This window comes from Leiobunum rupestre, chromosome 6, assembly GCF_980474605.1.
Source record: "Leiobunum rupestre chromosome 6, qqLeiRupe1.1.hap1, whole genome shotgun sequence".
In the NCBI taxonomy this organism is placed as follows: Eukaryota; Metazoa; Arthropoda; class Arachnida; order Opiliones; family Sclerosomatidae; genus Leiobunum; species Leiobunum rupestre.
This window is the reverse complement of record NC_143389.1, coordinates 48,961,525-49,224,146: the sequence shown is the minus strand read 5'-3', so window position 1 is coordinate 49,224,146 and position 262,622 is coordinate 48,961,525. Positions and strand designations below refer to the sequence as shown.

Genomic DNA, 262,622 nt, shown 5'->3' with positions numbered 1-262,622 from the left:
CGCATGATGTTGCAAAGCTGAACACCACTATCGCCTAAACATGATCGTTTTTAAACATGATAAATATTCTGTTGCATTTTGGTGTTTAAGAAACTGTTTAGTATCTAAACACCTTTTTTTCTGTGTAAGGTCCCTTACGCGCAAGGAGGACTTGTTCCTTCCAAATATATTACTGGGGTTATTCTAATGTAATTAAAGGCTTGGATGATATTATAATCCACAGATATGCTAATTTGATAATATACGGTACGTTATTGGTTTAAATAATTATTACTTTTGTATCAAATTATAAATTATTATTATAAATTATAAATTAAATTCGAAAACTACACTATTATAATAAAACTCAAACTCACAAACTCAAATCCATTGAATTGTTAGCTAGAAGTCAAGGTGGACATCAAATTAGGGTTCAAACTATAATACCTTATTCGCGTGCTATAGCTTCTCGACTACATTAACAAAGCGAAAGAGGTGAAGTATAAGTCAGGCCAAAATTGACTTTCTTAGGTAAATATTTCTAAAAGAAAAGAAATATATGATTATTTGCGATTTACACACGAAACCCAACACGAAAAAAAAAACACGAGTTGTAAGAAACATCAAAGAAAAATTGAACTTTGGTATTAAATCGAAACTTATAAGTAGTAAAAGAAATTCCGAATAGATGAGACAAAATAAAAAAAGCTATAGCTCTTTTTACCGGCAACAACAAAGATATATCGGATTAGAGACGGAAACAAAAACGAAAGAATAATGTCGGTGTATTTCTCCTGAGAAGTTTAAAAAGCGATAGTTTGTTTCGCAGCAGGAACAGAGAGATATATATATTTCCTTTCCCTTTTCTTTCTCTCTCTCTCTCTCTCTCTCTCTCTCCATCCCATCTTTCTGGGCTCCTCCGAAAAAGAGCTTGATAGCCAGCATGCATCTTCCTTCTGGTTTTGGAAAACCCCCGGAACAGGGGGCAGTATATAGCGATGGAAAAAAGGGGTTTAAGAAAGGACTTCTGCTCTCTCTCTATATAAGAGGGAAAGGTTTATAGTTTTTGTAATGAGGAGAAGCATCCCTTAACCCCTCCTCTCGAGCTTCCTCGATCCTCATCCCCGCTCGACACGCTAGGTTTCTTACCCTTTTCCCTTCTTAAAAGAATGAAAAGTTTTCGGGAGACGTATAAGAATAGTGGCCGCGAAGGAGGGGCTGGCTAGAGATCGCGGGGGAGTAATACGGCGGGAACAGAGAGTCAAAAGATTGAAAGTATAAAAAGCGCGGGGCGCGAGAGCTTGTGGGAATGAAATACTTCGAGGTAATGGTTGAGGGGACAGGAGAGAATGACGGACCAGAAGGGGAAGACCCCGAACGGGGGGAACGCGCCGGAGATGAGATGGAGAATGTGGCTGAAAAAGTTCGACAAAATTGACCAATGAGATAAAGAGGAAATGTAGACAGACGTCGCTTTAAAAACGATCAGAATTAATCGAAAAAACCATCCCCTCCTCTCTTTATCAAGCCCTCCCCCCCCCCTGTCTACTCCCTCCCCCACAAAACCCATTTTGATCGTTTGATATTACAAAGTGAAGTAGGAGGTTGCTATCGAACAGACCAGGGAATCTTGCGGTTATTTAAAATATACAGGGTGCTCTCTTCTCCTTGTAGCACGGGTGTAATGAGTGTAATGCAAAATTAAGAGGCACACACAGCAGACTTCGCGAGTAAGAAATATTTTAAACCATTACAAATTGTTACGCGCGGAATAAAAGATACCACATTATTTTTAATATTAAAATAAAAATGTACAAAATCCTAGCTATAATAGAAAATATACCTAAATCGACAAATTCATTTGAGCATATTTAAATTTGGAGAAATCGTACACAATTCTGTTTAATTTAAAATGTCAACAACGTTTCGAGTAGGATCGTTTTAAATATGAAACCAACTAGACGCTTGCCGGAAACTAAAGTTTGACGTTCGACAGAGCTCTGTTAACCCATCTTCTCCAAATTAGGCCCGGGGTAATTAATTAAAATTTACGCCCCTGGCGCGTAGGCGCTTTTGAATACTTTATAAGTTTTAAATTAAAGGGTCGCTAGTTTAATATTCTCGGACTGATGTCCATTAGCGTCGTTCGTAGCACCCTTTGTTATTAGGCCAATGGAGCGGGGGTCTGAACTGTCGTTTTTAGATGCATTACGTACGCGAGGAGACATACAATACGAGTAAATGTTTATTTGTCCCCGGGATAGCAGATGTCCGTGGCAAAAATAGAGTGACAGAACCGATCAATGCGGGCGCGCTGGCGTGCTGCGAGGGGTATCCAAAGACGGAGAAGAAATAACTCTTTTTTTAGGGCTGGCGCGACGTCAGGCTGAAAAAAAAACTGCCACACTGCGAGAAGGTGGGGTCGAAAAACAAAACAAAAATAACGAGATCCGTGTATCGCGTATCTCCACCCCAAAAGCGCTATACGTATAGGATGGCCTTTTGATGTATCGAATTGTTACGTATAAATATAAAACCTGGTTTTCTATTCTAGATAGTTTCCTTATTCACTCTTGTTTCTTCAAACGTGTCATACAACCATTACGGGTACTCGAGTCAGTCACTATTTTTAGGGTCATCCCGGAAAGACCGAGCCTATTTGAGTACGGAACAGTACTTCTGCAGTTGCAAATGATTGCTAATGTCCGTGCTAGTGTAATCAACTTTGAAAAACCATTTGTTAAAAAGAATATATTTTTGTATAAACCTGTATTTATGTTATTTCTGAGGGTTATACAATCGTTAACTTTTCTAACGTATCGTCATAAACGAAAAGTTAACCAAATGAATCATTGGCATATCAGCCGGGCTTAGAGTGTCTCGTTTAAAGACAGTTTTAGAATCTCACGAAAATTGACAAACACGAACGTCTCAAGTTTCTAATAGTTGGTTTCTAAAAGTTGTTTGGCGACTAGATGTTTGAACGTTATACGCCTACATAAAATAAAGGCGGCGCTTTAGCATAGTTTTGGTAAAGCAGGGTACACGACGACGAAAAGGCTAACGGTAAGTTATTCAGCTTATATGATGTACTACTGCCCAAACACGGATTTCGTCATCGTGTGATCTCCTTTACCGACATAAATGTGTATTTAACGTCCTGCCAAATCTAACCAGGCCCTTATATGGGGGGAGCCAGGGGATGCTCAGCGCCACCAAATGAATACTTGAGCATCCCCAACCCGACCGACCCAAAAAAAAATCGAATGCTCAACTACGAACATATATAAAATCGGTTATCTGTATTTTTAATAAAATTTTATGTTTTCAACGAAATTGAAATTCATAATTTAAAAAAATAACAAAATAAAGTCAATTTCGGTATATTTACAAATTTCAGTTAAAAATTAGGATTTTTAGTATCAAGGAATTGGCGCCCCCCCCCCCCCCCCAATTGGTGCGCCCCCGAGTTATGGTGGCTGGTTAAACTAAATATGGCCTCCGACGTTTTCAATGTTAAATTTTAATAGGTAGATAAAATTATCAACTACGGCGACTACAACGAGGTATAAATCGATCACGTCACTTATTCTCGTAAAAGCAATCGGATCAGGGCAAAAATAAGAAAAAGAGGAGAACACGCGCAGTTGGAATCTTTCTCTCTCTCTTTTCTATATCTCGGCAGGAGGAGGAGGGATCGGACAAAATGTAAAGGCGCGCGGGGTGGGAGCCGACAATTTCGGATAACAGACAAGAGAAAGGTCCCATCCACCGACGGAAGGAAAAAATCTCTGGGAAGAGCGAGAGCGATAGTCCGCGCTCTGGGGTCCGATGATGGCCTACATAGGATGGCACGAGACACACGCGAGAAGAACATTCCACTGACTTCGTACATCAAAAAGCGACAGGCAAAAGAGAGAAACGAACGATTCCATTTCAAACTGAGCTTTTGTGTGGGAAAACATCGCGCGGGCCATCTCTTTCTTTAAATCGCCCGTCGCCCCGTATATTCCCCCCATGCCGGACGCCCCCCGCCTTCCACCGCGCTGCCAGCCATCGCCGACTTATACCACCATTCGACGCGCTGTTTGACTAACGAACTAAATACAAGGCGGATAGGTGGGAGGATCTCATCCGTCGCCGAATCGCGAAACGGTTGACGCTGGCAGACTGTACCCAATTCCCCCTCCCTCCCGCGAACTGCCTCTTCCATCGGGATTGAACTATAGTTGATAGAGTGAGATTAGAATCCCGATTTCTCTTCAAACCTCCCCTGGCTGCTTTCTCTCTCTCTCTCTCTCTGACTGCGGGCCTCGCGACAACGACGTGCTCCTACGTATTATCAGGGAGGAGGCTGAGGGGGATGAGGAGGCTGAATTGTTTTTGAGCCCCCGCGATGGAAGAAAAATAAAAGAGGGAGGAAATAGCGCGAAGGACATGGAGCCTATAGTTGGCGGAGAGTCCGAGCATGGCCTACTTCCGTGATCAATGCATAATACATGAAATCGCCCGCGCACCCCGCTGAGGAAACCCCTTGCATGCCATCAAAATGGAGAAAATACACGATCCACAAGACTCCCGATATACATTATATAATATATATAAAGAAAGAAAAGAAAAGGAATAAGAAAAGTTGAAGGGAAAGCCTGGATCATTTTGCTTTTATATTTCATTTCTCCACCGCGCTCCGATTTCGGGCAAAACATTTCGGGTTCCGAAAGTGTAGTCACCATGTTTTAGGGGGAAAAGAGTGAGTGAGATAAGAGATAAAAATATTCCGCTATATACAATAACAAGGGCACCTAAAATAATGGTCATAAAATATATATTCCCCAACGCGGGTTTGACTCGCGACTAGATTAGAGTGCGATGAAAATTGGACCGCGGTACAGTTTAACATTACTCGCCTTTTAAATTGATTAAATGTATTAAGTCAAAGTTGAAGGTCTCTCTTTAAACACACGTACGCGCGAGTAAAGTAATTTGGTATGCTAATTGTAAACCAAGTCGCCCCGAATAATTTTAATTTCCCGGTAGTTAAATTAGATAAATGTCGCTAATTTTTGGTAGTTCTTTGACCCGATGATATACGTTACCATCTGAAAATGTTGTATATTTTTTTAAGCCGGATAAAATCTTTTCCTAAAAATTGAAAATGACAGCGAGGGATTTCGCATCCTATGACAGCGAGGGATTTCGCATCCTAATTACTAACAAGGAAACGAAAAGGAGAAAAGCTCCGGAAGAATAAATAAGGATCGAGCCGAGGAGGATATGATCTAAGAGGGAATACGAGACGCGTTACGAGTGCGAAATTACTCCGGCAATTTGGATGAACAAACAGTCTAGGCAACCTTAATGGGTTATATATCCTCGGCAAGACAAAGCGGGAATATCGAAGGAGAGCGTATAACGTCATCCGCTCGAGACACGGATACGACTCCGTAACGCGTCCTTCTGGAACGCGGTCGAAGGCTGACTGGTGACGTCGAGAGGTTGCGACGGACACTAGGGTAGCAACGTGCTATGGGAAAGTGTATCATATTTCGGTATCTAAAAGCGTTGCTGGGACGGATAATCAGGGACGGAGTAGAAAGAACGTCGCTGGATTGGCAGGCCAGGATTCGAAGGAGTTGGGGGCAGGAAGAGATGGCGTATTATTATTGATACGATGGAGATCTTGGGGACCATAAATATCTCAATTTATCAGTTGGCCGATCCCTCAGGGAGTCATTGGCTTGTATTGGATGGCCGCGCTTCGGAAAAAGAAACCTATTAGCCCTGGCGGAGAAGACCGATCCTCGCCAGATTAGCTAAAAGATGATCAACCTCTCCCTGACCCGTCCCCAAAGAAAAAGAACGCTCATTAGTGTCTTAACCAAACGAGGACGCTGTTCTCGCAAACATCGCAACCTAAAGCTGAACGAACACCCTTCGTGAATTCAGTAGCCATCACTTTGCGGTACACGGTGAAATATGTCTTTATTAAAAGACTGGATTTAAATGTCGACACACTCAGCAGAATGTTAAATTATGCGCTTCGGACCTAAGTCATCTGCATTTTTAAACCATGTGCAACGAAAAATCCGAGATGCCCATAACGAGAAATTGGATAATTTCAAAGTCTACACGATGGATAGAAAATATTTCCTAAATTTAATTTAAGTCTATTTAACCTCTTTCTAAAAATCTGTACAGAATTATACAGCATAAATAAAAGTAAAAAAACTTACGATTACAGTCAAAGCTACAGGCTTATATATCGATTACGGGAAGTTATCAACCTCTCGATTCGACATAATAATGCTTGGATTTCATTAAAGGTTTTCGTATTATCGACATAGGGAGATCGTGTTAAAAATATGACTAAATTACGAAATATACATTTCATTAATGTTTTTTTTTATAAAAAAGAGATACGAAATGGAATAATTATATTTTAATATTTATTTATAAAATATAATACAATATAAACAAATTATTCGTATTTATGAATACTAAAATTACCGAAAATTCCCATTAAAATAATTGCCTTCGGAATAAACACGTTATAAAATTCAAATTAGTCGTATATTAATTATTCAAAGTTTAAATTTCATTTGTTTTTTTTTCAGAAAAAAGGGGTACAAAATGAAAAAATTATAAAAAATTAAGAAACAATTTAATTAATTAAATCAACTCTTACTTCCCAATATTAAAATGACCAATAATTTGTACGTATATAAAATAAAATAGATAAACTGGTCATAAGATTCGAATTAGGATTTATTCAATATTGTTACAATTTCGTAATTCTCTCGAAATGAAACCGGGGAAAAAACACGCTCTCTTTGAATATTAATACCATGTAATAAACGTAGAAAGGGTTGGCCATAGAGGAAAAGACAAACGAATAAATAAAAGAACCTAATTAAATGTATACACTATAGGCGAGTCTTATTTAACAAAACTTTCACGTCTAGGTAATTTGGCGTCATAATAATACGATTTGGATCGGCTTTAGAAAAGGAGTACCCGTACCCGACGCGATTGCTACGAGCTATAAGCCAAGGGATTACGCGGGATTTCAAACAGCGTGGGAAATATCCTTTTTTGCAACTATTTTAAATTTGAAAATAATAAAAAAAACTTGAAAAATTCCCAATTCACTTTTGATTAAGATGAAGCGCTTTCATCTTTCAACTTATCAGATGAAAATAAAGACAGGTAGATAAACAAAAGGGAAACGTTATAATGTAAATAGGGATTTGATAAATGCTTTTTATATATTTTTTTACAAACGAGGCTTATGCCAAAATAGCTTTCTCCGTCAAACGAAACAAAGTCACTGTTGTTTTGTCCAAAACAAAACTTTCACAAACCAAACTCCACCTCTACTAATTTAGACGCTGAAATATAACGCTCCAAGTCAGTTTCATATTTTACTCTGTAGTGGGGTGGCGGAGTGGTTAGCACTTTGGCCTCGCAGCAAGAGTAGCCGGGTTCGATCCCAGCTTGCGGCACTGGGTGAAAGGTCGGTACAACTCCTTCCGCGTTGAGTTTGCAAGTTCTTTCCTAACTGGTTTAAGGGGTTTTCCCAGAGCTCTTCGGTTTCCCCTCCCATAAACACTTGTTGAGGTTAACGGTAATAGTTAGTGTAGGGAGCTGTTCGTTCGCGTGTCATGCTGGGCTTGTCACCACCCTCCTACGCATTGTAACCCGGCCACCTGTATTAAAAGGCTTCAAAAGTCGCTTGATGACTTAGGCCTAAGGTGGTGCCTTGGGTATTAGCCTAGCTGATTATTATTATTAGTTGAAGGGCCATCTCGGCGTTCGATTTTGACCTGTTTCACGCCCTAGTTTTCAGAATACGATTGGTCGTATTTGCTTCCAAGTGCTAAATTCGGGCCGGATTTTTCAAACGCCGGTGTGGCCCTTTAAGGACACGTGAAAACCTTGGTTTGAAGTTAAGAGTAAATGCTTATTCATTTTACATTTTCTCAAAACACGTGTGATAAAAAAAGTTGTTCCATGTGAATGGTTAAATAAGCCATAAGGTGTTGGCATGCTAAAACGTTTGTTCACCCAGATTTTAATCACCGAGGCCTAGCTTCAATATTTAAATCTAATAATTTTAACACCAATTCTTTTAAAAACAGGAATCCATACCTCTACTTGGAATGCTTATCCTGGCGTATCGCGTATGGTAAGATCACTCTGACGGCTTTGGCCTCGCCTACGATATGAGAAAAAATCCATTGAGCGCGCGCTCCCCTCTCACGTTGTTGTTAGTTAAGTTAACAAAAAAACCGTCAGACACATCGAGACGAAAATCTATCGTGATAAGCATTCCAAGTAGAGGTATGGATTCCTTTTGAATAGTAATTTCCTTTATTCGTGTAAATTGACATATAGAAGACAGTTTTAGCTATTCGTGGAAATTTACGAACGTTTGATAGCTTTAAGTGGTTTGGTTCTCAAAATCGTTTAGCAAGAATCTGAAAGTCTAAATATAATATGGGTGGCACTTTAGTATCGTTTTGGTAAAGTGGGTTATAAACGGATCGAACACGGATTTCAGGTTATTCTTTTTCAAAATAAACACTAATCTTGCAAAAAAGTAGATTAGTCCATAATTAAAAGGGATAATATAGCTAAATTCGCGTATTTTATCATCCTTCGCACAGGTGGTTTCTTTTAACTTAACTTATCGTATATACTATTCTCCACCACACTCCCCCCTTTTCGGCTTTCCGTTGCTATATGCAACGCGTTTTGAAATTTTATGTTTAGGCTTAGTTTCTCTTTTAGATTTGACAGTCGCCAGCCAGATTTCCCGCACGGTACTGATGAGTTCCAAATAGAACGAAACCGGTCTACCGTTGGAATTTCTGGCTATTTTATTTAGATTTTATGTAGTTTATTACTCGAAGATATATTTGATCCGAGATTCGCGTTTTTTGTTTGCTCGAAGACCTATTGGTACGAGTTATTAGTAAGTTTTTTAATTTCTTCAAATTTGTTTAGGGTTTAGCTATATTATCCCTTTTAATTATGGACTAATCTACTTTTTCGCGTATTTTATCATCCTTCGCACAGTCCATAGGTGGTTTCTTAACTAATCTTGCAAAATTGATTAATCACCAGCTGTTTCAATTTTCAAACGCCTAGATTGAGTAGTTCATACGCCAGGAAAACTCTGTGAATTTGGCGTACATTTCTACGAGTTGCTAAAAGTTGAAGTAGCAAAGGCATTTTTGTAATTTTCTTCACGGGTGAACGTGAGAAATCTCTCCACCCTTTCACGGAGCGTGTGAACGGAAATCCCACGTGTTTTACGAACGTGAATCAAAAACTGTCTTCCCCCGAAGAAAATACGGAAGAAGAATAAAAACCGTAGTTTCCAGGCAGTGTTCCGAGGTGGAAAATGCCAGGTGGACAATAGTGTGGAAAATAGTGGAAAGTTCCGGCCTGGAGAAAAGTGAATTTAGTGGCCAATCTGACCAAAAGTGGCCAATAAATATTTTTACCACAGAAAATTATGAAATAATAATAAAAAAATATTTTGGGTTACTTAAGGCAAATATATATGCATAGGAATGGTCAGATTCTGATTAACATTAGAATAGTCAGTTAATTTGTTTTAAATAATTAATAAAAAATTCAGTGTAAACTAAGACATTTTTACAATAAACGTCTTAAAAATTTAATTCCAATTAATTTGAGCTTTGAAAAGCAATTTCTCTTTATTAGCCACTATTTTCCACTTTTTGCCAATTTTCCACTTTTTGCCAATTTTCCACTATTTGCCAATTTTCCACTATTTGCTAATTTTCCACTATTTGCCAATTTTCCACTATTTGCCAATTTTCCACTATTTGCCAATTTTCCACTATTTGCCACTGGCCTGGACTTTTCTAGGAACACTGCTTCCAGGAGCCCATAAAAATATATCAACGTTTGAGAGCTAAATTATGGCTTTCAGGTAATAATATTTCGGTAAACGATTCTACGGCATAGTACCCACATTAATCCCAAATTAAAATTTCCATTCTTTTTAGCTTATCATTAAATTTAGGTAAAAATATTTGCTCTTTAACAAACTTCAAACGCAGTTTTTTTGCAATTTCGTTTACGAATTTCAATTCCTCAGATGTTGCTAATCGGTATGAGATTTTAATAGTCAAATACGCAAATTTCACCTGTTAGAACTTTCTAGAAAGCTGCGAGTTTATTTTACAATGAAATTTAAGGAAGTTCAAATAATCATTTCCCGGAAACCCTTTTAAAACAAAACCATTGGTAATAAATACGCCGGAAAGAGAGTATACAGGCGCCACTACGCGGAGTAGAGTAGAGAGAAAACCGAATTGGAACAGCGAGGAAACAAACATTAAAGAATTATTAATGACAATAATATTATTACCATATAAATTCCAAGCGCGCGCTACATGCATAATTAAACGTACGTAGAGCGTAAAAGGTAAAGGTACGAAGCGATGGCGGCACGGCAAATATAGAAGAAAGGCGGGGAAAAGGGAACTTAGGGGAAAACCCCGAACCGAGGAAGAAATAATTCAGGTGGACGCTTATTTGAGCAAATGGAAAGGAAATTTCTGGCGACTGCCTTTTGCAGAACTGGTGAAGGCGGCGGTACGGGATGAAAGGAAGGAGGTAGAGGGGATCAAACTGCGGGAGACCCCGAAGTAGCCGCGCCGGCGATTTGTAAAAGTGAGAGATGAGAAGATGGCTGTATATTCGCGGCGGCCAAGATGGAAAAATCGAGCAAAAATGAGAAGCGCGGGATGAAATGACGGAGAAAAAGGGAGGACTTACAGTGCAAGTAAATGACGGCTCCCGAAACGAGGGCGATGACGAGTAGCAGCATGCTCAGCATCAGGAGGGAGATGAGCAGGTGATTCTGCCGCTTGACTCGGGTGGCGTTACTGGGATGGGTGGCTCCTCCGTTGCCCAGCGGCACGGGGCCCAGGGGTCCCAACGGCCCGAGCGCGTCTTCCACCGTGCCGTTCTTGGCCGTGATCATAGCGCCGTGGTGGCCCGGGTATTTCAACGCCATTTTCGATCACTTATTCCGGATAAAACTGAGCATAGTCGCCAAAAAACCAGTACCAGTTCGATTCGATTTTGTTAATAGGAACTTTACGAGTTTAGAAAGGTCGTATACGAAGACCTTTCCGGTTTAGAAAGGTCTCTTGGAGAATTGAAGATAGGCGGTTACGGGCGACCGGTGGCGCTGTTCTAATTAAGAACGATAATTCGAGTCGGATTAATGCGGGTGGGCGTCTAAGCCCGCTGGAGAGAACAAACGAGGCTTGTTGAAAAGGCGGCGGTTCGCCGAAACGTCCAAAATCGCCGTCCTCGGCGTCGGCGGCGGGGGAAAGTCACAAGCACGTGTCTTCAACGGCGCGTGTCCGCAGCGGGACGACACATTTTCTCAATGTTTGACTCCGTTTTCCGACGCTAATGCCGCGTACTTCTACGTACAACATATCGTCCAAATTCGACTAGTCCAATTTTCCGCCGAATTCGGAACCAATCGACGATTTATGGAAAGAATTTCCAGCAACATCTTTCATCCTTCACTTCCCCGGACGCTTTTTGACTTTTTTCTTTTTTGGCGCTGTTTCACTTTTTTCTCTCTTCTTATTCTCTCTCTCTCCTTTTATCTTTTCTCGGAATACCGCGAACTTTGTTTCCCGGAGGATGCGACGATCACCACGCGTTTTATTTTTATATATTTTTCTCGCTCTCTCTTATATTATTCCTTGAGAAATGCCGTTATTCTTTGTTGGGCCGGATCATCGTTTCCTGTTTTATCAGGAAGAGAGGAAATGACGGGATTCCCACCAAGAATAGAAGTGGGTGCGTCAAGGATACGTATAGAGATAAAAAAGCAGGTAGATGTCAGAATTTTGATAGGTTTTGTTCGTTGATTTTTTTACGTTTCGTTTTAAAACGAATTCTATTATTTCGATTTGTATAATATTTTTTATCTCTTCTCTTTAAAAGACAATATCGTAACCGATATTAATAATTTATTTTTCGAGATTATTCTAATATAAATTTTGAATCGCGATAAAGAAAACGTAACGACAATATAGCGTTTGTTGTTATAAGGATTTTTGGACTCACCCGCTTTTGACGGTGGTATTGTTTCTTAAAACAACGCGCGCACTTAAAAGAGGATCGTGGAAGAAGAATGAATGTCGTGTCCGTCAAAGCGACGGAAAACGCGATCACGCCAATGCCGCGAAGTATTTCTACATTATTTATAAATCAGGTCCCACGAACAACGGAACGACGTGAGGGGGAAAAAACGTCCCGTGAGAGAATTCAACAACTGTCTTGTTTGTATATTTTTCTTTTTCCAGTGGTTCCGCTCTCTATACAGCGGACGTAAAAAAGGACGTTTTGACGCTTGAAGAAACCGGACAAAACAATTCGATACAAAGAGGACTAGTACCAGGATAGAATGGAAGAGTAGCGGAGAGAAAAAATAAACAAGACGGATAGAATATAAAAGAAAAAGAAAAAGTGGTGGAAAACGGTTTTGGTCTGTGGTCGCGACGGTTCAGAGGAGACGAAGACTCCCGCGGCGGAGACCGGCCAAAGGAAGTCCGGCGGCCACCAAAGGAACTTAAAAGGGGCTAACGCCGACCCTTACTCGCGGCCTCTGTAATGGGTACAGGGTGTCCAGATAGCGCCGTTGGAAAAGCGCTTTTCTCTCTCGACGAAACCTGGATGCGTCCGAATGAGCCGGCTCGCGGAGAGAAAGTTCGGCTTACCCGCCAAGCCTGCCTGTCGAGCGGGGAAAGCCCAAAACGCAAACTCCGACTCAAACTCTCTTACTGATTTTCCCACACTTTCCATCCCCCCCGTTTATCTCCCCCTCCTCGCGCGGTACGAAGCGACCCCCTGTCCCCCCCCACTTCGTCTTATAACAGACTCCCTCCCCCCCTCTTTGGTAACCCCTCGCTAGTCGGCTTCTCCGTTAAGAGTTTTTCCCCTCCTGGCCTGTTTTTCGGCTTCTCCTCTCCGCGGGCGCAAAAAGAGGGATCTAGGGAGTCTCCACCTGGCGGGAGCGAGCTATAGAAAGACCCGTTAAAAGTCTGATCTCTGGAGCCCTTTTTTTAGACGTTTCTTTTTCGTTCAAAAGAGCGCGGAGAGTAGGGGCGTCCCACCTCTCGATCGGAATCGGAAAGCCGAAATTTGTTGCGGACATTGCCGTCGCCGCTTCATCCTTCATCCGCATCACCTCAGCATCATCTCTGTGGCCTCTCCATCTTTCTTCCCACTCTCTTCTTCGGCCTTTTTAACGCTTTTTCCTCCCTATTCTTTCATTCTCCTTCGTTCCTTCTTCGTAGTCTATATTCTATACTTTCAGTCCAACGTTTCTTTTCCTCTCTATACGCCTAAAAGGTCAAAGTCCAATAGAAACTTGGACTCTAAGGCGGGGATTTATCGTACAGAGGCGGAATAAAAAGCCTTTACGGCCCGAACCCCGCGCGGACAATGGCAGGGTTCACCGTAATGTAAAGAATAAAATAAAACCAATATTTTCGGTATAAAAAGGTCGCCAAATGTAGTTTATTGATTCGAAGAGGTAGGCGCTATATCATTATAACAACAGCGTATACAGCGAATTAATTTTAACCTAAATTAAGCCATTAAAAATCGCTTAGATCCTACGATCCAATTTAAAATAATTTGGACAAATATAGAATGAAACTAAATAGCGTAAGAAATTTATAGGTTTCATTCTCGGGAAACGACAGCCCGCGGGTCTAGTATATTATATTGCGGGGTGGTAGAAGGCAACAGCTCGGATTCGTACTAAGCCTGAGGAGGTGGCGAGGGTGGCGCGAGATTAATAACCGAAAAGCGCGAGAAATAAGGGAGAAACAAAACACAGGGGCGGAAAATTACGAAATGGAGAGTTGAGGTAGAAAAGAGAGCGATACAGCTCGGCTAACACATCATAACAAATTATCCGAGTCACTTTCCATTTGGAAGCACCACTTTTTATCCATTCTTCTCTCTGTTCGTTTTAATTACTAAATAAGTTTTCTTAGTCTTCAATTATGCTCAATTTAACGCCAACTTAAACAAGAAGTTCGCGGAATAAAAACTTATAGAGGTTAACGGTAATAGTTAGTGTAGGAAGCTGTTGGCTCGAGTGGCAAGAAGGGCTTGCCACCACCCTCCTACGCATTGTAACCCGGCCACCTGACTAAATGGCTTTAAAATGGCTTGGGTGGTATTAGTCTAGCTGATTATTAAGCATATAAATAATAGTAATCAGCTAGTAATCAGTATAGGCTTAAGGTGATGCCTTGGGTATTAACCTAAGTCATCGAGCGATTTTTATTGCCGTTATGTCAGACACTAAGATCGTGTTTTTGAGAATTACTTGGGGTTGAAGGCCCATTTTTCTTATTCTAGCCTACCTCGAAAAAATCATGGTTGTGGCTCCTTTCAATTCTTTTATATCCATATCCGAAAATTATCCAAATAAAAATTTATTTGTTGCATATAAAATCGTATAATAGTCGCGAATAATATCCATCAATAAACAGTTAATCGAATTTTTTATGATTAATTGAAATTTTAGCAGTTAATTTATCCGTTTCCCCGAGCTCTATTTGTGGCCTCTAAATTTGTAAGTCTGAAAATTTTCCGGAAAATGATCGAGGCTTTTTTCCCAACAAAAAAATTAAAAGCGTTTTCATTTCATGATTAGTCTAATACATTGTTTGCAAATTTAAATAAAGCGACTTTTTCGCCTCATTTTTTCGAATCTTAAATTTCTTAAAATCCATTGATTGTTCGAAATTAATTATTACATTTTAAATTTAGGTAGTCGTACTTTATAGGTACAATACGTATAAAGAAATCTAACGTCTGGTTGAAATTTGATCGGCTTTGCGAGCTTAATAAGGACGTTAGCGGCGATTAAATTCGAGTTAATCCGTTGGTGATTGACTGATGGGACTGTCAAAGGAGTCTGTCTGAAAAGCAAAACGAGTAACGGTCTAGTTTCGTCGAGCGACCATTATCTCTCAGCGGTCATTTCGGGGAGCATTGTGTCTCCTTCCGTAAGTGTGTATATGTCTCTCTGGTTGATAGTTAAACGGAAGCAAACTAGGCGAGACCTACTCCAATTACGGCGCGAGAATAACGAGCAGAACCTATTATTACGAGGCATTCGAGCGAGCCAGGCCAACAACCCGCCGAGTTTGGGCCCCTTCATTCCATCAATAAAGCCATCTTCTCCGTTCTGGCATCGCGGGAGCTTTATTCCGGCGCGGACACTGACAGCGCCGAGTGACAAGTACTTCAGTCGAGGGTGTCATACCTGCGCGCCAGTGCCACCTACGTTTACTCGCTTACACCTTGGAGGTATATCACAATGTAGCCGGAAGCGATAAGGTTAGTCGATGTCTCTAGGAAGATGTAACGGAATAAAGAATGAACGGAATCTAGTGTCAAAGGAAAACTTAAAAAGAATTCAAATATTATTTCATCTATTTCGGGAAAAAGCGAAAACGAATTCCCAACTGAATTATATTTAGAATACTCATTAAATAAATTTTCATTTGACAATAGATATTTCTATAAAATAAAATCAATAAAAAGTAAAAAAAATGGAATATGTTGCCTCTAACTTTTACAAGTCTACGAGCGCGCGCTATGGTCAAGAGGAATATAATAGGTTTTTCTAGCGCGCGTGCTGTGTTTTGTGACGTAAGAGCAACATATTCTTTTTTTTTCTTTTTTTTTCATTTTATTTTATATTAACCTCTAAACCATAAAAATTAGAAGTATATAATGTTTTTGTCTGCGTCACGAGCGCCAGTTATTTAAGCGCCTTACTTACACGCGGGGTGTAGATTACGAAGAGGCTCGCGACTGCAGCGCATGCTCTCTACCTTCAAGAGCTACGGATAAGTGACGTAGATAAAACATTGTCACATGAACATATTCACTCCCTTTAAAATACCGAATTATCTTATTGCCACCTAGGAGCAACAAACACAGCACCGCACACAAGGAGAACGCAACCCGTCTAAAGTCGTGCATTTTCTTGCGTACAATTTTCATTGGTTAGACCCTTTAGCGCCTGCTGCCGTCGGAAGGTGAAAATTCGGAAATCATCTTCCCCCTTTCCGTAAAACGTTCAGAGTAAAGGCTAATCCAATGAAATTTGTACACAACACTGCGTTCTCCTTGTGTTTTTTGCTCCTAATTGCAAAAGAGATTTTAACACGAAAGATTCCAAACGTAATAAAAATATACGGCATTCGAAAAAATTGTAAAAATATTTCGAGAAAAATTAAAATTAATATTTCTATGACAGTGTAAATTAAATTTATTTCCAGACACACGTACCATAGACGAAGAACGGGTAAACCCTGGACACGCGACGTACGCCTTCCACAGTAGAGAGAGAGAGAGAGAGATTTTGAAAATTGTTCGGAATTTGCTGGTGCGCGACGCTGGCGCCTCTAGTGGCCGTCATCAAAATAACGGCTACTGCGCGAGCGCGAACTTTTGTTTCTCTCTAATTTCCGGTCTCGGGGTCATAATCGAGGTGTAAGCCTTATCCTGCGAGTTTAAATCAGTCTTGCATTTAGTGCGTTATTTGAAAATAGATTCTCAGACATAATCGACCATTTACCGTGTGTTTTCCCTATATAAATAAAACATCGTGGATTTATAATTTTAAGTATGATTTTATATTTATCCTGTGTTGATTGTAGAAAGTGCTTATTTTTATAATCGCACGATTTTCTATTAATGGGCCTTTGTCACCTAACATCTTTACAATGCCGGCAGTTAGGAAGAGTGAATTACAGAAATGTTAATAGTACTCACCATTAAATATTTCATCAATAAATTAATCGTTATCGTTTGAATTCATCGTTCATTCAAGTCCAATTGCTAAGCCTTAGCTTAAACATGTAAGATCTCCACGACCCACGTGATTCGAAAACGGAAATTGATAAGAGAGGAGGAGGAGGAGGAGGGGGGGGGTGCGAGGCTGCGAGCGCACCAGCAAACGAACAAGCAGTGCCTCTAACGGCACTAACATTTTTTCGCGGAGAGAGACGTACGTCGCGTGTCCAGGGTTTACCCGTTCTTCGTCTATGCACGTACCCTACTAAAATATAGGTGTATTTTTAATCTAACCCAAAAATAAAAAAACTAGGGTGAAACGGAGCCCAAGTAATCAAACACGTATGTTTTCCATAAAAGTATATCGAATAAAATGACCTCATCCGAGGGTACGAACCAAGAAAAACTTGCCCTTCAAAACAGTTTAGTAATCTGCCAATCCTTCCTCGATACCGCCAAGTCTTATATAACCTACCATAGATATAGAGAAAAGGAAGGAGTGTGGGAGCCAAAAAATTCCTTTTTTTTTTGTACTCCCCGCTGGAATATTTTTGGGAGCGCGCTCGGGGGTGGGGAAGGGGAAGTAATACAGGGATATGGAAATCGATCTTAGGTATATTATTATAGTTTTTTTTTGTCCTTTTCAACACCACTGCCTTTATATATAGGCGGCCGCCTCCGTACAGCGGCGGCGAAATAAGCTCCCCGAAAGTGTTTTCTCCGCTCGATCCTTTTCTGGAAGCGTGTGCGGGATTTCGCCTCTATTTCATCTCTCCTGCCGAGCTCTCTCTCTCTCGTTCGCAACCCCTTTTTTACCAGTAGGGGGAGCGGGCTCTGGTTATCACTGGGGAGCAATTTCAGGCACCCTATAACCTCGACTCTCTTCCAAACGCTTCTCCTCGTGATCATGTGATTTATAGAAGCCGGAGTTTTTATACAGTGTCGCCTTTAACACCACTTGGAGTTTTTCGTCTTTCGAAGCTCTCCACGTTTTCAGCCTGTAGGTGTCCGTTCTTCGCGAATCCTTACCTTCGAGAGACTAGTAGGCCTAGTTTCGCTTATCGGCTTAGCATTTCCTGGCGCTAGGAGGCGCCCTAGTATACCTCTTCTATCACCTCTTATTACAGTTGAGACAAAGCGTAGTTGATCATTCCACGGAAGGTAGGTAGTAAGCCGATTTCCAGGCTAGTACCTTCGACTAAAACGTCGAGTTAGCTGGTCTATGGGCTATATCCGTATACTATTTCCACAATGGCGTGCGCGTAAAACGCCGGGAAAGGACTCCCAAGACCAAAATAAAATATAGCCGCTATAATAGGAAGCGGGGACAAAATTTTTAAAGGTTGGACCTTGTCGAAAATTTCCATATTCGAGCGGTTTTTTTTTCAAAGCCTAAACGTTATGTAGAAAAGCCGTTTTTCAAAACCTGGTATTTCATATTCCTTGACGAAAAGGGTGGCCAGAAAGTAGTCGCTGTTGTCCCAAAGGCGCGGATAAAAATAATAGTAAGCGACTCTTAAAAATAACGGAAAAACTATTCCCATTATAAATAAAACAAACCATCGTACATTTCGATATTCGACTAAAGAAAAACTAATTCTTTAGTAGGTAAAACTCGCCTATTGGCGCTTGTAGATACGTTTCAATAACAACGCCCGGAAGCTCTACGGTAAGGATCCCTTCCAGGGACAGAGGTCGCGTTCTTTGCAATGATCTATTAGAGAGGTTAAGCAGAGCACTCTAGAAGTTTGAACAACAACGTCGGGAGTAACGTTAACATTTTAGACATTTTAGTTTCCCGTTTGTTTTCGGAGTCGAATATTTAACAACTTCAAGACGACGCTCTATTTCTGTCGCGTTTACGTGACACGTCTTATTATATTTCTATTGTTTAAATAAAAATACTGATAATTATAAATTTCCAACTCAACAAATCGAGACAGCGTATTAGTTAAAAAGTGTAAATACTTGTTGAATTGAAATACAACAATGTTTTGTACAATTAAAACGAATTTGGCAAAATAAGTATACAAAGAGATTCATTTGTGGTACACCCGGGCTCACGAAGAAACGAATAATTGTATTTCGACAACACTCATACCCATACGTAACGCCTATTATAGTATTGTTCAAACGAGCGTTTTTAATTCTTTGTGTACCCTGGGTTAGCGAAAGGTTTGCAATTCGTGAAATTTCGATTTCAAACTGTACTTGATTGCGTTAGCCGACCAACTGAAACCACGCTTAACCGATTTAAAAGAATTTTTCTTCTCGAACTTCGAGGTACTCCCAACGTTGTTGTTAAAACTTCTAGAGCGCTTTGGATAACCTCTCTAATTAAAGCTTGTTAAGGTTATCGGCAATAGAGCTGTTGGCTAGCGTGGCATGAAGGGCTCGCCACCACCCTCCTACGCTTTATAACCCTGAATTTAAGGCATTATTATTCCCTAGTTGGTGCCATGGGGTATTATCCTAGCTGATTATGATTATTATTAATACGTTGAAATTACAAATTAAAATAAATCACCGACATCGCAAAATGATAAAGCAAACTCGTCTAACTTTTCGAAGGAGGTGCGAACCCGACCCAGTCTGAAAAGTATAGCGGTCGAAGGGTCCAGGAAGCAGGGGGGGAATGCCCATTATAAGGGGCTATCTTTCAAGGTGAATAATACGCGGTGTATAAAAATTTCCTTATCCTCGCATAATCTGAGGGCTTACGAGCGAGACAAGCCAGCGAAAACGAATCTAATCTCTTTCGCAGCTACAACACATCCCACTTCCCTCTTCCTCCCCTTCTCTCAGTAAGCGTTTCCTTCCTCGAGCCAACACGAGAAAAAAATCAAACGATGGAGTTTTCCTACGCGTCGGCTGCCAACACCTTTTCCCCGCGTTGCAGCCGGATCATTATAGCTCATAACAGCAATTCGGAAGCCTCGCCTATTTTATAACTTTCTCGCCGCCAGCTACCGCGTTTGAAAAACCCCAAATATTACCGAGAGCGATAAAAAATATATAAGCTTAAGCTTTTGTTCCTCGCAACGAAACACTAGAAAAAAGAACCGTTTTATCGCCTTCGAAAGACACAGTTTAGAAGGACAATATTTTATCGTTACAAATTTAGCCCCTTCTTGATACTTTTTAGCAACCGAAATAGCTGACAATTCGCGTTACGAACTAGGAAACAATTTTTGAACTTCAAATAACTCATTAATTTAAATGAAAAACTACTTTACATCTAATGAAAAGACGCCTTACAATTAAACCGCTTAATATTTTAGTAGTTTTCCGGAACTTCTCTCGTGTACAACTGCTAAAGTATTAACCCCCTTAATTGAAAAGTGGACAGCTGACAGGCATCATTTTTCCCATGTTCGTATAATTATCGATTTTGAGGATAAATAAATAAGTAAAAAAAGTATTATAGGGTACTTTTCAGGCACGCGAAATAACAATAGACCGTCTCTCCTTAGAACAATACGTACTTGTTCTTTATATTCCCAACGCACGCCGCGTAATATCTTCAAAGGGAGTCTTTAACGAGGAGAAGACACTTCAAAGAAACCACAGGAACGACAATAATAATTCGCGGAGGGAGGGGGAGGGGTGGGGGTCATTGGCTCCTGACTGACCTCGAAATTCCCTGAAACAACCCCGATTGGCGAAAACCAGTTCGAAATTTTTAGGACTATGTAAGAAAACAGTGGCCAGAAATAAAACAAGATGTTACGGACATTTAAGTACACACAACACCCCGATGTATTAAACATTTTGGATATTAAATTTAAATAAATCATATTGTACATTAACTTTTTTATAATTTTTTATAATAATCAGCTAGGCTAATACCCAAGGCACCACCTTAGGCCTAAGTCATCAAGTTACTTTTGAAGCCTTTAATTCAGGTGGCCGGGTTATAATGCGTAGGAGGGTGGGGGCAAGCCACACCATCGAGCCAACAGCTCTCTACACTTACTATTACCGTTAACCTCAACAAGTTTTTATGGAAGGGGAAACCGAAGAGCTCGGGGGAAAACCTCTTAAACCAGTGAGGAGAGAACTTGCAAAACTCAACGCGGAAGGAGTTGTTCCGAGTTTTCACCCACTGCCACAAGCTGGGATCGAACCCGGCTCCTCTTACTGCGAGGCGAAGGTGCTAACCACTCCGCCACCCCACCTAGCTTAATAAGCCCAAGAGGAATTTTAATGAAAATGAATTTTTCGAGCTACATTTTTTTTGGAAAAAAGGCTTGTAATTTTAATTAATTTTCACTCAAGTCGAAGGTTTTTGGGAGTTAGATGGCGCCTGTATCAATTGGTACGAAATTAAAATATCACCATTGTGGGATCCCGTGAATCGGCCAGAAATCTTCCTGAAAATTAAAATTTCTAAATGCAACCGAAAACGTAGTTCAGAAATGATCAGTACTAACTAAAAATATAATTTTCAACCAAGTCGGTCATAATTAAAAAATAAATGTAGATTTAAAGTCGAAAATCGCCAAAAATCACTAAATTGGTCAAATAACCAACTTATTAAAGGGAATATAACCTGCAAAGCAATCGTTATGGAATACCCCTTCAATTTTTCAAAATTCCCTGTACAGTGGCGCCAAACATTTCTACAGCCAAAGGCAAGAGCGGCCAGAGCTGCAAATGTTGGTGTTCCACACCGAATACCTGAGGTTATATACCCTTTAAGCTCCGATTTCCAAATTAGTAATAATGCCAGCGAGAGTTTGATATTTTTCTTATCGATTTATGTATCATTTACAATTTTACTGCAAACGGTTCGAGAGTTACGCAACAACGGCGGCAGTGGCGGCTACGTACAAGGTGAAAGCAGTACACACAAATCCCTAAAAAAGAGGGCTAACCTTAATCTAAACGACCGTTCCAATTTCCTAACGTATTCCCGCAGCCTTCCACGTGTACCCAATCTACGTACGGGGAGTAGTCACGACGGAAGGTGGGAAGGTCTGCGTTAGTCAATTGGAAAGTACGTCGGTGCTAGAAAAGACGTCGTTTCTTAAAACGTATAGATGGCAGCGGCAATGAGAGACTTTAGAAGTCGTCACACTATACGCGTCACGGTTGGTCGTCGCAACTCTGAAACGTATCCGTTTAGACGTTTTGATTAAGTAGGGAGGTCTCGGGCCTGTGGTAAGGATTTGGAAGAGGAGCCGGCTGCAAAAGCCAAATGAAATCCGCTAGGAGGCAATATTGCCTGGTGCGGCTAAAATTGATGGCCCCTGTAAAATTCACAGAGCGACCTATAGGGGGCGACAGCTGCTAGCCCAGGGAAGCGAAAGGTTTAGGGGTTTCTCTCCGGGTCGGCCATTGTGGGGAGCGAAAGTAGCGCTTTTGGATACACGACCGCCGAAAGTTACGGCCCGTTGTGGGTGTAAAGAGTTCGCTCGTACGCGTATACGACCTAAAGTCAACCCCTCAGACCGATCAGCTCGGCCCGGGCTCCCGCAAACTTTACCCTTTATCCGGTATCGCGGTTAGTATCGGATAACGGGTCGAATAATCGGGGGGTATAAGGGCGGGGGGCAACCGTATGAGCCAGTCAATACGCCGTTATTGAAGATATAGCGAGGTTGGCCATGTCGCGCGAACCGACCTCTCGGTAAACGAAGGTGCACGCGACCCCTTCTTGTTATACAGGGAAACCAGCGGCCAGGCGCACCTCAATATTATTATTTCGCTTGACCCCTGCCACTCCCTCCTCTTTCTCCGCCACGCCGTCTACCGGCTTTCAGGAACCCTATTTTTATCCCCCCCCCTCCCTCTTCGGTATTATTTTTTTCTTGACCAGCCGGTTAGCGCCTCCCAGCACGATCCCGCCGAATTCATATATTTCCCAGGCCGCCTCCCAGACCACCCTCCATTCCGGCGCCTTCCCAGCCAACAAATATTTTCGATATTCCTGGATATTAGTTTCATAATATCGAAAGAAAGTATACAGCCTAGGAATAGCCGAATTCCGTCCGTATCTTACCTACGTATAGCGTCCACCACACCTGATTTTATATTTCACTCCGTGAAGATGGCGCCACTGTATTTAAAGAAAGCAACTTAAATATTGGGGAAAATGTAAGGGAATAGACGCTTAAATAAAACCTGTTCAGCGATTGCCTAGCAGTAGTAATATAGAGAGCCAGGGCATACTTGTACAGGGTTGCCACCATAATTTCAGATAAAAATTCTCTGACTATTCCTTGTTTTCCCTGTCCATTTTAAGAGATTTTCCCTGACTTTTTAAAACCAAAATTAGACAAATTTTAGCTTTAGATTTTATTTTTATCAGAAGTTTATAAATTGAAATCCACCTACATTTCAGTACAAAAGTATTATTGCAAAGTTAAAAAAATATTTAAAAACTTTAAAGGAACTAAATAGTAATCATAGAATTTGTCAGATAACTAGAGTAAAATTACTTTCAAAAAGTGACAAGATAAAATTGAATTCCTGAACTTTTCCCTGACTGTTTACAAATTCTTAAAATTCTTTGACCGTTCACTGACTTTATAGGTCCATTTTTAAAATCCCTGACTTTTTAGGCCCATTTTTAAATTCCCTGAGTTTTCAATGATGTCCCTGTTTTCCCTGACGTGTGGCAACCCTGTTGTAAAAGCTTTATATTTTAAAGCGAAAAAAATTGGCGCGCGCTATCAACTTTAGCCTTACAAATAAAACTAACATTAATACTTGACTATTCAGTGATTCGCGCATGCGCGTAGGAGAGGAAATAAAAAGAGAGCGACATTTATTGAAACGCCTATTGACGTAGATTTGTTTCAGACTCTTTCTCAATCTATAATAAATAAGAATAAGTTATAGCGGTTTTGACAGACATCCGTCTAGTCTCTCTTTAAAGAGTCGAACAATGGTTTTGATTAAGAACGATAGACAAAGACGTAATTTGACCCCGATATTATCTGGGTGACCCCCTAATTTCCGTAGACGCGCGGCTAAATTATTACCGAGAGGGAGGTTTTAACATCGGCTCGTTCGACAAGGATGTAATGGAGAATCCATTAAAGATGTGCGGCCGAGGACGAGTCAAGGAGGGAGGCTCATGAATGAAGGGCGCCATCTGGTGTCCCATAAAACAGCGGGAAGGGACGGGGCACTCGATTAATCGATGAACAACCGAGACTGATAAATTGCCGCGCCCACTACACGCATTTTTAATGTCCCCCCCCCCCCCCCGCGAAAAGATCCATTCAACTTGGCCAACTTAAAAACACAAATCCACTTAAGAATCATTAACCAACGGCGAAAATTTCTCTTCTCGAAGAATGGAATAATCGGCCTTAAACCAGACTGGAAAAGGTCAGATTGCTCGCTTAAATTATAATTATAAATGTAAAAAATACGGTAATTAAAAAGTTTCATTTTCTTTGTAATTATGATTTTTCCGTATGCCTCATTAGTAAACAACGTCCTTAATGACGCAAAAAATATCACGAGTAATAATTACGATATTAAACGCTATTAAAGTTAAGATAAATGTTCTCAAAAATAAAATAAAATATCCTTCACTATTAATTGGTTAAGTTATAACCAAAATTATAGTAGTTGAGAAATATCGCATTAGAAACGCTCCAGAAAATACCCGTATTATATTGGCACATTTATTTTCACTAATATCCACCAGGGGACAACGAGCGCTTGCGCGTACAAATATCTGTCAGAAAAAAGCCAGATGGCCTAATTACGGTTAACGCGCCTAAGAGAGTACCGTCGCCATCTAGCGGTGGTAGAACGCTCGTACAGTTTATATCACTAAAGGTCAATTAAAAGAAGGATTTAGAAACGAAACCACGTTTTCAATCGTACAGAGTGTAAAAAAGCCTTAGCCGAGTTAAAAAAAAAGAGTTGAAAACGTAATATATGTGTGGTTCGGGACATATCTAATGCCCGAGTATTAACTAGCTGGGTCGGTCGTTGAGGCTGGAACGGAGCGGCGCAACCAAAGGGCCAGAAATCGCTGATGTTTCAAAGTCCGCCTTTCCTCTCGGCCCATTACTTTGGAACCCATCTAAACCCCTTTTCTCCAAATCCCAGCAACGTAATTGGTGCCTTTTTCAAGCGAACAACTTTTACCACGAACGGGTGTGTGTGGGGGGATGCTGTGGAGAGAGAGAGAAAAAAAACCGGCAGATTGGTTTAATGGAGAAGAATCGCGGGGCTCAAGGCGCGCTTACCTTTTCGGCCGAGACCGATCAAACCTACTGTGTGTGACGTCATCCGATGGCTTTAAGAGTTATAAATGAAATCGTGACTTCTTTTTCGTATTTACTTTCTCCTATATATACGACCTCCTTTAGAAACCACGAATTTCAAGTTAGCCTACAAAAATTATTCCTAAGCCATTTCTTTATATTTTTCAGTTAAATATGATAGGGAAAATGTTAAATTTTGTTTTTCTGGAAATCTTAAATTTACCTGTTTTGTAAAATCTACTACGTAAATGGTTAAATTGTACAAATAACTATTTTGAAATATTAATTTTGATTATTTAAAATTGTGTCTATTTTTGACCTACAAACTCCTGTAGAAGTGTTCCTTCCGCAATACACCGGTGTTCGGAGAGAAGCGGCCTACCAGAAATACCAGACATAAAAGTTACCTGACCATTGCGGAAAAAGGCGGTAATGATAGTATTTGTTCTAAAAGATTTGTAAGTATTTTTACGATCGCGATGTCAGGTAACGTTACGTAAATGTAATATAAAGAGCCATTTCGCTCAATAAAAGTAAATATTAAAAATCCTTCAAGCCCATAATAGCTAACCCTTCCATTCCGTTGGCGATTGACGCCTATCACAAACAGGCCGGATTTGATAGACACAAAAGGGCCTGCTTTCGGGCTTCCAACGTCCAATTCGGCGTAAAATCTAAATGGTTTTTGTCTGGCATCGGCAATACCGAAAACCCTTATAACCGTAAAATATGCCTGTATATTCTTTCCTTTCGAAAACAGAGTATCCAAAAAAGGGATCGCCTGTATAGTTCTTAAAATCAGGTGCGCTTTCTTTATTACGACCTGTAAAAACTAAGGTTTGGAAAAAGAGGATGAAGAGGGGGGACACCCCCTTCCCCTCCTTTTTCTATCGACTCTAAAAAAAACCGCAAATGTTTTTGACATTTCGTTCGAGTTATAAAGACATGATTCGGGGACCGCTTTACGGTTGCTGACGACAAATTTTTGGCGGAGCTAGCCCAAACTGAGGGACATATGTATAGCTACGGGGGGTCTTCCAAGATAAAAAAAATATACGATAAGCTGGAATGATACTAATTTCCCAATACAACAACTCAACCAAATATTAGGGCTTTAGAGATGGAAGATATTTGAACAATTCGGATAGTCAGTGGTGAATTTATTTTAATTTTACGTTCTCAAACATTTTCTGGATAATTTCTGGCTTAACCTGATAACGGTAATAGTTAGTGTTGGGAGCTGTGAATTCACGTGGCATGAAGTGCTTACCACCACCGTCCTACACATTGTACGCGACCACATGTTTAAAGACATTAAAAGTCGCTAGATGACTTAGGCCTAAGGTGGTGCATTCGATATTAGCCTATATAGCTAGATAGCTTGCTGATTAATATCTTAGACTCGAAGAAATTGGGCATAAAATTCGGATAGTCAGTGGTAAATTTATTTTTATTTTACGTTCTCAAACGTTTTCTGGACATTTACTGGACATTAACCTGATAATGGTAATAGTTAGTGTAGGGAGCTGTGGCATGAATGGCTTGCCACCACCCTCCTACCCATTGTAATCCGGCCACCTGTTTAAAGACATTAAAAGTCGCTAGATGACTTGGCTTCGGTATTAGCCTAGCTAGCTAGCTGATTACTATCTTAGACTCGAAGAAATTGGGCCCTAAATTTAAAATGAAAGATCTTAACATTATTCTAAAAATAATATAAATAAAGACTGCGTCAGTTGATACACGTAGCCAATATATATCGCAAATAAAAAAAAGGGAAAGTTGATAATATACGGCGCATACGTAACTACCTTAGCAGCTCCACCGATATTAATATATATAAAACGAAGTATAAAGAGTACATCGGAGAGCGCGAAACGGTCTAAAAAGAGGCAGAGCTCGAGCCGTCACTAAGTTGATTCATTTACATATTTATGAGCTTCATAATGATATCAAAAAATCATCAGTTCTCGCTTCGCATTCCTACTCCCGCAGTTTGCTAAAAAGTTGGAATAAAAAATAAGAAAGCGGCAAAAACGTCTCCTTTTTTCTCGGCAACACCGGCAAAATATGGAACTCTGCTAACGTATATTTTAACAGCGAACAAGAAGAGGAAAATAATCCGGCCCAAAAGCAAATAGTTTCGAGGATGAAAAAATGGATAAGAAAGTTAGATGAGAGATAATTGACTTAAGTCGGTCTAGATATTAGATTATATCTTTCTAATACGAAAAAATACAGGGTGCTGTGGATAGCACCTTGGATACGGCCCTGTAGATAGCGCCTTGGATACGGCCCTGTAGATAGCGCCTTGGACGGCCCTGTAGATAGCGCCTTGGATACGGCCCTGTAGATAGCGTCTTGGATATGGTCCGTACTACCACGTAACGGTTGGGTGTAGGCATAAGCGCGAGCGTTATGGATCTGAATCAAAGACCTGACAGTACCCTGTATTTAGATACAGATTCAATTATTAATTCTGTATTACAAAATTAAGTTATTTATTATTGAAGAAAAACTACACTTGGGTATAATACATTTTTTTGGGTTTTATTTAAAAATAAGTAAAAGAGAAGATTAGTTTCGTAATCCGTTTTGGATTCATCATCAGGTCTAGGTTTTTTGGTTTAAACGCAATCAGTTCCTTAGCAAAGTCACCAAAGTGTATATTATACAGGGTGTTAACTCAAAAACGATACAAAGCCAATATCTCCAAATGTATTTTAGCTAGGAACTGGAAACTTTCAGGACACATAGAACGTGCAAGGGGTAACTTGACGAGATAATTTTCCATGACCTTGAACCATGTCTTCAATGTCATTTAAAATTTATACAAAGTTGGTTTCTATAAGAAAAGTGTTCCCCGTCACATTTTAGATCAAAATAGCTTTAATACCACCTAAATTGACCAATAACAAGTCTAGAAAATTTAGACAAAATAGGAAGGTCGTGATGAAAATATTGTACCAGAGCCCAGGTTGAAGGGCTAATAACTCGCAAAATACTCATGCTAGAGTATCAAAATTTGCTAGGCAGACTTATCTGGTAGGGAAACTTTAGAATTTTCAAACTCGCATGATCTTAAACTCATGGTTCAAGGTCATACAAAGTTTATCTCAAGAACCAATGGATTTAGAGAAATGGTTCTCCAATTTGAAAGGTTTTCTTCGTGGTGTTAAAGACATTTACACTTAAAATTTTAATTTACACCCTTTATAAATTCGAACCATATCTCTATATTATTGGATAGAAAGAATTTATCAGACAGGGTATAAAACTTGCGATAAATAGATTTTTTTAATAATTTTAAACCTTTTTATAAAGAGATGGATAGATTACAATTTTTAACCAGTATTGATCTAATGATTCTCTAATATCTAGTTTCAGTATATGAACTATTTCACAAATAATTTTGGTATTTTCAAAAAGGGGTTGGTGTGCAGTTTTGGTAATGTTTTCAGCTAGGCCCGATTTATACGCTTTTTAATTACGAACATCGCCTATATGGTCGTTCGATCTTTTCTGAAGATTTCGTTTAGTTTGTCCAAAATAAATTGTTTCACAGCTACAGGTGATTTCATAAATACCATAGTTATCCAATTTTTTAATCGGATCTTTTAGTGGGGTAAGGGTATTTTTTAATTTGTTCACTGGCTTGAATATGGGTTTAATATTTACAATGCTGAACACATTACCGATGGCAGTAGATATGTTATTTACATAAAATAAAACTTCAAAATTGTTCTTTAGAAAAACATTCTTTAAGGAAGTATTTTTTCAATTAAATTTATAATAGTTTATTCTATCGATGTTGGTGTTTCTTGGCAATGGCTTTTATAAATTATATTAATTATATACTAATAAATTTAACTATTGATTTTATACTACTAAATTAAATTATTGATTTTATACTACTAAATTTAACTATTGATTTTATACTACTAAATTTAACTATTGATTTTATACTACTAAATTTAACTATTGATTTTATACTACTAAATTAAATTATCAATTGTATACTTCTAAACTAAATTATCAATTGTATACTTCTAAACTAAATTATCAATTGTATACTTCTAAACTAAATTATCAATTGTATACTTCTAAACTAAATTATCAATTGTATACTTCTAAACTTAATTATCAATTGTATACTTCTAAACTAAATTATCAATTGTATACTTCTAAACTTAATTATAATTGTATACTTCTAAACTAAATTATCAATTGTATACTTCTAAACTAAATTATCAATTGTATACTTCTAAACTAAATTATCAATTGTATACTTCTAAACTAAATTATCAATTGTATACTTCTAAACTAAATTATCAATTGTATACTTCTAAATTAAATTATCAATTGTATACTTCTAAATTAAATTATCAATTGTATACTTCTAAATTAAATTATCAATTTTATACTTCTAAACTAAATTATCAATTGTATACTTCTAAACTAAATTATCAAATTGTATACTTCTAAACTAAATTATCAATTGTATACTTCTAAACTAAATTATCAATTGTATACTTCTAAACTAAATTATCAATAGTTTACTTCTAAAATTTATAGCTTCAATTATTTTAATATCTGCATAATTGTATACTTCTAAAATCTATAGCTTCAATTATTATAATATCTGCATAATTGTATACTTCTAAAATCTATAGCTTCAATTATTATAATATCTGCATAATTGTTTACTTCTAAAATCTATAGCTTCAATTATTTTAATATCTGCATAATTGTATACTTCTAAAATCTATAGCTTCAATTATTATAATATCTGCATAATTGTATACTTCTAAAATCTATAGCTTCAATTATTATAATATCTGCATAATTGTATACTTCTAAAATCTATAGCTTCAATTATTTTAATATCTGCATAATTGTATACTTCTAAAATCTATAGCTTCAATTATTATAATATCTGCATAATTGTATACTTCTAAAATCTATAGCTTCAATTATTATAATATCTGCATAATTGTTTACTTCTAAAATCTATAGCTTCAATTATTTTAATATCTGCATAATTGTATACTTCTAAAATCTATAGCTTCAATTATTATAATATCTGCATAATTGTATACTTCTAAAATCTATAGCTTCAATTATTATAATATCTGCATAATTGTATACTTCTAAAATCTATAGCTTCAATTATTTTAATATCTGCATAATTGTATACTTCTAAAATCTATAGCTTCAATTATTATAATATCTGCATAATTGTATACTTCTAAAATCTATAGCTTCAATTATTATAATATCTGCATAATTGTATACTTCTAAAATCTATAGCTTCAATTATTATAATATCTGCATAATTGTATACTTCTAAAATCTATAGCTTCAATTATTATAATATCTGCATAATTGTATACTTCTAAAAGCTATAGCTTCAATTATTATAATATCTGCATAATTGTATACTTCTAAAATCTATAGCTTCAATTATTATAATATCTGCATAATTGTAAACTTCTAAAATCTATAGCTTCAATTATTATAATATCTGTATAACTGTATACTTCTAAAATCTATAGCTTCAATTATTTTAATATCTGCATAATTGTATACTTCTAAACTAAATTATTAATTGTTTACTTCTAAAATCTATAGCTTCAATTATTATAATATCTGCATAATTGTATACTTCTAAAAGCTATAGCTTCAATTATTATAATATCTGCATAATTGTATACTTCTAAAATCTATAGCTTCAATTATTATAATATCTGCATAATTGTATACTTCTAAAATCTATAGCTTCAATTATTATAATATCTGCATAATTGTATACTTCTAAAATCTATAGCTTCAATTATTATAATATCTGCATAATTGTATACTTCTAAAATCTATAGCTTCAATTATTTTAATATCTGCATAATTGTATACTTCTAAAATCTAGAGCTTCAATTATTTTAATATCTGCATAATTGTATACTTCTAAAATCTAGAGCTTCAATTATTTTAATATCTGCATAATTGTATACTTCTAAAATCTATAGCTTCAATTATTATAATATCTGCATAACTGTATACTTCTAAAATCTATAGCTTCAATTATTATAATATCTGTATAATTGTATACTTCTAAAATCTATAGCTTCAATTATTATAATATCTGCATAATTGTATACTTCTAAAATCAATAGCTTCAATTATTATAATATCTGCATAATTGTATACTTCTAAAATCTATAGCTTCAATTATTATAATATCTGCATAATTGTATACTTCTAAAATCTATAGCTTCAATTATTATAATATCTGCATAATTGTATACTTCTAAAATCTATAGCTTCAATTATTATAATATCTGCATAATTGTATACTTCTAAAAGCTATAGCTTCAATTATTATAATATCTGCATAATTGTATACTTCTAAAATCTATAGCTTCAATTATTATAATATCTGCATAATTGTAAACTTCTAAAATCTATAGCTTCAATTATTATAATATCTGTATAACTGTATACTTCTAAAATCTATAGCTTCAATTATTTTAATATCTGCATAATTGTATACTTCTAAACTAAATTATTAATTGTTTACTTCTAAAATCTATAGCTTCAATTATTATAATATCTGCATAATTGTATACTTCTAAAAGCTATAGCTTCAATTATTATAATATCTGCATAATTGTATACTTCTAAAATCTATAGCTTCAATTATTATAATATCTGCATAATTGTATACTTCTAAAATCTATAGCTTCAATTATTATAATATCTGCATAATTGTATACTTCTAAAATCTATAGCTTCAATTATTATAATATCTGCATAATTGTATACTTCTAAAATCTATAGCTTCAATTATTTTAATATCTGCATAATTGTATACTTCTAAAATCTAGAGCTTCAATTATTTTAATATCTGCATAATTGTATACTTCTAAAATCTAGAGCTTCAATTATTTTAATATCTGCATAATTGTATACTTCTAAAATCTATAGCTTCAATTATTATAATATCTGCATAACTGTATACTTCTAAAATCTATAGCTTCAATTATTATAATATCTGTATAATTGTATACTTCTAAAATCTATAGCTTCAATTATTATAATATCTGCATAATTGTATACTTCTAAAATCAATAGCTTCAATTATTATAATATCTGCATAATTGTATACTTCTAAAATCTATAGCTTCAATTATTATAATATCTGCATAATTGTATACTTCTAAAATCTATAGCTTCAATTATTATAATATCTGCATAATTGTATACTTCTAAAATCTATAGCTTCAATTATTATAATATCTGCATAATTGTATACTTCTAAAATCTATAGCTTCAATTATTATAATATCTGCATAATTGTAAACTTCTAAAATCTATAGCTTCAATTATTATAATATCTGTATAACTGTATACTTCTAAAATCTATAGCTTCAATTATTTTAATATCTGCATAATTGTATACTTCTAAACTAAATTATTAATTGTTTACTTCTAAAATCTATAGCTTCAATTATTATAATATCTGCATAATTGTATACTTCTAAAAGCTATAGCTTCAATTATTATAATATCTGCATAATTGTATACTTCTAAAAGCTATAGCTTCAATTATTATAATATCTGCATAATTGTATACTTCTAAAATCTATAGCTTAAATTATTATAATATCTGCATAATTGTATACTTCTAAAAGCTATAGCTTCAATTATTATAATATCTGCATAATTGTATACTTCTAAAATCTAGAGCTTCAATTATTTTAATATCTGCATAATTGTATACTTCTAAAATCTAGAGCTTCAATTATTTTAATATCTGCATAATTGTATACTTCTAAAATCTATAGCTTCAATTATTATAATATCTGCATAATTGTATACTTCTAAAATCAATAGCTTCAATTATTATAATATCTGCATAATTGTATACTTCTAAAATCTATAGCTTCAATTATTGTAATATCTGCATAATTGTATACTTCTAAAATCTATAGCTTCAATTATTATAATATCTGCATAATTGTAATTTATAAGGAGCCGTTAGTTACAATCTTTAATTTATCTGATTCGTCCAAGTGGACCGCGCGTCGTTTTCCCAAATTAGAAAAGTAAAGGGAATTATATAAATGATAAAAGTGGCTGTGCCGGGAGAGACGCGCATAGTTTTCCCTATTTAAATTTAATCCGCGGGCTCTGTGTTCCTTTCGTCCTCTTCCGAGAGAGAGCGCGTGGGTCTAACTATAGCCAGCGAAAGAATAAGTATATCTAGAGCCCCTCAATTTAAACTTTTAAATAACAACGATGGCTTAGAGAATATATATATATATATATATAAAACTGGGTAAATAGATTTAATTTAAGACAACGTGCTGTGTCGGCAAAAATAACCAAACAGAACCCTTGAGCTTTAGACCCAAAAGTTTCACATATACGCTATTGAAAACGAAATTAAATGGGAGGCGCTTTTGCTCGTTTTAATTTTTAATTAATTTTTATTAAATTATATTTTTAAAATTACCATTAATATTTTTTTATATTTCGAATATGGAATAAGCTATTCAGCGGAATTCGGCTAATGAATTAAGTTTGCAGCAAGTATTCTTTAGTCCATCTAAAAAACTATTGTAATAGCGTGGTATAGTTCTGTTGCTTTGGCCATGTCGCCATTTTGAGGGGGGAAATTGACTCAGCTGCCAATTTTAATTTATTGTTTAGTGAGGCCACTCTGTTACAAAAGAGTTTATGAATGAACAAATCCAATTAAATCTTGAATCTTGATTGGTTTCTCTTAAATATTTTTTTTAATTTTCTATCCTGGGCAAAATTTTGAATCTTTATTTTCATTTTCTATGGCGAAAATTTTGAATCTTGATTTACTCTTATACGTTAAAAATCTTAAATTTTGATTTGTTCCTCCAAGTGATAAAATATTGAATCTTGATTTGTTCCTCCAAGTGATAAAATATTGAATTTTGATTTGTTCCTCTATGGGGAAAATCTGGAATCTTGATATGGTTCCTCTATGGGAAAAAACTTAAAGTTTGATTTGTTCCTCCAAGTGGAAAAATATTCAATCTTGATCTGTTCCTCCAAGTGGAAAAATATTCAATCTTGATCTGTTCCTCTATGGGGAAAATCTGGAATCTTGATTTGTTCCTCTATGGGGAAAATCTGGAATCTTGATTTGTTCCTCTATGGGGAAAATCTGGAATCTTGATTTGTTCCTCTATGGGGAAAATCTGGAATTTTGATTTGTTCCTCTATGGGGAAAATCTGGAATCTTATTATGGTTCCGCTATGGGAAAAATCTTAAATTTTGGTCCTCCAAGTGGAAAAATATTGAACCTTGATTTGTTCCTCTATGGGGAAAATCTGGAATCTTGATTTGTTCCTCTATGGGGAAAATCTGGAATCTTGATTTGTTCCTCTATGGGGAAAATCTGGAATCTTGATTTGTTCCTCTATGGGGAAAATCTGGAATCTTGATTTGTTCCTCTATGGGGAAAAATCTGGAATCTTGATTTGTTCCTCTATGGGGAAAATCTGGAATTTTGATTTGTTCCTCTATGGGGAAAATCTGGAATCTTATTATGGTTCCGCTATGGGAAAAATCTTAAATTTTGTTCCTCCAAGTGGAATAATATTGAACCTTGATTTGTTCCTCTATGGGGAAAATCTGGAATCTTGATTTGTTTCTCTAGAGGAAAGAAGGTGATGTTGTGTTCCGAGGCAGTTCATTATAAATCAGTATTCGAAGCGCGGTCATCCGTATCGAGTATGAATGCTACGCTGGTAACTAACTTAAAACGTCTTATTGTAAGTGTATTTACCCGAATTGTATTTACTCGGAGGGCAAGGTTTACGAGCGCGAAAGTTACGCTGTTAAGAAAAGCGAGCTTTTATTGCTGGGTTTGTATCGAGCGAGAGGCCAAGTATAAAGCGAGGGAGTTCCGGGCGGGGAAGGAACAACCTTCTTTTATTAAGTCGGAAGTAATTTAAAGGGGCGAGAGCCAAGCTTAATAAAGCGGATCGGGCGGCCGAATTAGGACCTATAAGCACCCCCACCCCTTTAGGTACACGACGAAGACCACGAGCGCCACCGCGGTAGGAACCAGAAATAGAGAGAGCGAGGGAAGGGAGGGGTTACATTTTTAAATTCCGGAATAAAACTAGTTTTAGCGGAAAGAGGTCGGTCACCGTGAACAACAAGGCATCCAGGGGAGCATCGATTCCAGGGGGTTTAGCGCCGCGTTTATAAACTCAACTTATTCCAACCATTTCAAATGAAATCGAGGCGCTGCCTCATCGATTGATAAAGTGGAAAAGAAATTTCAATAATTTACTGACGTCAATGTTTTCGCGACCAGATGCGAATCATAATTTCGCGATCAACATGGCGCCATCTATGAAAAATAATGAAATGTTTAGATTCATTTTTTACGAAATTTATACACGCGATCAACGCTGAAAGGGCCACAAAGGTATCTAAGAAAGCTGGGTAAAAATTGAGTAGTTCCTCCTCTTTGGTACTTCGTGATAGCGGAATCAGCCAATCATAATCTATTACAGTGATGCCAGATCTAGAGAAATTTCCTACATCTAGGGTAATTCGAGGTTCTGACAAAACTTGTTAAATTTGTAAAATTAAATTAAATAAAATAAACAACTGATAGTAATGCTTTGGTCGAATATCGTTGGGTTGGCAACCCTGCAATATTGCTTTAGTATTATAATTTAAGCACGGTTTATATATTTACAGAGGTTAGACTACTTGTACCTTCATACGTGCTAGCGTTTTGAGCCTCTTAAGTTCTTCTGACAGGCAACCCTGTTTTCTACTATGCTACTGGTACGCCCTCTAATGTATATAAACAGTACTAATTAATTTATTATAAATTAAATTTTTATAAATTTTAATTATAAATACACTAATGAGCTACCGTATTTATAATTTGATAATATGTATTTTAAAATTTGTTATTTATCTACGATACGTTTAAATTTAAAATATAGGTGGCACTCCACTTTTAAATATAAATATTATTTTAACAATAGTTGATTATAGTTCAGAAACTTTACGCAAGCCGGCGCTGTAGGCGCGAAGTAGAATTTTTCAAATTCTCTAAGCGCGGGAGTAGCTCATAAGCGTCCATCTCTGAGCCGAAGTAGTCTAACCTGTGTAAATATATAAACTGTGATTTAAGCTTTCGTTAATGAACTAAATTGAAAAATTAAACAATATTAGAAATCACTTATGCGTATATAGTTCGATTTTGAGAATATAGATGGCGCTTTATTTTCTATACTAGTGGCTTACATTGATAATTATTTTCAAAACAATGAAATCAACTATTCCCAAGGTCACTTATGTAATTATTTTGGTAAATACAAAAAAATACAAAAATTTACTCTACAAAATTGGTTTTAAATTATTTTTATCTAAATACGAAATGTTTCTCAGGTTTTGTAAAGTAGGGAATTATTAATCAGAAAAGGGATATTTTAATGCCGTGAGAGGAAAATTTCATTTCCGCGATCTGGCATCACTGTTCCGTTATTTTCCCAGCCCTAGAGTAAAATTCAAACGCTAGTGTGGCCCTTTAAGTGTTGATTGGCGTGTATGTATTTCGTAAAAATTATAGGTACAACCAGTGGCAGTGTTCCGAGGTGGAAAATCCCAAGTGGACAATGGTGTGGAAAATAGTGGAAACTTCCGGCCTGGACAAAAGTTAATTTAGTGGCCAATCTGGCCAAAAGTGGCCAATAAATAATTTGACCAAAGAAAATTATAAAATAATAATAAAAAAATATTTTGACACAGAATTTTCAGATTTGGGCTACTTAAGACATAGGAATGGTCGGATTCTGATTAACATTAGAATAGTCTGTTAATTTTTTTGAAATAATTAATTCTAACATTGTAAGTTCAGTGTAAAATAAGACATTTTTACAGTAAACTTCTTAAAAATTTAATTCCAATTACTTTTTAAAGATTTGAAATGCATTTTCTTTAATTTCCATTTTTGGTCAATTTTCTACTGTTTTCCACTGACCTGGACTTTTCTCCAAAAAGGTTGCTTATTAGGAACATTGGATACAACTATAAGTCTATAATATTGTTCCATAAGTTTGTCACTTCGGGGAATATTTTACTGAGAGCTAGTAACGTGGTGACGTCATCACAAGAAGAAAATCTCCTCCTAGAGAGGCTGGGTTACAATGTGTAGGAGGGTGGTGGCAAGCCCCGCATGCCACGCGAACTAACAGCTCCCTACACTAACTATTACCGTTAACCTCAACAAGTTTTTATAGAAGGAGAAAACGAAGAGCTCGGGGGAAAACCCCTGTAACCAGTGTAACTTGCAAACTCAACGCGGAAGGAGTTGTTCCGAGTTTACACCCAGTGCCACAAGTTGGAATCGAACCCGGCTCCTCTTGCTGCGAGGCGAAAGTGCTAACCACTCCACCAGAGCTGTCAGTAAAACTTTTGCATGCGAAGAATAGGAAGTGTCACACTTAAGTGACAATGTTATAGACTTATGGTACAACACATTAACATGGAGAAATAGCGAATGAACAGTTGAAACTCGTTCACGAGATAAGCGTGGACGAATCGAGCCTAGTAAGCGCGAGATACCGATAGGCGGCAAAGCGGGAGAGCTCGGCTTGTCGCATCCGAATGTACGGCACGTCGGTCTTGTTCCGGCCTAATTGGAGAACAAAAGAGGTGTCCCCTTCCGTTTTATCCGTTTATTGCAGACACACACGCTGTCTCTTCTTCCATACCAGACGTTTGGCCATCTTCCTCGAGGGGACAAACGAAGATATACAACAACGTTATAGTTGCGGACTCGGGCTCCTTTATTATCGACCATATACTACACGGTCCATCCTACGACCTTACTGAACTCGGTAACTCGTCTTTTAGTGCCCACGGACTGGACTTTACCTCGAGTCTTCGCGACGCTTTCGGAGTCACGTAACTTGACAGTATAAGGCGAACTAAGTTGTTGTCCAATTTCGTTACTTATACGCTTATAGCGGCCGTACGCGACTCTGAACGGTCAGAAGTTAAAGAGTTTCAGTTTCCTTGAAACGTACTGGTCATTAACGGATCTCTGCCATGGAGAAGCAAAAACAGAGACGTTTAACATAGCGTAGTTTTCGTTAACGAAGACCAACCAGAGTAAAAAGCGCTTCTCTTTTTTGCGCGAACGAAACTGAAACAAATTTATGGCGATAGTAAGGTACAAATTCCCTTAAAGTTCTTAGTTTATTATAGCGCACAAGGACCATAAAATTAATTCCTGAATTTGTTACGTAAACACGACCAAATTAAATTTATTCTTTTATAAGCTGATGCGCGAGATGAGGCAAACATTTTCTACAAGTTTTATATTAAGAGAGATCATGTCTCAGCGTGTAAAAAGTTTAAACAAGGTTGAAAATATCAGAGTGAATATAATTAGATGCAAATCACGTTCGCTGTCGGTATTAACCTTGACCTCTCCTATAGTTCAATCCGAGGAGATTTTTAAAAACCAAGAACCGGGGTTGGGGGGGGGGCAAACAAGACGGGCGAGTCGCTAATAAACCATCTTTCTCGCCGGATTATGTTAAAGACATTCACCGCGAGGTGTCGCGAAAGGCGGCGACGGTTTTCAAATGATGACATATTGCCGCCAGAGTATTAGTAGGAAAAACAACTTCGCGGGGGTCATTAGCGACTTTCAGTCAAGTATAAAGAGGGGAGGTAGGTCAGAAATGTCAGCGACTCAATTATTTCATTTTTACGGCGGAAAAGGTGAGTTTTAATGGGCCGCCGATTGTGTCATTTCACGGGTGCATTTTTAAGACAGCCGACGCTAAATCCAGTCTTCTCCCACCACTTCCTTTTTTTTCATCGCGGGTTCCTTCAATTACCGCCTTTTCCATTTTGTGGAACAAAAACTAGTAGGTAGAGAGAAAAGAGTATATATAGACCTTTAGCGAAAAAGCCTACAATTTGGCGCGGGAGCTTCAAAAGGAGGCGGGAGTGCGGGGAAACGGATAAAATAAAAGGGGAATTGATCTATAAAAATCGAAGTAAAAGAAAAAGTGAGTGTTCCGGCGAGTTTAGTTGGAGTTGAGAGAGAGACAGACGGAATAAAACTATATAAGAAGGAAAGGGAACATGTTCCGAATTGGCAAACGAAACCTTTTTGCTCGGCCATTTTTTAAGGGATCAATCCTTAAGGCCCATCCATACCACGGACCTACTTCTCCTGTCATCTGTCATACGGAGCCAGGGGGGGGGTGCAACAAAATGGTTGCCGGGTTTCAAACAACGAAATCTGGATGGTGTCTGGTTTTTTTAGAGCTACATTGCATCACTTAATTTAATTTAATTCAATTTAAAGAAAAGGGTCCGGCTAATAGATTTAAATTATAATACCGTGTGGATAGTTTTTTGTTAAATTGTCTAGAAGATGGTACCTGCGTTGTTTCATTATATTCCCAAACAAACCAAATACCGGTTTCCCACTGCCGATGAAATAGACCTTCAATCAATCAAGCAATCAATCAATCAATTTATTAGAATCCATTTCTTATAAATATTATATGGGAAGTATAGGGACTAAGTAAATTCGTGACTTGTGTCCCTTACAGAAAAAAGCATTTAAGACAATGAGGTAAAAATCAAGATAATGCGATAAAATATTAACAAGTGTAGAGGTAAAATTAATGTAGTAAGTTGTTTTTTTTTACTTTTTAATAGTTAACAAATTTTATAATTTTAATCAAAAACAGTGTAAAAAACTCAAGGTAGAGTCATTACTTACAAATATATATTTTTTTATTATATTCTTAAAGGTATTAAGGTTTTTATATTCTGGACACTATGATCAATAGAATTGTATAGCTTAGCTCCGTAACAAAATGTTCGTTACGGTAAGAGGGGGAAGGAAATCTGTTTTTGCAAGGATGATTTAGATCAACGTTATATATATTACTCCTTGTTTTGACCCTCGCTCGACTCTTGAGCTAGGTATGTCGTCTGCCACCGAGTGTAAGTATTTAAAAAACGCGGTGGATTAAAATTAATACAAGTTATATTGTTAAATTGGTTATATCAAATGTTTAAAGTATAAAAGTATTTCGTTTACTTAACTAGTTATAAAAGGGGATGATTTTAATATTTAAAATAATGAAAAAATTTACACGCTTTCGATGATGTTTAACAGTTTATAGCCTTGCGAACTAAGGCTTAACATTTCATTGACAGCCACACTTTGAATTCCGAAGTCACTAAGCCTAACCCGAGCTCCGTGTAAAATGTTTGGGGAAATCTTACCGGAAAATGCCAAAAGTACAGCCAAATTTTGTTTAGTTTTAACGAAATTGGCGGTGGGTGACGTAGAAAAAAACAGTGAAAGCACGTAGAAATATTTTATGGAAAGGCCTATTGCTCACTTGTTTTCTCTCATTCTCTTGTTCTTTAGTAACGTTCAATATTGACTATAACTACTATAAAAAAATTATTTAAAGGGGAACGGCCAAGCTTTTCCAAATATCGCCTTATTTGAATATCAAAAGATCAACAAGACGTTCAATATACTTACACGTACCTTAGTTTGTCTTGAAAAAATAGTTTTTGGCCTAAAAAGTTGAAACGCAAAATAACGCCAAGTATTTTGGTTTGAATTTTCGCCGCCATCTTAAAGTGTATCGCCAGCGCCAGCAGCACCTTAGTGAGCGATTTGCGAACTATCCTAACTTTTAAAATCGCGCAATTTAAGCTTAGGTCTCATATAACTGGAACGCGCCGCGCGTGTAAAACAATTTTTTTGCGTCTTCAGCAGCGCGCGCTTTTATGTTGTTTTTCTGTTTCACCGATTTCTCACCAGGTGTCGCGGCGGACGCGCTTTTCAATTTTCCGAAATTTCTTTATTTTATTAAAAATTAACCACTTAATATTTTTTTACGCGGTTTTCACCATAATTTTTAGTTTTTAACGGGCTATAGGGCGGTTAAAGCTTGACCGTTTCCCTTTAAGAATTTCGCTTTCGTTTCGGTAGGGAATATATTCTGGAGATTCTATATCACGGTCGACCAACTTTCAATAGAGATTTAGGGTCGACCCCTTTTAGCTGGCGCAGGTATGTTAGCTAAGCGGAGGCGCGGCAGCCCTCGTTGTCCACGCAGACCTCGTTAGATATTCAGAGTGTGATTTCCGTTTAAGTCCGGGTTAACAGCTCCCAACTTCAGATAAGGAAAAGGAAGAAGAAGCAACGCCGCCGGAAAACGGCCAGCGAAAAGTAAAGACGCCGATACTAAACAGATCGTTAAATTTTCCAGCTATTTACCTTAAGAAATCAAGACTTCCCTCTCGTACAGTCTGGTTCGCTTCCTTTTTTTGCGTTTCGAATGACATTAAAAACAAGAATAAAACATCTTATCTCAAAGAGAATTACGAAAGAGAAGAGAGGAAACCAAACTGGCTTTTATCTGATAGAAAAGAGTGACTGAGCGGGTAAAATACTACCCCTTTAAGCTCCCGGTGGCGTTTCGCGGATAAAGAAGTGCAAAGGCAAAAGACGATTTCCAAAGCTACTAAATGCGCGTGGGGGGGGATACGCTCTCCAAACTGCTCTTTCGCCTTTAAACGTTCTGGAGGGCGATTGATTTACGATATCGCGGCCGTTAAAAGGCCGCTTAAACGACGCCAAAAGTTGACAAAAGATGACCAATTAGGAACCCCGAAAACGTGTTTCCTTAAACTTCCAAGATTCCGTCCATAAATTGCCCAATGGAGATTTCGCTCGAAATTTATATCTAGAGAATACGAAACAAGGCGTCGCGTCTATTACGCACTCCGCGTCCTCATTGATATCAATCAACGGACAGACATTTAAACCCAACCGGGAAAGCTTTCGAATGAATGATGTAAAATATGGTCGTAATGGCGAGTAATACGACTTTCTCCAGACAGCCGCGAGCTAATTAAGTTAAAAAGATGGAGGATGAAACGCGGTGGCTTATGGGATTTCGTATACGGTTAACCTTTTCGGACAAAGTCCATTCGTTACTCTCGTCGAGCGGGGCCAAGTTCAAAAACGAGATGAGCCCCTCGCGACCCCGCCTTCGGATCAGCGGACAAATAAATTTGGCCTCCGCTGGCGGATGACTAATTGGGACATACATAATAGGCAAGCGTAGCCGGTTCTCGACTATTACCGTCGGGGCTACTTTGTAAAACGCCCTAGTTACGGGGGCCCTCCTGGGTAAACGAGGGGACATTAACTTTTAGCGGTGCGATTAGTTACAAACGCCAAGTCGAAACGGAAAGGTCCGAAAATGGAAATGATTCGAGCCCCGGAGACAATTTCGCCATTTTGCGCCACTGACGCCGAAAACCTGAAGGGAAAATTAAGCCAATACATTTTGCTTAATAAGTCGGTAATTTCGCGGTCATTACGAAAAACCGCACGACAAAAATAAAGACATTTCCCAAAATGTATAAAAAATGACAACTATTGATTGGTATTTAATGTCAGATGCTCAGTTGGTAATTGCTCATTGTTTATTCTGTTACATCAAAAGTGTATAACAGATAATACGTAGGCAGTAACGTAGATTCCCTGGAGATAAACCTCCACCTTTCCGGGTGTAAACTTTCTTCAGGTGACCAGATAATATGTGGTTAGCACCCTGTTCACCTTGTGATTCCTCAGAGATAAACCACGCCCCTCCACCTTTCCGCCTGTAATCTTTCTTCGGTAGAAACAGATAATATGTGACCAGCAGCACCTTGTTCACCTCGTGATTCCCTGGAGATAAACCACGCCCCTCCACCTTTCCACTTGTAATCTTTCTTCGGGTGACCAGATAATATGTGGTTAGCACCCTGTTCGTTTCCTGATTCCCGCGAGATAAACCACGGCCCTCCGCCCTTCCACTTGTAAATGTTCTTCGGGTGAACAGTTAATAGGTGGACAGCACCTAGTTCACCACGTGATTCCCTGGAGATAAACCACGCCCCTCCGCCCTTCCACTTGTAAATGTTCTTCGGGTGAACTGTTAATAGGTGGACAGCACCTAGTTCACCACGTGATTCCCTGGAGATAAACCACGCCCCTCCGCCCTTCCACTTGTAAATGTTCTTCGGGTGACCATATAATATGTGGTTAGCACCCTGTTCGTTTCCTGATTCCCGCGAGATAAACCACGGCCCTCCGCCCTTCCACTTGTAAATTTTCTTCGGGTGAACAGTTAATATGTGGACAGCACCTAGTTCACCACGTGATTCCCTGGAGATAAACCACGCCCCTCCCCCCTTCCACTTGTAAATGTTCTTCGGGTGAACTGTTAATAGGTGGACAGCACCTAGTTCACCACGTGATTCCCTGGAGATAAACCACGGCCCTCCGCCCTTCCACTTGTAAATTTTCTTCGGGTGAACAGTTAATAGGTGGACAGCACCTAGTTCACCACGTGATTCCCTGGAGATAAACCACGCCCCTCCGCCCTTCCACTTGTAAATGTTCTTCGGGTGACCATATAATATGTGGTTAGCACCCTGTTCGTTTCCTGATTCCCGCGAGATAAACCACGGCCCTCCGCCCTTCCACTTGTAAATTTTCTTCGGGTGAACAGTTAATATGTGGACAGCACCTAGTTCACCACGTGATTCCCTGGAGATAAACCACGCCCCTCCCCCCTTCCACTTGTAAATGTTCTTCGGGTGAACTGTTAATAGGTGGACAGCACCTAGTTCACCACGTGATTCCCTGGAGATAAACCACGGCCCTCCGCCCTTCCACTTGTAAATTTTCTTCGGGTGAACAGTTAATAGGTGGACAGCACCTAGTTCACCACGTGATTCCCTGGAGATAAACTACGCCCCTCCGCCTTTCCGCCTGTAATATTTCTTCGGTAGAAACAGATAATATGTGACCAACAGCACCTTGTTCACCTCGTGATTCCAGTGAGATAAACCACGCCCCTCCGCCCCTCCACTTGTAAATTTTCTTCGGGTGAACAGTTAATATGTGGACAGCACCTAGTTCGCCACGTGATTCCCTGGAGATAAACCACGCCCCTCCGCTTTTCCGCCTGTAATATTTCTTCGGTAGAAACAGATAATATGTGACCAGCAGCACCTTGTTCACGTCGTGATTCCCCAGAGATAAACCACGCCCCTCCACCTTTCCGCACGTAATCTTTCCCAAATTTCCACGGTAAGGGGGAAGACACTGCGATACCATTGCAAGCTCTATCTCTCTTGATGTAGGCGGAACCGGGTGGATAATAACGAAAACCGAGGCCATAGTTGTGAGCACACATTCTCTAATAACCTGAATACGTTCTTGGTATAATTGAGAATAGCCTAACTTCGTTAAATAACGAATTTTACGTTGTTGGCGACGATATTCTCAAACATCTGGGCTTTCCCGAAGATCCGGTATCAAATTAAATGGGCTAAAACACGAAACTTATAAAGAAAAAACGCGTTTGTTTGGGTGAAAAAAATATATATAAATTACGAAATATAAATAAGAAAAGCGGCTTGTAATTTCCAGAGAGGCCAGAATAATTTTAGATTATTTAGTAAATTTAGCAGCGCTTCTCTTCTTCCCTAAAAAAAATAAAGAAGTGGGCGAAAAAAAAAAGGCGCGTGAGATGTATACACTGAAAAATACATAATGTAGAGGCGACCACCAATAGAGAGAGGATTGTATGTTTTGGCTTCCAACATACGGGCGTAATTTGCCCAACGAAGAAAAAAAAACGCATGAATTATTAATGAAAAACTTAACGTGAAGAATATAAATCCGAACCATTAGAAATCATTCTTCCTAATCTATTGTCTCAATTGCCATCCAAAGCACAAATGATTTCTTAGAGTTCATTAATGATTACTTTTATAATGTCTGATTTGAAGATTCAGATATAAATCACGTATTAATTATTCTATATTTTATTTGGATTTGAAACGAAACGTAGATTCATAATGACTACCAACAGGAATCCATAGCTCTACTTGGAATGTTTATCGCGGCAGATTTTCGTCCCGATGTGGCTGACGGTTTTTTTGACGTCACTATGTTAACTTAAAAAACAACAACGTGAGAGGGGAGCGCGCGCAAAGGGGATTTTTTTATCTCGTAGGCGGGGCCAAAGCCGTCAAGTGATCTTACCATACGCGATACGGCAGGATAAGCATTCCAAGTAGAGGTTAATATTGATATTTCGAGCAATCCACAACATTGCTTAACTTTTTAACTATATTTTACTTCGCTAAGGTATTAAAAAATGCAGTATTTTAATGTAATATACCTTTCTATAGATTTATAGCCACATAGACTACCAACAGGAGCCGAAGTAATCTTGTTATATCCATATTAAATAATAAAATCCAAATTAATTTTAAAAATATTTAAAATGAGGCCGTAAGCATTCCAAGTAGAGATACGGATTCCTGCTACCAATAATGTATTTATTTATATTTAGGGATAATTTCTATGTCGAGACAATTCAAGGGACGTCATGGTCGAATTTTTACCTGCCACGATTGGGGGGGGGGAGGAAATACATCACCGACATGTCTTCAATCGCGCTGGTAGACCAAAAAGTCGTTGCACGTAACCCAATTCTGGAAGGATTGTCCGACATCTTGTAAAATAGCCCCAATTTTTGTAACTCGTGTAACTAGAAACCAACCGAACCAAATCGAACGAATGAGATGTCGTGCTTATTATACGTGTCATACCTATCTCCTGGATCTCTGAAAACGGCGTTATTGTACAAAGGTCAAAGCTCATTGATTAAATAACTTAATGGCGAAAAATCGTCGCCCGATCAATATAGTCATTATCTATAAGTATATCAATAAGTAGATTATTGCAAACATTTAAACCCCTACAAAAAAAACGTGCAGATAACATTTAAGATTATGAAAAATCAAAATCAAATTTATTGTGAACATTGTTAAGGGGTGTCGAACTTACAACATTTTCCTTCAAAAATAATTTTATAAAATGCGTCACTTTGAATTATAGTCAAATTAAATTTCCTTCCCGAGTTTTCACCTTTAGAGCTCCGCGTATTAAAAATAAGGGGGCACCCACATCATTTTGTCATCCGTAAACCCAACACCTACAAAAAGCAAAACAAAAATAATAGCAAGACGTGGGCTTTACATTTTTTTCCTTTTAAACTTCCACTTTCAAACAGTAAAATCCTACATTCAGCGTGAACAAAAAAAGAGAATGAAAAAAACACTATACAGGGTGTTTCAAAAGGTGATGCAAATATGTTAAGAAGTTGTAGTGGGTGAGTTGAGAAGTACGCCTGTTTTTTCCCCATTTTCCTACGATGAGTTAAGAGAGCGCCAGAAAGCTTCAAAGTGTGGCCTACTAGTCCCTGGAAGTAGGCTGCAACAAGCACGAATTAAAGCAGGAATATTTATTTACTGTTTGTTAAAGAACAAATCCCTTTTATAACAGGGAGGAAACTATAAATATGGATTCACGAGTTACACTTTAAAATATATTAGCCATCGTCAAAAACATATTATATACAATATTTTGGCAAAAAAAAAACTACAAAATTTGGAAAAATAAAACAAAAAGATGGATATGACAAATAATAAAGCTATGTACAATATGTACAGCTCATATATGAATGAATTTGCAAGAGGGAATAAAATTTTGAATTTGGCACTAACTAGAAAAAGGTTTAGTTCAAAACCAAGCGCAGGGAAAGGGAACATTAAGGTTTGGGTTCGTGTGATAGGTAAAAAAGGACTTTGTAAACAAATCAAGGTAACCAGCGTAAAAATGTAAACATACACAGTATTTAAAGTCCCCGCTGCTTGGTTTTGCGCTTGTTTCAGCCAACTTCCAGGGGCTAGTAGGCCCCACTTTGAAGCTCTCTGGCGCTCTTTTAACTCGTCGTAGGAAAATGGAGAAAAAACAGGCATACTTCTCAACTCACCTACTACAACTTCTTCAAATTTTTGCATAACCCTTGAAACACCCTGTATACGCTAGAAATCGGTGTTTGGATCCCGTACGTAACGTGAAAATGTTCGCCCCTGCGCGAAAGGTTCCGGGTGAAGTTACGCATTCCCCAAAAGTGGAGAGAAAGAAATATATCCAGCACCGGGGGTACAAGGCCCGGGCTAACCCTACAACCGCCCGGTGTAGATGGAATTTAAGAGACGCTGCTTATTCGTAGAAACCTTAAAGAGGACACACCCTGCGTACTGACAGACACGGGAGCTCGTTGCTTCAGTTCATACGCGAGTTACGTGCCAACGTGTACAGCGTAGCTAAGAGTGAGGCGGTGGTAACGTCAAGGGTGGGGTAGAGGGTGAATTCAACGCCACTCAATTCCGACGAGGGTTGCTAGGTTACCTCGGCTAACCCATGCTGACTGGAATAATTTGAAGCGAAAAATCTTAATGGAAAAATAAATTGACCGCTCGCTCTCTCCCGGTTGATCCGTTCACTGAAGGGTACATATTTGACCAGGATCGCCATATGGTTACAAATGATGACCCCTGACCTGTTGGGGGCATTTATTTAGGATGAGAGCGCCTCCGATCGAGGCCAGCCATTATTGTCTGCCGAGAATATATATATAGTTTATTAGAATCGGGAATTGCCCTTACTCTTCAAAGAATACGCGCCGCGGATCCGTTATTTATAACGTCGGAATGCCAAACGAGTTGGTTGAAATAATACTAAGCGGAGAAATATAGGTACTTCTTCACAATAAAAATGTTTATAACAGACTGCTACTTCATGGAAAAATTTTAAAAAAACTTACTAAAAAATCCAAAAATATATAGATAGCTTAGGACAAGGGTAATATTGTTTAGAATTGCAACGGATAAGTGTTTTCGTACAGTGGCGCACCCAGGATTTTTATCTGGGAGATTTTTAGGCTTCGGTCATGTTTATTATCTTCTTCTTCCGGGGGTGGGTGCCCCCCCCCCCTTGGTGCGCCACTGTTTTCGTATATTTTATTATTGTAATCAGAATTTAGTAACGTGCAGCTGAGGAAGCAACACGGTTCGAAAGCTCCTGTGTATTTTAAATATTTTAATTAAATAAATACTTTTTTAAATTTTCCATAAAGTAGCAGTCTTTTAAAAACATTTTATTGTCAATTAAAACCATGGAACATACTTTTAAAATTTATGATAGGTACTTAATTATAAGGTAAAGCATTTCAAAATTAAAACAATTTATAGACGGTGTCGTATATAGCTTAGTTAAACGAATTCCAATACCGTCATCATTATTCAAATAAAAATATGTTATATTGTAAGTACCATTATCCATTTCCATCCACCGTATACCGAATAGGAACGGTGCGGTGTACTGAACAGCTTTATCTCTTCCAACGTTCTCGTACAAACACCGCGAATCAAATCTCGAACGCGTTGAAAGCATTAAACTTAATAAATCGTATATATGCTGGTACGAAAATATCACGTAATTTCGTAATGAGAGGGAAGACCGTTTCTGGGAAAAGCGCAACCACTCCCCTCTTCGATTACCCTTACGCCTTAAGACGTTGTTTATGAAAGACCCCAAACACGATATAAGCCTATAATGTAACCCAACAAATAAACAGTAAACAAGCAATCAGCACCATCCAAATTAACGCCACATAATTCATCGGAATATCAACGCGGCTCTATCGTGATTATTGATCAAAACAACTTGTTTACAATTAATTAAAAGCAACCAAAGTTATTGTTTAACCTCTAGACAAAGGACGATAGCTAAACAGAGAACGTACACTAGCTGAATTTCGGCAAAATTTGATCCCCGGCGAGTTGTACTGGGAAAACACTCGACTATGTGTGTTCTATAGATTAAGCGAGAAAATCCCGTTTTAACCCACATTTATACCTCCGCGAAGTTGATCCGTTGAAGCTGGTGTCTTACAGCGCCTTCTATCGGAAAAGACTGATAGATTTACCGGGTTTGGTAAACATCTGTTTAAAAAATTCGACGGATACGCGAGAGGGGGGGGGGGTTGTTCTTCTAATAAGAGAGATTGCAGAGGGGCCAGCCTTGGAAGAAAAGGCCCAAATAAATCACCGGTGATCGTCCCGCGGGATACGAATGGATTTAACGAAAGATTAATGCAACGAGCCAAAAGGTAACGGTCAACTCGGGGCTAATGGACAACGCGCTCTCCGAAAGAGTTTGCGGTGTTCTTTAGCCTGTACACGTCGATTAAAAGAAAAAGTGTCCTTTGCTAGCTAGCGAACATTTTTATACGGGTTTTTCTTCGTTGCCGCTAGCAACGAGCTCATCCCTACTTTTAATCAAGTAGGCTTTAGGGCTCTTACTTTACGGGACGTTTTTTCTTTCTTTATAAGGTACTGGATTGATGGGAGGGGCCGAGGGCTGTTCTTCGCGCCATCTATTATAGGAAACTTTTATAGTTCCCCCTTCCAGATTCCAGCTACTATTTACAACGTAGCTACGAGGGTAGGTCAAGTTTGCGAGAAACGAATGAGGGTTGAAACGCGGGAAGAACTAGGCACCGCTGATAGGAAAGCCGGTACATGGGAGAGGTCGAGGAGTTGAATGAAAAGAGGGGGTCTCTTTAGCATCTGTTTTAGCAGGCAGTGGCAGCGAGCGTTTCTGTCGGTGGCATGGTTTAAAAAGAGATTTGCCACAAGTTGTTTTCTCACGTGTTATTTACAGAAGCCGCTTTGGGGATTATCGGAGGCGCCAAAATGCGACCGTGACGTCAAAGATATTTATGGCCGAATGATGAGAGACGCTCTGATACGATCAAATAGACGGAAATATACTCAAACAGACAAAATTGGAGAACTTTATTAAATATCCTTAAGACTATGTTCGCTGTCTAACGTCGATTTAGTTTCACTTACATTTGAAGTCTGTTTGAAGCCCCTTAAACGGACTATATTCTACATTTAAACAAAATCGTCTGCTACACGCAACATTAATTAATTTTAACGTCACTAGCAGTGGCGCACCCAGGATTTATTTCGGGGAGGGGATGGGGAGAAAAATCTAAAGTTAAATATTAAAAAAAGTTGATGGTTGAACGACTTTTTCCCATAGTAAAATGATAGTATAGGTTTAATAAATTCAGTGGCGTCGCTTTCGAGCCCGCATTACAGTGAAATAGAGCCGCGTAGTTCAGACCCGTAAATGGGGGGCCCGCTAGGGGATGCTCAGCGTCCCCAAATGAATACTTGAGCATCCCCAACCCGACTGACCCCAAAAAAATCGATTGCTCAACTACCAACTAATATGATAACATCGGTTACCTGTATTTTAATAAAATATTCTGTTTTCAACGAAGTCGAAATTCTTAATTTTAAAAATAAAAAAATAGAGCCAATTTACTACATTATTTACTAATTTCAAGAGTGTGAGTTACAAATTACGATTTTTAGTATCAAGGCAATGGCACTCTTCAAAAAAAGTTTAGCGCATCCGAGTTTTGGAGGCTGGTTACGGGCCGGCGACGTTAAAGAGTTGGAAAATCGAAGTAGTAAAATAAAATTCTCTAAAATCGCTGAAAATACAAATCTTAGTTGTAAATTGTAATTACATTTTCTCATTTTCAACTTCATTTAAAATATTTGAATATTTGACTGGTCACACTATAGCGCCAGATATCTTACGCTACTTTTAAACTAGGACTACTAGGTGCAGAAATATCAAACTCCAACAAAATTAATCTAGCTTATACAAATTGGAATCCGTTTGCCCTCTGGAATCAAATAAACAAGAGTGCATATTTTTAATTACAATTCTAAATAAGTTTAATTATTAAAAATTGAGAATAAAACCTCTCGACTAGTTGAGTAAAAACCCGAGTTCTTTGTCAAAAAAATAATGATTTTAAAAATAAGGTTCCTGTTACGAAACTGAGAGGCAATAATTCTTGTAAAACATTACGAGCGAGAGTCAGCGACAAAAAGAAAACCAATTGAAATAAAATGAAGCAAACGCCCATTGGAACATCCTGGTACGGAAAAAAAAGATAAAGTGCCCGAGATGAATGAAAGAGATCGTATTCAACCCTGAGGTCAAAAAAGTTGGCCCCGCGTCGGATGCTGTTTAATGAGCGGCCCTTGAAACGCGCGTTGGAAGCCTTCTTCCGTTTAACACCTTCTTTAATAATGAAAACACCTATGAAGCAATTTGTTCAGCCCTTCATCGAGTGCCTTAACGCGCTCGAAAATCCTCTCATCATTTTCCTCTTTAAAGATCTTAGAAACAAAACACACAAAAAAGATAGAGAAGGGATGAGTGGATGATGGAGAAGAAGCGAAAAGGCAAAGCCCGCCGTATATTCCAGAATTTGTCGACATGGAAAAAAAATAATAATAAAAGATGAAGTATAGGACAGGAGGAGGAGGATGAGGAGGAGGGATGAAAATTGATTAATGCGTCCGGGAGTTTCGTCTTACAAATCCGGTTAAGCCGAAAAGGACGCGCCAAGCCTTAACCCTCTCCATTATTTAAGACACTGTTTACACTGCGATATTTTTTCCATCCCTTTTCTAAGGCGGATTGTAAATAGAGAAGAAATTAAATAGGAGGGGGGCGGGGGAGTCAGCGGATGCTCCGATCGCGAGACGGGATGAAAGGAGAGAAGCGACCGCGGATAAAAAATACCAGAGGGAATCGCGATTGGGCGGAATACTATGGTTACCAGATTGCCTGCAGTTTCCCTCCAGTGGGAGGGTTTACGATATTTCGGGTCGTATCGTACGTGACTCTTAAATACGTAAAGTGATTTCCCATAAACTAAAGGCTAAAAATGGAATATTGTAAGTTAATTTTCACGCCTTCCAAGGATTTTTTTGGGTGAGAAGTAAGGTGTTTCTTCCAAATAAAATATAGTTTTCTTCACTTAAGCCCGGCTTAGGTCGAAATTTTAACTTAAAGCTAGGTTTAAGACCTGTCTTAAGGCCAGAACCGTCCCTTGGGGAGGGCGAGAGGGGCAGGGACCCAGGGCGCCAAAATGTTAGGGGCGCAAAATCGATGATTTTCATTTAAATTAGATATTGAAAATTTAAAAATTTCTACTTAAGATTCTGGAGGCGCCATTTTGGTTTTTGGACCAGGGCGCCATTTGGACTAGGTGCGGCTCTGCTAAAGGCTGGTTTACACTAGGGTGAAGCCGTCGCAACGGCGAGCGTCGACTCAAAAATATTGTATTAGACCTAATGGTGATTTATTTCTATGGACGCCTTTTTATAATCAGCGTTTAGAGTAATTTCAATCTAGTTTCAAATAGGAAATTCGTCTTCATGGGGGGTAAGTATCCAACGCCCTATTCCACTAAATTTTAACAACGAGTACAAAATTCATTTTTTCGGCAATGAATAGAAACATTTCACAATAACGAATTGATCAATACTAGTTTAATCGTTTTTGTTGACTTTGAAATAGCGGATCCTTAAGTAGTCATTTGCAAGTCTTTACTATTCTACAAAAACGCATTTTTACAGATACGCTTTACAATTATCAGAAGTAAATGAACCGAATTTATCGAAATAGCGATCAGAATCGGAGGGCATTTTCCTTATGAAAATGATGAGAAAATCGAGTCAAATAAAAGCTAATTTCCATCCCCGTCTTTTGACGCGATAAATTGTATTGTGGGTATGGTTTCATAAAAAAAAAACACACATTTTTTTTCGGCCTAGGAGCGCGTAAAATTTCAAATTCGAGGTTAAAATGTAACTTCATAAGAAAAACGCCTCCAACATGGGGAGTATAGCAGTCTGATAACTTCAGTTCATTTACTTTTGCTATTATATTATATTATAATAATAACAATATATTAATATAATTAATTTCGCAAAGAAATGACAGCCTTTCTAAAAATCGCTCATTGTCCAAGCCTATTTGGTGCGGTTATCAAGACTACACAATCACAATTTACAAAAAAATTAAAAATACGTTAAGAAGAATTTAAGAAATAAATCAAATTGTGCAAAAACACGAGATTAGGAAATAAATTTTAAATTAATAAATGTCAAGAAATAAAATAACTTGTGAATTTTGAATAAGTAATTCGCTAAAAAGATAATCGGGAACAAATAAACACCGCGAATGATAAATTGAGCAGGAGGTCGGCGGGCAACTTCTCAGTTACAAGAAAAACGTGCAATTATATACATATCATCAAAGGGTGTTTATTATAAACGTTTGGTTGTACTTATTATTTATTTTAGGCTTTTCGTTGCAAGATATCGTCATTGTAGGCGTGTATTCTTTTCAGTTAAAAGTACTCATTACCCTTTCGCGTCTAAGGCTAGGCGCCCAATGGCTCTCCGTTACGTATCCGTCCTGCCTTCCACAAGGTTTTGTCTCCGTTACGAAGCTAAGGCTTGTGAAAGGTAGGACGAAGACGTTAAGAAGAGCAGTGTAGCGCCTGGCCTAACCGAGCTCTAGTTCGTGAAAGAGAAAAATGGTGTTAAAGGGCATTTAACTAAATTAAAAAAAAACTTCAAATTCTGTCTTAAGATATCCCCTTTTTGCTTTCAAAGTTTTTTTAAGGGTGTCTTAAAGTTAAGACACCTTATTTTCCAATTTAAGAGGCTGAATAAAAAGTGAAAAAGTGAAAAACGCCTTAAATTTAAATGGTCGACGGGGGAACACCGCGTTAGGGGGGAGTGGGATGTAACCTAACCGCAACCTTTAAAAAGAGAGGGGAAAAAGGGTTGGTGCGATATTTAAGCGGACGACGTATGAAGTCATTACGTCTCTAATTAGCTTATTAATAAAGGAGGCGGAAGATGGAGTAAGTCAGACGTGGGCGCTAATGGCTTCACCTGAACAGGGACGTTTAGAAATCGAAATTAACAGTTATATTAGATACAGCCATACGAGTAGAGCTGGAGAAAGCGATTTAGCGCGGCTATATTATGGAATACAGCGTATATAGCTGTCTCATTTAGCGCTTGTTGAAAAGCGTATTTATTTAAACGAACGTATCGGTTTTGCATTCGTTAGCGGAGCCTATTAGTCGTGATAAATCGGAAACTTCCGATTCCTCCCGCGAGGGGAATTCGCCGAATCAGATGTGGAAGGGAGCTAATTATCAACAGGCTATACGGCACTCATTATCTATAGACCGTAGATTTGGATTAATGCGGTGGCGGTTTCTAATCTATTACAGGCTTTAGGTAAGGCAGCATTTTAAACAATGCCAATGAGAAATAGCCGGATTCAATATTTTTCGCCCTAAATATACGTTCGGGAATACAACCCCTTAGGAAATATGGTCGTTACGTCTTGGGTCACTTATATTTTTCAAAGGAAAAAGCATGGGCGACGTCGTGTCACGTGGGAGTGATAGACTGAAAGTACTTATCACGAAATAGACCATTCCATAAATTCCTTCGCTTGTGGTTTTCATCTTCTGGGTATGAAGGAAACAGGGTTGGGTCATATTTTTGAAAGATAAATATCTGCAAAATCTGTCATTTAAATATTTGTGGTCAAATTAACAGGGTTCGTTATCTCTGACCTTTTTGTTAATATTCCTGCTAATTTTAATCATTTCATGTTTTGATAGGTAAAAGTGGGAAAAGGTGCCAGACATGTGCGCCCAAGAGAAAATTTGTTTACTAAGGAAATCCCTAACTTATCCCTGACTTTTTACGATATTATTTAAATCCCTGACATTTATCACACTACTATTTTACAAAATGTACGCTCTTCGTGTAGACTATCTTAACTATAACCCAATAAATCGAACTTATGTCTAGAACTTTGAAAAATACGGAAATTTTAAAACGCAGGAATAGTTAAAAGTAGGTAGTCTTTGTGGCTATAAATCAATAGAAAGGTCCATTACGTTAAAATATTGCATTTTTTAATACCTTAGCGAAGTAACATATAGTTAAAAATAAAGCAATGGTGTGGATTGCTTGAAATCTCAATATTAATCTATAGCGGTTAAAAAAACATTTCGACGTTTCTAGCCATTTGGAAACATTTTAAAATTCCCTGACTTTACCCTGACCTTTTGGAAACATTTTCAAATTCCCGAACTTTTCCCTGACCATTTGGAACCATTTTAAAATTTCCAGACTTTTCCCAGTTTTCAAAGTTTTCCAGTTCGTGTACGAACCCTGGGTTAAGAAACATGTCGACGTTTCTAGCAGACGAGTCGTTCTACTTTTATTTCCCAAAAACCGTGCCAAAATAAAACCAAAAATATCTAGTTGATTTCAACCCCCCCGTAAGAGTGTAGAATATCCGGCATTTCGGAGGCTCGAATAGCGACAAGTCGGAAAATTGGAAAATAATTGATGACCTGATTTTCCCATTCATTCCGCTATTGCTCCGCCAGCCAGCGAAAGAAATCATCGAGGCACTCCGCGCCGAAAAGGGCGGTTGAAATCCGAGATTGAAGAAGTTGCCAGAATGCCACTAAATAGGCCAAACAGAAATCAACGTCCACTCTATTGGCCTTCTCGGACGGCAGGAGGATAACGCGAAGTTGAAAAATAATTAGAAAATATTTTCGGTACGCCACCATTAGTAATAACGTCTGAAGGACAAAGATTAATTCTGGGAGCCCCCGTGGATCGACATTGATAAAATTTGCAAAATGAACTATCATGAAAGACGGGGAAACCCTACCACTACTGAGCTAAATTGCTTTTTATTAATTTACGAATATTGCCATTTAATTACATATTAATTTTTATAATGGTACAATTGATAACCACGCGTTTAAGGGTAAAAGTAAAATTAATAATAGTTAAGACAATTAAAAAAACTTATTATATTTGCATCGTATTAATTATAAATTAATTTCTAAAGCAGCACCAGTTATAACCACGTGATTAAGCGTACAAATAAAATTAATAATAATTAAGAAAATTAAAAAAAACTATTATACTGGCACCGATTTAATTATAAATTAATTTCTATAGCAGCACCAGTTATAACCACGTGATTAAGCGTACAAATAAAATTAATAATAATTAAGAAAATTAAAAAAAACTATTATACTGGCACCGATTTAATTATAAATTAATTTCTATAGAAGCACCAGTTATAACCACGCGTTTAAGCGTAAAAATAAACTGAATAATAATTAAGAAAATTAAGAAAACCTTTTATATTTGCACCGTATTACCTATAAATTAATTTCTATAGAAGCACCAGTTATAACAACGCGTTTAAGCGTAAAATAAACTGAATGATAATTAAGAAAATTAAGAAACCCTTTTATATTTGCACCGTATTGATTATAAATTAATTTTTTTAGAAGCACCAGTTATAACCACGCTTTAAAGCGTAATAAAAAATAATAATTTTTGTTTTAAATGAACTCATTATATTTGAACCTTCCTTCGTAATGGATGACCATGAACGAGAAAACAGTCCCAATGACAACGTGCCTGCGAGTCCATCAACCAAAAAATGATCTCCCGGAATGTAGCGTTATTTTTCACGTCCCTGTTACTAGCTACCTGCCAAAATCAATATAATTCATTTTTCCCCAAAACAGGGTCAATATTTTTCGATAACTAAGTCTACGGCGTGTCTTGCCGTTAAGAAAAAAAATATATAGACTTTCCCAAGATTTTTTTCCCCAATATATATTTTTACGCGAGAGATACGCGCAACCGAAAAAATAAAATGAAAGAAAATTTCATTCCTGGCACCGTTATCGAGTTTGTCGGTCACATTGTCAAAAGTATTCTGCCACTGATCATTGTCACTATACTCAATCTTCAAGAGGGTGAACCGGGTAGGGATCTCCTCGTCAAGACAAAGCTCAAACTATCAGACGCCGTGACAGATTAAGATCAAAATGGACAACTATAGACACCGATGAAAAATTATCGCGACTTTATATTTTTTTATCTCGCGGTCTGGCGACCATTCTTTTCGCGAGAACTTTCAAAATAAGATCGAGAAGCCGGATAACGTGGAAAATAAAATCCCTAAATTGGGCAAAAACATTCGCTATCTTTCTTTTTCGGTCTTCATATACTTTTCATTTGAGTAGGATGCTCTCTCGGAATGGATGCGAGATAAGATTTCCAGCCTACATAATACGATCTATACGTAGCAGGCGTGTTATTTTATCTATAAAATGGCTACTCGGTGTCTACGGAGAAGGTGGGGCAACTGAGACCAAAACAACGTGGTTTGCGTTTTGATATTAAGACCGTCTAAGAACACATCTACGTAACAAAGAACGTTGGATATTCGGGAATCAATTTTTTAATGATAGAATACGCGAATAAGTAGAATAGTCCATAATGAAAAAGGATAAAAAACTAAACACTAAACAAATTTGAAGAAATTTAAAAACTTAAGGGGGAAGAATACAGTAAAAGCCTCGTTTTCGTTCAAGCTGAACGTTTCTGTTTTAACAATTACATAATTGAATTATATTTTTCTTATTAGGCTGAACCTTCCTCTAGTGCTTAAAATAATATTTATAATTCTAATATTAATAGTTAACGAGATATAAGGTCCTAACTAAAGGGTAGTTTGGGCGCTTGCCCAGCTTGTTTAGCTCCGGGGGTCCGAATTAAAACGTAATAACTTTATTACTTTTAAATTTAAAATTGTCAAAATTATTTTAAGCACTAAACAAGAGGCTGTTCTACACTTAAATATTAATTTTATAAGTTAAAATACAAAATTAAAAGAGTTCAGCTTGAAATAGCGAGAAAGTAGACAATGGCCACTGTAGTCTTCCCCCTTAACAAAAAGCTCGTACCAATAGGTCTTCGAGCAAACAAAAAGATGGTTCCTCTTAACTTTTCATTGTTGATATTAAATGGGGAAATGTTTTCTCTACGAACAAATAACATTATCCAGTTATTCTACGGACAATATGCTTTTCTATAAAATAAGCTACGCTTGCTGAATTTGTTTTTACGTAGCTCATTCGTCACGAAATACGTAGAAGTTCAATTTATGCTTAAAAACAGAGTACGTCATCGAATTCACTCTTATGTTCAGGGCTTTTCGTAGTAAAACGTCATCGATAAGTCACACGTGACGCAGCAGCAACATCAAAACAAGAAGGCCAATGTTACTTTATAGAAAGGACTATTGGGCGTGGTTAAAAGTAAAAATTTATAAATGGTTAGATCTTTGAAAATATTATTACAAATTAATTATAAATCAGTAAAAATACGCACCTAACACCATAAGTCTATAAGTTTGTCACTTTTGGGAATATTTTACTGAGAGCTAGTAGCGGAGTGACGCCTAAACAAGAAGAAAATCTCCCCCTAGCGAGGCGTTGTCAAAGGCTACGTGTGACGCGTTAGCGAGCAGACGCGAAACGGCGACGAAGCCCGTAATGCTGTCTGAATAGCTCTCAGTAAAACTTTTGCATGTGAAGAATAGGAAGTGTCACATTTATGTAACAATATTATACACTTATGGCTTAAAGTATTGTTCGCTTTGGGAAATATTTTATAGTGAGCTTATTCACAGTGTGATGTCATCGCGGGAAGGCAATCGCCCCCTAGCGAGCCTGTATCAAATCAGTCACAAAGTACGTCGTCTGTACTGTTAATAGATTTGTAAGAGCTTTATTTATGGAAAACATAATATTATGTAAAAACGCTTAAACTCGTGAGTGAAGCTTTAATTTTTAATTGGTTGTAAACATAATTTGCACTTCTTCACAGCCGCCTCCGACCAAAAACAATAAACAGACCAGAAAATGGATTTCAGAAATCCCTTATTCAATGTCTTGTAAAGAACTGGTGCAATTTAAAATCTCCATCACATTATTCCGCGAATCATATGTTTAAAATGGAGCTGAAGCTATTGCCAAGGCTTAAAACTATCGTTCCCTAATTAGACGCGAAAACGAGCCCGAGGGTCTCACGCCTTATGCCTTGGTCTTTTTAATCGATCTCACTACGATATTTAAATCGATTTCACTACGATATTTAAATCGATTTTACTACGATATTTAAATCGATTTCACTACGATATTTAAATCGACTTCACTACGATATTTAAATCGACTTCACTACGATATTTAAATCGATTTCACTACGATATTTAAATCGATTTCACTACGATATTTAAATCGATTTCACTACGTTATTTAAATTGATTTCACTACGATATTTAAATCGATTTAACTACGATATTTAAATCGATTTAACTACGATATTTAAATCGATTTAATTACTGGATATACGTAGATTTAACCATGATATTTATGTCTATTTAACTAGGATATTTATATCTATTTAATTATGATATGTATATCTATTTAATTATGATATTTATATCTATTTAATTATGATATTTATGTATATATATATATGTATTTAATTATGATATTTATATATATATGTCAATTTACATCGAATTAAATACGAGATATATGTCAATTTACATCGAATTAAATACGAGATATATGTCAATTTACATCGAATTAAATACGAGGTATATGTCGATTTACTAACGGGATTAATATTTATTTAGCTACGAAATGTACATCGATTTAAATACTGACTTTATATCATTTTATGCCGATTTAATTACGGGATTTATATCGATTTAATTACGGGATTTATATCGATTTAATTACGGGATTTATATCGATTTAATTACGGGATTTACATCGATTTCATTTCGGTATTAACATCGATTTAGATACAAAAATTTCCAAGTAAATTGTTAGGCATAGAAGAATTACAAAACACGGCCCCCTCAGTAGCAAAAACCTGAACCAGCGACACATTGTTGATACCAAAACGAAATTTGTTTCGATATAAAATGATGTAAAGGCCAGGAATGCGCCCCTACACATAACGCACCGGTATAAAAAACGATGGGCGATTAAAAAAAACAAGGTACTTATACGAAAAGTGGCGACCTCTGGCGATGCTTAAAGGTACCGCGATTCCTACGTGTAAAATATGAAATGTTACAGTAATCCGGATTTTTTTTCTTCGAAAAGTGTCAAATTGGGAGTATCCCCGCGTAACATTGTTGCGAACCTACGCGAAATAGCGCGGAATATTGAGGAAGATGACTACCACATTTTACTCTCCGGGGATGGATACGCGAAAGAGGAGAGGAGAGAAGGATGAAGAGTGAGAACCAAGATTTCGTTATTTTCGGGGGAAAAGCCGAACCCATCAGATTATACGCTTTCTCGGAAAGTCAGAGGAGAGTGCCACCTAGGAGCAACAAACACAAGGAGAACGCAGCTAGCCTTTGAACACGCTAACGCAGAGTTGTGTACAAATTTCATTGGACGAGTCTTTACGCTGAACGTTTTACGGAAAGGGGGAAGATAATTTCCGTATTTTCCCCTTCCGACGGCAGCAGGTGCTAAAGCGTCTAACCAATGAAAATTGTACGCGAGAAAATGCACGACTTTTGACGGGTTGCGTTCTGCTTGTGTGGGGTGCTGTGTTTGTTGCTCCTAGGTGGCAAAAAGAAAAAGTATGAAATTGAACGGGGTGAAACGCATTTATGCTTTGGTCGCGTGGGTGCCGAGTAAGGCCCGAAATGGGACCTTATTTTTACCCCTCTAAACAAAGATTAAATAGCTGGAGGGGGCTCATTTTGTAGAGATGCTCCTTCGATGCGCTATGAGTACGGAGATGAAACGAGCCAAGTCTATGGGCGTTTTTTTTTATAAAAGGGGAACTTTTATTTATAATTTATCGTATATCATAAAGGTTAGAGAGGAAGAATTATCTACGTTTAAAATCGTAACAGCGGCGCCTTCCTGTACCTGTTCGGAACGCGCGGATGCTTGTAGTTTTTCCGAATCAAAAGCGTGGGTTCGCATTGAAACGCCGTTTGTTTTATACTTTTAATCCCACAAAATTTATTCCAAGTTGTGAATGCTCATTTATTTAACGCAATTGCAGATAAATTTAAACTTACGTACTTTTGAAATTTAAGTTGCGCGTAGGCTGAAAAAATAAACTTCAACTAGAGCATAATGTCGATTTTGGCTCGGTTGGCCGCGGCGTTTGGCGAAAATTACCGGCAGCGCGCCGATTTGTCTGATATCCATGATGGTGGTCTTTTTTTTTGCGGCGTATTTTCTGAAATCATCGGCGGCGTACATTGTTTGCGGCTGCTTCGGCGAAACGAATTTTACTTTGCGGTGTACTTTTTTCACAAAATCTGCCACCAAAAATTCTAACTAATTTGGTTCATAAAATATGTTATGAAAATAAATTAAATAAGTTAAAAAAATCAAAATAGTTTCAGATAAAACATTTTTTTCAAAAAATATTTTAAATAAGTAAAAAAAATCAAAATAGTTTCAGATAAAACATTTTTTTCAAAAAATATTTTAAATAAGTAAAAAAAATCAAAATAGTTTCAGATAAAACATTTTTTTCAAAAAATATTTTAAATAAGTAAAAAAAACTAAATAGTTTCGGAGGCGGTAATATAATTTCAACGGCGGCGCGCTAAATAGTAAGTTGCTCGGCAGTGGTGGCGATTCGGCGCTACAGAAAAATATCGGCGGCGTCGGCTTTTGATCGGCGACACTACGCTCTAATAGTAAAACATGGCGGATGAAAAAATATGAATATACATTTGTCGGGTCTATTGCAAATTGAAAAGCCGTCTGTTAGATCGATTAAGTGGGTAACGGTATTGATATATGTATAGACACGGCTATGAATATTTATGGTGACCCAGCCCAAGGATTAATCTTCGTCAGAAAGCCCAACAAGAAAGATACACTTTTCTCACTCGCTTCGAATGAGACCCCCCTCCGAAACAATTTATTTCGATATAAAGAACTCGGGATCGTTTCGTCCTATTTATATCGGCGTAATATACAGCCTCACCCAAATCATCGCGTTGAAAATTACATAAAGGAAGAATCGTTCGTTAAAATTCTACGTCGCAGGTGTGGTAAGCGGAAACAAGACGTAGCGTAAAAGTACTTACAGTCATACTTTTGTTACAATATTTTAAAACCAAATATATAAAATAAATACGAGGTGGGGATTAAAATAGGGTCTAGGTAAATTCCGTGTAATCAAATTCGGTGTAGGAAAATGTTGTGTGAAGAAAAAATATCCCTTTTTTAAAATCTCGTCAATAAATGTTTTCTTTAATCCTCACATGGCTTGATATTTTTCACTAAGCATAATTAAACATTGATATCTAAGTACACGTCTCTGATCGCTTTAGCCGCAGCGATTTCGAAGGCGAGAATGATTCGTTTCTTAGCGAACTGAGCTTCAATCTCTGCAATATTTGGATCGTGTGTGCGTTCATTTACTTCATGAACTACCTTCATATCAATGGTATGCAGCTTCTTATTGCACTACCCTTTCTGAGAATTATATGATATATATGATTTGGGTACATTTGTTCGAATTTCATTCGTCCGAACGGTGGTACAAATGTCCGAATGATCATTTGTTCGAATGCCGGAAAACAGGATCGTATGTCCGAAAACGTATTTTATTTGCCCGAATAATTTATCACAACTTTTGTTGGTGATTTAAGACCTTTTCACACGAGCCAACTTTTCAAATCAAAATGCTGAGTCAGCAAAAATGGATCACTGATCCATTTTTTTATCGCGTTCTTTTTTGGTGGATCAACTCATCGAACTTTTATTCACACGAACCAACTAGTTGACTCAACTCAAGTTGGCTCATCTAGTTGGGTCAAAAAGTTGGCTCGTGTGAAAAGGACTTAAGTCGTTCAATTTATGATAACTTTACTGGCGAATTTCATTTGTTCGAATAATCGTTTTCCGTTTTTTCGAACATTAGGAATTGTTTTTTTTTTTTAAATATTGATAATATAAGAAAATAGTAACATTAACGTGAATCTAACCTAACCTAAAATATCCACAACATTCAACGCAATTCCCACTTACTAACAAACAACGATATTTACAATGTAGTTTTTTATTTTTAATTCTTGCACTAAAAAAAATCCGGACCAAAAAAAACAGCAATACGAAATACTAATTTAGCGACAGTATTCGGACAAGTGATGCTACCGATTCGGACGAATGAAACAAACAAGTTGTCCAATTCGAACAATTGAAACATTTGTTCCACCGTTCGGACGATTGAAATTCGAACAAATGTACCTCCCCCATATATATGATATTATGATCATCAAGGGGAAAAAATTCTTCACACCGAACTTTTCTTACAAAGAATTCCTTACACCTAACCTTCCTACACCGAATTGGCTTACACCGAACTTACCGGCTCCCATTAAAATATCAACAATGTTATTTTTTACTTTGATCGTTAATAGTTAACGAACCAAAAACTATCGATATGTCATTGAAATTATATTGGCTAACGAAAAATTGTTGTCGTTAAAGTACGATCCGGGTTCATAGCCGCCGAGGTGAAAATTAAATGTAAAAAATAATTAATTTTCCGGTTTATCTAGAAGTTGCGTCGTTATTTTACTCTTATCGTTAACAGTTAACGATCGAAAATTATCGACAGGTTATTGAAATTATATTATTTAACGAAAATTCATTGTCGTTAACGATCCGCGTTCACAGCTGCCGAGGTAAAAATTGAATTAAAAAATAGATTACATTTTCCGGTTTATTTAGAGGTTGAATCGTTATTTTACTCTTATGGTTAACAGATAACGATCGAAAATTATCGACAGACCATTGAAATTGTATTGTCTAAACTAAAATGTTTTTCGTTCGAGATCCGAGTTCATAGCCGCCAAGGTGGAAATTAAATGTCCAAAATTATAATTTTCCGTTTCATCTAGAAGCTGGTTCGTTGTTTTACTCTGATCGTTAATAGTTAACGATCGAAAATTATCCGAATTCATAGCGGCCGAGGTGTGAACGAAATGTCAAAATTTTTTATTTTTAGCTTTATGTAGAAGTTTGATCGTTATTTTACTTTGATCTTTAATAGTTAACTACCAAAAATTATCGACAGGACATTGAAAAATTGTAGTCGTCAACGATCCGGGTTCATCGCGACCGAGGTGGGAATTACAATGTCAAAAATGTTAATTTTCCGCTTTTTATTGTACCCTAATCGTTAATAGTTAATAGTTAACGATCGAAAATGATCGACAGGACATATTGGCAAGCGAAAAATTGTTGTCGTTAACGACCGAGGTGGGAATTACAATGTCAAAAATGTTAATGTTCCGCTTATTAGCTTGTAACTAGTCCGAAAGCTCCCAATATTTTAATCAAAATAAACAATTATAAATCCATGAAGTAGCAGTCTTTTTATTATAACTTTTCAACCAAGTTCCGCTTATTATTTACTCTAATCGTTAATAGTTAGTAGTTAACGACCGAATATTATCGACAGGACATATAGGTTAGCGAAAAATGTTGTCGTTAACGATCAGAGTTCATCGCGGTCGAGTTCGCACCAGAGAGTGAAAATATCTAGACGGGTTTAGAGGCTCCTCGGTTAGCTGGTTAAAATTAAAAATAATCGATGGTGAGGATCTTAAAAGAGGTCGTTAGTGGTTTTCCGTTGACGTTACAACTGTAATGAATCGATTGGGTACGGCCTATTCCTGTTCCGCTACAAAACTCTATTGAGGAAAAATATCGAAATGAGCTAAAAAAGGAAAGGGAGCCAAAAACGGCCCGGGATAAAAGAGAGAGAGAGAGAAGTATCGGCCATCATTCATCGACTACATCGGATCGGAGACACGCTATAGCTACGGGCCAGAGAAAAACAAGTTCGACATAGACATATGAACAGTTTCACTTACAAAGGAGATACATCCCGAAGTGTTTCTCCGCGATTATTTTCAAACTCGAGGGTGAAGTAGAACTTTATGTACCTTGAAAAATCCTAAAGGGAAAAGTTTCAATGGCCATTCGTTTTGCCATGACAACCAATTTTATCAATTTTTATCCAATTTTACCCAATTTTATAAATTTTATTAATTTTGCCCAATTTTACCAATTTTATTAATTTTACCCAATTTTATCAATTTTATCAATTTTATCAATTTTACCCAATTTTATCAATTTTACCCAATTTTACCCAATTTTATCAATTTTACCCAATTTTATTAATTTTACCCAATTTTATTAATTGTTTTTCCAAAAAATTAATTTTTTAATTTTTAGAAAAACCGTGATTTTCCCATGCTATTTTACGTAGAGAAAGTGAAAAAAAATTGTTTGTCATGACAAAACGAATAACAATTGAAACTTTTCCCTTTAGGTCATAAAGGTTTACTTAACCACCGAGTTTTAAAAAAACTCGAGAAACACCTCCGGATGTCTCCTTGTTAGAACTGCAAGTCGGAAAATTTCCGAATTTTTCCGAACAAACGAAAAAAAAATTTCAATTCCATGATTAGCCTAAAACGGTTCGCAAATTTAAATTTCGCGGTATTTTCGCCTCATTTTATCGAATCCGAAAGTAAAGCTAAACCTCTAGACTAGTCTAGAATAAAAACCCCTAAAAAGTTTTAATTTTTAATTTTTCCGATTTGCGAAAATATTTCCGGAAATTTTCCGCGTTTAATTGTTCTGGAAAATTAAACATTTCTCTTTTCGGGTGTCTGTAAAGTTTCCGAAAAAGAAGGCAACACCTGACGAAATCATAAGTAACGTCCACTAATGTCGAAAACGGAAGGATAGGACGAATAAAACGGTCAAAACGACGCGACGCGTACACGCTCGCGATCCTAGGAATTTCGAAACAAGATTGGTTTTGTAAGAAAATCGAAGGACAGTAATTCCAATCCCCAGAAAATCGCCTCCGGGTCTTTACTCCATCCCGGGGCATCCTCTCGGATTCGACTTCAAAAACCCCGTACGCACTTACGAAACTCCGCTACGAAGGGGCTCTTTCGAAAATTATTTAAAAAATAAATGTAAGGTATCCACCCAGTCGATTTCGACCAGCTTTTATTTCATATCGCCAGGGAATAAAAAAATATAATTAGGGGAAAATAAAGTCCTTTCCCCCTTGCCACATTCACCATCTTTTCGCGAAGGATCGAGGCCTCTAAATAGAATAAAAAAAAAATGAACAGTTCCTGATAAAAATTTAAAGGAGAGAGCGAGAACTGGGAGAGGAACGGTTTAACGTCGAAAAAGCCCGTTATATTAGACGAAGATATTACGAAATCTGGACGTCGTCATAGAGAAGGATATTCCAGATTGGAAATCGAGATTGCCGCAAAACGACGAAATTAAGAGGAGGGCATTTATTAAAAGAGAATGAGAGGTTCCTCTACGGCCGTTTTTTATCGATGGGTGTTTAAAAAGGACCTACAGCAAGTTCGATTGATCGTATATTTATCTCATTTCATGCCCCATTTTCTTATCACGACCCCCCCCTCAAACCGAGTACATTATTTATAGCCTTTATCTTCTTCCTCCTACAAACAGAGGAGTGGAAAATAGGCAATTTTTAACAGTCTAGATACGTATCGCCATCTGTGTTTGTATATCGCGTTAGTTTAAAGTATAAATGTTATACAAATATACTGTTCTAAAACCGTATGACTAAATAATATTTATCTTTCAGCTATCCTCTTTGAAACGGAGAAATTTTACTAAATAAGTTTTGTTTAAAATCCTACACAGTCTTATGAAAACATTGTATATAAGAGGAAACAGAGAGGTATTACCGAATACGTTATAAATTTAACTTGTAATCCTACCCGAGGCTATAAAAACATCTTTTTAACCTCAATCACCATTGACTTTTTGGCTTAATATGAAAGCTATTGTAGGGAATAGTAAAAATTTAAAAACATAACAAAAACACTATCAATTACGCATCAAACGTAAATGGCAATAAAAAAACTTGCAAAGTTAATTTCTTAAAAAGAAATGTTATTAATCTACAAAATTTGCTAGAAGAAAAACTTTCAAAATATGAAATTCCACCATTTATGTCCAAGGAATCCAAATTTTTGATACACCCACGTAACCAAGTATGTTACGTTTGTAACCAAATATTTTGACAATCGATATTTAAGGCGGGAAAGAATTACATTATCATAAGCCTATCACCTCTAAGTTTGAAACGCGCATAGCGCCCTTTGTACCACCACTGGACGGGCGAAAAAGAAGAAATCAGGCGATAGTATCGGCACCTGGTAGAGATAAATTGAAGCTTCTTCCTTCCCCCTTTCTCTCTCTACGCACCTCTCTCTTACCAAAGCAGCTGGCATCATGCATTGCGGGACGCGTTACGTTTCTCTTTTCCGCCACCGGGTGGATTTAGCGCTGTACTTTCGCCAGTCGTTTGCTTGAACCAACACTGCCTTCGATTCAGACTTACGGTTGATAGGCACATTATCTATTGCTTGTAACAGTCTTTCAAGAGTCTGTAAGGTGTTCGCAAAATTTACACTCTTTTTAAACCCTTCATTTTCTTAAAGTGTTTAAATGTTTAAATTATCAAGAGACTTTTTATCTTAACGACAGCATAAATTAAAGTCGTATTTAAATATTAGCCCTATAAATTTCAAAGTAATAAAAGCCGGAGTTGATTAGATAAATAAGCACCCACTTCAAACACCCACTAAAACTACCGAATTGCATCAAATACACGCCAGGTAGACGCCTCGATCAGCGTCTTACGTTATATATTTAAATAAACGCGAACCAATTAAAAATTTATGGCGAAACCGAGACACACTCGGAGCGTCCCACGTACCTTTCGACTCGTCTCTACGATTCAGTTAATCTTCAGTTGGCATCGCGTGGGCCCTGCGGCTTTAATACCGATAAAGACCTTTACCTACAGGAAGAGGAACTCTTGAAAATTTAGTCGCCCTAGTAACGCGAAACCTAGAAATAAAAAGTCAACTAAAAAGTGTCGTAAAACGAGTTTGGAATCTATCAATGTCACAGAAGATGCTTTCACAATTAAAATGATTGGCGACTGAGGTACAATGGCTTTTAAAGTCCCGTTCGCGGAGTGACGGAAAGGGAATCAGGTACAAGGCCGGGCCATTCCTTAAAAATGTTATTATCTGATGTAATTGTACCCCTCGCCCAATAACTAGGCAATACCGTTTATGGGTACACTTTCTCAATTCCCTGGCGGGGGTATTGTAACGTCGTTAAACGCTCGAATAGTAAATCAAATTGATTTGGGCGTACAGACGTTCACAAAAGATAAGATTGAATTGAGTCTTAAGACAAATTTTTTTTCGTAAGAATTTATTTTATGTCGTTTTTTACATAGTAACACCAAAAATCGGTGACAAAAATTTAAAAAAAACCAACGGTTATATTAAAAAAGGAATTCATTTTAAGTTGTTGCATCAAATTATTCCATATAATTAAAATTGGCAGGAGTACATCAATATGTTGAAATTTAATCAAAATATAAATTTTAATATCGTGCAATAGCGAAACTGAATGTTTTGAGGGAAAACTTACATCCAATGAAAATTCAGAAAAATATAAAAAATAAACAAACCACAAAGTAACGGGACACGTATCTAACACCCCTTTTGATGCAGGTTCAAAGGTTTACCCCCATTTCGCCCAAAATAGTTCTCCCAATTCAAATTTCTCCCAATCCCATTTCTCCTATTTCTCCCAATCCCATTTCTCCCAATCCTATTTGTCCCAATCCCATTTGTCCCAAAATAGTTATCCCAAGTCCCATTTGTCCCAAAATAGTTATCCCAAATCCCATTTGTCCCAAAATAGTTATCCCAAATCCCATTTGTCCCAAAATAGTTATCCCAAATCCCATTTGTCCCAAAATAGTTATCCCAAATCCCATTTGTCCCAAAATTACACTTGGTATAAAGATGAATCTAAGTTTTATTTTAATATGCAAGTACATCAAATTTTGCCCATTTCATTTTACATCGAATCCCCATTTTATCGCTTCGAGGAATTCTTCTGGGGTTTTGGATCCTAACCTAACCTAACCTAACCTAACGCCAAGTCAATTAAAAACTTGTCTAGGTTAACGGTAATAGTTAGTGTAGGGAGCTGTTGGCTCGATCTCGTGGCATGCAGGGCTTGCCACCACCCTCCTACGCATTGTAACCCGGCCACCTGAATTAAGGGCTTCAAAAGTCGCATGATGACTTAGGCCTAAGGTGGTGCCTTGGGTATTAGCCTAGCTGATTATTATTATTATTATTATTATTATTATTCACATATTCACAAAACGGTAAACTTACTTTGTTTAGATGAGATCTAAAACCGCGCAATTACCATATATTTGGAAAATAATGATTGGGAGAAAGGGGAATCCATATTTTTGGGAATATTGATCGTTGGGAGAAATGGGAATCAATTTTTTTTGGGAAACTTGATCGTTGGGAAAAATGGGAATACATATTTTTGGGTTAAATGAACTCCGGTTCGGATAAATGGAATTGGGACAAATGGGACACAATGTTTTTGGGAGAACTGATAACTTTGGGAGAAGGTAAAATTGGGTTAAATGGGAACATACCGGTTCAAATTTGAATGAACTCTTGAACTAGTTTTCAGTTACGAATTATATTTAAAAATGAAGAAAAATGAAAATACACTTTTAAATTTTCTAAATTTCAAAATAACACATCGTTTTAAGCAAATACGAAGAAACATAATCCAATTTGGAACGAGGAAATGGAACCTCTAGCTTTTCCGAGGTTGACATTGAAGAATAATTGAGCCGCGGAGAAAGAGAAATACCTTTACGAGGCGGTGGCGGCGGACCCTGCTGGGAAGCCCTAATCCTAAAGGTACGTCCCTGGCTAGCTCCCGCGAGCTCTAGAGTCGAGTTACGAGCGCAAACCGGACGGATAAAAGAGGGCGAGAGCCCGCTTAAATAATGGTGAAACAAAGACGTCGGAATTAAGAGAAGAAGCTCGAGAGGGGAGAGAAGGATGAAAACTCGGGGATGAGGACGGAGGCTTGTAAAATAGAGGAGCCATTCTTTAGCGGAAAGACATTTACGAGGATCGTGTCGGACAATTGTTCGTTTGTAAGCTAGATGGTACACCGCTCGTTGGGTGGTTGCTCGCGCCGCCTACGACCCCCCCCCCCCCCCTGGGAACGGTCGAGATAGCGATCGTGGCACCCTAATAAATTAGGCCCCCGAAAACACGCTCGACGCCAACACGAACAAAAAATACACTCTCCGCGATCATTACCGACTTATTCGCTTCAATATATACCGGAGCAGACCGCCACCCCTTTCGAGACTTCCGACACTACCGCCCGCTGAGCGTGGGATTCACCTTATAGAACATCTTTACAAAGTTCGCCTTACATGGACACGACTTTCCTCTCAGTCTCTACCTTTTAAATTTTTACTAATGTATTCAAACATCTCACGGAACACTTGTATAAGCGAATAAAACTACGAGCGGGCCAATGTTAATTTCTAATTAACTTAAAATATATTCGATATCAAACGCGGGAAATATACGCATTTAAAACGAAGATGAAAAAATGTACATTATTCATTAATCAAAATATTAAAATATTTTTACTTAGAATATCTACTTGCATATACGATATTTCGTAAGAATACATAATGACATTAAATAAACATTAATAAATACAAGAGTTCAACGAACTTTTTACTTAGACTAGCTAAAAAATAGAGACATTTTCTAAATAATCTATTAAATTTTTTGGGCGTCTCAATTTCGCACTATACCTACGAAAAGCGTTAAAGGTAATTAGAAACAAATATCCAGAACGAATCGAGGGGAAAAAATAGAAAATTCAACATTTAATTTATCTTTCCCGTGGCGCACCGTTACAAATTTGAAAGACACGACGATCCACGAAAGAGAGCGATCAGACGTATTAACGCGTTATCTTCTATCCAGACACCTAGCTATAGTACGAATGGATATGCCTAAAAAGGGAAGCCATTATTATTCCCGCAGACATGAAGGTCCAAAACAAATAGAGGAAGCGTTGGAGGGCCTCCCGCACCGTTTTCGAGTCCCGACAAAGAGCGAAATCACGACCACGCTCTTCATAAACACGTTAATATTCCAGAATGTTTTCTTAAAAGTAGAGCCGCCATCAGAGACAAAATATGGGGGAAGAAAAGGGGGAGGGAGGAGGCGTAGCTGTCGATAGAATTTAGATAAGAGTAATAACGTTGTTTGGCCGTCTTCGAGCCATAGGCTGATGATCGCCGGGTCGATGGACTACTCACTCAATAGGTACGCGGAGATTATGAGATGCCTTTGACTGAATTACGAGTTGATCACCGGCTTAACTATAGTATCTGTAGTGTCTATAACGATAAATTGCCGAGTTTATCTTCGTACGCGTGTCTTTGCGAAATCGTGCGAGAGACTGCAAATCCGAGATTTTTACTTCTTAATCTTTTCAGAATTTTGTTATTTGAATAAGGATTACGTGTTCGGATTACTAAGCTTTTTACGTTTTTTTGGGGGATTCTAACAATCGTCCGCATTTTTTTGCGCCCACGCGGTATTATATCAGTCAAACAATTCCCCGTAACTGGCCCTCGTGTTATAGTTCTTGTCAGATTTGAAAAGGTACAAGCCATTATCATATTCCATATTGCCCACAAATTATCCAATGCCTAACTGTGCAAACATTATCAGATTCGAAATTGCGCAAATATTATCAGATTCTAAAAGGCGTCAATATTATCAGATTCGAAACTATGCCAATATTGTATCAGATTCGAAATTGCGCCAATATTATCATATTCTAAATGGCGCCAATATTATCAGATTCGGAACTATGCCAATATTATATCAGATTCGAAATTGCGCCAATATTATCAGATTCGAAATTGCGCAAATATTATCAGATTCTAAATGGCGTCAATATTATCAGATTCGAAACTATGCCAATATTGTATCAGATTCGAAATTGCGGCAATATTATCATATTCTAAATGGCGCCAATATTATCAGATTCGGAACTATGCCAATATTATATCAGATTCGAAATGGCGCCAATATTATCAGATTCGAAATTGCGCCAATATTATCAGATTCGAAATTGCGCAAATATTATCAGATTCTAAATGGGGTCAATATTATCAGATTCGAAACTATGCCAATATTGTATCAGATTCGAAATTGCGCCAATATTATCAGATTCGAAATTGCGCCAATATTATCAGATTCGAAGTTGCGCAAATATTATCAGATTCTAAATGGGGTCAATATTATCAGATTCGAAACTATGCCAATATTGTATCAGATTCGAAATTGCGCAAATATTATCAGATTCTAAATGGCGTCAATATTATCAGATTCGGAACTATGCCAATATTATATCAGATTCGAAATTGCGCCAATATTATCAGATTCGAAATTGCGCCAATATTATCAGATTCGAAGTTGCGCAAATATTATCAGATTCTAAATGGGGTCAATATTATCAGATTCGAAACTATGCCAATATTGTATCAGATTCGAAATTGCGCCAATATTATCAGATTCTAAATGGCGTCAATATTATCAGATTCTAAATGGCGTCAATATTATCAGATTCTAAATGGCGTCAATATTATCAGATTCTAAATGGCGTCAATATTATCAGATTCTAAATGGCGTCAATATTATCAGATTCAAAACTATGCCAATATTGTATCAGATTCGAAATTGCGCCAATATTATCATATTCTAAATGGCACCAATACTATCAGATTCGGAACTATGCCAAAATTATATCAGATTCGAACTTGCGCCAATATTATCAGATTCGAATTTAGCCAATAATATCAGATTTGAAATTGCGCCAATATTATCAGATTCGAAATTGCACCAGTATTATCAGATTCGAAATTGCGCCAATATTATCAGATTCGAAATTGCACCAGTATTATCAGATTCGAAATTGCGCCAATATTATCATATTCGAAACTGCACCAATATTATCATATTCGAAACTGCACCAATATTATCAGATTCTAAATTGTGCAAACATTATATGCAAAAAATTAAATTGTGCAAACAATATATGCAAAAAATTAAATTGTGCAAACAATATATGCAAAAAAAAATAAATTGTGGAAAATTATTAGTTTATATATTGTGCAAACATCATCAGATCCGAAACTATCGGCAAAATTATCAATTTCGAAATTGTTCAAAAATTAATAGATACGATTTTTATTAAAACATTATTCTATTCAAAATTGCGCAAACATGATTAAATTTTACCCTGTACAAAAATTATCAGATTCGAAATTGTGCAAACATTATTAAATTAGAAATTGTGCAAACATTATTAAATTAGAAATTGCGCAAATATTATCAGATTCTAAATTGCGCAAATATTATCAATTCTAAATTGCGCAAATATTATCAATTCTAAATTGCGCAAATATTATCCGATTCTAAATTGCGCAAATATTATCAATTCTAAATTGCGCAAATATTATCAGATTCTAAATTGCGCAAACATTATCAAATTCGAAATAGTACAAAACATATCAGATTCGAGATTATGCAAACATAACCAGATTCGAAATTGTGTAAACAATATTAGATTCTAAATTGTGCATGCATTAGCAGATTCGAAATTATGCAAAAAATTATCAGATTCGAAAATATGCAAAAATAATCAAATTCAAAATTCTGCAAAAAATTATCAGATCTTAAATTGTACAAACATTATCAGATCTTAAATTGTACAAACATTATCAGATCCGAAATTATGCAAAAAATTATCAAATTCAAAATTATGTAAAAATTATCAATTTCGAAAAATTCACCACGCTTGAAATGTGCCACTTAACGAAATTTGAAATAACTAGTCGCGTACGAGTCACCCAAGCTGAGTCATTCTAATATTAATACGAAAAACATTCCGCCTAAAAGACAGAGATGCTCTATAGAATGTGTCCCATCGCAAGCTTAAACTCCGACGGCCGCGGCGACACGAAGACTAGTCTCCGTTTGAAAAAGAAACGCGTGCATCCAGCGGCGGGGCAACAGCTACTCCCTTCTTCGGAACCAATTTTTGGCAGAAACATTCCCGTAAAGCAAAAATAAAGACGGAAAACCTCTACGTCGAAGACTATTCAACCAAATATTTATCGGCGGCGTAGCCGCAGATGACCGCTCGAAAGTGGCCGTAGAGGCGCTGGCCAGCCCCGGGGGACGAGAAGACGGTCTGCCGGGGTTATTTACATTGAAAGCTACGGGCCCGACACGATCTTGACCCTTCCGGATCGAAGCTTGACCGGCGCTCGTGGTCGAAAGGGAACAGATGGTGTCGTCTTGTCGGAGCGGCGGCGAGCTCACGGCCTCTTTGGCGCCCCCCTCCCCCTGCACGGCTCTTACTTAAAGCCTAAATTGCGGGCCAACACCCCCTGTCTCGGGTTTATATACCTCACTCTTTTTTCAGATATTACGGGCCTATGGGGGAATACAGCTTAGCCCAGAAACCGCCAAACTTCAAAAAGAGACACGCATTTAGAAGCGCTCGTGGCGGGAGGGGCGAAATTAAATCGAAAAGGTTGCCGTCCCCCTCCCTAAATAGGGTGGAATGGAATTTTGCCGTAAGATTTAACGTTATATATCTTATTTTGACTGACTTTTTTTCCCCTCGTATCAAATATTTCTAATTTCTTCTCTATATGTTTTGACTGGTCAATGCACTTTGTCAATAGTCAATATTTCAAAAAAAGTAGGTTTTAGTATAAAATTTTAAACCCTGAACCGTTTTTTTTTTAAATATATGTATTACGCTTAATTATTTTGAATTACAGTAACAATGCGAAGCTACGTTTTTATGGAATTTGGGTTAAATAATGCATTTTTCTAAATAACACGAATTAGGTTAAAATAGGTCTGTACGTTAAAACATAAAAACACTTAACAATGCACTTTATCGGTAGCGAATATTTAAAAAAAAAGTTGATTTACTTTTAAAATTTAATGTGAATAATTCGTTGTTTACATTGATAATACCATAGGTAACATAATCGCAATAAGTATGACAATTAAAGAGATTTACAACCAAACTAATTTTTATAGTTATTGCGTAATCAAGATGTTTTCTCAGCACAGAGCCCTCTAGTGTCTAAAATACGCGAGACTTCCGCTAAGCCGAAATATCTGGTTTCCGATAGATAACGGTAATAGTTAGTGTAGGGAGCTGTTGGCTCGTACGCGTGGCATGCAGGGCTTGCCACCACCCTCCTACGCATTGTAACCCGGCTACCTGAATTAAAGGCTTCAAAAGTCGCTTGATGACTTAGGCCTAAGGTGGTGCCTTGGGTATTAGCCTAGCTGATTATTATTTATTATTATTTATTAGCCGGAATATTAGGCTAAAATGATAAAAATTAAAAATGTTTTTCTCGATGTTACGAGCTCATGTTTTTTTTATCACGCATGATTCGCACGCGGGCTTCAAAACAAAGCCAAAGCAAAGAATATAAAGCCCCAGGAATGGAAGGATTGATATTTTTGGCCGCGTGTTTTGGCTGAACTAGAAACTTCCGGCAAAGCAAATCAGAGTAACCGGAAACGGTTAACGCAACCCGGTCTCTCTTTAAAAACGAGAGGCGCAAAAGTTCCACTAGACGGAGCTACACCTTCCATTCCTGGGGCTTTATATTCTCTGGCCAAAGCCCCTCGCGACTCCAGAACGTGCTCTCCTATATTAGGCTTAAATTTTTATCAAAAAAGTTGTCATCCAAAACGGTAAGTCGCGAGTCCAAGTCACAGCTTGAAGAGAGTATCAGTGCCGAAAAAAGGTTTGGTTAGAAAATGAGCATTAAAGCAATAGGAAGTGTCATACTTATTTTTATTATGTTACTTATGATAATACGAACCTTCTTTTTTCATGGAATTTCGGTTAATGCATTAGTAGGTCAAAAATAGGCCAAATTACATTATCAAAAGTCCCGTATATTTATCACTAAAATCTATTAATTTTAGCCCCTTCAAATTGAGATATAAAACCATTTTGAAGGATAATAAATAATTTTGTCGTTATTCATATTTATAAGTTATAGCCAGCGCGTAACCTCAAATATTCGGCCTCAAAATATCGTATTAATCCGTGATCTCGAGGATGGGAAAAAATATCGAAGGAAAAAAGAGACCTCAAAAGTCAAAAAACCCTCCAATTTAAAAATTTCGCCGCAAAAAAAAACGACCCGTCGAGGTTTTTATTAGATTGTTAAGTTCATATTTAAAGACTTAAGGCTCTCTAACAGTCGCGATGGGAGGTAATAGACCCGTAAAAAAAGAGAGAAAAAAAGGTTCTAGAATGCTCACTTAATAATGTCGCCGTTTATAGATAGGATCTCGTTGCAACTCCGTAACGTAAGCTACTAAAATAAATTGGCATTAGACGCGTTAGGGAATCGCCAAAGACGATAGCCAAAGAGGGATAGAATGAAGGAGACGATAGCTTGATAACATTTTTAAGGAATAACGCCAATGAAAAAAAATCATTCAAAATGAGGCAATTTTCAATTGGGGAGAGAGCCCCGACCGTAACTAATTTGATTTTCCCTCCGAAACATCTTAGTTTTAACTCGAGACCGTTTATTCCTCATACCTTCAATTTTAGATAGAAACAAGTTGGCAAGCCAAAATATACCTCTCCTCGGAAGAATTGTCCCTAGTGGTATTAATTTCTCGAGATAACCCTTAAAGATATATCTCCGCAATTTAGAGTTATTTGTTAAAAATATTAACCCATTTCTATCCCGCCCGGTATAAAATTTTAATTATAATTAAAATAATTGAGACGAAACGACCAATTTTAATTTATTCAGAATATCATAAGTTAAGTAGTTACAACAGTAAGTTAGACGTACTATAACAATGCACAATTGAATTAAACCCTTTTACAGAACAAGTTTATCAGTTAAATATAATACGAAGCAAATTTTAATGAAATATCTACAGAAGCTTTTTGGAATTACTCGCTTACGAAATACTTGCCGCATCTTTAACGCTCATTTTATTTCAACACTCGCCCTTGATGAAGATACCGTAGATATCTGGTAGTGGACGACTCGTTCACTTCCTGTTGACGTTGTGACGCATACCACATGAAAAAGACCAATGCCGTCCAATTTCCAATATCATATAATGACTCGCACACCCAAGAAATCATTGACTGCGTTAGAAATCGTAGATATCCAAATATCCACACCAAATGTATTTACAAGAAGCAAAACCCTTACCATCAACAAAGCACAGAGAGCCACTTGACTAACCGCCAGCTTTTAAAGCAATTAACGTTAAATTATCTCCTTTGAATTAACAGAACTATATATAGGTCGTTAAGAAAGTGGACCACCCACAGGGTCTACCCTTTAACCCTCTAATCTCGGCTGACTGCGCTAAAACAAGATTTAACCTTTAAAAAATACCAGATTAGGCCTTCATAAATTCATTAATAAAAAAAGACTTTATTACCTATTATGCTTACGATGCCTGTCTTAATTTCAGTGAATCTAAGCAGCTATCGGTGGTTCTGTGGTAGAGCGCTCGACTGCCAAGCCGAATGGTCTGGGTTCGAAACCTGGGTGGCGCATTTGTTTTTAATCAATAGAGAAACGCTAAATTAGAATTTCTTCGATGCAATAATTTCAATTTCAATTCTATTTCAATTAAACCAAAATTTCGTACTCTATTAAATACGCTTCCGATAAAGCTGAAGGTCTAATTTTCAATAAGGCGTAACAAGTGTCGGTGGTTCTGTGGTAGAACGTCCGCCTGTCAATCAGGAGGTCTCGGGTTCAAATCCCGCCCGATGCGAGCGCAAATTGATACTAAGACGAATACCGTGTACAACTGGTGGAAACCCTGCCATTGGACGTTGAGAGGTAGCATTACACTCAGCACTCGGTCCGTCCCAAAGTCATTAAGAAGAAGTTGGAGAGAAAACGCCCATATAAACACAACAGACTCAACATGCACATCCATCAGAACACAAACACAACAAATTCAACACTCACAACCTACGCATAAACATTACAAAAACCGTAATACACCAAACCGTCACGACGGTGAGCGAAAAAACACCATCCAAACCAAACCGCAAATGCATCCGTTAACGCTCACCGTCACACGGTGGTTTTGCCAACCCTTTGAGAAACTGCGTACGCAGTGATTACACTTTGCACCGAAAATGCGAACGCGTTCGCAGTCCTGACAGACAGACACACCCACAGACCCACCCACAGACCCACAGACAGACACGGTCGTTGTATAACCCCTCCTAGGGGACTTTGTCCCCTCGGAGAGGTAAAAAATAATATGATACAAATTTGGAATTTTTTCCTCATTTTTTCATTCTATAATTAAACCCGAAAACTTTAAAGTTTAAGCGAAATTAAACCAATTTTGATGGGCTAAATTACGCCTTAATTACCGCGAAGAAATATTTTTATAAATTGGTCCTTGTTAATGATTCTGTCAGGGTTGACGTGTTAACTTTTTACGTGAAAATTATTCTAATAAGAAGAAACATTCTATGATATAGGCGATATCAAAGTGTTATTACAGACCAATGTAAATTTTATCGTAGTTTGTCCGTGATTAGAAAGAGTTCAAACTACGTTAAAATTGAAATTTATCGTGGTTTGTCCGCGATCAAAGGAGTTCAAAATACGGTAACTTTAAAATTTATCGTAGTTTGTCCGCGATTAGAAGGAGATCAAATTAGGTTTACATTAAATTTTATGGTAGATTGTCGGTGATGGAAGAAGTTCAAACTAGGTTAAAATTAAAATTTATCGTAGTTTGTCCGCGATTAAAAGGAGTTCAAACTACGTTAAAATTTAAATTTATCTTGGTTTGTCAGCGATGGAAGGAGTTCAAACTACGATGAAATTAAAATTTATTGTGGTTTGTCCAAGATGGAAAGAGTTCAAACTACGTTAACATTAAAATTTATCGTAGTTTGTCAGCGATGGAAGGAGTTCAAACTACGCTTATGTAAAATTAAAATTGATGGTGTTTAGTCTCTCCCAAAGTACAACGAATGTTTATTGACACAGCCCAAGAAGTGAAGAAATGGAGGGAAACAACGACCTGAAAAGGAAGAGTCTATTTCAAAGTGGGCCGATCCCTCGCTGAGAAAACCATAGGCGAGCCGCGTCGACGGTAAAGCCTACTTTGGACGGACACAAACGGATCTGGCTGGCATCGTCCCCGTGCTTGGCAAATATTTGGGGCGCACCCAGGCGGCCACCCACTGCTGCCAGCGAAGCGCCCAAAAACACGCGCGGACCCCCAAAATAAACGTAGAATCTCAACGACTGACTGGATGGCAACCACGGCGCTCTTCAATGACAGATTCTTGGGTGTGCGTATCATCGCTATCGAAAGGTGACCGCTAGAAGCGGATTACGCGCTTGTCCGCGTACATTTTTTGAAATGATACCGCTGGTTTCATTTTTTTTTGCTTCTTCTTACGTTCAAATCTGGCAAAGATTTCGATTTTTGAGCTGTTTTTACATTTATTCCGTTTACTGATACGGGCGCGGTGACGTGGCAAAGTATAGTATTTTTAAATATACTCTATAATGGGACCTTTTAGCGGTTATGATGGATTGGGTGCTGAAAATATTACGACCTTAAACGCCGCGGCGTTGAATAGAGAGCCAAACATTGCAGGATGAAAAAAATAAATAAAACTTTAAAACGAGATCTGTCAGATTTTCCAAAAAACCATAACAAACCCAATTTTGATAAGGTCATTTCCGTGGTAGTAACTGACCAAAGTGGAATTCGAAATAAATAAAATTATTGCCGGTAAACGAACAGACATTAAGCGGACCCAAAAATGCAAAAATGCTTATAATCCTTGCGCTATTGAAAAGGTTACCATGGAAATGAATCATGTGATCGCGACGCACGAGCTAAACTTGACATGAGCAAAGCCAGAAACGCGCGAGGAATTCTCACTAACTTCCGTTTCCCATCAGTAAAGTTGATGACGCGTATTTCGTCACGGAATTGTAAGTGACGTAATTTACGTCATATCCCGTGAACAAGGTTTCATTATCGAAAATGCTTTTATGGCATATTTATGAGTGATTATGTTACATATGTTATAATGAATTACTTTTAGAGAATGTTAAACTCTTTTTATTTTCAAAACACAAAAGGTAACTCTACGAGAAATCACCGCCCTACAACTTAACCGCTTTTAAGAATAAACATTGCATCACGTAAAACGTTTGTTCCAAAACAAAGCCCAAATTAGCATAATTTATGACGGTCTTCAGTTTAAGAAAAAAAAAACAACTTTCAAGGTAGAAATATTTTCCAACAAAAATTGTTACGAAGAAGCTTAATATTTCATGCAGTTGAAACAATTAACGTTCTTAAATTAAGCCATATTGTTCGAGCAAAACGCTTCGAGCTTACTAATTAACTCCCTTGGGGTCGAATAAAAACATTAAAGAAATAAGGTCCCTCCCAAAAAAAAAGTGCCAAAACGTTCCCATATGAGTGGTTCACTTTCTCTTATGCACCGTGAAAAACAAAAAAGAAATATTAATATCAATTTAGAATCTGTCATCATCTTTCTTCGAGTTGCATTTTTTTCTTTCTAATTTTTTTTGTGCATCCCCGGAACTTTAAATAGCCACCCATTTAGTTTTTGGGGGCGGGGGGAGAAGGAGTGGCAATGTACGTCGAAGATTAACTATCTAATGCTTTAAACGTGGCGTTTCTCGGTCGTTGCTACGTCCGAAATAACAAAACGTCGACGTATACCTCGACCTCTGTGGAAAAAAAGGAAATTAAAACAAGAGAAACTAATTTCGTAAATAATGTAAACTTAGAGCGATGGGTTTTTACGCGTAATAGGAAATGCCTCCAAGAGGTTAAGAGGCACGTATTTCTACACGTACGTCTACGTATCAAGCTAATTTAGCTGGTCTGTCAAAGCATTAAAAAAAATCCCCCGTCTAAACTTCTAGGATACCTTGTTTATACTCTATTTTGAGTTCTTACTCTCTTCATTAGGTTTATTTTATTATCCCTATTCGGGTTTCCGTTGCTACGCAACGAGGTTTGAAATTGTTTATGATTAGGCTTAGCTTCTCTTTTCCCGCGCGGTACTGATGAAACCGGTCTACCGTGGTAAATTCTGGATATTTTAATTACTTTTTAATTCGATTTTGATTCGATGATCTATTTGGTCCGAGTTTCACGTTTTTATTTAATTCTCGAAGACCTATTGATTCGACTAATTCGTAAGTTTTGTAATTACTTTACACAGTGCCGGATTAAGGACTAGGCCTACAAGGCACAGGCCTATGGACTAATCTACTTATTCGCTAATTGACGGCTTTTAAAATTCATTTTGCGCGTGAAAATACCCCTACATGTTATGGTCAAAAAAGCACGCAAAGAAGGCTGTGTGCCCAAGACATGTACCTGTAGTGTCACGCGCTAAAACGTCATTTCAAAATCTGTCAATTGTATCATCCTTTGCAATGCAGTCCATAGGTGGTATCCGTGGTTCCTTTTAACTTAACATGATTAAAAAAACAGAATAATAAATATTTTATTATCTGCCCTGTTTTATTTGTAGCAGACGTCTAAGTAGACGTCTCTTAATTTTTAAAAACCGTTAAATTAGTTTTAAAAACCACTGATTTACAGTAAATATTCACTGATTGAAATAGCTCAAATTATGTCTTTTACAAACTAGTCACTAGTCCCTGAATAAATCGGTAAAAATCCAGAAGCCCCCACCAAAATCTGCCTACAGTAAATCTGGTACTGAATTTACAGTGGTTTAGGGTTTAGGTTTTTTTACCCCTTTTCATTATTAACGTTTCTCCCTGTTCGCGTGTTTTATCAAAATACTTTTCTTCTAGGATTTCGAGTTAGACTACACTAGAACAAAAGGTGTACACCTTTTCCAATAAATTGAACTATTCATTTGATCTGGTGGACAGAATGAGTGTTACCGTGCACTATTTGTCAAGGTCAGACACACCTACTCAACAGCGGGAATAAAGAAACTGATAAAATCGTCCGCTATCCACTGGCAGAGATTTTGGAAAAACGTTTTTACTCCGACTCGAACTATTCGCCATCACAGAATCGGAGTAAAATGACGTCATATGGTTACTCTTCTTACCCTACTCCAAAATCTAGTGCAAAAAGTGTACTATTTTTACTATCAATTAAACTATTTGCCATCCAAACTCGACTTTTAAGCAGATGACTATGACGTCAGAGACGTCCTAGTCCAAGTACTCTGTCTTTTAAGGAGTAGAAAGTGTATGTCAAATCCCAGATTCCCTTGACCAAGGATGTTTGGTCACCAGCGGACACTGGCAAATTGTTTTAATTTAGGGTATCCAGATGAAATAATTCGTGGCTAAGTCACTCGCAGCCTTCACAGAGATTATACAGCGCTATTTCAGTAGGCCTTGCAAGTATACACTATTATTTCTTGGAAATCAATTCCAAAAAACCGACAGAATTGGAGCAAAACGACACCAAAAGACTACATTATCTACCCTATCCAGAACTGACGAAACGTTCTCTATACCAAATAATTATCTATCACAAACGTATCCGATTTAAGAACCCAAACAATGAAATCTTTACCATCCTAAATTAAAGCATATACGAGATACTCAGCTCATTATATTTTTGCGTCTTTTAAACGGAAATTAGCATTACTCCGGATTAAGTTTTTTTTATCATGACCTCCTTCATCCCATCTTCCCTAAGTACGTATACGAAGATACGCGTCTTTTTAATGACTTCCAGGACGCCAAGCCTTTGCAAAATGCAACGAGGTAAACTTAGAGCTCGTAAATTTAAGAGCCGACTCAATTAGGTTGGCCGCTTTATCAACAGCGTACGGAGTCGCGAGACACGAGGATAATGGACGCAAAAAAGAGGGGATAAAATGAGAATATGATGTAGTGAAGAGGTCAACGAGAAAAAAGTATATAGAAGAATAAGGGGGTTCGTGATTAAGGCTGTCGTATATCTCTTCTCGGTTATAAAGTAAAGACTAAATTGTTCATTTTTCTCTGGAAAATAAAGCTGAAACGCGCGCTTAAAAATCGAACGTACGAATTCGTATTCGAGACGCGTTTTACAAATTAGCCTTGTAGGGGGCAAAAGCTGAAATAGGGTGAAGAATAAATGACGACCACCGGCCTAGACCTTCCCAAGATGGCGTTAAATTAGATCTCGAATCCTGTCTATTATATATTCTTTTTCTTTGCTTTAGGAGACGGGGGTGTCAATTAAAATACAAAGGAGCACCCACAATGTACGCTTTTCTCTTCGAGATTAAAGATTGCGTCCCAAAAACCGCCCATTTAAGGAGGGAAATACCGCCTCTTTTAATTATAAAAATTGAATAACCTCGTATTACCTGTTGATCATCATCAACGCGTAGTTCAGTCTAATGCGAAGAGGAAGGTGAAAGCTGCGGCTGTTATTTATAAACGTACCTATAGTATCTACCCCCGCAGTTGAAATTTAAATCACCAGATGGCGTAGGCGGAGGTTCGGGGTCGGTAAAATCTGTACTCTTAAATACACGGTAAATAACGCGATTATGTCTTAAGTTGGTGAGAAGGGAGGTATCGGATAATCATTTAAATTAATCATAGAAAATACAAATAAGCGGTAACAACATAAGTGTATAATTACTTTAAATAAGTGTGTCAGTTAGTCGAAATTTTTACCCGATAGCTATACGTGTGGAGTGACGTAAAATTGACGCCATACCCAAATAGATAAGCACCTTTAGGAAGAAAAATACCCAACTTAAAAATTTATTATCGCTATGATGACTCAGTAATGGTAATTCTAGAAATGATGACTTGGGTCTAGGGTGGTACCTTGGGTATTAGCCTAGCTGATTGTTTATTTATTTATGTATTTATTTAACAATTTAAGAAGAATATAGGGAACAAAAACACCTTTTACGCTACATTAAACTAATCGTTTTTTCTGGTGGACAGAATAACTTTTGACACCTCCTCAACAGCGGGAGTAAAGAGAATACACTGATAAAATCGTCCACTTATCCGTTTTGAAAAAACGTTTTTATCCTATCGAACTATTCGTCACCACAGAATCGGAATAGAATGACGTCATAGGGTTCGTAGTTCTCCATAAAAACCAGGGTTGGCAAGAGCCAGCCAGACTGGATTAAACCACCCTGGTTTAAGCCGGATTTAACCACCAAATAAATTCCATGGTTAAAACCACTTTTTTTTATTAAAAAAATATTGAGAAATTAATTAGAAACATTGACAAAAATTAACCTTCACTTTTTGTCGCAAGTAATGAGAGCTAACATATAAGCAATTAGGGTATCTTAAAATTAATTTTGCGCGTGAAAATACGCTGCCATGTTAGGGTATAAAAGCGGGTAAATAAGTCTGCTATACCTCACAATGTAAAGGTACTGTCACGCGCAAAAACGTAATTTTTAAATCGGGAAATTTGAGCAATGAGGGCTTGATATAAGCAATTTGATAATTTTTTATTAATAGTTTTAACCGGTTTAAACCACCGGTTACAGCCGGATTTAACCATACTGGATTTTTCAATTTAAAAAAAGCCGGTTTTTTGCCAACCCTGATAAAAACAAGTTATAAATGGGAATATAATGTATTGCACAAAGGACATAAGTAAATATGGCACTCCTTGGAATTCAAGCAGAGGCTCGCGTGCGAAATAAGTGTATGTATCCGCAGTGTTTGAAGAATGGCAACCTACATACTTTGAATGGTTGCAATGGAGAAAAAGATCTTGAATACACGCTTCAAATATAGAATTCCAGGGCGTTTGTGGGATAGGAGAACAGATCGACAAGCGGCGGCAGCGGTTATAGAGAGTTCTTATCGCAGACCCTCGTGGCGGGGTTAGTGGCTAATGTCACGCGACAGACAGTCGTTGACCGATAAAATGGCCCGTACGAATGAGACCACCTGTGATTTAGAGGTGTAAAAATATTCGCGGCTATATACACCGCCACCACCACCAAGTAGCACCTTCCACCCATCGGATAGGGTGCCACCAAATTATGGAATTTTTTTTAGGAAACAATGGAAGCAATTAACATCAACGTTGCCGTAAAATTTTAGAAAAACACTAATTAAGAAAAGGCTGGTCCGGGTATGTATAAACAGTCTGTTTTTGCTAGAAATATTCTCGTGCCGAGAGAGGATTGAAACTGGTATAAATTATCGGAACCCTAGCAGTCCGTGTTTGGACCTTTATTCGCCCTAATTTTCTTCTTGCTTATTAAGGGTCCACTACCTTTATTAACCCTAATTTTTTTCGAAGGGCCCGCTTGCTTATTAAGGGTCCACTACGACAAGGATCCGGCGCCTAGAATTTCACCAGCACCACTATCTTGAAATTAAAAGATTGCATAATTTACCCGAGGTCATGCAGAAACGTATCTGCACTGCCCTGATAATAACGTCTTTCTAAGGGTCCGGAACAATGGTTTCACCGAGACTAGGGTCCTCTCTCTTAGGTCCTAATGATCCTCCTTTGCAAATCTGACCTTGGAAAACTCCAAGTATTAAAAAAATAGGACTAGAAGTAGAACGTTTAAAACCAATTGTCCCAAACTTATAAAGGAAAACCAAATTGAAGTCAATGTGAAGGCGAAACCTTTGGCGTCTGTCGCGTCTTCGAAGCGGTTTAACACCCTTCGGTTCAAACGCGTCTCAACCCAAGAGTCCCTCCCTCGATTGTTCCACCGCTTGAGGTAGACATATTATGCCCCAAAGCCGTCTTCTTTCGACCAGACGGCCGCGAATAGTAATTATACTTATTAAGAGGACGAGGGATATTTCGCCCTTAAGTGCGCCGGTGACCCATTCAAATTGATAGCGGCGGTCGGGGTGAGACCAGCTCTAAGTACAAATATCCCGACCGAACACCGACGACAGACGGGGACCATCGCGAAAAGATGGAAAGTAGAAGCGAAAAATATCACCGTCGGCATCAGCATGGGTGTGGTAATTACGTGGGCGCGACATCGTGTAGTGGTATCCCTTACATAGGATGCCGTTATTAAAACGACCCGTTATCGAGTGCCAAAATCAATCGGGGACTAACGCCCGTTCCGGATTAACGCAGATCGTACCCCACTTTCACACGCGGATCTAAGCTACCAAGTTACGTCCTACGTTCGACGCAACAACTCGATTATCTTCGGCTATTCTTCATAGAAAACTTTCCACCGATTTCGTAAATCGATAGTGCCCCGTTAATGGGACGTCTAAGGAGGGGGGTGACTAATATTTAGCCTTCATTTCGGGTACGTATTCGCCCTCCTCGTCTGGTTAGATATTTCGTTAAAACGTTATTAATCGTAAGGTTATATCAGGTATTTAGAGGCAAGGCCTATTAAGAAAATATTTTTTTTTTGCTGAGAGGGGCTAGAAACGGGGTCAAAAACGTGTAGCCTGGTCCCCTCTCACACGATTCGAACCAATTTCGGTGTTAGTAATTAGGGAACCCGGGCGGCTTTTCTTTTCAAAGCTTGAACGGTTCCGCCGAAATATAAATGGCCCTAATTTCAAAATGGAATCAACACCGTATTTTTTGCCTTTCCTTAAACACTCTTAAATAGCTGGTTGCCCTATCATTTCATTATAAATCATTTGTTAAACGGTACAAATGGACTCGGGGAGGGGGCCTTCGTACCCCAGACTAATTGGTGCCCCGGGAACGCATGTCGTGACTAAGCGACAATCGCACCCAGACATGTTGAGACCTTTTTCGCCACATGCTCCATCTTTAAAAATCACGCGGAACTAATTTCTAGTGGTGAATATTTTTGCATTTTTATACTTCGCGGAACGGAAAATTTCATTTATTTTTCGCCGAGATAAACTTCAAAACACAAAAACGAAAATTCACGAACGTCTCACGCAACTTTCCTCTGTCAAGGCTGAGGCAACGTGCGCTTGTAGATTAAGTTGCGTTCCACATTTATGAATTTCAACTACCTTATTTTCACATAATCCCCTTCACAAATACCGCGGATTATGTAGCATTCGCCGTGTTTTAAAGACAAAACATTTCATTCAATTTATTAGCTACACTTTTAACAGTTACACTTACAAGTTACACCAAATTATTCAAAATATAAGGAATATTAATGCATTTAATTAATAAACACGTTTTTATGCTAAAATGTGTAATATTATTAAACTAGTGCACTGATAAACTAATAACTACCCCCAAAATTATATACGCTTAAAGTAAAACACGCTAAAAAAATCACAAATTCAGAAATACCGAGGTTTAATTTTTACGGAATACGCGGTAATTGCGAGTGTAATCCTACCTTTAACAGCGGCGATGGTCCTGTCCAGGGTGTTGAGGTTAAGTCGTAGCAAACTGGATGAAAGTCGAAGCCGGCCATTGCCTCCTTGTTTGACCAAGAAGATGCGAGTGTCCTTTTCGCGGACATCGCTGACGCAAAGCGAAGGGTCACCGAACCCGTCCACGATGACCGTATTCTCGGCCAGATTCCGGTCTCCCTTCAGAACCCTCTTGACCCTGACCACGCCGCGGTAAGTTCGTTCCGGCGAGTATTGGCTCCTGGCCCCCCTACTGATCACGTCGTTCTTTAAATTTCTATCCAGGTAAAAAGAGGTAATACAATATATCAGAAAAAAACCATGAGTGTTTGCGTTTCGCCAAATTGAAAGGGTTCCACTTTCTTCATCTTCAAAATGTTTCTATATTTGACTATCCCACGTCTCTGCGGTATGTCTCGCCGTATTTAGCTAAATGTCTGTACGCTACCGCGAATTGATTTTACGAACCCGCCGATAAGCACGCTCGACTAATAGCCAGTTAGCCAGTGATTTTAAAATTTAAACCTTTTAATCTACGCGTGAGAAGGTAGGCCATAATAGAAGCCAAGGACGAGACCATTATAGGGAAGATCAGTAGAGCTAAACTTAACCATTAATATATTAATATGAGAATTAAGTAGACTGAATACAATTTGGCTAAATATCTGATAAATTAATTATTTCCATCACGATTTGCATATATTTGTAACGAATAAATGGTACAAGAAGTTGTTTATTAAAATGAAACATGTAACTTTGCAGGCTCAACGCAGATAGGACGCAAATGCACACACCGAATCACGGTGCAAACTTTACAGCGCGTTTATTACTTCGCCTAACTATTGCAAATGTATAAATTATATTGCGTATATGGAAATATACAGGCCAAGATACATGTTTCAATTGAATAACATTATCAGTGTTTATTTTGAAAAACATGGAGTAAAAAACCTTGCGCGTGTATATTAAAGTAAAATTAAATAAAAACATGAACATTTTGCGTAAGTAAAGTAATTTTTATTTATTTTGCGTAAGTAAAGTAATTTTTATTTATTTTGCGTAAGTAAAGTAATTTTTATTTATTTTGCGTAAGTAAAGTAATTTTTATTTATTTTGCGTAAGTAAAGTAATTTTTATTTATTTTGCGTAAGTAAAGTAATTTTTATTTATAAATAAAAATTACTTTACTTACGCAAAATGTTCGTGTTCTTATTTAATTTTACCAGAAGTAAATGAATTGAAGTTAACGAAATAGCGTTCAGAATCGGAGGGCGTTTTCCTTATGAAAATGATGAGAAAATCGAGTCAAATTAAAGCTAATTTCCATCCCAGTCTTTGGACGCGATAAATTTCCCTTGGGAATTGTGGGTATAGCTATTTCTATGTATAAAAAATGGTTTCATAAAAACAAAAACGTTTTTTTCGGGCTAGGAGCGCGCAAAACTTTAAATTCGAGGTCAAAATGTAACTTCATGAGGAAAACGCCTCCAGCACGGGGAGTATAGCAGTCTGATAACTTCGGTTCATTTACTTTTGATTTTACTATAATCAGTGTATTGAGATGGATACTTATCTCGTAAGAAATATATTATATACTTATGATAGTAAATTAGAAAAGTTAGAAATTAATTAAACCGTAAGCTATCCATAATATAATTTGAATGAAACTTAATTGATAAAATATTCACCTATGGTAAAAAGGCGCTGGTTTGTAGAGCCTTTCGACGGTCCCGGTGAAAACCATGTTGGCCCTCTCTTCCTCCTTCTCGAGGGCTTCGGCCGAGGTCAGAGTCTCGTCTCTGGTACAAGGGGCGCCGTTTGACCTCCGGTAACGCCCGGTGACCTTGACTGGACCGAACGCGCAGATCATCCATATCGCGAGCGCAAACGCCACCGAAATTGGCCGAAAAGTAACGAGAATCGCCATTGGATCCCAAATGAACGACAGACACTTTATCCGCTTAACACCAAAACGCGTCGAGACGTTGTTCGTCCGTAGCTGGCATAACGGATACTGTCTGCGGACGACAACAAAGTTTACTTCTTCCGAAAGAATGAAACTCAGGAGGTCAACACCTTAAACGTTTCTTTGTAAATGCTTCCCGAAAGTTTCGAGGGTCGTCGGGGTGGCGGCCGTCGTACGGAGGGGCGCGAGAAGAATCTCCCAGGAAAGAAAATATCCGATTTACATTCCTTTTTATTTTACGATTATCGGAGCTATTTTCGCGCCGTTTTTAACGCTCGCTGGAGACGCGCTTTCGATCCAACCATAAATTACCCCCAAATTACAACTTCGTGACTTTAACGGAGCTATATTTCATTGCGCGATCGAAACAACAACTGGCTAGCTCGCCCTAAACTAATAAAAACGTTTACTTTCTTCCGCTAGGTATAATACCTGATATAAAGGAGGGTGGAGGGTGACGCGTACCTTGGTACTTTATTTATCAAGGACCAAATAATCGACAGAATCCGATTACCGAAGCTTTTAAAAAATTAAAAGCTTTAACGGTCTGTAAATTGAGATTTTGAAGACGCGTGATTTCGGCTGGCGCGTGAGGTTTATTCGCGCCGACTTGGTAAAATTCCCTTCCAATTTAATCTTAATGTATCATCTCTTCCCGTTTCGAATTATTTCCAAGTTAAAACGAGCGAAACGACGACTAAGAAATTAGCAAACTGAGCTAAACCTTCGACGAAACTAGAGAACTAAAAATTCGTAACACTTTAAAAATTTGCTTCTTTTTGGTGAGGAAGAGGGGAAAACGCACGCAGCCGTTTATGGGAGGAGATACGTGGTAAATATCCCCAACTCGTCCTTGGCTCGCTTCAGCCCAGACCCGATGCGCCGCGGAGGGGGGAGAGAAACTCGCCTACCCGCTGATTGGCAAGTGGTCTATTGGTGCTCTCGCTTATACCGTTTTCCACCCCCCCCCCCCCAATCTCTTCCTTCTCGATCTTCGCTGGTTTTTGTACCAGCTTTGCCAAACCAAACGTACTATAATTATTGTACAATTCGATAATATTACCTTTCGATTTTCAGAGTTAATCAAAATGCATTTTTAAAATGCAAAATGCAAAATACCATTTTGCATTTTGAGTTAGAAAAAGTATTTTGCATTTTAAGTTTCTAGATAACTATTTTACATTTTGCATTTTCTAGGTAACTATTTTACATTTTGCATTTTGAGTTTCTAGGTAACTATTTTACATTTTGCATTTTGAGTTTCTAGGTAACTATTTTACATTTTGCATTTTGAGTTTCTAGGTAACTATTTTACATTTTGCATTTTGAGTTTCTAGGTAACTATTTTACATTTTGCATTTTGCGATTCGGCTATTTTGAAGAATAGGTCCCTCTCCTATATATTTGTTTTGATTGCGCTAAAATATTGTATTTTTCGCAAGGAATCTATTGCCGTTAAAATTATTTGTCGGAAATAAATACTTAACGAGATATAGTTAATTCAAAATTATATATAATTGGCCTATCCTTCAAAATAGCCCATTTTGGGTAAAGTGTAGAATAGCTGCCTCCACCCCATTTGTTTTATATATATTTTTTGGATAAAGGGCAAGATGGGGATTATTTTAATGTTATTTTTTTTGGCGGAGCCTTTACAAAGATATGAATTTTTAAACATTGGCCTTTTGCAGTGAATTTTCCCTAGGACGATTCTTTAAATTCCTAGATTTTAATGCGTTTTGGAGAACGTGGGGCTGATGACGAAATAGAAAAATGTGGTAATGCAAAACATTACTAACTTATTTTTTTATTTTAGGTATTTTCGCCGTATTTCAACGCATTTTAGGGGTTTTGGCGTGGAAAATAGGTTAGGTTAGGTTATTGATATTATTAAGTTACTTGGATTTATATTGGGTTGACGATACTTGATGCGTCAGGCTTGGTGCTGTCCTCTAGGTTGCGTTATAGATGGCCCATAGCTTTTTTAGTATGGGGTTGGGGAGGCGCCGCACGCGCCCAGCGCTCGAGCGAAGTGAGTGCGCGGCGCCGTCAGGCACCAATACTTCGAATAAATTTGACGTTGTTTAATACCACATAACACAGAAGACATATAATATGACATAGTATGGTTAAAAAAGCGTTGAAATTCGGGGAAAATTCCCAACCCTTAAAAGTTAGTACTGTTTTGCATTTCAGCCTTTTTCTTTTTCGTCATCAGTCCTACGTTATCCAAAAAGGATTAAAATTATTAATCCAAGATGCAATGCTCAAAAACATAGGGAACAAAGGCTTAACTTTGAATTTCCATAACTCCACGATAATTGTTTCCGACAAAAAAAATTGCACCATTGAATCCCTAGCAGCTTAACCTTTTTTAAACAATAAAATAAAAAAAATTGGGTTCAGGGACCTATAATTAAAAAATCCCGTAACTATTTTACATTTTGAGTTTCTAGGTAACTATTTTACATTTTGCATTTTGAGTTTCTAGGTAACTATTTTACATTTTGCATTTTGAGTTTCTAGGTAACTATTTTACATTTTGAGTTTCTACGTAACTATTTTACATTTTGAGTTTCTACGTAACTATTTTACATTTTGAGTTTCTAGGTAGCTATTTTACATTTTGAGTTTCTAGGTAACTATTTTACATTTTACATTTTGAGTTTCTAGGTAACTATTTTACATTTTGAGTTTCTAGGTAACTATTTTACATTTTGAGTTTCTAGGTAACTATTTTACATTTTGAGTTTCTAGGTAACTATTTTACATTTTGAGCTGCAAAAACCATTTTACATTTAAAATTTTTCATTTAGAACAAGACGTACGACGATCGGAATACACACAATCCTCCTGATGTGTTAAGTTTGTTTGAGCTATTCACAGCAACCTGCAACGCCAGTGACATAACCAATATATATCCACGGCCATACTTATTTTCACTTATACTTATTTGTTACTTCTGTGGTCACACTTATTTGTTAATTCTGGTCACACGTTGATTGTCCCTCTTATTGGTTACTTCTGGTCACACGTTGCAAGCATCGCGTACTTCTGTGGTCACACTTATTTGTTACTTTTGGTCATATTAGAACGGCCTCCAATAAGTGTCACACTTATTTGTTACTTCAGGTCATACGTTGTAAGCATCACGTATTACTCCGATAAGTGTCACACTTATTTGTTACTTCAGGTCATACGTTGTAAGCATCGCGTATTACTCCGATAAGTGTCACACTTCTTTGTTACTTTGGGTCATATTAGAACGGCCTCCAATAAGTGTCACACTTATTTGTTACTTCAGGTCATACGTTGTAAGTATCACGTATTACTCCGATTAGTGTCACACTTATTTGTTACTTTGGGTCATATTAGAACGGCCTCCGAGAAGTGTCACACTTATTTGTTACTTTGGGTCATATTAGAACGGCCTCCGAGAAGTGTCACTCTTATTTGTTACTTTGGGTCATATTAGAACGGCCTTGGAAAATGCCAGAGATAAATTCGCGTATAGTCTTTATAACCACGCGTATTTCCAATGTTAGAAGTTGAGGGGGGTACGTATACGTTGTCCAAAAAACCTTACTTAGAATTAAAATTAAGCAACGTAATTGCAATTCTAGGTTATATGGAAACCATAGCTATTCAAAAATATAACTTTCATGAAAGTCGGACTTAAATTAAGGAACGTTATGTCGATTTTCAGGCGGAAATATAAAGCCACGAACATTGGGGTCCCGTAAATAACCCCGAAAACTATACTTAAATTTAATATTTACTGATAACCGAAGGGATAGTTCCGCGGAATCCTAACCTATCCAATAATATTTTTTTAACGTTGCCGGAATTAATTTTTAACAAAATATCTACCACACAAAGCCAAACTACCGAAAACGATAAATTGGGCAAATGCCCAACTTCTTGGGCTTCGATTTCAAAAATTTATGAAAGGCTATCAATGGCGAGATATGGACACTCGAACGAGATATCATCGACTCTTCTAGCCCTAACCGTTGAAGAGATATGCACGGTGGCATCGGCATAGGCTACACTGGACTAATACACACAAATCCTTAGGATTGTGTATAAAAACCAAATTTCAAAATGCATTTTGCATTTTGAGTTATGGAGAAAGTATTTGGCAATTTGCATTTAAAATTATGGAGAAAGTATTTTCCATTTTGAATTTTTCATTGGGGAAAAAACACATTTTGAACCACCCTGTCGATTATCTCACATACTACTATTCGCCTACTATAATTTTTCTATATTTCCGATGTTTGCGCAATAGTTGAAGAAATATTAGTAAGTTCCTTTCGGTTAACTTAAGAACGAAATTTCCAGTCTGTTATATAACTTCTAGTTGGTTAAGAATGGAAATATTATACTCCTTGGAGTGTTGGTTTCTACTGTCTTAAGCTTGTTTTCCACTAGCGCGTAAAAACGTTTGAACGTTTCAAAGCTGAGAAACGCGTCGTTGCGCGCGCCAGTGGAAAGCAAGCTTCAGACTCGCAAAGACGGCCGACTAGTTAAGTGTGCTGTAGGAACGAAATAGGCAGTGAAACTTAGAAGTTGCGACCAAATAAATATCAAGCGCGTCCACGTTATAGCGAGTAATCAAAGTTGGCCGTAGTTGTATACTATAATTTTCGAGAAAATTCGATAGTTTTGCGGTTTCGATACTATAATTTAAGTTTTGGGACCTGGCAACGCTGTCGCGTACACTCAAGCGATTGATTTGGAGAGAATGCAACTGCTGACAATTGCTCTTTTTTAAGGCAAAATTGATTTAAATCAATGTCGAAAGTTTACGGGGAGGATATGTTAGAAAAAGTTACTTGATATGGGTGGTTACCGTGGATAGCGACGACTTTCGCGTGAGAATTCTCAGAGTCTTTGCGTAAAAATGGTTTTGGAAAATGAGAAGTTTTTCGTATAAAATTTGCCTTAGAGGGCTATAAAGTTCCATATTTATGGTGGATGAACTAATTTCGTATTTTCGCCACCAGATTTATAAGAGGGTAGGGCAAATGGCGCTAGTTATGTTAAACATAAATGTTTGTTTTCCGGTTTATTAACTAAATCTAAAATCTAACACGCGCGGCGACTTGTTTTAACGTAACTTATGTTTAAGGTGGTGCGTTGGGTATTAGCCTAGCTGATTTTGATTTTGATTTACTAGCGTCAATCACCGTAAGCTTCTGTTAAACTTACATTGTTAGACGAACCTTTACGCTGAACGTTTTACGGGCGGGGGGGAAGACAATTTCCGAATTTTCCCCTTCCGGCGGCAGCAGGCGCTAAAGCTACTAGCCAATGAAAAATGTACGCAAGAAAATCGACAACTTTTGACGGGTTGCGTACTCCGTGTGTGGGGTGTTGTGTTTGTGGCTCTTAGATGGGAGACAGAAACAATTTTATGTCAACAATTCAGTTCTAGATTAAGGACTAGGCCTAATAGGCATAGGTCTATAGGCCCCCACCAACAGAAATCAATGGATTTTTTACTAATTCGGTTTAAGAGAAAAACATATTAGGATTGTTGCTTTATTATTGGAAAAAATCGTTATACTCGTGGCATAAGCTCAGCTTCGGGACACGCGAGTTTTGCGTTTTTATGCTTTCCTTACATACGCCCCCACCAAAATCTGCATAGGGCCCCACCTTCAGTAAATCCGGTACTGCAACACACCGATTTTGTTCAAACTCGGGGGATTGGTAGACCTTCATGTAACTTGAAAAATCCTAAAGGGATTTTATTCAATGGGCAACAGGTTTGCCATGGTAACGAAAAATGTTTTTGACAACATAAAATTGAAATTTTCCCATTGAAAATAACATGGGATTTGGATCGATTTCCCTGTGAAAAAAAATTAAAAAATTGATCAAAATGTGATCAATTATTATTTTGGTATTTTAATTTTTTTTTCAATTTTGTAAAATGTTTTACAGGGGGGGAGGAATCGGTCAAAATCCCATGTTATTTTCAGTGGGAAAATTTAATATTTTGTGTTGTCAAAAACATTTTTTGTTGCCATGGTAAAACCATTGCCCATTGAATAAAATCCCTTTAGGATTTTTCAAGTTACATGAAGGTCTACCAATCCCCCGAGTTTGAACAAAATCGGTGTGTAACACCTGGGGTAGTCTCCTTGTAAGTAGCGCCAAAAATGTCAAATCGGGCAATATTGGAACCCTTGGAGGAAGGAGGGACCGATTTACTAGACGTAATATTCCCTTTGGGTTTCGAGTGCGAACAAGACTTAGTTTTTGGTAAAAAAACACGTTTAATAGGTCCGAACGCCCTTACAGAAAGATTTTTCACTCTGTTCCTGCATTTGGTGGTGAAACCATTGGGGGGTAAATAATGACAAGCTCCATATGAAAACTAACCGCCACTTTTTACACCAGAAAGTTTTGATTTTTGGGCAGGTTAATTTGTTTTTAGCCCTGCCAAAAGGTCAGTCCCGAAGTTTTCTTTGGGTCAGAAATCTCAGAATGCGTGTAAAAATTTAACCAAATATTGAATAGTTATTTTTAATGACTTTGTTCGTTCGAAATAAATCTTCACCTTTTAAAAGTCCAACTTTCAGAACTTGTCAAATATTATTTTTCGACCATAAGAAAATAATATTCTTAATCATAGCGGATTTTGCGTGATAGAGAACAGGTGTGGAGGTCGACTCAAGAATCGAGTACTCCTAAGCTGGAGAGTCTGGCGCCATCTATGGAGACAATTGTGAAGTTTTATGCCTTGTTTTCACTGGACTGAAATTTTTTGCGCATTGCGTTACCGCTGCGATAGTAGACTGAAAATAAGCTTTGAATGGGTATGCAAATAGATATATTAGATCTATAAAGCGGAAGTTAAACATTTACTGTCTGTATAGCTCAGACCATAAGTGTATAATATTATTACATAAGTGTGACACTTCCTATTCTTCACATGCAAAAGTTTTACTGAGAGCTATTCACAAGACAGACTGCATTACAGGCTTCGTCGCAGTTTTGCGTCCGCTTGCTAACGCGTCACACGTAGCCTTTGACAGCACCTCGCTAGGTGGTGATTTTGTTCTTGTGATGACGTCACTCCGATACTACAGAAAAATATTCCCCAACGAGACAACTTAAGAGACTGATGACATAAAATGAAAAAGTTACTCTGCGTAAAATTTTTTACTTATTTATAAATCATAAATGAAGTTGAAAGTACTTACTTGAAATAATTAAATAATAATGTATTTCAGAGTCTTTAAATTTCCCTAGCAAGCCCAAAAACCAACCTAAAATGCACTCCACCACTAAATTCGATAAGCCCCTGTTCCCCTGTCATTTACAAATTTTTCCCGAATGGTTTCAGCGAAATAAAATGCCCAATTTTAAGGGCCCCCATCCCTTCCGTAAACTGCAACCTTGAACCTCGTCGTGGTGGAATGAAGTAACAGGTGGGGAGGCAACTCCTCAAGCTGGCTAATCAAGGCTCTGCTTCTTCCTTAAGCTGGTATCGTGCTGATGGCTAAATTGTGTAATAATATTGGCCTACAGATGCCAGCACCACGAAACATGGTGCCAGAAGTCGTAGGATGAAGCACTTTCACAGTATTTATTCTCATACTATTTATTGTCGCGCTTTATCTTTTTAACGAACTACGGATGACAGCATATTTCAGTTTTCATCGCGCAAGGCCTAGAATTTTTAGGAGCCGCGACAGTTCGAGTAAGCTTCAAGGTCGAATGCAGTGGGACCCGCGATGTTTCTAAAAACTCGTGGTTGCTCAGACTATACTAAGTGAACTCTTGAACAATTTTTTTTTCGTTTTTCCTTGACGACAACTCACAACAACATGAACAACGCTCCTGTACTTTCGTCTAATATCCCACCACCACCTCCTTTGTCTTTTGTGGGAAATATTTATGAGAACTGGAAGTTATTTCGCGCTCAATATGCAAATTTTGAAATTGCGACGGGAATTGGAAATCTCGCTGGTAATGTACGACTCGCTACATTTTTATCAGTATGTGGACAAGACTGTTTTAGAGTATATCAGTCATTCACAATCCCAGCAGCGCAAGCCAATGATTTAGATCACATTATCACTGCTTTAGAGACACACTTTCAACCTCAAAGTAATGTGATTTATGAGCGTTTTGTATTCTACTCTGCGAAGCAAGATTCATCTGAGACAATTGACCAGTACGTGCACAGGCTTCGACAACTTGCTCAATCCTGTAGTTTTGGAAATTTGCTAGATGACTTTATTCGAGATAGAATCGTCTTAGGCACCTCTGACTCCAACTCTAGATCTCGCATGCTGAGAGATCCGAACCTGACGCTAGCCACGGCGTTAGATATATGTCGAACTAACGAGCTAGCGGATAAACAGCTGAAACACCTGGACGACGGTGAATCTGTTAACTATGTGAAAAAAGCCAACAATGCTAACTCCCGACAACTTAGAGGCAAAGCATCACGTAAGGCAAATGAAAACATGTTAATAAATGATTGTTATTATTGTGGAAAACGACATGAACGTGATAGACAAAGCTGTCCAGCCTGGGGTAAAACGTGCAGTTCTTGCAAAGGCTTAAATCATTTCCATCAATTGTGTAAATCTAATGCGAAGAAAGGTTCCATGGAAAATGTCAAGAAATCTAAAGGACGAAGACGCAAAAAGGATTTACATTATGTTGAGGCCGCTCAAGATGAAGATTCCGAAGAATCTATTTACGCAATAGAGTATTTCATCGATTCCCTATCGACCGTTGCAAACAAATATTTTGCAACGCTGAAAGTGAGAGACAGAGCTGAAGTTCATAATGTCAGATTTCAAGTTGATACTGGTTCAACGTGCAAGGTTCTTTCAAAATCTATTTACGATAAATTACCTTCTACTATGAAACGTTTTCGCACAACGCATGTGACTCTTCGTTGCTACGATGGCATGACGATTAAGCCGCTAGGAGAAGCTACTATTCAGTGCACTTATAATTACAAGTCTTACGAATTAGTCTTCCAAGTAGTCAAAGAAGACAAAATACCGTTACTTTCTGGAGAAACGTCTGAGAAATTAGGTATCATTTCTATGAATGTTCCTCGTAAAGAAGAACGTATTCACGCAGTGACCACTCCGTCAGAAACCAAGAGTCTTTCAAGTCCACTCACCAGAGAGAAGATTTTAGAAGAGTATCCCGAAGTCTTTGAAGGTCTAGGATGCTTACCTGGTGAATGTCGTTTAGTCGTTGACAAAAGCGCGTCACCAGTACAAGATCGTCCACACAGAGTACCCGTAGCTATGCGAGAACCACTGAAGATTCGAATAGACGAACTTGTTGAAATGGGTGTCCTGTCTAAAGTGACCGAACCCACCGACTGGATATCGAGTATGGTTGTGGTGAAAAAACCAAATAAAATTAGAATCTGTCTGGATCCTCTAGAGCTCAATAAGGTCTTAAAACGAGCAAAGTTTCCTTTGAAAACAATCGACGAGATTCTCCCTCGAATGTCGCAAGCTATGGTGTTCAGTGTTTTGGATGCCAAGGATGGGTTTTGGCAGGTGAAGTTGGACGAAGAGAGTAGTGTCCTAACAACGTTTTGGACGCCTTTTGGCCGATACCGCTGGCTACGAATGCCGTTCGGACTTACAACGTCACCAGAAGAGTATCAGAGACGTCAAAATGAATTACTTGTTGGTCTCAAAGGAGTTGATAACATGACGGATGATATTATTGTGTTTGGGTGTGGCGTGAATTTAGAAGAAGCAATAAAGGACCATGATCTAAATCTTCGAGCTCTCCTCGAACGAGCTCGTGAAAATAATTTTAAACTCAACAAGTCAAAAATGAAGCTTCGTATGACGCAAGTGCCATACATGGGCCACTTGTTGACCACTGAAGGTGTTAAACCTGATCCAGAAAAAGTGTCCGCAGTCAAAGAAATGCCTATGCCACACAACATTCAATCCCTTCAAAGTTTTATTGGGTTTGTCATGTATTTGGCTAAATTCCTTCCAAAACTTTCGGATTTCACTGAACCTTTGAGGCAACTCACTCGAAAAGGAGCAGAATGGAAGTGGACAGACGAGCACACTCAAGCCGTCGAATCTGTCAAAGCCTTGGCTACAGAAATTCCAATATTACGTTATTACAACGTCCATGAACCGGTAACTCTGCAATGCGACGCTAGCAACGTCGGAGTTGGTGCGACCTTGTTGCAAAATGGCCAACCCGTTGCTTTCGCTTCACGTTCCTTAACTCCAACGGAACGCAAATATGCCCAAAGTGAAAAGGAGGGACTTGCAATTGTTTTTGGTTGTAAACGTTTTCATCAGTACCTATGTGGAAGAGACAAGGTAAACGTCAAAACGGACCACAAACCACTTGAAACGATATTTCGCAAATCGTTGATGTCCGCGCCGAAGCGACTTCAGTGTATGCTTCTAAAGTTGCAAAATTACTCTTTAGACGTGCGATACAAAAAAGGGTCTGAAATGTACATCGCAGATTGTTTATCAAGAGTATCGCTTCCGGACATGGAACTCGAAAATGATGGAGACATGGCCTTCATCGTCTTTCATTTGAAAGAAGAAAGAGCATTTCCTTCTCTATTGGAGAAAATAAAACTTGCCGATTACGCTCGAATGTCGGATAGTCGAATTTGCAAAATTAAAATAGCCACAGAAGAAGATAAAAGTCTCCAAGTTCTTCAAACTGCAATTGTTGAAGGGTGGCCACATACCCGAAACAAAATTCCACCAGAAATTCGACAATTCTGGAATTTCAGAGAATGCCTCACAATCGACGATGGCGTAATTTTGAAAGGGTCTCAGGTGTTAATCCCACAAAAATTGAGAGCGGAAACTCTCAAGCTACTTCACTCAAGCAAAGCTAGAGAAGTTGTCTTTTGGCCAGGAATGTCGGTAGATATCAAGAAAGCCGTCGCTGAGTGCACGGTCTGCAACGAATTTACTCGTTCTCAACAGAAAGAACCATTGATGTCGGTTCCTTTAGCGAACTTACCTTGGCAAAAGATCGCGATGGACTTATTTACATTGTCTACTGAGACTCACAAGTACTTAGTTATGGTCGATGTGTACTCTGATTACTTTGAAGTAGATCGCTTGCCCGAGACAACGGCGGAATCAGTGGTCGAAGTATGCGAGAAACACTTCAGTAGGTTTGGAATTCCTGAAGTAGTTATAACGGACAACGGACCACCGTTCAGTTCGCGTGCTTTCAAAGAATTCTCAGACCTATGGGGATTCAAACACGAGACGTCTTCTCCATATCACGCTCAAGGTAACGGCAAAGCCGAGTCAGCGGTTAAAATTGCAAAAACGAGGTTAAAAAAGCTTGAACGGACGAAAGAAGATTTTTATCTCGCGCTTCTTGAATGGAGAAACACCCCAACCGAAAGTGTCGAGTACAGTCCGGCGCAAAGACTTCAATCGCGACGGCTACGATCTCAACTCCCTTACTCCCAAAAACAACTTAAGCCGTCTGTACCTCGAAGCGTAAAACTTCTGAGTTATGACCGAATTTGTACTGAATTACGTGGTTTTTTCTCTAATATGCTAAAAAAATCCGTCGGATTTTCCAAATGGATGGAGAGTCGGTCAACGCCCTCAAGGAAGCAGGATTTGTCGCTGATACAGGTCCGAACTGGGGAGTCTTCAAGATACTCAACAATCCAAACCAAAGTTGTTAGTGTTTCAGAGTGTGAGGTTAATCCCACACCTGTAATAGTACCCGAGCCTAACGACACGGAAATTTCAGGATTAGAGGACTTAGCGCCTCTGTTAAGCGATGACTCGGAAGTGGACACGGTGACAAAGGATCTCAAAGTCTTCAGCCTATCGAGCCCTGATGAGGTCCATGATAAGGTGGTTCAACCAGATGGAGCAATAGTGGAGGAGACTGGTGGAACTAATGAAACCAGCGCGAGTTGTGTGGTCTCCACACTCATTAAGGTGGTACAAATAAATCTTCGCCACTGTAGGGCAGCCTCCGCTGTCTGTCGAAGGCTTTCTGAGGAGCAAATTCACGTTGCTCTGAATTTCCAATGGGAAAATTCTTGGTCTTAATAGTGCAGGTAATGTCTATTTATGACTATAATTCCGCTTCGCCCAGAGCTTTCAATCGATCACTCTAGGGGACACCTCCGTGGTTAAAATCATCTACTCTACTTCTGACGGTAATGAGGAACTCACGCTGGCATCTGCTTACTTCCCTTACGATGATGCTCTGCCCTCTTCAAACAAAAAATAGATGGCGCTAGTGACTCGGAAACTGCTCGAAGTTTTCGAAAGTTCTGGATACTTCGGGTCGGTGTGAGAGTTGTTATGGCCCATGATAACATCTTGATACTATTAAGTTGAAAGATGGCAGTCATTCTACCTCTGGCAAGGAGACTCTAACTCATATGTTAGATGTTCACTTTCCTGATTGCAGAGTCACGAGGGCTGACTCTGTTCCTCTTCCCTTTAGGAGTGCACGTACCAAAAGGGAAGATTGGATGGTGGCAAATAAAATTGTCACGCATTCCAAGCTTATTTGAGCTATAAAATCTTTTAAGCCCTATATGTCTCCAGGTCCGGATGGGATTACTCCCATTCTTTTGCAGGAGGGCATTGACATTATCTGCCCCACGCTGTGTAGAATCCACAGGGCTTGCGTTGTCCTTGGATATATACCAAGCACCTGTAAATTTTCTAAGGTGATCTTCATTCTGAAGCCCGGGAAATCTAGTTATGTCGAGGCAAAGGTCTTTAGGCCAATTAGTCAGACCTCCTTTTTCCTTGTAAAATAACTGATTTAATTTTGTTTAATATTAATTAACCATATCTAAATTTTGTGTTAATGCTCAAATTTAGTGTATTTAATATTTGTCGTAATTTTTTGTATATTTTGAAATTTGTCATAATTTGTGTTTTTCCATGTTTATATATTTTACCGTTTCTAAAAATTGTGAAACTAGTTTGGGAGAGAGGAGCTGGGGTTTCTTTATTTTTCATTTGGACACTCCTTAGAGCGAAGAATGACTAGAAATTTTCCTTCACCCCCGTCGCCCCCGAAGGCGCCAGCTCGCTCTCTCTCAATCGCGTATCAACTCCTGTGTATTGTATTTCAGCGCTTGCAAAAGGGAAGGAAAATTTATCCCGACCTTTCAACGGTTTTGTGTGTCCGAAAAACGGACAGAATTCTTTTAGTCGCCCAAGTAAAAGGGTTAAAATATTTAGACCTCAACAATAATAAACTATTTCAATATCTTTAAATAGTCGAAGTTATTTCAATTCGTTTAGTAGAAGAGTAGTTAGTAGTTTAGTCAGTATAGAAATTATTTTAGTTCACTGATTTTTCAGTCGGTCAGCAATTAGCAACATAGCTCTCCCAAAAATTAGTTAAAATTAAAGTTAGCGAACCAAACTGCGATAGCAATCCCCAACATTCCTAAAAGTTTAGGAAAAATTGGTGGACAGCCATATTAGGGAGGAGGTTATTTCTCAAATGTCTCTCTCGTCGGCCCAGTATGCTTATCAAAAAGGCAAATCTACTGAGACTACCCTCCATTGCATAAGTAATTGCATAGAGAGGGCTACTAACTTTAAGGAAATCACTTTAACAGTTTTTCTCGATATTTAGGCCGCTTTTGATAAGTTGTCTAGTGCAGTCATAAAGAAGGCTACTAAGCGCTTTGGCATTAATGACACTCTGTGTCTTTGGATTAAAGCTATGCTGACGAATCGTGTGGTAGTATCCTCCCTGCTTGGTGAATCCCTTATGATCGCCACCAGCCGGGGCGCCCTGCTGTGGTTCTTTGTTGTGGATGCACTATTAGTGAGGCTAAACAAAGATAGATGCCACGGCTTCGGCTATGCTGACTATATCGGCATCATCTTCACGGGAAAGTTCCCCAACACGCTTAGTGATTTAGTAAGAAGGGTTCTTGCGTCAGTGGAATTTTGGTGCTGGGAAGTTGATGTTAGGCTTAATCCTTTTAAGATGGTTATTTTTCCTTTTACTCGAAAAAGGATACAAAACTCTTTTAATGATATTCTCTTATTTGGGACTATCTTGAGCAGAAGCACTGAAGTGAAGTACCTCTGTGTCATTCTAGACAGCAAACTAACGTGGAAGTCTCATATTGAGAACCAGAAGTGTAAGCAGGTTATGGGGACTTAGCCCCAAAAGTGACCTACTGGCTGTACACCATGATCATCGGACCTTTGCTCTCTCATGCTGCTGTGGTCGGGTGTCCTAGAGTCCGAATTCAGACAGCGCAGAGTGATCCGCGCGCCTCACAAAGGCTGGCTTGTGTCAGCATTCCCGGAGCTATGAGAACAGCCACAAGCGCTTCTCTATAAATTATCCAGAACATTCTTCCTCTTCATCTTTTTATAGAGGAAGCTGCTACAATGGGAGCCATAGGCTCCACCAGAATGGTTGGTGGAGGACTAATATTTGGAATAATAGCCACACCAAGATTTACCGTGAAATCTCTATCCAGTTACCTGTCTTTTTAATTGTTTCTAATATTATGGCTACTAAATACTAATACTTCTTTCCTATTAAGTTCCTATACATCGGGGCTTCTATGGTAATGAGAAGGCTGATGTCTTGGCCAAGAAGGTTGCAGAGGCTGGGTTCTTTGGTCCTGAACCTGCCGTTCCTATCCTCTCTAGCATAGTGTGCGGCCTTATCTCATGACTGACCATCAACTCAAGCTTTGGCGCGGACATTTCATTAATCACAATCCGTCCATGTGGTAGGAATAGAAATACATCTTCTTTAACCGCGCAAACAACCAATATCTGAATCTTCTAGTGCCAAATATGATACAGCCACAACAAGAGTTTGATATCCCTTGTCAACTTACGGATCATATACGCCTAGCGGGGCGAGGGACAGCTAAAGCCTAATTTATCGGCTTCTTTTCCCAAAATTAAGAGAGCGACAGCAACTTAATTAGGGCACGATGTAGCCTATCCGAGCCTATCGATTGATGTATAAATTTTCTTTCTATCACAAATTGTCGGAGTTCAGCCAATAGGCTTTGAGCTTAAGAAATATAGCGCCATCTAGCTGCCTTAATATCCGTAAACTAAATATGTGAAAAAATAGCAGACACCTTTTGAATTTCTAGGTTTTCCGGTTGAACTTTTAGCTGTTGTGCAGATATAATTTTGAACGAGCAGACAGCTTTCATATATTTAATTTAAAACTCGGTTGGTTGGCGGCGATACTTATTAACAAAATTTAAACTACGTGCCTATACCCAATTAACTTATAGAGTGTTGTCGTCTGAAACCCGGCGACGTCACCATTGTACTTTGCCTATTGATAAAAAACGGTAACTGTCATGGCGGCCACTATTAACACTACAGCTGTGACGTTACAAGTTTTCAAAATCGTATCAGACGACAACACTCTATAGGCCCCACTTCCCAAAAGTGAGACAACGACTTTTAGGGCAAAATGGCACCTATCGATTGATGTATCCCATTCCTTTTTATTGCCAATGGCGTTAGAGACAGATTATGCCCAATAAATCGGTCCCCGAGCGGCCAAATTGATTGCAAGGTCATACATAACATATTTAGAGAAAGATGGTGGTGTATCCTTATTCGCAAAATTCAAATATCAGAATACGCTGGACGCGGATTATGGGGTACCGTGAATTAACATAAAATCTCACTTAATATTAAAATATCTTAACGCAACCATAAACATAGTGGAATTGACGAATGCCTACTAAATTTACAATTTTTAACAAAATGTTACTAAATTTAAGGGAAGTATTCGTCACCGAAACGAGTCTAGGTGGCGTAACGGCGCTAGCTTCTCCGAGGTTGCGTCTATGATCTAGCGTCTGCTACGGACAAATTAAAAAAGATATAAGATCGGTTTTTTTTTCTCAAAATATAATCAAACGATTCAAAAATGATATTATTATTTATAGAGTCGAATTATCAGAACGATGATGAAAAACTAATAGCGTCTGCTTTAACTGCTACCTATCTAGCTTTCAATGGCGACTGAAAGGGGGCGTAGTGATAGTTTTCGGTCGCAAATGTAGATTTTTTTAAAACTGAAAATCAGAAAAAAATTGTTAAAAAAAAACGCTCTAATTTGGTTTCGGAACATCGATGGTATAAACATAGTAAATGCCCTGTATTTTGACGCCCCATTATTTTCCATTTTAACCGAAACCATTGAAGAGTTATGCCCACTGGTTTGGGGGTCCCGCGAATTGGGCGGAAACTAAATCGCAAAAACGTATTTGGGAATTGTAGCGTTCATAAATAACGAAACTTTATTCTAGGAACATTATATAATATAACAAATATACAAAGTAAATACAATTCGCCATTACAGTCAAGTGACGCCATCTATTAAATGGACAAATCGGTGTTTGAATTTAACCGCGGTTTTTCCCAGAATATAATTGGTCCTTTCTGCTAACACGTGGTAAATGCGGGCCAATTTTCTTCAAACGCCGGTGTTGCCCTTTATGCTACTAGATGGAGCCGTCTAATATTTTATTGATTCATTGGTGTTGGTAAAAAAGGAATAATTAAATTTTCGGAAATTATTATTCGTTTAATTTATTACATTTAAACTATCTTTTCGTTTTTGGGTAATTTTATTTATATATTTAACTTTTTTAAGTAATATAAATAAGCTAAATTTCTCATTGGGAAATTTATAGTTTTGCTCTTTGGTTAAGTTCATAGATTAATTCTTGTTTGACGCGTACTTAAGTTTATCACCAAAGGACATCGCACTTCTTCTATGGGATTTGGCTTTCGACAGATTTTTTTCAAATTGAAACATGTTGTTAAGCTTGATCAAAGGAGCAAAATTGTCCATTGCCATTTTTCCCTAGCTCTTATAGTTTGCCCAGTATCAGCGGTCAAAAGTGGACAAAACTTAGTATAGTCTATTTGTTAAAAGAAGTCACGGGCCATCGGTTAGCGCTCTACGTTTCCGCGTCGCTAGTCCGGACTTACTGTCAATAGAGTTTTCTTGCCAAGATTCGGGGTGCTACCCAAAACAGAGCGTTGGATTTGGTTTCGTTCTGATCGCAAGATGAACGAACACAGTAAATAAATAGTTAAATATTGAGTTTTAACTGTCGTGTGACCGTGACTATGACTGACTATGTGGCTGACTGACTGTATCGATAAATAAGTGTTTGATCTGTTGTGGAGTGACTGTTTCTATCCTATCAGCGAATGTTGAATGTGGGATTCAACGAAACGGTTAATCATATATATTCTGATTTCCGAAGTATTTCTTTTATGTTATGTTTTATTTTATTATTGCTCATAAAATATTGAATATCAAATGATTCCACGTACGAAAATTCATCGAATAATAAGTTGCGAGAAAAGAAATAATAATGAAGTAGAGGTGTAAAAATCTTGGCAAGAAAACTCTTTTGATAGTGAGCCTGGACTAGCGACGGGCGAACGTAGAGGGCTAACCTATGGGCCGGGAATTCTTTTAACAAATAGACTATGCTAAGTTTTGTCCACTTTTGACCGCTGATACAGGACAAACTATAGGAGCTAGGGAAAAATGGCAATGGACAATTTTGCTCCTTTGATCAAGCTTAACAACATGTTTCAATTTGAAAAAAATCTGTCGAAAGCCAAATCCCATAGAAGAAGTGCGATGTCCTTTATCATTTCCAATTACCATAAATTATTATGTATTATTCACAAAGGAACTTTTTATCCTTTAAAGTTTAATGTTAGATTTTACATTTATGTTGCCGTTGATTAAAAAGGGACTGACAGTGTACTTCGCATGCAAGATGTACATTTCGCGTTTAGTCCTCAACATATTTTACATCAGCTAGTCCGTGGTTTTTACAGGAAACTCCAGTTTTTTTTACTAGGGGTTATGATTGTATTTTCAACAGGTTAAACTAGTTGAGTTGACAAATATCCAAATGTGATTTTTACAGGCGTATAACCTTACCGGTTTTTTTCGCCTGTACGGATTCACGTAAATTTTACAGGAGTTTCATGGAAACAGCAGATTCCATGAACTTCCTGTAATTTTAACAAAACTTTTTTCTCTCAGTGTATTAATATTTTAATTTAGCTATGTACAAGGTTAGATTTATAAAAGCTAATACAAATGAAAAAAACACCAAAAAAAGCTTTATTATTGCTTGAAACTGGTCCATCGTCTGCTCTATAAATAGTTTTCAGTTATTTTTCAGGGTTATACCAAGGATAATAGCTAAAGGATACGAAATGGCGAAGCGAGCTCGTACCTCTCTCGTGAAAGGAGTCTCCCCCGACGGGTGGATGGGGTGGGTGGAAAAAGTGGGGATCGCATCCTGGTAAAACGCTAGCGCTGTCCTTGCTGTTGCCATCTAGAGGCAAAAATCTGCGACTCTTGGCGACAATAAACGGTGATTCGATCTATAAGTGAGTTGCAGGCTAAGAAAGACAAAATATATAGTACAGTCGGCGCAAGGATACCTCAGACCATTTCCGGCCAGTCGACCGCGCGTAATTTAAATTTGACCACTTTACAGTCAATTTCAAATTTCGTGAGTTTCATCGTTTTTTCGCGCCATCTAGGAACTGAAATTGGAATCTATTTTTTAATTTCATGTTGTCATGAGTTTAATTACTGAATGCAGCTAAAGAAGGTTCGATAATTGAAGCTCCAAATATTTTAAATAGCCCAAGAGGTTACTATAAAAAGCATGATAAAGGTTTATTGTTAACAAGTAAAGAGAAAAATATAATTTTAAACGTCTATAGCTCATTAAGACAACGTTACCCCCAAGAAAGCGTGGTAACTATTTTAAAAGAAACTGCCGATTTAACTGGTAAGACGTAGAAATAAATTTACAAAAATAAATAATTATACATACTATTTTATATTTAAGAATGATAGGAATGCCTTATTTTTTAAATTTGCTCGCCACCACAATTATGAAATTAAAAAATAAAGATTCCAATTTCGGTCTCTAGATGGCGCTAAAAGACGACAAAAAGAGCAAAATTTGAATTTGACCGTAAAATGGCCAAAATTCAAATTTCGCGCGGTGGAATGACCGGAAACGATCTGAGGCATCCTTGCGCCGATTGTACTATATATTTTGTCTTTCTTAGCCTGCAACTCACTATAGGCTTAGGTCAAGTGGCGGGATAGCTTTAAAACTTTTAACTTTAACGGCGATTTGATTTGAGCTTTGATTTAAATAGTTATTTTGTAAAATGGGAAAATACTGTGTGTTTAGTAAGTGTAAAATTTTTTGCTGCGCCTTAGTAGGTTTTTTCAAAGCTTTTAACTTAAAATAATTGTGATCCATATTTAGCTATTATACTTAATATATCATTATTAATAAAAGAAAAGCGTGGTCCAAAGCCGTTGGCGGCAAAACTAAGGATATTTTCAAATATCCTTAGTAGAGAGGGCGCTACAAAGTGGTCTTACCAGGATCATACACATTTCCCCCTTTTTTAGTACCCCCTTTTCTCCCAACTTGTGGGAGTAAAACTGTTTCGGAAGGGGAGCGAAAATCGCGGGTTATTTCGTATCCTTTAGCTATTATCCTTGGTTATACGAAATCATTCTACCTTAATATTTATATGCACGAAGTTTACAACAAAATTTCAAGATGGGCAGCGCCTTTAAAAAAATCACATTAAAAATTACGATTTCAATTTAATGAATATGGCTCCTCATAAACGTTTCTGGGCAAGATTAACACGAGTTACGTGTATATTAAATAGAAGATGATTTATGCGTACGCGCCAGGACGTTCCTTCTTTTCCAATATTAAAAGTTAAATAATGATTGAATAATTTTTAATTCTTATACATCCAAATTGACAAGATTTTAATTGTTTTAGTTTTTAAAAATAATTAGGAATCTTCCTCGGTAACTTGACGCACCTTAATTTTTTCTTTTGAAATGAGCTAGTGTCCTGCTGGACACAAGGCACTAGTCTCGGCATTTGACTACTAAAATAAATGCTCCTTCTGCGATGAGTTTGCAAGTTCTCTCCCTTTGAAATATTGAGGTTGTGTTTAAAATATATATCTATTAAATTGTCAAGGCATTGTATAAGCCGCCCAGCAAACCCAAGTTAGTCCCACGGATATCCACTAAATATCCAGTTTAGACATTTTGGATATCCGTATTATATCCAAAAACCTGCAGATTACGCCCAAGGGACGTACTAAAACCATCCAAATGTCCCAGGTTTCTACGTCCGTGAGACGTCCACTTACCCTGGTAAAAGACGTCCAGTGGATACCAAATGGATGAAATCTGGACATAATAAGGTATGCTTAAGGACGTCCAATGGACCTTATGGTAACATGAAATTTCACCAAGGGAAAAGTTGCAATGGGCATTAGTTTTGCCATGGCAACCGAAAATGTTTTTGAAAACACAGTCTGTATATTGTCCCATTGAAAAAACAATTGATAAATTTTTACATATTTTGATCAAATTGACCAAAATTCATCAAAATATCATAAAATTCATTTCATTTGTCAATTTTGATCTATTTTGTTTTTGGTTTTGAAATTTGAAATTTTTTTAAAAATTTTCTCAGGGGGTACCCTTAGAAGTGCTGAGATTCCCATGTTATTTTCAATGGGAAAATATACATACTGTGTTGTCAAAAACATTTTCGGTTGCCATGGAAAAACTAATGCCCATTGCAATTTTTCCCTAGGTGAAATTTCATGTTACCATAAGGTCTACATACCCACCTAGTTTCAACCAAATCGGTGATTATCACCTCGGGTAGTCTCCTCGTAAGTCCAAATATTACGAGATAGGTTCGGAAGGAAAGAGCTTATAATCAACGCGCATATGAATCGATTATTGCATATGACTCCAGTTAATAGATCAAGTGATATTTGCTCTCTCAGATCATTATATGATTCTTGCGAAATTGAAGTCCGAAGTCTGCAGGGGCAAGGCATTGTCGCGGATACTTATGGATCTTTGTTATGTTCGGTGTTGCTGAAATTGTTGCCAGGAGACATTGCGCTATTGTTTAGCAGAGAGCAAGATAGTGATGCAGAATGGAAGGTCAACGACTTATTGAAGTTTTTAAACAAAGAAATATCGAGCAGAGAACGAGCGATTGAAGTCGGGAAATCAAGTCATGAAAGTTATAAGTCAACTAAAAAACCATCGTGTTCTAACGAAAGAAAAAGTACACAACAGAACAACCAGCCTAGTCGAAAACCTAGTTATCCGACCGCCGCTAGGTGTTAACGTTGGAAAACAGTGCGCCTTCTGTAATGAACAGTCACATAATTTCTACGAGGTTCAGTGGACGAACGGAAGTTAATTGCGCTGAAGAAGCTGTTGTGTTTCATTTGTTTGAGAGCGAGTCATAGAGCTCAAGAGTGTTGATCAAGATTTAATAGATGTAAGAGTTGCGGGCGACGACACCATGTCATTTTGTGCGATAAAAAACTATAACTCACGTAAAAGAAATAGACGAAGGTAAAAACAGCAACGCAGCTGCGATGACGTTGTTTTCGAACGCGAATTCTGAAGAAGTAGTGCTTCTTCAAACAGCGCAAGCATTGGTTATGAACGAAAATGGAAGAGTCGAGAAAGTTCGCTTCTTGTTGAATAGTGGTAGTCATTTGTCATACATAAAAGAAGACGTTTCCAAAAGATTAAACTTGGAAGTTTTAAGTGAAGAGCCTCTGAATATAATGACATTTGGAAATACTGAGCCGATTAAAAGTATTAGAAAAAGAGTACGCCTGGAATTAATTAAGGAACGTAAAAGATCCCAGTCAAGTTGTCACTTTGGAAGTATATGAAACCCCTGAGCTGTGCGGGGCGGTATTTGCATTACCCGATGTAAACGTAATGAAAGAAATGCAAAAACGAGGACTAGTGCTCTCTGATGGTCTAAGCGCTGATCGCGACGGACGTCCGAATAAGTCTGTTGACGTTTTAATTGGTTCCGACGTCTATTGGAAGGTGGCGTCAGGAAAGTCGAAAGATTAGGCAACGCTCTCGTTGCACTGGATACAATCCTAGGATGGACCTTACAAGGTCCAACGTCTATAGATGCAGTCACTGTCGGAAGCAACCCTGTAGTCTATCTGAGAATATTAGTTGAAGAAGAGGAGATTTCTTGACAGCTACGTTCTTTCTGGTAACTGGATTCAATCGGAATTAACCCAACTTTGAAGATACTATCAAATTCGAAGACGGTCGATATATTGTTTCGTTTCCGTGGATGGATAATAAAGAGCAGTTGGCCGACAACTATGAAGTAGCCAAGAAACGAACAATCCATTTAATTCAGAAGCTGAAACCGAATGAAGAAATGTTCAAGAAATATCACGAAATTATAAAGGAGCAGATAGAATTGGGTATAGTTGAAGAAGTTGGAGAATTTCAGATAAACAACGAGGGAAATTCACCCAATTATTACATACCTCACAGAGCCGTTATACGTGAAGGACGTCAAACTACAAAAGTACGCATTGTGTACGATGCTTCGTCTCAGGCAAAAGGGGAATTGTCACTAAATTATTGGACCTAGTTTAATACCAGAACTGTTCGATGTGCTAATCAGATTTAGAGGTCATAGAATCGCCTTTAGTGCTGACGTAGAACGTGCCTTTCATCAGATTTATCTAAATGAAGATGACCGAATCGCTGTTAGATTTCTATGGGTAGAAAACCTTAATGACCCTTTGAACCAACCGTTGAAAGTCTATAGTTTAACGAGAATTCCATTCGGCGTAACTACAAGTCCATTTTTGCTATCAGCAACGATAAAGTTCCACGTGAAGAAGTATACCGAAAAATGCCCAAAAGCGAGTGTAGTGTTGTTAAAAGACTTATAGGTAGATGATATGCTTTCTGGTGCTTGGAGAACAGATTAAGCTAGGGAATTAGTATTGCAAATTTCACAAATAATGAAGGAAGCTGGAATGAAGTTTCAAAAATGGTGTTGTAATGTAAGGAACGTCATTGATGTCGTCGAAGTGCATCGGAGAAACAAACGAACATAAGTCTACCTAATTCTAGTCACACAAAAGTGTTAGGACTCGCTTGGAATGAAGTTGAAGACAAAATGATATTTGAATTGAGCACCCTCTTTCAGTTTGTAGCATTAAGAAACACGAAAAGATTGGTATTAAAGTCAGTGGCGAGATTGTTTGACCCATTAGGAATATTGGCTCCGTTTAGTGTAAAGGCTAGTACCCACTTGGCGAATTTTCGAGACGAATAAAATTTTCGCACAACGAAAAAAGATGCGGTTTTTCGGTCGCTGGGGGAGCGGTTCTCACTTTAGCGCGAAAATTTAAAAACGCTGAAAACAACTCGCGCGGCTTTTTAGTAATGTTTTAGGCCTAACATAAAACATCAGTTCTAAATGAACCAAATAGATGTTCCTGTTGATAATTTAAATAAATAAACGATTCTATTCGTGAGATAATTACCTTTACTTCAGTATCTTGGTCAAGTTGGCTGAGCCGCTTTTCTAAAGACCTGGGCTTAATAAGTGACGGACGGGAGCGGAATAGATCGAGGGAACGCGTTTTCTGATTGGCTGAAGCTTTTTGTCGCCAAGGTGTGGACGTCAAAAAATAGAACATTCGCTAGATACCGCGGAGACGCGACTTTAGCGGCGAATTTGAAAAAAATCGCAAATTTTATTCGCGAGCGTCAATTTTCAGCGCGAAAATTGTTTTTTTTCCGCTAAGTGGGAACTAGGCTTTAGAGTGAAAATCTTGTTTCAAGAAATATGGAACCGTGGATTAACGTGGGATGACGAGCTTCCATCACAGTTGGCTTCTAGATTCGACGCATGGTGTTATGAGCTAAGAGAATTACAAGAACTCTCTTTTCCAAGATATTATTGGTATGGCCATTTCACGTCCGAAAAATTAGAAAGCGAATTGGAAATTCACTGTTTTGTGGACGCCAGTGAAAGAGTATACGCTGCAGTTGTATATTTTCGCTCTCGGGATATTAAAGGAAAATATTCCGTGGCACTAGTCTGTTCGAAAACTAGTGTTTCACCAATCAAGAAACTAACTCTTCCAAGGCTAGAGTTGATGGGAGCGGTACTTCTTGCGAGGCTTGTGAACAGAGTGAAGAATGCTATGACGGTTACTCCAACTTTAATTCATTTATGGATGGATTCAACAATAGCTTTGCACTGGATAAGAGGCTAAGCGATCAAACGGAAACCATTGGTGGAAAACAGAGTAAGAGAAATTCAACAGTTGACGGATCCTATCTTTTGGGGACAATGCTCTGGTCAGTCTAACCCAGCTGACTTACCAACCCGCGGTAAGACACTGTCAGAACTGTCAACGTGTAACCTTTGGTGGAAAGGACCTGAATTCTTGATGTCAGATTTAATAGTGAAGCCAAGTACTAACGACGACAACGATGAAACGAAAAGTGTTGAGAATGAGTTAAGAGTAACTCCTCCGAAAAATCAAGTTGTAGTTTTGTCCGTAAGAGGGACTTTGGAAAACCCCATTTTTAAATTAGAGAGTTACAGCTCTTTGTATAAAGTTTACCGAATCACTGCGCTTGTGATGAGATTTATCAAAATTCTAAAATGTAAACAAAAAATAAACGGACCCGTGACTACTGAAGAAATTGTACAAGCCGAGTTCTATTGGATAACAAGATCTCAGAGAGAATCCTATGGTAGAGAAATCAGTCATGTAGAATCAGGCAAATCGATACCTCAAGACCCTAAATCCCGTGCTAGATAAGGATGGTCTTCTTTGCCTAGGAAGCCGTTTTTTTGGAAAACATTTAAGTGAACGTGAGAAAAATCCTTGGCTTTTGGATCCAGGACATTATTTTACGATACTTTTAGCTAGACAGCAGCATAAACGTCTGATGCATGCTGGAACTAATGAAGTTATTACCGAAATAAGAGAGTACGACAATTAGTTAAGTCCATTATTTACAAATGTACTACGTGTAAACGGCTTAACGCTAAGCCATCAAAAGTTGTAAGTGCACCGTTACCAACTGTAAGAACTCATCAGGCACCGCCTTTCGATGTTTCAGGAGTAAATTTTTGTGGGCATCTCTACGTTCAAAATGGAAACAAGTGCTATATTGCGCTTTTTACTTGTTCAGTAACACGAGTGGTCCATTTGGAGATAGTATCACACTTAACTACTGAAAAGTTTCTATGGGCGTTCAGACTATTCATAGCAAGACGTGGAATAGCGTGAAAAGTTTATAGTGAAAACGCCAGAACATTTAAAAGAGCGGAACAAGATTTGAAACAGCTATGGAATCACGTGAACGACCCTGAAGTCGCGACATTTATATATAAATGGCAGTACATCGCTGATAGAGCGCCATGGTGGGGTGAGTTTTACGAAAGGATGGTGAGAAGCGTCAATGTCTCCCTAAGAAAGGTGTTGGGACATGCAGAATTAAGTTATGAAGAGTTGGGGACTGTATTAACGGAAGCTGAAGCTATAATTAACTCACGTCCTCTAACTTATTTGTCCGAAGATGCTATGGAACCGGCACCATTAACTCCGGCCCATTTTTTGACTGGGCAAAGACTGACAGTATTACGAAGCGGAGACACCAACTAAAGAGCAAACATCAACAAAGGAACAACTAACTAGACGCGTTAAATATCGTCAAGCGTTAGTAGATAGATTCTGGTCACGCTGGCGATCAAATTATCTATTGGAGCTGAGATCTGTTCATCACTATCAGTGTGTCAGAATTTATAGCCCGGTGTACCTAGAAACAGAGACCATACCACCGGAGGCCTATCATCATAGTGCCCTACGCCAACGTCCCCAAGCCCGGACAGGTGACAAATCCAGCATGGGTAGCAGTACCCTACTACTGATGGTCGCACCTTTGGCGCAAGCCACTCAACCCAGCAGAAGGTGCAGCAATGGGTGGACCAATCCCCACTTCGCACACAGCAGTGGGATTAAGAATGGATGCTGTAGCAACTCTAGCCGACACCCCACCTATGGAGGTAGAGAGTCAAGCCCTTTGGAGAGAGCTCCTAAAGGGGAACGACGAGCACACAGCAGTCCAAGTAACCCGGCACAGCTGGCACCGGAGATCCCGGTGGTGTTCCAAAAGGCCGGGAAACAGGACCGCCGTGCCCGCATATGGAGGCCCGCCGCCCCACAGCAGGCTACCCAATCCGCCGAGGCGGCCAGTTTGCACGGACCCTCTCGGTTAGCCTGAGCCGAAGCGCAGTATCCTGCCCCTACCTGACCGAAGCCGGAGGTGGAGATAGGACCATTTGACCAGAGCTAACATCTCCCAGTGCGCCACCGCCCTTATGGGTTACAAGAGCCGGACCCCGACTCCCCGGTAAAGCCACCAGTTATTGCACACTCTGACCCATTAAGGGCCTGTTCATCACTATCAAAACACGCATAACTTAGAACCTTTAAAAGTAGGAGACGCAGTAGCGGCGCTAAGGGTGGGCTGAAGTGGGCTTTAGCCCCCCCTGTATTTCTGAGAGGGGCCACATATTGATATTAAAAGGGCCACATATTTATAATTAAGAGGCCACATATTTGAATTTATGAATTTTCTTTATCTCTAGAAATTTGTTTTATTGCCAAGAAAAGTTTTTCTGGAAAAAACTTTAAAAATCAATTTATTTACTCAATAAGATAGTAGACCATAAACAGATAGATTCGGGAGGAAGGGAGCGGAAATTGAGAGAAAGTTGAATGGACAATAGAAAGAAAAGAAAGATAATTTAGGGAAATACCCCGGGCATGCAAGTGTCCCCTCCAGGTCGGATACAAGGTCATAGGGGGTCCAGTAAACGCGATGAGAGCCGCAACAATAAAACGACTGCTTGCTCTTCTCGCTTCCTGGAAAATTTATAAGGGGTCACTAAAGATGTAAGGGCCACAAAATAATTAGCCCACCTGTGAAAAAACCTTAGCGCCGCTACTGAGGAGACGTGGTTCTAATTGAAGAAAAGAAGCTTCCTCAACTAATGTGGAAAATGGCCGTAATCGATGAACTTTTTAAAGGTTGAGATGACATAGCAAGATCATGTATGCTACGTCTACCGAGCGGAATGAAGTTGAAAAGACCATTTAACTTATATATTCTCTTGAATGCTAAAAAAGAAAAATGGTTGAACTATATTCAAGGGTGGGGTGAAGTGTGAAATATTGAGGTTTTGTTTAAAATATATATATATTAAATTGTTAAGGCATTGTAAAAGCCGTCTATAAAAAAAACTCCACTCTTTGTATCGCGTGCGAGAGTATGCCACGAAATTAAAATTTCAAACGTTTATAGCGAGCAAATTATCGTTTGAATAGGATGAAATATATTTTAGTGCTAAGAAAAATAAATTAACTTGTAACGGAAAATTGTTGTATTTCAGTCTACAACTAAAGCTCTCCCAAATTAGTTATTATTAATCACTCCCCACTGGTTAAAGGGGTTTTCCCCGAGCTCTTCGGTTTCCCCTTCCATAAAACCTTGTTGAGGTTAGTGTAGGGAGCTGTTGACCCGCGTAGCATGAAGGGCTTGAAACCACCCTCCTACGCATCGTAACCCGGCCACCCGAACTAATGGCTATAAAAGTCGCTTGATGACTTAGGTATTAGCTTAGCTGATTATTATGCTCTGTCTACTAAAGTTGATCGAAATCTGGGGGCTCACTAGTCAATTTGACTAGACTACTATCAGTGACTACTAAAATAAATTAAAATAGGAGGCTCACTATTAAAAAGATATCCTTATGTCCAACCCTGTCCATGGCTAGAAAAAGCGAGTAGTCGCCGAGCAAGGTTAGTAAATTTTAGGCTATAAAAGGTTGCCTCGATACGCTGTGGTTGCTAAGGGCTAAGGTTGGTAACTTCGTTGCTAACGAACATCGTGATGTCACTGAGATCAGATCCTATTGAAAATCAATGGGATCTCATCTGGGTGACGTCAGCAACAGACGAATTTTGGAGGCAATCCAAAAATTATTTCAAACCGTTTCTCGATCGAGACCCCGTCGAGTACGCGAGTCGCGAGTATAACTAAGTTGGCCGTGGAAATCAGGAATGAATGTTTGAACTTCTGCAGCAGACGACGGCATCTACTGGATAAGCGTGAAATCAACGCGCGTCCGAACGATCATTATTTGGCTTTGCTTACTTAATTCGAAACTTAAAAGTAAGTTTTAAACAATAATATATTAATTAGAAGTCTATATAATCGTATATAAAAATTAATTATAGAGGATCGCTGGCTAACACACCGGTTTAAAACATGCCTGGTATTGGTTTAAAGGATGATACTAATGACAGTGAAGTTGAAGATATGGATCAAGAAACACCAGAAAGTGAAAAATCATCATCAGATTCTTCTTCAGGCACAGGTTCTGACGACGACGATGATGACAGTTCAGAAATGGATGAAGCTGACTGTGAGCGACGCAGGGCAGAATGTATGGATGACATGGCAGACCTCGAAAGACAGTTTATTCATTTGAAGGAACAACTTTACTGCGAACGAGCAAATCAAGTTGAACTTAAACTAGACGAAGTTAGAGCAGGAAGAGCTGTTGAGTACATTCAGCCCTTGGACGAACTTAAAATTAACATGAAGATAAAGACCGAGATAGCTGGTATCTTACGAGAATTTAAAATTGCTAACATAACAAACAAAAATGGGGCTGAAAAGCTAGCTTCATACCAAAACTTTGAAAGTGAGAAGGCTTTGCTTTGGGATTCCATCAAAAGTGACTTGGAAGAGAAAATAAGACACTTGGAAGAAGACAGAAATAGTGTTGACATTACGTCGGATCTCTGGAATGAACAAGTTAGTTACAAAAAGAGCCACCGAAAGCCAGATTCCTCATCTTCTGATAAAAGGAAAAAGCCAGTAACAATTTCGGGACCATATGTGGTGTACATGCTGCATGAAAATGAAATTCTTGAAGATTGGACAGTGATTAGAAAAGCTTTGAAAGCTACTAAGCAGAAGAATGAATTGTTAATATGATAATCGAACTGTCATAGACCATAAGTAACTAATAAACTTATGTAGAGATAAATTTTAAAATGTAAATACGTTACCTTATTTGTTTGTGATTATTTTAGCATAATTTTTATAATAAACTAAGAGTTACACAACCGGGTTTTTCAATCAATATTTAACAAATCACCTAAAACAACTTCTTTATTCCATTTCTATTGACATGAGAACAACCTGTTCAAATAATTAGAGCATACTGCTAGGCCAGCTAGCACATTACAGCAAAAATTTACTTAAAAAACCATAAAAAATGAAAAAATCTTACAAAAATAAATACATAGAATAATGTATAATGAAAAATAATACTGATATTTCAATTTTAACCATAAGTAAATGAAAAAGGCAGCAAAGTAATTATCAAAAACTGGCCTATTAGTATAATTAAACCCTCACAAAACATTCCAGACTCGATAACACTTGATTTTTAGAGAGGGGACTTGATTCTGCCCACTTTTTTTGTAACGTGCAGCACCATAATTTTTATGATTTGAAAACACTGACCATCATGACACCATTAAGTGAAACTATGAATTCCGGAATGATATTTTTTTCTTGTAAACGTTTAACACCTCCTTATAACTTTTCCCTTTTATATTCAAATGGTTCATTCACGACTGATATTGATTTGTTTAACACGTAAAGACTATCACAAGTATACACCAAACATTTTTTTTAAATAAATTACTTCTCCTACTTAGTATAAATGCAATATTATGCAAAAGCTACGTGGCATTTCTTTCCAAAAACTGTGTCGTTTTACTACAGTTAACACGTGACTAGTACATCAAAATTTAGATACCTTTGTACAAATAAAATCAAACAATAATTTAAATACCAGTCAAAACTAAAAATACTATTTCCAACATATTTTAAAAAATACATACAAATTTAATAAATGACAAGGAACTACAGGGTTATTATTGATTATTCATCAAACAGTTAATGAGATCTTTGTACGCATGAAATGATTTTCAGTTATTACCATTTACAAGTATAAAATAAATAACTATTACAGTTTTGGAAAAATTTGCCAGCCTAATTGTGATAGCCGTAAACGAGAAAAAAAAGAGCTTTTTATTAATATTATCTACTCTTATAAGACGCTGCAGCTATTAATTTAGATTTAATCACACTTGAGCAATAATTGCTCTATAAATCGATAATATCTTTCGCTTTGGTAGACTATCGCCAAACACACCTTTAAAAAATGTGCCACTACTGCGAAAAATTAAATTTTACCATCGACTTACTGTGACAGCCCCACTGACAGACATTATTGCTGTATAACGCGGAAAAATTAATCTATCTGCGAGACACATCTATAGGTATGATTATGACATCGACAATTACTTTTAGAGAAGGCAAGAAGTAATTTTTTATTTTGCAATTTAAAAGTAATCGTCGAAACTAGAATACTCTGAATAGAAGATTCACAACACCGAGTTTTGTTTTAAATACTGTTGAATGATGTTAATTTTCACTTTTACGAATACGAATTATGGGAAAGTTTTTTTTCTTAAACTAATTAATACGAGAGGAAATTAAAAACATCGCCAGGAATATAATTATTCGTAAGGCTTGCAACATTCAACTGTTTGATTCGGAAGAGTTATATATATATATATATATTCTTATATATTTAAAGCATTCTATTTAAAGAGGTATTACTATTGGATACGAGCGGCATAGCTTATCATCAATATTAGCTTTCTGTTAATAAAATTTTTAAAATTCCCACTTAACCAACGATATTTTATAATTTATATAAACCATTTAAAATTTAAATATATAGTTCGCAACTGATAGTAGCACCTCCGTAAACTATCCTCTTTATTTTTCTTATATTAACCCTATAAAATGTTGCAAAAAATGCTTACATAGCTGCCGATGTTTTTTTAGTTAACATAATTACCCTACTAAAATTAGCCACTGTAAAACCTATTGTCTTAGGTTTTTTTCCCTTAAACTCTACTGAAAAAGTAGTACCGTGTATTACTTATCTCAAATAAATTAGAAAAAATTTACATATCTCCGAAGATTCCTGCAAATGTTTTGCGCAAATTCTTCATTGTATCTTCGGATTCATCTCCCGTTTGCGATTCCCTGCGGAAAAGGCCTCCCCTCTCCGGTGGTCTGGCAGGTTGCTGAGGTGGTTGCTGTTGAGAAGATGGGGCTGTGCTAACAAATGGGTTGGTTCCTCCTCCTCCTGTAACTCCGCTGACCAATCCACCCCCTCCAACAGCAGCGCCTACAGCGGTAGGAGCTCCGAGAGCAGCGTCAGGTACCGTTGTTCCAGGAGGGACCGTGGTGCTCTTTTGACTAGATGGTGGTGGCAGTGTACCAACTGGAGCAGAAGTTGGGCAGTTGGCCATAGTCTGAGGTGGCTCTGGTTTCGGAGGAGGCACTGAGCCAGAGTACGAGCCAGGACCAGGCTGCTTGGGTAATTTGGGCTAATTTTTGGAAAAAAATACATTCAGTGTTGCGCTAAGTCTTCTAATTCCAAATACTAACCTGAGTTGGGACTTGCTTCTCAGCTAAAGGCTGTTCATCTACTGATGGGTAACTTACATTTGATTGTTTGCTTTTTATATAGAAGAAAGAGCCTCATTAGTATTAAAAGCGCAGAGAATTTAATTGGTTACAAACTAAAATACTTACGCCATAGGTCTGCAGTGCATTTGCATTTTGCATACCACTAAATCGGCAATTGTTTTCCTGTCTTCTTCTTGACTTTCACCCAACAATGACATTGCCGAGTCATTTACCTATGAAGATGAGATAGAGCCATTTAGCTGGTAACCGGTCTAAATATTGCCGGAAAAAGTCTTAATACATACTTCACAGATATATTCTCTACCATCTTTAGCACAGAGAACCTCTAAGGCGCACATATCCAGACCACCAAATATTTCTGATACTTCATCAATCCACATACGATATCGGTCATTCATCGCAATTTGCTCCAACATGGCCGATCCCATGTTTGCTTTCCAGTTACCCGATATTGACTTTCTCCTGATATTGCCAAAAAAACCCACATTTTAAAACAAATTCCCCAAAGCTACTAAATTGCTTTTACATGAAAGCTTTATAGCTCGTTCCAATTTTCTGAATGTGCATATCGTACTTAGCATCTATAAACGGTTCAACAGTGCAGTACGTACGAGCTACAGCAACGACGCTAGCAATATCTTGAAAATCTTGAACATTTTCAACTTTTACTTTCCCCAAACCAGAGTGGGCGTGACCAATTTTAACAACGCAGGGAAAACGAGAGGCTGTTAGCTTTAAAAATAAAACAAAATTATACAATATTTTTTATTTAAACAGAACAAATTTTGTCCTAAAAGAGCTAACCATTTCCTTGGAATTAGGGAAAAAGGCTTGATCCATTAAGGGAAATTTTTCTTTACCCAGCTTTCTTTGAATGTATAAGAGTTGGGAAAACTAGAATTAAAGTCAAGTAACGTGTAAAACTGAGCGTGTGGAACGGTGAAAACAAACAATCTTTGCTTACCACCCATGGCTTATCTTGAAAATTATATAAACTGTGAAGGCTGTTCACGCTTGGTATTCCACCATACTTAAAACCCAAAAGAATAGGCCTAAAATCTTCATTTGCATCTCTTAAATGTTGTCGTATTAGGAGGAAATCAGGTTTAAATGACCTAAAACAAACATTATTTAAATTGTCAATAATTCAAAGAATTTTTATTAAAAAAATTTTATTTTATAAGATCCAGAAGATCTATTATATCTCTTGCAAGATCGGTATCCACATAAGGCATAAAAATTAAACATGTACCTTCGCAATCTCAAAGTAGATTCAGGGTGGTACAGTTTTACTACCAAACCATGGAAGCATATAAAAGCTCAAAATGCACAGCCTATATTATTTTGCCTAATGCTGAAAAAGGTAAAAATTAAATTGCCAAAGAATATTTACTAATTTGTAACTAATATTTTCCCTTTGTAATAGTTTTAGAAACTTATAATTTTTTTTCCTTCAAAAAGTATTTGGAAAAATCAACAGGAGCCTGCGAAGGTACAGATATCAAGCGAATATCATGAGCAGAATAGTCAAATGGATATTTCGCTTGTAAGAGATATATTACATACTTCAGGTAGCGTTTATTTTTACCTAACAACTTTAGTTCCGTTTCTGTAAACCATCATACTAACAGTGGCTCCATACTCAGATTGGGCTGCTAAACTTATGTCCTTCATTTCGGCCTAAAATAATGACCACTTAATATCAGCCTCAAATTTGTAATTTCATTCTCTTACTTGTTCAACCCTAACATCCCAATCTCCCATGATTTTTTTACCCCTAAAGTATTTTGACCTAGAAAAAATGATTTTCAATTAGTGCACCAAAAATGTTTGAATATTTGTAAGTCCGCTACAAAAAGGTGCTGACCAGTCAGTATGTTGGTCATCAATGATTAGTAAAGTTTTCTGTCTCTCTTTCCCATAACCCGTTACTTTCGACGCAGCTGCGCTACTTAAAGAAGCGCCTCTGGTTAAGAAACTCGAAATATTTTTGGCTGGGGAACTAGGAGCGCTAGTTGTATTGCTTGGTCGTAAATTTAACGATAAATCTGAAGAGTCTCGACTGCCTTCTCCCCTCTGTCCTGAGAACTGCTGTTGTAGTGGTCCCGGACTACCATCCCTACTTCCGTGATTGTTTTCATCAGCTAGCTCTCCGGAGAGATCGCCAGATGAAAACCTTCTACGTAAGTAGTTGGTTGTTGAGGTGAAACTCTGCCTGAATGTTGAGAACGAAATTTTGGCGGTGGTTTAGAAGGGTCAGAAACCCTTCTGATCGGTTATGTGAAGAAAGAAAGAGAGTTTTCAGAGGGAAAGATGGATTGACTGAAAGAACCAGTCTCGAAAGGAAGGTGTGTTAAGACCAAGAGAGTACTTTATTTCATAGCAGCCAACTGGAAAACAAATGTTAGTTTCCTTTTTGCTTATCATACTTCAATTATGTTGCTTATATACAACACCAACGCATGCCAATAATATTCTAAAGAATTTAGTAATAACATGCAACTGGAAATATCATAAGCTCTTACAACTAAAGTTCTGAGATATAACCATAGTCAATTGAAACGAAAGGATTAGTAATAAAATTATTTCAAAAAAATTACATTTATTCAATTATATAATTAAAAATCATGCATAAATTTTAAAAACAAAAGATCAATAGTAAATCAATGACTTTAACAAAATTCTTTAAAGCCGAAAACCTATCTGTCACGAAATTGTCCGCAGCCCAGCCCCTGCAGCTTAGCTTTACCTACTACTTCGCAAACCAAGGGTTAACGTTAGACTAGCTTATAACTAAAAAGAACTGAAAACGACGTTTCAAATTAAGAGCGTACTAGTTAAGTACTTAACGCTTACCCTAAATGTTTTGTTATTCATTTGTAACGTGAATTAAACACTGAATCTAAATATCTTTACATTAACTGTAATAAAAAAAACTGACGTTCAGAATCGCGACCGCTACTGGTGATAGTGAATACTGAAAACTGAAGACTCTCCAGTGAAGAGTGTGAACCGAAAGACGGCAAAAAAATAAATCAATCGTTAGGATTTTTTTTTAATAGGACGCGTACATGATATTATTTTCTCCCCATAAACCCAATATGTGGGTTTAATTAAATATTGACTAAATTAAAGCATAAGTATTTATTTAAAATAGGGTAAACTTGGAGCAACGCATAAGGTTCAATTAAAATATTTACAGAATAATTTTAGTGAATATTGAACGCCATTTTTCCAGGAGTCTTTAGGAAAATTGGCGACGAAATGCATGCATAAAAACCTCAACACTACTCTATACGCCTATAAAATAGATAGATTTTGATATTGGAGCCTACACGAAGCCACCTACGTCAAAAAAATGCCATAATCAGCGATTATAAAGCATGCAGAAAATATTGAAAATTATCATCTTGGAAGGTTTCGGTCAGCACTCCGTCGTGACGAAAATGCACTAAACACAAAGAATTTCTTTAAAACTCAGCTTTAATTTAAAGAAAAACAATTATACACTTTATCAGACATGCCATACATTATTTCGGTTTTTTAAAAGGGTTTTTTTTCGGGTAAATATTTAACCTTTTTCAATAAGCAAGATTTTTAACAAACAACAATCCGCAAAAATAGGCTACGCTTGTTTTTTTTTCCTCCTAAATTTGTACAATGGGTTTTTTCCCTCTTTTTAGCCCCTATTTTAAAAAGCTTACCGCCATAATTTTTCGATATGTTTTAGACCTAATAATTGTAAATGAAAGCGAGACTATTTGAAAACATAAACGGTTCGTTTGACTGCTCGGGCACACTTTGTTAAAAATGAACGTCGAAAAACAGCTATATGAAACAATTACTCGAACAATTATGTGTCTTCACTTTACCATACGTTGATAATAACGGTTCATGGTTTAATTTCATTAGTTTTTTTTACTATAACACGGTTTTTGAGAGGAATTTTACACGCCAGTTTTTCAATCCTCTATACAATTTAGGATGTATTACACACGGTTCTCTCTGGTTTGCTGACCATTGGTTTATAAGCTAATTTATTTTCTCATAGAAATATTTAAACAAAAAAGAAAGTAAAAACTATACACGTTAGTTTCATTCTAGTAAAGTGACACTTTTAAAGATTTAAAAGCTTTTTCTTTAAGCCACTCTACCATCTTAAAATATATCCCATAATTACAATTCCAATGGCCAGTTATTTAACAATACCGAAATTTTTACAAGGGAAATACAATTGACCTAATTGGAGGTTTATTTTTCTTCTCATTTTAAATCTACCAAGTCAAAAACACTGTTAATGATAACATTATGCATTATTTAGGTGGTTTTTTAACGCAAACCCTTTTTGCATTATTTTTTATATTTTTCTTTCAGGACTAGTTTTTTTTATATTTAATGTTTAAGTTTTCAGGCTCATTATTTACTATTCTGTTTATGTGTGGTTTGTTTTTTTTACAAAGCTGTTGATTTATTTATTCCTTGTTTAATATTGAGCACTAGAAAGTAATAACTAACCCATGAGCTACTTTTTTTCTCTCATTACCTTGATATCACAGATTTTTAAACATATGGGTTAGGAGAAATCGTAAAATCAAAAAATAAATGTAATCGTAATAAATTGCGGCTCATTTTAAATAAATTTTCCGCTTCTACGCGTCGTATTTTTGTATTATTATTTTTTCCATATTATACCACTGCTTGGATTGATGACGGTTAAACGCAAGTTTAAAGCTCTTTTATTTTAGTTTAAAAATGGTTAATAAAGGTCTATACGATCCAGAAATGTTCAGAACTATTAAACAAATATTTTTAAATAAATACGTTTAGTGTACGGGGATTTCGTTTAGCTTTTCTTATTATTAATTATAACTTAAAACTTTTTAATGTTTTTATTAATCTTAATAATGCCCAAATATTTTTTTATTATGGATAGTATATTCCCAAAATTGCCTATTTTTTTTAAATTATTTGTCAAGTAGAAATTATAAAAAAAACCATCGTAGCTATCTACAACAAGTACTTTTTTTCGGGGACCATAATAATTTACCCATTATTGAAATAAATTCGTTTGGCATTTCAGTTTATGGAGGAGTCATGTTTTTTCTTTTTACGAGAAAAAGGAACAAATACATTTACATACACGCACAAAAGAGCGCTATTTTGGTAGACGAACAATTTTCTCTTTTCATTTCATTTATTTAGAACACGTTTTTTATCTCTACCCCAAAAATTATTCTTTTCGTCAAAGCATTAAAAACATTTTTTCAATATATTCTCTTTTTCTTAAATATTTATCTCGCTACTCTTTTATATATTTTTGTGGTTGTTGTATTCCAAGAAGGAAAATGGGGAAGGTAGGTTTTGTTTTTATGTAAAAAGAACTTTTCTTAAAATAAAAGGAAAAAAGTGTAGGAAAAGCAACGGAAATGTTGATTTTTCCTTTTTTTTTATTATAATTCTCGTGTGTTTTTGTTGGTTTTTTTCCTTATTCTCGGGGGTGATTTGTCTCATCGCCGGAGGTCACTCATATTTGCTTTAGAGCCAAATATTTGCACTAGCTGTTTCTCGTAGTTGTTGATGTTACGTTGCATGATACTCATGCAAGGGCCCAGTAACCTTTCAAAAGCTTGCACATCTAGAACTGAATTATTAAAGAGAAATGGTTATAAGCGTTCTAAATCGAAAAAAAAAGTCGCCGAAAATGCAACTTCACTATGGCGCTTTTACGCTAGGCGTAATTAGCCAGTTTCAATAATGTTAAGATTTTTTCAAATACCACAGCCAACTTCATTAGTTTTGACTTTAGCGAAATTGGCCAAGATGGTACTTTAGTGCGAGACTAATTTTAAAGGCCTAGGTTTTCTTCTGCCTGTCACCCTTTAAATTAACTTTCCTTCCAAACAAATACCCTGGTGGTAGGCCAACATGTTCCGCTGTTGTTCTACCACCAGGGTATTTGTTTGGAAGGAAAGTTAATTTAAAGGGTGAGAGGCAGAAGAAAAACTAGGCTTTTAAGAACGCGTTGTCTTGTTCAGCGCTAAATTTTTATAACCGATAGATGGCGGTAATGTTATTGAAACTGGCAAATTTTATGTAAAATTATCGAAATTCCGTCGTAATTGCCATCGCGTGCGAGTCTAGCTATGATTAGCTAGAAGTTCCCCATTTGACACAAGGAAATTAAATTTGGGTTATCTCATTTCACACAATAAATATTTTTCATAATCTCATAACTATATAATTAATCCCATAAATGTGTCAGTTAGTAGAATTAATTGATGTCATACCCATTAAGATAAGCGTTTCTAATACGGAACTTACGCCTTCCTGCACGCGCTCATTATGACAAGGCAAAAGTACAAATTCTAAAATATCTAAAAATCACGAATTTTTTTTTTTTCGCGATTGTTTTTAGTTTTTGTAAGAAATAGGTCAGTACTTAATCATTACCCCCAGGAAAAAAGTTTAAATTGGCGCCACCTAGTAAAAATTAAAAATCGAACCTCTAACTATGGTCTTTGCTCTAAATGTTTGTTACCCTGTAAGTAATTTGGGAATAGGTTTATTTATCTGCAGTTCAGAAAAATATGTAGAGTCATTCTAAAGTATTACCAAGCGGAATCTAAGGAACTGACACATTTATGTGAAACGTAATTATTCAGGGTTCATACAACATTTGGAAAATTAATTTCCCTGATATTTCCCGGTTTTCTCCTGGAAATTTCCCTGATATTTCCAGGTGCTAAAGCACCGCATGTTTTCGTTTAATTGAAAAAAATTATATATAATTATTGAAGCGCTTCCAGACTCAAACGAATTGCCCTGATATATCCAGGTTTGGTTAAATATTAAAAATTTCCCTGATATCTCCCGGATTTTTTTGGAAAGAATCCGTTTCAACGATATTTCCAGGTTTTCTGTTTCTCCAGGTTTGTATGAACCCTATTATTAAAGGGATCCATCACTCACAACAGGGGAAGGCATAGGGGTCACAAAAAAACTGGTTTTGAAGCACACTGCAAGTCTGGATTTGATGTTACCCCTCTGCCTCCCCCTGTTGTGAGTGATGGATCCCTTTAACTTATGTTGTTGATTTCATCGTTTTGGATTGGGAAGAAAACTGTCAAATGGGGATACATATTTTTCGTGAAGTTGCTAAAGGCGACTCAATAGTTTTAATGATAGTAGAAAATACGTACAAGCCAGCTTGACTGGACCAGAAGCGTAGGCTGAAGCCGCTCTTGGTTTATGTGTAACTAGAGCCAATTCTGAAGGCAAAGTAAAAACAAACCAATAAGTTAATACGTGCAATCGACCCTAGCATCGAGTGGCTAGCCACTTCGAAAACTAATGTACACCATGTTTTCTATACTGCTAAAATATTTCCGAGGTTTCTCAAATATTTCCGAGGTTTCTCAAATATTTCCGAGGTTTCTCAAATATTTCCGAGGATTCTCAAATATTTCCGAGGATTCTCAAATATTTCCGAGGTTTCTCAAATATTTCCGAGGTTTCTCAAATATTTCCGAGGTCCCTCAAATATTTAAGAGGTCCCTCAAATATTTAAGAGGTCCCTCAAATATTTAAGAGGTCCCTCAAATATTTCCGAGGTCTCTCAAATATTTCCGAGGTCTCTCAAATATTTCCGAGGTCCCTCAAATATTTCCGAGGTCCCTCAAATATTTCCGAGGTCCCTCAAATATTTCCGAGGTCCCTCAAATATTTCCGAGGTCTCTCAAATATTTCCGAGGTCTCTCAAATATTTCCGAGGTCTCTCAAATATTTCCGAGGTCTCTCAAATATTTCCGAGGTCTCTCAAATATTTCCGAGGTTTCTCAAATATTTCCGAGGTTTCTCAAATATTTCCGAGGTTTCTCAAATATTTCCGAGGATTCTCAAATATTTCCGATGATTCTCAAATATTTCCGAGGATTCTCAAATATTTCCGAGGTTTCTCAAATATTTCCGAGGTTTCTCAAATATTTCCGAGGATTCTCAAATATTTCCGAGGATTCTCAAATATTTAAGAGGTTTCTCAAATATTTCCAAGGATTCTCAAATATTTAAGAGGTTTCTCAAATATTTCCGAGGATTCTCAAATATTTAAGAGGTTTCTCAAATATTTCCGAGGATTCTCAAATATTTAAGAGGTTTCTCAAATATTTCCGAGGATTCTCAAATATTTAAGAGGTTTCTCAAATATTTCCGAGGATTCTCAAATATTTAAGAGGTTTCTCAAATATTTCCGAGGATTCTCAAATATTTAAGAGGTTTCTCAAATATTTCCGAGGATTCTCAAATATTTAAGAGGTTTCTCAAATATTTCCGAGGATTCTCAAATATTTCCGAGGATTCTCAAATATTTAAGAGGTTTCTCAAATATTTCCGAGGATTCTCAAATATTTAAGAGGTTTCTCAAATATTTCCGAGGATTCTCAAATATTTCCGAGGATTCTCAAATATTTCCGAGGATTCTCAAATATTTCCGAGGATTCTCAAATATTTAAGAGGATTCTCAAATATTTAAGAGGTTTCTCAAATATTTCCGAGGATTCTCAAATATTTAAGAGGTTTCTCAAATATTTCCGAGGATTCTCAAATATTTCCGAGGATTCTCAAATATTTCCGAGGATTCTCAAATATTTCCGAGGATTCTCAAATATTTAAGAGCTTTCTCAAATATTTCCGAGGATTCTCAAATATTTAAGAGGATTCTCAAATATTTCCGAGGTCTCTCAAATATTTCCGAGGCCTCTCAAATATTTTTAGATTTTTAGAAATATTGAAAATATTTATCCGTATATTATTAGGATTTCCCGAGATTTCCTATAGTTATCAGGATTTCTCATATGTCCTTATTTCTGAAGAATTTCTCGTGTCCTTATTTCTGAAGGATTTCTCATATGTCCTTAGTCCTTACTTCTGAAAGATTTCTCATGTCCTTATTTCAAGAAGATTTCTCATGTCCTTATTTCAAGATTTCTCATGTCCTATATTTCTAGAAAAATTCTGTATTTCCAGAAATATTCCTTCGTATTTATTGTCTATAGACCCATAACAAAAGAGGGGCCGCAGACGAGGCTTAAGTGAGACCTTTGGACGGAACATCCTGTTTGTGACGTTTTGAACCACGTGACCGCCATTGAAATATACAGGCGGAAGTAAGGAAACGTATGTTCCGTCCAAATGCTGAGTTGCCAGGTAAAAATGTTAATTTTCGGCCCCCCAACTTTCAACATGGGTCTATTGAGATTTCTAATATTTCTATGCATTTGACATGTTTCCAACATTTTTATGCATTTGTCAAATTTGCCATATGTCTTGTGTATTTCTCATATTTCCCATGTTAATTGTGTATTTATCATATTTCCCATATTTCTTGTACATTTACCATATTTCCTATATTTCTTGTACATTTACCATGTTTCCTATATTTCTTGTACACTTATCGTATTTACTATATATTTCTTATGTTAATTGTGTATTTCTCATATTCCCCATGTTAATTGTGTATTTCTCATATTTCCCATGTTAATTGTGTGTCTAGTGAATTTCTCGTGTGTCTAGTGAATTTCTCATATTTCCCACGTTTCATATGGAATTCTCATATTCCCCACGTTTCATGTGGAATTCTCATATTCCCCACGTTTCATGTGGAATTATCCTATTCCCCACGTTTCATGTGGAATTATCATATTCCCCACGTTTCTTGTGGAATTCTCACATTTTCGCACTTTTCTTATGAAATTCCCACATTTCTTATGAAATCCCCACGTTTCCCACATTTCTTGTGAAATTCTCATATTCCCCACGTTTCATGTGGAATTATCCTATTCCCCACGTTTCATGTGGAATTATCATATTCCCCACGTTTCTTGTGGAATTTTCACATTTTCGCACTTTTCTTATGAAATTCCCACATTTCTTATGAAATCCCCACGTTTCCCACGTTTCATGTGGAATTCTCATATTCCCCACGTTTCATGTGGAATTATCCTATTCCCCACGTTTCATGTGGAATTATCATATTCCCCACGTTTCTTGTGGAATTCTCACATTTTCGCACTTTTCTTATGAAATTCCCACATTTCTTATGAAATCCCCACGTTTCCCACATTTCTTTTGTGAAATTCCCAAATTTCCCACATGCCTTTAATTCCCGCGTTTCTTGTTCAATTCCCGCGTTTCTTGTGAAATTCCCAAATTTCCCACATGCCTTTAATTCCCGCGTTTCTTGTTCAATTCCCGCATTTCTTGTGGTTCTTATATTTACAATATTTCTTGTGCGTATCTCATGTTTCTTGTGCGTATCTCATGTTTCTTGTGCGTATCTCATGTTTCTTGTGCGTATCTTATGTTTCTTGTGCGTATCTCACGTTTCTTGTGCGTATCTCACGTTTCTTGTGCGTTTCTCACGTTTCTTGTGCGTTTCTCACGTTTCTTGTGCGTTTCTCACGTTTCTTGTGCGTTTCTCACGTTTCTTGTGCGTTTCTCACGTTTCTTGTGCGTTTCTCACGTTTCTTGTGCGTTTCTCACGTTTCTTGTGCGTTTCTCATGTTTCTTGTGCGTTTCTCATGTTTCTTGTGCGTTTCTCATGTTTCTTGTGCGTTTCTCATGTTTGTGTATTTCTCATGTTTCTTGTGTATTTATCATATTTGCTATATTTTATGTGGATTTCTGGATTTTCAGAAACAATTATTTGTATTCCTCGCTGCGTGTACACCAGATTTCTTGGGTCGGTTAGCCCCTCGGTTAACATTTAATAAAGACGACAAAAATATATATCAAATACCTCCAATATATTGACCCTTAGTTAACCTGTTAACTTCGACTTCTTCGCCTTTATCGGAAGATTCTTCAATCTATTAATTTAATTTAACGGAAAACAAACGTGTTACAACGTATTACGGATTCCATCCACGAATAATTATTTCCTCTTTCAAAATATTTAAAATAAAAATGATCCAAGTTACGAAACAGTTTTAATAATTACAATTAAACAATAATAATAATTATAATGAAAAGGAAATAAAAATAATAAAAAAACAAGCAAGCCGTTCTAACCTTTTGACTATTGACGTTCTTATTAATCTTGGCCCACATCAAGTGACACGACACACATGCAGATTAACAATTGTGATAAAACAAAGCGGATAGTGTGAACACAGAGAGAGAGAGAGAGAGACAGGTACACCATCATTTGAGATTCGGAGAGAGAGAGAGAAAGAACAACGTCGTTTAGGTTCGTTTGTTTTTTCATTCATGCCAAATCAAAGATGGCCTTTTCACCATTGTGTTCACTTATTTATAATTATATACACCTATATGCACGCATGCTGAGAATCGTCACTGAAAAGACTATATTAAAAATGGGGGGCAAGGAAGGGACAACTCAGAAGGCCTACGTGTACAATATTCATTACTTTATGCAACGAAAATGCGAATTATCGGTCACGTCTCGGAAGTTTAACCAGAAGTATATGATACATCTCTTAAGAGAGAAGTATCCTTTTCCCTATTCCACTGACGTAATTCTCTCGCAAAATGTTTCAGATTCACTGATTTTCCCTGACCATATCCAAAGATTCTCCCCGACTTATATTAAAGGCCTAGGTTTGCTTCTGCCTGTCCCCCTTAAATTAACTTGCCTGAAAAGCAAATACCCTGGTGGTAGGCCAACCGCTGAACATGTTGGCCCACCACCAGGGTATTTGCTTATCAGGCAAGATAAAATTTAACAATATTTTAGTAATCGTATTCCATTTGCAAAAAAAAATCAAATTCCTCGACTTTTCCCTGACGTGTTCACTAGTTCTTAAAATTCCCCGACTATTAGACTATTACTTGACTTTTAGACCTATTTTCAAATTACTTGACTTTTCCTTGGGGTTAGACCTATTTTCAAATTACTTGACTTTTCCTTGACTTTTAGACCTATTTTCCAATTCCCTGACGTTTACCCGAATTTTAGGTCTACCTATTTTCAAATTCCCTAATTTTAGACCTATTTTAAAGTTCCCTAATTTTAGACCTATTTTCCAATTCCCTGACGTTTCCCCGAATTTTAGGTCTACCTATTTTCAAATTCCCTAATTTTAGACCTATTTTAAAGTTCCCTAATTTTAGACCTATTTTCCAATTCCCTGACGTTTCCCCGAATTTTAGGTCTACCTATTTTCAAATTCCCTAATTTTAGACCTATTTTAAAGTTCCCTAATTTTAGACCTATTTTCCAATTCCCTGACGTTTCCCCGAATTTTAGGTCTACCTATTTTCAAATTCCCTAATTTTAGACCTATTTTAAAGTTCCCTAATTTTAGACCTATTTTCCAATTCCCTGACGTTTCCCCGAATTTTAGGTCTACCTATTTTCAAATTCCCTAATTTTAGACCTATTTTAAAGTTCCCTAATTTTAGACCTATTTTCAAATTCCCTAATTTTAAACCTATTTTCAAATTCAATAATTTTAGACCTATTTTACAATTCCATAATTTTAGACCTATTTTACAATTCCATAATTTTAGACCTATTTTCTCCAAGTTTTCTAAATATTGTGGCAACCTTAACATAAGAGCTTTTAGAACAAAAAATAGTATGAGGCGAATTACGTCATATAGTGAAAATTTAAATCCAATAAATCAGAAAATATTGGTTATAAATGAATAAATTATCTCATGTAATTTTCACATTCTACATTTAGCGTGAAATTAACCCCCATTAAAAATTGACTCCCCCCTGGATACTTCCATCCGAAGATGTATCTACACTTTTGGTATAACTTGACAATTCAATCAAGGCTCGGCGCGTAGGCGTTCGTTATAGCCGGCGAGTCTTTGATTGAATTGTCAAGTGACGAGGCGCTTAATTAACTAATTAAATTTTCTAGATGGTCCTAGAAGGTGTATAGCTAAATATGAGTGAAATTAATAAGGGTCGGATGACAATAATAATATTTTACAACATCTATACAGGGTGTTAACTCAAAAACGATACAGAGCCAATTACTTAAAATGTGTTTTAGGTAAGAATTTGAAATTTTCAGGTTACATAGAGCGTGCAGGGGCACAAATGTCAGTGACCTTGAACCAGCTCTTCAAGGTCATACAAAATTTATCTCGAGAAGAATGGTTCCAATTAGAAAAATGCGCGCCAAGGTTATTTTGGAGTTTTATTGGTTTATTTACCTCGGGTAATAGTTAATTTGACTTAAAAAACATTTTGAATGACCTTGAACTGATGTTTCAAGGTCATCCTAATTTGTAAATTTCGAACTCCCCCACTCGGTTTAGAGTGTGACGATAATTTTTTTCCCTTAAGTCTGTAGTTTTCGATTTATCAGCCCTTAAATGTCGTATCTTGATTAGAATACCACACACGACCTTATAGTTTTTGGTCTAACATTTCTCGGCTTCTCATTGGTCAAATCAGATCGGATCAAAGTTGTTTAGTCTTAAAGTAAGACGTGGTACACATTTCTAATTGGAACCATTCTTCTAATCCAAATGGTTCTAGAGATAAATTTTGAATGACCTTGAAGACCTGGTTCAAGGTCATTTAAATTTTAATTGATATTTGTCCCCCTGCACGCTCTATGTAACCTGAAAATTTCTAATTCTTACCTAAAACACATGTTGAGTAATTGTCTCTGTATCGTTTTTGAGTTAACCTCCTGTATATATATATATATATATATATATAAACTTAGATATACGCTATATACGTTAAATTTCGGGTAATAATAATAGTTTCACTTACAACTGTGATTCGTACCATTCCAGCTTCAATGAAATACATACCATCGGCTTCGTCACCCTAAACGTTAATAAGACGAATACGTTTTACGAGGTTTATTTCCATACGTGTTTAGCAATTGAGTTTTGGTACTCTACCTGTTTAATTATCAATTCTCCGTCGTCATATGACTTTGGCATCAGCGCGTCGGCTAAATTCATTCTTTCATAGGCCTAAAAATGATGGGTAAGAGTTGTAATTTACAGTTAAATTAGGCTTAATTAACGTTTCTCTACGTGACGTACTTCTAAACCCTGTAACATGGGTACAGACTCTAAAAGTTGTTCGTATTCTTTCCTCTTCTTGAAGGCACTCTTCAAGACAATACGACGAAATGTTTGCCTGTTCTGAAAGTCCAAAGAAATTTTAAAACTAAGAGGGAGTAACAATTCCAATATTAAAAAATCACATCAAGAACGTATTCGGGTTACGGAGAACGTACAAACCTGATCTAAGCGAAATCTTTTATCGAACGTTTGATCGTTTACTTTTATATTTTGATAATTACTTACAAAAAAATTAAATTTAACTCCCAATCTAGTTCGTGCAACTTTAATTTAAATTAAATTTCACAATTTGTTAAATTCATCATGAACAGTTAAATAGTATATTTTAAATATTTAGTTTATAAAAAATATGATACAACAAGCCGCTAGCAGATGGCGCTACTGTTTCTATTTGAAATACGTTCTCGATAACTTTAATAAGTTCATGCTACAATCTTTTAAAAGTTATTTATGTCAAAACACAGTTACCAGCGTAAAATACATCGAACCAAGAATGAAATCAAGTTAACAGATATTATGTAGCGGCTACGTGATATCCCGAAGAAAAACCACGCCCCTTAACCTTTCCCTGTGTAATATTTCACCTTTCTACCAGTAAGGGGCGACCGATACACCGGTAGGAACGCCGGCGAAGAATATCGAAGGGCTAGCCACTTCTGGAAATTCTGTACACCGGGTACAGCCTTTGATAGTACCACAAGTAACATAATATCCCTAAGTATGACACTTGAAGCCTTCCTCGTGTATTTTTATTACTACATCCTTTCTTCACCAAAGATAAATCGGTAAAACCAAAAGGAGTCAGAGTTCCAATTCAGTCAATCCCATAGTACTCCAAAATATTTAGTCTGTTGCGTAACCATACTATTGTCTACGAAATTAAAGGGAATATATCCTCAGGTATTTGGTGTGGAACACCAACGTTTGCAGCTCTGGCCGCTCTTGCCTTTATCGCCATACTGTACACCAAAATTTGGAAATTGGAAGAGTCTTCCATAAATATTGCTTTGCAGGTTATATTCAATTTAACGAGGCTAAATACGCATTAAGCCTAAAAATGGCGGTATTCAAAATCGAGCGCCAAATTCTCAGAATATCAAGTTACCGGAAGTTGGGTTAGCTTATTTAATGGGGCCACTACCGATAAATTTTTTTAGCGTGAAGAACGGAAGTAGTAAAAAAAATTCCCAATATCATACTTAGGGGTACTATGTTAGACTCTTTTTAGATCATTTCAAGCTACCGGCTAGACACTGATTACGCGTAGTGATCAACCCCTCGAAGAATATCTACTGGAAATAGTTGCGGCTTCAATATCTACGTTGAATCCATTCTTGGTACAAGGCTCGTAATACCTTACCATTGCCCATAAGGAGCCTTCCGACGCTGAAATAATGGTAGCTGCCCTGGGCATATTGTACATCAAGGCGAGCTCTCCGAAACTTCCTGTGTTGTCGTATTTGCCGACTAATTTATCTTTTTCTTGGTCTAAATTGACGTGAATATTATATACGCCGCTGCAAAAAGAAATCAATTGTAAAGTCAAAAATTACTCCCCTGCTCTCATTTTTCGTCCTTTTCATCTTTTCTTTTCGAATAACAGCGCCCCCCAGAGGGTCCATTTATTCCCGAAAATGTCAACAAACCCTTTATTATTATTATTTCTTCGTGAAAAGAGTAAATACCAAAATGTATATTTTAGAAAGGTTAGCCAGGGGCGTTGAAAAGGACTTTCAAATCAATAAAATCGAAGAGCTCGCGCGTATGACCCGCAGGTGGTATAAGATAAGATATGGAAATTTTTTACTGTTCAATGACGTAATCGAAATTTTTTACTGTTCAGTTACTTAATGTACATTTATTTCTATTCAAAGTCGTCAGCAAAATTTCTTACTGTTAAATGATGTCATCTAATTTTTTGCTGTTCAAACTTCCTTACTGTTCAACGACATAAATCTAAATGTTTTACTGTTCAACGACATAAATCTAAATGTTTTACTGTTCAACGACATAAATCTAAAAGTCTTACTGTTCAACGGCGTAATCTAAAAGTCTTACTGTTCAACGGCGTAATCTAAAAGTCTTACTGTTCAACGGCGTAATCTAAAAGTCTTACTGTTCAACGGCGTAATCTAAAAGTCTTACTGTTCAACGGCGTAATCTAAAAGTCTTACTGTTCAACGGCGTAATCTAAAAGTCTTACTGTTCAACGGCGTAATCTGAAAGTCTTAAGCTGGTTTCACACTCGACGGAAAATTAGCAGCGTAAAGTTGAACGTTAGCGGTATATCGAATGGGAATCAATTTTCAGCTCGGCGTTTATTATCGTCTTTCCGGCATATTTTCCGTCGAGTGTGAAACCAGCTTAACTGTTGAACGGCGTAATCTAAAAGTCTTACTGTTCAACGGCGTAATCTAAAAGTCTTACTGTTCAACGGCGTAATCTAAAAGTCTTACTGTTCAACGGCGTAATCTGAAAGTCTTAAGCTGGTTTCACACTCGACGGAAAATTAGCAGCGTAAAGTTGAACGTTAGCGGTATATCGAATGGGAATCAATTTTCAGCTCGGCGTTTATTATCGTCTTTCCGGCATATTTTCCGTCGAGTGTGAAACCAGCTTAACTGTTCAACGGCGTAATCTAAAAGTCTTACTGTTCAACGGCGTAATCTAAAAGTCTTACTGTTCAACGGCGTAATCTAAAAGTCTTACTGTTCAACGGCGTAATCTAAAAGTCTTACTGTTCAACGGCGTAATCTAAAAGTCTTACTGTTCAACGGCGTAATCTAAAAGTCTTACTGTTCAACGGCGTAATCTAAAAGTCTTACTGTTCAACGGCGTAATCTAAAAGTCTTACTGTTCAACGACGTAATCTAAATTTTGACCGTTCTCTTTCTGTTCGATGACGTAATATACATTTCTTACTGTTCAATGACGTAAAAGTTGTCACCATCGTCCCCTTGTCGAATGACCGTCTCTCCAGGTTCAACCTTCCTTTCGAACATGGCATCTAACACTTCTTGCATTTGCTCCTGCAAACACAAACGTTCAAATATATGGGTACAAACGGAATGCATGTACAAGGGCGTACACTCTAAGGCTGCCAATAATTCTGATAAATAATTCCGTAGTTCCAAGCGGCTATAAAATATGTATAAATGTGCTTCATCTTGCTGTTTGTTTTATAAGCCAAAGACTATATTCTGGGTCAATAAAGTCGGTTTTTAGATCTTACCGATACCGCCAGAAGAAAACTAAAATGCGGAAAACCCATTTCCGTAAAATAATGCTATTGACTTTAAATATTAATTTTTAAACGACTGACAACCACACAGAGAGTGTTTATAAAACTTATAAGAAAGGAATCCACCTAGTACATAACATGTACCTTAAATCAAATGAACTCGAAATTTCGGTATCTTCCCATTGCGTCGAATCGCGCCAATGTTTTTGATGAAATTAACCCAAAGGCGGGTTTTGTATTTTTCTAATCGACCGACGCAATATTCACAATTGAGCGCACGCAAAAAAAAGTTTTTCCTTTCTACTCCTTTTGATTTTTTATGGAAGCGTTTTGATATATTTTTAAGTATGTTAGGTGAGGTTAGGTTAGGTTAGGTGAGGTGAGGTAACACTGCATGCTGTTCTGACAGATGCTGAAACGGATAAAACCGAATCCTAAATCCGGAGAAGTGCGGGTTTTTCGGTCGAATGGGACAATCCCATTAGACCGAATCCTAAATCCGCCAAAAAGCGGCTTTTTCGGTCGAATGGCATTCGGCGCAATGGAACAGATTCAAAATTTCCCTCTTAATGCTCAAAATTTACCGAGTTAAGTACTCCGTAATTAATTTAATGCGTAATTATCAAAATTACACCACGTACGGATAAATAAACCATATTCTACCAAAGTCATAATTTTTGAAAGTCGCTTTTTAGCATTTCTTGATTATTAAACCATATTCCTAAATCACTTCATACTTCCACTATTTAAAAAAGCAGAGACAACCCGCGATGGAATAACATTAATAGTAGAGGTCGGGGATGGTTAACTTTTATTCAATAGATAAAGCTCTCAAAATTATTCGTAAAACGTTTGGATCAAGTAATTTATATTTCTGTATTATCCGATTAATTTTTTGATAAATTTGTAAAATTAATCGGAAAAACGACGTTTTTTTCGATAAAAAACTCAAATTTTACGAATAATACGTGTTTTTTAATCATTTTCCGAAATATTAACCGGTAAATTTCTTTGTTTACATTTTTATCCCGAAAAAAATAAATTTAAACATGGATAATGATTAACCGTCCCCGACCTCTAATTAATGGTATTGAAAGATCGATACTTCTGTCCAAGGAATATCTTATATACTTTTGGAATAGGTTGTGGTGTCAGGCGTGTTGCTGAGTCACACAGCTAAGTGGCTAACAATTTTTTTTAAAGTGAGTAACCAACCGGAACCAGCTACAAAATTAGTAGCCACCTATGTAATTAAAAGTCGCCCGAGATGACATGGTGTCTAACTGGTGGCGATTTTTAAAAAATATAATTTTTTCGCCAAATCACACGGAGTTTATTTCAATTTGGTTTTTAAATAGTTTAGAGATATTTTTGAAAGACAAATAATATTAAAACAGCGAAAATCATTAAAAAAAAGTTATAAATAGTAACTAATTTTTTAAAAAAGGACTTTTAGTAACATAATTTAAAAAAAATGATTTTATGTGAGAAAAGTGATTCAGCAACAGGTCTGTAGTTTTAAGGTAGATTTTGGTATCAAATTTCAAACTATATTTAAAAAACATCGATAATTCTCGATATTCAAAGATGGATATTTCTATCTAAGGTAAATCCCGGGTTCATATAACTAATGGAAACCCGATTTCCCTGATATATCCCGGTTTTCCCCTGATTTTTCCAGGCGCAAGATAACCACGAACTAAACTACGATTTACAGAGTTTCATGTTTGTCAATTAAGCTGGTATGGCCGCGTTGGTAAGGTTGATTTTGTCATCGAATAATGATAGCAATTATCGGAGGAAGAGAAAATAAAGTTTACTTTGTCTAATGATCGGAAAAGTAGAATGGATTTGACAGCTTCGCTTAATCGCTGCCTCTGTTCGTCGGATTTGGGATAGACGGCCTTTTCCACGTCGTCGTCGTCGTCCTCCTCGGGGTCGTACTGCTCGGCGAAAACAGACTTTCTTCTTGCATATCTGTTTGGTGGTTCTGCAACGGGAAACAAAAGGACACTTAGCAAAAACATTGAACATCCCAATTCGTTCGCGAATATTTTACCGACCAATTAAAAATTAATTTCGGCGAAATAGCTGGGTAATTCGCGAAAAAACTAGAGCTCGACGTTTAGATGAGAAATAGCTGTTTTATTTGTTTATATTCATAACTGAAAATTATCCGAATAAAAACTTAAATGGTTTAATAACCGCGAAAAATATCCATAAATAAACAGTTAACCATAATTTTTATGAATAATCGAAATTTTAACGGTTAATTTATCTGTTCCGCCGAGCTCTAGAAAAAACCCAGTAAACTCCAATTTCAATAAGTGATTCCGAAAAAGATTGGTGTCCACATGATTTGGTTATTTTCGGTCGTATGGTTAAAGTATTTGAGCGAGCATTTTTTTTCCAACGCGCGCGAAATCACGCGACCCACAATCTACTAATACATCAAGAGCACACTTTTTTTCTAATACATCAAGGGCCCAAACAATGAACTCTTTTATATATGTATTTGTCGACATTATATTTCAGAATCGCCTATTATTTCGAGTAAGTAGTAAATTCCAGTGCATCGGCAACCTACTGGATTAATTTCAAACCGCTAAAACAATTTCTGGATGATTAACACCGGTAAATACCACTTACGTTATCATAAGAAATAATGGTAATCAAAATAAAGAAAATTAAATACCTCAAATTAAATAGTGCGAATTAATTATGTTAAGGTACACGTAATTTAATTAAATTACCAAGCTTTAACCAACTTAGCGTTTAACTAAAGTCCATAAGGATCATTAAATTTATTTTAAGGCTTAGGTGGTTGCAAGTTCAAATTAAAAACGACTTCGTTACATTTGCATATTTAATAAGTAACTTTTATGTAAGTTTCAGGGACTAGTCGGACTTCCTTTGTAAATATTTTCATCTCTTATTAAATATGCAAATGTAACGAAGTCGTTTTTAATTTCATAATTGAATCTATTTTATGTTTTTCTTATTTTTTGTACAAATCTCGAGTAACAAACTTTAACAAAAACCAACTTGATATAATTTTAAACGTATCCAACGCAAGAAAGGGTTGATGGGAGAGGCGGGAGGGGGAGACACGGGGGGGGGGAGTTTTCGATCAAGTCAATTTGGCGCAACGCACCTTCAAAAGTGGGGGAGAGTTCAAAAGCCACACCGTCAAGTTGAGCTTGTAAGTTGGTCGAAGAGTTTCGACGCACCCGTAGATAGTTCGAAGCCCCGAAAGAGGCATCAGCTTCGGGCGGCGCTTGCGACGGACTCAGCGGCGGATAGCCGGAAGAGTACGGATGGAAAGAGCGAGACGTCGAAGCTTCCATCGAGAGCCGCGAACTCGCTTCCTCCCTATCGGAGGACGACGTCCACGAGACCGGCATGTCCGGGAATAATTGACACGCGAAAACGGAACGCCATTCAGGCCAATGCGCGAGGAATTGTCCAAGTTTAATCCGGCTGACGAACGTCGAACGGGCTACCACTGAGAGCGGAATTCACCAAAACCCTCGCGACATTGAAAAATAAAAAAACCGATCGAATAATCGACTGACTTCCGTGATCGAATAAAAAAGGCCCTGAAAAAAATCTTCTCTTATTATGATCGCGAACGAACAAAAAAAAAGATACGAATGATCTATAATAAAAGAGAAATCGACGGATTATTTAACGCGAAATCGGGCCAGCTCCTAGAAGTTAGACTCGTCCCTGAACACCGGAGCGCGACGTGAGGAACACTTCTACAGGCGCAGTTGGTCAAATTGGCCAATTTTGGGGAAAACACTGTCTAAGCAATTACGTAACGTAATTCGCCAATGATTATCATTTAAAGTGACGGCAGAGTCGAAGCTAGCCAAGATAAAATTACAAAAAGTTCCCCGTAAAATGACCACGCTTTTTTTAGCTTATTTCTTTATCGACACTGTTAATTCGCGGTGACAAGTTGTTAAATAACAGGCGAAGAAGGAAGAGGAACGTCCGTTCGCTCAGGCTACGGCTTGATCAATAAGACGCGCCCGTGCGCTTGGGAGCCGCTGCGCGCAATACGCGCCCTTGGCTCCTCGCTACTGGCTGATCCCAGAGAGAGAGAGAACGAACTCCTAGCTTCCTAACACGTGAGCGGACAGAGACGAAATTCACGATTCTAATCTTCGCGTCCCACGAAGTTTTGGGTCGCCCCGGACAATCAACTCGCGAGCTATTAGCGTGTTAGGGTGGGCGTCAACTGTCAGCCTGCTTAGGTTTATCAAATGAATACTGAATTAAGGATTGGAAGAAAGACCGAATTCCTCGAACGTACACCCGAAGCTACTCCGCAAAGTGAATTCCAATTTATTCCACTTCGTTTGGACCATAAATCGATGGGGGCTCTTTTCAATGCCACGCGGGGGCTATTGTCTCACTTGAAAGGGTTTGCCGCCACCTCTCGTAATTAAACGTCACCTTATTAAAAAGCGAGAGATAGGCTAAAGCAGCCATAAAAGATTCGCGAGGCGCGACAATACTATACTATGTACGTATACGAAGGATTAAGCCGATAGACTGTATCAGTTTCACCGACACCTACTATAGGCGTTTAGAGCGGGAGTCGAACTACGGGGGGGGGGGGGATGACGTCACCCGAGGTAGTTCTCCGGTCGTAAGACGAAGGATTATAGTTACCGTACTCGCCGATAGGGTTCATTATTGAATTGGGTCTAGACGCGATACTATACGTCTTCGAGAAAACGCCTAAAGAAATTTAGTCTTCGAGCCGCGAACGTCAGGTGATCTGATTACGAATGACGTATTTGCAATGACGTAAGCTTTAAAAAGCACTCTGGTGGAGGAATTTAATAATACGGACGCTCCGACGATCGAGGGAGATCGACTAAATTCAAAACGTCCAGGCGTATATAAACGGGATTGCGAATTAGAAAAGCTTCTAGAATATTTTCTAAAGATGGTAAAATCCGCGTCTTTACGAGCACGTTTCGACGCGGGATAAAACGTTCTATAGGAATCCCCGCCGTGAATTTTCCAATAACTCCCTTTCTTAATTACCCGGCTTTCATCGCGCGAGTATACCTACGATTCTATCGCTATAGACGAAACTTTATTCTCGGCGCTAAATATATCTTCTACTTTTAGGACTGGGTCGAAGAAAGCCGGGAGAAAGATAAAGTTTTAAATGATAAAAATGGATGATTCTAGGAAACGTATAAAGAAGAGTTGGAGAGGTTTAGGGGGGGGGGGGAAGATAGAGGTTTAGGGGGCGAGGAGCGGAGCTAGACGAAAGGGGCCACCGACTGCTTCTTGAGGACCGTGCTAAACTCGGCTGCTTCTTCGGGATCCGGCCAAATTCAATTTTTCGCCGAAAGTATAGAAAAGGTTAAAAATAATAATAATAAAACGAAAGCGCGCCAGTGGGCCAGGGTAAGAAATCCTCACGTTCGATTGTACTCTGCCCGAATGGCTCTCGAAACAAGATTTAAAGTGGATCTAAAAATAAAATGGAAAAATAATGGCTTTTCCAAATTACTGTACTTTACGGATTCTTCGCTACACTAACTTTTCCACAATAAAAACGAGATTGCCACAATATGTTCAGATTTAAATTCCCTTATTTTTTCCATGGCCAATTTTAGAGATTTCCGCTGACATTTTTAGGTTCATATTGAAACAAATTTTTTATTTTCATTTTAGAAGTGAAGGAATTCACTTCAGGTATTATTTTCACTAAAACCTATTCAGGGTTGCCACAGTTTTTTCACAATTAAATTCCCTGACTTTTCCAGGTTTTCCCTGACTTATATCGTTCCAAGATTTGCTATTTTTTAACCTATATTTTAGAAAAAGTTTCCTATTTGCAACCGAAATTAAATTCCCAGACATTTCCCTGAGTTTTAGACTAATTTTTAAAATTCCCTGACTTTTTCCTGATTTTTATACACTTATTCAAATTCCCTGACTTTTCCAGGAATTCCAGGTTTTCCAGGTACCGTAGCAACCCTTCTATTGCAATCTTGGATTAGTCTTTAAGCTTTATTAAAAGGTCCTTGCTCCAACTACCACATAGTTGTATTAAGCACCAATACCTTTAGACCGAATTCCAGACCCCTAGGCTTCAGCTTAGTCAGCTTTTTGTTAAGCCAGCTGAAATTCGGGCCGACTTTTTCAAAAGATTCTGCGCGTTTTAAAGTGGTTCATACCAATCTTGCAAAGCAGATTTCTCTGATATTTACAAGTAATTTAATGATTAACATTTCAACTAAATTGGTTCTATATTATTATATATAAAAGAAGTAATAAAATAAAATACGAAAAATCTTTTGATTTATATTTGTATTCTTTAAGGCAAAATTTCAAAAACCCTCATAAATTTCCCCAATTTTTACCAAAACCAAAAGGGAAAACCTAATTATCTGATTTTTTATCTAAAACACTCATGAATTTGCATGATTTTTCCATAACAAATTGGAATTTCGTTGATCAGGGTTCGTACGAAATTTTCGGATTTAAAATCCCCGACTTTTCTAGGTTATCACTGACCAATTTGTGGCAATATCCCTGGCCTTCTTAGTAATATATATTACTAAGGAATATTCCTGGTAATTTTCATAGGTAAAAGAACAAAGTGAACAAATTTTATTTTTAAATATCACAAACTTAATTATATTTGAAAACAGCATACTGAGAGCGTCTCTCTCGTATAATAAATGGTTTAATGGTTTTATTTGGTTTTTGTATAAAAACGAACCCTTTTTATTGAGAATATTCTCCGCGACTGATAAAATCCCTGACTCAGGGTGACCAGGGAAAGGCTTTGAAACTTTTATAGGAAAAATAGGAATTTTAGAGGCGAATTATACAGGAAAATATAGGAAATAAAATAGACGAATTATAGGAAATAAAATAGACGAATTATAGGAAAATATAGGAAAGTAAATAGGAAAATATAGGAAAGTAAATAGAAAAATTATAGGAACATATAGGAAAGTAAATAGGAAAATATAGGAAAGTAAATAGGAAAATATAGGAAAGTAAATAGAAAAATTATAGGAACATATAGGACACTAAATATGATAGTATAGGATATAAAGTAATTATTGTATATCGGTATACTTTGACTAGAGTAAAGCTGGTTTCACACTCGACGGAAAATATGCCGGAAAGACGATAATAAACGGCAAGCTGAAAATTGATTCCCATTCTATATACCGCTAACGTTCAACTTTACGCTGCTAATTTTCCGTCGAGTGGGAAACCAGCTTAGCCTAGAATATTAGCGGATTTCCTGTACATTTCAAGATTTTGTTCGAAAGTGGCAAGTGTTTTCACTAAATGTTCTATGACACGTACAAAAAAGTTCTTTCATTATCAAAAGAGCGTGAAATTATAGGAACATAGGTGAAAATAAAGGAATTTATAGGAAGGCATTAAAAATATAGGAAATCTGGTCACCCCGCCGACTTATCCCTGATTTTTTAACCAATTTGGAAATCGCTAACTTATCCAAATTCCGTACGAGCTCTGTGGATATTTCCAGGTTTTCCAGATCTGTATGATCCGTATTTAACTGACTTTTCCCTGTCTTGTGGCCAACCTTGAACAACGAGGGAAATAATTAGGGTATCGTAAGCCTCGAAGATGATCTTTATTTAGCCGTTCCAGGATGAGTATGTGCCGGAATCTGTCTAGCAAAGCTCTCCTCTGGCGCGATACTTGAGAGTCGAGGGCGGGTCCCGCAAAAGCACTCAAGGCGCGCCCTGGCGGAACGTACATAAATACAAAATGGGGCTGGACGGTGTTTGTTTACGAAAATATATTGAAGGATTTTCGATCGTATAACGGAATCCGCGCGTCTTTATCAAAGAGAGCGAATTGATAGCAGTTTCCGTCTAAAAACTGGATATAGCAAACAGAAAACACGGCGAATGGGAAAAGCAAATAAAGAAAGCGAAACTCGGTTCCAATAAAAACCATCATACATCATCCAAAATGAGTGGAGGCCAAACGAACTTTTGCATCCATTTGGAAGAGGAGCGAAATGAATAAAGGATTAAAGGGGAGAATATTAGAAACCCAAGAGTACCACTATCAACGTTACACGACACGTTTTTTCGTAAAAAGAAATATTTTTTCCGCAAAATGAAGGCTATGCCAGGGTTGCCAGGCTTCTCAGATACGAATTCCAAAATTGGACAGTTTTTAGCTTTTACATTTATCAGAAGTTAATAAATTTACTCAACTTATATTTCAGTACAAAAGATATTTTCAAAGTTAAAAAACCTTTTAAGAATCTAAATAATAATAACAGAATTCGCCGGAGATGTAGAGTAAAATTATCTTAAAAAAGGGTCAAGATAAAACTGAATTCCCTGGCTTTTCCATGACTTTTTACAAATTCTTAAAACTCCCCGACCTTTCCCTGACTTTTTAGGGCGATTTTTAAATTCCCTTACTTTTCCCTGACATGTGGCAACCCGGTATGCACGGGAAAAGTTACGGAAATGAGTTTAGGTGGCGCTGTGATTCCGAACTTTGAGCGCCATAGCGCAACTCCTCTACGTCTGCTTCCATAGCTAATAACGTGGAGTGGCGGGGTGGTTAGCAGTTTCGCCTCGCAGTAAGAGGAGCCGGGTTCGATCCCAGCGTGTGGCACTGGTGAAAACTCGGAACATCTCCTTCCTAGTTGAGTTGCAAGTTATCTCCTCACTGGTTAAAGGGGATTTTACCCAAGTTCTTCAGTTTCCCCTTTCCTTAATAACTTGTAGAGGTTAAAGGTAATAGCGAGTGTAAGGAGCTGTTGGCTCCCGGGACATGAAGGGCTTTCCACCACCCTCATACGCATTGTACCCGGCCTCCTTAATTAAAGGCATTAAAAGTCGCTTGATGACTTGGGCCTAAGGTGGTGTCTTGGGTATTAGCCAAGCTGATTATTATTATTATTAATGTCTCAATGACCACCTGGGGCGCGTCAAAATTCTAAGAAGGAATTCAGGATAATTTTTCTCACCGTGAGAACTTGCTAAATAGCGTGAAATATAAAAAAATTCTTCTAAAGATGGCGGCCTACAAGAATGCCACAAACGTTGTTAACTAAGCCTTTGACCATAAATATTATTTTCACACGATTTCACGACAATATATGAAGAAATAATACATTTTATTTATAATTTAAAAGGACATATTTCAACCGAAATTAACTTAACATTCCGTTTTCTCTTAAATTAAGTTTCGTCCACGAAAATATCATTCTGTTTATTTTCTTCAGCTTCAAGTAAACGGACTAGAATATTAGCTGCCATTTTAATTTAAAATCCCCCCCCTTTTTTTTGAACAAGTGAGAATGCTCGAAGGCATTCTCACTCTTCTCAAGAGAATACGATTACGTCACATCCTGTGAGAAGGACCGTCAAAATTTTTAGAAGTGATAATTCTCACTATCAAGGGAAGAATTCTTAGAATTTCGACGCACCCCAAATGAGGGCGTCGTTTAAATATTGGTCACACGTGTCGCCGACTAAAGGTCGATTGTTAAAATTAATATGGGAAATTCTAGCCTGAAACATGAAAAACCATAAGTAGTCATGGTATTTTCTACAATATTTATGATTTTGTTGACAAGTAATAAAGTAAATGGTGCGCTAAGCCTATAATACGAGGTACTACGTAACCTGTATTTTCGAATTCATTTAGCTCGGAAATTTAATATAAACGCGTAGCCCGTATAATACGTTCAAAACTATTTCTTCACTAGCGAGAATGTAAGACTAACTTCGTTTCACTGATTACCCACTAATATCATCCACCATGACAGTCAACTTAACTTGACAGAATCAAAATGGATAAGGCGTAAATCTACTTAAGCCAGATTCACACTTGCCCCTAAAACCGCTTCGTTTTGGATAATTAGTTTTCAAAACCAGCTTGAGAAATCGCTTCGTGTTGGTTCGGGAAGCAACTCGTCCCAGTCGGTTCGCTTAGAATTGCTTTCAAACGACAAGGCGGGAATGTAAATTTGCTCGTATTTTCAAAAATAATGGGAATTAAATTCTAAATAATGTCAATTAATATTACTGTATGTATAGTAAATATGATTACAGAGTTCATACAACTATTGGCCAGTCAATTTCCCTGATAAATCCAGGTTTTTCCACGAATATTTTCCTGATTTTTCCAGTTGCAAGATAAAATAAAACTAAGATTTACAGAGAAGCTCATTTAAATATTGTCATTTAAGTTAAAATGGTTCAATATTAATAAAGAAGAAAGTAAAATCTTTAATAAGTAAAACTTATTGATGTAAATTTTTATTAATTAGGGCAAACTTTCTGAACCCTCATAAATTTAGTAAAATATTTTCGGCGGCGTAATCGTCGGCCATTTTGGGTATGGAGATAAAGGCCGGAAGGCAGGCAAGGCTGCCAGATTTAGATAGACCGAAAACGGCCAACTCTCTCAAATGTTTTCGTTTTCAAAACGAAACTTTTGCGGCGTAGCTATCGACTAAGACTATAAACTAATTGTTTTGGGATAAATTTTAGTATTTCCAAAATTCTGGTCATCATTTAAAATGACGTTAAACCTTGGCTATAAGCGAACCGAGGTGAAACGATTTCGCACGTGTGAACCAAGAATTATCGTCGACGGTCCAAACTAGTGTTGTAAGACGGAAAATTTTCCGTATTTTTCCGAAAAAAAATTTTAATTCCATGATTAGTCTAATATATTGTTTGCAAATTGAAATAAAGCGGTATTTTCGCCTCATTTTTTCGAATCTGAAAGTAAAACTAAACCTCTAGACTAGTTTAAACTGATTAACAATGTAACGCTATTAATGTTTTGTAGTATGTTTACTGATATTAGACATTTTATATCGATAAAAAGTTAAAAACATTAAAAACCCTTAAAAGGTAATTTATGTTTCAAATTTTTATTTTACCGATTTGCGGAAAATTTTCCGCAATTTGGAAAATTTTCCGGAAACTTTTCCGCATTTTATTTTTGCGGAAAATTAACATCCCTAGTCCAAACTGTCATTCAAACCGACCTAAACTGGGTTTTAAGCTCAAGCGTGAACGTGGCTTTAGAGACTTCTCTGGCGCGCGAACTTAAGTTAAAATGCTCGATAAATAAAACATGAACACGGTCCGCTATTTACTGCCAGAGTGTTGTATATTATATTTTTCGAGGGATGAAACTTTCTCAATATCGATTCGTCAAAAACCACCAAAAACCCGGTGTGGGTGGTTCGGCGGCCCGTAGCATCGAGGTAACGGCAAAAGGGGGGAACGAACTCCCTCCTTCTACATCAAGACAAAAGTCGATAATGAAGGCCTCGGCCCGCCTCGTTCACGGGCGTCTTACGTCAGAGATGACGTCCGAAAGACGCCATGAACGGCGGAGGGGGGAAGGAACCCGAGTGAGTGTCTGCCGCTCCGGGAAGCGTACAAATTAAAACTAAGTTGACTCGAAGATATTAACTTTTCAATGATTTACCTACAAAATAAAGTTTACCTATGACAAGGTTCGTATAAAATTTCCAAATTGCCAAATTTTCGCTGACCATTTTTGTAGAATAAATGAATGGTTTGAGGTAAAATCATGAAAAATATGTATTATGTATTTTTAATAAATCTTTCAAAAATTTATTTGCTTGATTTTTTTGGGGTCATTTTAAAATTCCCTTACATTTTTAGACCATTTTGAAATTCCTAGACTTTTCCCCGACTCTTTGAAATCATTTTCAAATTCCCTGGCTTTTCCCCGACCTTTTGGAAATATTTTAAAATTCCCTGACGTTTTTAGACCATATTGAAATTCCTAGAATTTTCCGATTTTTTGAAATCATCTTCAAATTCCCTGACTTTTCCCCGACCTTTTGGAAATATTCTAAAATTCCCTGACTTTTTAAGGCCATATTGAAATTCCTAGACTTTTCCCCGACTCTTTGAAATCATCTTCAAATTCCCTGACTTTTCCCCGACCTTTTGGAAATATTCTAAAATTCCCTGACTTTTTTAGGCCATATTGAAATTCCTAGACTTTTCCCCGACTCTTTGAAATCATCTTCAAATTCCCTGACTTTTCCCCGACCTTTTGGAAATATTCTAAAATTCCCTGACTTTTTTAGACCATATTGAAATTCCTAGAATTTTCCGATTTTTTGAAATCATCTTCAAATTCCCTGACTTTTCCCCGACCTTTTGGAAATATTCTAAAATTCCCTGACTTTTCCCCGATCTTTTGGAAATATTCTAAAATTCCCTGACTTTTCCCCGACCTTTTGGAAATATTCTAAAATTCCCTGACTTTTCCCCGACCTTTTGGAAATATTCTAAAATTCCCTGACTTTTCCCTGACCTTTTGGGGTAATTTTCAAATTCCCTGAATGACGAACCATGAATGACTAAGTTTGTTTTACGACGCCAATAACACGCCACACTTTTAAATAATTTCAATTTTAATAAATGAATTTGTAAAGTTCAAGGTTATAGTGGATGATAAATCGGGTGCAATTGTTGATTCAAGCGTGGTTTTAATTTCGTGATTTAAAGGAAAAAGTCAAAAAATCGATTTAATTGATTTAATGACCAAGTGATTAATAAATTGCGTGCAGTGGAAATGTAAATTTACCTTAAATAAATTTTATTACTACTTATATTAATTTAATTTTCTTTAAATTGGCATCGATACCGAAATTACTTTTGTATATTTCCAAAAATGCATTGAAGGTTATTTAAATCAATGATTATTTTTTAAAAACCATCAATTGATTTAAATCAGGCAACCCTAGTTTCGAGACAATAAACCGATTCAAAAATTGCTGAAACATTTCGAACACAGCCCTGAGAGGTACGATTTTAATGATATTTAGTTATACAAGATGGCGCCAATTTAAACGTTTTGGTGGTATTTAATACTTACAAAAAAACTACTTAGCTAGAACTATTTTAAGCACTTATGTAAACACTATTAAGAAAAGTTCAACTCAAAAATTCGTAAATAAAAAGAAAGACGAAAAACTTTATATTTTTCGCCATCCGTTTCAGACAATTGGCGCCATCTGGCGAGACTCCAAGTATTTACAAATAGCCCTCTAATGACGTTACTGCCGTGAAAGTATCTTCTCAAATGTGTATAGGTCTATAGTTAAACGAATGAACTCATTTATAGACGAATTATCACGGAGATTTCTTGGGTGTAGTATAGGCGTTCGTTTAAGTGGACTGATTTAAAGACAAAAGGGGGTTAAACCCATAAAGGAGTAACAGTTTCGAAGGAGAATAAAAAATGACACAGTGTCGCTAAATTTCAATTACGCGCCAGCAGGGGGTTTTCTCTTTCGTACGAATATCCATCGAGATGAGCTTTAGGATTATTGGAAACGGGCAGAGTGTAAAGCTATCATCCCCTCCTTTCAGTGGAAATGACGGGGTGCCGAGAGACTGAAGAGGAATTTTTCCCAATTCCAAAAAACGCGGGGCCAAAAATTCCATAATCTACGACGGGATGTACATTCTAGCAACTAGGAATAAATAAATCTTATAAATATTTGTACTTTATAGAGATTGTAGTCAATATTCCAGTGATATAAATACCGAGGGTTTAAGCACTTCACAATCTCTGTAAACCGATTAAATAATCAGTGATGAACTACAGCGATTATGAAATGATTACCAGGATTGGCAGTGTTTTGGTTTATTTATAATATAAATCAGTTTTAATTTTCTTTTTATTTAATAATTTAATTTAATTTAATAATAATTTTACTTAATAACAATTTAATGTAATAATAAATTAATATAATAAAATAATAATAAAAGAGACGGGATACTACATGACTAAAATTTTTAAAAATCTTTAAAAATTTTAGTCATGTAGCCGTAGTGGCTCGTCTCTTTTATTATTATTTTATTATATTAAATAAGCCATGACTGCGAAAATTAAAATTTACGAATAATAAATTAATTAAACTCTCGCTTAATTTAATAATAATTTAATTTATCTCTCGCTTAATTTAATAATAATTTAATTTTAATCTCGCTTAATTTCAATTAAGTGGTGGCTTTAGCGTAGTACGATAGATGTCATTTACGAGAGCACCTCTAACCTAATGTATTAGGTGCGATTGTTTTAGATTTCGAAGGCTCACGAAGGGGGACTAACTAACTGCCGTTTATTTGCATCGAGAGATTTCGGCGTGGTTATTCAAATCCTAGTTTCTCAAATTTAACACCCCGTTCTCAGCCTTACGACGGAAGCTTAGCGACAAATTTAAATCTTAAATTATAATAAACATATTTTCGATTGAACAAGAAAGTGAACATTTACGGGGGAATAATGGAGTATTATTTACGGGGGAATAATGGAGTATTTACGGGGGAATAATGGAGTATTATTTACGGGGGAATAATGGAGTATTATTTACGGGGGAATAATGGAGTATTATTTACGGGGGAATAATGGAGTATTATTTAGGGGTGCACCGATATGGGAACCGGCTATTCGTGGTCGATAATATCGGCGGTAATATCGGACGATAAATTGGCCGATATTAACAAATTTATCTATCACAGGGTTGCCACAAAATTTTCAGATTCAAATTCCCTGACTATTCCATGTTTTCCCTGACCATTTTAAGAGCTTTTCCCTGACTTATTAAGGCCAAAATTTTTCTTTTATATTTTACTTTTATCAGAAGTTAATAAATTTAAATGGACTTATATTTCAGTAAAAAGGTTATTGCAATGTTGAAAAAATTAGCCAAACATTCAAGGAAATAAATGATAATCGTGGAATTTGTCATACATCTAGAGTTAAATTACCTTCAAAAAGTGCCCAGATAAAATTGAATTCCCTGACTTTTCCCTGAATTTTTACCAATTCTTAAAATTCCCTGACATTTCCCTGACTTTTTAGGCCCATTTTTAAATTCCCTGACTTTTCCCTGATTTCCCTGACGTGTGGCAACCCTGTATCATAACAAGTGTCATACCATTTTATTCTAATTTTTCATGAAAAAAGTTTGCAAAAGCATATTCGAATTTTTCTTTTCATTTTAAGAAATTTTAATTTGAAGTGAGATTTCTGGTCATTTCGTGGGACCCCACAGCCCGCGTGACGCACTATTGTGCTATTTGAATTTCGTACGAATTGATGCAGGCGCCATCTAACTCCCAAAAACATTCGGCTTGAGTGAAAATTCTTATTAACGCGTTCGCTACCTTTTTTCAAAAACTCGAAAAAAAACTCGGGTTTGTCTAAAAATTTATTTAAATTAACGTGTTTGCTCACTTATTTCCAAAACCAGGTAAATCGAAACATTCTGTTTGTCTAAAAATTAATTTAAATTAACGAATTCGGGTTTCGCTACCTTATTTTCAAAACCAGGTAACTCGAAAAATTCATTTTCGTTCAAATTCCTTCTGGTGTTTAATATTAAGTACAAAATGATTGAAAAAAAATTCAAATTTAAATTTAATATTTAAAATATATTTAATACATGTGAGGAATGTGTACTTAAATTTCTTATCTAGTAAGAAACTTTCTACTAAATAACAACTACTATTTTGGTAATATTGATTGGGGTTTAAAATTAGTAATGTTTATTCAACGGAATCGATAAAAGATAAAACTGAAACAAAAATAAATGTTAACTTCTTCGAAGCTCTTTTCAAAAGTCGTCTTTGGTTTGGAAAATCCAAAGGCAAAGATTTAATAATCTTATTTACACTTTTCAAGCGAACTTTGCACATACCCTCGTAACACACTTTACCCGTTCCAACGACTACTAGAGCGGGTACCATTGATTTCTAGTTTAGGGCCGCCTTCAAGGTAAACCTCCGTAAAGGATCCGGGGTGGATCTGAGTCGGTCGTTAGGGTCGAGCAGACGACGGGAAACGAACAAAAAGAGGCGGAAAGGAACTGGAGCGAGAGGCCAAGGCCTAAGAGAAGGGCCCTATTTCTAAATCGAGGAAAAAACAGTCAGGGAAACACTCTTCCATTGACGCCAGAATTTCGGGAAAAGGGGAGCATCTAAGAAGAGAAACGGGGGGGGGGGGGGGAATTCATTAATAATGGATTACGGAAACCAGGCAAATTCGGGATCATTGCAGTTTCCCTTTTACCTCACCAGAGGACGCCCCTCTCCCGGAATAATAATAAAAAAATGATATTATATAGAAAGGGTGGTTATAAGAGGTCCATTTTTATAGTAGATTGTACCGGTAATCTTTGGCCATAATTCAAAGACGTTATTATTGCTCAACCTTTAGCTAGACAGCCTGTCAAATCCGGCGGGTTAACGGCTCAGTGGCGTGACGTACTCCGCGATTCCCAAACGCCTTCTCAATTTTGAAACGTACAAGGGTTGAAATAAAGACAATATTAACAGTGATTGTGGAAACTTGGACTGATAATATAATTAATCCCAGATGGAAACTAAAGACAAATCTCGGCAAAGGCTTATTTTCACAAGGGAAAAACACCACGACGATGAGCGTCGACGCAAAAATATTGTATTAGGCTTAAGGGTGTTTTTTTAAGGTGATTTTTTGCGTCGACGCTAAAATATTGTATTAGGCCTAACGGTGATTTTTGGCGTCGACACAAAAATATGGTATTAAGGGGTGATTATTTGCGTCGACGCTAAAATATAGTATTAGACCTAACGGTGATTTTTGGCGTCGACACCCAAATATTGTATTAGGCCTAACAGTGATTATTTGCGTCGACGCCAAAATATTGTATTAGGCCAAGCTTAACGGTGATTTTTGGCATCGACACAAAAATATTGTATTAGGCTTAGCGGTGTTTTTTTTTGCGTCGACGCCAAAATATTTTTTATAGGCCTGACGCTGATTTTTGGTGTCGAAACAAAAATATTGTATTTGGCCTAACGGTGATGTTCTGCGTCGACGCTCACCGTCGTGGCGTTTTTGCCTTAGTGAAAACCAGTCTTAAAGGTTAATTTATAAATCACGTTAATAGCGATAGAATCAAGAATTTGAAAAGCTTTAAAAAAACTTGGGAAGTTGAAAAGATAATATTAACCATTTGCGGGAAAGCCTTCATTCCGGGAGCTTCGAGTATTTGCTTAAGTTAAACGGAATTGGGGTTGAAGGGGGGGGGGGGGGGGCTCTTACCAAAATGTATATACGGTCAGTATAGACGGCGCGACCCCTCTGTGGCACTCAACCCGTACTAGCTGACGAAGAGTGAGGGAAGTAATTGCGCCCAAAGAGGCTATTACCGAACGTTTCCGCCAGAAAAGATTCCCAACAAAATCCGAGTTCCGGAAACAGAGGGTGTCCGACTCTCGAGAGAGCCAGACGTTCGACGAAATTCCGAAGATGATCCTCGACGTTCAGTACAAAGACGTCATTCTAGCCGTCACAGAGCGAGGTCGGACGTCTGACCTGGCAGTTTATAGAGAATAGACGGAATCCGGTCGGTCAGTTTTCATTCCGAGATACAAGCCGAGACAAGGGTAGTCAGGAAGTAGCCGCTCGATGGTCATCCCATTTCGGACCAAAGGACAGGCGTCGTCTCCGGGTCACCAAATGCGATGACGCCAAAGTCAGGGGCTATCGGTCGGTCGGGGTCTCACCCTTATCCTTCCTCGTCCTTTTGGGAATGAACTTTCGGGCAGTCCAACGCCCCCATACGGAATAATCCGACCAAATCTCGTTAAGATCTCCGCGTGATCTCTATTTCCGCAGTGACAACGACCAAATTCTCGGACAGTACCTCGAGACAGCGTAGGCTAATGATAAACATTGTTCGCGCTGCCACGTAAGACGGTGTTACTATCCAATATAGTAGAATCATATATGGTTACGGTCTGATGCTTTCCGCATAGATATGTTTGACAAATTACCTGGCACGGTTTTAAGACTACTATAGTTTCGGACATGGTATTTCGATTTAAGGATCTAGCTTATTATATTCCAATACCACGTTTTGCACACGCGATCGGTCAAAGATAACGCGCTGCCAATTTACGTCATCGCTAGCCTCAATAAACGATTCATTTAATAGTCTGTTAAAATTGTTATATCTGCCTTTGAGATAACAGCGTTGCCACAATAATTTAAAATTTAAATTCCCTGACTTTTTACGGTATTCTTTGACCTTTTTAAGGTCAATATTTGACAATTATTAACTACATATTTTACTTTTATCGAAAGTTATTAAAGTTGCTTAAACTTGTATTTTAGTTTAAAGGTTATGTTTTAACAAAAAAGTTTTTCACGGAACAATAGTAAAATTATACACATAAAATCTTTGAGATGATATTAAATTCCCCGACTTTTCCATGACTTCTAACAAAATTCTTAATATTCCCCAACTTTACCATGACTTCTAACAAAATTCTTAAAATTCCGACTTTTCCATGACTTCTAACAAATTCCTAAAATTCTCAGACATTTTACGCGTATTTCAAAAAGTCCCTGACTTCTGGTGACGTGTGTGGCAACCCTGAATAAATGGGGAAAGATATTTGATATTAAACCGCTCCTTAAGATTCGTAAGAAACAATACTTCAACATCTTAACGAAATATTCACGAGGAAGTACAAAATGAAAGTACTGGTAAATGACGCTGAACAAAAATGAAGATAAAACCGTGAAAAGATTATGTCAAACATTAGTTACGCCAATAAAGGTACGCCGCAACAGCCACGGATAACTCAAAAGAGATCCCTTAGCCAATTCGATCGAATAGTCACGTGACTGATTTCGATATAGTTTATCTAATCAGTCGATACCAAACGATCAAAATGAAAGAGATGGTATATGAAAAAAATATAAAGAATTGATAAGCGGGACAATTAACGTATAAGCTACTCCAAGTGACGGCCAAGGCGTATTAAATGTTCAGGACGAATATATTTTTCGAAGGGCCCTGCAGAGTGGAAATGTAGAGGAATTTCGTTTGCCTACAGCTTATCGCGGATTGGGCTCTCTGGCAGAGAATGATAAAACTCGGGATCGAGAGAAATTTCATAGGAAGTAAAACTATCAATTTATCAAATTTCCTGACAATTAAAAATACAAAAGTTTGAGTCGTATAGTTGATTTTATAAAATGTCTTTACGCTTGCCCAGCTTGTTGAAATGTTGCCCTGGAATAGTTCAGCCAATGCCTAAGAATGAGTTCATAAACTCTTTAGTGGGTAGTGGGAGAGAAAACGGATCCACAGCTGAAGCGGGGAGGCAACATTTCAACAAGATGGCCAAGGTCATTTTATAAAAAGATGGCAATTTAGTTCTTTTTAAAAATTAACGTGGCCTTCTTGTTTAAATCTTGCTCTTACGTCACAGTCTCTTGCTTTTACAAGTCTACGAGCGCGCGCCCAGTGGTGTAGTCCTAAAATAAAAAGAACCGCGCGTAACCGAAGTTGGCTGTACCGGCTGCTATAAATGTAGGTCCAACTTCCATTTTTAGCGTGATCGAAGTTGGCCGTACCTAGGTAACGATTTGAAATTGTTATGGTATTTTTCTGCAGGCAAAATTTATCATAAATTCACACACCCTTTATTCGAGAAATAGAACCAAGGCGGGGCGGGGCCCTGCCTTTGAAAAAAGCACCGGGGCGACGCCCTGCCCAGCCCTGGCCCGACTACACCACTGCGCGCGCCACAGTCGCCAGAGGAATGTTGCAAATCAACATTTTAACAAGTCGGGCAAGACCACTTTTTATTTTATAAAATCAACGATTAGAAAACCATGGAATAATTTTTACGATTTCAAAATAAATGTTAAACATTTTTGTGGGTTTTATTTGACGTTTATTTTTTAAGGGGAGTATGAACTAAGTCGAAAAATCGGCTTGTTTTTAACGTAACTATAGCGCCAATCATCTCTAGCTTCTGTTAAACCTGGAGGCAGAGATGTCCAATTTGACGATCCACCAGAAACATGGGAGTTCACACTCCCTTTAATTGTGTCGTAGGAGTACGTCATATACGGCTACCAAATAGGAATTACAGGTTAAAAATTTCAAAATTATAGGATAAATTCCAAAATTATTGGATAATTTTTTAAATTATATGATAAAAATGTCAAAATCATAGGATAATTACAGGATAAAAATGACAAAATTATAGGATAATGATAGGACTAAATTACCAATTTAAAGGCATTTAAAATAACTTAATTCAAATGGCGATTTAAAATAACTAATTCAAATGGCGATTTAAAATAACTAATTCAAATGGCGATTTAAAATAACTAATTCAAATGGCGATTTAAAATAACTAGTTCAAATGGCGATTTAAAATAACTAATTCAAATGGCGATTTAAAATAACTAATTGGAATCGCGATTTAAAATAACTAATTGGAATCGCGATTTAAAATAACTAATTGGAATCGCGATTTAAAATAACTAATTCGAATCGCGATTTAAAATAACTAATTCGAATCGGGATTTAAAATAACTAATTCGAATCGGGATTTAAAATAACTAATTCGAATCGCGATTTAAAATAACTAATCCGAATCGCGACTTAAAATAACTAATTCAAATCAAATTACTATTCAAATCAAATCACGATTTAAAATAACTAATTCAAATCAAATTACTATTCAAATCAAATCACGATTTAAAATGACTAATTCAAATCAAACCACTAATTCAAATCAAACCACTATTCAAATCAAACCACTATTCAAATCAAACCCCTAATACAAATCACTATTTAAATCATATCAAATCGCTATTTAATTCCAATTGACTTAAATCCTTATTTAATTCCAATTGACTTAAATCCTTATTTAATTCCAATTGACTTAAATCCTTACTTAATTCAAATTGATTTAAATAACTCAACCCTACCCTAGCGGTTGCGAAAAACATTACATATATAGAGAGTTAGGGTTAAATTCAAATCGATAAGAGAAATCCATTTGAGTCGTGTGAAAATAATAGAGTCCGACCATCGGTTAAGATGAAGGAAGACACGAAATACCGCAAACAATAATTAACTCTTCAAAATGACACGTCGCCTCAATTAGATTTCGAGAACGAAACGCTGTCGGCCATAATTACAGGCGCGTCAAAAGAGCGCCATAATATTTTATCCGCAACCAAAGATGCCGGCGAATCATTAAGCAAAAAATAAAATAACGCCGCATTTATTAAAACGACGTGAAATAAAAGAAGCCGTGTATAAATTCGCAATTATAGCGGGCAGAATACGGATTTAAAAGCTATTTAAATGCTTTCAACAGTACCGTATCAAATTTACGCCATCATTTAGGATAATCGTTTCAAACGCATTAACATTCCCGAGAACTTTAAAACAGAATTTATTTAAAAGTTAGATAAGAGAGACAGAAATAAATAAAACTCACAGTTCGAGTTCCGAAGGATGTCATCTCAACTTGAACCCGGCTAATGAAATAAGTGGACGTGATTTGAATCTTAAAATGTTAACGTTCATAAATATTTTGAATAAAAGTTTAATTTCATTTCTTAATGAAATTTAGTTTAAAAGTTGGAAATATTTAATCGCGTTACGGTTTATAAAATTCTTTATAATCCAACGTGATTTAAAGAAATACCGGTTATTACATATTCATAAGATAATAAATTAAATCGAAGGGATATGAGAAATTAATTTTAATTTTAAAAGAATTAGCCCAACTAATTAATTATCTTTTAGGGGTGAAATCTCGTCAGTCGGGCTTAATTGCAGGAGTGCGGGTTTAAGGGAAAGCCTAATTAATCTCCCGGCAAAGGTTCATTACCCTGCCCCGAATATATAAACAGCGGGCGCGAGATAATACTCGAAAACTGAGAGAAAGGTTTTCGAGAAAAGGGAAGATTTTTAGACTAATTTTAAATTTCCCTGATTATTAGACTAATTATAAAATTCCCCTACATTTCCCTGATTTTTAGACTAATTTTAAAATTACCCGACATTTCCCTGATATTTAGACTAATTTTAAAATTACCTGACATTTCCCTGATTTTTATACTAATTTTAAAATTACCTGACATTTCCCTAATATTTAGACTAATTTTAAAATTACCTGACATTTCCTTGATTTTTAGACTAATTTAAACATTACCTGACATTTCCTTGATTTTTAGACAAATTTTAACATTACCTGACATTTCCCTGATTTTTAGACTAATTTTAACATTTCCTGACAATTCCCTGATTTTTAGACTAATTTTAAAATTCCCTGACATTTCCCTGATTTTTAGACTAATTTTAAAATTCCCTGACATTTCCCTGATTTTTAGACTAATTTTAAAATTCCCTGACAATTCCCTGATTTTTAGACTAATTTTAAAATTCCCTGACATTTCCCTGATTTTTATACTAATTTTAACATTCCCTGACAATTCCCTGATTTTTAGACTAATTTTAAAATTCCCTGACATTTCCTTGATTTTTAGACAAATTTTAACATTACCTGACATTTCCCTGATTTTTAGACTAATTTTAACATTTCCTGACAATTCCCTGATTTTTAGACTAATTTTAAAATTCCCTGACATTTCCCTGATTTTTAGACTAATTTTAAAATTCCCTGACATTTCCCTGATTTTTAGACTAATTTTAAAATTCCCTGACAATTCCCTGATTTTTAGACTAATTTTAAAATTCCCTGACATTTCCCTGATTTTTATACTAATTTTAACATTCCCTGACAATTCCCTGATTTTTAGACTAATTTTAAAATTCCCTGACATTTCCCTGATTTTTAGACTAATTTTAAAATTACCTGACATTTCCCTGATATTTAGACTAATTTTAAAATTACCTGACAATTCCCTGATTTTTAGACTAATTTTAAAATTCGCTGACATTTCCTTGATTTTTAGACTAATTTTAAAATTCCCTGACATTTCCCTGATTTTTAGACTAATTTTAACATTCCCTGACAATTCCCTGATTTTTAGACTTATTTTAAAATTCCCTGACATTTCCCTGATTTTTATACTAATTTTAACATTCCCTGATAATTCCCTGATTTTTAGACTAATTTTAAAATTCCCTGACATTTCCCTGATTTTAGACTAATTTTAAAATTCCCCTACATTTCCCTGATTTTTAGACTAATTTTAAAATTCCCTGACAATTCCCTGATTTTTAGACTAATTTTAAAATTCCCTGACATTTCCCTGATTTTTAGACTAATTTTAAAATTCCCTGACATTTCCCTGATTTTTAGACTAATTTTAAAATTCCCCGAAGACTAGTTTATAAATATACGTCTAATATAATATATTCATTTTCCTATATTAACACTGCTAATGATATTAGCCTAAAATAGAGTTGTAAGTCGGAATATTTTCCGTGGAAAATTTCCGACGCCTTTTCCTGGAAAATATTCAGTATTTTTCCGAAAAAAAGAAGAAAAAAAAGGTTTTCATTCTATGATTAGCTTAATATTGTTAAATTTCGCGGAATTTTAGTCTCATTTTGTCCGAAATTAAAACTAAACCTCTCGACTAGTCCAGAAAAAAAACCATTAAAAAGTAACATATGTTTTTTATTTTTCCGATTCAAGGAAATTTTTCCGCATTTAAACTTTCCGGAAAACTAACAACTCTAGCCTATAATACGCACATTTGCAGTCTACCACTAATTTCTCAAATTGCCTTTTGGAACGAAAAATTACTAAATACATCATACACTAACTTTCTAAAACGATTTATAGACTAAAATACAGTTTGTAAATAAGTATATATTCATAAGGTGTATAATTTCTATATTCTTTATGGATAAGCGGAGTAAGTGATTTGGCGCCCACTGAAAACCGCCTCGAGCAAATACATATTTCATATTTTTTTAGACGAAAAAACTTAGTTTTTCACCATTAAATTAAAAATTGTCTTAGCGTAAGTAGACCTGACGAACCTACCGAATTAAAAACAAAACTAGTCGTCTAGTTTTTAAACAAAAGTAATTTTTCTACAATGAGTACGTCGTTCTTTAACTTTTTTAAATAAAAAATTAAGGAAACTTAAGAACCGCCAGAAATTACACATTATTTAGTAAGGTTATTGAATAAAAAAGCTTGACCTTTCACCCGTTTTCCCATTGGTGGAAATAGCTGAACTCCCCTAGTACTTAGTATAGGCCATCTAATCGGTGGCTACTATTAAAAAATTCCCTAATTTTAAAATTTTAACTTAAGTAGAAATCCCTAACTAGAAATAAGTAAATTCTTGATTGCATACTTCTTACGTAAAAGACAATATATACTTCTGGTATTGCCATCTTTTTTTTTCCAAATAGGGAGCTAACAGTTCTACATCACACGACGTCACCCATGCTTTTCCCTATTGAAAAAAAATTCTACCCAACATGGCGGCCACCGTCAAAGCTACGGAATGTTAGTTCCCTATTGTACTAGAATATTTCCGGTTTCAAAGTTGAAGAAAGAACGCCCTCCTACTTCTTCGCATGCACCGTCAAAGAAAAGCATATCTCCACCCATCAAATCACACTCTTTAGAAAGTAGGGAAACCAAAAAAATGACAGATTCTGAAAAATTGTAACGTGTACGGAATGATCGACTTGAATTTCCGATCAACTAGTCGTTTTCGTATCCTAATTCGCCTCCAATCTCGTCGAGCAAGTGGATTTCGTGGTTTCCAAGAAAATTGGGGCTAACATAACTGGGTTAACCCTTCGCGCGTCGAGAGTAATTTTACAACAATTTTGTAAAGGGGTTTTTTCGCGGGGGGAAAGTCACCTTTTTTCTTCGTTAGGGAATGATTAACGAAGCGCTTAACGGTGACGTTAGCCAAAATATATTCCAAGTTGAGTAAGAGCCTAAAATGTATAACCACTTACGCCATATGGACGTTTAACATTACAACGAGATAAGAAACGAGTAGCGTTGGCTAATTTCAATCAATTTGAATTAAATCATGATTTAAATAATTTATGTAAAATAAATTACAAAGTGCATTTCAATTGAAGAATTAAAAAAAACCATGAACATTTTTCCCAGACTAGTTTTTTTAATCCATGACTAAGCTAACTAAATTATTAAATAGTTTAAACCGACCACCTGGGATGAAGGCATTACAAGTCGCTAGATGACCGGGGTCTAGGGTATTCATCAATTAAACTGAAAAAAAAAACTAATTGATTAAAAATCACCAAATTCAACAATTGATTAAAAATCACCAAATTCAACAATTGATTAAAAATCACCAAATTCAACAATTTATTAAAAATCACCAAATTCAACAATTGATTAAAAATCACCAAATTCAACAATTGATTAAAAATCACCAAATTCAACAATTGATTAAAAATCACTAAATTCAACAATTTAGAGTTGTTCATTTTCCGGAAAAATAAAATGCGGAAATATTTCCAGAAAATTTTCCGGAAATCAGAAAATTAAAAAATTTATACATTAAAAACCCTTAGAAAGTAATTGAACTTTTTATCGATATAAAATGTCTAATTACAGTAAACATACTACAAAACATTGAAGTGTTACATTGTTAATCAGTTTAAACTAGTCTAGAGGTTTAGTTTTACTTTTAGATTAGAAAAAATGAGGCGAAAATGCCGCTTTATTTAAATTTGCAAACAATATATTAGGCTAATCGTGAAATGAAAACTTTTTTTATTTATTTCGGAAAAATACGGAAAATTTTCCGGAAAAAAGGCCTCGGTCATTTACAACTCAAAAATTGATTGAAAAATCACTAAATTCAACAATTGATTGAAAAATCACTAAATTCAACGATTGATTAAAAATCACTAAATTCAATAATATCAAAAATATCATTTAAATAAAAAAATCGATGATAAGCCTGTTTAAAAAACCGTGCACAAATGACTACAAATCATAAATATTACACGTTCCACATCAGCGTAAAATATATTAAGATTAGTTACCAAAAAAAAATAGTAAAAAGGGGGATATAGTGGCAGACCACTCGATTTCAATTTGTCAAAAAGACTAGAAACGAATGGTTCGCAGGGAAGAATATATAGGTCGGCGTGGTGGGCCCGCCGATGGCGTACGTTTATCATTTTCCCAAATAATCAATTAAAGAAAAGAATATTACCTTCATTTGTCATATACGCCATTTTCTGTAATCAACTTCTCCCTCTACCCCTTTTTTTACGATCTTCAAAATCAATTAGCGAAATCTAGCTTTTCACCAGCTTTGAAAACATTTTCCCATACAGAGGGTTTAAAAACCGCGTTCTAGCGCAGTGCGGGTTATCCGCGTGCGTGGAGAAAAAATGCGGCTTTAATCCAGCAACGCCCGCGCGACCCAACTTTTAGAAATTTAATGGGAAAATTTCTGTATGGTTTTAGGGCGTCGAAACTAAACAATTTTAAGAAAACATTTTTGAAAGACTTTAGCGTACGCGAGATTAATATATTCAGGCTTAACGGAAAAAGCTTTATATTGCCGGACTGGGGGGGTTGAAATTCGTTTAGCCTTATAATATCCAATTATTCACGCTATGAGAAAGGTAGGTGGTGGATGCGTTTTAAAATAACTTTGTCGAATTATTTACTTGACTGGCCATGTTTTTGGCTAACCAAAAATAAACCCACATTTTTAAAAACTACGCACCTGAGTTCTTTCGAAGTACAGATGTTTTTCTAATGGATATTATTATTCAGTTAGATAGTTGTACATTCAGGTCTATTATATTATCAATGAGAATGGTAGGCATACTTCTAAGAATGCTTAAATCGCTGAATCACGCGGTTAAAGTGATCGTTGTTTGTGCCAAATTATATCTAGTCGTCTGCTCGACCTTTGCCGTTTTTACATAATGTTTTCACGCGTAATTTGCCTTCGAAATGACGCCTGAAGAAATAATACGAATACGTTACTTATCAAATTATGCACCGAAGCATTAGACATAACGGGGTTTCATTTACCGAGAACGTATTTACGTTTTGATAAGAACAAGCTAGCGTATTTCATTGGCTTGAATTCTAATTCATGGGCGGGGATTAGTGGTAGAGATGGCGGCTTGGGAGAGGCAAGAGAAATACTGTTTCTAATGTTAAATTTATGAAAACCATCACAAATGAATAGGTACTATTCGTTTACCTTATCTATTTAGGCGATAATTCGTTATTCGAAGAGGCACCAAATCATTTATGAAGAAACGGCGCAGTCGGCTCAGCCGAATTTGTTTGTTTTCGGGGTTCTGAATGGTATTTAGAGTCATACTTCCCAAAATAATTTAAGATAAAACTACCTTTGTTTTGTTATAATTAGGTAGTATACGTAACATTTTCAATATTAACTATTGAAAACTAAATTAATTTACATATTAAACTTCCATTCAGAGTTAACCGAAAGAACGGTTAAATCTTATATCAAACGTATAATAAATTTTATATTAAATCTTATATCAAACGTATAATAAATTTTATATTAAATCTTATATCAAACGTATAATAAATTTTATATTAAATCTTATATCAAACGTATAATAAATTTTATATTAAATCTTATATAAAAAAATATTAAATTTTATATTAAATATTATATTAAACGTATATTAAATCTTATATTAAATCTTATATCAAAGCTTATATCAAACGTATATCAAGTGTATATTAAAGTTTATATCAAACGTATATTAAATCTTATATTAAACATATCAAGCGTATATTAAATCTTATATTAAACATACAATAAATCTTACATTAAACATACAATAAATCTTACATTAAACATACAATAAATCTTACATTAAACATACAATAAATCTTACATTAAACATACAATAAATCTTACATTAAACATACATTAAATCTTACATTAAACATACATTAAATCTTACATTAAACATACATTAAATCTTACATTAAACATACATTAAATCTTACATTAAACATACATTAAATCTTACATTAAACATACATTAAATCTTACATTAAACATACATTAAATCTTACATTTAACATACATTAAATCTTACATTTAACATACATTAAATCTTACATTTAACATACATTAAATCTTACATTTAACATACATTAAATCTTACATTTAACATACATTAAATCTTACATTTAACATATATTAAATATATATAAATTCTTACATTTAACTTATATTAAATCTTATATTAAACATGTTGAATGCAAGATTTATGATATATTTAATATATGGTATTATATATTTAACATATGGTAATATATGTTTAATATAAGAATTAATATACGTTTGATATATGTTTAATATAATATTTAATATAAGATTTAATATATGTTTAATATATGTTTAATATAAGATTCAATATATGTTTAATATAAGATTTAATATATGTTTAATATGTTTAATATAAGATTTAATATATGTTTAATATAAGATTTAATATATGTTTAATATAAGATTTAATATATGTTTAATATAAGATTTAATATATGTTTAATATAAGATTTAATATATGTTTAATATAAGATTTAATATATGTTTAATATAAGATTTAATATATGTTTAATATAAGATTTAATATATGTTTAATATAAGATTTAATATACGTTTGATATATGAGATTCTGTTATTTTAAATTCACAAATACACGAGATTAAATGCCCCGAAGAGGTAATCGAAGGTCGGCTGACAATCCGGGCAAATAAAGGCCTTCTTAGCTGCCAATAAAATGTCAAGTATACCCACCCCCGTACTTTCTACCAATATAAAAACTATTTTGTTTTTGAAAAACGTTCGAATCCTAGTATAAAGGGGAATCGTAAAAATCGAAAAGTATATACATGGATTATAATGATCCCTACAATAACACGCATCTGGCTCAATAAGGGGGCGGGCGATTTTGGTAATAATTATAATAATAATAATACTAATCCATCAGTCAAATGAAGGTGGCAACGAACCTTTTTCCTCCTCGATGGTCAGAACGGAGGGAGAGAGTGGTGCCGTTGGTGCCGGTGGTGGCGGGCTCTCTTTCTCCTGACGTCCGGAATCGACCTGAGTGGCGTTTTTAGATTTCGGGGGGAAATCGGAGGGGGTGAATTCCAGTTCGTAATTCTTCGATCTTCTTTTAAACAAAGGCATGCTTTGTTTCTCGATATCACACCACCACGCGATATACGGGTTTAAATAATTAAATAACTCGAAAGAAATAATTCTTTAGTTTGTACCCCGGATCGCTTTAACTGGATGCGGGCGCACTTTTTCGCGATGAGAAACTGAACTGGGTACGAGAGACAAAATCCGTATCGAGCATTCCGTCGCTGATGATAACGGCGTGGCAGGCAGGAGGGGAGAGACACACGCGGAGAGAGACAGAAATAAAGTATGTCAGACGACTAACAATGCTTCGTTCCTAGTAACGATATGCCAATCAAGTCGATTGAATAGATGGTTGGCAATCGGGGAGTGGACTAAAAAAAAGGCCTACGGTGAAGAAACGATCTACAGTCGAACTCGATTATCTAGTTACGCGATAATCGGTGCCGCTTAACGTAATTAACTCGTTTCGCCCTCCGGCGGTATCAACGCGCAACTACCCGAGTATCGGGGATTTTTAAATATATACACTTTTTCTTTTTGTTATTTGATAGCGACCGATGACTATCGTATTTTATTGGATTACGTAAACGTAATTGTTCGCTATGTTAATTACGTTTAAAAAATAAAAGATGATTTATACGGATGGGATATCCTGTTACTAGATTCTCCATTGTGTTTTATTAAATTTATTAAAATTACAAGTACGTAGCTGACTGCGGAAATTTTATTTATTGAAAAGTGGAGGTTATACGAGTTTTCTCCGGCGATAAAAACCGCTGCCGGGTTTGCGATGATTCACGACCATGATGTATATCATAGTACGAATAAAGTGTTTCAGCGAACGTAACATCTGTTGAACAAAAAGGGATCCTCTACACGGAGTGACTAATTCGGAAACAGCTATACTGAAAAACCATCTACGTCTACAAAAAGCGTAGATAGAAAAACAAACTATAACTAAGATTCTTTTTTTTTTCATTTTAATTTTTTTTTCATTTTAATTTAGCATATTTAGTTTATTTACCATTAATCAGTAACATATTCAAGGTCAGATTTAGAACGCAACTATAGAGCAACATGATTCAGGGTTGTTCATTTTTTATATGTTTTATAAACCCAATTTTTTTCCGTTTAAATATGATTTTAATTGAATTTTAATTAATTTTTGAATATTGTATGCAAAATGGAACTTACTATAAAAAAATTTGTTTAGTACAGTAATTATTTTGCTCTGAAATTTCATTGTATTATAAGTTTTTAAATCAATGATTTGTTTAAAAATCAATTTGGTAATTTAATTTAAATCAAAGATTTGTTTAAGAATCATTTGATTTATAAATCAAATTAATCATTTGATTATTCGATTTAAATCAATGATTTGTTTAAAAATCATTTGTATTTTATTTAAATCAATGATTAGTTTAAAAATTATTTGATGATTTTATTTAAATCAATGATTTGTTTAAAAAGCATTTGATAATTTTATTTAAATCAAAGATTTGTTTAAGAATCATTTGATTTATAAATCAAATTAGCTTTTAATCATTTGACCATTTCATTTAAATAAAGAATTTTTTTAAAATAATGTCCACTTTATTAAAATGATTTTTTTTAAATCATTTGATGATCTGATAATTTGGTGGTATTTTGGGTTATCATTACCATTACTATTATCATAAGTGGATCATTCTCCACTTATGCTATTATTAAATAAATATTTTTTTTAAATAGTTGATATAATACCCAAGGCAGCACCTTAGTCCTAAGTCATCAAACCAGACAATATATTGAAACAAAGTAACATCCCTTCAGGCGACAAGGAAACAGTATCTAAAACGTGGTCAATTTATGGCGGACACCGTCCTTATCGAGCGAAGGAGAACAATGCTTCCACGTCGCGTCGCAGATGTTTGGATCGACACCAAAATAAACGACAGCGGGCGTCTCCGTATAGTGCGGCCAAAGAATAATGGCAGCTCATTATAACAAAAACTGAATATAAAGTTCAGGGCGAAGGAGGTGGCGTCATACCTGGCCGTCAAAAGTCGATCATTTTCATTTTCTTATCGTACAACGTGGAGGCCAGCGCGACTGGGACTTTATAAAAGCATAAGTTAATAATACCTCTAAGTAGACAAATGGCTATGCTGCCTATGGCGGATATGCTTGTCCAAATCGACCTATGTCTCTCCGTACTGCGTATCAAAGTAGCCTTGACATACACTTGGAACTGCCGAAGCTGACGTTTCTTTAATCCCGTTTGGTGCAAGGCTAGCTTGAACTTCCCCAAAAGAGATAAATTTCGGTATTCCCTTAGAAAATTCGTTTAAAAAGAACGTTTTTTTGCTATTGGTTTATTTCTCTCAGCCCAATATAGTTTAATTCTCAACCGCACAGCGGCGCTGGGTCCGAGATATTTTTCAAATCTTTCATTTTCGCGGGAATCGGAGAGACAAGATTTGACATCACATTTTCTGGACAAAGATTCCACCTTGAAATGGCTTATTTGTCTACTTAGAGGTATCATTAACTTTTGATAAAAGTTAAAAGCGTATTATCTTTTACGAGCGGCGCTCATATTTTCCATATTAACTTAATCTCTTCGTTCGATCTACAGCGCGATGCGCCAATTCTCACGTTCAGAGACGCGGTATAAATACATCGATCGACGCCTAGACTTCGGAATGACCGGACACCGAAGTCGAAAGCTGATATCGGCTTCCAGTTTACGCTTGACGACGTTGCGAATTTTTCGCGGAAGACTGTCAGATAACTCCGGAACTTCCGAAAGTGGAGTCTCGGATCAAGATCACTGCCTTAAATCTATTAACTAACCCTCACCCCCCCCCCTTTTTTTTTTGCTGATACCGCTACGATCGTAGACAGGGTTGGCACGAATTTGCTAAGGGTGGTAAAAACCGGTTTTTTCCACGGTTTTTACCGGTTAAAAACCATGTGGAAAAACGTATTTCCATGTTTTTTCCACATCTAGTAGCAAAATTCATTAAAATAAATAATAGAAGCAGTATATTCTTCTATTCTATTAACTCTTCTTCTGGCTTTTCTTCATCTCTACGATTTGCAATGACCAAATTACTAACTTTATAGATATATCAATTATTAATTTAGCCTGAAAACAGTTTTTTTTTCACTATTTTTCCGGTTTCAACCAATTTTTCCCACATGTCCCGTCGAAAATCTGTTTTTGCCAGTAGAGAATGCTAATTTAGAGGTAAAAATAGTTTTTCGCCCAATAATATAAGATTTTTCCGCTCGAATACGGACAGACTGCAATACGTATCGCGTAAGACATCCCGATATAAATCTGAATTTAATATAACTTCGCGAAGTATTATTCCGATAAAAGCTTAGCTAAAAGAAAAACGGGGGAATAAATTTATGTAGAATATAAAAATATAAACAGCAGCAGAAGTTCAATTAATATTTATGAAAACTCCACCCAGTGAATAAGGTAAAACTAGGCCCCTGTCACTTATTGCGAAATATTTGGGAAAATGGGTTAAACGCTTATAAGGCGAATGTCTATCGCGGAATTAACATTTACGCGAAAAGGCGCGTTTCGAGTATTTAAGAGTTAACCTAAAAATGCCGCTTCCCCCCGAGTGGCGCTGGAAACGCGTTCGTGGCCCGGGGAGAAGATGGGGAAACATCAATTAAAACTTTTGACTACATTGGTAAGAGTCTTCTGATTATCTCCGTATGCAAATTCCTCTCCCCGCCACTTTTCCGCTCCAGGCCTTCTCGGGAAATCAATAAAATGGTTATTGTTAAAGCCCCAGAGGCGCTGTTTTTCTAGCGACTTTGACGCCTTATTCGCGCGAGAACAATTTTGTTGGTGAGCGCAATCACGGAGAAGATGTAAGGAGTCGCAACATCGTGATGACAGCGAGGAAATGGCCGATGACAAAGAAGGGGGTATTTTCCGTCGTGCCAGGATTCTAGTTGGTAAATAGTGGCTTCACGACCCGGTGTCGTCCCCTATAGAACCTTGTTAATATGTTATCCCCCCCCCCATTCTGCCGTTAGTATCGCGTTGGCATTCTTTAAGAGGACGACTCCTTATACCTTTACGCCATGGCACAGTTGACGATGAAAACTACGAGTTAATCTTAAAAAGAATATAATAAATAATTAATAAAAGTGGGCGAGCCACATATTTTCCATTTAGTTCAATCATAAGTAACATAATTCAGGGTTCGTACAAAATTTCCGGAATTAAATTTCCTTACATTTCCAGGTTTTCCCTGACCAAATTGCCAAATTTTCCCTGACCATTTTTGTAGAGTAAATGAATGGTTTGAGGTAAAAATCTTGAAAAATATTTTCTTTCAAATATTTATTTTCCTGATTTTTTTGGTGTCATTTTCATATTCCCTTACTTTTTTGGACCATTTTCAAGTTCCTTGACTTTTCCCTGACCCAATTCTCTGACCTTTTGGAAACATTTTCCAATTCTCTGACCTTTTGGAAACATTTTCAAATTCCCTGACCTTTTGGAAACATTTTCCAATTCTCTGACTTTTCCAGGTTGTGTACGAACCCTGTAATTACGATAAGTATGACACTTCTTATTGTTTCAATTATAATTTTCTCATCGAACCTTTTTTCGACATTGACAGTCTCACCTAGATCCGACTTGAACTTAGAACCGAACTGAATAGTATAAATTATCGTCCTCGGTAGTTGTATATTTCGCTTAGCGCATATTTAACCGCTAGGGGCTCTATGCTGAACTACACGTTGATGGCGCGATAGCTCCGAAAATCAGACCATTGAGAATTTTTCCTAATTGTCATACTTATTGTTCTTTGGTTACTTATCGCTCAATCAAAATGATAAGTATGAAAATTATTCCATTTAAATACTCGATTCTAAGCCTTGGACGATAAAACCGGCCAACACGGTGGTTTGTTCTTCAATAAGAACGTTGACCCGTGTGAAAAGCCCTTTTATGCAAATTCGAATCTGTTGGCGCTCATTTCAATTAAAAGAAATGTAAAGGTCAATAACTCGAATTTCACCTAAGGAAGATGACATTTATTTATAATAAGGAATGAGGAAGAGTTTTCAATTAAGTAATCGAAAAGTGGAAACAATTAAATATTAATTGTTATTCGTAGAGAAGCTGGAGCGTTCAATTTGGACAAAACGGCGCCGTTGTTGTCGGTTAAATGATTAGGCTTACTAAGTTTTAGACCTTTTATTTTTGAATTTGTTTCTTTAAAAGTTTCAGTAATGGTAATTAACCATCGCGTTATGTAAATATTACCAGTAAGCCGCATATGGCGGAGGTTTTTTTGTTATCAAATTCACTTCATTTCTAAAATTAAAAAAATTATGAACTAAGCCTAACCTAACTTTATCGTACGTACTGTCATCTAAGCCTCTCGTAGTGATAGTGGAACAGAATTCTTGAGGCGCTTCAAAGGGACTGCAATCCATTTCATTCCCAAACTTAAAAAATTTAATGAACTGAGCCTGACCTAACTTTCTCGCCCCGTCGCACCTACTGTCCTCTAAGCCCCGACTAAGCCTCTCGCAGTGATAGTTGAACAGAATTCTTGAGGCGCTTTAAAGCGGCTGATGTACCTCAGTAAGCCTTCCGATTTCGGCCACGCCTACCGTGTCAAAATATCGGGAACAGCGAGACCACTCTTAGATTCTTGGTCCATGCCTTTATAAAGTATCGAACGGTACGGATAATGGTTTTGACGAAGACGATATCGCCATCTATACTTACATTCCCGAACTACATTGACAAATAGCTTTCTAAATTTCGTAGGACACGTACCGCCATCTACAAGGCGGCGGTGAAAACAAACGAAGATATTCGCTAACACGTCCAAATTTATCGTAATTATTCCCGCTAGAAACGCCCCAAAATCGCGTACAGATGGAGTTGTACGACTATTTCCGTGTTATTATTTCCCCAAAATTTTCAATATTCATAATACCAGGGGAGGGGAGGGGAGGAACCTTTCCCATTAGGTGTTCGGTTTGTTCATTTCAGAGGATATAGGCTGACGCCACGCCCCTTTGGCTTTTAATATAAACAGAAAACGCGCGATTATATTAACCTAAAAGCCAGCGCGTGTTTGCAGACGTCAAACCAGGGAAAGTGGGTCATACTCATACTGCGCGCGAGAGGGCGAGATAAAATTTATGGGCCAAAGAAAATTAGAAACAAAAAAAAGAGTTGGGAAAACGGACCCCCCCCCCCCCTCCCTTTGTATATACAAAGTCGAGATTTTTGACCCCATCTACAACCGAAATAGAAAGTTCTTTGCTAACACGCCGCTTACATCGGGTTACAACAAGATATTTATTTTTATTAATGTTTGCCCAGAATTTCGAGTAAAAGTAAACGGTTTTACCTGGCACTCGATGATGGAGAAAAGGGGTAGATTTTAACCCAATCCCCACCTTTTCACTGATAACCAGGTTAAGTATCGGATTTAAGAGTGTACGTAAGCTAAGATTTTTTTGAAGATATGTTTCTCGTTACGAAAGAAAGGCATGAGACCGTTATATAAAATTAAAGACGGCTTTGGTTTCTAGCTAACAATAACTGATATATATGTTAAAATAATAACCATTGAAACATTTCATGAAAATTGTAACTGGGTTCGTACAAAATTTCCGGAATGAAATTCCCAGACATTTCCAGGTTTTCCCTGACCAAATCGCCAAATTTTCCTGACCATTTTTGTAGCATAAATTAATGTTTTGAGTTAAAATCTTGAAAAAATATTTATTGTGTATCTTCAATACATCTTTCAAAAATTTATTTGTCTGATTTTTGGGGGTCATTTTAAAATTCCCATACTTTTTTGTTGGACCATTTTAAAATTCCCTGACTATTCCCTGACCTTTTGGAAACATTTTCAAATTCCCTAACTTTTCCAGGTATTCCAGGTCGTGTACGAACCCTGTGTAAATTAAAAAATATACACCATAAAACGCCCTTATATAGGATATCGCACTTCTTTTATGGGAAATTGTTAAAGGACCAAAATTGTTGATTAACAATTTTCCCTAGCTCGTATGGTTTGTATCAGTGGTCAAAGTTGGACAAAACTTACAAGGAGACATCTCGAGATGTTGCTCCCCGATTTTTTTGCCAACTCGGGGGTTAATTAGACCTTCATGTACCTTGAAAGCTCCTTAAAGGCCTAGGTTTTCTTCTGCCTGTCCCCTTTTAAATTGGGCCAAGATGTTCAGCGGTTGGCCTACCACCAGGGTATTTGTGCTCCATTAAGTTAATTTAAAGGGGGACAGGCAGAAGAAAACCTAGGCCTTTAAGGGAAAGTTTCAATGACCATTCGTTTTGCCATGACAACCAAAAATGTTTTTCACAACTCAAGTTTAAACTTTATCTACGTACAATAGCATAGGCAAATCGCGGCCATTTTCAAAAAATTAAAAATTAAAATTTTGGCAAAACAATTCGGTAAAATTTATAAAATTGGGTTAAATCGATAAAAATGGGTAAAATTCGGTAAAATAGTAAGGGTTTACATACCGTGATTTTCCAATGCTATTTTACGTAGAGAAAGTTTAAATTTGAGTTGTGAAAAACATTTTTGGTTATCATGGCAAAACGAGTGGCCATTGAAACCTTTCCCTTTAGAAGCTTTCAAGGTGCATGAAGGTCTACTTAACCCCCGAGTTTGAACACATTTCGCGATTTTAAAATTTTAAAATCATTTTCTGTGAAACCGAGAAAATCCCATGCTTTTTTAAATGGAGATTTTTTGTTTTAAGTGATCAAAATCATTTTCGGTTGCCATGGCAAATCGAATGGGTAGTGCAACGTCTACTTTTGGGAAATTTCATATCTCATATAGGTCCGCTTTATGCCCGACTTTGAAGAAAATCTGCAATAAACACCTCGGGTGCTCTCCTTGTAAGTGTAACAGTGATACGAATTGGTGAGAATATAGCTGGTATTTTTCAAGTAGAGCAGTGAGTTGATACTAAAAAACTGAAAAACGCTCATCTCTGATCGGGATGACTCCTTGTTAGTATAGTCTTTTTTCTTTAAATTTACGTTATATTGGTTCGTGTTGTAATCTTCAGGTTGACTGACATATTTATTATTCTATGAATTTTCGTACGTGGAATTATTTGAAAATATTTTCCATAAGAAATGGTTTAATAAAGATAATATAAGACTTAAGAAAGAAAGAAATAAATCGGAATATGTGTGAGAAATGGAAATCCGTGGGTTTCCGAAACGGTGTCACATTCACATTTATTTATTATTTCTTACTTCTTATATTTTCTTTATTAAACCATTTCTTATGGAAAATATTTATAAATAATTTCACGTACAAAAATTCATCGAATAATAAATGAAATAAATGAAAAATAAGAAACGTAGTTTGGATTTTAAATATGGAAAATTTAATAATATATCAGTCAACCGGAACCCGCGACGCACGAGACAACACCGCGAACCAATATAACGTTAATTAAAAAAAGACTATACTAAGTTTTGTCCAACTTCGACCACTGATACTGAACAAACCATAGGAGCTAGGGATAATTGACAATAGACCATTTTGGTCCTTTGACCAGGCTTAACAACATATTTAAATTTAAAATAAATCCGTAGAAAGCCATTTACCATAAATTATTATTTTATTAAAATGCTCATATTTTTAGCAGGGTTGGCTGATTTATATCATTTTAAATCACGCCATGTATTTCAATCGAGGAATAAAAAATGGCAAAAAATAGGTTTAAAAAAATTAAAATCTGAGAAAACTAAAATATTATTAAGTAATTAAATTTAAATAATATTTCAAGGTTGATTTGATTTTTATTAAAAAAATCAAAAAAGTGCCAACCCTGATTTTTAGTAAAATATATCGTAAACAAGTATTTCTTAAACTGGACGAAAGATGGCAAGACTATCTGGCCATTGCGGAAAAATCGAATCTTACATTACGACTACCGTCTAAAAATATTCCTATAGGAAACACCACATCGGAAAGGTCCACCTGCTGTACGCGTTCACGTCTCTCATGCTAGGCTTGGCTTAAGGCACAAAATTCAATAGATCAATACCAACAAAAAAAACCACCTCAGAGGTTCGTTTTTAATGCTTTTATTCACACTAGATGGCGCCAATTTAACCTTATTTGAGAGACGGGGATAAATATTTATTACAAAAAACCACTTCTGACACTATTAAAAGCTATTTATTTACGTAAAATCTATAAATGAAACTTCAAGTCAGGAAAAATTCAGTTAAACGAAAATATTTTTTTGAGGTTTTAGAGTGAGCTATCAATAATCGCGCCGCCATCTATCGGTTTTAAAAATAACTTATTATTGTTCTTTTCACAACAAGGGAAAACCTAAGCTGACATTATAGGTCACGCAGGGGTATGACGTCAAATAACCATCCTCGTCTGCTTTTTTGTCTAACTGCGCATGCGTCGGATAGAATTGAAACTGGTTTATTTAGAATTTCTACGATTCAGACTATTGGCGCCATCTGTTAACCCTTTAAATATCGTCCTCTAATGGCGTTACACTTGCGACCTTAATAAACGTTTATAGGCCATTATCAGAAGTAAATGAACCCTGCGATCAGAATCAGAGGGCGTTTTCCTTATGAAAATGATGAGAAAATCGAGTCAATTAAAAGCTAATTTCCATTGCCGTGTTTTTACGCGATAAATTTCACTTGGGAATTGTGGGTATAGCTATTTCTATGTATAAATAATGGTTTCATAAAAACCAAAACTTTTTTTTTCGGCCTATGAGCGCCAAAATTTCAAATTCGAGTTAAAAATGTAACTTCATAAGGAAAACGCCTCCAACATGGGGAGTATAGCAGTCTGATAACTTCGGTTCATTTACTTCTGCCATTATGTAAACAAGATTTTAAGTTTCAAGAGGAAATACGGTACTAGTTACCAAAATAAATTTACTTATGCCATTATGTAAACAAGATTTTAAGTTTCAAGAGAAAATACGGTACTAGTTACCAAAATAAATAAAACCGTATAAGAATATAAATTATCCAACCGAATGAATAATAAAAACGCTAAACTTATGTCTTATTGCGTTTTTCTTGAAGAAAAATCTCAACCGGCTGGAAGCGTTCGATTTTAACGAGCTTGTTAAAATATTGGGCGACGATTTCCGAGAGCGGGTAGAAAGTAAACTGAAAGCAAGGACGCGTTTGCATAGCGGCGCGTTTTCTAATAGGCTTCGTCATCAAAAACACGGTCAAAACACACTGGCGAAAACTTGGCTAAGGAAGGTGCGATGGGTAGGTGGATAAAAGTCAAAACCACCGTAACGCGGCGCTTAAATCCCGTTGCTAAGCAACCGAAAACCTCATCCTTTCACAAGCGTCCCGTTTTATCTACAACTAAAAAGATGAGACTGGCCTGGCTCTCCAATCGCGGCCGGGTTTATTCAATGACCGGGTAAAAATAGGCGAGTGCCGGGAGGCTCGATCGGTGAAGACATTTTTTGAAAGAGTTCGATTCGCACCACCCAAAAACAACAAACCGTCTTATTCAAAATTTGTATTAAAAAGCCACTGAATCGTTGGAATTCCTGAAAAATTACAAAAATGTGCTTTGTCGAATATTCTTGCGAGGGTTACAGAAAGAGGAAGAGATACCAGAAATTTCGGACGAATTGAATAAATCATTCAGCGGCAATAGTTGATTTTATAAAATAAATGGTGGTCTTGCCCAGCTTGTTAAAATGTTGCTCTTACGTCACAAGTCGCACGAGATATTTGCACGCGCGCTAGAAAAAGCTATATTCCTCTGGCGAGTGTAGCGCGTGCTCGTTGGCTTGCAAAAGTAAGAGACTGCGACGTAAGGGCAACATTTAAACAAGAAAGCCATGTTACTTTATAACTAGGAGCAATAAACACAAGGAGAATGCAGCTAGCCTTTAAACGCGCTAACGCAGTGTTGTGTACAAATTTCATTGGACGAACGTTTACGGTGAACGTTTTACGGGCATGGGCGGGGGAAGATAATTTCCGAATTTTCCCCTTCCGAAGGCAGCAGGCGCTAAAGCGTCTAACCAATGAAAAATGTACGACTTTTGACGGGTCGCGTTCTTCTTGTGGGGGGTGCTGTGTTTGTTACTCCTAGTTCGCAAGACCCAGCTTTATTAGAATATTCTTCGCACGAGCTATTTTCGCGCGCGCTAGAAACAGCTACATTCCTCTGGCGACTGTAGCGCGCGCTCGTAGGCTTGTAAAAGTGAGACTGTGACGTAAGACCAATATTTTAACAAGAAGACAACGTTACTTTATAAAAAAAGAACTATTTAAAAGCTAGATTTGAAATAAAATTGACGTTAGAAGTAACCCGAAAAAAATAGACCAATCCCCCTGTAGAAGTGTTCTAACCGCAGTACGTCGCCGTAAGGCGGGGGAGTAAGCCATCAGGGGCGAAGACGGAGATGCGAACTGGGGAAAATGCAAAGCGAACAGATTGAATAAAAGGACGGGTGGAAGACAAAAGGTGAAAGAGGAAATAGGCCCGGGGCGATTTTGGGCGGTCGCTCGCCTGGCTTCAAGGATGCCGCGGTGTTCGAGGGGTTGCGGGGGAAATGACGGAAGCCGAGGGTGGACCCCGAGGACTGAAGCACCGGCGACGCGCGAGAAGAGGAAAGGAAGGAGACGCTTTCCAAAACCTGTTTCGCTTTGATTTATCTGTCGACGTTCGGGCTAGTGTCGCGACTCGCCCGCCGTCGGACACGAAAAAGAACAAAGGAAGAGTTATTTGCCACAAAATGGTGTGGGTGTTTTATCGGTGGTCAAATTTCCTGATTTAAAATATCGTTTATCTTTCGGGGAGATTAGCCTGATCTTTAGCACTTCCTTAAATCTTCATCCGCATTCTTGAGAAATATTGTATTTTCTCGATCCTTTTTCCACAGAGCGAACTATTGTCTTTGCCTTCGCGTTAAATTAAACCGATCCCACTCTGTCATGGCGAATCACGCAAACGTGGCGCCATCCTTATATTAATATCTGAACTATTAATTAACGAAAAACTCTGCACTCTGCTAAATATTAGTTCAGCAACGAATCTTGAGATGGCGCTAGTGTCAATAAACATTTATCCTGACTTTTTTAAGGGCAAAATTTTTATTTTATATTTTACTTTTATTAGAAGTTAATAAATTTAAATATACTTTTATTTCAATAAAAAGGTTATTGAAATGTTGAAAAAAATTAGCCAAACTTTCAAGGAAATAAATGATATATTATAGAATTTGTTTTAGATTTAGAGTAAAATTACCTTCAAAAAGTGTCAAGAGAAAATTGAATTCCCTGACTTTTAACTGACGTTTTAGAAATTCTTAAAATTCCCTGACTTTTTAGGACATTTTTAAATTCCCTGACATTTCCCTGACGTGTGGCAACCCTGCGCTAATACAGTGTATTCTTACCGATTCTTAGCAGTCTAGGCTTATTTAGTTGTAAATAGACTTTTCTTTAAAATAAATTAAGCTTCTTGAATTTAATGTAGCTCTTACGTCACTATCTCTCTTACAAATCTTTGAATAGGCTTTACCTCTGTGGTTGCCTGCAAAGCATTATATTATTTGCAAAGTAAATAGTATTATTATTATTATTATTATTATTATTATTATTAACCTTCAAGAGCAATAATAATTTTTACACGGCGTTTTTTTTGGACGTACGATATTTTCAATGCCGTACTATATAGTACGAATTTTGCGGTAACTCAGCTTGCGCGTAAGATATTTTTTAAAATTTGCTGAAAATAAGTTAAAACTGCGATTTTTAAACATAAGTTTTCAATCGGTCAAGCTTTAAGTATTTAAAAAAAAATTGATTGAACAGTATTTCACAAAAAAATCATATTAATCGCCAGTTTTTAAGCGTACGATAATCTTTTTCCGAGATCGATAATTGTTTGGTTGTGGTACGATAATTAGTTAATAATAATGAGTCATCTAGCGACTTTTAATGCCTTTAAACAGGTGGCCGGGTTACACCTTGGACGAATAATTACTGGACTCGAAACCTAAGCAAAATCCCCTGTTCCACAATTTGCATCGCCCGTCAGCGCCTCTACCGAGAGAATCGCGAAATATTACTATCCAAATACAAAACACGTGCGTAAAAATGTCAGATGACCCGCATTCCGTCGTCTTCTCTGCTTTTTTTTAATTGAAGTGAGCCTTTTTGGAAGGCTTTAGATTATTTAGTAATAATTGTTTTGCAATAAAAATGAAAGGGTAAGTATTTAATTAATTTAAATAGGATGTTCGCTTTAATGTGTTTGCAAATATTGTTTGTGGGAAGGTTTAAATAGATTATAAATTTAAAAATGCCTAGTCAAAATGTAAATAAAGGTGTAAGCTTTGACGACAGTGACGAGATAAGAACGCTAGGCCTAACGTCGTCCGCTAATATTCGGCACGTGTTTAGTATTTGGATAGAAATTTTTCCAATACTTGACACTACGGCGCGACATTTGGTTTCGGGTCCAGTAATTATTTGTCCAAGGTTACACTCACTATTACCGTTAACCTCAACACAAACTGGGATTCAGGGTTCGTACGAAATTTTCGGAATTAAAATCCCTGACTTATCTAGGTTATCCCTGTGTCACGTCTTTCGCTGGATCATAAGAGGACTGGTGACATAGCTGTTGGAAATGACTAGCCAGGCAATTACTTTTAAAAACTGAATTTATTTTCTTAACTCTTTCATTGAGTTGCGTTGAAGATACAACATTTTGTATGGAACAATATGAGTGAATATTACAATTGAAACTGGGTTTATATACAGCTTATTAAAAAAGTATTGAGTTCGACCTTATCTTATCAAGATAATAAACATTAATTTTAACTAACGCTTATTTCTTTTAAATTAAACCTTTTTAGGGTTTTTTTCTATTTTTTTTCTTTATGTTTACGTAATCGCAACATCCTCCGCCCGATGGACAATGATTGTTCATGACCCTTCGCTGATTTCTAAGTTGTATAGGTGTTGAACGGCTCTTTTTGCTGTGACGCCACCAGGTAGCCTTAGACTGCACGCCCGAACCTTTCCATCACGTCCAGGAAAGACTTCGGTAATACGTCCGATACGCCATACTTGTCGAGGTAATTTTTCATCGCCCAAGAGTACGACATCGTTCACCTTGAAAGGAACGGTGCTGGTTACTGTTTTGCTGGTGTGGGCCGAGCGAAGTTCTAGTAGGTAATTGTTGCGCCAGCGATGCCAGAAATGGTTCAGAACGGCTTGACGATGTTTAAGTCGCTGAATCAGCCGTCTCTCGTTGGCGTTGACGTCTGGTCTCTTGAAGGAATGATCGGGAATCGAAGTGGCTCGTTGACCAATGAGAAAATGTGAGGGAGTCAACGGGAATGGCTCGTTCGGGTCGGTGTCGTTGTACGTCAACGGTCTTGAGTTGACGACTGCCTCAATTTCAGTTAGACTCGTTACTAGTTCTCCGAAGGACATTGCATTATTCCCAATGGTTTTCTTTAAACAGGTCTTCACGGAACGGACAAGCCGTTCCCAAAAACCGCCCCACCAGGCAGCGTACTCCGTGATATATCTCCATGCTATTCCCTTGTGGCCCAGATATTCTTGAAACGGCTTTTCTTCGATATTCCGGTAAAGCTTTTCAAGATCTCGGTCGGTTTTCTTAAAGGACTTTGCATTATCAGAATATACGTTTGAACAAATTCCTCTTCGAGCCACAAATCTTCGGAAAGCCATCATAAACTTGTCGGCGCTCATATCAGACACCAACTCCAAGTGAATGGCTCGGGTTACTCCACAAGTAAAGAGAGCGATGTAGACCTTCTTGGAACCTTCCAGCCTCGCAGTTTTTAAAGGACCGGCGAAGTCGATTCCGGTTGTCGCAAATGGAGGCGCCTCGTTGACTCTTTGGAAAGGCAGGGGGGCGGCAATTTGATCTCCAGCCTTGACGCTGAAACGCCGACAAACCGTACATCTTCCAATTATCCTCTTCACCATCTGACGACCTTGAAGTATCCAGTAGTTCTCCCTTAGTTGCGTCAAGGTAGCATTTAGACCTCCGTGCATCATGGCGCAATGGCTTTCTTTTACTAAGAGCTCGGACAACCTGTGTTTTGATGGTAGAAGGTATGGATGTTTGACTTGATATTCGAGATTTGAGTTCTGCAAACGTCCTCCGACTCGAAGCATGCCATCTTGTAGAAATGGACAAAATTGAATGATTTTTGAGTTCTTTGGTAACGGTTGACTGTTCAGCAAACACGCGACTTCCTCTAGAAATGACTCTTGTTGGACTTGACGTATCCATTTTTTACGAGAATTTTCTATTTCTTCTGTTGCTAGGGGACCAGTTCTTCTTTGGTTCCTTGTATTGTTTCGCCAACGTAGAATCCAGGAAGTTACTCGAAGTACTCGAGTTACTGAGCTGTATTTTTGCAGATCCATGACGGGTTCACTTTCTTGCACGAGACCGGGCATTTGAATAGTTCGCCTCTCTTCTTCTACTTCTTGATTGTCGTTGGAAAACTTCGAATTTCTCGGCCACGTCCATTTTTCTTGTAGAAGCCATGGAGGTCCATTCCACCAGATTCTGTTTGACATGAGTTCGTTTACGGAGCATCCTCGGGACGGCAGATCCGCGGGATTGGTCTTTCCAGCGCAGTGACCCCAGGACGACGGCTCTGTTAACTTGTGAATTTCGGCAATCCTGTTTGCTACGAAAGGTTTCCACTCTCTAGCCAATCTTTGGATCCATTGAACGACGATGGTGGAATCGGTCCAACAATAATAAGTGGTGATCTCGCCGTTAAAGACGCCCAACAAATAGCTCAGTAATCGAGAACCAACCAATGCTGCCATCAACTCCAGACGAGGTATTTTTAATTCTTTTATTGGAGCGACTCTGGTTTTTGATGAAAGCAGACTGACTCCAATCTTTCCGGTAACTGTCTCGTATCTTAGGTATGCTACGGCTCCATAAGCTTGTTTGCTTGCGTCGCAGAATAGATGGATTTCTTTCGAGATGATTCTTTCTTCACAATCTTGATAGTACCATCGTGGGATCGAGACATGACGTAAATCATCGAGTTCGTGACACCATTTATTCCATTCCTCCGTTAGAAAACTTGGCAGTTCAGAATCCCAGTCCAAGCCAGCCAGCCATAGCTTTTGAAAGAGACATTTGACACGTACCAAGAATGGAGACAGGAAACCAATGGGATCGAAGACTCGAGCCGCCGCTTGCAAAACACTTCTCTTCGTATTTTTTCTTGTCTTCAGAAATTCTTTGAGAGTCGATACGTCAAAGACCAGAGTATCTGCCTGAGAATTCCAGGAGATGCCGAGGACCTTGAGAGGCAGCGGGGATTTTTCTAAATTCGGGACCAAAGATTTATCTTCTTGAACTCCTTGGTCTTTCCAATGTTTTACTAGCTCCTCAGAATTCGATGTCCATTTTCTCAAATTCATTCCAGCTCGTGAGAGGATGTCCTTGGATTGATGGTAAAGTATCTTCGCTTCTTCGACATTCGGCTTTCCTGATATGAGATCGTCCACATAGATACTTTTTTCGAGTTCTTTTATTGTCTCAGGATACTGGTCCTTATACTGGTCGAAGTGATACTTCAATACTGCGGCCAAGTGAAATGGACTTGAACAGACCCCGAACAAGACCCTTGTCATGCGCAGGTGAATGAATCTTACGGGTTCGCTTCCCTTTGGTAGGGACTTGATCCAAAGAAATCTCGTGAATTCACGGTCTGGTACAGCCAGCGTTATCATCAAGAACGCTTTCTCAATGTCTGCCATGATAGCTATTTTGTTTCTTCGAAAACGGATGAGTAACGCTAGTAAGTCGGGATTCAAGTTCGGCCCAGGGTTAAGTAGAGAGTTCAATGATGGACATCCTTTTTCGTGCGCCGCTGCGTCAAAGACGATACGAAACTTCGTTGTCTCTTTATCTTCTCGTATTACAGGAAAATGTGGTATGTAGTACTTCGGCTCTTCGGACTGGATCAGCTCATGTGGGACTTCCTCTACGATACCCTGTTGTTGGTAGTCATCAAACGTTCCTTGATAGCGCTGGTATAATGTAGGGTTTCGCTGACATTTCTTCACGAGGCCTTGCATGCGTCGACTGGCCAGTGCGAAATTACTTCCAAGTTGTTCAACTTGATCTTCCTTCCATAGCAATTTTACTTCATATCGTCCGTCTTGAATCTTGATATTAGAATTATGCTTCAGGATTAACTCTTCATCCGTTCTTGATATAGATTCTTCATCCAGGATCCCTAAGGACTCAAGCTCCCAGAACGCCTTTAGACTCATCTCGTCTTTTTCTTCTTCTTCCTCTTCAACTATCGCATTCATCACGACGACACCCTGAGCAAATACGTTCGAAGACATCAGGGTTGGCCCTTGAACTGCCCATCCTAGTCGACTTTCCAAAGCGACGAGAGAGTCCGTTAATCTGTGAATCACGCCGGTGACTATCTTCCAATAGTAGTCCCCTGCTATTAGCATAGACAGCTCTCTTCTTACAGGTTGACCATTTACTTCAGACTTGTCCGCCAATTGGATACCTCTCTTCGCCATTGTTTCTCTGATATCGTTATCTGGCATACCGATAACTGCTCCTAGGATCTTCGGGCTCTCGAATACGGACATCTCGATACTACTTGTCGGATCATTCAGGCCCCGTAGAAGGACCTTGAGTTTCCTTCTGGTCGATGCTGTTGATTTCTCTGTTTCGAACCCTCCAACGGTGATGGTACCTTCTCCAATGATTGGCAATTGAAGTCTTTCGACTACGTCTTTAGTTATGAAGGACCTCTGAGCGCCGTTATCCAAGCGACATCGTATCGGCTGTTTTCCATTAATACCTTCTGCGTATACAACGATTGTTTGAAGGAGTACTTGCTGACCGTGAAAATCTTGCGTCGGACAGCTCGCCGCCATAGATATCAATTCATTATTTTTCTCAGACGATTGTAGTTCTTTTTCCGAAGTTCTTGGTTTTTCTCCATGAATGTCTCGGCATATTGATACGTGATGTCGCCTTTGGCATTTCTTACATCTGTTTTTTGATTTACAGCGTCGAGCGGTATGTCTCGGTTTAAGACATAGAAAACATCTATCTTGATGGGTCAGCAACTCCATCTTCCGTTCCAGCGTTGCACTCGTGCAGTCTTCCGGCTTGTGATCGCTATTACAATAACAACAGGTATCTGCATCAGCTACAGCTACGTTCAGGATCGACGCTGTGGGTATTTTGCTTCTCATTGGAAATGCGCTCGATCTGGAGGTCCCGACATCAGCTCTTGAATGGAATCTTACTTTCTTAGCGTCGTCACTATGGTCTCGTATTGGTCTATTAAGCACTGCAGCTCGTTCTCGGCACTCCACTTCTTTTCTCAAGTACTCCATCAGAACGCTTGCATCGTATTCATCGTCGGCCTCGTCCAATTGTCTTGAATACTCCAGCGCCATATCGTGAGGGAAAAGCTGAATTACGATGTGGCAAAAAAGATATCCGTAACTTGCTTGAGGAATTCCTAATGCTTCGAGACACTTGACCTGGACATCACATGTATCATAGAGTGACCTCAATCCGGAAATATCCGTGGATCTTCTGATCGGATCTAATCTGGTTATTTTATCCAGATGACTACTGATGGCCACTCCTTTTCGTCCGTATCGTTTCTCCAATAGTTCGACAGCGACGATGTAGTTTTCTTCAGTAAGCGGAAGTCCAGATATCGTGTTGAGAGCTTTTCCTTCCATATAGGATTTCAAGTAGACGAACTTGGTAACGTTTCCGATGCCATTTTTTCCGTGGATAGCTGCGCTAAACTGATCCCAAAAACTTCGCCATTGCGTAGGGTCCCCATTAAACTGCGGTATCGTTACTCGAGGGAGGTTGACCATGATTTTTCCTTGGTTTTCGTCATAATTCTCCTTGATATTCTCTTTTCGGGATACTTCCTCTACTTCCAGGTCTTGAAAGAACTTCTCTAGCGTGGTCTGCCTTTCAATGATCGCTTCTCTGTATTTTTCTACTTCGTCGATTTCGTTTCCCAATAGGTCTTCAGGTACCAGCGGTTCTAGTTGCTCGTCTTTGTAGCTCAACTTGTCCCTCTTCTCTGAGAGTTGCTTTAATAATTGCCTTAGTCGGTCCTCGTTCCGTTCTTGTTGACTCCATTCGTCATCGATCTTATTCATAATGGCGTCTGTCCTTGTCCTTAAAGTTGCTCTTGCTTTCACCAATCGCTCCATGGTCTGGTTCTTGTATCTTCACCGTCCAAGCTAATAGACTTTGCGTTCTTCTTAAGTGGCTCCGCAAGGATACGTTGAAGGATCTTAATACGTGAATCTTCCTATTGAACTTGTACTTGGTTATGTTCCTCCCGGGTTTCGGCACCAATTTGTCACGTCTTTCGCTGGATCATAAGAGGACTGGTGACATAGCTGTTGGAAATGACTAGCCAGGCAATTCCTTTTAAAAACTGAATTTATTTTCTTAACTCTTTCATTGAGTTGCGTTGAAGATACAACATTTTGTATGGAACAATATGAGTGAATATTACAATTGAAACTGGGTTTATATACAGCTTATTAAAAAAGTATTGAGTTCGACCTTATCTTATCAAGATAATAAACATTAATTTTAACTAACGCTTATTTCTTTTAAATTAAACCTTTTTAGGGTTTTTTTCTATTTTTTTTCTTTATGTTTACGTAATCGCAACACCCTGACCATTTTTTGGCAATATCCCCGACCTTTTTGGTAATATTTCTTAGGTAAAATACAAAGTGAAACAATTTTTTTTAAATATCACAAACTGAATTATATTTAATAACAGCATACTGAGAGCGTATCTCTCTCCTCTCTCGGCAAAAGGTGCCAGACATGAGCGCCCAAGAGAAGATACCTCATTTTTCTCTGCGATGCAAAGTTTGTTGACAAATAAAATCCCTGCAATTTTACGATATTATTTAAATCCCCGACTTTTCCCCCCAATTTGAGAATCCCTGACCTACCCAAGTTATCAAGGATATCCCTATTCCGTACGAACCCTGGGATCGCCATTATGCGCTGGCGCCATCTATCACTTTAAAAGTACACGAGTAGTTCCCTGATAGTAATTATTGCTTTTTGTACATATCTGATGTGTTTCTCTTTAAGCGCGTTAGTTTTTTATTTTTTTTTGGCTGGGTAACTTTTCTCCCTGTGCGCCTGGAGTGAAGGTCTTGTTGGTATGTACACCAATCCTCGCTACTTGTTATTCTGAAGCTCCCCCCCCGTACTAAAAAATTGCATAGGATATAGTTCTCGCCACTAACAGTGGATGGCGCCACCGACAAATGATAAGAGTTCTCAATTTTGAAAGATTTGTTTCGCTGAAGGCACACTGAAACTGTAATTCTAGCGATACTACTCCCAATAGCTGTGTTTTCGCTATATCTTTACTTTCAAAATTTTCATCGGCAAATTCTTCCTTGTACTCGACACCCCCGGTATGTATTAAATTACGGTACGGGGGTATACAAATAAAGATAACGAATGTCCCAATTCAATGGTTGTATCTAACCGTAACGTATCTACTCATTGAGAACGAAACACTAATGGGTCTGTTTCTATTATTATTTACCGATCAAAGATAGCGGATAATTCTTGGAAAGACAAGGGTCAACAGTCGTCTACAACAACATTCGAGTCTACAGATAACCGTGAAACTAGCAGGCAGATTGAAAGTGAATGGAGTAGACATACGGACAGAGGGAGGAATGGGGGTTGAGAAATTCTCCAGAAAGAAGATGTTGCTCTTCGAGTCAATGAACGGTTCGTGGAATGGAAACTCGACACTATTTTCGAGCTGGCGTTTTCTGTTTACGGCCGTAAGAATATACTCTCTCATCGGCGCGCGTGTCTACTCGACCGAGATGCGATCCGACAGATGCAACCATCCGCCTTCCTTATTCCATCGCAGCGTGTCCGCTTTCGGAAACGCACTGAGAGTAAATGAGAGATAACACCCCGGATTGGCTATTTTTAGTCCCTAGCATCGCAACAAAAGGATAGAGTGGGGCGGGGGAGGATGGTGAACGGGAATTGGGATGTTGAGAGGGTTTATCTGGACTTCAGCTCTAAATAGGCCGAAGCGACGGAGGCAAATCAAAAGAAACTTCGAAGAAGGATGTTATAGAAGAAGAAGAAATAACAAATTAACTACTATTTGGACGAGATTATAGTGTTGTTCATTTTCCGGAAAAATACAATGCGGAAAATTTTCCGCAAATCGGAAAAATAAAAATTGAAACATGAATTACTTTTTAAGTGTTTTTAACTTTTTATCGATATAAAATGTCTAATATCAGTAAACATACTATTACAAAACATTAATAGTGTTACATTGTTAATCAGTTTAAACTAGTCTAGACAGGGTTGGCATAGAACCAGCCATACCGGTTATAGCCACCTGGTTAAATCCGATTATAGCCAGTTGAAAAAATCCAGATTTTTGTGGCTTTTTAAAAAAAAATTACAATATGAATATTTTTGTAAATTAATAGTTTTTATTTAGAAATTTAGTTTATTTTTTGTTTCATATTTAGAAACCGGTTTACTTTTACCAGTTTTTCGGTAGGTTTAAAGTTCCAAAGTTGGCTGCCTCGCTTCTGTCGGTGCGACATACACAAAAACTAGGGAGAATTTCTCGAGGAAATCAAAAGAATTCAGTTATTTTATATAGTTATTTCGCTTTATTTGTTTAGTTTCTTATTTACGACAATAACTGCAGACAATTTCTACTTACATAAGTAAAAGGTACTGTTTATATTTTAGCCGGTTATAACCGAAAAAAAACCGGTTATAGCCAATTAAAACCACTGGTATGGATTTTTTCAACACTGAGTCTAGAGGTTTAGTTTTACTTTCAGATTCGAAAAAATTAGGTGAAAATGTCGCTTTATTTAATTTTGCAAACAATATATTAGATTAAATCATGGAATTAAAACTTTTTTATTTTTTCGGAAATATTCGGAAAATTTTCCGGAAAAAAAGGCCTCGGTCATTTTCCGACTTACAACACTAGACGAGATACTAGATTTCTTGCAAAATATTTGAATTGATATACCTTTCTTTACCTTTCTACCTGTGGGTGGAGATTCCGACGAATTTTATTTGTAAAGTACCAAAATAGGTTTTAAATAATAAAAACTTCTATATGATTATTAGCTTAATTTTAATTAATTCATTATACATAATAGTCTTTATAATTAACACATATTTGTTTTTAAATTTAGTTAATTAGAATTTAGAAATAATTCGATTATGTTATGTCGTGTAGGCGACAACGTGTATCTGACAACGTCCAAACAACGGGTATCTGACAACGTCCAAGCAACGGGTATCTGACAACGTCCAAGCAACGGGTATCTGACAACGTCCAAACAACGGGTATCTGACAACGTCCAAACAACGGGTATCTGACAACGTCCAAACAACGGGTATCTGACAACGTCCAAACAACGGGTATCTGACAACGTCCAAGCAACGGGTATCTGACAACGTCCAAGCAACGGGTATCTGACAACGTCCAAGCAACGGGTATCTGACAACGTCCAAGCAACGGGTATCTGACAACGTAAAAGCAACGGGTATCTGACAACGTCCAAACAACTGGTATCTGACAACGTCCAAACAACTGGTATCTGACAACGTCCAAACAACTGGTATCTGACAACGTCCAAACAACTGGTATCTGACAACGTCCAAACAACGTGTATCTGACAACGTCCAAACAACGGGTATCTGACAACGTCCAAACAACGGGTATCTGACAACGTCCAAGCAACGGGTATCTGACAACGTCCAAGCAACGGGTATCTGACAACGTCCAAGCAACGGGTATCTGACAACGTCCAAACAACGGGTATCTGACAACGTCCAAACAACGGGTATCTGACAACGTCCAAACAACGGGTATCTGACAACGTCCAAGCAACGGGTATCTGACAACGTCCAAGCAACGGGTATCTGACAACGTCCAAACAACGGGTATCTTACAACGTCCAAACAACGGGTATCTGACAACGTCCAAACAACGGGTATCTGACAACGTCCAAGCAACGGGTATCTGACAACGTCCAAGCAACGGGTATCTGACAACGTCCAAGCAACGGGTATCTGACAACGTCCAAGCAACGGGTATCTGACAACGTCCAAGCAACGGGTATCTGACAACGTCCAAGCAACGGGTATCTGACAACGTCCAAACAACGGGTATCTGACAACGTCCAAGCAACGGGTATCTGACAATGTCCAAACAACGGGTATCTGACAATGTCCAAACAACGGGTATCTGACAATGTCCAAACAACGGGTATCTGACAATGTCCAAACAACGGGTATCTGACAACGTCCAAATCCATACAAAGCATTTATAGCGTATATGTAACATAAGTTGAATGCGAAACGTGTGCATAGCGACGTGTATACATGTATAACGCGTATAACACTCCTACGCACTGAACTACCCATCCCTCGATCCTTTCCATTGGCACGTTCTTTAAATAGCTTTTCACAAACATCAGCTTGCACGAGCTGAGGTGAATAGAAAAATCCAAAAAAATGGGGAGGAGGGAGGGGGAAGAATCCCTTCTTCCAAACATCCCCCCCCCCCGACGAGTCGGCTAGCCCGGGTTCTGCATTCTTTTAGAGGCTTTCGGCGTACGTGCGCCCAGTTCGATTTTCAACTTCGGATTAATTTGAGTAGGTCTCAACTCTTCCCACGTCGTCGTACTTCTACGTCGAAAGGGCGGGGTCGGCCCTGAGACCCCAGCCCCCCGCGGCTAGTCACGGGGGGCTTCTTTAAATAGTTACTCGAGTTAAATTAAGCAAATTAATTATATTAAAAGGATGAAATTCGGAGGAATTTTCAAAATGGAAACAGATATTAAGATTAAGGAGTTATCATGGAGAAATTTAAAATAAAAATTCGTTCGCGTAAATGTTTTTTTTTCTTCTGATTCAACAAAATCATCACCAAAGTAACGAACTTAGAGTAAAAAACTTTGTATGATAATTAAAATGTCGGAACTTGAACAAGATGTCACGAAAATTTAGGTACACACAATCCCTCCTTATGCATTAAATATATTTCAAATATTAAATCTAAATTCGAACAATTTTTTTGCATCATCTTGTACATTAACTTAATAAACACAAAAGGAATTTTATCTAAAATAATTTTTCGAGTTACCTGGTTTTGGAAATAATGTAGCGAAACGCGAACACGTTTATTTAAAATAATTTTTAGGCAAACCGAATTTTTCCAGGTTATCCCTGACCATTTTTTGCAATATCCCTGACCTTTTTGGGGCTTAATATTCCTAGTAATTTCTCATAAATAAAATACAAAAGAAACATTTTTTTTTTAAATATCACAAACTTAATTATATTTTGAAACAACATACTGAGAGCGTCTGGCTCCCCTCTCGGCAAAAGGTGCCAGACATGAGCGCCCAAGAGAAGATACTTCATTTTTCTCTGCGATGCAAAGTTTGTTGACTAACAAAATCACTGTCTTTTTAACGATATTATTTAAATCCCTGACTTTTTGCCCCCAATTTGAGAATCCCTGACTGATCCAGGTTCCGTACGAGCCTTAGTTTGGGAAATAAGGTAGGGAAACGCGAACACGACAATTTCAATTAATTTTTAGGCAAACCGAATTTTTCGAGTTACCTGGTTTTGGAAACGAGGTAGCGAAACGCGAACGAGCTAGATGGCGCCTGTATCAATTGGCCAGAAATTCAATAGTGCGTACGCGGGTTGTGGGGTCCAGAAATCACAATTAAAATTTAATTTCTTACTGCAACCGAAAATGTAGTACATAAATGATCAGAACTACCTAAAACTATAATATTCAACTAGGTCGGTCTTAATTTAAAAAAGTATGTGCATTTTAAAGCGAAAATCGCCAACAATGACTTAAATTCCCAAATGCCCCATGTCCGGGGCCCCGATCTCGCAAATGTTAACAATGCCGACGAGGGCGTGATATTTCCACTTGATTGACTTATCATATGTCACTGTAACTCTAGGATTGTGTGGAAAAATAAAGTTTTGACAAATTCGACTTGGAAGATTTCGAAGAAAAATATAGGGGTCATTCCATGACAAAACGACCTAGTTTTTTTTAATTTTAACACCCGACCCCTTTCGATTTCGCCAAAATTTTGTATACAAGGTTTTTTGGGCCTAGGAAAACGATTTTGACAGTTTCATAACGATCGGTTCAGCCGTTTACGAGATACAGCATACGCGTTTTTTCAAAAGTTCGCCTTGACCCCCTAAATGTTTTCTAGTATATCTTATGACATAATTATCGCAAAATCACATGTAATACCTCATTTTAAAGACAATGCGCACCCTAATATGAATATTTAATCAGAGTTGTCATTTGACGTAAATGTCATTAAAATCTGGGCCTTTAAATAATTTGACCCTTGACCTTGCCCAGACACCTCAGTCGTAGGTCAAAGATTTTAGCATTTTTAAAATTCCCACTATCGAATACATAATAATCACTCAAAATCTCAAAGTAATATTTGTAGTTTTCGAGATATTAATTTTTGAAATTTACCCCACCACACACAAAATGAAATACCAAAACCATTTATTTTTATAGTTTACACACCAATTAATTTTTTATTTACACAAAACAGCTTAAACTTCTTTATACATGGAAAAGGCTTTGGTAATTTTATTTTTATCGTGTTCTTTGATTTGATAGCCTTTCGAATTTGGTAAACCTACAAGAATTTCAATTGCACATAGAACATTTTCACTTGACACCCAACTGCTATCGATCCTTCTGGGCCATGTGTATTTGTCCGAAATACCAGGGGGACGCAAAAAGTTTACAAAGAAGTCTCCAAACTCTTCTGATACTTCCTCAATTAATCCAACGTAAAGTTGGCCTTTGTAGACGCTGGCTACCAAATTTCCCACTTTAAAGTTTTCAGCCTCTTGATTTCGAGTATCTGACAATTCTAAAGTCGAAACCTTAACTGTGGTTAGCGAATCGTCATTAGATAACGGAGAAACCATGATTTCATTTAACGATTTCGGAACGAATTTATGAAACCCTCGAGTTCCTTTTACTGTTATGGCTTTAGAAAACCTTTCTTTTAAAAGTTCCTTTTGTCGCTCAATTTCTTCGTTTTTAACATAGATGAACTTGATATTTTCGAAGTTTGATAGGCAGAAATTAAACATATCTGTTGGAGTCAAAATCTGTCCAGTCACTGGTCGCTGAAGACTGACTCTTGCTGTTTTACGCTTCACTGTTCCGCCAATTCCGTCACAAGGTCCCTTGCCATGAGATGTGGCAAAAAAATGCCATTCAGCGTCCAAACCAAAATCTTGTTTGTGGCAACAGAGATTAGAAAAGTTGTATTTGTTTTTATACTGTCCAGCACATCCATCCGTAAAATAAATTAGCTTTCTAACATTAGGAACATGTGTTTTTATATTTGGAATTAGATAAGTTAAAAAACTGTGAACAGTATTGGTTGTATGTGTTCTGGTATCACTGATAATACAAAAATTTAAGTGGTTAAGTTCTCCGTTTTCGACTACCCTGAAGTAGATTACGAAGGGATGCACTGTCGCTTGAGAATTGTCCCAATGGAACCCTTGTGCTTCGTCTTGAATTACGAAGGAATAGTTCTCCGCAAAATCACCGAGAACAATTACGTCACCAGGTTTTAGAGTTTTTTTGAGGTTTTTAAGATAATTAGATTGCGACTTAGATGTGTAATGATGACGCGTTAGTTCAAGTAGTTTAATGGCCAAAGAGTCGAAAAAGTTTTCAACACTCTCGCTCAAGGTCATGCGCTTTGTGCTGTCAGTTGTCACCCATTGCATGAACTTTATATTTTCAAAATCTTCTAAAAGGTTCGTTAAATATTCATTTTCAAGTAGACCATTTTTCCCAGGACAGTCCTTGCACACCCTCATCATACAATTCCTGTTTTGAGTGTCACACACGGTGAGCGCCATGAAATCGATATCACATTTTAAAGGACAAGGAGACGGTAGAGCTGATATCATTAGCTTGACATTTTGGTGATAGGTGCAGACACACACTGAATGTGTACCTGACGAACCTGCTAATACACACCAAGGTGGTCGTAGATAACAAAATGACGAAAATCCTAACGTCAAATCATGCTCTTCCTTGAATTTGTTATAGAGCTCTCTCAGGTTCAGCAGTACAAGCCTCTTTTGATGATGTTATTTTTGACCTGTCTCGTGGTTTCTAACTGACACAAACTCCTTTTGTCCAGGTGTCATACGACTGTTATCGTCATTTTCGTAAAATTCAACGACCTTTGATTTAACGTCTTCGGTCAATATTAATCCCTTCGATTGTTTCTCTGGTAGCGAAAGAATTCCTTGACTAGATTTAAGATTCCTGCTTCGTTTGACCATGTATTCTGGTGCTCCAAATTCCTCCATTGTGCGTTGTATTCCAAATGGTGACAAGGTCAGGATCTGAAGCTTTTCGCCGTATGATGTCTTGGAGTTATTGAATTTCTCTCTCAGTTCGTTCAAAATATTCTCATATAATCGATGTTCTTCGAGCTTTCTAAAAACATCGTCCGTAACCATATTATCGTCTGTTTCATCAAGAGAAATTTCCATTGACTCTTCTAATTTGCGTTTCAATGAATTGTTCACAGCGTTTAACTTAGTCCTGCTTAGAATTGTTTTTTGGCGAGATGACAAACCTTCTGTACAAAAGTTAAAAAATATATGTATTTATATATGTATACATATATAAATTCTTTCAAATTGAATATATTTCTTACTTCTTTTAACAGGAGATTCTCCCAAGTTTATTAGAGTTTCGTTAACTGCCACTAAAGCTATAGCTTTGTCGTCTTGCGTCGCATCTCCCGATGAACAAGGTTGACTAAATGAAAAAGAATCGCTTTCTTGTGATTCTTGTGCAGTGTGAACTTCTGAAACGTCCAACTGTATTTGGAGTTCATCCTTTACTTTTTTCCAGCAGACATAAAACACTGGATGCACAACTTATTTCCAGCGATAACTTCAATTCCTCGTAACTTTAATTTTTTGAACAAATCCAATGAAATAGTTTTTAGTCCACTCTTTCTTTCAGCGTCGTGAGTCCCAAAAGGATTCATACACTTCTTTTGACTCGTTGAATACCTTTTCATAAAAAGTTCTTCATGGTGACGACATATGTTTCTTATTTTGGACATAGGTATAGCTGTTCGGCTGCTAAGAACTAATTTGTCATCCTCGGACAGATGGTTGTTGATACCAACTGTTTTCGAAAGTGTTTGCAAATGACATTTACTACTGTCTCTCCAAAACGAACAATTTCGATCCATTTCAGGGCTTTGTTTGAGAATATACAGTTAAATAAATTCTATTTCGCTACTCAATTATCGCTGTTAATATATTTAACTACTCAATTATAACTATTATATATTAAAAAGATATTAAAACATTTTTACGTTATTAAAAACGTAATCGATATGACTAAGAGCAATATTGGGTTTTCTTGAGATATCTAGCACATTTCCATTTTAGGGTGCAGTAAGATACGCTACAATAATATTGAACGCCAGACTATACTAAGGACAAGCAATTAAGTGATGTCTTCTGTCTACAGATAACATGCAAAACTAAAAATAATATGTAAATAACTCAACTTAATTTAAGAATTAGTGTATTTGATATTCTAAACTCAAAATTACCAAAATAATAATATTTTTAATTTATTTAGTAGGTCAACTAGTTTCGTGTATAAAATAGCATTTTCATTAATTTGAGGGGTAAATTTCAAAAATTAATATCTCGAAAACTACAAATATTACTTTGAGATTTTGAGTGATTATTATGTATTCGATAGTGGGAATTTTAAAAATGCTAAAATCGTTGACCTACGACTGAGGTGTCTGGGCAAGGTCAAAGGTCAAATTATTTAAAGGCCCAGATTTTAATGACATTTACGTCAAATGACAACTCTGATTAAATATTCATATTAGGGTGCGCATTGTCTTTAAAATGAGGTATTACATGTGATTTTGCGATAATTATGTCTTAAGATATAGTAGAAAACATTTAGGGGGTCAAGGCGTACTTTTGAAAAAACGCGTATGCTGTATCTTGTAAACGGCTGAACCGATCGTTATGAAACTGTCAAAATCGTTTTCCTAGGCCCAAAAAACCCTGTATACAAAATTTGGGCAAAATCGAAAGGGGTCGGGTGTTCTGTGGCAGGCGTTTTGTCATGGAATGACCCATAGAAGACTTGTTTCTGAATATCTAGAAAACTATTGATGAAACTGCCTCTTTTACGGTGGAAAAATAGCCTCCACGTTATAATAATTATCATGTTAAATTTTACAAATATGTCTCTGGCGACATTTTAAGAAACCGATTTTTAACGTTATGCTAATGATATCAAGGAGGATAGGAAGGGAGGCGAAGTAGGAGGGATGAACGCGCCAGCATCCTTGTAACCAACGCGCGTGGAATAATTTAATAAAATCTACCGAAATTTATGTATATATTCCACGCTCGCTGTTTGACGTATTTAATGTTTTCTTTTAACGAAGACTCGCGCGTTATAAACTTTAATCCCACATAACTCAACACTACAAATGGAAATTTAAAATTTGGACCCCGCAAGGATACATTTCCATGGTGTATCTATTTACGATCGAAATTTCAATCAAATCTGTCAACTTTTACTACACCTATACGACGATAACAACCATTAAGGAAAGTTTTTGGACGTTTTTCAAATCTATTGACGTCATAGCTGTAAGTAAACAGTGTTCCCACAATATTTTCAGATTCAAATTCCCCGTTTTTCCTGACCATTTTAAGAGATTTTCCCTGACTTTGTAAGGCCAAAATTAGACAATTTTTAACTATATATTGACTTTTATCAGAAGTTAATAAATTTAGGTTATATCCCATACAACCGAATTCCCATTCGACCGAATCAATATAGCCAATATATTTATAAAAATAGCACGAAAGTTGGCGGGGTCCCATTCAACCGAATTAAGTAAGATCTGATTTGTTAGGTTAGGTTGGAATAATATCGGACTGTCCTCTAGGTTGCGTTATAGACGGCCCATCGTGATAGCAAGAATGGGTTGGGGCAAAGACTATATAACGCTTCGCGAAGCGTTATGTCGTCTTTGGGTTGGGGTGGCGCCAATACTTAAAATACATTGCACGTTTTATAAATCAAACCGACACTAAACACATAGTATAGGGTATAGTATAGGCTATAGTTCTGGTTGAGCTTAGGTTAGGTTAGGTTAAAATCCGTCAAAATCGTATGATTCGGCCGAATGGGAATTCGCTTGTATGAGTTTTCCCATACGACCGAATTCCCATTTGACCGAATGTATAGTAGTTGTATGTATTGTATCTTTTATATATTTATATAAAAATGTATCCCTAACATTATATTGAATGAAAACTTCGCAAAACGCGGTTTTCTGTCGATTGGAATTCGGCTCAATGGTACATTCGGACGAATGGGATTCGGTTCAATGGCAGGGTTGGCTGATTTAAATCAACTTGATTTTAATCACGATTTAAATCAATGATTTTTTTTTAAAAAAATCATTGATTTCAATCAATTTTTATATTGTATTTTTGAAAAAGAAAAAACCTCGCCAATTGCTATAATTTGGGTTTAAATATAATCTTTCTTGTACTTCCCCCTAATGTTGCATTGGATTCTACCTGTGGGTGGAGATTCCGACGAATTTTATTTGTAAAGTACCAAAATAGTTTTAAAAAATAAAAACTTCTATATGATTATTAGCTTAATTTTAATTAATTCATTATACATATTAGTCTTTAAAAATTAAAATATATTTGTTTTAAGTAAAATTATGGTACTAAATTATATAAAACTTTGAAATTTTAATTAAAATCAAATAAATCAACAAAAATTCGATTTAAATATAAAAAATCAAAAAATTGCCAACCCTGTTCAATGGTATACAATCATAAATTTATATCGACTTATATTTCAATACAAAGGTTATGGAAACGTTAAAAAACCTTGCAATGAAATTAATAATAATATCAGAATTTGTCGTAGATGTATAGTAAAATTCCCTGACCTTTCCATGCATTTTTTTTCAAATTTTTAATTCCCTGACTTTTCCCTGACGTGGTAAATAACATCGGTGACTTTGTACTACAACTCTACGCGTTGGTCAATTTGGCATATCCGATAGCATCAATAACGAAGACCCGATATCGAGGCGAGAATATAATACGCACACGGACCATATCCACGAGGGAATTCAGTCCACATCATCCTTGCCATTCGAAAAGCCCCCGCCGGTAAGGAAGGGCGGAAAACCGGGACGCAACTCTACCTATTACCGTGCCTCACCCCCCCCCCCACCCAATAATTGCGCTATTACTAATGTAGGGAGGTCCTTGCGGGGGGAGACTGGGGGAAGGAATGAGAAGATGAAGAGTATAGAAAGATGGACGAGAGAGAGAGTGAGCTGTTCCTCCGCGGCTGGACAATGGTAGCGACCCGTGTCGTCGCCATGGAAACCCCAGGTGACGTGTTAATGGAGAGTGGCGGCATCTTTTGACAAGCGTCCCCCCCCCCCATCCATCCGCGTAGGCGAGGATTTCAATGGGAATTCCGAGTGCATGGAGGTTTTAAATATTCTCCGAGCCCCGAAATTGGCCACTGAGGGGCCGGGTTTAAACTAATACAGAATGCCAAATAAAAATCGATGGTGGGTGCCAGCGCGGCTAATATTTATAAATAGATCTGGGGTATTCGTTTTCGGTGGCTTGATCATTTTTATACCTAGTTCGTTTCCAATATTTTAATTAGAGCGAAATTCGAGCCAATGGGCTTTCTAATGAAACGTAATTGTTCTTCCAAAGTTAACTTATTCGCGACCGAAACGAGTCTAGGTGGCGTAACGGCGCTAGCAGGGTTGCCACCAAATCTTCAGTTTAAAATTCCCTGACTATTCCCTGACCATTTTAAGAGATTTTCCCGGACTTTTTAAGGCCAAATTTTTTTTATATTTTACTTTTATCAGAAATTAATAAATTTAAGTAAAAAGGTTATTGCAATGTTGAAAAAATTAGCCAAACTTTCCAGGAAATGAATGATAATCATAGAATTTGTCATAGATCTAGCGCAAAATTACCTTCAAAAAGTGTCAAGAGAAAATTGAATTACCCGACTTTTCCTTGACGTTTAACAAATTCTTAACATTCCCAGATCTTTCCCTGACTTTTTAGGCCCATTTTTAAATTCCCTGACTTTTCCCCGATTTCCCTGGCGTGTGGTAACCCTGGCTAGCTTCTCCGAGGTTGCGTATAGGATCTAGCGTCTGCTACGGACAAATTAAAAAGTCATAAGAACGTTTTTTCTTAAATAAACCTATCCAAATATAAGCAAACGATGCAAAAATTATTTTAAAATGCAAGTATCATTATCTATTAAGTCAAATTTACGAATAACGACTAATAGATTCTGTTTTAGCCGCTACCTATCTAGGTTTCAATGGTGAACCAAAGGATGCTAAGCGATAGTTTTTAAAATTTTATATTTCAGAAAGTAAGATTACGCTACTCGACTAATTCTAATAATTGAGAGGTTAAGTCCCCTAAGAAAACGAGAAGAACAAACGTGAACGGAAAACGGTAGGTTCACCACAACACTACGTCCTACAATAGTGCACACTCGTCGGAATTCTCAGTAACCTAGAAACATTTTTCGTAAAAGCTATTACTTATTCAAGAACTTCCTTGTGAATTTCTAATGTACAGAATGCTTATAGGATAGTTGCGTATGTAATTATAAAACAATTAGTTGGAAATATACAATTTATTAAATAAACTTTTATATTTTCGTCGGTTGTTTTATAAATATTTTATTTATTAAATAAAATGTTAAAAACTTCAAACTATTGGCGTGAAATGTAATTTCGTGCAACAGTAAATTTTAATGCAAGCCTTTTTAATTATAATTTCATTGTTTTAAATTTTTGTAATCTACAAAAGACATTTACAAAAAAATCTATACGAATGGAATACGTAAAACCATCTTGTATTTTAGTCGTAGCACAAAATAAATATTTAAAATAAAAGTAAAATTATTTAACATATTGGGTCATTCCACGTGCTGCTGTGCCATACACTAATATAGGTCTCTGAATGAACAGCGACCAAACAACCTATTTCCAATTATTTCGAAAACGCCATCATCATTTTAAAAGCCCCGATTAAATAACATGTCCAAATAAAATACATTCATTTTGTATAAAACAATTTATTAGTTATGAAATATTTAATCAATAGGTATGAAATTTGCGAATTTAAAAAAGTCAAAAACAGGGATTTGAAATTTTTGGCTTTAAAAAAAACAGTTAAAGGAAAAGTCCACGTTCGGTAAAACTTGGGTCTATTTGAAAGAAATATCAGTCGTAAAATTGTATCTTTTTTTAATGACGATAAATTAATTTTTAAACGAGCCAAATTTACCCGCCTAGCGAGCTGCCATTTTCTTTCGACTTCCCTCCGCAGACCGCACGCGGAGCAAGCGCGCGCGGGGAACAGAGCGCTGTTATAGAGCGAACAGCGCGTGATTAAAGTCCTAAAACGTCACCGTGAAAGAAAATGGCAGATTGCTTGGCAGGTAAATTTCGCTCGTTTAAAAATTAATTTATCGTCATTAAAAAAGATACAATTTTAGGTGTTGGTCCATTTGATCGAAAAATATGTGATCGACAGTCGATCATTATACGTTGCAATTGATCGAAATTCCATTTGATCGAATCCCATTTGTCATTTGTTTCATAAGATCGAACCTTCAAATGATCGAATACTATTTGATCGAATTCAAAAGTATTTATAGTACCAGTTGGTATGTTTTCATTTTACCGAATGTCAATATGAAGTGCAGAAGGAATAATGATGGAATAATTCATTGCTTAAGTGCAGAAGGAATAATGATGGAATAATTCATTGCTTAAGTGCAGAAGGAATAATGATGGAATAATTCATTGCTTTAACTGTATTAAGCCACAAAGATGAAGAGATTTTTACTTTATACACTATATGATGGAATTTTTTATGACATCGACGATAACGGCCCGTTGTTTTTTATATATATAAATAGGGTCAGGTTAGGTTAGGTTAGGTTGATGTACGCGCGCCGTAGGCGCGTATGCACCGTTGTATACGAGGGGTCTGACCACGTTCACGGCCCTTCTATTGCTAAAAATTAGGTACAGAGTTCGTTTTTTTAATAGGTCTTTCTATTAATTATGTCCGAGATAATATTTTGTTTTCTACGTCACTGCACGCAGGTTTTTTTCAGAAGTACTATGGTTATTTTTCTTTAGTACAGTTTAAAGAAATAATTATTATTCATAGAGTATACTGTATCTCATTCTGACTAGATGTTGCCTTTTCGATTTACTCCCAAAAACTAGTAGTTTTACCCTACAGTAGCTTTCGATCAAATTTCGTTCGATCAAATGGAAATTCGATCAAATGGGACCCGTTCGATCATTTGGGAATCGATCAAATAGACTCAAACCCAATTTTACGACTGATATTTTTGAGTTTATTTAAACATGATCTTTCAAATAGATCCAAGTTTTACCCAACCTGGACTTTTCCTTTAATGCCTAAATGTTTGACCATTGGGCGCATATTTCCCGCATCACGGCCCAAATTTACCGCGCATAATACTTTTCCTAACCATGTAAAATTGTAAAATTACACTGCATAAGAATATATATTAATTAACCAATAATTATTCCGCTATATTAGTTTAAGAAACTCGCTGTATGATGAATTTCGTTACGCGCTAGATTTTATCCCAAAAATAATTTGGAAAAATGAGCGGAATACTTCTGTCGTAAGACATATTTTATACACTTTTGATTAAGCCCATATTTACTACGTAGCATAAATGCACGTTTTAGTCAGGGTTCAAATTCCCTGACACATTTAAAGAGATTTTCCCTGACTTTTTAAGGTAAAAATTTTATTTTACACTTAAAAATTAGCCAAACTTTCAGGGAAATAAATGATAATCATAGAATTTGTCATATATATATATATATATATATATATAGAGTAAAATAGGCGCTTAAATAAATCACCCTCCCAGGAAATCGCCAAAAAGTAATATTTCCGAGAGCCAGGACCCGCACGGTATTGTTTATATAGTGCTTGTGGAAATAATGGAAACTTTTCACCCGTAGACCGAACGTTGTGTTTTTGCCAAGCCTTAATATGTCAAAAATGATACCTGGTTAAAAGGGAACACCATGGGGAACGCTTGTTGCTACCGTAAAGGTGAAAAATTACAATTATTTTAACAAGCACTACATAAACAGCGACTTGCGGGTCCTGACTCTCGGAAATATTACTTCTTGGCGATTTCCTAGGAGGATGATTTATTGAAGCGTCTATTACCTTTATAAAAAGTGTCAAAGAAAATCGAATTCCCTGACCTTTTACAAATTCTTAAAATTCTTTGACTTTTTAGGCCCATTTTTAAATTCCCTGACTTTTCCCTGACGTGTGGCAACCCTGTTAGTTAATTAAGTGACCTTAGTAAGTGCAATATACATTAGAACAGTCAAGTTCATTACCGGAAAGGTTCGTCCGCTAAAATCATCTGGTTTTATCACACCTTAATTAGGGCAGGAGCGACATCTTTCGGTACATATTGCAGTTACTAATCCTTCGGTTTACTTTAGCCCGCCAAATTATGTGACGTATATAAAACGTGGCGTCAGTCGGCGTCGGCAATAAGATCCAAACAAATAATGGCGCCTTCACTTCCACCCCCCGTTCCGCCCCCCTCCTTCCATCTCCCCCCCCCCCCTCGTCACTCGAGAGGAGAGTCAAAAGCACTCTCGATAAACGACGAAATTTACAAGGAATATCATTCCCACTCGAGTCACACTCTTCCATCAAGATGACGGCGGAAGACGGCCACTTGGCAGCTCCATCGGAAACGAAGAAGGGGAGTGAGGTCTACGCTAACCGCTGCTTTCAGGGATTATAGGGTGACGATGCGACTTTATACGTACGAGGACAGTGAAAGAGACTTGAGACGAATTACTAATTAGGTATACACGCGTAAATAAATCAGGAAGCTTCTCTCTCAATTGAAAATCTGGTTTTGCTATATTAGAATTTAGCAACCATTGAAAAAGGCGATTGAAAGGTGAAATATTATCGAGCCAACGAAATTAGTTTAGGTCCATTTCCCGTTTTACATCATGACGTATCTGTAAGGTGCTTTTATCATTCAACTAAACTTACGACTTTACAGATACTCAATTGGGCCTAAAGTTCCTAAACGCTATATTAAACCTTATGGTGGTACAGTACCCATTTTTACCTCAATTATAACGATAATAACCAATATTACGAAATACTTAATAGTTAATTAACGTCGTTGGTGTTAATGTGTTTTGTAGAGGCGCGTTTATATATTTAGTACTTTCACGGCATTGTTGATGGGAATATACGAGGGTCTAGACAGGTAGCAAGAAATATAAATATTTTTTCTAGATATCTAGAATAAATATAGAAAATTTGGGAAATCCGGGAAATATTAGAAATCTTTAGAAATTCGACCAAAATATCCGAAAAAATCCAACAAAAATCGAAAGGAATCCGGACAAACTTCGAAAGGAATCCGGACAAAAATCGAAAGAAATCCGGCAAAAATCGAAAGGAATCCGGACAAAAATCGAAAGAAATCCGGACAAAAATCGAAAGAAATCCGGACAAAAATCGAAAGGAATCGGGACAAAAATCGAAAGAAATCCGGACAAAAATCGAAAGTAATCCGGACAAACATCGAAAGTAATCCGGACAAAAATCGAAAAGAATCCGGACAAAAATCGAAAAGAATCCGGACAAACATCGAAAGTAATCCGACAAACATCGAAAGTAATCCGGACAAAAATCGAAAGGAATCCGGACAAAAAACGAAAGAAATCCGGACAAAAATCGAAAGAAATCCGACAAAAATCGAAAGGAATCCGGACAAAAAACGAAAGGAATCCGGACAAAAATCGAAAGGAATCCGGACAAAAATCGAAAGGAATCCGGACAAAAATCGAAAGGAATCCGGACAAAAATCGAAAGGAATCCGACAAAAATCAAAAGAAACCCAAAAATGCAATAAAAAATATTAGGATATGAGAAATCTGGTGTGCATTTTTTCGAAGTCGCTAGGCCACTTTAGAATAGACAAAAAGAACAGCAAAACGTAAAGAGGCTTCGAAGTTCAACAGGAAACGCTCTTCCTACAGATTCAAGTAAAGCCAAATAATGCCCTAGTAGACGATAATGAACTTGGTAAGCCAATTGAAGCCGACCCAATTCGAGCGTCTTCAGACTTAGTCCGACAAGTGGCGAAAAACATCTCGGAAATCCAGCGTCTCTCTGGATGGTGCTTCGCATCTTCGGGGAATTCTGGTGGCTAGAAAATCCCAATTAAAAGCGACCTTAATCCCCGAGGAGAAGAGAGCAAGACGCTGCTAAAAAAGACTAAAGGCCGTCGGGCTGTCCCAGAGTACAGTCGAGGTGAAGTCCTCCGCAATTAGCGCCGACCCCGGCCGGGAGGGAGGGAGGCAGCCAGAATGGCCCGAGCTTTAGTTTCGGAGAAGACTCCCCAAAGCGAAAGACGTTACCAATGGCAACCGTTAAGGCGTCGCCATGGAGACGGGGTTTCGGGCCCGACATCCTTTTCTTGGGCGCGGATTCTCCGAGCAACAAGTCTGCGGAGAATGTCGGCGCGAAGAGAGGTTAGAGGGATTTTCGCTAAAAGCGCTCGAAAAGATACGAGAAAGGCCCGAGAGATGGCGGTACCGCTCCTCTTTACGCCGCGTTTAATAAGATAAGCTCACCCCCCATTACCAAATACGTATAAAAAAATTGTGTAGAATATAAGACACTTATCGATTTGGTTCAATTTGAGGAAATCCACTTTGATCGAATAAAGGTTTTACTCGGTCACAAAAGGTTCTTAAGCTATACTAAAATAAAATGAAATCGAAATTTAAGACGAAACTCTACGAATGTTAACTTAATGGATTCTTCCACTAGATGGGGTAAGAATTCACTTAGCTTCCCGCTGTATTGACAAGTTAGGATGAATTAAATACTCTCCCAGCACGAAGGGAGTTAGAACATATAAGCTACAATATCCACAACTATAAAATAATTTACAGATCCGTAAAATTAGGAAATTCAAATTGTTGAAAGCGTATTGAAAATTAGTAAGATTTTCCAAAAGGGTGCTTTTAAAAATAGTTATATCAATTACAGGGACTTATGTTTTAAATTAATTTGAATTAAACAATAATGTATTTAATGCTAATTTAAATAATTAAATTTAATTGACTGATTTCAAAATTGTTTTTGAGCGTGACAGTAACTTTACATTGTGAAGTACAGTAGGCATATTTACCTGAATAACATGGCCCTAACATGGCCGCGTATTTTCGTGCGCGCAAAATGAATTTTATGATCCACCAATTAAAATTACATTACCGCTGTACTCAAACTATTAACAATTTTGTCGTAAAAGAGGTATACAAATCAACAAAATAAAAAAATTGTTGGAAATAAAAAAAAACGAATCCAATAAATCGATTTCTATGATTTTTTTACGTAAATTAACAATCTCGATCAATTATTTTTTTACGTAAATTAAATTTAAACATCCCTTTAACAATATGAAATAAAAAAAATACCAATAACCTTTATCTTCGAACATTCTAGTAACTAACAGAGCTTTAAAAATTGTTGAAAAATGAGCTTAATAAATACGTAATTTTTTTAATTGTTAATAAAATTGAGCTTCAAGCCTTCAACAAGCTCCAAGAACACATACCGTAAAAATAAATACATTCAAAAATAAGGTTCTTGACAAATCCGCGTCTAATAACATCGTTATGTTGGCCCAAAAAATAAATAGCACGTACGATAAAAGTGCAGTTCGTAAAACAAGGCAGATGGAAGTGCGGTAAAAAGAGAATTGTTTTGATTAGAACGATCCGGCGGAGAATGAAGGATTTGGAAATTTAAAACCAGCGTTCTCTTCTTTTTGCGAAGCTCGAAGCACGAACTCTCTTTCGAGAGAAACAAAAGAAGATAATTAGGACGAAAAGGTACTTTCGACATTTCCTTCTCTGGCATCAGCGGCCAATAGAAAGGCGTAAGAATTAAATCCGGGATCTAAAAGGCACTTTAATCCGACGTTTCGGGAAGCTAGTAGTCGAAATTTCAACGATGTTCGAATTGGGGAAAACAAGATGTCACGGACATTTAACTTAATAAACCCAAGAGGAATTTTACCGAAAAATTAAGTTTTCGAGTTACCTGGTTTTGGAAATAAGGTAGCGAAACGAAAATGTTTTTTTTTAGTTAGATGGCGCCTGTATCAATAGGTGTTTTCATAAAATCCCCATCAAAGAACTACCTAGGAGGTGGTATACTCTAGGAAGGGACATGTAACGGTATGTAGTCTTTAGTTGTCATTGATTTTTCGGGCAACATGTTTGCCAGCTTGTTGACGTACATTCATGCGAGTCGCGCCGATGGTTTTAGAACTGGAACGAGCTGAACTGAACTCCCATCAAAGACTGACGGGGGAAATTTTTGTCGGAGGGAAAACAACAGAGCCGGAGTTTATGAAAACCCCTATTGGTACGAAATTCTAATACCATAATTGGCCCAAAATCTCACTAAAAATTAAGTTTTTAATGCAACCGAATTATACGATTGTTTATATTTATCCATAACCGAGAATTATTCATAAATATTCGAAAAAAAATGATTAATTTTGCATGTTAAATCGTTGTTTAATCGTATAAAACAAATAATACTAATTTTAATGATTAATTGAAATTTTTGCGGTTAATTTAATTGTTCCGCCGACCTCTACGTGGGCGCAGTACACACAAATCCCTGACGGATTGTGTGTAAAAAGTTAAAAACAACGCTTCCTTGGTCTTAGAATATTTATACAGAATTCAATTTAAATCTATTGGCTCTATTCGTATTATAACCAGACCTTCTCTTAAGTTATTACTCACTAAGTATTTCGGTTCAATTAATTAAGCCGAAGGAGCGCCGATTTGGATTTCGAATTAAAGCTTCGAATTAAGGACTGTTAAATTGCGACGCATACTGCCGGGTTACGTATTAGATATTTAACAGGCCTAGTATTTAATTTGATCCAAATGTCTAGAGGCGATAAAAGGGGTACAGTTTAGCGGAGCAAAAAAATAAAAGCTTGGGCAGCCTTTTCAATTCTTCCTTCGGGGCGAAGTAACCACTAACATAGATTACCCGAAATGGATAAAGAACATTAGTCTAAAATCCACCCGGGTCTCATTGGGTCTCATTAGGTCCCATCGATTCTTGGACGCATAAAGGAAAGGTCCATCCGTAAGAGACGAATACGCGGGATCAATATAAAGTTCGATCTAAGTGAACGAGTTCTACTCGACGATACGATTGGAATGGAAAAATTCAATTCAATGGAAAAAACAACCATTTTCACCGCTAATCTTATTAAAAGTGGTCAAGGTCAAACATTTTATAACAAATGATAATATGGTGAAATACAAATTTTTATCAAAATCCTACGTTTTTTTAAAGATCCATAGAACAATTCGAGTAGAATTACTAGTAGCTACCCCCTTCCGTCAAAACTTAATACAACAACCCTCAAAATTCAAACGATTCCTCGATCCTTTAAACGATAATTAGAAAGAAAATTTTGAAAAATCCACGGGAATTTACGCCGGTATAAATCTGTCATGGAATTAGCCGAGGTGTTTATTGCCGACTTTGAACAAAGTCGGGTGTAATGTATAATACATGTATGATACATGTAATTTGCCAAAAGGAGACGATTTTCCATGGCAACCGAAAATGTTTTTGACCACTTAAAACAAAAATCTCCATTTAAAAAAAGGATGGGATTTTTTTCGGTTTCACAGGGTACACCTACGAAAATGTTTAAAAAATTTAAAATTTTAATTTTTTTCCTTAATCACGAAATGGGTAATTAAAATTTAAATGGAGATTTATTAAATGGAGATTTTTTGTTTTAAGTGGTCAAAAACATTTTCGTTTGCCATGGCAAATCGAATAGGTAGTGCAACCTTGGACGAATAATAAAGTAATTATTCGTCCAAGGTGCAACGTCTCCTTTTCATATCTCAAATAGGTCTACATACTACATTACGCCCAACTTTTAACCAAATCGGCAATAAACACCTCGGGTACTCCCCTTGTTAGTGTTACCAGAGGCGTAGGAACTTAGGGGGGTAAGTAGTTAAGCCCGGCGGGCGGCGGTCTGGGGGCAGTCCCATAGAGATAAGTAAAAATAAATAAAACCCAAAGCGGACTAGAATTAGTATTTGAAAATGTTAAAGATGGATTTAAATTGATAATGAACAGAAAAATAAAAGAGATTTTAAAAAGATTCAAGATTGTTATTTCGTAGTTTAAGCCATTTCATAAAATTTAATTCCACAGAAAATCGAATGTTTTTACCTTAGGCTCACTCGATATTTAATCTTTCTTCCTATTTCAACCTCGTTTTTGTTCATTTTCAATTTTAGTTTACTATGGTCGTTATTGAAGATTTAAAACAAAAACCTGTTTTTCACAAATAAAAGTTTTTAGACTCGCTTGACATTTGGCTCTAACAAATAAATTTTCTGATCTAAAATCCCTCACATTTCTATAATAAATATCATAGACTATGAAATCATAATTCTAGGTTTATTAGAATAACTGTAATGAAATTATTTAATTTTTTTGGGGACATTTTTCAAATTCCCCGACTTTCCTTAATCTTTTGGGGACATTTTCAAATTCCCCGACTTTTCTCTAGCCTTTTGGGGACATTTTTAAATTCCCTGACTTTTATCTAACCTTTTGGGGACAATTTTAATTCCCTGACTTTTATCTAACCTTTTGGGGACAATTTTAAATTCCCTGACTTTTATCTAACCTTTTGGGGACATTTTAAAATTCCCTGACTTTTCTCTAACCTTTTGGGGACATTTTGAAATTCCCTGACTTTTCTCTAACCTTTTGGGGACATTTTAAAATTTCCTGATTTTTATCTAACCTTTTGGGGACATTTTAAAATTCCCTGACTTTTCTCTAGCCTCTTAGGGACATTTTAAAATTCCCTGACTTTTCTCTAGCCTCTTAGGGACATTTTCAAATTCCCTGACTTTTCTCTAACCTTTTGGCGACATTTTCAAATTCCCTGACTTTTCTCTAACCTTTTGGGGACATTTTAAAATTCCCTGACTTTTCTCTAACCTTTTGGGGACATTTTAAAATTCCCTGACTTTTCTCTAACCTTTTGGGGACATTTTGAAATTCCCTGACTTTTCTCTAACCTTTTGGGGACATTTTGAAATTCCCTGACTTTTCTCTAACCTTTTGGGGACATTTTGAAATTCCCTGACTTTTCTCTAACCTTTTGGGGACATTTTGAAATTCCCTGACTTTTCTCTAACCTTTTGGGGACATTTTGAAATTCCCTGACTTTTCTCTAACCTTTTGGGGACATTTTGAAATTCCCTGACTTTTCTCTAACCTTTTGGGGACATTTTGAAATTCCCTGACTTTTCTCTAACCTTTTGGGGACAGTTTAAAATTTCCTGACTTTTATCTAACCTTTTGGGGACATTTTGAAATTCCCTGACTTTTCTCTAACCTTTTGGGGACATTTTAAAATTTCCTGACTTTTATCTAACCTTTTGGGGACATTTTGAAATTTCCTGACTTTTCTCTAACCTTTTGGGGACATTTTGAAATTCCCTAACTTTTCTCTAACCTTTTGGGGACATTTTAAAATTTCCTGACTTTTCTCTAACCTTTTGGGGACATTTTAAAATTTCCTGACTTTTCTCTAACCTTTTGGGGACAGTTTAAAATTTCCTGACTTTTCTCTAGCATTTTGGGGAGATTTTGAAATTCCCTGACTTTTCTCTAACATTTTGGGGACATTTTAAAATTTCCTGACTTTTCTCTAACCTTTTAGGGACATTTTGAAATTCCCTGACTTTTCTCTAACCTTTTGGGGACATTTTGAAATTCCCTGACTTTTCTCTAACCTTTTGGGGACATTTTAAAATTCCCTGACTTTTCTCTAACCTTTTGGGGACATTTTAAAATTCCCTGACTTTTCTCTAACCTTTTGGGGACATTTTGAAATTCCCTGACTTTTCTCTAACCTTTTGGGGACATTTTAAAATTTCCTGACTTTTCTCCAGCATTTTGGGGACATTTTGAAATTCCCTGACTTTTCTCTAGCATTTTGGGGACATTTTGAAATTCCCTGACTTTTCTCTAACCTTTTGGGGACATTTTAAAATTCCCTGACTTTTCTCTAACCTTTTGGGGACATTTTAAAATTCCCTGACTTTTCTCTAACCTTTTGGGGACATTTTGAAATTCCCTGACTTTTCTCTAGTCTTTTGGGGACATTTTGAAATTCCCTGACTTTTCTCTAGTCTTTTGGGGATATTTTGAAATTCCCTGACTTTTCTCTAACCTTTTGGGGACATTTTGAAATTCCCTGACTTTTCTCTAACCTTTTGGGGACATTTTGAAATTCCCTGACTTTTCTCTAACCTTTTGGGGACATTTTGAAATTCCCTGACTTTTCTCTAACCTTTTGGGGACAGTTTAAAATTTCCTGACTTTTATCTAACCTTTTGGGGACATTTTGAAATTCCCTGACTTTTCTCTAACCTTTTGGGGACATTTTAAAATTTCCTGACTTTTATCTAACCTTTTGGGGACATTTTGAAATTTCCTGACTTTTCTCTAACCTTTTGGGGACATTTTGAAATTCCCTAACTTTTCTCTAACCTTTTGGGGACATTTTAAAATTTCCTGACTTTTCTCTAACCTTTTGGGGACATTTTAAAATTTCCTGACTTTTCTCTAACCTTTTGGGGACAGTTTAAAATTTCCTGACTTTTCTCTAGCATTTTGGGGACATTTTGAAATTCCCTGACTTTTCTCTAACCTTTTGGGGACATTTTAAAATTTCCTGACTTTTCTCTAACCTTTTAGGGACATTTTGAAATTCCCTGACTTTTCTCTAACCTTTTGGGGACATTTTGAAATTCCCTGACTTTTCTCTAACCTTTTGGGGACATTTTAAAATTCCCTGACTTTTCTCTAACCTTTTGGGGACATTTTGAAATTCCCTGACTTTTCTCTAACCTTTTGGGGACATTTTAAAATTTCCTGACTTTTCTCTAACCTTTTGGGGACATTTTGAAATTCCCTGACTTTTCTCTAGCATTTTGGGGACATTTTGAAATTCCCTGACTTTTCTCTAACCTTTTGGGGACATTTTAAAATTTCCTGACTTTTCTCTAACCTTTTGGGGACATTTTAAAATTTCCTGACTTTTCTCTAACCTTTTGGGGACATTTTGAAATTCCCTGACTTTTCTCTAACCTTTTGGGGACATTTTAAAATTCCCTGACTTTTCTCTAACCTTTTGGGGACATTTTAAAATTCCCTGACTTTTCTCTAACCTTTTGGGGACATTTTAAAATTCCCTGACTTTTCTCTAACCTTTTGGGGACATTTTGAAATTCCCTGACTTTTCCAGTTTCCCAGTCGTGTACGAACCCTGGTAATAGTTACTGTAGGGGGCTGTTGGCTCGCGTGGCATCTGATTTAAAGGTATTAAAAGTCGCTAGCTAAATTGGGCCTAAGGTAATTAGCCTAACTGATTATTATAGATAAAGAATAATGCAACTGCTATTTGAGAATCGGTAGAATGCGCTATTATCGTTGACTTTTTACGGACTTTTCGCCCTAAATTTTGGAGATCCCCAACTGGTATACAAGGTAACTAAATTATTTTAGGCTACTTGCGCGTAAAGAAACTAAATAAAAAATTTAAACCAACGGTATTGATTTAAAGTTATACAACCCGACTATAGTGTCGACTTGTTTAGGCCATCTTCAGGGTTGTAATAAATACCGTTGATTTTAAGATTTTTATTTAATTTGGTATACAAGGGTTCCGCACGAAGCCAGTTAGTACCAAGAATGCGGCGGTTACTCGAATGATATATTACCGAAGAGAAAAATTAAGTTAGTCGTAAGAAAGCGCGACTTTGTTCTGAAAAAAGTAAGATTGTCTGAAGGGAGATTTACTTTATTCCGCCAAAACCTTTTGGCTTTAATAGCGAGGAAGAAATGTTTACAATTGGTAACCCGGGGCGGCTGGGCGACTGCGGCCGATATAAAGGAAGAATTTGGCTCGTAAAGATGAAAGCTATTACGTCACGGTAATCCCCTTAAGGTCCCTTTCCATTTATTTTTGGGGAAGAAGCTGCAGTGTTGTCGGACCAAAGATAAAAACACCCGATATGGCGGCTTTCAGTGGGAGTGAATAGAGCTCAAAATCGGTCGTAGTTGGGCCGAAAGTGGAGCGACCCTAAAATATGAATCATTTGTCCGGAAAGTAGCGCGATCCTAACATAACGATCATTTGTCCCGAAAGTAGAGCGATCCTAACATAAGGATCATTTGGACCGAAAGTGGAGCGATCCTAAAATAGGGATCATTTGGACCAAAAGTGGAGCGATCCTAAAATATGGATCATTTGGGCCAAAAGTGGAGCGATCCTAAATTAAGGATCATTTGGCCCGAAAGTGGAGCGATCCTAACATAAGGATCATTTGGACCGAAAGTGGAGCGATCCTAAAATATGGATCATTAGGACCGAAAGTGGAGCGATCCTAAAATACGGATCATTAAAACCGAAAGTGGAGCAATCGCTAAATGTTGATGATTTAGCCCAATCTCTAAATAAGGATCATTTGGACCAAAAGTGGAGCAATCCTAAATAAGGATCATTAGGACCGAAAGTGGAGCGATCCTAAAATACGGATCATTAAAACCGAAAGTGGAGCAATCGCTAAATGTTGATGATTTAGCCCAATCTCTAAATAAGGATCATTTGGACCAAAAGTGGAGCAATCCTAAATAAGGATCATTAGGACCGAAAGTGGAGCGATCCTAAAATATGGATCATTAGGACCGAAAGTGGAGCGATCCTAAAATATGGATCATTAGGACCGAAAGTGGAGCGATCCTAAAATACCGATCATTAAAACCGAAAGTGGAGCAATCTCTAAATGTGGATGATTTAGCCCAATCTCTAAATATGGATCATTAGGACCGAAAGTGGAGCGATCCTAAAATACGGATCATTAAAACAGAAAGTGGAGCAATCTCTAAATGTGGATGATTTAGCCCAATCTCTAAATATGGATCATTAGGACCGAAAGTGAAGCGATCCTAAAATACGGATCATTAAAACAGAAAGTGGAGCAATCTCTAAATGTGGATGATTTAGCCCAATCTCTAAATAAGGATCATTTGGACCACCAAAAGTGGAGCAATGCAAAATAAGGATCATTAGGACCGAAAGTGGAGCGATCCTAAATAAGGATCATTAGAACCAAAAGTGGAGCGATCCTAAATAAGGATCATTAGGGCCAAAAGTGGAGCGATCCGTAAATATGGAGCATTTGAACCGGAACTATAGATAATAAATTAAAAGGATCCTTTACGTCGAAAGTGAAGCCATTCTAAAATCGGGAGCACGTTGAAGCGACCCCCTTAATCTGGAGCATTGAAACCGGAAGTAAAGAAATTGTAAAATCGGGAGTGGTTTGAAAAGAAGTGATCCAAAGCGATCTTTTATAAACTACTACAAAACCATTGGGGCTATTTCTGTCCATTTTTGGGCGGAATTTCGTCTAATCTCGGTCGATTTATGAAAGGGCGGTAAGAATTCTGGTCGTACGCTATAAACGGTTTCGCGAAGGGAAGATATAGCCCGCGAGTCATCGACACGCGCTGTCAAATGCCAATCGATTGGGCGCCCGTAATACGCCGGACTGGTCAGCCTCACTAGTCAGTAAAGCCGATCACCGATTTGTCTTCGACCGCCACTCGTTGTCTCTTTTCAACGCGAACCGTATTCGATCGATATACGAGTTTTTACGGGCCCGTTTTCGACGCCGCTTTTACCTCCAAAGTCTCCAAGGTTAACTCGTTGTTAGCGGCTACGCATAAACGTTTACCGTTATAAAACAAACGTCCATCTCAGTTGGCACTCGCTTTCGGACTAATGATTACCCCGCTTAGCAGCGTTGCCAGGTCCCAAAACTGAAATTATAGTATCGAAGCCGAAAATTTATCGAATTTTCTAGAAAATTATAGTACACAAGTACGGCCAACTTTGATTACTCGCTAGAGCGTGGTAGCACTTTATCATAGTTGGCCGTTACTAACATATTTCATTTTCGTTAGGCTACAACCCGCTTGATTAGTCAAGGCGGCCGTATTTTCGAGTACAAACCTAACACTCCAAGGAGTATAATATTTCAATTCTTAGCCTACTAGGAGTAACAAACGCCGTTCTTATGTTAACAGATAGGAACTTTCTAAATTATCGCACAAATATCGGAAATGTAGTAAAATTATAGTACAATTATCGCAAAAAGCGTACTATATAGTACGCGATTGAAATTATAGTACGGAAAAATTCGAAAGGTAAAATTATCGAAATGTACTATAATTATTATACGGTTGGCAACGCTGCCGCTTAGTGGCGCTGCCACCAAACGCCGACTCGTCTAAAAGATGATAAAGATATAAAATTCAAAGTGGCTTTTCCGATACAAATATCACCCGACAGTCGTACGTACGCCGTCGAAGAGGGTCTAGTCAGCGAGATGGACTGAAACGGGGCGAATGCCAGATGAGAGAACGAATGTCGGATGGCGCAAACAGGTGATGACGTCCGAGAAAGTCGAGACGATTCTTCCATCTACGGAGGAGGAAAAGATGCCACGAAAAATACGCCGGGGGGTGGAGAATAAAAGTAAATGAAATTCCCGTTCGAAGCGCCACTGTTGACCCGGAAAAACGCGATACTGGTCCGAGTCCTGGCCGACAATATTGCCGAGGACGCGAAGGGAACCTTTCTTTGTAGATATTTCTATAGAGAGAGATAATTTGGAAGAATCTGGTCTAGCATGCGGGTTGATTCGCGCGCGTGTGTGTGCAGCTCCGAATTAAAGTTTACTCAGGTTTTCCAGTTCACCACCCCGAACCTTTAAACGAGAAAGGCAAACTTGAGAAACTCGTCACTTTCTCGCTCGCGAAGACTGCGTAGAATAAATCTCATTAAGCAAACCTTCCAAAATTGTGTCAGTTTACAAATATTAAATAAAAGTAGTAGTTGTATTTTTTAATGAACACGGTTGCAGAGGTAAAAAAGACCCACAACGTTGTTGGTCTTTTTTACCTCTGCAACCGTGTTCATTAAAAAATACAACTACTACTTTTATTAAATATTTGTAAATATATATAAAGTATGTTGCACTAAATTTTCTCTACAAATTAAATCACAACGATGTTGATTGTATAAGCTTGGTGAAATGGTTGAAATTCAGAGTACCTCAACTTGTAAATAGGCACTGTAACACCTACACTGATTGTACAAATATTTTAAATCCAATTGACAGAATTCAAAACACTTATAATACCCATGGTTTAAACCTAGACATCTTTAACGAAACTTTAAATAATACTAGAAAATCTTTAATTAGTTCACTGGACAAAACAATTTAAAACATGTAACTAATTTTGTGTCTTTGTCAGATATATTTAAAACTAGGACAAGAGTACATAAGTGCTTTATATATATATTTTTTTCTTCTACATTTTAAGACAAATACGTATTGCTGCTCTATTTTTTAAAACTGATGTAGGTTATGACCGAAAATTAAAACATCATATAAACCAATGTAATTTAATGTAAATTAATCCTGGAAAATTCTAAAAAGTGATGTAAATCATGTTATTTTGCAGGAAATAAACAAATATTCAATTCAAGGCCTTTTTTCCGGAAACTTTTCCGTATTTTTCCGAATAAAATAAAAAGTTTTAGTTCCATGATTAGTCTAATATTGTTTGCAAACTGAAATAAAGCGGCATTTTCACCTAATTTTTTCGAATCTGAAAGTAAAACTAAACCTCTAGACTAGTTTAAACTGATTAACAAGGTAACACTATTAATGTTTTGTAGTATGTTTACTGTTATTAGACATTTGATATCGATAAAAAGTTGAAAAAAAAATTAAAAACCCGTAAAAAGTAATTTATGTATCAATTTTTTTATTTTTCCGATTTGCGGAAAATTTTCCGCAAATTTTTCCGCATTTTATTTCTCCGGAAAATTAACAACACTAGTATTTTTCCTTTTTGAAATTCTTCGGATGTAAGGCTGTTCCAAATAAACGTAGATATTTTTATTCGCGGTATATCCTGTAAACTACGTATAAGGAATGAAATGGTTTAAAAGCGAGGCCAGTCAATAAATTTATCTCGAGTAACCGGAGAAAGATTTGTAGAAGCGCGGTAAAAATAAATTTATTTCAATTTCATTTGGTATTCAGCGGCGGCGAGCCGTATATATGAGAAGCCGAAAAAGCAGAAAGGGAAAAAAAGAGAGAGTTATCGTATTTCGCGGATGCCCGTATCCGGAGTAAGTTTGAAGCTTAATACGGTCGGAAGAAAAGAAAGGAATATATCTCACTCTATTCTTGATCTAAGCGGATTACGGAGGCTTATAAGATTGGACGAATTACTTCCAAACCAATCTAGACTAAATGGAATTGCTGCCCAGAATATATTTCTAGTCAAGAATACGAAATTTGAGAGAATTCATCGCAGTTTTTATATATAAAACTAGATTTAAAGACTTTAAAATAAGACCTCGGTTTTTTATTAAAAAAGGTTTTAATAATAAAATAATTTATTTTGCTTTAATTTAATTTCAAATACTGGTTTAAATTAATTTCAAATACTGGTTTAAATTAATTGTCGCTTCTGTAAGTTCTGTTTAACTGTATATAAAAGTGGGATTGGTAGCTACTTTAAAAATCGTCTAAACACAATAAAAAATAAATAATAATAATAATAATAATAATAATAATAATAATAATAATTAAGAAAGAAAAAATAAGAAAAAAATAATAAATAAATAAGAAAAAATAATAATAATAAATAAATAAATAAATAAAAATAAATAATAAAAATAATAAATAAGTAAATAAAATAAAAAATAAGTAATAAAAAATAAATAAATAATTAAAAATAAATAAATAAAAATAAAAAATAAATAGTCTAAACATAGTTATTGTCCATAAGCATAAATAAATAAAAATAAAATATAAATAGTCTAAACATAGTTATTGTCCATAAGCAGAAAAAAATAGTCATACGTTATTCACGAAACCAAACAAACTATTTTTCTGTTTGGATTGGAAAAAACATAATAAAACACATCAAAACCTCCAAAAGGAATTTAAAAAATCAAACCATGATTTTTTTTAAATAACCACTTGCTTCAACACAGTCAATTCTGATTTTAGAGATGAATCAATTTAAATTATTGAAATATTTCGTACCAGTAAAAAAAAGGATTAAAATCGAGAGCAATTAAAAACGTCTTAGGTGAAATGGAGAGCGACTTAAGACGTCTTAATAGTCGATACTAATCGCGCTTCACCAGCTTAACAAATTATATAAATCGTGAATATCATTCAGATTTTCGGTTGACTTCACGGTGGCGCGCGTGCGAGAGATAGCAATTTTTCCAGCCGTGAAAAATCGCCTACAGGAGGGGCTTAGTTCTAAAATAGCGGCGGCCGACAACGCCCTGATATACTTCGACCTTTATTCGCGGTTGCGGACAAATTTTGCCCATCCGTAACGAGTCTCTACGCTCTTCAATAAAACGAGCTTCATTTTATTGGCTCCATAAACTCCCCTCTACCGAGACTAAAAGTCGGAAAAATCCTTAATTAGAGAAAGCGAAACGTTATTTTTTCTCCTCTCTTCCAACCGCGGAAGAGACGAATCTTTTCGGCCGGCGATACGAAATAAAAATCTTCATTGGAGCGCGCGAGAAATTATGAAAGCGGGGGCAAAATCCGTCGGCGAACCGCGACCGCGACGGATCGAGACAAATTATTGTTATTACTTTTCCAGGGCCGCGAAAACCCTTTCATTTCTACCGGAGAGCGGCGGAAAATGAGACAATCGACGACGAAACTACACGAGGAAAAGCTTCCCAAAACTACCCATTCTATTACTCACTATTTATGTCCAAAAAAAAGTACTCGACAAAAAACTCATTAGCGTCGGAAGTACCCTGTTAGTTGTTTTCTCCTGAATACAGCTTATTTCTTTTTAACGTCAATGGATTTTATTACCTAACTTAATCTACAATCTAAATCAAATTTATCGTAGTTCTTTACCATATATCATATTTTATGGGCCGACAAACCGTAAAAAAAACGAATATGAAAAATAAAATATAGAGATTATGACGGTTTACAAATATAAAGTATGAATTTTTACAAATATAAAACGTGGACTTAGAAAATTAGTAAGTCCATGTTTTATATTTGTAAAAGTTCATACTTTATATTTTTAAAAGCTAATAATCTGTATTTATAAAAGTTCATACTTTATATTTGTAAAAGTTAATAATCTATATTTGTAAAAGTTAATAATCTATATTTGTAAAAGTTAATAATCTATATTTGTAAAAGTTAATAATCTATATTTGTAAAAGTTAATAATCTATATTTGTAAAAGTTAATAATCTATATTTGTAAAAGTTAATAATCAATATTTGTAAAAGTTAATAATCTATATTTGTAAAAGTTAATAATCTATATTTGTAAAAGTTAATAATCTACATTTGTAATTTAAGTTAATAATCAATATTTGTAAAAGTTAATAATCAATATTTGTAAAAGTTAATAATCAATATTTGTAAAAGTTAATAATCAATATTTGTAAAAGTTAATAATCAATATTTGTAAAAGTTAATAATCAATATTTGTAAAAGTTAATAATCTGTATTTGTAAAAGTTAATAATCTGTATTTGTAAAACGTCATAATCTATATTTGTAAAACGTCATAATCTATATTTGTAAAACGTCATAATCTATATTTGTAAAACGTCATAATCTATATTTGTAAAACGTCAAAATCTATATTTGTAAAACGTCATAATATATTTGTAAAACGTCATAATATATTTGTAAAACGTCATAATATATTTGTAAAACGTCATAATATATTTGTAAAACGTCATAATATATTTGTAAAACGTCATAATATATTTGTAAAACGTCATAATATATTTGTAAAACGTCATAATCTATATAGTTGTTTATATTATATTTATCATATTCCATTTTTCCCGTTTGGCGGCCCATAATAATTGTCCAGTAGATCTTACAAATTATTAATAGAATTATTATCGCGAAATAATAAAATACGCAAAGAGTTATGGCCGAATTAGCAGTATTGATATCAGAATATGTATACATAAAACGTTTATTTCTAATACGCGTTATTGTCGCGTTACTCTCGTCGAAATAAATGGAACGAACGCGAATGTGACAAATACTATCTCAGCGCACATCCATTTATTTTTATCTTCATCTCGCTCTTCCGAAACATTGTCTTTCTCGGACTCTCCTCTTCCATCCTGGAGCGTCTTACGAGATGGAACATCTTTAATAAATCGGTAGGGGGGGGGGGGTTGCTGGAAAACGACTGGAAGAAATTGTTCCAAACTGGCGGAGCGAAGGGAATTGGAATTATATAGTAATGGAGGTCCGCCCTTTCCCGGGGTTGTCCATAAATGTCGTCCCTCGAAGCTCAACTTTCGAAAGCTTGGCGTCCCTCTCCAGACCGAGAGGCCTTTATTGGCCCTTCTCAGGGTGAGCCCTTAATGGACTACGAGGGCCGAGGCTTCCGACGGGAAAGTCAATATCGGATTTGGGGCTGCAGGCCATCTAGATCATCGTCATTTCACCTCGTAATAATCTACAACTTGTCACCGGGTCCCCCGGGTCGTTGTCGCCTCGCTAATAGCCTAGCCAGCGTTGTCAAAGCCACTGACGGAGATTTAACGCCCGATTGCCTATTACCAATTCCTTAAGAACACTTTACTCGGTCAAGATATTTCCTTTCTTTATAAAGGAGTGATAAGGCAGTAAGCGGGGAAATTCTTATACCTTTTCAGACCATGCTTATAAAACCGGGTTTTTGTAAAATAAACTTTATTTCTCATACATTTTTTTTTATAAAAAGTTACAACAAATATGAGAAATATAGTGAAATAAGAAAATCCTCAAAAGGAAATACGAATTAATATTTGAATTTTTTCTGAAAATCCAGAAATCCACAAGAATCATACGAAATATTGACAAACATCGGGAAATCCAGAAATACACGAAATATTAACAAACATCGTAAAATCTAGAAATCTACGAGATATTGACAAATATCGTTAAATCCAGAAATCCACGAAATACTGAAAAATATAGGGAAATCCAGAAATCCACGAAATATTGACCAATATCGTAAAATCCAGAAATCCACGAAATATTGACCAATATCGTAAAATCCAGAAATCCACGAAATATTGACAAATATCGGGGAATCCAGAAATCCACAAGAAACGTACGAAATATTGAAAAATATCCGGAAATCCACAAGAAACGTACGAAATATTGACAAATATCTAAAAATCCGGAAATCCACAAGAAACATTGACAATTATCGGTAAATCCAGAAACTCAGTAGAAATATTTGAAAATAAATAAATACGTAGTACATTTATTTTCGATGTGGCTAGACCCTCGAAGGAGTCTATTAGGGCCCGGTGCAGAGACATTTTTAAGAATCGCCAAATTGCGATTCATCGCCAAATTAACAGAAAACGCGCGTGCTATCGAACTTCGCGCCGAATCGGTGTGCAGAGACATCTCGCTCGCAAAAATAACACGAAGTCGCTCTGTTTATTTTGCGAGTGGTCTTGGGCAGTCGCTAGCCGCCGAAAAGCTCGCAAAAATAATGGCAGATTGTGTTACGTAAAGAGCTCGTGAAATAAATTGAGAAGTAAACGCTTTTTACCTACTTTAATAAGATAAATTTTACAACACGATAGGTCAGAATCTTTTAAATTATTAAAATTTGAGTTTCTAGCTCATTATCGCTTCCCGAAAAATGTTTTTGTCCAATTATTGTCAGAGCCAAGGCCTAACAATCACGATTTACGAAACACTAAAATAAGCCAGCCACTCTTACAAATTTTACAGGTAAGAATAAATTATAATAGGGAATCTTATACACTACTACTTTGGGTGTATTCAAAGCCTTGGTTTATTTATAGATCCTTATTTGCTGGTACTGTATGCAGTGGGTTTTAACTAATGAGTCGGTAATGACATGGTGAATTGGTTCAGTGTATCAAGGATCTTAAGCTATCAACCAGCGTTTATACCAATTCATCTACCGAGAAGAAACCTTTCCTCAGGTAGACTAGGGAGTTGCGATAAAAGATATATTGGAATATTCAAGTTTATTTGGCATGCATCAAGAGCTTACCGAGCCAATAATTTGATGTATTACCTTAAAAGTGTTCGTCAGTTAATTCTACACGCTTATATAATTTGTTACAATTTATACCTGGATTAGGCTATGTAAATGCCAGATAATTAGGTAGAACAACAACTTTTATCAAATACTAGGACCATTGTTTTACGTGTGATCAATATAGGATATTTCGCTAGAAATTGCTTTAGACAATTACCATTTTTTGTAACCTCGTGAAATTGCTGTTTTTTTATTTATTAATTTATGTTATAACTAGTTTTATTTTAATTGCTATCAGCTAAGTTTTTAAATAAATATTTTCCTAAAAACCAAATGATACGGCTCATTTTCTAACAGAATCATTTTCGGAAAATAATGGCTTATAATAGTAATGCATCTTTTTTTAATTCGTTATTTTATTGATGTACCAACCATATTATAAAAATATATCTTTAAAATAACAAAACCATTAAACTGTGTAATAAATGCAACCAATCTAATAAATAATAAGAGTAAGAAAATGATATAATCAGAAGAAACTAATTTTCATGCACTATTTAAGGCTTTAAAAAAGATTTTGGATAACCTCTCATTCTTCAGAAACTGTTTTGCTTTCCCTTCGTGGCTATATTATATAAATTTATTTTAATAAAATAACGGATTTAACTATAAAAATTATAAAACCTAATAATATAATTAGAGTTAGGAAATTATTAATTAGAAGAGCCAGGATTTCATCGTCAAAATACAAACCAAACATAACCACGTGATAGCTTTTTGCGTCAGAAATGGAGCTCTCCCATTGGTCCGTTACTTGGTTAAAAAAATTTGGAAAAATAACAGCGTCGCCGATTAACAGGAATCGCTAAAATGTCTCTGCACCGCGATGTCGATTGCGAGGATCGCCAAATAAACAGCTCGCCAAATCTGAATCGCTAAATTGCGATCGTGTTAAAATTAACAGGAATCGCAAAACGTCTCTGCACCAGGCCCTTAGCCCGGGCTTCGTAAGTCTCGTCTGAAAGGGGCATTAGACTACGATAATAAAGCGCTTGAAAGTAATAAGAAAGAAGATACACGATATAGCGAGGTTACCGTCACTTATTTTTGGAGAACCTAAAGTTTCCGGCAACGGACTGGAATGCCAGCTAGAAAACGCTTTCGTATAAATCCCGTACACACATACACATACACATTATATATATATATATATATATATATATATATATATATATATATAGGTGAAAAGTATACAGCAAGCGAAAGCAAGTCAATAAAGTAGAAGATATATTAGAGGTTTCTTCATCACAGCCCGCTTCGTCTTAAAATCTCGATCCCGGGAATTTTTGGAGAAAAATAATGGGGGTCAATCTAGAGTCGCTGCGAGTTCCGACAAAATAAGGAGCCGGAATCAAAATCGATAAAGGAATCCTTTTTTGGGGGTGAAGGAGGAAACACAAGTAGCGCGGGTAGGTTATACCTGGTCCGGAATGCGGCCCGGGGAAGAGATCATTCAAGGGGCTGAGCGTGTAGAGACGGATGAAATAAAGGGTTCCCGAGATGAAAGGTCGTCTGGAGTCGCCGCCAAAAGTTCGAAGAAAGACACGCTCCAGCCGTACGTTACTTCGGGATGGCGTAAAAGGGTCAAGGCGCGCTAGACCCGCCAGCCGAGAAACACTGACCTCGTAAACTCGACCCCTTCCACCTTTTTCGTTACGAATTCTCTTAAGGAGTCGTCTGCCGACAAATGCCGGATTCTCGAATCAAATATTTAAATAGCGTAAAACTTTAAGCGAGATATATCATTCCGCGCTTTTCAGCACTTCGGGATCTGAAAATCTTTAAATAAATATTGACATACGTGATTACGAAACTCTTAACTCTTACGCATTGAAGAACATTTTCGTTGATTTAAAAATATTATTTATTTGATTTACATTTCTTATTTTAATTTACTTTTATTTTTTTTTGGAAAATCTATCGATAATAGACAGTTTAAGTAAATCCTCTAAAACGCGAAGGCAACACTTGTAGGAGATTAGTGTGTACACAGTAAACCTACCTATACACTCAGCTACAAGTTTATCCTACACGTTTTCGAGGGATGGCTTAACCTGACTGGTTTGAATTGGTAAGGAAAAATAAAATATAATTTCATCAGAATTAAATATTTTCATCGCTACATGAACTATTAATATATAAATTGAAAGACATAGAAGTATAATCACTAATCAGTGACGTAAATCAACGAATTGTAAACCAAATAATTTGATCCAGTTTGCGGACTGCCAGGTGATTTTAAAAGCTCTAGGCTTGAAAGATGGGCCCCACGTCACTTACTTCAAAAGCAGCTGCATTAGATTACGTGTCAAAAACTGTTTTTGAGCTCTCTCTGGCGGATGTCAGAGCTACTAATAAGAGGGGGGGGGGGAAACGACCATCAGTCGGCAAAAATAAATAGCGAAATTATGAAATGATACATCAAACGAGATCGACTTGAAGAGAATAAATCTATCTAAATTATCGTCGATTACGAGTAGAGGTAGAAAATGAACTAAACGCACCTGCTACGCAACGCGGACGTTTTAAAGAAACACATCATCGCAAATCTATTAAAAAGGGTAGCGGGGGAGCCGCCTCCGAAATCAGTGGAGCAGCGTGTCTGCGGTAGACTTTAGTACCGCCACCTTCGCGCGGATTATCGTATAGCTCGGATGGGGGAAAAAGTCTCCCGGTTGGCTGCGAAATTCGGGTAGCCGACGTCGACGTGAGAGAATATGGAGGTCTTGGAGGATCGGCGTAGGGACGCGAGTACGTTGAACCCGGGTCCTTTCTGGAGCCTGTCGATCGATAAACGTGTCAGGCTGGGCGGCGGAGGAGAGGACAATTCACCTCCTTTTTGCCCAAAAATGCTTCGACGCGGACCTTGTATTCCGTAGCGCCGTACTAATGGTCCCGGGTCCCGTCAATACAGCCGCGCCAGGAAGAGAAGATGCTCTTCTCTTCTTCCGTTCCGCATCCTCAATCAAGGATCGGATCCAGATCCTACAGGTTATATTCTTCGCCGAGAACGGAGAAGCTTGCTACGAGTCAATATATAGAGTTGCCGTTAATTATCGGCTATTGATTGTAGGGTCTCGAGAAAGGTCAACGTGAGAGGCCTTGATTATACCAGTTGTTCGGAATATTGGAGATATGACGATACCCAAGGTTGCCTGATTAAATCAAGTGATGTTTTAAGGAAATCTTCTTTAAATCAAAACATGTATTTTAATGAAGGGATAAAAAATGGCACGCAATAATTCCAATACAAACACGGTGAACCAAGTTTTTTCAGATTCAAATTCTCTGACTTTTCCAGGTTTTCACTGACCATCTCCAGAGATTTTCCCCAACTTCTTGTGTGACCAAATTTTAATTTTTTTTAGTAAATGTTTCCTATATGCAACCGAAATTAAATTCCCTAATTTTAGGCTAATTTTTAAAATTCCCCGATTTTTACACTAATTGATAAAATTCTCCGATTTTTACACTATTTGATAAAATTCTCCGATTTTTAGGCTATTTTCTATAATTAACCGATTTTTAGACTAATTTCTAAAATTCCCTGATTATTAGACTAATTCCTAAACTTCCCTAATTTTTAGAATAATTTCTAAAATTCCCTAATTTTTAGACTAATTTCTAAAATTCCCTATTTTTTAGACTAAATTCTAAAAGTCCCTGATTTTTAGACTAAATTCTAAAAGTCCCTGATTTTTAGACTAAATTCTAAAATTCCCTGATTTTTAGACTAAATTCTAAAATCCCCAAGATTTAGACCAACATTCAAACTCCCTGACTTTTCAATGTAGTGGCAATCCTGAGAATGCAAATCTGATCAAACTAAAACATTAAATAGTAATTAAATTTAATTATTATTTCATTTTAGATAATCGATAGAAGCCAAATATAACAATAAATTAGAATGGGAAAGATTTACGAATTTTTTAAAAATTCAATAAATTCAAGAAAATACAATTTAAATACAAAAATTGATGGATTTGAAAAATCAAAAAGGTACCAGTTCCGATGTCCATTTGAATGATTTGATCTAGAAAACTGACGTAATTTAAACTATTCCGCAATATACGTTGCATTTCTAAAGTAAGGGTATAAAAAAAATAATTTTCAAGTATTAATTAGTCGGTGGCGGTTTAACGGGAAGCCGGCTGCCAGAATGACAGTGGCCCTCTTAACTTAATCGACTGTATCGGCACAGAAAAAAGAACAAAATAAAAATAGCAGAGACACTCTTCCAGCAGCTGAACGGAACTAATAGGTCGAATAACTCACTTCCGTATACTTACTGACTTACAAAATTCGGGCCTAAATCCTAAACAAAGTCTGCTATTTTGCAATCAAACTGATTCGCGGTTCCAAGACACGTTCGGCGGACACGATCCGGCAAAAACGAATAAAGAAAATATCTCCAAAGTATCTCTTACATCATAAGTAACGTATAATAATTAAGTCTCACAGTGAATAATTCCGGTTAGTCAGTCTAGCGAGATCGGGGTTTAGTTTGTTGGCGATAAATATGAGCGAAATAAAATATTAAAGAGTTTACGGGAGATTGAAATAGACATTTAATTTGAATCTCAAATGTTTATCGAGGTTGATTTTCCGTCCCAATTCAAAATCTCATTAATATTTAAGAAAGCGTTATTTCTACTTTTGAAAGGGTTTAAATTTTAAATAGGTCTTAGCTGCTCCGTAAGAAAGGATGGCGTCATCAGTTTGTCTCCGGCATCGTTACTAGCGGTGAATTGTCAGCAGCCTTGTCACAATATTTTCGGATTTAAATTCTATTGATCATTTTTAAAAACAAATTCCCAAGGCCAAAACTAGACAATTTGTTAATTTTACTTTTATCGAAAGTTAATATTATTACTTCAACTTATATTTTAGTAAAAAGGTTATGTTTGAACTAAAATCGTTTTATTGCGACTTTAAAAAAAAATACTAGAACGTTTTAGGAACTACCTAATAATTACCGAAATTATCGCAGAACTATAGTAAAATTAGTTAAATTACCTGACTTTTTACGGATTCTTAAATTTCCCCTACCTTAACCTGGCTTTTTACAGATTCGTAAAATTCTCCGACCTTCCCCCGACCTTTTACAGATTCGTAAAATTCTCCGACCTTCCCCTGACCTTTTACAAATTCGTAAAATTCTCCGACCTTCCCCTGACCTTTTACAAATTCGTAAAATTCTCCGACCTCAACCTGACTTTTTACATATTCTTCAAATTTGCGGACCTCAACTTGGTTATTTACAGATTCTTAAATTTCCCCCGACCTTTCCCTTATTTATGTCTATTTTCTCATTCCCCGACCATTCAGGTCTATTTTCTCATTCCCCGACCATTCAGGTCTATTTTCTCATTCCCCGACCATTCAGGTCTATTTTCACATTCCCCGACCATTCAGGTCTATTTTCACATTCCCCGACCATTCAGGTCTATTTTCACATTCCCCGACCCTTCAGGTCTATTTTCACATTCCCCGACCATTCAGGTCTATTTTCACATTCCCCGACCATTCAGGTCTATTTTCTCATTGCCTAACCATTCGGGTCTATTTTCTCATTGCCCGACCATTCAGGTCTATTTTCTCATTGCCCGACCATTCAGGTCTATTTTCTCATTGCCCGACCATTCAGGTCTATTTTCTCATTGCCCGACCATTCAGGTCTATTTTCTCATTGCCCGACCATTCAGGTCTATTTTCTCATTGCCCGACCATTCAGGTCTATTTTCTCATTGCCCGACCATTCAGGTCTATTTTCTCATTGCCCGACCATTCAGGTCTATTTTCTCATTGCCCGACCATTCAGGACTATTTTCTCATTCCCCGACTTTTCTCTGACATTTTAAAATTCCATAGGTTTTCCCTGACCTTTGACAATCCTAGTTAGTCCTTTACACTTCATTAGCGAAACAGACCAATATTTAAGAAAAAAATCGTTGAGAGTTAAGGAATTGTCATACTTATTACTATTTTGTTACTTATGCTGATGGTAAAATAATAAAAAAAACCACTGGGTCGATGCAAAGGAACCATTCGTACGCGTGTGTGGCGAAATTTGTTATATATTTTTATTCTTCGGTTTGCACGGGCACAAAGAACCGAGTTCTGCTGGAGTCTTCGTGACCAGATTGCGCCAACAACGAAGATGGCCAGAAGGAATTACCATATGGAGGATGACTACACCTACGTCGCCATTTGATATATATTCGGATAAACAAGCGCGTGGTCTTTTCTATATTTATTTCTTCCTCTGGCTTATATTTATTTTGTTCGCGCTGGAATATCCATTCCATACCAAAGAGGAATATCAAACCTCCCTCCGGAGTCTGGATTGGATCCAAGTATTATCCAACCCACCCCTTCTTATTCGTCCTCCATCTGCGTAGGACATCAGGGTTGCCAGTTCCTGAAACTCAAATTATCGTACCACAGCCAAAAAATGATCGATCTCAGAAAAAATTGTCGTAAGCCTGGAAACTGGCGGTAGATTTAAATTGTGTGTGAAATAGTGACGTTAAACTTGTGAAATCCAAATTTTTAATAGCACTTAAAAGTTCGACCGATTGAAAACTTATGTTTAAAAATCTCACTTTTAACTGGTTTTTAGCCAATTAAAAAAATTATCGTACATTATCGTACGCGTGAGCAGAATTATCGAAAAATGCGTACTATATTGTACGCCATTGAAAATATCAGACGTCCCAAAAATTATCACCGTGTACGATAATTATCGTACGTCTGGCAACGCTGTAACTAAGACTAAGCAGCATATATCAGGGTTGGAAAAAAACCGGTTAAAAAAAATGGTTTAAACCACGTTTTTTTGGTTTAAATCAGGTTTTTTAATACATTTTTCACTTTTGTTTAACCGTGCATACATATTACCAATCAACTAAAAATTAATATGAGTAATAAAACAAAATGACTAGAATTAAAGAAAAATATAGGAAAAACCATAAACAAAAATATGGATTCTTATCGATAAAATAAAGTTAAATATAGGATGAAGAAAGGTACAGGACGACGGAATGTTTTCGGGGGAGAATAACTAAGGAATTTATAGGAAGGTATTGAAAATATAGGAAATGTGGTCACCTTGTAAATGTTTTAGAAATGTAATCATTTCGGTAAGAAAAAGTACAAACATTTTGGAATAATTAAAAAAAAATATTATGTTTATTTTTTAATCACTTGGTTTAAACCATGATTTAAACAACACTGGTTTAAACAAGCCAACCCTGGCATAGGTCACTCACCAATGTAGTTTTTCCATATTAATATTAAGTTTGTTAAAAAAAACGCACAACGAATAAAAAGATGTGTCGAAATTGAATGGAACGTAATCCGTAAGTCGTGACAGAATTGTCAATTTCGGTGGTACGAAGAGACGAGATAAAATAGGCACGTTAATCGACTGAAAAATTATATTTTGCGCTTTAAATTAGGAAGTAGGGATTAAAGAACCATTTTATCTAATCAACTTTCATGAAATTTAAATGAGCAAATTGCAAATCTAAATAATTTTTATTTTCTCATCACGGGAGACACCATTTAAGAGTACGAAATATTTCCGCTAATTAAGAATTTATATCGTATATATGATTATAATTGTTTTTTAGTGCTCCGAAGATTAACAGTATAAAATGCTTTTCTCGGCGTCACGGGCTTAAGCTTTTTAGTACTTTTATTGGCACGCGCGTTTCGCACGTGGGCTTCAAATTTCTAAATCTTTATCGACTGCAACGCGTGCTCAATATCTTGAAAATTAGCTAACATTTACACGTGATCTCCGTTATTTTATAGAAACACCTATTGTGACTCTTACTATAGTCACGAGGAAAATTCTAGCACGCGTGTTTCGATAAATTAATAATAGTGTATTGTTCAATGTAAGAGTATCGTAATTTAAACTGTATTTAATCTTGTGTAGTATGTTTAATTTTATAATATTTATTTTTGATTTGTACAGTGTACTTAATTATATCAAAAGTTAAAATTTCAGCCAGAGATTCCAACAGTAGGCCTCATCAGTACTGTGCTTTCTCGCATTATTGGATCACTTAGCGGATTTACAAAGCCCGGACATTTCAAGATTTGGTTCGAAAGTGGCAGTGTTAGAACTAGATGTTCTAAGACACGTACTAAAAAAGTTCTTTCATTTTGAAAAGAGCGTTAATTTATAGGAAAATAGGTGAAAATAAAGGAATTTATAGGAAGGCATTAAAAATATAGGAAATATAGGAAGTCTGGTCACCCTGGCAACGAGATAGCTTCCAGGAGCAAAATTTTCTCCTAGTCGATTGGACGCGCTATATTAGTGTTACACAGACCACGGCGGGACTTGATCAGGCTCGTCATATCGCGAATGCAATGGGACGACGGGAACAAGTGGATGATGAAATGAAATCACGTAAGCGAAATGGTGGTCAATCGATGAAAAGAGAAGTTACTCTCTCACGAAAGCGAGCTCGGATCATCGTCCTCGGGGCATTCACGCGGCAAAAGATGGAGTTGGATGAAAAGGGGGTATATGCAAAATAGCGGGAGGGGGAGGAGTGGAGCTCAAAATCTATACAAGAGCGTGCAAACCCACTTTGAATAGCGGCGAGTTTTCATATCAAAAGGACGCTGGGCCACGTTTCATCATAATACCGCTATTCCAAATGCTCGCGGTCCGAGAGAGATTTATACGATACGTAACGTCAAGCCTCGCCTCCTTACCGTCTGGAACGGCCGGGTCGAAGGGTCGCCTGGAATCGCGCCCGACGTCTGGCTAAATGGATAAAGCTACGGGACTGTCTCGTGTTTACTCTACGAAGGAGACATTTTCTCTTCAATCGCTCTCGTACGCGTGTACTGGGTGTAAGAGGCCCACCAACCAAGCCCACCAACATTTGAAACCCTAATCAACTCTTTTATAGAGAGGGAAAACTCGTATAAATAAATTGACAGAATTTTTTATTTTTTTTTGCAAAGTAATCGGAAAAATTGGGACGTTTTCAACGTAAAGAAAATGTATATTTACAAAAGAAATTCTATTTCCAAAGAAATACAGGGTGTTTCAAAAGGTTATGCAAAAAATTTGAGGAGATGAAGAGGGTGAGTTAAGAAGTATGCCTGTTTTTTCCCCAATTTCCTACGTTGAGTTAAAAGAGCGCCAGAGAGCTTCAAAGTGTGGCCTACTAGCCCCTGGAAGCAGATTGCAACGAGCTCAAAACCAAGCAGCAGGGACTTTAAATAATGCTTAAGTTTACTTTTTTACGCTGGTTACCTCGATTTGTTTACAAAGTCTTTTTTTACCTATCACACGAACCCAAACCTTTATGTTCGCGTTTCCCCGCTGCTTGGTTTTGCGCTTGTTGCAGCCCACTTCCAGGGGCTAGTAGGCCACACTTCTCAACTCACCCACTACAACTTACTCCTTCAAATTTTTGTATAAAATTTGAAACACCTTGTATACGCGAAACAAATCCTATTTTTACGAGTAAAAGAAATTAAAGACGTTTATTCGAGATGAAATGTATAAAACACCACGTAGTCGCGCAATAAGAAGTCATATAATATAAACAAGCATTATTTGATTGAACAATATAACCGGGGGGGGGGGGGGATATTTGTAGAAGCGAACTATCAAAAGGGTTTCGCGAGTAAATAGTTTTAATTTATAATGGTTAAAAACGTGATAGGTGTTATAGATTCTTCCGGTGTAATATTACGGATTTTAAAGCAGCGTCGATAAAGTTTGATGGGGGGAGGCGAGAGGCCTCAACGAACAGCCGTTTAAGCTATTACCCGAGCGCATTACGTCAACGGGGGACTAAATAACAGCGTGTCCTCTTTCGCGAAAGCACCTTCGGGCGGAAAAGAACAGGCGAGAGCGGACGAAACAGCGGCGCGTTTTACGAGACATTCCAGCATACATATTTTAAGGGCCCCCGAGGCTTACAAACGGCGCGACATAGGAAACTAACAAACAGATACTACACGCTGGAATAAACGACTCTCGAAAAATCCAATAAAAACGATACAAACTATTCCTTCAGAAATCGTGTGGAGAATTTCGACAGCGGTAAACCTCCCCGGGGGTTCATCGCTGTAAGGATAGGGGGAGGACGTGAAAGTCAACGAGGGAGTCAACAGAAATGGAGAAGACAGTCAACGCGCGTCCGTAATATGGTTGAATTTTTAAAAGGACGATCTAACACGTGACTCAACGGTTCGTAATCACTACGTTAGTGAGGGGGAGTGTTCTAAAGAACCAAAAATTGTAGATTGTACTAGGTTGGGATATTATGAGTCTATTCCCGTCATAGAACTGAGAGTGGAAGAGGTAATGGTGGCGTTTTACGTAAGGCGTTACGGAGATTTTCAACTTAGAACAGTTACCAAGATAAAAGTACCCCCAGAGGAGTTACTTTCCCGGCAATGACGACGCCCCCATATGATAAGTACGATTTATAGGGGTACCAGTAATTTATTATAAAAGGAGGCCTTTGAGTTGGAAGATTGTAAATCTACGTAATTAGTCGAAAAAATTACGTATTTTCCATGCCTTTCTTTTGTTATTTTTGGGAAAAACTAGTGTTAAAGTATCAAATATTTCCTCATTATACTCACAAAAATTACGTAGCTGTAGCTACGAAGGAAAACTGTGTTTTTACCTAGACTAGCAGCTATCAGAAATAACAGAGCCAAAGGCAGATAAATAAGACCCTTACCGCCTTGCCCTTACCTCCCACCTTTGGCTAAATTAGTTATGATAGCGGGAACAAGCAATTGCACTCGCGAATTGGTAGGATATAATTGAAATTAGTAACGCCTAAAAAGACATTCCAACTTTAAAACCATTTGTTTGCGCAAAAAACGCCTCATTTAAGCAACTAATCAATGTGTCAATTTTCTTGGAGGTTAAGGAAGAGGATTGCGTTGGATACGTTTCTATCTCTAGGTGTTGATAGGTTTAAACTAATCGCAAAATGTTACTTACTGGGAAGTGGTTCTTCGTCTTCATCGTCGGTGAGGGCCGCTTCGTCATTTTCACTTATCGTTGGTGGAAGTAGTTGTTGTCCATTTTTCTGACGTTCTTCTCGAAGTTTGGAGAAATAATTAGCCGCGAAAGAAACGATATCATCGGGCTTCTCGACGAGAACGTTCACGGTAAACTCCAACAGTAAATTGGTTAGTTCCGGCGGCACATTGCAATTGGGACGGTTCATTGCGAAATCGTCACCCGTATAAATTTGACCTACCCGCGTTGCGCTACTTGTGTCACCACCGCGTTTAACGGGACTCTACGATCCCCTTTAGCGGCCGCGGAAGAACGCGTTCATTCGCCTCCCCGCCAAACTTAGATGATAACCCTTGGCTCGAAAAAAACCCGCGACTTTTTGTAATTACCGCAATTTGCGTTTAATTTTGGTGTATTTTGATAGGACGATAATGGAAGAAAAACAAACCTTGAAACGTTCAACTTCGTCGCATTGTTATTCTCCCGTTATCAACTCGGAACCAGACTTACGGAAGACCAGGACGACACAAGCGCGCTTATCAAGTTATCTGTAAGTATTCTTTTTTTTTTCGTTTTTCCACTAAAGGCTTGTAGGGAATCTACGATGATGACGAAGGCGTCACGTGTGCTATTCAGCCAATGAACTACCTCGTTCCACGTAGGCGTGGCTTTTTAAAACAAAATTTTGGCTTTCCGCGGTTTGGTTTAATTTGAATTAATTACGACTTCTCAAGTTCAATTTAATGCGCGATTACATTTAAAAAATAATAATTAAAAATGGGAATAACTTAAGATCGTAAATAGCTCATGCTAAATAAAATTACAAAAGGCTACAGGAGATTGAAATAAACATTTAACTTAAATTAGGAATTTAACCTTCACATAACTTATTCCACTATAAGATAAAGCTAGAGTTGGCTTTGTTCCATTATTTTTCAGATTTTAGCTTTGATATTTTCTTATTTAATCAACCAAAAATATCTTAGCATTGCCCATAGGGCAGGTAGAAATCCAAGTTGCCATGGTGACCTTTCTTTGGTATTTCCTGAAATATATGCCCGGAAATACTAAAGGAATCATTTGCAAACAAAAAGCTTTATGACTATTTGGAAATAACTTTTTTTACCAAATAAATACAATAGATACATGTAACGGGGTATCAATAGATTTATGTTATAATGATACCCACAATTTATTTCTCTTAAATCCTGAATGTGATAGGCTTTGAAGTATACCAAAGCTACAAAATAATTATATGATTTGGTACTTATTTACAATTTATATTACCCAATATATATACATATATAAAAGCAGAAATGGGTTCTAAATTCTGTGAGGATTTTTAAAAAATTGACTACAATTTTCAAATAGTCTTAATACTTTTAAAAATGATCATAAGTACAATGAATGTGATAAATGGCATAAAAGCAAAAATTGAATGGTCCTTACACGTACGTTATTTTTTTCCTGTAAATTTACAAGTAGTGTTGATTAAAAATATCACAATTTATGTTTACAGATTCATTTACATTGTCATACTTATCTCGAGTTAAAAACAAAATTTCAAAATACAAAAATACAACTGCTGTTTGGATGGAACTTAAATGTGACATATTAGTTCCCACTTAATTTCTCAGCTCATTTGTAAAGAGCGTAAGTATAGTGGGGTAAAGAATTGTACGATAATAGAAACATTTAAGGAACCATTAATTTTAAGCTATATTAAAATATTCCTTATAAATTACAAGAAGCGCCATTAAAAGATCATAATTCCAATAACATTATTCGCATGTGAAATAGGTCAATGGGATAAAATTTGCGGGGAGGCTCATTTTGATTAAACAAATTAGTCTATAGTCTAAAAATTATTAATCCTCGTTACTAGAATCACCCGATATACCTGTAGATTCTCCAGTTACTCGGCAGCGGTGAAGAATGGCTTTCTCAAATGCCTTTTTTACAGCCTTACGTTCCGTAGGTTTCTTAGACTCCACAAGTTTCACTTTATCCATTGCGGAATCCACACCCAATGGCTCCAATTTATTCCTAGGCAACCATTGCCTTTAAAAAAAAAAAGTTGTAAAACAAAATTTAAAATTTATGTAGTTATTACGTATGACAAACCAAGTTCGTTTTGCGTCAAAAAAGAGCACTAAAAATAAAGGGGTGGCTGTATCTTTTCGTAAAGCTAAAACATCTTCGGGTGGAACTGGTATTGGAACTCCATTTTGTGAAAACCCAGTTTTAGGCATGTCTGGATTGATTATCTGTATAGAAAACGAAAGGATTTTATACAATTGTAAACACAATTTAAAATATTACGCAACTTACCAAAGCAGGATACCACGGATAGCCGCGACATTTAGCCCAAACTGTGAGAATAGAAGAATTAAGAAAAATTCCTAAACACTGGGATTTATCTTACTATATAATTTACCTAAATCTAACGGTTCTAAAGGAATCAAGAGTTGTTGATCTCTCTTCCATGAGCCACCACTCGGTTTTGGGGCTTTGGGTTTTGACTTAGTCAAATCATCAACATTAGAATTTCCTCCCTTAGACCCAGTGTCACGCTCACTATCACTACCAGACTGGTTTTCTGAACTAGAAGTAGTTTCATCACTCGAGCTACTAGATCCACTGCTGGATGTGCTGCTACTTTCAGAATTGTTATCAGTGTCGCTCGTCTCCGTTTCTAAAGAAAATGCTAATTTCAATTAAATAGTTTATTTTCACACCCGTAATTAATTAACTTACGATTACTCGATCTATAAATTTTAAAGCTATCAGTCTGGGGTAGTGGAGAGGAGGGAAAAGCGCTGGCAGCCAGGGAAGAAATTGGAGTTCCAGACAAATTTGAGATCCCTTTGGTTTTTGGTGACAAAGTTCCTCCGGTACTCGCCGATCTGCTTCTCTTTCTCATGCCTAGCAAAAGATTAATTCAATAGTCGAATCATCTCAAAGTTTCCTTTTAAAACTTACTTCTTTCTCTCGAACTCGCTATAGTCGCTGCTGTAAAGGAAAATACATTTCCGGAAGATACTGGGGCGGTTTCGTTAGCTCTATTACCTCCAATATAAGAGCTTTCTAACGTAATTGCTTCAAATGTTCTTCTAACCCTTTTTTTGGGTGTGGTTATGGGTGTTGTTGAAGAATTTTGAGCGTTACCACTCGGTTGATCTGGAGTTGATTTTTGAGAAGCTGATTTCTTGTTGAAAAGTACAGCTGACCTTCTGTTGACCCCGCTGCTGCCCGTAGCCGATTCGGAAGTATTTTCCGCTCCACTGTCGCTACTGTCTCCGCTGCTAGAATCTAGAGAAGGCCCTCCTTGACGTTTCAAGCCACGGTTGGTATGACTGCCTCCATCCTTCTTGGCCTTTTCTACTCCACATTTTGAGGTTTGAGTGATTTCAGATGCAGGGTAAAAATGAATGGATGGATTTGATTATGAAAAAGATGGAGATGGTGGGAGGAAGTTTCGTAAATAACCCGGAAGATAGAGAGAAAAATTAAAAGTAGAAGAAAAAAAAGTTAAAAGGCAAATTTTAAAAACAAAATTAAAAATGGTGGTAGGGTAAAAACAATTTAATTATTACTTACTCCCTATTTATTATATCCAATTATAAATCTGAGTATGTTTTTGACAGCATAAAATTTCTTATAAATTTACAATTTACGATAAATTCTAGAAAGTGCTGCCAAGTGCCAATTTAAAAACTTAAATCACTCAATAATTTTTTATATATTTTAAACATCTTGATAAGTTAAATTGGAAAATAATTGACAATTTTTAGATCATAACGAAATTGAAAACATGAAAATAATACAGAAAAATTTTACTTAGTAAAAATCAACTTGGAAAAGTCTTTGGCAAAATAATACAATAAAGTTGAAAGGACAGATTTGAAGAACGCAAGAAACAAAGCGTATGAAACAAATTTTGCGTGAATTAATGAAGCATGCTGGGAAGAATGAGTGAATATGATGGCAAAGAATCAGCGTATTTTTGGATACAGTCACTGCAGGCAACCTATAAAGGCCAAGAAAGATTTGGAAAGAAATGGGATAGCGTGAAGAGCTATAGGCCTCGTAAAAGCATGCACTTCAAGCAAGGGGGATAATAAACTTAGAAGAGTTGCTATTATGAACTATTAGAAATATGCGGAAATAAGGATTAGTCTTTTGTCATATCCTATGTGGGGAAATTACTGCTTTTATCTAATCCTAATCATAAATTTACTCTACACATTAAGAAGGGAAATTTTTTTCAGAAGAACCTTTTTGGGTTAAAGCTAAGCATGTGCGAATACCCGATTTTAATCGAGTACTCGATCGAGTATCGAGTCGGGTACTCGACTCGATACCCGAAAATCGTTATTAAAAAAACCCGAAAAAGTTTCGGGTCTAAACTCAAAGCATAGGCTTAGGTTTTCGGGTACCCGATAGTCCAATTTTTGCAAAGGCCCTACCCGCGATTTTTCGGCGGGATATTCGAAAAAACAAAAACCCGTTACGTTTTATGGATTTTTTCCCAAAAAAAAACATCTTTTTGGCTTGGCCTTAAACCCTCTAATTGGTCGAAGAGTCAGAATAAATTCCTAGGTTCTTCCTGATTGGATATTGTTTTAAAAGCAAGTAAAGGTACAAAATGAAACTGAAATTAAAAGCCTAACCATAACTTAAAGTTCCCTCACCTCCCATTACTTTTTGTAGGTGGTTTAATTTTAGTTTGGAAAGTTAGGCTCAGTAGTGTAGTATGTTTAAAAGCTTTAAATATGACTCAGTGTTAATTCACCAGTTTTGAAAGTTAACTTTGTTTTTTCCTAATAAAATTTAGAACTGAATACTCTAACCATAATTTTTAGCTAAGCATAATTATTCAAGTACTCGAAGTTACTCAAGTACCCGAGTACTCGAAACCCCTTTTTTAATCTAAGCCTAAATACTCGAAAACCCGATAAAATTTAGATACTCGACTCAATACTCGAAAAGCAAAATTTTTAATACCCGATACTCGACTCGAAAACCCAAAATAAATATTCGCACATGCTTAGTTAAAGCTATAAAACGTTACCAAAATGATGTTACTTTTTTTCACAGGGGATCCACTGTCAATTTCTGACTGCATTCTTTTTCGAGACCTTGTCATTTTAAGCCCACTTTTTTCTATTGCCAATTCTTCTCCAGCTGAATTTGAACTTGGAACGCAATTATCATCTTTTCCTTTGGTAGTTGAAGAAGCCAACTGATGCTTTGTTTGTTCAGTAGGAACCATCTCATCTGTGGTTGTTGGTTCTGAACCAATTGAAGGTCTTCTTGGGCGACCTAAAATTTAATTAATATATTAATTAAAACAAATGATAAAAGGTTTAAAAAAAACCTGCCTCTTTTATTTGTTACTAAAGTTTCAGGTTTGAAAGAAGGAGATGAAATCGTATCTTTCACAGATGATTTCAAAGGAGATGTCGCGCTAAAGGATCTAGTTTTTCTTCCTTTGGACAGTTGAGATTGAGAAATTTGACCAGGTTGACCCCCTAAAGTGGGTGACGTAGTGCTGAGATTGGTTGAGCTAGCGTTTACTTTACTGACAGATTTGGGTGATTTTGAAAGAGGCGAAGGAGACCGGACTGGCAGAGGAGGTGTTTTAGTTTTTGATTTGGTTTTTGGAGTGGATGGTTTTGATGTCGCGGATGAAGATGACACAGGAGTTGAGGTTTCTTGAACAGTTTTTGGTTTTAAAGTGACTTTTTTGGGTGGTGTCTTTTTCAACAAAGAAGAGGTTGTTATTATGGTTGACGTTGTTCCGGGTAAGACTCCAGGTGGCAATGGCAGTGGTGATGGAGGTGAAGAAGAATCTGAACCCAAGTTTGGTAGCTCCTCAGATTCTAAATATTTCCTAGATTTTTAGATAACTAAGCGTTAAAATTAAATGTTATTTCAGTTTTACCTTCATCCGAGTATTCATCTAATATCACTTCAGTTTCTTGAGGTGGTTTCTTTTTTGATCGACTAGTGATGACCACTTTTTTCTCAACTTTGGAAGCAGGAACTGTCACTAGCGGAGTCGTCAGTTGAGCAGCAGGTTGAGGAAACTTCTCAGGTTCACTCTCAGAATCAGAGCTACTTGAGAATCTTATAGTTCCAGCAGGTGTAGAAATAACTGTTCCTACAGATGACGTCTCGTTGATACTTTTGCTCAACTCCAGTTTCTCTCTATTGGATTGCAATGCCAATTTTCTTTTCACTTTCCTCATCTCCATTCTCAATGTCTTTGACCGTTTACACCTTGAAGCTAAAATATTATACTTGCATAAGAATTACGTTACGAAGAAATGTGGTGGGAAAAAAAGAGGCAGGTCCAGAAAAACCATTGAAAGAAAGCAAATTCAAAAGATTTCCCAATGTGTAATCAATTATTAAACAATAACCTCCATGTTTGATTTCTGAACTCTTATCATATTGTTCCATAAGATTTTTAAGTTGTTTTTCCAGACATTCTCTTTCACTGACTAAAGAAAAATACTTTTAAAAAGCAAAAACTACAAAAAAATACAAGCAATGTCTACTAGGCAGGTACAGAGTAGGGGTGTGCGAGTCCTCTTTTTATGGTTTCGAGTCGGGTCTCAAGTCCTGGAGAATTGTACTCACGAGTCTTGAGTCAAATTCCAGAGTACTCGTTCGAGTCCTCAAGAATTATTTCAGAGTCGGTTCGAGTCTTAATTTTCTGGTCAAGTCCAGTTTGAGTCTTAATCGTACGGGACCATTTCTAAGAGTCACATATTAAAATATTAGTTTAAGTAAACTAATAGTTTTAACTTCTTAAAACTATTGTAAAAAACTAAAGCAGCGCATCACTAGCACTATGGAAAGTCCTCTCCTCACTACAGAGTGCAGAAATCAAAACAAAAATTGGAAAAGATGCCGGCTTAATGAGTCATAAGATCTCCGTTAAACCAAAGGGCAAACCAACCATAAATAATAAAAACAACTACCATAGTGCGATTACGGAATTTCACTTGGTGGTGAGTCGTTAAATGCTACTACGCATTAAAAAAAGAGAAAAAAATTGAACTCCTTGGACTCGTCCAAAAATGAGGGACTCTTAAGGCTTGTCAAAAAATAAAGGACTCAGTGGAATATTTATTCACTCAGTCCACTTAAAGTAATTTTTAAGCCTTGGAAAGGACTCGGGTACTCTTACGAGTACTCGCACAGGCCTAGTACAGAGACAAAGAAATTGCCTCTAAATTATTTACCTATACCAGGAGGTGGTTGTTTTTGATCAGATTCGGGTATTTGGTCAATATGAAGCCCAGTAGTGTAGTCAAATCCAATGGTATCTGCTTGTTTCTTAGCTTGCTTTATTATGGAGGCACCCTATGTAAAGTTTATTTAGCATCAATGCAATTCTAGATATTAATTTTAACTACAAATCCATCTATTACTTGGTCTCTAAGTTTCAAAGCGGCCTTATAAAACATAGTGTCTTTGGAATTGTAGGTCAAACAGTTGTTGATAATTAAGTTGAAATCCCCCTCAAAATCATCCAAAGTCTGATACTTGTGTTCGTCAATTTTCCTCCTCATGGTGGAGAAATCCATTGGCTGTTTAATATAATCCAAATAGTCGGGAACATCCTTCAAATCAACTGGTTCGGCAAATATTTGACTGGTATCGCGTTCTTGTAAATGATGAAGGACTTCTCTTAGCAAATGGACAAAAGGTTGAAGACTAAATTCGAGAGTTTGTTGTTGAGCTTTAACCTAAGATAGAAATGAAGTTTTATAGGCACAAAATTAAAAAAGTTATATTTAAATCTTAGGTAATCTAAAACTTACAAATTCTCGTTTTAATTTTTCCCTCTTTCTAATAAGCTCAACAAGAAGCCTGGCTCTTTCCAAATCTTGCCTTAATCGTTGCCAATATTTCAACTGCTCTCTGAGAGCCGTAGAATGTTTATCAGTCTCTTTCTGTTCTCTCCTTGTTTGATGAACAGTTTGCAGTCTCCTTAAAAGAGGCACGCCATTTCGAGATTGCCTCTTTAAAGTCCAATAACCCAAAAGCCTTTGTAGAAACTGATGCTTCTTCGCCATGGACACCAAAGAAGCAATCTTTGTTAACCTAAATTTCCAAATTAAAATAAATCAACGCATTTATGAGATGAATTAAAAGCCTGGTATTTTGTTTTACCTATCAGGTGGAATAGTTGGGATGGATACCACAGGAACAGCCGAACGTTTCTCAGCCAGAATCTTTCTAGCCTTTCGCATCTTTTCCCTCGATTTAGCTTTGGCTTTGGCTTTTTTGACACTGTCATTCTTATCATCCATGCTATCATCCATCTAAAAAGAACAAACAAGTTTAGGTATGTATATTTGCAAATTCTTTAAGCATATAAAATAAACATTACCATATCTCCAGCTGGTGTGTGAACATCGCAATAAGCCGTTTTCTGTACATTATAAGATGTTCCTGTAGCAGTTATCTCTCTGACTGCTTCAAGCTTTGTGTGTAAGCCAGCTTGTTGAGCACAGGTAACATGAAAGGCTAACAAATATTTAATATAAGTAAACCAAAATAAATTTTATACTTCAGAAATAAAAGGCAAACCTGTATAACAGTTAGCTTTATGACACTGAATGCAAGCTCCTACACTTCGTTGTTTGCAAATATAACAAGTAAGCTTCCATCTTGCTGGAGGAATATTTTCAATACTATCTATGGGCTCTAAGAAAACTGTGTTTGCAAAGCAAACTTCTGGCACCCATAATGCGCAAACCACGTGAGCCCAACGCCCATCATCAGTCTGCTTAAATGCACCCCCCTTGTTTGGACACAAAACGCAATCAACCGCTCTAGATGGAGACTGAAGACATCTACGACACAACCACTGTCCCTCAGGTATATAGGGTACACCGTAGCATTCCTGATGTACTGCTAAATTGCACATATCACAAAATAGTATCAAATTTGAGTTCTGACATTCTCCATCGTTACATATGCAACACACAGCATCTTCATCTATTGATGGATTTGGATCTTTTCCACTACTTTGACTTTGGAAATAAGATTCTTTTTCTAGCCTGTCCATTAAAAGTTCAAAAGTATCAGGCGATACTTGTGATATTCCTTCATTCTTACGCTTGTTATTCATTAAATCTAACCACGCACAATCCTGAAAGATTTAAACTCAATTAAAATATTTATCAAATGAACGCAATAATAAATCTTTAAAACCTGCCTCTTCATCCATATCATATTCTACTTCTTCATCAAGTTCTTCCGCAGATTTTTCAATAAACCGATAATAAGAGGTGTTTCTGGCAGGAGCATCAGGTGGCTCATAGTCCGATAAAACTCTGAAGTTGGCTTCAGGAAGCTTTATTTGTTGAGATTGACTTTGGCTTACATCTTTGGTTTCTCTGCGGTTTTTGGAACTTGATCGATCTCCTTTATTGCCCTTCGTGCCATGATGCTGGTTTTGTTCTTTCTTCTCAACTGGATCTTCAATCAGTTTACTTTCACTAAGAGACCCTTCCGCCTCTGGTTCTTTATACAATACTAAGTCTATAGAATCACATATATTTATACGGTGTATTCTACCATCTAAATCAATTTCTACAATTCTTTGCGCTTCTGCATATGTGAGACCTTCATGTGCGCTGCCTGTACTAACATATTCTGGTGGTGAAGGAGACCTCTGGCTCTAGAGAAAGGGATTCAACATGATTAATATCAGGGATTAAAAGTAAAGTTTCAGGATAACCTACATTAACCTGTCTGTGATGCCACCTTCCTTTTTTTTTACTGGATTTAATTCCTGGAGGTGTTGAAGGTGATGCTGCAGTTTTTGATGAGTTGTGATTAAAATTATACAGATGAAATTGAATGCCCACATAGCTCTTGTATATCTTTCCGCAATCTTTTACCGGGCATTCATAGGGCGGTTTAGTTGCCCTTAGATTTTGACAAAACATCTTCACATCAAAATCCAGGCCCATTTTGGTTCAGAGAATGGTGAATTTAAGCCAACTGAAAAATTCAAGGGCAATACAAGTATATCCACATCCAAAGAGTCATTTGTGATAGAAGTGCCAAGCAAACAATCATACTAAAAAAATTTTAATTTATATTACAATGAAAAATATTTAGAGGGGGGATCAAAATTAGATTTTACAATTAGATAACAAAGAAACTTTTATATATAATAATTTTAATGAAAAAGAAAAGGACGCGTAAATAGCCGCGCAGCAGCGTCCGCCATTATTTTTGCCGTGCCACATGTCACGACATCTACAGATGACCTTAATAAATTGTATAAAAACTGTCAACTATTCAACTGTTCTAATAAGTCCGGAGCTACACCATTACGTTACTTTTATATTACGTTCCTATAAAAGTGCAGCACTATATGAGACGTTTATCATTAAAACTGCTCGGGGACAGGCCAAAAGTATTGATATTTTAGAATTTTGTTATAGGTCAATCATACTCCAATAACCTTTGACTATTTTAAATTTTAAATCCGCCTTTTTTCGGAAGCGGAATCCGTGGAATCTCAAAAAAAAAAAACGAAAAACTTGTACTTTATTTAATGTCTGAAAGAATATTTAAACAGAATCTCTTTTCTATTAACTTAAAACGAAAATGCGGTTTTAAATACTAATCGGTTTTTAGATATAAAGTTGCTTACAAATAAGTTCGAACTTTTAAATACGTCGCCACGGGCTGCCTGGCACCATCGTCATTATTTGAGACTTTTTGAGCAAGTGCCAAGCGTGACCATCTCAAAAAATTTCAATGCGTCATTTTATATTTATTATAATTAAACACTGTTTACTTGTTTAATATAAAACTAATGGCACTTTATTTGCCTATAACAAGTACAACAAGTGCAAAAGAATGTATTAAAATAACCACAGCTGTTCAAAAAGATGGATACACAGTATGTTAATGTTATTGTCCTAAGATTAGCAGTTGCAAAAATAATAATATTCAATTTTGATAATGTCATTCCAGGAATATCAAATAAAAGTTTCAGTATCACCATATTCGTGGATGGTTCATCATCGGTACAGCGAATTCCGTGATATAAATGAAAAGGTTATCTCTTAAATTTTGGGTTATAGCTTGGGTCAATATATAGATTGGACCATTATTTAATTGCAGTTAATAAACAACTATGGTGTGGATAAATCTCTTTTACCACCAAAGAAAATATTTGGAAACCAAAATGATGCATTTATACAAAAAAGGCAATCTGATTTGGAACTCTATTTACAAAGTGTAGTTCATCAACTGTCAATACTTCCGGAGCCACTAGCGGTCTTTTTGGGTTTTCCAAACTATGTCAGTTCAGTTTATCATTTTAATATTGATTTAAAAGTATAACCTTTTTAATTTTTTTCATTAGGAGGTCAGATCTATTGTTGATAAACTCTCAATGATGTTATATTACACTGGTAAACATTTTTTACTTACTCATGAAATCATTTTTTAATAGTGAATACTTTTAGGTGATGAGATTTTGGCTAAGCAAAGTGAATTTGTTATGTCTCCTTTACAATTATACGCCTTATCGGAAAGGTTAAAACTTCCAGAACCAACTTGTGGTAATAAAAATTAAAATGATAATAAAATAAAATTTGAGCATTTTCTTTAAAATTAAAAAGCATCCGGAGACAAGAAGAAAGATCTGGGCCATGCTTTAGCTTTCATATCGGAACTGAAAAATCTAACTATAAAAGGCAGTGGAGAGCCTCAGGGAACCAGCAACATTATACCAAATAACCTACCTTACGATTTAACACCATTCAAGTCTTTGATAAAATTGACCGTACGTTCGCTTTAAAATAAACTTAATTTAACCATAATTAATTTAACATTTGTTTACCAACAGGTATCTGATAGTTCCTTGAAAGGAAATTTGAAAGATTTATCATCATTGAGAAACACTGTTACTACCATTGTGGTTCATAATTCTTTGAACGAATTATGCTCTGTTCTTTTGGGGGATGTCACGCATTGGTCACCCATGGATAGTTCAAGCTATTGGCCATGGTGGCACAAAGTTGTCAAAGTGGATTTTAGCAAGAATATTATATCCACGATAGATCCATGCATTGTAATAAATATATAATAGTTTCTAAGGCCAAGATTGGTATAGCTAATGTAGATGACACTTTTGCAGAAATTACTATCTTCACTAGAATCATTGGATTTAAGCAACAACTCAATTTCAACAGTTGAAAATCTAGAATCTTTGCCCCATTTATCTTACGTGAATCTCTCAAATAATCATTTGTGCACGTTGGATGCCCTTCATATTGTAAATAAAATGTGCTTAAATTTGGTTCGATATTATCAGATTTTATACCTTTTCTTTTTTGCAGAAATTGGGCAATGTCAAAACTCTATTATTGAAAGGGAACTACATTTCTAGTCTTAAGGGATTTTCACGTTTATATTCCCTCCAAACTTTGGATCTTAGTCTGAATCAGATATCTCAACTCAAAGAAATAGAGCATTTATCTTGCTTGCCTTGTTTAGAAGATTTGAGATTGACTTCTAATCCAGTCACAAGCATTCTAGATTATCGACCTAATGTATTATTGGCGTTTGTACCGAGAGCATCCGAAGTGTGTACTTCAATTGAGTCTGAGAAAATTTAGTTTTTGTTTTATATTTGATTTATATTAATAAAATTTATTCCTCAATTTTAAGATTCTTCTTGATGGTCAAAAAGTTACCCAAAAAGAACTAGATACAGTCTCTGTTCTACAAGCTCTTAAAGCTGCAAAAGAGGGAAGAGTATTACGTCATTCTTCATTTTATGACAGTGCAAATCCTCGGGTAATTTTTAAGCATATTTTGCACTAAATTTCTAAATAAAAAGAGTTTGTTTTTCATATTTTTAGAGTGACACAACCACCACGAACACAGGTAGATACAACGTAGGTATAAGTAATTGTCTTCTACCAAGCTTTTAAAAACTTTTTCAAATATTCTTTGTTTATTTGTATGCTTACATGACCAAATTTAAGAAGGTTTGTAAGTAAACCACAAAGATGATAGTTTTTCAACATCTTAGTTCGATTATCCATTCTCGTGTTAGAGATCATCTATCCAAGTCTCGGAGAATCTGGAGTCAGCCGCTCAGATTTCGCAGAGTGCTCCACAGAGTTCGACCCACACTCTGAAGAATTCAGACAGCAAGTGGCAGCGTTAAGGTAAAAATTGAGGGTATAATTAGAAACGTAAAATATAAGTGTCATGCTAGGGAATCAACCGACATAGAAATGGTATTTCCAATAAAAAATTAGATCTCATTTTACGAGATATCATAAACGCTGTTCTTCATTGACAGTATGTGGAAAATGAGATCTATTTTTGTGTAATTGCATTTGCTCATCCAAAGCATGTGGAACATGGGTTCGTCCATCTCCGTTGTATAGAATTTTATGTATGTTCGCTTTCAAATCCACAGGAGATTAGGAGGAAAGGATTGGCTCAGACTGCTTAATCAGTTACAAAGAGAAAGTCGGAAGGCAAGTTTGATTGGAATATGCCATCATATGATATTTTATTTAAATTTAATAAAATGTGTTAGGTTGATTCATCAAATTCAAATAGAGAAAAGGAGGATGACAGTTCTATCATTGAAAGTTCTGGAAATGTGGCTGTTGGCAGTGAAAATGTCCCTGATATTCCTTGCGAGAGAAATGGGCAAAGAAGTTGCATTTACAAAGGCTTAACTTCGTCTGGGAACGTACTAATTCCAGATTGGCTTTATACTCTGACATTATCTGCATTTAAATTTCGCGCACAAGTGCTCCAAGAAATGAACAACGAGGAAAGCAATGCCAACATAGTTTGTGAAACCCCTTTATGGTCAACATTTGTCATTATCATTCTTGGTAATGAAACAAGTTTTAAACGTTTTCCCGCAGTGTTTCTGCTCTCTTCCAACACCATATATATTTTAGAACTCTGCAACTTTTATTGTTACGAAGCAGAAAATTATATCAATCAGCCAGAAACGGTTCTGAAATTAGAAATGGTATTGCCAGCTGACAATGTTAAATATGTCATAACTGGGCCTTATAACAACTATTTAGAAATTCACTATGGAAACTCCGAAGGAATACAAAAAATGGTCATTTGGGCAGGTGAATTGCAAACTCGGAGTCTTTTAAATAAATTAAGGAGCCATTATGGCTTCCAAATTGAAAATAAATACACACTTGAAGAACTTTATGACCTTTTTCAACACTCTGCCATAATCTACGATAGCAGGAAAGGTTCCACTATTGCCAGACACTTTGGAGCCAAATTGAAAGTATTAGCCTGCGAAGCTATCTGTTTACTACAAATGGAAGATGAACCTGAAAAGTCAAAACAATGGGTAATAAAAGAAAACATCATGACATTCCTCATAGTGACTCAAAATACAGTTCTGTTAATGGAAGAAACGCTCATTTCGCAGTTGCAAGGAACAGTGGGACAGTTTAAAATGCAACTTTCTTTGGAAGTGAACAGTTTTGTTAAAGGTATTAGAATGCGAGATGGAGGATCTAATCACGCATGCTGTCCTGTTAAAACTGACTGTGATGATGGAATGGTTAGGAAATGTAAAGAAAACTGTTTCATTCATGAACTATACACTTGTGGATATTGGCTGTTAATAGACTTTGAGAGGAACTCCTCTTTAAAAGTTAGGTTTTTTTGTAGAGAAGCACGAAGTAGGTTTTTAGAGGCATTTTTAGCCTCTAGAAACCAAAAGCTGTGATTTAAGTTTTGTAAACTGTTACATTTTTAGTCAAGTAATTTATTTTGTTATGCCTTTCAGATGTAGTTATGAGCTATGTGAATAGTATTATTTAGATTAGGAACAAGTTGAACTTGTAACTTTTTTGTTTCATGTATTTAACCTTTTTTTAAAGATACAGGTTTTGTTACATAACTTAAAATGTAACATTTAACATTAAAACATTAACCATAACATTTATAAAATTTTTTTTATAAAAATAATTTTTTTCAGCCATCATTAAGCTATTTGAACCAAGCTGGCACCATTATTTTAAGCTACTCAAAAATAAAATTTTCATATTAGTGACAATATTTATACCTCATGAAATGCGACTAGAAAATATGTTTAAAAACTGAGCTTTTCACTTCGGAATGTAGTATTTAGCTGGTATAAAAGGCATTTTTGTTACTTCAGCTTCGACATGTTTTTTTCTTATGTCAAAAACTACTTTGGTGCCTGTTTTGGCAAATTGGCTATCTACATAACCCATTGCAACATTCTTTTTCATTGAAGGCGATGGCCCACCGCTGGAAACTTCACCAATTTTTGTACCATTGGAATCCAATATTGGTGTGTGTGCTAAAGAGATAGTATTTCCTTCAATTTTACAATACCCTTTATAAGTGATTTTTCTCACAGTGACTAATTTACCTCTTGCTGGTGGCCCACTCGATACGAATCCAACACGCCGCCTTGTAGGTTTATTTTTAAACTGAGCCAATATCACATCTGATCCAGGAAATCCTCCTTCTGTTCTACGTCTTTTACCGATTGTCCATGCCAATCCAGCTTCTATTGGCGTGGTATTTTCATCGATGTCATTCCCATACAAACAGAGGCCAGCTTCCAGACGCTGAAAAATGTTATACAAAATTAATATGTGTTAAAGAAAAATATTATAATATTAAAGTACCAGGGTATCTCTGGCACCTAATCCCGCTAATTTGACATCAGCATTTTGAGAACTTAAAAACATTTCTACAACATGCTGCGCTTTATCAGAAGGTATTGAAAGCTGTAATAATCATATTTGAGTAAATACCTAATATTTATAATTTTATAGGGAAATATATGTTTTACTTCAACCCCATCCTCCCCAGTGTACCCACATCTAAGTAGATTAAAAATAATGTGATTTCACATTTGTTTTACATTTTTAAACTAATCACACCTGGTTATCCGACAGTTTTGAACCTCACATAAAGTACTGACAGTAGTATTCATAAAATATAGTTTTGACAAATCACATTTCACTAATGGTTGTAAAACATCCGTCATTTTTGGACCTGCAAAAATGTAATGTTAAAAATGTCTTTGGAAACTAATTCAAACATTTTGACATATACCTTGCAAAGCAATTAGCGCATGATCATCTATAACTTCAATTTCTACACATTCCCCACCTTTTTTATTGTAAATAGTTAGGGCATTCATGACATGACTTAAATCTTTATCAGCGCATGCTGCGTTAGAAACTACATACAAAAAGTCATTCGAGACTTTTGTAACAATTAAATCATCCAATATTCCTCCTTTTACATTAGTGTAAAGGGTTAATGTTCCTTGATTATCTTTCAAACTCTGCAAATCGCCCACAACTAAACTTTCCATAAATTTAGCTCCATTTTTTCCTTTAACTTTCATTTGAAGCATGTGTGAGACATCAAATATACTAAGCTTTTCCCGAGTATGAATATGCGATGGACCAATCCCAAAAGAGCCATAGCTAACTGGCATGGAATAGCCAGCAAATGGCACCATTTTTCCTTCCTTTTGTACATGGAAATCGTACAGACATGTTTTCTTTAGTACTGCCTTTGTTAATAATTTATGAAATTAACTAACTAAGTATTTTTATTTCTAATAATCATTGGTCATACCTCAGAAGAGTTAGAACTGTAACGTAGGCCTTTGCCAAATCGTGATTTTATAGATTTTTCGGCATATATTTCACCACTTAACTTATCACGCGAGTAAAATCCTTCTGTTAATGCTCTAGCAGTTCCACATGCAAAAAGATTTAAGTTGTTACTCGATAAAATACTTCTTAAAAGCGTTTTTGGGAAAAAGCGACTGACTGCCATCTCAAATAATTAAAAATTCAAGTAGAGTTAGCAGACGATATTTTTGGCCAATATCGCTAACAGCGCCACGTTGTAGAAAATATTTTCGTGACGCAAACAAAAATCCCATTTTCGCTTGTCCCTCAACCGATTTTCGCCTCCATCACCGAGGCCAAAATCTGCTTAACGAAAAAGGCTTTTCGGGTAAAAATTGCATTACCTTAACAATTTATTGTTATTCTATATAGAATTTAGCTTGCGGAATTATTATACGTTGGTCTGTTCGTGAAACGTAAGCTGTGAGTGAAAAATAAGTAATAAACCTAAAATCAAAGTGTCATGGCGTCGACCCAAATTTCAGGATATAATTTTTTTACGAAAGCTGAACTTTGATTGGCTGTTCAGAAATGCCCGGATCTTCTAATTTTAGAAAAGCGTGTAGCTATCGTTAGATGTCGTGTTTAACCAAAACCGGTCAAAAAATTCAAATTTGAATTTTCGACGACACGTTCAATTTTGCGAAACAACGCAAAATTAATACAAATACCCAGAGAAGTATCGAATACGATATTCAAAACTTCATAAATTACACATTGAATACCATATTTAACTAGAATCCAAAACATTTAAAATGTTGTACTTGGAGGATTATTTAGAAAGTAAAGATGGACAAAACCATAGTGTGAAAAAGAATTATGTAATAAATTAATGCTTTACAGTGATAGAGCATTTACCACAAGAACTAAGAGATAGATTTACAGAAATGAGAGAAATGGACTTGCAAGTTCAAAGTTAGATTTTATTTATTCTTTTCCCTGCAAGTATTTTTGGCCAAATAAAGTATAACGCACATACTTTTTAAAATAGATGCAATGGACAGCCTAGATGAAAGAGTAAAACAATTTTTTGCCAATGCTAGAAAACAGAAGCCCGAACCCAAAGAATTTGAAAAACTAAAACAAGTAGGAGAAACTTATCAAGATTTTAGCAAAGAAAAATATTTAACATCTACGTAATTTTCAGGACTATTATAAAGCTTTAGAGGATGCCGATGAAAAAGTTCAAATAGCAAATCAAATTTATGATTTGGTAAAGGAATAGATTCCATTGTGTCCAAATAAATAGTTTGGTTGTTAAATGCCTTTATATTTAAAAGGTGGATAGGTATTTGAGAAGACTAGATCAAGAATTACAAAAATTTAAAATGGAACTGGAAGCGGATAATGCTGGAATTACTGAAGTTTTGGAACGGAGTAAAGCACTTCCTTGCTGTTTTTGTTTTATTTTCCATAGATCACCATAAACTAATTAAATATTTTTTCTAGGGTCTTTGGAATTAGATAATCCACCTCCTTCAATGAATAGTGTCAAAGGAGAAAGTAAACGAAACAAAGACAAAAATACGCATTCCGCTCTGGTTGGTTTGCTAATGAAAAGAAATGAATTTGTAGAGAGAAAAATGACGAACCAAGGAAACGTTGGTTCAGAAAAACGTACAGTGACTGAAAAGGTGCTAAATACGATAATCGCTGCTGAAGCGGTTAGAGAATCACCTGCTGCTATTGTAAGAAGTAGTGGCAGTTTAGATAGAAACTCTATACCACCAGTGCAGAGTAATATAGGAAATATTCCGGAAAAAACTGGAAACATTCTGGGACAGAGCTCTTTTGGTTATAATTTAGCAGCTGGCAGCAACGCGATTGCAGCTGCAGCATCTCAGGCTATTGCAGCAACCCAACAGGTGGTAATGCAAACTATGTTTTTAACTCATTTTAAAACTCGAGAGAAATACTATAAAAGATACTTGGAAGTCTAAAATTTCATGATATATATTGTATAGATGCAACAAGGTCGCCGAACTGCTAGTTTAAAAGCTAGTTACGAAGCTATAAATTCCGGATTGCAAGGCATCAGTCGAGAATTCACATTAGGAAGCAGAGAAATTGGTTCACTGAGCTCCGTAACTGCTGGAGCAAGTACAGTTGCGTCTGAACCAGCTGTAGCAACACCAACCACAACTAAAACACCTAGAACAAAGAAACAATCTTCTCGAGCTGCTCAAGTCGTTGCTCCTCCTGAACCACCAGCTTTAGATGATTCTGAAGATTCGTCAATGGTTGATGAGAATGGTCAAGTAGCGGACTGGGCTTACGACCCCAATGAACCTCGCTACTGTATATGTAATCAAGTCTCTTACGGAGACATGGTGGCGTGTGACAATGAAGATGTAAATCTTGTTTTTTTAAAACTAAATAGCTTTAGCATAGCATTAAAACTTGATTTTCCCCCACAGTGTCCATTTGAATGGTTCCACTACGCTTGCGTTGGAATAACTCAGCCTCCCAAAGGCAAATGGTTCTGTCCTCAATGTACCTCTGCAATGAAGAGACGCGGACGTAAAGAAAAATAAGTGCGGAGAATAATCATGTGCAAATTACTTTTGCCTTTTTGACTCTAGGTGTCTCGTTCTAATTAGCCAATTGCGAAAAATAAAAGTGATAATTGTGTGGTTGTTAAATTAAAACATTTCGGGCCTCTCAGAGACTGAACTTCAACGTATTTAAATTCCCACATCCTTAATTTCATTTTTAAGCGCTCAAGGACAATACACCCTAAATTGTCTTGATTGTGATATAATTTTTATAGTTCATTCTTGTTAAACTATATACCTTAGTTGTTAATTTTTTTCAAAGAAAACGGGTGATTTTATAATTTTGACTTTTGTTCCGATTTTTTTTTATATAAAAAGAGAGAAATACCATTTTTAGTACCAGCCACTTTTTCTTTATTAGACACCAGTTGTTTTTCTGATAAGTTTGGTTAATATTATCACAGTTAAATAACTACAAACCTGATAAATACTCAATTTAAAATTAGTAACAATAACTTAAGGTGCACTGTTTTCAGTCTACAAAATGATACAGTTTGTGAGATTTCATTGAAATTTTTGCAACATAAAATTACCGTATTAACGCCTACTTTCAGTATAAATTTTCTTTGTAGTCTGAAAATGGTACACATTATACAATCTTAAAAATGGAAGCAATTTTAGTTATTGACTATAAAACCTTTTTGTTATTAATAACTAGGATATATAATGATATGAGTCATATAAACCGTATCAAATCTATAAAACAAAACTGATCTTTCTATATCAGAAATAAACCGAAAGGTTCTAAGAAGAAACTGTTTATATTAATTACGGATATGTGTTTTTTGGAAGACGGCGTATCTTTTGGCAATTTATCCGCGTTACAAATTACTTTTTCTATACAAGACAGACACTTGCCTTGTAACAAGCTCAAAACAGGGTGATCCGTTCCAATTTTATCCAAAAACATTCCAGTCATTTTTACATCGTCATTATCGTGTAACTTCAATGCAAATTGGTCGCAAACGTCAGTAATCAGAAATATTAATTCAGCTTCTACCCGGAAAGTTCCTTTTATTTGTACTTTTATTTCGTACTGATTAAGAGTCCATTTTTGCAAACAGCAAGAAGACAATTTATTCACAACTATAGATATAATATCTTCCTCAAAAACGAAACGAAGCAAACTTTGAGTTGTTTGACTGAAAGTGTAAATCATAGACTCAACGGGGTTTTCTTTCTTTATCCGCTTCACATAGCCAATACTCCCAATAACTGACATTTTATAGCCTTGATATTTGTCACATCGCATTTGGACTTTGGCCATATTAGATTCTTGCCAAGCAGGATGATGACATTGAAACGCGTAATCTGACCAGGAAATCTCTTTAGTAGGTTTCTGTACAATTCTCTTGTTGTTAGAAGTTAGATATAAAGCGCTTAAACATAAAAACAGCAAACAAAAAGCTATAATTTTTGGGCTTTGGAATTTGGCTTGAAGATATTTTGTTTTAGTTGATAGTAAAATAAATATAAAAGTTCCAATGCCAAAAGCTGATCCTGTCATAGTGAGACTCATTGCACTTTCAGCAGCTAAAAAGGAGCCGTATGTGGTAAATTGCGCCATTCTATTAGATCCCATAAAAAGAAGCACCATAAATGTCAAATCCGAAGTTAGGCTACTAATAGTTAAGGAGGATAAAGCTCCAGTGAAGATGTTGATCCACAGAATTCCAGATAAATTGAGCAGATAATCCTTGGTCGTTGATTTCGCAATAACCAATAGGTGTAAAATTATTAATAGGATTCCGAGAGCGGCTAATGGCGATATGTTGAGATGCATAGTTTCTGATATTTTGACTGGAAAAGCATGAAACTCTTTCCAATGTGGAAAAAGTTTTGGAAGAATGTGGAACTTTAGGAAAGCTGTGCTAAAATGAGCAAAATATAGAATTCCAGCCAACTTATTTGGTTTTATAGCCAAGAAAGATATTAACGCTAAGAACAGCAGATGTCTGTTAACTATCCAGTCAGCGGGTTCTTCCGTGAAGATAAAGAAGAAAAAAGAGCTAATAATTTGCAATGCAAAAAGATTCAGTTCAGGAGTTTTTGATTTAGTCACTTTCGTAGTTTTCAATTTAACATCAAACTTTTCGACCACTTTTATCCACTTAGAAATATTCTTATAAACTTGTTGACGATATAACATTTTGGCAGATGAAAAAACCATAACTACGTAGCTGGCACAAGATATCCAGGCGTTTGTAGCATTAACAATGAAACTGTTAGCTTGATCAACCAATATAGTTGGTAAGATGATCAAGAATAGAGCAGCAACTACTCCAACAATAAGAACTGAATGTATAACAGCAATATCTGAAAGGCATCTCAGTAGATTTTCTATGCAAACCAAAATTTCAATTCCTTTAGTAGCTACAAAATTTACGGCTTTGTTGTTAGTCTTTAGCTTGCCAGGTATTGAGCTTGCTATAAATATTTCAGGAGCTTTTCCAATTAGGCATTGATGTATTGATGTAACAACTTGATCCACAGAAATACTTATGTTTTGAGTAATGCCAGTATCAGTTAATTCCTCAGAGTTGATTTTGTTTCCACTCAAAAAGCTATCTATCTTTAGTTTAAAATAGTGGAGAGGTATTGATTCTTTGACATCAAATGTCATCTGTCTAAACAGACTCTGTCCAACATATTGGGCAATCTTTTCTTCCATTGAACTATTTAAACATTTCTCAACTCTATCTCGATTAGCTGGTGTTATACCAATTCCAAGCATATAGCACTCACGTAGAAGATTCAATGCTTCTTGATGGGCTCCTTCTTCCGCGGCCATTAACAACCATCTGACAGCTAGCTCATCATTTTCTTTCTTTTCATTGGTATTTTCAGTGTGTTCTCTTAAGAGCGATTTCGCTAGTGATGTTTGGGAGTCTGGGCATCCTTCAGAAGCCAGCTGGTAACGCAAACGATGTAACCCTGGAGAATTATTATTGTTGTTATTCATTGGCACTGGTATATCAAAAGTCCCTTCACGGCGGAAGAATGATCGAGGATTGTTACTGGGAGATATTTTATCCTCAACCTCCATTTCTTCAGAGATTAAGGAAATTGATCAAGACAAAGAAATAGCGCTTGCTTCAGAAATGCTAGTCACTGTGAATGAAAAGAAATAAAAATTAAAGGTATAGCCTAGGGCCAAGATATATTGAGCACAGAAGGAGGTCCCATTCAACTCCGCCTACGCATTTTGCTCAGCAAAAAAGAAATAATGATCACTTGATGATAAAATTCTAGTTCGTGTTGGATAATTTTTTCTTGTAATCAACACTTAAAATGTTTAAAACAAACGTTTTAAATATTCAAACGCAAAATAAAATAATGTTCAGCAGTGGTGTCCGCGGCGGGACAAATTGCCAAAATCATACGAAAACATACTTTTCCAACTTTTGATTTTCCATGGCGCACTCATCTTTAATGGCATAACTTCAAATGTTTTCCCTCCCCATTCAGTCCTAAAATACACTAAATTCCAACCACTATGTGTTATATTGATTTAAAACAGCAGTGTGTAGTATCAATTATTTTGTTTTTTTACTGTGCTGTATGTATTACCAAGAATGTATTTATTTATACTCAGGGAGAATGAATATGTCGAGATTATTTTTAGCGTTTCTCCAATTCCACCCGTAGGGGCCCCCGGTATGCTCCTCCGCTTTCATAAATCAAATAATACTGCCATCTCCAGGGGCGGCTCAAGGGCCGGGCAACCCGGGCAATTGCCACATAACCAGTAACCCACCTTATACTAGATTTTGAGAGCGAAAGCAGTTCTTTCGCCCTTTGCCTAGAGGGGCCAGGAATAAACTCCTTAGCCTGTCTTTGGCCATCCATCTCGAGCGAGAGCTCAAGTTGATGGTTAGTCATGTACTTGGAAACCAGGCTGCGTATCAAGCCACGGGGGATAGGGACAGCAGGTTCTGGCCCACAGAACCCAGCCGTCGCACCCTCCCTGGCCAAGATGTCAGCCTTTTCATTCCCATGATACACCTTATGTCCTGGGACATTTAACAGACATTTAAATCTTATTGGTATCAGCGATGACCCACTATGTAGGGCCTGCAAGGCCGAGGAAGAGAGTGCCTCTCACGTTCTCTGTAGCTGCGATTTTTATGCGGCTCAAAGGCTAGAGCATCTTGGGATGCATCAATTGGAAACTAACGACTTCTTTAATATGCCAGCCAAAAGTATCTTAAGGTTTGTGTCGGAGATAGGACTTTTCTAAGTCATAGGTCAGGGGAGAACAATGGACCTAGGGTCGAAGTGCATGGTTGGGCATTCATGCCGCCCCGCCCCCTCTCAACAATAATTATAATTATCGTTCAAAAAATAAAAATTTCAAAACGGTGAAAAATTTAACGATTTTTCTGAAAATTCCAAAAGAAAAGGGTCCTTTCTTATAAACGCCTGGGCCGATCAAATTAGGACAACCTATATATTAACGATAATCCTATTCAGCATGGACATTATAAGTAAAGTACTTAAGGTATACTAGTCTTGCCACCTTACCTAGTGTTTCAAACTCCATGTAAAATGACCATGTACCATAAAGAAGGTATTAAATATGTTTACACAAAGTATTTAGAAAGAGATTATTTATTGTTATGAAAACGGTAAATTTATAACATGGACACGGTAATGTTTTTACGGGGGGGGGGGTAGTTTAATTTAGCCTCAAAATGAGAGGGGCGCCAAAAATCCCCCTTGCCCGTGTGAAAAAAATTTCTTGAGCCGGCCCTGGCAATCTCATTGGTTCTTAAAAATTACGTTTTTCGACGCGATTAACGCTGCTGCGAGGACGCCAAAAATAAGACCTCCTCCTTTTTTCCTCCCCCCCCCCCTTAGCGTGACGGGGTTAAGGCCTCAACGTGTCCGTCGATAGTCTCGACATATTCATTCTCCCTGAGTATAAATAAATACATTCTTGGTATTACCATAGTATTATAAAAAGTAAAAGTATTATTTTATGCCAAAAAGTGTATTACCATAAGTAAAATAATATGTAAAACAAATATAATAAGAAACGATTTTTTATTTACAGTATTTTCATCTACTACGTTCATATTCTATATATATACTCTACTACGATTATAAATTTTTATGCTTTCTTGGAACCCCGGTCTTCCTCGGTATAACAATTACAGGGTGATATTTCGGTAAAATGACAACTTCCCTATATAAATACATTAGGCGATTTATAACAAGTCGATAATATCCCGTGTTACGTGAAATACCATGGAAAAAGTTTGACATAACAGAACCTACCCCTGTAGCAAATCGGAGTCGGGCCAACGTCGGCGGGAGACCCCATTCGCGGAGTCGGGTGGACGTTGGCCCACTGCACTATTTAGGGTCGAAATGTCCTACTTGATTTAGGGTCGGCCCGACGTCGTATGTTCGTCGTAGGTACTCCGAAACATCGGTGGGCCGGTATGGCAAAGTAGGGTCGGGCCGACATCGACGATCAAGATAAATACCCAAAATTACCGACGTCATCCCGACTAAGAATGTACTGTATAATTACGTTGAAACGACGTCGGCCCGACACCGTCAGGTAGTCGGGCCGACTTCCTTTTAGATATTTTATATGACTGAAAATGACCACGTAAAGTCCAAATATAGCTATATAAATAGCTATATACATGTATGTAATTGGTGATGTCCCATGAAGCAATGAATTTCTTTCCGTCGGAAAGCTCTTGAATCTATGGGTTACAGAGTTCTATAGTTTTTTGGGGCTTAGTAAAACTAATAATTAAATCTTCATTAAAAATATCTTACCCTAACATATTTAGCTATACGAATGTAACCTACTTGAGTTGAGAGATTTTTGAATAAGGAAACATTCTCAGATTGAATATATGATCTTTTTCGAAAAAATATAATACAGAATAGATGTTATTTTAAAAATATTTCAATTGGTTTTATTAAATCGCAAAAGTTTCACAGTTTTGAGCGATTAATTGGCAAATAAAATGTCGGATATAAGTCGGCCCGTTAGTTGGGCTATAAATGTGTAAGGTCTTTTTCAAGTCACGACAGCTATAACAATTCAAGGTCGGCGTTCGGATTCTAAATAGTTCCAATGCTAAGACTTTTAGAGTCGGCAAGTGGTCCAAAATGTTGAGTCGCCATACCGACTTTAAAACGACCAAAAACGTTTTTACAAGGTACCTATTATCTCACAAACGTTTAGGACTTTTAGAGTCGGTATTTGGACCATGACCGATAAGCTACTTTTTGACCAAAGATCGACTTTAAATCGACTCTTCGTGCCACAGGGTAAGTCTTATTTTCGACCCAAAAAGTACTTAATGGTGTTAGAACCAAACGAGTGGTGTTTAAGAATTAAAGAAAAATAAGTCAGTTGAAAAGTATGAAGATAAAGATTTTTAGTCATTTTGTCGATCACGGTGTTCGCCAGCTCGTTTTATCTTTAATCTTGTACAAGATTAAAGTAAAGCAATTTGACAATGCATATCACTTTTTCAATAAATTTTATTTAAAAATAAACAAAATATTACAAGCTAGCACTGCTGTATATTTTATTGATTTAATCGTTTATCTATATACGTATTCAAAACGTTAGCACAGTATTTTTGGTAATATTTTGGGTTCATGAAACCGATAAGATGCCCAAAATCTCAATTATCAGAAAACAGTGTAAGGTCTTTTTTAAGTCGGAAATTGCACTATAAATTTCGGTTGGCACCCTGACTATGAAAAGTCTGAAATACGTACATAAATTTTTTTAAAGATTGAGACTTTTTAGGTCGGCTTTTGGTCATGGACCTAAAACGACTTTTCAACCCAAGACCGACCCGTAACCGACTCCCGTGTGTTACAGTGGCCCCCACCCTGACTAAGAAAAGTCTGAGAAACGTACATATATTTTTTTATTCGAAAAAGATTAAAACTTTTTGGGTCGGTTTTTGGTCATGGACCTAAAACCGACTTTTCGACCAAAGACCGACCCGTAACCGACTCCCGTGTGCTACAGGGGTACTGTATAGACAGAGCCGTTAAAGCGATTTTTCGCTAAATTGCCAGCTTCCCTATATAGGTCGTGAATGTTGAGTTCGTGTTGTGACTGTTGTGGGTGTTGAGTTTGTGTTATGACGGTTGTTGATGTTGGGTCTGTTGTGTTTATATGGGCGTGTTCTCTCCAACTGCTTCTTAATGACTTTGGGACGGACCGAGTGCTGAGTGTAATGCTCAACGTCCAATGGCAGGGTTTCCACCAGTTGTACACGGTATTCGTCTTAGTATCAATTTGCGAATTTTTGGCGCCGGCCGGGAATCGAACCAGGATCTGCCTCGTGCAAGAGATGTACTCTAACCACTCAGCAACCAACGCTTGTTAAGTGACGGTGTTTTTTTTAAAAACAGCTTTGGCGAATGTCCTTTACAAAGTTATAACGTTAGGTACTATAATTTATTCTACATAATTTTAAATATTTATAAATTAAATTAATCTTATATTTAATTAAATATTTATAAATTATATTAATCTTAAATTTAATTAAATATTTATAAATTATATTAATATTATATTTAATTAAATAACCGAGTATTTTAACTTATTTGATCGTGTTCAGGAATTGGACTCGGGTCGCATCGTTACAATGCAGATAGTTTACCGCCGAGCCATTCACTTCCTATAGGAGAGTTAAAAGTAAAGAAACCATTATGATAAGGCGGGTTTTTTACCTTTTAATAACGCTAAGAAAAAGGATAATTATTCAAAACTCCCACGGAAACTATATAAAAGTAATAATATAGCGCCACCGTGTGGAGAACTATCAATCAAACCGGGTAAAAAATATAATCTCTTCAATTTTTCGAACTTTAGTCAAATCTCGAAGGGTCAAAAAAAACCACAAAATAAGGGTATATAAGGCCGTTGCCGTCAATTTAGTCTTTCTTAGTTCTTGGCTGTCAGACGAAATACTACAGGACGGGGTCCTGGTGTCGGGGAAAAGTTATGAGGTAACTTTGCGGTTTTAATTAGTGTGTTCGGTCTTCGGTCAAGAAAAGAGTTAAATTGTGTTTCGCGTTTGGAACGTGAGTGAATGGACTTAAGTGTACGAACAGTGCGTGCTTAAGACTGAAAGTGTTAAACTAATTGTGAACTAACTCAAGTCAGCTGTAAGATAACATTGATTGTTATTTTTTTTGAATTGGAACAACCTAATTATACCCTTGAAATTGTCAACTCAACCTGTGAGGCTAATTAAGTAGATTGGATGTAATTAGTAGCGAACAGCTCTCAGCTGTTAATTAAGACAGAGTTTATAGTTAGGTAGTTTGAATTTAGTTAAAATTACTCAGTATAATTTATAATATTTATTTAAGTGTAAGTGTGTTTTGGTTTGTTTCAATCACGATGAACTAAGACAAATCTAGTCTTAGACACTTCAGTACCAGTTCTGTACAATTACGTAGAAGGGATATATATTGTTGGGCTATTGATGAAAGTTAAATCAAGAACGTTCCATAGACTGTTCTGAATAAAAATAAACATTTATAATTTTGTATAATTCTGGTTGCCATTTTATTTTCTAATCACTTGCCCACAACATTACAGTTCTGGCAATCCCGAATCAAATAAATTTTCGATATAACGGCGACGGGAAATTACTCTCGCAAATTTATCGCGCGGCCTTAGGGAATATTATTTTAACAAAATTTCGATAAACTAGCGTTGAATTAAAATTAGCCCGATTCCGTTAAAATTATAAACCAGAAAGCGAACGGTCGTTATAATACCCTCTGTAGATATTTCTTTCATTAAAATTTGCTTCGTATTATACATGTATTCAACTTTTAAACTTGTACTGTACAAAGGGTTTAATTCAATTGTGCATTGTTATAGTACGTCTAACTGTTGTAACTAATTAACTTATGATATTCTGAATAAATTAAAATTGGCCGTTTCGTCTCAATTATTTTAATTATAATTAAAATTTTATACCGGGCGGGATAGAACTGGAATAACATTTTTAGCAAATAACTCTAAATTGCTGAGATATATCTTTAAGGGTTATCTCGAGAAATTAATACCACTAGGTACAATTCTTCCGAGGAGAGGTATATTTTGGCTTGCCAACTTGTTAATCTTTCAGCTAAAGTAATCGACTGAGGAGGTCCCCAAAATGCAAATAAATCATCCCAAATACCAGCTTGTAAAATAACTCCTTATAAAGGATCTATCAATGTTATACAATATATGATAAAAACCAAAATGTTGGGCATTTTCATTATTAATTTTAGCTTTTGTTGATAGTTTAAAGGGCAACGCAAGCTCTGTGACAAAATAAAGAAAAAGCACCGTGCTTTTTAACCCCCTATTCACCCACTCGTTACTAGCGAGACCACGTAGAGTTTACCGTAAATTTCGCACTTTGCATACATAGTCACACAAATGCCAGCTCACTTGCGTTGCCCTTTAAGAACTTTATCACCAGCGGTGTTTTTGTTAAACACATGATCATTTAAACTGTCTTTCTTTGGAAAGCGACCATAAAAAAGGGTTTCATCTCCCACATAATGTGCAATTACGGCCAATCGAGATTTTTGACTTGAGTCACGAATTTAATAAATTACTTTGTTGAAAGCGATTTCGTAATCTTTGTGTCCGGGCCCGGTACCCAAGTAATAATAGGTCTGAATTAATGACTTTTTCTTATTTTCCTCTGTATTACTTTTTGTACTTTTGTTCTTTTTCCATGTAATACCATCAATTGATATGTCTCTAATTCCGCTTTCAGGAATCAAAAACGCGAACATGTAGCCACCCCTTATTTTAATATGCTCAGGCAGTGCACTTGTAAAAACTGAACCTGGTTCGAATGTTTCGTCTTTAATTGAAATTAAAATATCTTTCAGCTGCTTTTCAGAAAGAGTATGTCTAAGTTTCGTTCGAAATGCACCTACCATCATTGTTAGGCGCCACACTTTCACCAATATCATTGTTTTGACTGGTGTCATTTTGTTTCAAAACTCTTTTGGTATGGTCTTCGGTACTTGAGGTTTTTCTGGTTTGCGTATTTTCATCAAACATTTGGCCTTTTACGATGTCAGTACTTGTGTTTCCACTTCATTCAAATTCATTTTGGTCAGTAATGTTTTTCTACAAGTAGATTTCATTGAATTTATATTTGTTGTTGGCATTGGTTTTAAAGGTGTTAGCTGAAAATTTTCGACTTTCTTTTTCTGCAATTTAAGCAATCTTACA

The 262,622-nt window shown here is 36.8% G+C and overlaps 9 protein-coding genes across 19 annotated transcripts; 3 read left to right on the top strand and 6 right to left on the bottom strand.

Annotated features, from left to right (window-relative positions):
* Positions 1 to 87,207: 87,207 nt before the first annotated feature.
* Positions 87,208 to 89,257, bottom strand: LOC149941329 (agrin-like). Its single transcript, XM_090179458.1, has 3 exons — positions 89,076 to 89,257; positions 87,372 to 87,664; positions 87,208 to 87,212 (listed from the first exon to the last, which is right to left on the bottom strand). The coding sequence occupies exons 1-3, from the start codon at positions 89,255 to 89,257 to the stop codon at positions 87,208 to 87,210; spliced, it is 480 nt and encodes a 159-aa protein (XP_090035584.1).
* Positions 89,258 to 117,409: 28,152 nt separating this feature from the next.
* Brms1 (breast cancer metastasis-suppressor 1-like protein) lies at positions 117,410 to 118,472 on the top strand. Its single transcript, XM_090177662.1, has 2 exons — positions 117,410 to 117,535; positions 117,601 to 118,472. Exon 2 carries the CDS (start codon positions 117,632 to 117,634, stop codon positions 118,364 to 118,366), a length of 735 nt encoding a protein of 244 aa, XP_090033788.1. The 5' UTR covers positions 117,410 to 117,535; positions 117,601 to 117,631; the 3' UTR covers positions 118,367 to 118,472.
* A 62-nt stretch (positions 118,473 to 118,534) lies between these two features.
* Syn (synapsin) lies at positions 118,535 to 122,949 on the bottom strand. Its single transcript, XM_090177738.1, has 10 exons — positions 122,820 to 122,949; positions 122,687 to 122,744; positions 122,541 to 122,632; positions 121,917 to 122,067; positions 121,757 to 121,846; positions 121,479 to 121,684; positions 121,237 to 121,414; positions 121,058 to 121,164; positions 120,911 to 120,980; positions 118,535 to 120,849 (listed from the first exon to the last, which is right to left on the bottom strand). Exons 2-10 carry the CDS (start codon positions 122,714 to 122,716, stop codon positions 120,421 to 120,423), a joined length of 1,353 nt encoding a protein of 450 aa, XP_090033864.1. The 5' UTR covers positions 122,717 to 122,744; positions 122,820 to 122,949; the 3' UTR covers positions 118,535 to 120,420.
* A 1,467-nt stretch (positions 122,950 to 124,416) lies between these two features.
* Positions 124,417 to 233,632, bottom strand: Pka-R2 (cAMP-dependent protein kinase type II regulatory subunit). 4 transcript variants are annotated; one of them, XM_090178619.1, is made up of 11 exons: positions 233,047 to 233,632; positions 140,093 to 140,262; positions 137,954 to 138,060; positions 136,392 to 136,548; positions 134,990 to 135,091; positions 134,843 to 134,917; positions 134,709 to 134,765; positions 132,017 to 132,043; positions 131,745 to 131,814; positions 128,152 to 128,220; positions 124,417 to 126,593 (listed from the first exon to the last, which is right to left on the bottom strand). In XM_090178619.1, exons 1-11 carry the CDS (start codon positions 233,273 to 233,275, stop codon positions 126,460 to 126,462), a joined length of 1,197 nt encoding a protein of 398 aa, XP_090034745.1. In that variant the 5' UTR covers positions 233,276 to 233,632; the 3' UTR covers positions 124,417 to 126,459. The 4 variants fall into 4 exon arrangements, with proteins under 4 accessions (XP_090034745.1, XP_090034747.1, XP_090034744.1 ...); XM_090178621.1 differs by lacking the exon at positions 233,047 to 233,632 and adding an exon at positions 167,153 to 167,700; XM_090178618.1 differs by lacking the exon at positions 233,047 to 233,632 and adding an exon at positions 141,427 to 141,807.
* Positions 233,633 to 234,295: 663 nt separating this feature from the next.
* Br140 (bromodomain-containing protein 140) lies at positions 234,296 to 243,388 on the bottom strand. Of its 3 annotated transcripts, none has more exons than XM_090178605.1 (18): positions 242,838 to 243,388; positions 242,309 to 242,773; positions 241,678 to 242,242; positions 241,478 to 241,614; positions 241,258 to 241,409; positions 240,906 to 241,188; positions 240,513 to 240,830; positions 240,324 to 240,444; positions 239,496 to 239,576; positions 239,015 to 239,359; positions 238,452 to 238,952; positions 238,156 to 238,392; positions 236,050 to 236,448; positions 235,825 to 235,992; positions 235,505 to 235,774; positions 235,399 to 235,439; positions 235,192 to 235,334; positions 234,296 to 235,128 (listed from the first exon to the last, which is right to left on the bottom strand). In XM_090178605.1, exons 1-18 carry the CDS (start codon positions 243,066 to 243,068, stop codon positions 234,936 to 234,938), a joined length of 4,650 nt encoding a protein of 1,549 aa, XP_090034731.1. In that variant the 5' UTR covers positions 243,069 to 243,388; the 3' UTR covers positions 234,296 to 234,935. The 3 variants fall into 3 exon arrangements, with proteins under 3 accessions (XP_090034731.1, XP_090034733.1, XP_090034732.1); XM_090178606.1 differs by having other exon boundaries at positions 234,297 to 235,128; positions 235,505 to 235,762; positions 242,838 to 243,387; XM_090178607.1 differs by lacking the exon at positions 239,496 to 239,576.
* Positions 243,365 to 248,062, top strand: LOC149941324 (uncharacterized). Of its 2 annotated transcripts, none has more exons than XM_090178609.1 (14): positions 243,365 to 244,012; positions 244,087 to 244,170; positions 244,237 to 244,416; positions 244,481 to 244,529; positions 244,584 to 244,679; positions 244,740 to 244,903; positions 244,967 to 245,191; positions 245,258 to 245,395; positions 245,460 to 245,705; positions 245,791 to 245,919; positions 245,985 to 246,009; positions 246,182 to 246,296; positions 246,554 to 246,614; positions 246,677 to 248,062. In XM_090178609.1, the coding sequence occupies exons 1-14, from the start codon at positions 243,926 to 243,928 to the stop codon at positions 247,853 to 247,855; spliced, it is 2,778 nt and encodes a 925-aa protein (XP_090034735.1). In that variant the 5' UTR covers positions 243,365 to 243,925; the 3' UTR covers positions 247,856 to 248,062. The 2 variants fall into 2 exon arrangements, with proteins under 2 accessions (XP_090034735.1, XP_090034734.1); XM_090178608.1 differs by having other exon boundaries at positions 245,985 to 246,024.
* LOC149941323 (aminomethyltransferase, mitochondrial) lies at positions 247,979 to 250,058 on the bottom strand. Its single transcript, XM_090178612.1, has 7 exons — positions 249,757 to 250,058; positions 249,223 to 249,691; positions 249,048 to 249,162; positions 248,957 to 248,987; positions 248,790 to 248,891; positions 248,528 to 248,729; positions 247,979 to 248,455 (listed from the first exon to the last, which is right to left on the bottom strand). The coding sequence occupies exons 1-7, from the start codon at positions 249,958 to 249,960 to the stop codon at positions 248,238 to 248,240; spliced, it is 1,341 nt and encodes a 446-aa protein (XP_090034738.1). The 5' UTR covers positions 249,961 to 250,058; the 3' UTR covers positions 247,979 to 248,237.
* Positions 250,059 to 250,080: 22 nt separating this feature from the next.
* On the top strand, positions 250,081 to 252,982 carry Ing3 (Inhibitor of growth family, member 3). 5 transcript variants are annotated; one of them, XM_090178617.1, is made up of 9 exons: positions 250,081 to 250,598; positions 250,659 to 250,730; positions 250,807 to 250,901; positions 250,963 to 251,028; positions 251,096 to 251,192; positions 251,265 to 251,318; positions 251,391 to 251,683; positions 251,780 to 252,166; positions 252,233 to 252,982. In XM_090178617.1, exons 1-9 carry the CDS (start codon positions 250,571 to 250,573, stop codon positions 252,347 to 252,349), a joined length of 1,209 nt encoding a protein of 402 aa, XP_090034743.1. In that variant the 5' UTR covers positions 250,081 to 250,570; the 3' UTR covers positions 252,350 to 252,982. The 5 variants fall into 5 exon arrangements, with proteins under 5 accessions (XP_090034743.1, XP_090034742.1, XP_090034739.1 ...); XM_090178615.1 differs by having other exon boundaries at positions 250,134 to 250,238; positions 250,322 to 250,598; positions 251,265 to 251,683; positions 252,233 to 252,980; XM_090178614.1 differs by having other exon boundaries at positions 250,208 to 250,238; positions 250,301 to 250,598; positions 251,265 to 251,683; positions 252,233 to 252,980.
* On the bottom strand, positions 252,716 to 255,753 carry wfs1 (wolframin ER transmembrane glycoprotein wfs1). Its single transcript, XM_090178610.1, has 2 exons — positions 255,605 to 255,753; positions 252,716 to 255,481 (listed from the first exon to the last, which is right to left on the bottom strand). The coding sequence occupies exon 2, from the start codon at positions 255,414 to 255,416 to the stop codon at positions 253,089 to 253,091; it is 2,328 nt and encodes a 775-aa protein (XP_090034736.1). The 5' UTR covers positions 255,417 to 255,481; positions 255,605 to 255,753; the 3' UTR covers positions 252,716 to 253,088.
* Between the last annotated feature and the right edge of the window lie 6,869 nt (positions 255,754 to 262,622).

What these genes read in the sequence shown, in the direction of transcription:
- wfs1 (XM_090178610.1), bottom strand. Translation starts at nt 255,416, where the DNA reads ATGGAGGTTGAGGATAAAATATCTCCCAGTAACAATCCTCGATCATTC.
- Ing3 (XM_090178613.1), top strand. Translation starts at nt 250,571, where the DNA reads ATGTTGTACTTGGAGGATTATTTAGAAA. An exon ending in CTTGGAGGATTATTTAGAAA is followed by an intron (nt 250,599 to 250,658) that starts GTAAAGATGGAC and finishes AATGCTTTACAG; the next exon opens with TGATAGAGCATTTACCACAA. An exon ending in AATTTGAAAAACTAAAACAA is followed by an intron (nt 250,902 to 250,962) that starts GTAGGAGAAACT and finishes CGTAATTTTCAG; the next exon opens with GACTATTATAAAGCTTTAGA.
- Pka-R2 (XM_090178618.1), bottom strand. Translation starts at nt 141,676, where the DNA reads ATGCCGGTCTCGTGGACGTCGTCCTCCGATAGGGAGGAAGCGAGTTCG. An exon ending in AAGGCTCCTTATGGGCAATG is followed by an intron (nt 135,092 to 136,391) that starts GTAAGGTATTAC and finishes TTGGACTTTCAG; the next exon opens with AACAGGCAAACATTTCGTCG. An exon ending in AGAACGTCAATAGTCAAAAG is followed by an intron (nt 131,815 to 132,016) that starts GTTAGAACGGCT and finishes TTAAATTAATAG; the next exon opens with ATTGAAGAATCTTCCGATAA.
- LOC149941324 (XM_090178608.1), top strand. Translation starts at nt 243,926, where the DNA reads ATGGCACTTTATTTGCCTATAACAAGTACAACAAGTGCAAAAGAATGT. An exon ending in TTTTGGGTTTTCCAAACTAT is followed by an intron (nt 244,417 to 244,480) that starts GTCAGTTCAGTT and finishes TTTTTTCATTAG; the next exon opens with GAGGTCAGATCTATTGTTGA. An exon ending in CACAGGTAGATACAACGTAG is followed by an intron (nt 246,025 to 246,181) that starts GTATAAGTAATT and finishes TTCTCGTGTTAG; the next exon opens with AGATCATCTATCCAAGTCTC.
- Br140 (XM_090178605.1), bottom strand. Translation starts at nt 243,068, where the DNA reads ATGGGCCTGGATTTTGATGTGAAGATGTTTTGTCAAAATCTAAGGGCA. An exon ending in TGGATCCCCTGTGAAAAAAA is followed by an intron (nt 236,449 to 238,155) that starts GTAACATCATTT and finishes AATGTGGAGTAG; the next exon opens with AAAAGGCCAAGAAGGATGGA. An exon ending in TTTAGAACCGTTAGATTTAG is followed by an intron (nt 235,440 to 235,504) that starts GTAAATTATATA and finishes CTATTCTCACAG; the next exon opens with TTTGGGCTAAATGTCGCGGC.
- LOC149941323 (XM_090178612.1), bottom strand. Translation starts at nt 249,960, where the DNA reads ATGGCAGTCAGTCGCTTTTTCCCAAAAACGCTTTTAAGAAGTATTTTA. An exon ending in CAAAACTGTCGGATAACCAG is followed by an intron (nt 248,988 to 249,047) that starts GTGTGATTAGTT and finishes TAATCTACTTAG; the next exon opens with ATGTGGGTACACTGGGGAGG. An exon ending in GAGTGGGCCACCAGCAAGAG is followed by an intron (nt 248,456 to 248,527) that starts GTAAATTAGTCA and finishes CTATCTCTTTAG; the next exon opens with CACACACACCAATATTGGAT.
- LOC149941329 (XM_090179458.1), bottom strand. Translation starts at nt 89,257, where the DNA reads ATGATCTGCGCGTTCGGTCCAGTCAAGGTCACCGGGCGTTACCGGAGG. An exon ending in CCAGCGCCTTTTTACCATAG is followed by an intron (nt 87,665 to 89,075) that starts GTGAATATTTTA and finishes TTACCTGGATAG; the next exon opens with AAATTTAAAGAACGACGTGA.
- Brms1 (XM_090177662.1), top strand. Translation starts at nt 117,632, where the DNA reads ATGCCTGGTATTGGTTTAAAGGATGATACTAATGACAGTGAAGTTGAA.
- Syn (XM_090177738.1), bottom strand. Translation starts at nt 122,716, where the DNA reads ATGGGAGATTGGGATGTTAGGGTTGAACAA. An exon ending in GGGATGTTAGGGTTGAACAA is followed by an intron (nt 122,633 to 122,686) that starts GTAAGAGAATGA and finishes TCATTATTTTAG; the next exon opens with GCCGAAATGAAGGACATAAG. An exon ending in ACGAGCTATAAAGCTTTCAT is followed by an intron (nt 121,415 to 121,478) that starts GTAAAAGCAATT and finishes TGGCAATATCAG; the next exon opens with GAGAAAGTCAATATCGGGTA.